The following is a 244,341-nucleotide window of genomic DNA, read 5'->3' on the forward strand; positions in this document are numbered from 1 at the left end:
CCTTCAAGGGGAAGACAAGACCCTACATCTGTTGCGACAGGGAACAAGCCCAGGCACGATCCGATTCTGTGCTGCCTTGTGCGGCAGCGGCGATGCACGGTCTTTGCCAGCAACAGTGAAGAGAGAAAGGTGGTCAGAGTAGGGTTCTGCAAAGAGGTAAAGGGGACTTGACCCTGGTCACTGATTCTGCCAGGCACTGTTCTCGGCACTGGGGGATTACAGTAGAACAAGGCAGTCGGGTTCCTGCTCTGGAGAGTTTATAGTCCACCGTCTTGTCCTTCCTTCATTCATTCAGTCTCTGTCTCATTCATTCAGTCATGCATTCAAGAAAACATTAACTGAGTATTCTGTACCAGGCCCCCTGGGCTACTAAGGCAAATAAGACATTGTCCTTACCTACCAGAAGCTCAGATGTGTCAAGACAAGTGGAGATGTTCCCTGCCTAGTGTGACCAGGGCCATGAAGTGTGAATGGGTGAGCACCTATCCTGGGTTGAGCAAGGATCAAGGAAGGCTTCTGGAGGAGGAGATGCCTAAGGTGAGGCAAACCCTTCAGCCTCTACTCCCCTTCCTGGCTATGCCCTGGAGCCTTGCCTGCCCCCTCGAATTAGAACTTTCTTCCCCTTCATTCTCATCCTACTTTTTGCAGATTAATTGGGACAAGGTAGTGCTGGATAAGATGGGCATCTTCGGCTGCTTGAGGGGTGCAGGCCTCTAGCTCCAAAACCCAGTTTCACTGGTGCAGTGAGTAGATCCAGTTCCCTATGTGGAGCTGGTATATGACCAGAATCAAGGCTTATGAGGGTGGGGGGAAGGCTTATGTACAAACCCTAGAAGCCCAGGTATTAATTTGCACAGAGAAGTTCAACTGTCAGGCAAATTTGAATTTTTGCATCAATAGACAAAAGCAGTTTGGGCTGCTCCTTGGGAAGCCCAGTTACCAGAAGGTGAGCCCAGGGAAACTGGAAGCCCCAAGATGGAAAGAGGGGATAGTATGACAAACCTCTCAGACAAGAAACCTTGAGATCTTTCCCCGACCATAGGGTCAGCCTCAGTTCTAAGGACTTGGTTCAGCCTAGGATCTCCACGACCAGAGCCTGAATATACTTCCCTCAGCTGCTTTTGGGACACGCCTTTCTTTTTTTCTGTGATCTCTCTTCTGTTCACAGAGCCTTTCTCCAAGCTGGTGTAACAATAGCAGTTTCTTCCCAGTGCTTGCTGAGTGCTAGGCTCCTTTTACGTTGATTAGCTCACTCAATCCAATTGATAGGCTTTCTGCTCACCCAGCTAGGGCCCTAGTCAAGCCCCACCCTCCTGAGGAGCCCCCAGCCATCACCTTGATGGCCTTTAGTTGGCTCCCAAATGCTTCAATCACACATTTGCACACATTTATACATTGGATTTACTCCCATACCTGTTCTAGAGGGGTCAGTTTGTATCTCTCAGTGACCACCCTATTTCCAGGTTCTTGGGGAGAACTCACTCTTCAGCTTCACAGAGATTTCCAGAACCTATATCTTCCACTCCCAACTCTCTTCAAACCTATGGGTAACGGGACCCCTAGTTACTAGTCTCAGGCCACTGCACAAACCTTTGTGGTTTGCCTACACCCTGCCCATTCCTTTGGGGAAAGTCCCTGTATTAAATTCTCCTCACATTACTCTAATTGGAGTGTGTTCTCTCTTTCCTTCTGTGACTCTGATTTGGGCACAGGAAATAGCATCCACTCCCCATACAGGCATCAAACTTTTCTCCTTCAGGAAAGGAATCAGCAAGGGAGAACCATGGCCAGTGCTTTCCAGGTTGACCCTGCTGGTGGCAGCATGTTGAACACACTGGACTGTTACAATAGTAATGCAGACAAGAGATGATGAGGTCGGGCAGGGGTAATGGGCTGGGGCAAGGTAAATCTGGGATTTTATGGGGGTAGAACAGACTGGAATGGCAACTGACAAGATGTGGGTATTGGGGGGAGAGTCAACTCACATCTTTTAAAAATATTCTTTTTAATATTTACTTAATTTATTTATTATCATTATTATTTTTTTATCTAACAGAGGTACTAGGGATCAAAGCCATGACCACGTGCATGCTAAGCATGCACTCTACCACTGAGCTATACCCTCTCCCCTAAAAAATACATTCTTGACTTCACTTTCCCCCACCAGCTTCTGCCTGATTTCTCTGCTCACCTTGCGGCAAAATCCTCAAAATAGCCATATACACTAGCTGCCTGCAATATCTTTCCTCCCTTTCTCTTCTTAAACCCCTTTAGGCATTCTTTTACCCTCATACTCCACTGAAACTATTCTTATCAAGGTCATCAATGACCCAGTGGTTATTCTCAGTTCTCCTCCTACTCAGCCTTTCAGTAGCATCTGACCAGGTTGATCACTCTTTCCCCTGGATACACTTTCTTCACTTACAGTGGGGAGACCATACTCTCCTGGTTTCCCTTTTACTACCCTGGTTCATCCTCTTCTCTCCAATAATTCTTAACACAAGAGTGACTACTAGTAGAATGGTCCTCTTGTCTTTTTCTATCCATATTCTCTCCTTTGATGATCTCATCCAAGCTCATGGCTTCAAACACCATCTTTCTGTCACTAATACCCCAAATTTTAAATCTCCAGCCCAGGCCCTTCTCTAAAATACCAGACTTGGCAGCACTCATCTGAGTCTGCCCACTCTCCCTTTGAGAGCATCCTATCACTTCATAAATCCTCACTTTACTTTCTTGAAAATAAATAAAATACCAGACTCAAATATCTCTCTCCTTGACATCTCCCTTTGGATGTCTACTAGACATCTCCAACCCAACATGTCCAAAATTGAATTCCTAATCTTGTCCCCCATATCTGTTCTACTCGGCAGCCTTCCCCATGTCGGGTGATGAGTACGTTCTTCCACTTGCTCAGGTCTAAAACTGGAGCCATCCTTTGACTCTTCTCCTTATCCTGGGACTCCTCTCTCATTAGCATCTCACTACTGCTCTCCTGGTCCCAGCTATCACTGTTCTTGCCTGCATCACCACAACAGCTTCCTGGTGGCCTCTTTGTTTCTACCCCTGCCTCCTGACAGTCTATTCTCAACATAGCAGTCAGAGTGATCCCTTTAAAAGATAAGTTAGATGTCAGTCCTCTGCTCAAAACCCTTCAGTGTCCTCATCTCACTCAACATAAAAACCAAAGCCCTTACAAGAGCCTATGAGCCTCCGTTATCTGAGCCCTCGTTCCTCCTCTCCTAGCCCATCCTGCTCCAGCCAAGATGGCTTTGTTATTCCTGTTCTGACATGCCAGGCACATTCCTGTCTTATGGCACTTGCACTGTTTCTCCTTCCTCAAATTCTCTTCCCCTAGATACCCACATGGCCCCTATGAAATACCAGCTTCCCAGACCTATCCTGACATACTCTGTTTAAAATTACAGCCCTTCCTCACCCCAAGCTCTCCTATATCCTGCTCAGTTTTGTTTCATGACTCTTTTCACCTGCTAACATATATAATTTACCTGTTTATTATGTTTATTGTCTGGGGAGAAGGGAGTTAACCAAGAGTCCTGCTGCAGGCACACACAAGGGCTGAAGATGGAAAGGAGTGAGGCTGAGGAAATAGGAAGGGTGGGGATGAAGTGCAAACTGGGAGAAGATATTTGCACCATAGATAACTGGTTAAGGATTAATACCCAGCATGTACAAAGAACACCTTCAAATCAATTAGGAAAAAAACAAATAATCGGTATTACTTTCCTACTGCGGCTATAAGAAATTACCACAAACTGAGTGGCTTAAAACAACACATATTTATTACTTTACAGTACTGGAGACTAGAAATCCAAACTGGATCTCACTGGGCTCAAATCAAGTTGTCAGCAAGGCTCTGTTCCTTTAGGAGGCTCTAGGTAAAAATTCATTTCCTTGCTTTTTCCAGCTTCTAGAGGCTGCCCACACTCCTCTGCTCATGACCCCCTTTCATCCTCAAAGCCAGCAATCACACCACTGGACATCTGCATCCATCACCACATCTCCTGACTCTTCTGCCTCCCTCTTTCACTTGTGATTACACATGACTCACCCAGGACAATGTCACCATCTCAAGATCCTTAATTTAATCACATCTACAAAATCCCTTGTCATGTAAGGTAACATTCACAGGTTCTGGGTGGACATCTTCAGAGGGCCATTATTCTACTTACCCCACAATCCAATAGAAAAATAGACCAAAGACACAAAGAGGCATTCCATTGAGGAGGAAACACATGAAAACTTTATTCATCAGGAAATACAAATTAAAATCACAGTCAAATACCATCACACACTCACCAGATTGGCAACATTTAAAAAATCTAACAACCAAGCATTGGCCAGATGAGGGGCAAAGGGAACTTTCATGCACTGTCAGAGAATATAAATTGGTACAGCCCCTTTGGAAAACAATTTGGCAATATCTAGTAAAGCTGAACATGCACTTTACATGTTCATGCATACTTTTTACAAGTCAGCAGTTCCACTCCAAGATGTATACTAGAAGCTACAGCATATGTACAACAGGAAACCTATAAGAATGTTAATAGCAACACTGCTAAAAAATAGTCCCTCCAAAAAAATCCAACAGGAAATGGATTAATAAATTGGATAGAACCAAGCAATGGAATGTTATGCAGCTGTTTAAAAGCAACTGCAACTACATATAATAAACTCCATATGATGTGATTATCTTCTCTGCAACACTTCCCAAATGTCGCTGTGCATACAAACTAGCTGGGGACCTGATTAAATGCAGATTCTGATCCTGTAGGTCAGGAATGGGGCCTGAGATTCCGCATTTCCAACAGCTCTCTGCTGATCCATAGGCTACACTTTGAGTAAGAAGGTTCTCAGTATATTTCGGGATGCATTTATAATGATAAAACTTTTTCTTTATTTTATTTTTTATAACTATTTTATCCTTTTAAACAAAATGTAAAAATAAACACTAAATTCAGGAAAGTAGATACCTTCCTTTCCTTTGGGATAGTCGCTGGAATAGGTAGATGCATTGGTCCTGGTGACCTTGTCTTAACCTTAGGTTGGGTCCATAAGTATTCATTATAGTTTGTATTTTACTTATGTATTACATATGGTATTTTCCATATATCAAATATTATATTTTTTAAAAACAGTGAAAAGTGTACAAAAATAAAATGATAGACGAAGAAGCTAGGTGGCGTCAAAGTCTTGGGCAAATAAAGAGATTAGTCCCGTAGCGCTACACTAAAATAAAACAGATATAACTAGCCGAAAAAAATGTTAAATTTGTTAACTAAATACTCGTGACCAGAAATCCACCCTGTCAAGCTAATTCGTTTAAGCCCAGATTAAAGGGTCAGGATTTGTACTTACTACCCAAGCTTTTCAAATGTACTGGGTTTTATGAATCACCTGGCATTCTTGTTAACAAACCAGGTGACTCCTGTGTAGATCCCGATTCTGCGGGTTGTAGGAAGCAGCCCGGGAATCATTTTTTCATAGATTAGGTGACGCCCAGCCACACTTGGCAGGAAGAAACCACTCCGCCCGCCTGGTGATGGACTTGGCGCTAGTGGGCGGCGGGAATACCGGGTCAGCCCCGGCCGTCTCCGGGAAGCCCCCTACAAGGTAGGAGGAACCTAACGGTCAGCATAGTAAACCCAAGCAAACTAGCGCGGCGCTCATCCCTCTCCCCGGAACTGGCCCTTCAGCTCTAGAGGGAGAGACTCTCCTGAGAGTTCTCCAATGGCAGAGGTCTTAATGAGAAGAAATGACTATAGCACTAGGTGACATAATGCTTGGCAACTTAAAACGGAGCCGACGGGGTTCGGGGACCCCTCCTCCCACTCCGCCCTCCCTCCCTCCCTCCTCGCACTCCGCCCTCCCTCCACCTCTGTGAGCGCTTTTTCCCCGCCTCCCTCAGAGAACCGGAAGAAAAGAAGAAACGCGAGACACGGACGCGGGGCATGGCCAACTTGACCAATGGAAATCGAGGGCGTGGCGCTTATCCTCTCTTTCATTGGCCCAGGGTCCCGAGGGCGGTCCGGTCTTCGAGTGCCTGCCGAGGCGGAAGTCGTGCGGGTTCCGTAACGCGCCTTCAGCCTCGGGTCCTGAGGCACCGCAGCCGCCATCATGGTGCGGAAGCTTAAGTTCCACGAGCAGAAGCTGCTGAAGCAGGTGGACTTCCTGAACTGGGAGGTCACCGACCACAATTTGCACGAGCTGCGCGTGTTGAGGCGTTATCGGCTGCAGCGGCGCGAGGACTATACGCGCTACAACCAGCTGAGCCGTGCTGTGCGCGAGCTGGCGCGCCGCCTGCGCGACCTGCCAGAGCGCGACCCGTTTCGAGTGCGCGCCTCGGCCGCGCTGCTGGACAAGCTGTATGCTATCGGCTTAGTGCCTACGCGCGGGTCGCTCGAGCTATGCGACTTCGTCACGGCCTCGTCCTTCTGCCGCCGCCGCCTGCCCACCGTGCTTCTTAAGCTACGTATGGCGCAGCACCTCCAGGCCGCCGTGACATTCGTGGAGCAGGGCCACGTGCGCGTGGGCCCCGACGTGGTCACCGACCCTGCCTTCCTTGTCACGCGCAGCATGGAGGACTTCGTCACCTGGGTTGACTCGTCCAAGATAAAGCGGCACGTACTGGAGTACAATGAAGAGCGTGATGACTTCGATCTGGAAGCCTAGCGGGTCTTCCCTCCCAGGACTGCATTTTATAGATGAGGAAGCTGAGACTTGATGCACGAGAATCTATGAAGGCGCTCTCCCCAAGAGTGTGTCAGCCAACCGGCTGTTCTTAAGAACTTGGCTTCTCAGCTACAAGCCACACAGAGAACCAAAGGGTACGCCCGTTTTCCACGAAATTTTCTTAGCCTTTGGACAATTGATGATTGAATGACTGCCTTAGGAGACAATGGGAAGCGGTTTTGTACTGCACTGGGGAATTGTTAGATTCTTGTACCTGAAACATTGTAATGTAAAAGCAAAAACTTTATGGGGTTCCCCTACCCGCGCGCCCAGCTTTGCTTTCATTATCTTGTACCTGGACAGTTTGGTTCAATTTATTTAACTCGAATTCTTGCTCCTGTTCGTGATTAAGCTGTCTCCAAATGGTGGAGGGTTTAGTCTCAAGTTTTCATAAAATGGGTGAGATTTTAGTGTTCAGAGTACCCTTGTTGAAAGGAATGCTCTCCTAATGCCAATAAATGGCCTAACTGCTTTTTAAGTGCAAATTTTTGTCTGATTTTCTCACATAGGGTCACACCTATAGGTCTCCTAGGCTCAGGAGCCCAGAGAAAAGAAATAGTGACATCAGCGATCTACCTGTGGGTAAGGCCTGCTGCAGGGCTTGTATCTGGAAGTTGCAGGATGTTGTACTGGGCTGGGCAGATTTGTCAGTTTACCAAACCCTTCCTCGGAATGAGTGTTTTGGCAGAGCTCTTCCCCACAAGACTTCCTGTTGATATCCCAGCCCCAGGAAATACCACATTAGAGGGCTGAACTGTTTGCTTGCATAAGGAAATAATCACCCTGTAGCTTGGCCATCTAGTGGTTAGAAGTGGCCCAGGAGATTCCTGGAACCTTAGATATTCTTAGGAATGGGGCCCTCAGGAGGGCCTGGGCCTACCTGCCCAGAGCTGCATCTGCACAGCTTTTGCCCATCACGACTCACCTTCAGTCCTGCCCATGCTTTCGTCTAGACAGAGTGTTTTATTGAAAGAAGCAGTGGATGCATTGGAAGTCAGGGAGCCTACTCTAATCACTGTGGAGGAATATAAAGTGAGAGGATCTCATCGAATCCAACCCCCTCACTGGAAGGGAGAGTAGGGAGATGACCTCATTAACCCAAGACTAGTACAAGGAGAATAAATAGAATGCCGAGACCAGCAGATTATTTTTACATGTGCCTTCTCCATTTTCCTGGGCATAAGGCAGCACTTGGTGAAGAAACAGTGAAGAGTGGGGAGGGTAGAGCTCAGTGGTAGAGCACGTGCTTAGCACACACAAGGTCCTGGGTTCAATCTTCAGTACCTCCATTAGGAAATAAATACGTAAACCTAATTACTTCCCCCACAAAAATTAAAAATCAAAAATAATTTAAAATAATAGTTGGATAAAATATTAAAATATGAAGGGAAGGTGACACTGGGGATGACAATAATAGCAAATGCTTCTACGGTATGTCAGGCACTACGTGCACTGTTATCTTAATCCAATTCAACAATCCAGTGACTTGGGGAATCCAGTTCTCTACTTTTCAGATGAGGGAACTGAGGCAGACATAGGTCAAGCTACCCCAGATTGCGTAGCCAGTAAGTGGTGGAGCTGGAATGCTCCTCTAAAAGATGTGTAAACACCAGCACAGACAGCCCTTCAGATACTTAAGGGTTTAGAGAGAGCGCCTGAATCTGAGTTTCCAAGCCAGCAGAGAAGTAGAAGCCACTAGGCAGTGTGCTTGGTCCCCAACAGGGTGCTGTGTAAAGGTTTGAACAAGGAGCAGGCGTTGAGCTGCCAAGGATTGACTAACAGTCATTGAGGCCCTGCCTATGGTAGGCTGCCGTTTGCTTTTCCCAGCAACCCTGACAGGTAGGTGGTGTTACCCACATCTTTTCAGTTTGGCTAACAGATTTGGGACGAGAACTTGTCCTGGGCTGGGGTTCAAGCCCAGGCTCATGCAACTCCAAAGGCCATGTTCTTTTCAGTGCCATCTCTTTAGAAATGGAAGGAGAGAGAACCCCACTCCTCAGTTCTGGTGACTGGGCATAATCTCTGCCCATTTGAGGAGTGTCCTCAGGGCTCCCAGGATTGCGGATCTCATGGAGAGAGAGTTTGGTGGTTCTATAAAGCAGGAATCTCCTGTGGCCCTCTGGCTGTCAACAGAGCCCACAAGGCAAGGCTGGTAGCCTGTTCCCTTTGGAGTAGTTGGATCCTGCACTTAACGCCTAAGCAGATGCAACTTCAAAGTTCTCTTGAAGGAAACTGGGTTTAGGAATTTAGGAATAAGCTATTCTCTCTCTTTTGGGGTTAGTTGGGAAAGAAATGACTTACCAGAACCTCTAATCAGAAACTTTGAGCTTAAAACAAAAAAATACTACGCAAGACAAGAGATTCAGGAGGCGGCTTGAGGCAGACTGCCAGGTCTGAACTGGGGCTTCTGTGCCTAACTAGCTGCGTAATGTTGATTATTTCACTTAGCCTCTCTGTACCTGCATCTTCCTCATCACAAACATATGGTGATACAGGTTTGGGGGAAGAATGGAGGATTACTGCTTAATGAGTGCAGAGTTTCTGTTGGGGGCAATGAAAAAAATTTAGAAATAGGTAGTGGTGATGGTTGCACAGCATTGTAAATATAATTAAAGCCACCATGTTGTACACCTAAAAATGGCTAAAATGGCAAGTTTTATGTGTGTGTGTATATATGTGTGTATATATATAATATATATGTGTGTGTGTATATATATATATATTATATATATTTATATATATATAAAATTTACCACAGTTTTATAAAGTGAAAAAAGGGGGATGGGTAATAACAGTACTGACATTAAAAATTACAGAGAGAATTAAATGGCTTAATTCCTATGAAGTGCTTAGAGAAGCTCCTGGTATGTGGTAAAACCCCAAAGTTTAGCTGCCCCCTCCTCTCTCTCCCCAGGCCACAGAAGAAGTACAGGGAGCTAAACATGTTACAACAAAGAAGCCTCATGGATTAAAAATGTGAATACAGTGGGTAGGAGGGCAAATTGGTACAACCTCTCAGGAGAGCAACTTTATAATATGTATCAAGGGCCTTAGAAACATGCATTGTATACCCTCTGACCTAGAACTGCCGCTTCCAAGAATTCAACATAAGTAAATTTGCAAAATGTTAACTACAGGAATCTTCGTCATAGTGTCTAATAGAGTACAATAGGGGAAAGTTGAAAATGTGTCCCGAGGGGACTGGTGAAATTGCTGGATATCTTTATGATGAAGCAACCATTAAAAATTATTATAACAAGATACTTAAGGACTCAAAAAAGTTAACAGTTAAATAAAGCATAAAACAGTACCAATAGTATCCCATTTTTCTGAAGACAAATCTAGGCATAGACAAAATAATATTTTGTATATTACTGTCTCTCTGGATATAATATTGCCTCGCTGGTTAGTAGTAGTATTGGTGATTTTAACCTTTTTCTTTGTGCTTTTCAGTATTTTTAACTTCTCTATGAAGACCATGCATTACATTAAGATAAGTATGATTTTGTGTGATCTCAGTCTGAAGCTTATAACTGTCTCAAGTTTTGGGAAAAGAAACATTTAGCTTTAAAAAGCAGTTGGTGTCTTAATCAAAGAGCAATTGAGATGGTCTCATTAAAAGAGAAAAGAAGTGACACTAACCTGGCTGCCCTCAGGAAGAGGCTTGGACAAAGAGCCCAGTGAGCTGAGAATCATTTCCTCCCCAAACTCGGTGAGTTAAAGAAAGGTCAGCTTTCCAACTCAGCCTCTGGAAGCCTGGTGTGCCATCACAATTTAGGCCAGCTTCCTAGAGGGGTTAAGTATATAAATAACTGAAGCAAAGGTTGTATGAAATTATGGGATGCCCTCTGGTATTCCCTATTCCTTTTATTATTATTATAAATTTTTTAGTGTTGGTTCCAACCCACTAAATGAATTTCACCCTCCACTAAAGGGTCAAATCCTTTTGTTGAAGTTTGAGAAAGTGCCCTTGATAACACTTCAGCCTTTCCCAAATTGGCATTTTTAACTTGCAATATTTAAGAAATTGCTGTTCCAGCTGTTGAGTCAGAACATGGGCTCCATCTTTTATTTACTAATTGATTTCAAATAAGCTCCCTGCCTACCTCAGATCCTCTTTGCTTGCTTGTTTCTGAAACAGAGAGAAAGTGAAAATTAAATGAGACCTACACACACATACTCACACACACTTGGTGTTTATCAAAGGCAAAACCAAATCAAACCAGTGCTGCTCTGTGAGCACACTTTGGGAAACAGAGGTCAGACGATAGAGCCCTGACTCCTCAGTGTAGCATTCTAGGGCCTCCTGGATCCTGCCTTACTCTATATCTCATGTCCAGCTGCCTTCACTCCTCATCGTTGCATCCCTGCATCTCCCAGCCTGGACCATCTGCCTGTGCTTTGTCATCTGGCAAACTTCAGCCCTGGCATTGCCTCCTCTTTTGTGAAATCTTTCTTGCTCTCTTCAATATGGCATTCTAAACGTGCTACCTTTATATAAAACACTGCCTTTATAAAACAGGCCTTGTGCGTTTGTGACTATTTGTCTCGTTCCCAAGGCTACAAGCTCCCCCAGGACCAGGAGCCTAGAGATCAAAGCTGACTCACCTTGTGACTTGCAGTGTGCCTGGTTCACTTATTCATTCATTCATTCATTCACCAAGTGTTTATTGAGTACTTACTATATGACTGGTGCTTGACACATAGGAGTGAACAAAACAGACATGGTCCCAGACCTCTTGTAATTTACAGTCAAGAAAGTGAGAGACTTTCAGAAAGAGTCACATAAGTAGAAATATAAATTATGACAAATGTCGTGGCAGTGAAATGCAGAGTGCTGTGAGCACAGAGGGATCTGCTGTGGCTGAGAAAGTGACATTTGAAATGATATCTGACAGATTCACTAGGCAGACAGATTCAGAAATGGTCCAGGCAAACCTCCTGGAGAAAGTGAAATTTGAGACCTGAGGATAAACATGAATCAGGCAGAGAGCAGGGGGAAGAACACACCAGGCAGGAAAAAAACAGAATGGGGAAGAGCCCTGAGGTAAGACATCTAGAAACTGCAAAAACCAACTTGGCTAGAGCGCGGTAAGCAAGGGGACAGACAGACGGCCCAAGGTAAGTGACAGGCAAATCCTGTCCACCTGGCAAGGACTTTGAATTTTATTCTCATTTCAGGGTACAGTCACGGGTTTCAGGAGTGGGAGTGACTCAATAGACATACATTTTGAGGGTCACTTTGGCATTGTGTAAAGACAGTTAGATGTGGACCTGCCTGCATGGCTATGTGGGGGGCAGTGAGAAGGCTTCTGAGTCTTCTGGGTGAGAAGTGGCATGTATCAGAGTGGTGGCAGTGGGGCTGGAGAGAGGTGATTGTGTCTGCTGACTGTTTTGGAGATGATAACGGATACTCTTGGTACCCAACGCAGATGCCCTTCAGCTGGTCAGGGTACCCATGCCCCAGGGGCTACTGAGTGTTGGCTGCCTCCCTTCTCTGAGAAGTTACCTCTGCTGACTTGACCCATCTCATCCTAGAGGTCACACTCATCACTACCATCCACTCACTAGCAGCCAATGAATGACTCATTGGAGGAACAAAAGGTCAAGCCCCTGGCCTTAACCAGGGCATCCCTTGGCACAGAACCCCTGTGGGTCAAGCAGAGCCTAGACTTACCTGAGACCGCATCTTAGCTCTGTTCTTTTTTCTTCCCTATCCTGCTTCCCTCAGTCCTTGGAAGGTTTTTCCTGAAGGGTACCTCCTTGATAAATCACATTCACTCCAGTCCTGGCCTCAGGCTCTGTTTCTAGGGAACCTCACTAATGCAGAGGAGGATGTGAAGACTGAGGCATGTCTCCCCACCTCTATCCGGTGGTCAAGACACACAGCATCTGTTCAATGAAAGTGAAGATGCCCACAAAGCCCTCTAATGAGCTTGTATGCCCAGATGGACTCTTGGGCAGGCTTCATTGTCAAGTGTGAGCCAGGTGACTCTGGAGAATCAAAATTATATGACCAACGGGGAGGGTATAGCTTAAGTGATAGAGCACATGCTTAGCATGCACGAGGTCCTAGGTTCAATCCCCAGTACCTCCTCTAAAAATAAACACATAAACCTAATTACCACTCCCCTCAACAAAACATTAAAAATAAATAACTTTTAAAAAATTATAGGACCAAAATGATAGGAGCATTGTGGATGAATGCAGGTACCAGGCTGCCATCCCATCTAAGGCCCACCGGCTCCCTCCCTGACCTCCACGGGGTTCTGCAGGTGAACTATGTCAAGGTAAAAACATTTCTGACCACAGTAGTCACCAGCAGCTGAGGGTTTGGGGCTGAGCTAGCCAGAGAAATAGCCAACAGGAGGGAGGAGGAGGACTCAGGCCTCAGCTTATAGGAATTAGGTCAGAGCTTCTGGCAATGCCCAGCTCCATGCCTGCTCAGTCACATGCACCTGGTTTTGGCAATTTCTGTACCACTTATCTATTGCCTCAATAATGGTGTATAACAAACCCAACCCCAAACTCAGAGCTAAAACAATAAGCATTTATTTAGCTCATGAATTTGCAAGTCAGCTGAGCACTTTAGGTCTTTGCTGGGCTCACTAAGATTTTGTGATCAAATGTGTGTTGGACTAATGACTCTGCTGACCTTGACTGGGCTCTTTCTTCAGTCTGGAGATACACTGGCTGGCTGTCGGCTGGTCTGGGATGCCTTCGCTGGGCTAACTGTGGCAACTTGGCCAGAATGCAATTGCTTCATCCTCCAGCAGCAGCAATTAACTTGCATGTCATTTTAATATTACTCTCAAGGTGCCTGTGTTGAGTATGACTATCCAAGAGGGTGGCTCATGCACAATGGGAACCTAGCTATGTCCCCACCGTGGCCCCTAGGATGAGGCCTTGCATACCCTAAGTCCTTAATAACTGCTTCAAGTTCAGCCCCTTTTATTGTGACCAGCAGGCACTTGTCAGACCCTGAGATTGAGCACTTCCTTTAATTTTGCCCCCTAGGTCCCCTATTTGCCTCGCCTAGCTCCTGATGCTAGGTATTATGCTCCCAAAGCGCTGGAGAATGAGTCCAGAGAAGGCAGGGTGTCTATCCTGAGAGGACAGAGACTGCAGTAAATTGGCTGCTTACAAGTGAATCATCTCTGGGTTCATCTCTGGGCTCACCAATCCAGCCAGCCCTCAGGCTGTATTTTCCCAGGTCTGCTCATTCTGAACCATTATCACACTATTTGCCTTAGGGGCTTCCCACTTGTATTATTGTGTAGTTAGGAATTTAACCTTGCCCCCAGAGGTCATTGCCCTCACCTCTAGGAGGTAACCCCAAACCCTCGGGACTGTCACGCCTGATGGGAGTGTCTTTGTTTGCCAGGGGTCCTTGGAGCAGTCAGATTAGCAGTAATGTGATTTAAGGTGGGGACTCTGAGCCACACCCACAATGAGATGGATAGTGGGAACTTTGGGGCAGCAGCTGGGCTTCCTGAGGGGCTGAAAACTGCCCCCAGGTAGACAGTTAGCCATTTCTCTGTGATGAAACTCTGGCCCCGTGATCTTCTCTGGGTGGCAATATTCCATGTGTACTGTCATACATCGAGGCTGGCAGAGGAACGCTGTCCTGACCCCGAGAACATAATGGAAACTTCACTCTGGGCTTCTTCCTCAGGTGACTTTAATCTGTATCCTTTCCCTTTCCCATCACTGACAATGACAACTTTCAGTGAGTTCTCGGAGTCGTTCTAGTGAATCGTCAAACCTGGGGTGGCTTGAGGAACCCCTGCTTTTGCAAGTACGGTCAGAAATGAGGACAGTCTTACGTGGACTGAAACCCCTCACTTTGCTTTTGGCTAGCTCTCACGATTATTCTTTTCTTAGTCATTTTCTTTGCATCATCTTTCTTTTCTTTCAACCTAAGTTTAGTTTAACAGGAAACTGCCCAAGGAATTAGGATGTTAATCTTGTAGAGTCACATAATCAGATCTGAGAGAGAAGGAGAGACAAATTGCCTTGATGCCTTTGCCTTAAAAGCGAATCGAAGATATTCTATACCAGTGAAATTACAGAATAAAGGCACTGAAGGAGGGGAGTTATGCTCAGTGGTAGAGGGCATGCCTAGCATGCATAAGGTCCTGGGTTCAATCCCCAGTACCTCTATCAAAAAATAAATAAGCCTAACTACCTTCCTCGACCCTGACCCCAGCCAAAAAAAAAAAAAAAAAAAAAAGGCACTGAAGTCCTAGAAGGTGGGTGTCCACTAAAGAATGTCACTTGCCACCCAGCCCTATAAGGATTGAGTCATTAGCCACTGCAGTCACTGAGCTTCAACATACCTTAAAATGAGTTCAGGGTGGCAGTGAGGAATGAGGACTCTGCTCTGGGAAAACTGGCAGAACAGGCCTTCAGACAGATTTTTTTTCAGGAGAAAATATTATGAACCTAATTTCTTCTCATACTTGGAAAAGCACTAAAATTATTAACCAAGATATTTGTTTCTGTGAATAGCAGTAACCTTCTACCGAGGTGTGTGCTTGATTGCATGTCCCCCTTCTCCAAAATCACATTTATACTAACCTCCCCCACTACTTCAGAACAGTTCCTTGGAGGTATCTGACAGGCTGTCTCCTGGGCTATAGTTCTAAGTAAGTTCCCAAATAAAGCAAACTCACAGCTCTCTCGTTGTGTGTTTTTATTTCAGTCAACATAGGATAACATATTTCCCATCAACAAACACCTAGTAACAGCTGCTCGAAATGGGGGACACATGCCGCTGGAGATAGTTATAAGCTTTTCATGTTACGATGTCTCCAAAGAACTTCCTGACAGACTAACCAGGCCATTTTCATGAAAACAGGAAAATGAATAAGCATAAATCGAACCAAAAAGGGCCTTCAAGTTAACACTGATTATTTTTTATTATTTTTTCCAGTTCTTTTATTGTTTTTATTGTATTATTTTTTAATTTTTATTTTATTTTTAATTTATTATTATTTTAGTTTAGTTTATTATTATTTTATTATTTATTTTATTATATTATTTTAAAATTATAGTTTCCAGTTCTTTTATTATTGAGGTAAAATATACTTAACATAAAATTTACCATTTTAACCATTTAAGTGTACAGTTCAGTGGCATTAAGGACATTCACATTGTTGTGTAACGATCTCCATCCTCCATCTCCAGAACGTTTTCACTGTCCCCAGCTGAAACTCTGTGCCCATTAAACAATAACTCCCCACTTCCCTCCTCTCAGCCCCTGGAAACCACCCTTCTACTTTCTGTCCCCATAAATATGACTACTCTAGGTGCGTAAAGATAAACTCTCCTGTTTTCCTTCTCTACTATGACACTTCACAAGGAAATACTTCATTTCTGACACTTTTCTGGTCATCACATGTGTGTGGAGGTTGTCACATCAAGCAATTCTGAAACAAAGCTGATTGTTTACAATTCGGTTCAGCTCTGACACTATCTACCTGGAGATAATGTCAGATCCCACAGGTGAAGGGCTCAGCCCCACAGACTACATCTCCCCTCCCCAACTTCAGATGCCAATCAAAGTCTAGGTTGTTACCCATGCTTTTGGATGGACTGGCTATAAATTAGGGGTTCCGATGACCCCCTCCTGACTAATTTGCTAGAGCTACTCACAGAACTCAGGAATACAGCTTACTTATTAGATTGTCAGTTTATTGTAAGAGGATATAACTCAGGAAAAGCCAGATGGAAGAGATACATAGGGCAAGGTATGGGGGGTGAGGGGATGGAGCTTCCATGCCCTCTCCAGGTGTGCCACCCTCCCAGCACCTCCATATTTTCAGCAGCCCAGATGCTTTCCAAACCAGGATGGTAATTTTAAGATTTTTATGACGTCTTCATTACATAGGCATGATTGATTAAATCATCGACTGACTCAACCTCCAGCCCCTCTCCCCTCTCAGAAGGGGGCGGGATGGGGGTGACTGGTCCCACCTTGGTTTCCCTGGCAACAGCCCCCATCCTTTGGAGCTTCACAAAAGTTACCACCTTAACTTGAACTCAGGTGTGGCTGAAAAGAAGCTTGTTATGAATAACAAAAGACACTTTTTATCATCCTCCTCCTTTAGGAAATGCCAAGGGTTTTAGGAGCTCTCTGCTGGGAACTGAAAGAAAACCAAATACACATTTCTCATTATAAATCACAGCATCACAAATGACCTCATGTAATCATACAGTATTTGTCTTTTTGTGACTGGCTTATGTAGAAAAATGTCCTCAAGGTTCACCCACATTGTAGGATGTCTCAGAACTGTCTTCCTTTTTTAAGGCTGAGTAATGCTGTACGTCATCTCTCTGTGGACACCTGAATTATTTTCATCTTTTGGCTGTTGTGAATAATGCTGCTATGAATATCTGTCCAAGTTCCTGCTCTGAATTCTTTTGGGTATATACCCAGAAGTGGAATTGCCGGATCACATGGTAATTTTATGTTTAATTTTCTGAGGAACTACCATGCTGTTTTCCATAGTGGCTACACCACTTTATATTCCTACCAGCAATGCATTGGGTTTCCATTTCTCTACATCCTCACCAACATTTATTTTCTCGTTGTTGTTGTTGTTGTTTTTAAATCATAGCCATCCTAAGGGTGTGAAGTGGTATCTTATGGTGGTTTTGATTTGCATCTCCCTCATGATTAGTGATGCTGGGCATCTTTTCAAGATGTTTTTTGCCATTGGCATATCTTCTTTGGAGAAATGTCTATTCAGTCCTTGGCCCATTTTTAATTGGGTCATTTTTTGTTGTTGAGTTGTAGCTCTTTTTTTATATTCTGTATATTAGTCCTTTGTCAGATATTTGATTTGAAAATATTTTCTTCCATTCTGTGGGTTGTCTGTTCATTCTCTTGATAGTGTCCTTTGATGATTCACAAATGTTTTTAATTTTGATGAAGCCTAATTTGTCTATTTTTTTCTTTTGTTGCCTGTGCTTTTGGTGTCATAACCAAGAAATCATTGGCAAATTCAATGTCATAAGGATTTTCTCTCGTGTTTTCTTCTACAAGCTTTATAGTTTTAACTAAGTTTCAGTTCTAGTTATTTTTTAATGTAACTTTTATTTTAGAATGGTTTGAGATTTACAGAAAAACTGGGATGATACTACAGTGTTCCCACACATCCCACACCCAGTGTCCCCATTATTCACGTCTCATGTGAGTAGGGCACATTTGTCACAACCAATAGTGATACAGTTATTAAATGAAATCCATACTTATTTATTCAGATCTCCTTATTTTTCACCTAATATCTTTTTTCTGTTCCAGGAGCCTATCCAGGACACTGCATTACACTTAGCTGTCATGTCCTCTCTAAGGCTTTTCTTGGCTTTGACGGTTTCTCAAAATTGTCTTGTTTTGAAGACCTTGACAGTTTTGAGGAGCCCTGTCCAGGCATTTTGTACAGTGTCCCTCAGTTGGGTTCGGGCATTCTGTGGGTTTTCATCTTTATCCAACTGATGTAATCGATCAGCTCAGGACCTGGCCTCCTGGGTGTATCTATCTTGTTCTCTCAAGGTTCTTCATGGGGGCTGCTGGGAAAGCTCACAGCCCTGGCTCTGCTTTGATCTCTACTCAAGGAATGTGGAGTTTATTATTTTCTCTTTCCACAAAACTTTTTCTATCACTACTGTAAACGGAAAAGCAGTTGCAGTAGGTGCAAATGGGTGAAAAATAAACACCATGAAAACAGAACAGTTATGTAGTATTAACTGGCTACAGTTGCTGGCTGAAGGCACTGAACCTAAGATAGGGCATCCTGCCTGGGTGCACCTATGCTCCACGCTTTGTGCTATCTCATGCAGTCCTCACAGTAACCCTACGGGTCCTATTATTATGGCCATTTTATAGATGAGGAAACTGAAGTTCGGGGACCATAGCTTGCCCAAGTCACAGAGTTAATAAGTGATGGAGGCAGTTTGAACCTAGGTCCCGCTGGCTCTAAGTTCCACGCACCTAGGGCTTAGAGCAGTGGTACTCAAACTTGGGCAGGTATCAGAATTACAGAGAGCTTGTGAAAACAGATACTGCCCCATCCCCTCTGAGTTTTTGATTCAAGAGGTCAGGAGAGGGCCTGACAATTTGCCTTCCTAACAAGTGTCCAGGTGACATCGGTGCTGCTGGTTGGGGTACTGCGCTATGAGAAGCCTTGGGCCTAGACCAATGCCTGGCACAGAGCGACCACCACAAAAATGTTAGATCGTCCCCCAGTAGCTGAGGGGCAAAGGGTAGGCTGGCTGCAGGGAAGCGGGGGGGGGGGGCAGAAGAAAGCAGGGGGAGGCCCAGCTCTGCAGGTGACTGGCCCTGTGACTTGGCGCATCCCTCTCCTACTCCGGGCTGCCTTCTGTCTCCTCTCTGTAACAGGAGGAGGCTAAATCAGGTGGCCTCTGCTTTGTTACCTGAGAGTTTCTGATTCAGAGGACAGGATGTAAAAGAGTGCAGTCTGTACTTACAAAGAGACAGAAAAGAAATTAGAGGCACTTTGCCTGGCCCAGCAACCTCCAGTCCTGACTCAGGATGAAAGCTGTGCAAGTGAGGTCTTGGCATCTGAGAATGGGCCCCAGCTGCCTGGCCCCAGGGAAGCTTCCAGAGGACGTCCCTCCTCCCACCCCCACCAGGGGCCGCGACTCTTCCCAGTGTGGAACGGTGACGTAGAGACGGGCCGAGTCACCTGTTCAGCTCACCAGCTGAAAATTTGGAGGGAAACTAGACCCCTTAAAATATAGGGCAGGAAATGTCCCATAGGGTAAAGATTAGGACTTTAGAGTCAGTAGGCCCTGAATTAAAACCCTGGCCCCAACACTTTCTGGCTGTGCGTGACCTGGGCAAGCTGCTTTGAGCACCTTAATCTGGGCGAGCACCTTTGTCTGCAGGGGAGAGATTCCCTTGGGCTCACCTAAACAGAGATTGATTTATTCATGATGGAAGTAAATCTGTAAGGAAGAGGTTACCTTATAATGAGAAATTGAACAAAACAGCATTTTCGAGGACTTATTCTGTGCCAAGTACCATTCTTTTTTATATTATTTATTGAAGTATAGTCAGCTTACAATGTTGTGTCAGTTCCTGGTTTACAACATAATATTTCAGCCATACATGTACATACCTACATTCATTTTCATATTCCTTTTCATTATAGGTTACTACAAGATATTGAATATAGTTCCCTGTGCTATGCAGTAGAAACTTGTTATTTATCTATTTTATATGTAGTATCTGCAAATCTCAAACTCTCGATTTATCCCTTCTCACCCCCTTTCCCCTCTGGTAACCATACATTTGTTTTCTATGTTTGTGAGTCTGTTTTTGTTTTGTAAATAAGTGTCTGGTTTTTTTTTTTAGATTCCACGTATAAATAATATCATATGGTATGCTCTAATCACCCTATCTGGATTAACTCACTTGACCAGCTGTAACAATCTTAGGAGGTAGGTGTTATAATTAGCTACATTTTACAAAGGGGATAACTGAGGCATGTGGAAGTGAAATAACTCACCCAGGCCACAGAGCCAGCAGGTGGCTGAGTCAGGATGTGGACCCAAGCCATTCAGCTCCAGAACCTAAAACTCTAACCCCTCTGGCTGGCTTCCCCCGACCCACAGCTGAGCCCCAGGCACCTTGTAGGGATGGGGAAGAGGGTTGTCACCCCAACCCCCGATGCCCCCCGAGCTTTAGAGTCTCCATGACTGTGGTTTCTGCATCCTGGCTCATGTGACCCCTATTAATACATGACTGTCACCCTCTCAAGTCAGCTTCTCCCTCCTGCCACAAGTGGCTGAAGACACACTCTCCTACAGGTGTCTCCAAGTGGGCAGTGAGAAGCACTGGTCTTCAAAGTGGCTTAGCTGGTGGCCTGGGTGACTTATTTCACCTCCACATGCCTCCGTCTCCCCCTTGAGGCCTTAAATAATGCCGAATTACATAGGGAGAAAGCTGTTCCCTTTTCAGTTCCAATAACCTCAAGGGGAAAGTCTTCGCTGGCAGCGAGACTTGCTCATATGTCTAATTTTTGCTAACTTCCCCCTTTTGAGAACAATAAGCTCACTGGGTTTTCTTTCCAGACTATATCCCAGATCCAGCCCTTCTGTCAGGTCCATGGCCACAACTGCAGCGCAAGCTTCCGGACCTCCATGCTTGCTTGGCTGAATTCAGTTCTCTACTGAGTAGTCAGTGTGTGCTCTACAGCTCAAATTCAGTTGTGTCATAACTGTTTAAAAACCTTCATCTGCAATGGAGGTAAAATCCATACTCCCCATTTTGGCTACAGGCCTCTGTGACCCCACCTCCCTCCATTTCCCCCTCCTCCTGGCCTTCTGTCTACCCCTCACACTAAGCCTCTCTTTGCACCCTCTGTGCTTTCTGCTAGACGTGGCTGGTCCCCCTGTCCTTGTGACTGGCTCCTTCTCTTCATTTAGGTCCAGACTCAAATGTCACCTCCTAGGAGAGGAGTTCCCTGAGCACTGGAGCCCCAGCAGCTCCCCTCGACTCATTCTCTACCCAGCTCCCTGTCACTCACTGGTCCTGGTCTGCATTCAGCTTTGGCACCTGTCTTTTGTCTTTCCTTCATACTGGCTGTAAGCAGCTGGAGGGCAGGGACCAGAGCAGTCTTGGTCATTTTGTTATCTCCTGGGGCTGGCACAGTGCCTGACCGAAGGTAGGCATTAAACACACATTTGTTAATTGACTGAGAGTGGTACTCGGGCCTCCTGGCAAGAGCCTCCTCTTTTGGGAAAGGGTGGACACCTTCCTGCCCTCGATCTCCCATTTTCTAGTTAGAGATTCCTGCACCTGTGGGTGCTTACCAGATTTTAGGGAGGTATCCAAATTCCACCTTAAATAACATTAAATCATAGAGCGAGAAAGCAGCTCTTCCCTCTTCTGTTCTTTGTGAATTTTTCTGATTATATAAAAGAAAATTTCTATTAGTGTTACTCATCATTTCTCCAACACTGGCTAATCTCTGATTTTTACCAAGTCCACAGTCTCACTGTTTTCTGCAGACATCAGTATCTAGCTAGATTATACTGCTATCTATTGTCACTACAGAGTTCCCAGATACTTTCTATTGAAATGGGAAGTGATTTAAGGTAATGCTGTGGTGTTCCTCTTCCAAATAAATGTATTAGGCTTTTTAAAAAAAGTAAATTGGTTTAAAGACATCAAATACATGTGTATGTGTATGTGGCCAATGCTGTGAAGGTGGGGTGCTATATTTGGGAAACTACTGTTCCAGGCAGAGCAGCCCCTTATGGAACACTGGCCTCAAAAGAGCCCCTGGGCTGAGTGCCATTTGGTTTGTTTTTTTCAGTGATGTGGCTGTTGCTTAGCTGGTGTGAATGAGGGACTGGAGCTTTTCTCCCGGACCTCAGCGCATGAATTTTTCAATCTCAGTCTATTTTCCTCCATTGTGTAGGGCCTTTGTTCTTTTCTGTGCAGTTCTGACCACTAGATGTGGCCTCCATGGTCGTAGGTAGAGAATGGTGGTTCTGAGACACAAAATACTTAATATCCTGGTGTCAAAGTTCCCTAGTGAAGTCAGGTCCTGGGCTTTTGTCAGTCTCATAAATCAGGCAGACATGAGCTTTTACTTGTGGATGCACCAAATAACCTAGTGCACAGCCTGACCACTGAAAGATAGAGCTCACCTACATAAATACTGAAGTAAAAAAAAAAAAAATCTGAAGTTATAAAAAAAAAATTGGGCCCCAAGCACCTTCTACCCTCCTGTCAGCCTGATCTCCAAATGGATGGTGTCATGTACATAAAATATGCAATAAGTCCACACCTTGGCATTCCTTGGACTCAAAATGTGCCAACTTTGTATACGTTGTTTCTGTAGTACAGTAATATCCAACTTCTCTGTAAGTCAAACATGCAGCAAATTTAAATGTTTGACTCATAACTGTGTGACTTTGGCCAAGTAATTTAACCTCTCTGAGCTTTAGTCTCTACTTTCTTGTGTTATTTTAAGATTAAATGAAATAATGCATGTGAAGCATGGTGGTGGGGGGGTGTTCCTGCCTCAATGTAAGAATTCAGTTAACTGGCTATTCATATTTTTATTTTGTATCTCAGCAGTCCTACCACACAAAGGCTGCGCTCTAGTTTGATTAGGCCTCCTTAATCTCGGCGGTTTCCCTCCACTGCTTGCACCAGTTCATTCATTCCTTCACCAGGGTCTACTGAGTGCCATGCCTTGTGCGGGACACAGGAATCAAGCCAGGTCCCTACCATCGCCAAGCCCACAGCGGAGTCGGAAAGAGAAACGCCCAAACCGAGCAAACGCTATAATCGAGGTTTGTTTAGGTAACGACTAACTGAATCTTAGAGGTCTGTGTGTGGGGCAGGTAGTCATTCGGGCAGTTGCAGGAGGGTCGCGGACATTGCAATGCAAAAGCAGAACAGCTGCCTGGGCGGACGAGAAAAGCCAAGCCGTTGAGGGCGGAAGTAACGGCCGGACGGGGACCGCACCGCGGAAGAACTCCCGGCGTTCGCAACGGTGGGAGGAGCCGGAAACTCCGGGCGCGGGGTGGGTGGGCCGGCGGCGCGGCGGCGGCCAAGGGGGCGGAGCCGGCCCTCCCAGGGCAGCTGATTGGTCGGCCCCGGTGGTGGTGGCGGCCGCGCGTGGAACTGTTATCTCGACTCGGTGAGTCCTGGGTTCGAGCCTGGGCCCAGCAGGGTCCCGAATGGCCCTTTGGCGCCCTGCTGTGACTCCCTCTGGCCGGCTCCGCACTCCCGGCCTCCCGAGGCATCACCTGGAGGGGCAGAGCCAGGCCGGGGCCTCTCCTTGGGCACGCTTCCACTCTTCAGTTCCGGGCTCTCCCGCCAGGACCCCTCAGGGATTTTTTGTTGGGGAGGGGCGAATCATGCAAAGCCTAGACAACCGCATCCCTAGAGAAAGGCAGTGCGGGGCTGTGGCGGGGAGGATGGCCAAATGGAGCAGGTAGAGAGTCCTGTGACTGAAACCCCGTGGGAGACGCCGAAGAGGCCTAGATCCTGGGCTGGGGATTCGAGGCGGGGGCACCGGAGGGGGAGGAGGCTGGCGGCCGGTGACACACCGGCTCTGGAGCTTGGGGGAGGGGCCTGGGCGGGGCTGAAATCTGGGAGTTAAGAGAGTGGCTACCGTGGAGGATGAGACGGCTAGGTCAGAACCCTTGCAGGCAGCACCATCCAAGAATGGGTTGGCAGAGCAGGAGCCAGCCAAGGCCAGACATGAAAGGAGGTACAGGGTGCGGCCCTAGTATCCAAGGCATCAGTTTTAAGGATTTTATGGTCCTTGACAGAGCAGAATACATCAAGATAAAGCATGATAAGACCTAATAAATATTCTAGATTTGACCATTGCTTTGGTAAACCGAAGACATAATGAATTAAAAAAATTTTTTTTGCGAAAGTACCAAAAAATACAGAAAGTAGAGTACCGTTTAGGATCCTAAGTGCTCAGCACCCAGCCTCAACTGTGAATGGCCACTTTGGTTGCATTACATATATGTTAAGACTCACGTCGAATCCACACTGATGATAGTCAATCTTAAGTTTAAAAAAGTTGGTTTTTTCTTAAAAAGTTGTTTTTTTCCTTTTAATGGGTATAGAGGTTCATTTTTGCAAGAATAAGAGAGCTCTGGGAATTGGTTTCATAACAATGTGAATATACTTAACACAGCTGAACTGTACAGTTAAAAATGGTTAAGATGGTCAATTTTACGTCATAAATTTTTAACCACACACGCAAAAAAAGTTCCTTTCAAATTAAAAAAAAGTCTAATGCCGCAAATTAAGAAAAAAATCTGACCTCAAGTGTGCAATGGAAAATAACTGCTTGCCAAGTAGAGGCCCATAGAGCTGTATTTTTAACTGTGGAGGCTCTGAAATGAACCTGTTGGTTTTGGTGCTGAGAGCATTGGGACCTGGCCTCGGGTGGAGTTTAAACACTGGTGGTGCCCTCAGGTTTACACTAGAACTGAAGGGTTGGGCCAGCCCAACTGTGTGACCCAAATTTCGCCCAGATGTTCCCGTTTTCTTATAGTCTGAGGCACACATTGAACCCGCGGGTCAGTTCCTGTGCTACCTCTTACCTTCATTTTGGGAGGGTGAGTAAAGTATGAATTCACCTCTTTCTCTCCACTCCCTCCCCTTCAATAGAGTTTCCCTTGGTAGTCTGTGTCCAACATGACATCTCTCTGCCTCCCAAATGTACCACGTCAGTCCTTCACACGCCTAGAGCAGCCAGTGTTGACTGGTTGGCAGCCTTCCACTTTCTAGCTCTTTTTCAAGTGAGTCTTACATAAGTGGTCCTGAAACCCTCCTTCTGCCCCCCCTCCAACAAACAAAACAAACTATAACACAAGGAACTGCCAGGCTTGGGTTTTTGGCTTCTCTTGTCTTCCTGCATGGGCTCCAGAACCAGAATTTCTCCTGGAGCTAAATTTTCTTGATATGAGTTGGCATTTATTAGAGAACTAAAAAACCAATTGGATAAAATTTACATCATCAGATTACACTAGTTATTGAGTGATGGCTATGTAGAACTGTTCAGGAAAAAAATTAGATCCTTGATCATATCACCGGATATCGATGATGGTAAGAAGGATTTAATGACAGGACCCTTGGTGAATGAAGGCAAAGCAAAAATAAGATTCAATCAAAAAAAAAGATTCAATCTCGAGGCGAATTTGCTTGGTAATTGATGGTGACGTTTGTACACTCAGATATCCAAATGATCATTATTGAAGAATCTGTGGGAAATAACATTATTGCTCATATGTCACTCCCTCACTCTTTAACTGCCTTTTTTTCTCATGGAAATAGTTGTGATTTTGGATTAAGTGAGGTTTTTCTCGGAATGTAGCCATCATATTACAGCATGTACATGGGAAGTGGTGATATGAAGTGAGCAAACCATTTTCTTATGTTTTCCTTTGTAGGGAGGATGGAAGAGCTGAGTCAAGCCCTGGCTAGTAGCTTTTCTGTGTCTCAAGATCTGAACAGCACAGCTGCCCCACACCCCCGCCTGTCCCAGTACAAGTCCAAGTACAGCTCCTTGGAGCAGAGTGAGCGGCGCCGCCGGTTACTGGAATTGCAGAAATCGTAAGGGATGCTTTAACTCCTTGGCTTCTTCCTGCAGGATGAGAGCTGTGAACCCTTCGGGAGGCTCCAGGCTTGTCTCTAAGGAACCCCCTTCAAAGTGGACCCCTTGTAGGCTGGTTTCTTGCCCACACGGTTGTGAGGGATGAAACTGGCAGAGGTAGACATCCTTTCTACCCAGAGCTTGGGAATAAATGAGGAAATAGGGAGAGACTGAAGTTTGAAAGCAAAACGTCAATTATTTGGTTAAGTTTTTATTTTTCTTTTTCCTGGCAGCAGTACTGAGCTTTGCAGTTTAGGGATTTGTGAAAGTCACGCCCAGACTTCCACTCCCCACATTCCCTGTGTGGCTTCTCCTGCACTCTGAATCCTGGCGTTGGTGTGGTCTTCCTGTCTTCCTTCAGCCCAAATGTTTCTGTGGAGCCCTTGGGAGTTCAAGGCAAATAATTCCGCTGGGAATCTGAGGAAATGTCTTCCATGCACTTGGTTCTCAATGCCAGGATGAGCAAACAGGGAAAGGGGGAGAGCAGGATAAGAGCATTTGAGGCTGAGCTGCTCTGAAGGCGGGGCCTGCCCTTTTACTCTCAGTGCAGCACAGGGCTCTTCTGGGTAGTGAATTCAGGAATTAGGGATCAGGAGAAACTGGTAACAGCTTCCATACAGTCTGTGTGTTGCCCACTGCTTCCTCACTAGATGTGTTTAGCTGAGATGGTTGCCTGTGTGCTTGCACATCACATTCTCAGATCACCCTTACTCCCCTCATCTCCCATTTTTTTAAAATTATGATTAATTAGTTTGGAATAGGTAATACTTTCCTATGGTTGAAAGTGCAAAATATATAAAAGACTATATGGTGAAAAATTTCCCTCCCAAATCTTTCTTCTAGACATCAAGTTCCTGTCATATTGGTAGTTTCTTATATATTCTTCTAAAGATGTCCTATGCAGGTATGAGCAAGTGTGTGGTTGTATGTGGACATAACCTTTCTCTGAACAGCCGTAGCAGTGTGCAATACACTGTTCTGCACATTTATTTAACTGTTTTCTGAAGCGATTCTGCGTCAGTTTATAAACTGCTACCTCCTTTCTTATGATGCCAGGTACTCCACTAATGGATAATGTAATCTAACCAGTCCCCTACTGTTGGTAATCTGGGAAGTTTCCTTCTCTTGTGATTACAAACAATGACAGGGAAATAACCACAGACAGGCATCCTTTCACACATAAGTAAGTACATCATGCTGTCTCTGGCGTGCGCCTTTGCACTGATAGGCATGAATACGTGTGTGTGTGTTTGAGAAGAAACCAGCTGAGTTGATCTCACTGCTTCAGTGGCTGATCTCTTGCCTTAGCTTTGAGGAAACCAGGCGTAGGCGGTGACATGGTATCTACAAATCAGTTGGGAACAATCAGGTTCCAAAAGATTCTTTTTCTTCTGTCTTAATTTCCTAAACTTTCTGGAATATGTAGTTTTAAAAAAGGGGAGGATAACGATAAAGGGAAACAAATAAAAGATATTAAATCGTAAACTAAGTGGCCATTTTTTCCAATAAGCTTTTTATTTTTGAATAAATTTAGTATACGGAAAAGTTGTGCAGTACAGAGTTCCATGTACCCTGCACACTGTTTCCTATAGTGTTAACATCTTACACTTGTTACAACTAATGAACCAATACTGATACATTATTACTAAGTAAAATCTATGCTTCTTCGCTCAGACTTCCTTCGTTTTTTTTTTAAGTGGGCTTTTAAAAAGTTAGACAGAAACTCGAGAAAGGCCTCGCTGCTCCTCAGAAAGCCCCAGAAGCTGTCTTTCTTTGTCTCAGATTTCTCACTGCGTCTCAGTGTATCCTCTCTACAATCCCTGGGGGCCTTCAGACTAGCTATCTGCTGGGCAGGGGAGTGTCAGCTGTCACCTAGGGTGGAGTTGGGAGTCTGTGGGGTGGGTGGGAGTGGTGTTAGCAGCAAACTTTGAAAATTCCTTTAAATATTCTACTTTGTCCATTCCTAGGAAGGAAGGTTGGGTGTGTTCAGAGGGGGGTTTCCTATTTAGGATCTGTGAAGAGGTGGTCACTAGTTAAGCCTCACAGAGGAAATTCTATCATCTCTTACTCCCACCAGAGTTCCCAAGTTGCTCCTGAATTTGGAGACTTTGAATTAAATCTGTCACATTGTAGGCGATCTTTGTGTAAAACATAAAGACCTGTCCTTATGCCTTTTCTTTCCCCAGCAAGCGGCTGGATTATGTGAACCATGCCCGAAGACTGGCTGAAGATGACTGGACAGGGATGGACAGTGAGGAAGAAGAAGAAAAGAAAGATGATGAAGAAATGGACATTGACACTGGCAAGAAGTTACCAAAACGCTATGCCAATCAAGTGAGTGGCCCAGAAAAGATTAGGTACAGCAGGTCCCACTCCCTTTACTGGGCAGAGAGTCAAAGCTCTTTACTTGCCATGAAGAGAGGAGAGTGAGGCAGGAGAAGAAATAGGGACTGCTGAAATGTGTGACATTTATGGGGTGAAAAGAGACGGCTGACAGTTCTGTGTGCTGACTGGGGTCCCTGATGGAGTCTGGGTCGTGGGTTTGGGAACCACTACCCTGTGCTGTTACAGAGCTGCCAGCCTGCTGTAAAAAAGCCCCTGAGCTATTGACGTATTAGCTGACTCCATGCACTTGTCATTCTTTACCAGACGTTACACAGCACGTCTGGATCAGGCCTGCCCAGCCCAGCACTGTCTCCCACCCCACCTCCCAGGTTGGTGGTCTTTCCCAAGCAGTGGACTAAGATGCCAGTCTTGGATCTTCATGCTCAGATGGTAGAAGGTGGGAAATACAGCTGCCCTTAAACACTGGAAGCCTGCCCAGCCACCCTAGGCCAGCCAGTTGGCCTAGGTGAGTTTGAGGCTATGAAACAACAGATCAGTATAGCAGACTTGACTGGGTGCCCTGTTGGCTCCAGAGAGGAAACCAGTGTGGCTTGTGGCGCCATAGGGGAGGCAGGCATGGAGACTGTCCAGCGCTCTAGGCAGCTCAGGTACTCCAGAAGGCAGGGTATGCGTCTGAGTGGAGCCACGTGTCTACCCTGCTGTTGAATACTTATCTGTAACCCAGGTGTTTTGTCACCTCAGAATCCTCTCCCACCTTTAGAGTATGGTTCCTGGGTGTCCACACTCCCATCCTCTTTCTCTGCCCCAAATGCAGCACAGACAACACCTTCTGTGACAAAGTGCAATTGAACGCATTGCTGAAGGCCCTGCTGTATGTTAAACCAGGCTGTGCTGTGGGGAAGACAGACATGGGCTGGAAATAGCCTTTGCACTCCTAGAATAAGTGTAGTTTATGTTTTTTGCTATAAGAAAGTGAAATTAGCTTCCAGCAGGGAAGGAAGCAGGCTTACAAAATCAGGAAAAAGTTAATAAAAGAGGAGGCAACTTTCATAAAAAATAATGAAATAATGCCATTTGCAGCAACATGGACCTAGAGATTATTACATTAAGTGAAGTAAGTCAGAGAAGGATAAACATCATATGATATCACTTATAAATGGAATCTAAAAAAAAGTGATAGAAATGAACTTATTTACAAACCAGAAATAGACTCACAGACATAGAAAACAAACTGTGGTTACCAAAGGGGAAAGGGAGAGGAGGGATAAATTAGGAGGTTGAGACGAACATATACACACTGTATATACAAAGTAGGTAAACAACAAGGTCCTGCTGTATAGCACAGGGAACTATATTCAATGTCTTACAGTAACCTATAATGAAAAGAATCTAGAAAAGAATATACATATTACTGACTCACTTTGCTCCACACCTGAAACTAGCACAACATTGTAAATCAACTATACTGCAATGGAAAAAAAAAGAAAGAAAGAAGAGGCAGCTTTGAAATGCGGATAAGACACTGACAGGTAGAGGTACAGAGCATTCCAGGGCGTCCCAGGCAGCAGGAACACATTGAGCAAGAGCCCAGATGTGGGAGGGGAGCACGTGGTGTGCTCAGGGCGGGTTTGCAGGCCGGTGAGGATGGAGCAGCGTGGGGTGGGGGAGGAGTAGAGCAGAAACACGTACAGGGGTTTAGACTCTGTTCTAGATTGTGAGGAACCACTAAGAATTTTTGAGCCAGGGACAGAATTGGGACCTTGTGTGATGACTCCCACATCAGTGTGTAGAAAGGCCTAGAAGAGAGAGGGTGTGGCAGGGGGCTGAGGTTTGCTAGAAGATATGATGGGTGCCGAGGCCCATGAAAGTGGGAGGGAAAAGAGGTCGTGAGTCTGAGGAGTGTTGCCCGGACAGAACTAGCCAGCGGTGGGTTGGCTGGGAGAGGCAGTATGAGCAGCGGGTAAGGGTTTAAGCTCCAAAGTCACATAGCCCTGACCTCAAAGCCAGGCTCTGTGCTGACCATGAACAAATTACTTAGCCACCCATAAGTCTCTAGTTTCTTATCTATAAAACCTTCCACTCAGGATTGTTAGAAGGATCGAGTGAGATAGTGAGCCTTAAATACCTAGCCCAGAGCCCAGAACAAATGCCTCACTGCTGTTTTTTTAAGCAGCCATATTGAGATATAATTTACATACCATACGATTCACTTATTTATAGTGTACAATTCAGTGTTGTTTTTTTTAGTAATTCACAGAGTTGCGCAACCATCACCACTATCTAATTCCAGAATATTTTCACAACCATTAACAGCCACTCTCCATCTCCCCTTCCTTGCAGACCCTGGCAGTCACTAATGTACTCTCTGTCTCTATGGATTTGCCAATTTGCCTGTTCTGGACGTTTCTTATAAATGAAATCATATGAGATGTGTCCTTTTGTGTCTGGCTTCTTTCACTTAGCACAAGATTTTCAAGGTTTATTCATGTTGTAGCATGTGTTAGAACTTCATTCCTTTTCATCCCCTGTCAAATAATATTCTGTTGTATAGATACACCACATTTTGTTTATCCATTCATCAGTTGATGGCCATTTGAGTTGTTTCCACTTTTGGGCTGTTATGAATAATGCTGCTATGAACATTTATTTACATCTTTTTGCTTGGACGTATATTCTCATTGCTCTTGGGTATATACCTGAGAGTGGAGTTACTCGGCCACGTGGTAACTCTGTGTTTAACCTTTTGAGGAGCTACCAGACTGCTTTCCAAAGTGACTACACCATTTACATTCCTGCCAGCAACGTGTAGGGGTTCCAGTTTCTCCACATCTTTGCCAGTACTTGTCATTGTCCGTCCTTTTAAGGAGAGCCATCCTAGTGGGTGTGAAGTGGTGGCTCCTGGCTCTGATGTGCATTTCCCTAATGACTAACGATGGTGAGCTTCTTTGCAAGTGCTTTTTAGCCATTTGTTTATTTTCTTTGGAAAAATGTCTATTCAAACCCTTTTGCCCATTTAAAAATTGGGTAATTTGTCTTTTATTATTGAGTAATATGAGTTCTTTATATATTCCGGATATAAGTTCCTTTTCAGATATATGATTTTCCAATATTTTCTCTCATTCTGTGGGTTTTCTTTTCACTTTCTTGATGATATTTTTGGCAGCATAGAAGTTTTACATTTTGATGTAGTCTGATTTATTTTTTGTTTTATCATTTGTGCTTTTGGTATTGTATTACTACTATTCTTTAAGGGAATATTGATTATGCTTGGGTTTAAGATTCAATAACAGAGAGCGTGGTGATGATATTAACAGGGCACAGAACGCAGAAGGGGAAGGTGGGTGTTTCAGGGGTGGGAAGTACTTGGGCAGCGGAAGGCAGTGAATTCCGTTTTGGATGTGCTGAGTTTGAGGTGCAGAGAGGACAAGCGGAGGAAGAGACCAAGTGGACAGCTGGAAATAGAGGTTTGCAGGAAAGGAAAGAAGTCTGAGGATGAAAAAGGAAGAGAACTGGGAGGCATCCTCTTAGAAATGACAAGTGAAGCTAACCAGAAGTGGATGAGATCCACCCCCACAGGATGAGGGGGTGTGGGGCAGCATCTAAGGGAAAAGAAAGGGGGACCTAAAACAGCCCCCTGAAGATTATCTACGTGTTTGGGGGGAGTGTGAGGAGGAATGTTTGGACGAAAAACAGAATAGCACTGTGTCAAGGGGCAAGGGAGCATGTATCAAGGCGGATGATGTGACTGGCGGCGTCAGAGGAGGAGGGGGAGGTGAGGGAGGAGAGGTACTTGGCTGCAAGGAGGTCACTGAGGGCCTTTAGCAGGGCTGTAGGGTAGCAACTCTGGGCTGAGGGTGTCAGAGCAGGTGGGAAGGCAGCAGCAAGAAATAAGAAGTTGCTTAATAGAAATGTAGAGTGGTAAAAGGTTTTCATTTTTGTCTTGGTTTTGAAGATTAGGGGCTGAGTATTTTGTGACCTAAGGGGAAGGAGAGATGGGAGAGATTCCACGGGAGGGATTAACTGGTGGGCCCCAGTCTTTGTACAGGTGGGAGGGACTAGTGCCAAGTAGGGGAGTTCATCTTTTCAAAACCATTTCCCCACTGCCTTTTTTGTTTTTTTAAAGGGAGATTTCCTGACTTCCTTTAGTACAGTATTTGGGTCACTAGTTTGGAAAGTGGTGCTCTAGTTTAGAGCATCTCAAGGTCAGGGACTTCATTCATCTCTGCGGTATAGCCCTTGGAAGGTAATGGTTGTGATAATGGTAGGTGGGTGGACAAAGTAAGGAAATGAAGGGGGTCCCATCCCCCAGATACAGGAGGTGAGGCAGTAAGAAGGGGGTGGATGCAGGTAATGAGGGTGCAAAGCTGAAGTGCATGTGAGCAGGAGACGGTTGACTACTGAGAGCTAGTGGGGTAGAGGTCCCACTGTCACCCCTCTCTGTTCTCATTTTTTTTTTATGTTTGTTCATTGTGTATAGAGGGCGTGAATTCTTTATCATTGTAAACATTGGAGCAGCACCCCCTGTTGATTTTTAACACTATTTTTTGTATTTCCAGTTAATGCTCTCTGAGTGGTTAATTGACGTCCCTTCAGATTTGGGGCAGGAGTGGATTGTGGTCGTGTGCCCTGTTGGAAAAAGAGCCCTAATCGTGGCCTCCAGGGTGAGTAGCCGCTCCCGCTCTCGGCGCCAGCGTGTCCAGACCTGTGGGCGTGGCCTATGCCACCCCGTGTTCCTCACCTGCCACCACGGCTGTGCCCGACGTGGGACTGAAACGCTTTCCTGCAGGAGGGTTTTGGTGACAACCGTCTTTGGGCTCATGACACCCCTGCAGAATGTGGAAGCAAGAGGGGGAGGAGACCTTGCTGCCTAGTAAGAATGGTAACTGCCTCTCCACACAGGGCTCCACCAGTGCCTACACCAAGAGCGGCCACTGCGTCAACAGGTTCCCTTCCCTTCTGCCAGGAGGCAACAGGCGACACGCAACAACGGCGAAAGGTGCGCACGTACAGTTGTCTGTCTATTCCATTTTGTAATCAGTAAAGACAGTGCTTGGTTAGATGCCTGGCTAGCTGTTTTAAAGACCCACTTTGAAAGCATGCCTGTCAGACTGCGCACAGATACCCTCTGCCCGCTCACTTTCCTTCAGGGTCAGGCCTCCTCAGCTGCAGAACAGAGGCACCTCTGTGAGGCCTGCTGGGCAATAAATCCCTGAGTTAAAGTCAACGGGCCTTTCCCTTGGACTTCCGTCTCAAGGTGACGGGTGCGGTTTTCTGGGGAAAGGCCCTGAGAAGGCCAAGTGTAATGGATGGGAAGCTGTTGTGGGGCTTCCCTGCCAACTTCCCTTTTCTCCTTATCATCCCTAACCTTACTTTCTCCCTCCCACCCGGGCCCAGATGAGGAGACTAAGATCACGAAGGTTAGGTAATTTGACCACAGTCATTCAGTGAGGAATTGGCCGAGCTGGGTCTCAACCTTGCCCGCTTCTCTGCTGGCTCAGGCTCCTGTGGTGGTTCCTCATATTCTCTGTGCTGAGCCCAGACTTCTCTGTTGGCTTCTGAACCCTCCCCATGCGGGGCTTGGCCCACCCATTCTCACATCTTCCCCCCACTCCCTACCCTCCGCTCTGCTCAGCCGGCTTACCTCCTTGCCCCCAGCATGCGCCCACTTCATTCTGCCTCGGGGCCTTTGCTCGTGCCTCTTCAGCACTCCAGCCTGAAATGTCCTCCCACCTCCCCTCATCACTTTTGTTTTAGTCCTCTGATCCCCGGAGACTGTTCATATCCCATATCTTCCATGAGGCCCTTCCCAGTGGTCCAGTCTCCTTTTCCTGGAACTTCTGTTTCTCTTAGTTTGTGCTGCACAGTTCAGCTCTTGGTTCTTTCCTCTGCAATCATCTTAACTCCTTAACTGAATTGTAACTTCCTTAAAGGCAAGGACTGCTTATAGTTAGTATTCTCCACAGAACACAGTGCCTATGACAGGAACTCAAAAAGTAATTGTGAACGAAAATGGAAGATTACTTGTTTTTAAACTCAGGCTTCTCTAAGGTGAGTTAATGTCCCAGTTTACCTGCAAGTTCAGAATTCCCGCTTGGCTTGAGTGTTGCCTTTGTCCTCTCGGGCTGTCATACCTCAGGTCTCCTTCAAGCTGCACCAGGTAGCCTGGAAAGGCCACGAGGAACTTTGTCCCTAAGGAATCCTTAGCCCTTAGTGCTGCTCCTCGCTGTGAGCACGGAGGGTTGTTGGGCTCAGTTCCCAATCCCCTAAGATGGGGCTCCCTAGAGTGTAGTGGGGGAACCCTGTCCTGACTGTCTGCTTCGTGTGCCCAGACTACACCATTCTGGACTGCATTTACAGTGAGGTGAACCAGACCTACTACGTTCTGGACGTGATGTGCTGGCGGGGACACCCTTTTTATGACTGCCAGGTGAGGACTGGTACTCCTCCCATGGCTTCTCCTGTTTTCTCCTCTCCTCCCAGGAGAGTGGCTCAGCATGTGGGTTTGGTACGTGACCAGCTTCTTGGTGTGTACAGGATGTGGTATATCAAGAGCATTATCTAAGGTTCCTCGCATCTTTGAGTGTGTTTAAATTAGCTTCATTTTTAAAAAGAAGTAGGAGGAACTAAGGAAAGTATAGCACTTGAGGGGAGGAAAGAGAAACAGCGCAGAGGGGTAGGCTCCAGAAGCTGCAGCCGCCCCCTCCCCTCTCCAGAGTGTGGGAGGATCGCTGGCAGCGAAGAGCGTGGGTGATGGGGACGCAGGCGGCACAGGGAAGAGAAGACGGAATGTTAAGCACCATCGAATAGACTTCTGCCACCTCCACTCCTTCACCAACCACACCACCTGAAAATGTCAGGGCCTCCTTGGTGTGACACTGAAGCCTCAAATCTCTGAGGGGCTGGCTCTAGAAGGAGATTTTCCAGGTGAGGAGAAACCCCCGCCCCCCAGGATTCTTCCCACAGTGTTCTTCTCAGATTGGTGATTCTTACCAGTGATAGTGGCTGTCACCAGGGAGCAGCTAGGTTACCCCACAGGCTCCATCTCTGCTCCTAGGCTCCCCCATTGTTGTCCCTTGTCCTGGTTTTACAGTGGTGGGTTTTCTGTGCCGCCTGTCAACTGATTTATCAAGTGATTCTGTGTGTGGCCTCAGAAAGTTGTTAGAAATGCAGATTCTTAGACCTACTGAACCAGAAACCAAGGGAGATCCTCATTCAGGCCTGGGTGTGAGAGTCACAGGTTATCACCAAAGGCCACTTCTTTCCACGGTCATGACCCCGAGCTGAGTTTCCAAGTCATGCTAGATGGTGGTGCCTCCGAATTCTCACATGCACCTCCTTCAAAAAATTATAGCCAAGTCTTGCGTTGCTAAGCTCTTTGTGAGCATGATCTCATTGACTCTCTTACAACAGCTCTGAAAGGTGAGTATCTACTGCTGTTATTCCTCCTCATGGAGAGATGGAAGCTGAGAGGCACAGGTGTTAATTAAGTACCTTGCCCAGAGGCAGAGCCAAGCCTCAAATCCAGAGCTCGGAAGTTCAGTCCAGAAGACGTTTTCCTTTAATTCTGTTGAAGGATGTTTCATAACATGCATTCACAACCTACACATTTGGTAAATAAAGCCACCTATATTTTGGTAATATGAAGAAAAGACTGTGAGTTATTTTTTTTAATTTTACTTTTAGAATTTTAAAGAAAAAAAAGAAAAGGCCCTAAATAACTACAGAAGGGTACATATCAGTAATTCAGATAAATAGCAGCTCAGAATAAAGTCATTTATGAAAGTTAAAACTATAAAGTAGTTTCTAATCCTCAGGATTAAAATAAAACCAAGGTTAATATAATACGCTTTTGCATTGGGGAGTCCTGGTCCTACGCCATTTCTCTGTGCACCTGGCCAAGTGATGTAATCCCTCTGAGCCTCAGTTCTCACCTGTAAGACGGAGAGAATGTAATTCTTAGAGGGTGGTTGAGGATTAGTACGATTACGTGTGTAGAATCCTTAGCGTGGAGCCTGAGACGTAGTAGGCCTTCAGTGACAAATGTAGCTATTACTGCTATTAATAATCCTATTAGATTTTAAGAAAAAAATATTAGAAGAGTTTGTAAACATCTTCCTGACCTTACGGCAGTGTTTTCAGAGAAATGAGTGTAATGAGAGAAGGGTCTTAATAAATCAGGTGGCTGTTTTTTCCCCAGTTTTATTGCAGTGACTGACATGCGACAGTGCGTAGGTCTAAGGCGTAACATTTAGGCGTAATGATTTGACTTAATATGTTGTGAAATAATTACCACAATAAGTTTAGTTAACATCCATCATCTCGTATGGATTAAAGAAGAAAAGAAAAAATAAGGAAGTGTTTTTGTCTGCTTGTTTGTGATGAGAACTCTCACGATTCACTCTCCTAACTGATCTCATATATGCCATGCAGCAGAGTTAACTATGGTCATTGAATTGTACATTCTGTCCCTAGTACTTCTTTATATTATAACTGGAAACCTATACCTTGACCGTCAGTAGCTGTTTGGAGTGGGGTGTTTTTGTTCATATTGTAGCCTGAGGTGAGCAGTATTTCATCTTTCTCTTCTCTGTGACAGACCGATTTCCGATTCTACTGGATGCATTCAAAGTTACTAGAAGAAGAAGGACTGGGAGAGAAGGCCAAGCTCAATCCTGTAAGGCCTGGGGTTAGGGTTGCAGAGTTCTGTCTGTGGATTGGTTTGAATTGGTCTGTTATCTAAATATAATCTTTATGAATGAAACTATCTTTTTTTTTTTTTTTTTTTTTTGGAGACAGCATGGCATAGTGGGAAAAGTGTGGACTTAACAGTTACGCGGATTCCAGTTTTGGCCTTAACGATTATTAGGTTAAGTTAATAACCTCACTTGGACTTAGTTTCTTCATCTGTATGTATAATAGGGTTAATAACACCTACTTTACAGGGTTGTTTTAAGAACCAAATGATATAAATACACAAGTCTTCCTTGCATAATACTTACAGTGAGTGCTCAATAAATAGTGGTTGATATGAAATGCTAATAATTGCTTTTATTAATAATGCTATTTAGAATTCTCATACAGTGGCTCTCAAACCGCAGCATGCACCAGCAGCCCCCGGAGGCTTGGTAAAGCGTAGGCCCCTGGGCCTCACCTCCGGAGTTTCTGACGCAGTAGATCTGGGGTGAAGCCTGGGAGTTTGTACTTCTAACAAGTTCCCCAGTGATCCTGATGTTGCTGGTCCACAGAAGAAATCATGGGCCACACTTTGAGAGCCTCTGCTTTTGTATCTGAGCTGAGAGCCACCTTATCTAGTCAGTTCTCTCATTTTACAGGTGAGACTATAGGCTCAGAGAGGGGACTGCCTTCCCCAGGGTCCCACAGCCCAGAGGTCTTTGCTCTTTGCCCAGTGATGAATACGGGACAGCTATTTTCATTGCATTTTGTTAGTTAAGCCCTGTAGACTGGCGTTTGCTTGGGTTGCTTGCATTTTTAAAGGCAGTTGGACAACCAGTTAAAGGACAAGAAAGGGTGTCAGTACTCCCAGTGACGTTATCAATACGGTCCTGGAAGCACAGGCACTGAGGAAGGAGGACGTGGGTGCTGCCTTCTGAGATGCTGTTCTACCTGCTCTCCGTGTGTTACCGTGTTGAATCTGCACAACCACCCAATGAAGTAGATGCTTTTATTATCCTTTTTCACAGATGGGAAAATGGAGGCACATGGAGATTACTGGCAGGGCTGGGATTCAAACCCAGGCAGCCTGACTTCAGAGGTTGTAGTCTGAACTACCTTGTTACATTGCTTCAGTCTAAAAACTCCTTGCTGGTGTGAAAGGGGCTTCACTAGCCCTTCATCAAGGGCAACTGTCATAAGGCTGGGAGAATAACATGGAACCCCTAAAACCAGCACAGGGCAGAGGTTCTCAGTCCTGACTATGTGTTAAAATCAACTGGAAAGCTTTTAAAAAATGCCTGGGCCCTGCCCCAGATCAGTTCAGTAAGAATCGCGGTGTGAGGCCTGGGCATCAGTCTTTTTAAAAGTTCTCCAGATTGTTCTCATGCACCAAACACAGTTGAGAACCACTGACCTAGTAATTCAGAGGCAGGTAGAGGGGAGCAGGTACGGGAGGATGAGACTAAAAACTTTTCTTCTTTGATGTAGCTCTTTAGTTGCTGGAACCAATATTGTTTGTAACATATACTAATTCTTTGTTCTAATTTATATTTTAGTTCAAATTTGTGGGGCTAAAGAATTTCCCTTGTACTCCCGAGAGCCTGTTTAAGGTGCTGTCAATGGATTTCCCTTTTGAGGTAACAAAACCATTGTCTTTATTGCTGTGATGTGATTGTAGGACACAGGGAAACTTGGTTACCCAGAGTCTTAGGAGATCCTCTGACTTTGCTGTGTCAAACCATCAGAGAAAGGCTGAAAGCCGACTTCTGGGAAAGGATGTGCTAAGTGGCCCTTCAGAGCCTCATCTCCCCCTTGCCAGATAATCAGGATGCCAGAGCTGGAAGGGCCCTGAAGGGACAGCTCGTCTAACTCCTTTGTTTTATAGATGGAGAAACTGGGCCAGAGAGGGGTCAGGCTTCCATTCCTAGGTCCTCCTTGTGTGCCTCTTTCTGCTACAAGCCTGAGAACCAGGCCCCCTGTTTGACTGTCACAGTTGGTTGTAAAATAAAGGGGCTCCTGTGACTCAAATTGCAGGGGTGTGAACGCCTAATCCTTCCTTCCTCCAAAGAGCAAATGGTCCCCGGGGATGGCAGTGCTTGGCAGGGTGACCAGCTCGTCCCAGTTTGCCCAGGACTTCCCCAGTGTTAGCACAGAAAGTCTCATGTCCCCAGAATCTCCTCAGTCCTGGGCAGTCTTTTGCCATCCTCAGAACCTGCAGTTACCCTCTCCAGGCTCAACAAGCAGACTTCCTTTGCCCATCACATCCTTTAAAATTCTGCCTAGTCACCCTCAAGTATTTGCTTGAACTGGATATAATTTTGCTAAAAGGATCACAGCTTCCCGAATGAGGATATGGCAAAGGCTGAGTTGCCTTCATTTCTGGGAGTCAATTAAGAAGGTGGTAAGAACACCATCTTTATTTATAACCCTTATGCCCCAGTGACAATAAATGCTTTTTAGAGATGAGTCACTGAATCACAGAAAAGAAAATATGGGACTGTGGGAGGTCTTCCCGTTGAGAAAAACTGAGTTTCCCAGAACATAGCTCACAAGCAATTTAGGGGGAGGTTAGGCAGCCAACCACGGCTGGGGAGCGGGGCTGCTTGACAGTACTACCCCACGCTCAGCAGGCCAGCGTCTTGGAGGGGCCTGTTCTGTTCCCCTGCTGTGTTCCCTGTGTGGAACACATCCCCCACGACAGAGACCTCTGGGTGGTGGAAAGTGCGTGAGATTTGGGGAGAGAAGACCTGGGTTCAGTTTGAATTTCTGAGTTCATACTCACTAGGTGTTTGAGGGAGGCCTCAGAGCTCCCTGCGCCTGAGCAGCGCCATCTCTCAAACACTTTCGTGATTGGTAAGAGGGTGAAATAGTGGCTAGGGACGCACCCTGTAAATAGGAAAGTACTGTTTATATTTTTATTTTGCAAAATTTAGCTTTCTAGATTATTTCTTCATTTAGAGAAATTTATGTGTGAGAAACAAGGACTCTCTCAGAAAAAAGAGATGGACCACAAGAGCTGCCCCTGTGTGGGTAGCTCTCCTGGCAACGCGCGACCCCAGAAGTCGCTGATCCCTGCTCTCCTCTCTTGCAGGTAGACGGGCTTCTCTTCTACCACAGGCAGGCCCACTACAGCCCTGGAAGCACTCCTCTGGTGGGCTGGCTGCGCCCCTACATGGTGTCAGATGTTCTCGGCGTAGCTGTGCCAGCTGGCCCACTGACCACCAAGCCAGAATATGCTGGGCACCAGCTCCAGCAGATTATTGAGCATAAGAAGAGCCAGAAGGAGGGCATAAAGGAGAAGCTCACACACAAGGCCTCCGGGAATGGACGCTATGAGTTGGAGCACCTGTCCACGCCCAGGCTGGAGAGCCCGCCCCATAGCCCTGACCGCGCGGGGAGCTGCATGGAGAACTAGAGAGGGCGGCCTCTGCTGGGAGTCACAGGATGGAGCCTGGTCCCAGGAGGAAGGCTGGGGAGAAGGACAGTGGCAACAACAAGGTGACTTCATTTTAGAGCAGACTTTCCAAAGCCACTTCAGCTGGAAAGAGCTTATCTCCTATCTGAAGTGCTGGCTCTGACAGTTGCGGGGGGGGGGTTCCCAGACTGAGTGGTCTTCAGATTTGAGCAGCAACTCCTGTGAAAATGTATCCCAGATCCACGATGTAAATATATGTAATTCTTCAGAAAGAAGTCGTTTGTGATTCTTAAACTTTAGACAGTCAGGGATTTCCCCCCCCCCACCTCCCCTCCACCCTCACCCCCAGGCTACCTAAACTGTGACTGTTCAAGTCTTGGCCCGCTTCACTCTGTTTTTAGCACTTAAGCTTTTTGCTGAGTTTCCAGTTGCTGCTGTTGGTAACGTCATTTTCTAAAAGGTTTTACCAGGAACTGCAGTTCTTGGTATTTGAATATGTTCCCTCTTCTCAGAAAAGTGTGATTTTCTTTGGTTTAGACACAGCCAGAGATAAAATGCAAATGGAGTTCATTCACTACTTCAGCAAACATTTGAGCACCTTCCAGAAGATAAGCCTTGTGCTAGGCTCTTGTGATGCAGAGTGAGTTATGGAGATGGACTGGACTCCATCCCTGCCCTTGAGAAGCTCACCATCTAGTGAGAAAATAAATCCACCAGCACGCAGAGTGTGCCAAGATGGGGGGATGACTGCTTTAGTGCAGAAAGGTGCATAGAGCGTTGGGGGTGGGGCTGGGAAGAGCAGAGCAAGGTTTCTCAGGTGGTCAGAGCTGGGCTGAGGCTCAGAGGAGGGAAAGAAACATGCTCTGCAGACAGAGAGGGGAGGAGTTTCTCACAGAGGCAAGAGGGCATGGAGTTGCACCCCTCCAGAGCTGGACAGGACTTGCTCCGGGACCTGAAGTAGGTTCAGGATGGCTCAAGCGTCAAGTAGGGCTGGAAAACTGGGAAAGGAGGCTAGAGAAAGAGGTGGGCCTGACTGAATGGCCTGTGTGTTATGCAGAGGTTTTGGATTTTATGTCATGGATGAAAGGGAGCCAGTGAAGCACTTCAGGCAGGAGGGTCCATTCAGGCTTGTGAGCTAGGGCTCTTTGGCAGCGGAGGGCGTGAACGATGGTGTCTAACACTATGCAGTTTCTGTTCTGTGTTCAGGAAACATGTCCCATTTCCTGTGGCCTCAATCTGCTCCCCATATTGCTTTCTGCTTTTCTAGGACTTCTCTTGTTGGACAAAAAGACTTCACTATTCCACTCCAGCAGACTAAAATATTTTGGACAAAATTTCAGAGGGATCCAGGTCAGATCTTGTCTGACATGCAGTTGTTTCTTTGTGCTGATTAATTCTGGGAACAGATCCGGGCAGAAGTTGTGGTTAAGCGGAGACTGATCACACAAATTCAGCACACCACTGGAACTAGCCTCAGTGTTGGGCTCTTAGAGAGCTGCTCAAGCTGACTCTGTAAAACTGAAGAAGGAAGAAACCCTCTTCTTCCCCAACCCAGTGAAGATCCGACTGGCTGCAGAGTTCAGCATGCCTACATCAATACACTCTTCACTGAATTGAGGTCAGTTCTGTAATAGGAGCATCATATTCCTCTGCCAAGAAGCATGTTGTAGGCTGCTCAGAGGTTTAGTCTCTGTTTAATGATCTTCTGAAGGCTGTGGTCTGTGTTCTCAGCAGCAAACCGTATCATTTCAGGAGCTGTGCATGCTAGTATCAGTAGAGACTTGACCAGGCTCTGCCCAGAAATAAACAGATCTGAAAGGACTACTTCCCCAGAGAACACAATCTGGGGACAGATGCATGAGTCAAAGAACATATCACCGTGCACAACCTGATGTTGTTGAATAGTAGCTTGAAGGCTGTATCTCAGAGGAATACTCCTCAGAGTTTTAACTGAGGAGCCAGAATTATCTGTTGATCACTGAATAGCATGTGTCTCCTGTTTATATTTCTTTGCAAGTTATAAAACCACCTCCTGCCACCGTTTTCAAAGATAGTTGTGTCATAGTTGCTGTGATTGGATATTAGTTTTCTGATTATCCTTCTGAACAGCTCCCAGTGTCTTTTGTGTGGAATTATCTCTTCCCCATGCAGTATGGTCTGGTGGGACTGAAATCTGGGGGAACTGCCCGCTTTCAGCTAAGCACCGGGCTCATCACTCAAAATGGGCCGATCATGTGCTCCTCACCACGAATTTGTCTTGAGCAGAGGAACAAAGAGTGAATCAGCTGGATTTCATTTATTTTGCCCATGGAAAGGCAGGGGCTATTTCTTATCCTTGCTATGAAACCTGTGAGTGTCCAGTAAATTCCATCTTGCTTAAATTAGCTGGAGCTGATTTCTGCGCTTGCAACCAAAGAATGCTAAGCGATACCATTGCTGAGTGTGGCCCACCCTCCTTGCCTTGGCTGGAGGGCCAGCTTGGCATGAGTTAGCAAGGGACTACTATTTGAGGCCACTTATTTCATCTGAAGTGCCACTGGAACCCATGCATCTAGAACAGACCAGGCTCTTCAACCAGTTGACACAAAATAAGTAGTCTTGGTTATTTCACCGTTAACTTAGAAAAGCCACCCTGGGTTCTGATGCCTGCACGGAAGAGTTGTTGTCCACCTAATCTGTTTCTGTTTGACTGTGGTTTATCTACATTTGCTATTTCTCTGCAAGCTCACTTTTCACTTGTCTCAACCCACTGAAGTCTGCCTTCTGTTCCTCCCACTGCAAGTGCTCTCTTCAAGGGATTGGTGGTCTCGTGTTCCCCAAGTCTCCAGGACGTTTCCCAGGCTTTCTCTTCCCTGACTCAGCTGCTGGGTAAGGGCTGACGCCTTCTCTGAGCTCCAGCTCTGTGGATACAGATCTAACTACTTACCAGTCTCCCAGTCACTTCAGACTCAGCATGTCCCAAGATGAACTCATTATCTTTCCCCCTCAGACCTCTCAATCATGTTCTTCCTGAGATCTTTGTCCTTGTTAATGGCATTTAGTCAGTCACTCGAGCTAGGAACCTAGGAGACATTCTGATGAGTCCTGTCCATTTCGTACCTCTCACAGCTAATGAGTAGCCGTGTCCTTTAAATCCCACCTCTCTCTCTTTAATTACCTCTGCGGTCTAAGGCCTTAATTCAGGTCGTCATCGTTCTCACCTGGGGCGCTGCGGGGGTGTCTTACCTACTTGCCCTGCCACCAGCTCCCAACCCCCCGATCTAAGCCAGCTCTGTCACAGCAGCTGGCAGGGGGGATCCTTTCTAAAAATGAAAATCTGGTCATGTTACTTCAAGGACTTCCGACGGCCTACAAGGTACATGTGAAGCTTCTGGGCCTGATATGCAGGTTTCTTCACGACCTGGCCTTAGTGTATCTGTCTGATCTCGTAAAATACCTTGTCTCCTTTGCTGCCTCCTCTCTAGCAATGCTGCTTTACAGTTCCCAGTATAGACACATGTGTTTCATACATTCCCCCCACTAAAACCATCCCTCTTCACTCTGGTTTCATTCACCTGGTGAATATACTCATCTTTGAAAAACTCCATTCAACAGTTACCTGTTTGAAATTTTACCTCTGCAGGTGGAATTAGCCATTCTTGTCTTTGTGCCCTCCCCATCCCACTATATATCTATTTCCCAAAGTTAGGGATAGTCCCCAAGACCACTCTTTGGTTTGATAATTCTCCAGAAGGACTCACAGACTCACTGAAAGCTGTTTTACTCACATTTACAGTTTATCACAGTGAAAGGAAACAGATTAAAGTTAGTCAAGAGAATAAATGCATAAGGCAGAATCCAGGCAAGTTCCAAACATAGACCTTCCACCTGTCCTCTCCCAGTGGATTCATGAACAACATTGATTTTCCTGGCAATTGTGTGTGACAATTATGGAGTATTGCCAACCAGAGAATCTCACCTGAGCCTTGGTGTCCAAAGTTTAATAAAAACTTTGGGCTTTGTCACACAAACCTGGTTGGCCAATTTCAGTCTCCAGCCTGTCTTGGGGTCTAGCTGATAACATATGATCCAAAGCCCCCCTTCCCCCAAGTCACAGTGCTGGATTATCTGGTGTGGTCAAGGCCCCCCTTATAAAAACAGACACTTTTATTAGGCAGGACATTCTGAGGGCTTAAAGGGTTATTTCCCAGGAGCCAAGGGCAAAGTCTAACCTCTCTTTGGGCAAGGTTAAATTCTTTACTAATACTTCCTTTATTATTTTGCAAGTTCTCTGAGGTCAAGGACATTTTAAAAATCCCCAGTGCCTGGCATTATCCCTGGCACTTGTTGTATAAATAAATGTTGGTTGAGTGAATGAAATGATGAGCTAGAATGAGAATGCAGACCAGAGGAGAGCCCCTCCCCTCTCTGCTGCCTGGAGGAGTGATTCTGCAGAAAAGACTGAGTGGAGGTGTGTGGTGTGCTGCTAACAGGTGGCTGGAGACGCTGCAGACTTCTAAGAACAAGAACTATATTTAATTCTGTGAACGTGAGTGAAAGGATACCCTAAAAACTTCTTACTACGTACATCGGAGGAAATAAAGAAACCATCTTCCTAGCTACAGACTTCCTTTTTAATAGGAAATGAACAGAAACTCCCCCTATATCTTTTAAGCAACGTGGTCTTTCGTTTCATGTCTTCTGATAAGTAAGGCAGGAAAAGTTGATAAAAACCTTGAGATTTCAGCCGGAGTGTGACTGCTTGCTTTGGTAAGATGAGTTGATTTTTGAGTCCCATCTTGTCTTGGGATTCTGTTGTTATACCTAATCTTGACATCAAAGAAGAACTAGATTAATTTAAAAATGTTGTTTCCCCATCAAGGGCTGAGAATTTTGGTCTTGGGCCTTGGTTTATTGTGACTCATCCCCTGCCCCATCTTCCCCAGGAGGGTCTGCTTTCTCATAACAGGCGGAGGCAAGGTGTAGAGGGCCTGGGAGAGCTGGGAGGCTGGCAGCAGGGAAGGTGAATTAAGAATGGCCTCAGGCAGCAAATATCTGAGGGAAGAGACAGAGTCCCCTAATGTTGAATGTGTGCATTTGTTTCTCACACCCATTCCAAGGGATGCTGTTTTGAAAAGTTGTGTTTTGTATCTGTTTTGATGGGGCAGAAGAGTGGCCAGAGGCAGCCTGGGAAACTGGGAGGTAGGCCTCACTTTTGGGCCCAGCCCAGAAACATCCTCCCCATCTTGAGGGAAAGTGTGGAAGAGGGAAAGTGTGGAACCGGAAAAGGCAAATTTTGAAACCTGGAGAGCTCTTCTGGCTAGAATTTTGCACAAGCCATTAGCATTTGTAGCAAACTTCCTCCCTCCACCTCCCAGTGAGCTGGCAGTCTTCCAGGTCTTCTGTCTCTCCCTCTGTTTTTGCCCTTCAGGTTTCCTCTGCAGTCAGACTGGGAAATAAAAGATGGAACTGAAATCTGTCATTTCTGCTTCTCATTAGGAAATTTAACAAAAGTTTTTTTATAAGGGAGGAAATTGAAACTTGCTCAAACAAGTTTCCATCTGTGAACCTAATGTATCCATTCTGCTCTGGTCTCCCCATTAACACAGGTAAGTCAAGGTGAGTGAGAGTAATGTAACTCAGTTGGTACCTCTCTTCTGTATTGTTTCCCCATGAGCAACTGAGTACCTGTTTGGTACTCTTTGGCAAGACTTGGACTTTGTTTGCTAGAAAAGGATGGGCCCCTTCTTTCAGAAAACATTGATTGAGCACTGCCTGCTGTGTACTATACATTGTGCTAGGTTCTGAAGAGAGACCAATGAATAAGACATGGTCCCCGCTCTCAAGGAGCTCAGGGTCTATGGGGTGAGAGACAGGTAAGCAAATAATTACATTTCAGAGTGTGAGGTAAACTCTGGACAATAGGAAGTAACACAGTTCAGTGACTGATTGAGCTGTGATCTGGGAATGGTAAGCAGGAATGTCAGATGAGAGAACGATTTGTGTGAGGAAGGAGCCAAATCATATTTTACTTTGAGAAAAAAGGAAAGAAAAAGCAAAGAATAGCAGTAGGTCAGCCATCCTAGTGATTGGCCTATGAGTTAACAAGAAAAAATTTTCATCCTAGACCCTGGTTAGTGGTACGACCTTATTTATTTTGTGTTTGTCTTTTAGAAAAATGGCAATAAGATTTTTTTTTTCTCTTTTATAGCCAAAGCGTGTATATAACATAACACAAGTCTCTTTCATAGGCAGCAGATATTTTGGAGCAATATTTGAGAGGAGCTTTGGATTTTAGAAGTAAAGGAGTTTGGGGGGAAAGGTTACAAAATTCTAATCATAGCTTTAGAAGTATCTCTATTCCTAGACTCGAACAAATATTTTAAAAAGGCAGGAGAAAATGGTAAGATAGAGGTCTCAGAGTTAGGGCGGCTGTTTTCACTGATTGAGTCATTCAATACATATTTATGAAGGACCTGCCGACTAGGTACTAGGCTCTAGGCATTGAGGGTACAGGGGCCAACAAGGCAGATGTGGTTCCTGCCTTCCTAGAGCTTACAGTCTGCTAGGGCAGGCGGACACTAGGCCAATGAACATGGAAACATGCACAACTACAAACTGTGATCAGCTCTCTGATAAAAAAGCAAGAAGGTGCTGGGGGAGAGAGTAGCAGGGAGTCAGTTTAGGGAGCAGTCAAGGAGGATATTGCTGAGGAAGTGACTTTTGAGCTGAAACCTTACGGATGAGTCAGATTTGTCTGGTGAAGGAGGTGGGAAAAAGGGGAGGATAAGCTTTCTAGACAGAGACCTGAAACCTATGCTTTAAAAGCAAAAAACAAAAGTGTAACTCATAACACACCTCCCCCCAAGGCTCCCTCATTGTAATTTATTTTCCACTTTCAGATTTCATTTCATGTTAATTTAATAAAATGTGATTTTGTCTGTCATCCGTACCCTCTCCCCCCAACCATACCCTAGTCTTCCTTCTGAGGCCCTGCAGCCAAGCATTCAAAACTCCAAAGCTATGTCAATACATATGGATCAACCTTACATATATTTTTGAAGATCAAAACTTAAGCTGTCTCATACTGTGATGGTGGGACTAGATGAATGAGGCATTTAGAACAGTGTCCAGCACATGGTAATGATACATGTGAACTTACTATTTCAGTGTATGTGTGTACTATAATTTATTTACTGAGTTTCCTCTTGATGGGCCATTATATTGTTTCCAGTCTTTTGTATTACAAACTGTTCTGCAATCTCAAAGATTTTATTGAGCAGGATGACAGTATCATATTTGATTTCGTTAGTTGGAGCCAGCAGTTAAAGGCAAGACTTGTACTCTGATTCTCCTAAGATTTACCACTCAGAGCAAATCCAGCCAGCTTTACACTTGGTTTTGTTCCCCATGTCTCTGCTCAGAAACTTCCAAACATTGTCCTGATAGGACTGTGATAGGGAACAGTTCCGGAAAATTGTTCCCTTACACACCCACACGCCCACACACACAGCTGTGCCTGTGAAAGCTCTGCCGAGTTCTCTCTTCTCGCTCTCGCTGTTAAACCTCTCCCTTTTTGAACTTTCCCCACTGATACCTGCACTAGGAGTCAGAATGCTTGGATTCAAGTTCTAGCTCAATACTAATTAATTAGCTGTGTGACCTTCAGATAAATGACCAACCCCTGATGTCCTGAGGATCACCGGGCAAAACAAGTGTAACAATGTAAACAGTGGGTTAAGAGGCTCCATCCTCTTCTGTGTCCACTCTGTGGTTTGTACCACTCAGGTTCTGCCATTTTGTATTCCAGCGTAGTCCTAGAGCCATTTGCCTGCTTACAGAGAAAAACTATATTCATTTATATTACTATTCAAAAATTCTTTGGGAAAGGTTATACATCTACGCACAAAATTTAAATACACACACACACTATGTTGTTAGAAGCCAAGCTAGTAGTTACTCTTGATGATAGTGACTGGGAGGGGACATAAGGAGGGCTTTGGCAAGTTGGGAATGTTCTATTGCTTGATCTGTGTGCAGGTTACATGGGTGTATTCAGTTTATGCAATTCATCATGCTGCATACACATTTTCACCTTTCTGAATGTATATTATACTTCAATAAAAAGTTAAAAAAAAAAAAAACTTAAGAGATGTACAAGGACCATGTAGAGAAAAGTTTTCTTCTCCCTTCTGTTACTTAGAATCCCAGTTCCCATCCTGGGAAACAACCACTATCTTTCCTGTGTATCCTCTCAAAGCTTTTCTATGTATAAATAAGTTTACAAATAAATACATATTCATTTTTTTCTTTACACATATGACAGCATATTATGCACACCAAATGGGTCTTGCATTTTTTCACTTGATAACATAGCTCATTCCACATCCTTACATATGTCAGAGACCACTGCCTTGTTCATTGTTGTAACTCTAGTGCCGAGCCCAGTGCCTGGCATATAAATATACTTGCTAAATAAACAGATTATCTTCCAGAGGAGTGTGTGGTTGCAATATTGAAACTGTAACTTCTGTATAGGGTGATGAACTCAACCTAGGGTCAGCCTTATTGGTACAAGGTATAGGTAACCTACCTGAGATACAAACAGATCCAAGCACCGAAAATTTCTTCTCTAACCAAGGGCAGCCTAAAGTTTCTATTTCCATGATGCAGAAATGAGGTGAGGTCAGAGATTGCTTTTCAAGTCCTAGAAGGAACATCAGAACCCAGAGCATCTTTCTCAGTTGTCTTAAGACTCCTCCTATTTGCCTCCGTGTGCTCTCCAGGCCTTGGGACTAGCTGTGGCACTCACTTGTTGATTGGGTCCTTTTGGGGGTATTTATTTTTGGTCTGGAATGATGCAAAAACATACCAGACCCAGCCTTACCTTTCCTATTCCCCCCTTACCCCCAAACTGACTCCCAAGACTACCCTGTAAGACCGCGAAGTTCTTTGCTGCGCTCGCCTTAGTGAAAATCAAAGGCTTACAAAAGCTGCATGATTCCTGAAAGAGGTTCAAAATCAGATGCTGTTTTTGAGGGACCGGAGCTACAGGATCCAACCGGCCAGGAGAGAGCGAGCTACGAGGAGCAACTAGCTAGCAGGTCTGTTCCCTCCACCGGCGCTTCCTGAACCTTGCAAGCAACCTTTCCAGATCTTTAAGTCAGCAAGCCACGTGGAAATGGATGAGCATTTTGGGTTTCCCGTATGTAAGTGGTAGTAGCAAGTAACCCCAGGCCAGGTGCCCGTCCGCAGCCGGTTTTCAAACGCGTGTGTTCTCTCCTTCCTCCACGGAGCTTAACTTCGTGGAACCTCACACGCCTTTCTTCTTCCTTTTTCTCGCTCCCCGTGGTCCAGAGTGGCCGAAGCCCCTCCCCCGCCCGGGCTCCTCTGGGTCTCCCCTCCCCCGCGCCTCCCCTCCGCGTCCCCCTCCTCGAGCTCCGCTCCCCCCGCCCCCGGGCTCCTCTCTGTCTCCCCCTCCCGGACGGTGTCCGTGCTCGGCCCGGCCCTCCTCGCCGCCTGTTTGTGAATGAGACGCTCAGTTTCTCAATGGAGCCGCGGGGGCTCGGGCGGACGCTGTGCGGCCGCAGCGCTGGCCCTGAGCCGGGAGGGGGGCGCGTTTCCCTCGCTCCCTCCCTCTCTCCCTCCCTCCCGCCACCGCGGCTTTTGAGGAACCGGGCTGAGAGGCTGCGGCGCAGGTCGCAGGGCCCCGGATCCCCGAGGACTCCTCGTCACGTTCTGGAGGAGGGAGCGCGGCTGGAGACGCTGGACGCCGAGGAGGCCGGTGGCCTTCGGGAAAATTCCCCCGCGGCCCTTCGCTCCGGGCTCAGAAAGTTCTTGATTTCCCGTTTCCTTTTTTGATCCCTATTAGCTCCTCGCCTACAGTATTTTTTTTTTCCGGGAGAGGAGGGGGAGTGTTGAGGAAAGGAACGAAGAAAAATAAAAAAGGATTTCCGCCCAGAAGAGAGCGACAGTTCTGAGAGCTTTCTTTTAAGGAAACAGAAGCGGCGTTTGCGGCCGCCGCGGGCGCCGGGCCCCGCCGGCCCAGCCATGCGCGAGCCGGCCCCGGGCTGCTGAGGCGCGGGGACGCGGACGCCGAGGCACCCCGCACGGTGCTGCCCGCGCTCCCGGGCGAGTTCTGACCGCCGGGCAACGGCGGCGGCGGCGGCGGCGGCGGCGGCGGGATGGAGCCCGCGACCGCGCCCCAGCCCGACATGGCGCCGGAGCTGACCCCGGAGGAGGAGCAGGTAAGCGGGGCTGCGGCCGCGGCGGTGGGTGTGTCCGGACCCCCGAGGCCTAGCCCAGCCTCGGCCTGCCCGGCCGCGCTCTCCGCGGGTCCGCCGTGGCCTGGCCTCCCCCCACCCCCACCTCCCGGCGGCCTCGCCCCAGGCCGCAATCCCCAGGAACGCGGGGCGCCGCTGGCCGCCGCTCCGGGCCTCTTCTGCTTGCTGCTTAGGGGAGGCATATTGCCTCCTCCCCCTGTTCCGGGGCGAATAAAGTTTCTCGAACTGGGGGCCTCCCTTTATCTCTGCCAACTGTCCCCGACCCCGACGTTTGCAGAACACCTACTTTGCCTCCGGTCCTACCACCCCATACATGTTTTGCTTCATTCCGTGAGGGTTTGTGGTTTTCTAAGGGCAGGAAAAGCGCCACTTTGGGGGCAGGGTTCCTGCGGGGACTGTCTCCCCTCCCCAGGAGAGCGAAGGCACTGTGTCCATAGGTGCCCTAGATTTTCAGATGCGCCCCTCGGGCTTCTCAGAGGGCTTTGGCCTGTTTGGACAGATTCTGTAAGACCCAGACCTTCTCAGGCTCCCAGAGTCCCTGGCCTTGACCTCCCTGTTAGCTCTCTCCGGCTGGGCGCATCCCCTCACCCCCACTTCCCTCTCTCATCTCATCTCACTGTCTCCATCTTTCTGAAGCCTACATTGAGCTCCATTGTCCCTTAAAGCTTATGACTTTCAGTTCCCAGAAGGAAGTGGTTTGCGGTGTCATTTTGGGGGCTTGGGTAAAGGAAGAGCCCAGGGCCCTTATAACTTTCCCTCGCCCACATTTCCGCTGGGGAGACATGGACCACTCCTGAGGATAGTAGGAAAGTCCGCTAGCTGAGACTGGAACCCTAAAGTCTTTTCGCTGTCTCTTCCTTAGCACTGCCCAATACCCATGCTCAGATATAGCCATGGGCCATGGTCTGATTCCATTTTTTTTTTTAAGCCTAAAGTAAGAAAAAGATGAACCATGCTGGTAACCCATTTCAAGCTGCCAGCCCTTGTAAGGACCACGTTTGGTAGTAGTTTCTAGTGTGGAGACAATCTGGTTTTATAAAGTAGTATTAGTTAATGGGGTTGTTTAAGACCTGATTTTTAAAAAGCCCTTGACTTTTCTCATTTGTGGAGCTGACTACTTTTCATATTTGGCTTCTGATCACAGTCTTGTCTTTTTGACGCCTAGAGATAATATCGGCATGGGGAAAAAGAATTCTGCTGCTCTGTACAAGCAGTGGTAACATCCTGGTTACTGCAATTTAATGTTAATAAAATGCTATTCGGGGCCTAGTGCAAGCAGGTGGCCAAAGAGCCCACGCTGCCAAAATTAGGGAAATGCTACTTCAGCACTAAGGTATGATGTGTTAGGTTGATTTTAAGGGGGCAGAACTTTTTCACTTTTCTTTGGGCTAGTCACATTTGAAGCTTTTATGTTTCTAAGACTTGAAAGCATCAGTATTCCACTATGAAATGGCATTTGGTTGCGAATTTAAAAATTAAAACTGAGAAAAGTAAATATTAAAATATTCATAGTATTGATAAATTATTAGCTTTGTATATAGTGTATGCATATATACAACTGTTTAGTAAAAATCTTTTACATTGAATGAATGTGATGGGAGTTAACAAGGACTGGATGGAAATAAAATAAATACAGGAATATCAAGAAGTTTTGTGGGTTTTTTTTTAACATATCTTTTCCTACAAAATATCAAGTTTTCTACAGGCATTTCAAAACATTGAAACAGAAACATAAAAACATAATTCCAATTATGGTAATGCCTGATGAAATTTTGTATTTGTGTTTAATATCACATGAGAATACTCTTTTAAGATTTATTTAAAATATTTAAATCGAACAGCAGCAAGTGCATACTAGTCTTATCAAAGTAGTCATCATGGGAAATGACACATTCATTCCATAATGCTGCCACATTGCTCAAACCAATTTTAGAACTCATTTGGAGTTGACTTCAAAGCTTGTGGCAAAAAAAAAAAATTGTGGCAGAATCTTTGAAATATCTTCAGTGTTGGAAAAATGTACGTTTGAGAGTCAATTTGATTTTTAGAAATAGCAAAAAAATCTTTTGGAACCCCATTTTATAGGTAAAGTAGGGGATCAAACTGGATAACACAGTTTCAGGCCCTTTTGTGGGTGTGTAAACTGCCTTAAAGATGTTTCTGGAGCAGATCCCTCCCAAATGGTATCTCCTTCTGTCTAGTCATACAGATCATAAACCATGAAGTTTTCTTGGATACTTTGCTCTCCCTCAACACCTGTAGATCACACATCATCAGGTTTTCCTGAGTGTCTCTTGAATTCATTGATTTTACCACCACCACCACCATATCACCCTAGTCCAAGCTACTGTCGTATCCTGACAGAAGTTTTGTTTCCTACCTGATCCATCTACATTCCTTAGGTCTCATTCCAGAAACTAAAGGCCAATTGCAAATTTGACTGCATTTTCCTTTTAGCCTACCTGTCCCCAAAATAAGCAGTCATTTGGCTGAGCCAAAGCCTCAGTGGCTTTTCACTGTTCTCTGGATTGTTACAACTCTTGAATTTGGTCTACAAAACCTCAGCCCTTGTGTGGTTTAGAATCCTAGCTAATTTTCTCACTTCATGTTTGCTCCAAGTACACTGGTCTTTTGGTCCTGCATTCTTGCCTGTTTCTTCCTGCTACAGGGTCTTTGCACAAATTGCTTTCCTCTGTCCTGGGGACCACCCTCCACTCTAAACTTCCTCTTCATCCTTCAGCTCTCAGCTTTTACTTCCTCTGAAAGGCCTTCCTTGATCGCCCCAATTAGGTTAGATCTGTTACTGGCTCTCAGAGTTCCATGTACCACCCTCTGCATCACTTATCACACTGTACGATTGCATGACTGGCAGCTCCTTGAGGGTTGGAATTGTGTCTGCTTTTGCTAATGATCATGCACATTGCCTAGCACATAACTGGCACTGAATGGACATTCAGGAAATACTTGTGGAATGAAGAGTTGTTCCCTGCGATTTGTACACAGACAGCATCATCTCTTTTCAGAGTGGCTTATAAAAATAAGGACATTGTTCATTTTGATACATGTTTTGAAGGTCATCATTATTGCTTCATAGTCTCATTTCCTATCTAGGCATGTATTGAACTGATATACCAAGTTCTCATTTGTAACTTTGATGTTTCTTCTTTTATTTTTTCATTTCTCAGTATAGAGCTTAAAACTGAGTTACAAGAAAAAGTATGCTTTGCCTTTAAGGAGTTTACATGAATAACAACGGAGTAATAACAGTAACTATTTCCTGTGTTCCTGCTTTGAGTCAGGCTCTGTGTTGGGCATTTCACATACAGTTAATTCTCATAAGATTGGAATTATTACCTCATTTTGCAAATGAGAAAACTCAGACTGAGAAAAGGAAATTGCCCAACTTCACACAGCTAGCAATTGATGGAGCCATGATTTCCACCCAGGTCTAGGTTATTCTGCCTCCACTGCAAATGTTCCCCCTATTATACTAAATATATTACTTCTCATGAAGCAATTAGCCAGCTTACTAAGATGCCTACATGGATATATAATAGCTACTTGTGTGGGTTTTGGTATCGATATATGTGTTTGGTTTTGATGATGCTTCTTAAAATATAGTTTTAAAAATACAGACAGGAAAAAATTTGGAAAACCTTTACTCAGACCTGTGTATTGCCAGCAGAAACATATTGTACAGTCTGTGCAAGAAACTGTGATGAAATTACTCTTGGAAAAAATTTGTTCCTTACGCTAGAGTTGGCTGTGGAAAGATGAGAAAGTTCTGGAGATGGATAGTGGTGATGGTTGCACAATAATGTAAATGTACTTAGTGCCACTGAACTGTACACTTAAAAAATGGTTAAAATGGTAATTTTTATGTTTTATCACAATAAAAAAGTATGTGTACACAATGCCTTTAAAAGGCTTTAAATTTTTTAATATCCTTTTTCTTTCATTGAAATGGATGGAGGCCATTTCTACTAAAATTTGATGTATCCTACAGATATACCTGCTCACATATGGAATGGCATATGTACATTGCAGCATTGTTTACAAAAGCAAAAGAGTAGAAACACAGTATCCTGCTAGAAGAGGCTGGTTAATAATGTGTATCCATGCAAAGGAGTACTACACAGCTGAAAAAAATGAACGAGGACGATCTCTGTTTACTGACTTGATTTAGAAAGATCGGCAGGTTATATTGTTAAGTGAAGGAAAGTAGGGTATAGGTTTATATAGTATGCAACTTTATGCATAAGAAATGAGAGGAGTAAGACTGTATATTCATATTTGCCAAGCAAGAAACTAATTACAAGGGTTACCTGCAGTGTGCAAGGAAGAAGGAGTGGATGCGAAGAGGGTTGAAGAGAGGTTTCTGAGTACATACTTTTAACATTGTTTTGATTTTTCAGTCATGCCGATGCATTTTCTATTAAGAATAGGAACAAGACTGGATAAAGAAGCTGTGGTATATTTATACAATGGACTACTACTGAGCCATAAAAAATAATAAAATAATGCCATTTGCAGCAATGTGGATGGACCTGGACATCATCATTCTAAGTGAAGTAAGCCAGAAAGAGAAAGAAAAATACCATGTGACATCACTTATATGTGGAATCTAAATAAAAGACAAATGAACTTATTTACAGAACAGAAATAGACTCACAGACATAAAAACAAACTTATGGTTACTAGGATGGGAAGGGGGTGGGAAGGGATACTTTGGGAGTTTGAGATTTGCAGATACTAACTAGTATATGTAAAACAGATAAACAACAATTTTATACTGTATAGCACAGGGAACTATATTCAATGTCTTGTAATAACCTATGATGAAAAATAATATGAAAACGAATTTATGCATGTATATTTATGACTGAACTATTATACTGTATACCAGAAATTGACATAACATTGTAAATTGACTATACATCAATAAAAAACAAAAACAACAAACAAACGGGATGATGAAAAAGAAAAAGAATAGGAGCAAGAAATATTTAGAAGATGAAATGGGGAAAGAGGGGGCAGTTGTGGAGAGGTTGCCCAGTTCATCCTTCCTACCATTTATAATTCCCCACCTCCACCCCACCAACAACTTCATGGATTTTTTCAGGTTGTTTTTCAATCTGAGGTTAACTGAGATAAACGTAACACTACAATAGTTATAGTTCAGGCTCTTTACATAGCATTTAATATTCTTAACAACCTAATAATGTAGCCTCTGTCATTTACATTCTCATTTTACAAAAGAGGAAACAGAGGCTGGGAGAGAGGTTAAGTAACCAACCCAAGCTCCCATGCAGCCAGCAAATTCAATTCGAACCCATTGTCTGTCAAATTTGGTCTCCCAACATCCTTATACAAATATCTTTGAACACTTGTTTTTTTGTTTTTTTTTTTTTTCATTTCTTTGGCTACATTATTAGAAGTGAGTGTACTGGGTTAAGGAAATTGTACTTTCTAATGTTTTCTTTTTTTTTTATTAAAAAATTGCCAAAAAAACCCGAGTTGGCAACTCTCCATTTTGAGGTGTGGTCACAATAAAATTTATTTTTTATGTATATATTTCTCTTGTATAAGAGAAATAATTATTCTTAGAGCCAAATACGAAGAATATTATCTCCCCAAACTAAAAACCAAGGTGTTTTTGTGTCAGGAATACATTCCTTTTTTGATACATTCATGTGTGGATATAAAAGTCTTTTTTTTTTTTTTAATTAAGGAGCTTTTATTTTTTATTTTTTAACACCTTTATCATGGTTTAAATCCTGTACAGTGAACTACACATATTTTAGATGTACAATCTGATGACTTTTGATAGATGTGTACACCTGTGAAACCACCGCCACACTCAAGATAGCTCGCATTTCCATCCCTCTCCAAGAGGTGCCAATCAAAAGCCTCTCTTAATGGCTGCTAAAGTTGTAAGTTTGGCAGTGTGAAGGGTAATTTCTGCGTTTCAGTACTAATCCTCATTCTTAGTATGTTATTAATTGTCTTCAGTTTACTTTTCCAAAGCATATGCTCACCTTTGTAACTTGACCTGCAGTTGGTAATTTTATTGAATTTGCTAAATGTAATTAACTTGACCACCAGGGATAGTTAAGGTTGTCTTACTCATCTGTTCTGTGTCTGTGAACCTACAGAAAGTTAAGTGGGGCTGCTTGAGTTACATCTATTTGGGATAAGTTGTGAGAACTCCCTCTTTGTAATAAACCATAAAAAAAATTTTTTTTAACTGGGAGTATAAGGATATTTGACAGAATATCTAAGGAATTATAGCCTTTTATATCACATTAAAAATAATTCGTGAGTTCCTTTAAGGTTTTTATGACAAATAATCTACTAATACTTATTTTCAAAGCCTCCAAAGAAAATTCCTGTTTTAGAGTTCATGTTGTTTATAGCTTATTGCATTGTTGTAAGGATTAATAAGCTAATGCATGCAAAGCACTTAACCTGATGCTTACATAGTAAACACTCAGTTAAGTTAGCCATTATCATGATATTCTTTGTCTTTGAATAGTGAAAGATTTTAGAGCCAACTTATGTTAAACCATTCCCAATGGGAAAAAATATTCATATTCACTCAGAGGACCATCACTTAGCATGGATTCTTATAAATACCAGAAAATAGTTATCTTGCAACTTCATAGTGTAGTTTTCAAAAACCAAATCTGTGTGATGGTTTATGTTCTTATAAAAGGATCTTCTGAAGTTAAAAATTTAACTGCCTTACAGTGGACTTCAGAGACTTTTGGCATTTTTCCCGAGGGCAGGGATTTTGTCCTGGTTCTTGTGGCCAAGAACTTCCCTTTTCCCACAGCCTCATGTCCTGTGCTAAATGTCATCTGTCCCCCCGGAAATAACCGTACGTCAAACACCAAATGATTCATACTGTTAAGTTGAGGCTTTCCAGAGAGGGGAAAGAGAGGAGGGATAGGTGAAGAATTCTCATTCTTTTCATTATTGTCAGTAACTAAAGATACTGTAATTAGCAATTAGGTAAAATCTCATTTGGATGTGAAAATTTTACTCTATTAAAATTTCTGAGCATATGAAGAGTCTTGGGCTTTAGAGGTGTTAAGGGACCTCGAAGTTTTCTCCAAGGAACCTGACCTGTAGTACTTACTAGTGAATTGAAAAGTAAGACAGACCCTCTAGAAAGAAGGTGAACTGTTTTACAGAGGGAAAAGTTAAAACTCATTATAGGTCAGTACACTTGAGTCTCACTTTCTGACTTGTATACCTTTATTGTCTTGGAAAAGACAGAGTACTGTTGGGATACTCAAACTTTTTCTAAATATTAAGACCATTTTTGTCACAGGATGGCTGGTCCACTGCAGTGCCGAGATAAGATGTCATAGTCCTTAACTCTGGTTATTTTTTCAGATACTTAAATGTCCAGTGCAGTTTCAGCCATTTCACATTTATTTTATGATCCTGCCTTGATATGTCAGACAATTGAGGGTACTTTCTTTTTCCAAATCAACCACTATCACATTTCCCTGTCTACACCTCCACGCAACAGATCCATGATTGCCCTTCCTGGACACAGGAATAGTCATTGTTTTTATTCCTTTCTCTCTGAAGTAGGTGCAGTTGCTCCTAGAACAGGTAGTTTAGCTTGCACTGTTCAGTGCTAGAGAGAGGCCTGTACTTACTGGAATGAGCACTTTCATATCTGATTTTGAAAAGACCTCTTTAGAACCTAACTGAGATGGCATGGGGATGGGAGGCTGAGAAGCTTCAGAGCCCGTGGCAAGAGTTGTCCATTAAGGACTGTTTACCTCTTTGGTCCAGACTGAAAAATGATGAAACCAAAACAGTAGATTACAGGTGACTTTTTCTTTAGTTTCTGCTTCTGAGAAGATTATCCCATTTTTTCTCTGGGAAACACAGTTTCTGATGTGTGTACTGGTTTCCTCTGAAATACCAAGCCCATTCAAAACACACCCGCTTCTTGTCCTTTTATCCAGCACTGGTGGCACAGATCCTACTAGCCTAATAGAATTATTATGAAACCATTATTTATTCTCAGAATTGATGGGCAGATTCTAAAGAGAGCCATCCATGGCTTTAGAACTGAAGTGTCTGAGTATATTAACCCATCGATTACTTTTTCATTGCTTGAACAACTGGCTAATCTTTACCTTTGCATTTGTTTTTCTGTACCTCATTGTTACATCATAGACATCAGTATTAAAATTTTTTTTTTACTTTGGGGGGAGGTAATTTGGTTTGTTTATTTATTTATTTATTTTAACAGAGGTACTGGGGATTGAACCCAGGAACCTATTGATGCTAAGCGCGTGCTCTACCACTGAGCTATACCCCCACCCCCACATCATTATTCAAATCAGTCTTTTTAAAAATAAGTTTTTTAGATTCTCTACAATGACCATATGTTTCTTTTGTAATTAAAACCAATAACTTTTTGTAAAAAAGTGCTACATGTTTTCTACAGGTTTAGGATTATGCTACTAACTGCTGAGGTCGCAGTATTTTAAGATTAATGCAAATCTGGCCTTTTTCTAAACAGAACTATTTACAAGTGAAATCTGGGTCTTTTGGGAAGTGATGATGTTGAGTCTTAAGTAAACTTCAGGAATCCCCAGCTTCCTTTGTGGCTCCAGACATTTTATTTAGTATTTTTGAGTCTGTTTTGTGTTCTTTCCTTAAAGAGCTTTAGGAGATCTGCTTAATTTAAATAAGTAAAATCCCTACAGTTATAAAAATACCCAACAAATATCTGTGGTGGTAGTATTCTTGCCTTCTATGCTATAGGAAATGATTTTTTCAGATAAGAATAGGAAGAAAAATTAAGAACCCAACTTTGTAGCAGTGAAATGGAAGATTTCAAAATAGCTGAAGACTTCTAAAAGTTACTGTATCTAGTAGATGGTAGTAAGGCTACCTGCGCTCATTTTTTTAACCCTTAATGCATTGCTCTTTAGTTCATTTCTTCTTTCTAGATTATGGATTACCTTTAAGTGCACTGGTTATCATCTTTTTTTTTTTTTCACCCTGATAAAACTTCCAAAGGTCATCTGATCTAAAAATGACTCATGCTTAGAGTGCAAAGAATGATAGTTTATATCATCTTTCATATCTTATTTAAATAGCCCTTGTGAGAAAATTCTCATTCCATTGTTTATCTCAGTGGTCCTCAACCAGGGTGATTTTAACACCCCCACATTTCCCTTCACCCACCCCCACAACATTTGTCAGTCACTGGAGATACATTTAATTGTCACAGTTGAGGGCTGCTACTGGCATCTAGTGGGTAGAGGCCAAGAATGCTGCCAAGCATCGTGTAACGGTGCATGTACAGCCCACCACAGCCAGGAGTTATCTGGTCTAATGTAGGTGGAGAAACCCTACTTTATATCTGAAGAATTTTGTAGTTTTTGGGAACAGAGTTACAAATTCCTATTTTTTAAAGGTAGAGCTTTGGTTAACACATTACTTATCCAAATTCTGTGTTCCCAAATACTGGTTTCTGCAACTGACTTCACATACTAAAAAACTCCAGTCTAAACATAATTATTTTGCAGCATAACCATCACAGAAGATAAAATGAGACATTTCCACAGCCTTTGCAGGGATTTCCTGAGATGGGGAAATTTTATATGACAAATAGAACACTGCTGAGTCCTACCATGGAAAGATAATAATGGGAAGTGTCATTTTTGCTTTCCCTTCCAAATGTTTCTGAGTGTTGCTGTGACGTGTCCCTGTTCCCCCTCAGTGAGTGAGGTGATTATTATGTATCAATCCCTTTTCCTTTTCATGTTAATGTCTACTAAGAGGAAGGTTTTATAGATCATAGTTTGTTCATTCATTCAGCGATCAGTTATTGTCTGTTGCCGTGTGCCAGGTTCTTGTTCAGTATGGATTGAGGGCTCTCTGTCCTTGAGAAATTGCCCTCCAGTTCTCTGTAAGCAGTTCTTGAATTGTGGGTACCCACCAAGGAGAAGGACCTCTTATCTGCAGTGAGGGCAGGGGCTTGATCTTACCTACATCCTTACTGCACATTGTGAGAGTTCAGAATATGTTTGCTGAGAATGAGTGAGACTGTTCGTATTCAGATTACTTATTCCTCACACACTCATTTTGTTTGGGATGATTTATCTTCCTGATATAGGGATGATGTTCAGAGGCTTTCAGTAGTCTACCAAGGAGGCAACACTGGGACTCAAACTCTCTAGTAAACTTAATCTGTCTTAACCACGTGTTTCTGTGTATGACACAGCTATATACATATACCCTAGAAACAGCTCTTTCTTGGCATTTGTGAGTTAAGCAGTCCTGGTTTCAGCCATGCACGAGTTTCTCTACAGAGATGTGGCTACATTGTTTCTCGCTGCTTATTGTACATTTATTTATGACAGAAATTATGGGATTTAATGAGATGAGTGGACTTGAAGGTTCATATAGGTCTCTGGCTGTACCTCTCAGAATGTTGCAGGTTTGCTCTTTGCCCATTTTAAAACCAGTCTTTATATTTAATCTTCTATATGTAGAGTTTAATCTTTCAGATATCATCAGCATCATGGGGAAGTATATGTGGTATATTTGTTTCCCAGAAACTAGGATGAGGCTATGGCTTTTTAATTGTTTTTTCCATAATACCTTCATTTTGCCCCTGTTTTTGTCTGTACTTTGTACCTATTACTAGATTTCCTTTTTCAACTCATGTCAAGTATAAAAGTTGAGGAAGAAAATTTTTCCAAAAAAAGGATTTTCTACTCCATGTTTTTACTTTCTGTACTTACAAATTTCCTCTTTCTTAGATTTGTAAAGGAAGACAAAGAGTTACTAAGAGAAAGGCTTGAAATGTTGAACATAATACGTCAGCACAAGAACACAATTTGGGAATGGCCATTTGTCTCATTGACTTGAGCTCTTCCATGCCAGGAAACCCCAAAGGTGAGGATAAAATGGTATTTCTGGCCAGGTCAGGGATATAGCTAGCAAAATTAAAATGTACAGGATTTTCCAACATACTTTTGTTTTCAAAAATAAATCTTTCTAGATTAGGATTCTAAATGTCTTAGAGAAACCATCTATTTCTCATACTGAATTCCAGTGCACCATTTTGTTTGTAGGTAAAACTCAGCACTATTATGGAATTAAGTTAACAGAGACTTTTTAAAAAATTAAAAATCATCCATCTGTTTTTTTTTTCTTCAACCACCCAAAGCATCATTTTCTTTCATAGTTGACATCAAGCTAGGGAAATGCTAGCTTTGGAGGTGATTTTGGGAGAAAATTAGAAGCAACTGGAAACTTGTGTTTTTTGTTTTTTGTTTTTATTTCTATTTTTTATTGAAGTGTAGTTGACTTACAATGTTAGTTTCAGGTGTACAGCAAAGTGATTCAGTTTTATATATATACAAACACACATATATTTTTGGATTCTTTTCCATTATAACTTATTATAAAAAATTGAATATAGCTCCCTGTGCTATACAGTAGGTCCTTGTTGGAAACTTGTGTTTTGAATTAAGTTGCTTGGACCACTTGAAAGTGAAAACTAGTCAGAACGTCTAACCATTGTGCTGTCCTTATGGTGCTACAAGTGTTGGTAAAAGCCCACATCAAACTTGTGATAGTGATAGTGGCTCAGCACTGACTAGGATGGCTGTAAGTTAAAATGAAAAAAAAAAAAGAAGAAGAAGAAGGAAGAAAAATAACAGGTGTTAGCATTGCTGGCGGGAATATAAAATGGTGCAGCCACAGTGGAAAATAGTTTGGGAGGAGATGGGAAGGGGGAGTTATTGTTTGATGAGTACAGAGTTTTTGCTGGGGGTGATGAAAAAATTTTGGGTATAGATAGTGGTGATGGTTACCCAACATTGTGAATGTATTTAATGCCATTGAATTATGAATGGTAAAAATGGTAAGTATTGTGTATATTTTACCACAGTAAAAAAAAAAATTAAAAATGGCTAAGCACTATTCTAAGAGCTTTACAGGTTTTAATTCATTTAGTGAATAATGCCTCTGGCCGGTGAGGCAAAGGAAATAGGTGTTACTTCTACTTCTCATTTGACTGCTGATCTTGAGCCTAGACTCTCTTCTGTAAGTACCATTTCTTTTATAAGATGTATCTATGTTAATAATTTGTTAGAATGTGAATTGTCACCTGTTTTAAACTGAATATTTCATCTGTTAGATCCAGTTGAGGTCTACTTTGTAGGAGAAAAAGGAGTTTTCTGTGTAGGACAAAGCACTGAACATTATGATGCAAACGGATCTATATATGTATAGCATCTTCCTCTTCCCCCATTTTCCAATATGGTTCTGGGGATGACTTGAAATATTGTTGATCTAGTGCAGTGGTTCTCAGTCTCCAGACCAGCAGCATGAGTATGCCATGGAACTTGTTAAAAATGCAAATATTCTAGTTCTACCCCAGACCTACTGAATCAGAAACTCCAGGAGTGAGATCCAACAACATACATTTTAACTAGTCTCCAGATGCATGCTCCAGTTTGAGAACTAGTGGTCCAGAGAATAATTAGGATGCACAGTGTTGTGTTGGTCAGGGAACCAACTAGAAGTGAGTTTAGATACTTAGACTCACTTCAGGAAGGGAAGGCCTGGATTTACAAATTGGCTCTGAAACTTTAGGTGTTAGAGCTGGTCTGAACTGGATGAAAGTTGCAGGGATGACCTGATTCTGGGCTAGAACTGTGCTGTTCTGAGGGAGAGGAACAGGAAGGCAAAGTTCTTAAAGTAGCATTTACCATAATTTCTCTCATCCAAAGAAAGAGAAGAGCCCTTACCTACTTGAGAAATAGAAATGGAACCAGGATGTCTACATGGTTGAAAACAGGGCACTGAGCACCTGATGTCCACTGCAGATGGCATTCCCTAGAGAGGTACTTGGCTTCCAAGGGAGTATCGAACGAAGGAAGACGCAGGCTGTTCTGACTCAGCCAGGAAAACCCGCCAACTTTGACAAGGACATCCATAGGGAAGCTCGTGTTACTCCAGTGTCAATTGCCCTGAGAATCTGGACCTAGGAGTTACCGCATTTTCCTGTCTGGGTCCTGTCCGGGAGCTGAGCCCAGTACTAATTGGAGTTGAAAATGGGGCACTGCGGTGAGGACTGCCAGAATGCAGGCAGCTTTTCCAGGCTTCATTCTTTGCAGGTTTACAAATGGCCTCTTACGTACGATAAGCTGATCTTCTTGTACTGTTTTATGAGCTGCCTCCTTGGATTTGGAAGCATTGATTCAGTGAGTTGAGATGACTGAGATCTGAAATAACTGACGTTGCCTAATTGTAGTCTCCCAGCTAACTGTATCCCTTTGAGGGAGTAATGAAACTCTAGGTCATGGTCCCAGTTCCTTGAATGTGTGACAAAGACTCAGGATTAAGTCACCCAGGGCACAAGTTGGGCTTGGTCTCAGAATGAAAACATGGGGCCAGTTAAATTTGGTGTAGATTAGCAACAGCAGGTCTACTCTGCAGGCTGGGGTCCAGATGAGCAACATGTCTGACTGACAGGCTGAATCCTGAAGTGTTGGACTAGAAGTCCATGAAGTCACTCCTTTTATTTGTTTTTTTTTTTTATTTTAATTTAAAAAAATTTGGAGGGGGTAATTAGGTTTATTTGTTTATTTTTAGAGGAGGTGCAAGGGACTGAACCCAGCACCTAGTACATGCTAAGCGTGGACTCTGCCACTTGAGCTGTACCCTCTCCCCAGTCATTCCTTTTAGATCCATTTGATATTGGCAACATTGAGCTTGAGGTGTGTGGGAGAGAAAGAGGGAGGGAAAGAGGGAGATGAAGGTGAAGGGAGAGGAGGGGAGTTATGGGGGGTGGGGTGTTAGTTACTAAGGAATGGAAGCAGGTGAGAGGTAGCTTCGTTGTGTGTGAAGTGGAAGGGAATATAGGGCCAGGAAAAAAGGAACCAGCTACTGTTTTCAAAGCATCTCACCACTCTGATCTTTTTCTGGACTGATTGTAATTTGCCCATGACCTTCTTAAAGTTTAGCATCAGAACTGAAGACAATGAAGTCTGATAGGCCCCCTTGTTTTGGGCTTAATTGTTTTAGACACTGTGCTTCTGTAATGCACTTCAAATTCAGAATAATTTTTGGCAGTTTAAGCAAACTATTGACTCATAGATACAACTCAACTAAGATTCCTGAGTCTTGTGTGCTTCTGTTAAACTTCATCTGCTACTTCTAAAATTGATTTTCTTCTGCTTAACTCTTCTTAAATATTATTTTGTTAGATTTAATGTTCATGACCGTTTGTTGAACCTTATGTGCCAAGAACTTTACAAATACTACTTTTTTTCCCCTCTTACACCAATTCTGTGGGGGTATTACTCCCATTTTAAAGGTGTAGAAATTAAGAATCAAAGAAGTAATTTGTTTGCATTCTAAATAGTAAGTGATAGAATCTGGTTTTCAGATCCTTGTCTGTCTGACTCTAAAACCTCTTGCTTTTGAGCACCATTCTAGCCCGTGGTTCCATCCTGTTTTGACCTTTTAGATTTGTGTTCTCTTTTATAATGTATTTGTTCTCTCAGCTAAAGGCCCTCTTATATGGTCAGCATGACCAGATGCCCTTATCTAAGTCATTTATAGCAATGGGACGGGGCCAGGGAGAGATGCAGAGCAAGTCAAGGGAAACACTGTGAGCCTTAGAGTCAGATTTGGTTTTGGAATCTTGGTTGTATCATCATAAGTAGTGTGACTTGGCAAGGTCCTTATTTGCCTGGGCCTCCATTTTCTCATATATAAAATGTCTTAATACTACTTTTGGAAATGTTGAATAAAACATGGATGCAAAGTGCTTGACTCATGGCCCAGCAAGCATACTATAGGCTCTCAGTGAACATTAGTCTATTTGTCTCCCTCCTTTCAGGGAGTTTCTTTAAAAAAAAATTTTTTTTTTTTTAATATCCTTTAAAATCCCCCACTTCAGGTCCTGTGAATTTTTTTTTTAATTGACTGTCTTTGGGTATGACTGTCTGTTGTTTGCTGCAGGGTATCACATGCCCACTATGGCAGCAGTTTTGGCCCTAGAAAGGAGTGGTTAAGAACGGTGTCGTACGTTTCTGTGTGATTGTGAGTGAGTAGCTTAAATCTCTTTCTGCCTTAGTTTCACCGTATGTAACATGTAGGTAGTACTAGTACCTACCATAAAGAGTTGTTATGGGAATTCAATAAGGTAATATATGAAATCCTTGGAGCAGTGCCTAGCAGATAGGGCTGTTTAATCTTTGCTACTTTTAATATCTGTAAACTATAGACAAGTAATGCCTACTTTGTAGGGTTACTTTGAGAATTAAATGAGGCAGGTAGTCAACTGCTTAACATTTTGACTGGCAAATATACATAAATTAATAAAAGGAAATCTTACTGTCCACAAAAATCTCATGAAATGATCATCAGGTGCCTTTCTGAAATGTAGATCTGTTCTGTGTGTCAGTGATTTTCAAACTTGGTCGTGGACAAGAATCATCTGGGGATCTTGGTAACATGCAGGTTCTGATTCAGCAGGTTTGCGGTGGGGCCTGTGGTCCGCATTTCAGACTTCCCAGGTAATGCCGGTACTCCTGGTTTGCAAAACTTCATTTTGAGTAGCTCTGGTGTACAGTACAGTCCTTTACTTTTCAGTCTAGTGTATTCTTTCTTGAAAGACTTGTTTTCAGGAAATCACTTCTAGTGATCACTGTTCCCCTTCCTAAAAGCTCAAAACCCACCTTTAAAAAAAAAGAATCTGTTGGCCAGGACTAGGTGTGTATGTATGTAAAGAAAGATCAGTTGTGCAGTTTACCAAGGATTGGTGTCAAGACTGTCAGGGACTGGGAACTTTTGTAGCCCTCAGTAGATGCCCCCGCCTCTTGAATTGGGACCATGTTTGCTCATCCTTTAAGTTCCACAGCAAATGTTCATCGGGCTCCCCTCAAGTCCTCAGGACGGTCAGGTTTTGCAGGTCTGGAGGCTTGAACTGATTTGGAATAATTAGGGGCTCTACTACTTTGAGCTCAGTTCTTTCCACAAGGCTCGTTCTTCCCTCTTCAAGCTGAAGGTTGTGCTTGTTGATAGAGAAATGGAAGAAGTAGGGGTTGATGTCTACAGTTCTCGCAGAGCCCTTTCTGTTATCCTTAGTTTTATTGACGGGCCTTGGCTCGTTCTGGGCTGTGACTGGCACTTTTCTTTTAGGTCAGAACCACCACTCTGTTATCTGTTTTTTAATTGTGCCCTCTTCCTTTGTACATATCTGTTTGTGGGTGTGCTTTTAACATCTGTGCTCATTGGAGAATGCTCTGCAACTATACTACTGGCTTCTTCAGATTGTTCTCATTTTAAATTTGAATTGGTATAATTCATAATTAATTGCGTAACTGGTTATCAGAATTTCATTTTTGAAGATTTCTTTATTAAAGATTTCTTTAAAAAACAATGCCAGCAGCTATCCTCTCTTTAGATTTATATTATGAGATTTTAATTTTGTAAAATCTACATTTTGAAAGAATTATAGTGCACAACAGATAAAAATGTGAGCTCTCCAGAGTCAGAAAATCTGGGTTCTGATTCAGGTTCTACCAGTTTTTTTGTTTGAGGGCCTTGAGCAAGTTACTTAACAGTTAGAAATCTTAGTTTTCTCATCTGTAATATGGGGATAATGAAAGTAGCCACCTCCTAGGGCCATTGAGAGGATTTGAGATACCCTGTAAAACTCAGTATCTGACTGATGGTTAAAACTTGATACCCAGTAAATACTAGCTATTTTTAATAGCTTATTTTGTTAATGGTCTGGTATTGTTTACTGATATGTAGTAACATTTAAATAATGCCTTTGTGGGTAGCCAATTATTGGATTGTGTGAGGTAGGCAGGTATTATCCTTTTTTGAATGATGAAACTATGGCATGAAGAGTTTTGACTGACCTAAGGGCACATAGATGTGGCAGAACTGGCTCTTTTATCCAGGATTAGTGATGCCACATCTAGGACTTGCTTTCTTAACTTCATCCTTCTGATAGCACTTAGCTGTTGGCTATCACATTTTCTTTTTTTCCCCTTTTATTTCTTTTAATGAAATGTAGTTGGCATTCAATATTGTGTTAGTTTCAGGTGTACAACATGGTAATTTGACATTTACATGTATTACAAACTCAGGAACAGCCAGATGGAAGAGGTGCATAGGGCAAGGTATATGGGACTTCCACATCCTCTCCAGGCCCTGGTGCACTACTCTCCCCAAATCTCCACATGTTCACCAACCCAGAAGCTCCTTGGTTATCACACTTTCAAAGATTACATGGTTACTTGGAGACCTTTTCAATTTTTCAACTAGTCTACTTGGTCTGGATTAAGTCCAGTGTAGTAGTTCCCTCATCCTTTTAGAATGAAACTGTTAGCAAGATTTTATCAGATTTTCTATCCTTTACCCCCTTTTAAGATAAATTTGATATCCACGAAATGATGAGGTGCTTGAAGTTCCCTGTCTCTAACATCATTATCATCATGCCAATTTTGGAATCCGAATCAAGAAGGTAATAAATATTCTCCATTACTGAGCAGGCTGAAGGTACTTCAACCACTGTATCATGTCCATTACTCTCTTTTGTCTTCATTCAGAAATTCTTTAGTGTGGCTAATGAATTTCTACTGGGGAATATCACTCTGAGACACACTGCCATCCTGCATTCCAGTTCAAGATGTGAATGAGATTTGCCTATCCATTGACATAATGCATTCACAGATTCATTAAAACTCAGATTTTCATGGGTAGGAACTGTGTCTTACTTATTTCATAAAATTAATAAACTTTAAATTAACTTATTTTGGTTATCTCTGTTATAAATGTCTGAAGTTAAGATATTGGTAACTTAATTCTCAGATTTTTTTGTGTGACTTAATAGTTGCCTCTCCCATTGTTTTTCTTCTTATGTCATTTCTGATATTCTTTCCCAGTTTGATCCAGGAATTTCTTTCTCTGTTTTCTACTGGCAAGTATTCAGACAAACATGTTCTTCCTGCTCCCTGTGAACAACACTCTCCTAGCAGGCTGAGAGCCCATCATCATCCATATGTTTACTCATCAGAATGGTGCCCAGCACTGTGCTTGATGTTGAATATGCCTTTGTGAGCATGGACCCCTGCACCTCCCAAACTTCCAGGCCAACAGGAGTAGGCAGACAATATGAGAAGCTTTTATAATATTGTATGTGGGTGGAAGGCAGTAAAACGTTCCAGGATGAAGTGGGATTTAGACTGATACCTAAAGGGTGACTAGGAGTAAACCAGGGTTGGGAATAGGGAGGAGGAGAAGGATGTTCCAGCATGATCTGGAAAGTCAACTCCAATTTATTGACAGACATTCACGTTCCTCCTTTTTCTCCTAAAGTGTCAGCCACCAATTGGAAAAAGAGGTAAAAATGCTCACTAAAGGCCTCCCCCACCTCCTGGGTCCTCTAAGTCCTTTAGATTTTTTTTTCCCTTAGAAAGACTTTCAGGGTTTCTTCTGGTTTTGTGGTTCACCCCCTTATTAACCAGCTGGAATGGGTAGCAGTTGGCAAACTGCCTTTGGGTTCTTTCTAATGGAGAGTAACCAACTATATAACTCCTCCCCCGACTCCCTCCCTCCAACCCCCCAACTTGGGTAACTTTGCTCTTGCTAATGTTGAGGAGCTTCCTGTTTATTTTCCAAATTTCTGTTTTTTTTTTTCCCTGTGTTTCTCTTCTATGGTGTATTCTGCCCCTCAACCTCTTGATGTGAATTTTTTCCTATGACAATTTAGAAATGTTTACTTCCTTGCTTGCTTGTTGAATTATTTCCTCCATTGTTTTTGAGAGTTCTTTGTCCTCTTTGATGATTTTTGCCTGGAGAGTGGTTTTTAAACCTGAGAGGAGAGATGCCAGCCTGTGTTTAGTAGCCTTTGGCAAAGCCCTCCAGCAGGAAAGCGAGTGTGGCGTAATTTCTGCAGTACCTTGGAGCATCCTCTGTTTAGTGCTAAAGGTTCCTAAAAGCAGCTATAATCCTTTACCCTTTTCTAGACCTCCCTAACTCGTTGTTTGGCCTTGATAAGAAGACTATCAACAAACTCATAATTTGGTGGCATAGTTTAAGTACTTTTTAAAGTATAATGTTCAGATATCCTTATATAGATTTTAGTTAAAGACCATATAAAATTAATACAATATTTTTTGGTAGATCATATAGTCACATGATTTAAACTTAAAAGGTACAGAGGAGAATCTAGTAAATATTCTCCCTATTGCGATGTCTCTCAGCCACCTACCTAGTTCTCCTGAGACAACCAATTACCATTTCTTGTATATCCTTGCAGAGTAACTTTGTGCATAAACACCTACCATACATAGTATCTGATAAGATGAATGATATGTATCCTGTATTCTTCAAGGCCACTTAGTAGGTAGAAAGACTATAGGATTTGAAAAGGCTTGAATTCAAACCTCAAAACCTCAGCTCCGCCATTTATTAGCCGAGTGACCTTGGGCAGCTTGCTTAGGCTGTGTATGCTTTGATTTCTTTGTATGGTTAATAATACTTAGCATGCCAAGGCTATTTGAGTATGGTATATATACAGTTCCTTCTTTGATGCATGTTAAATGCTTCACAAATGGTTAATACTTTACTATTTCTTGCTGGACCACACTCTTTGGCCTGTGTGAACTGGGAGGGGCAAAGCCTTGCTCTAACAAGTGAATGGATTGAATTGCCTTCTTTACTGTAATGCGTGACGAATGCTGTCTACTTATGGAAGGGAATCATGAGCCAAGGGAAACATAAGTAGCAATTTGAAAGGAATAGAACATTTTTTGTTTGTCAGGTATTGAAAGATAGTATTCGTGGTCTGGGGCCTTCACATTGGGCTGGTGGAGTGCTGATAAACCCTAACCCTTCACTTCCGCTGGTAGGAAGTCATTAACACTGAGGAGCTGTTCATGTTTAAGAACTCGATTAACTCTGGCCCTTCAGTATTGCTTGAAGCTTTGGACTCTATGGGAAGCTTGATTTGGTCAGCCTGACTTTGGATTTCCTGCTATTCAGTGCCCATTGTGATGTTAGTCCTTTAATAGGAGTTAAGCTTTTATTCTTTTTGGTTCTTACACAATGCTTGATGTAATGGATGGAAGAGTCTCGAATTTCAGAACCATTCCTGTTTGGTTTCAGCAGGAGGATGGTGTTAGGCCTTCCTTCATGGTTATCTGCACTTAGCATTGTAGGTAGGATTTGCCGGGCTTTGAGTTTGAAGTTTCCTTGGTCTCTTAATGGGTAAAAGAGAGTTTATGTCTTTTGACACATAGATACCAAAATAAAGAGAACTGATGTTGTGCTGATACACTTTAAGAAAAAATCTGAATACCCACTGTGCAAGATTCTGTGCTGGATGTTTTAAGCAGTTGGTTGTGAGTTCCCAAAATACTGTTATCCAGATTGCTGTTAATGATTTATCTTTCAGAAACAAATTATATTTACTGTATCTTCTCTGAAGGGACTTGGTATTTAGTGTATTGGTAGAGGAGGCTTACTTGGAGAACCACTGGAAGGTAGGAGTGTCTACCCATTTGAACATGTGGACTTAGGAATCGTATGTCGTGTGTTGTTTATTAGGAAGTGTGAAATACAGAATTTCTTACAGGTAAGGTGCAAGGAATCAAAAAAACTTAGAGACATTAAAATATCCCATAGTTTCACTTTTTGAAGGAAAGCATTAAAAATCAATAACAAATTAAAGTGAAACTGATTTTTTTAAAAATTTGGTCCATGGAAATATAGACAATAAATAGGGACAATGAAGGAAAACTGAATAGAAATCAGTTAGACTTGAACTCACTGTAAATATTTTAAAAAAAATAAAGTGAAGCAGGTCTGATTCTAAGCACTACCTCCGTTGCCTTCTTGTGTATATTTTTCAGTTGCTGTAAGAATGATCCAGGAACTGATCCGAGCTGGACGTAGACTAGGAGTAAAGGTCACTGAAATGTTGACAGTTTTTACTTGGTTAATTATCTGTGGTCTATTCATTTTTTTAATGGAAAAAAGTCATAACAAATGTAAAGGTCAGTTACTGCGTTTAAAATGAGAACCATTTACAAATTAGAAATGGCTGCACAGATTTGGTTTTCCCATCCAGCCTTTTCTTTCCTTTTTTTCTTGGTTAGGACTTTGGAGGGCTGCCCATTGGAGGGCTCCCCCCACCCCAAATTTTGAGAAAGTTTTGGGGGAGGGAAATAGCTCAATGGTGGAGTGCATGCTTAGCAGGCATGAGGTCCTGGGTTCAATCCCTAATACCTCCATTACAAAAAAGTTTTTAGTGCCAGAAATTACTGTAGTATAACTTAAGTAACATTGGTAATAAGTTAAGTAAGCAAATAGGAATATTTTGGATTAATTTGAAATTCATGTATACTTTTCCACTTTATTTTTTTCTGGAAGAAAATGTAATAAAATAACATGGAAACAAAAGGATGAAAGATTTTTCATTCATTGTTTTACAGACTGATACCATGTTTGCGGTGTCTAACTTTTTAACAGAAAACTATGATGTGCTTGGATGGATGCATAGTGGTCCATTGTATGGACGTTCCATAATTTATTCATTTCCTAGTTTATTGTTGGTCATTTAGATTATTTCCAATATTTTGCTGTTGGAAACAATGCTACAATGAGTAACTATTTATCCTGTATTCAGTGTAGCATTGTTTCTAATGGCAAAATATTAGAAACAGCACTCTGTGTGTATGTGTATGTATCTGTCTTTTACTGTGATGTTTATATTTTGTACAGTGGATTCCTAGAAGTAGTAGTATGGGACGTAGGGTTTGCACATTTAAAACTATGCTAGTTAAGTGCCAACTTAATATGAAGGAGTGGTGTAAATTACATAGTTGTCACATTGTGTGAAAGCACTCATTTCCCATATTCTTACCAATACTATTTGTTGTCAGTCTTTTTAATTTTTTGTCATTTGATAGGCGAAAATGATACCCCTTTTATTTATCTTTTAAAATCTATAAATTCTATTTAGCTTTTGGTTAGGTTGTGCATGGACATGGTTTAAAAGAAGTGAAAATTAATAGTTTGCCCTCTCACTCTGTTTCCTAGCTGCAAGTTGTTTCCTCTTCTCAGAGGTGACTAATATTACCAGTTTTTTTGTGTGTGTATTCTCCTACAAATATTTTATGTGTATGTGAACAAATTCATATAATATACTTTTCCTATTAATTGACATATCACTTGTATCATATATATATATATACATAAAGGATTGTATATAGAAATTCTGTATATACATAGGTTTACTTCTGAATTTTATTCTCCACTTTAAAGTTTTTGTCTTTATGAGGCAGGTGTCTTTTTGTCTTCCTGTATTAAATGACCTTTAGTACAATGTTACTGGTAGTGGTGATAGAAGGCCTCCTGGCCTTCCCATCTTTAATAGAAAAAAAAATGCTTTTAATGTTTCACCATTTAGTAAGATGATTGCTTAGGTTTCTGTTAGATAATCCTTATCAAATTAAGGTAGTTTTTTCTATTCCTAGTTTGCTAATTAATAAAAAAAATCATAATGGATGCTGAACTGTATTCAGTGCATTCTCAGCATTTGTTGAGAAGGTTATATACTTTTTCTCCTTTAATATCTGTTGATATAGAAAGTTGCTTTGGTAGATGTCTTTGTGTTAAACTGGTTTTTCATTCCTGGGATAAGCCCTCTTTGGTTACGATGTGTTTGTCCTCTATTTTACTGCTCTTTCTACAACATGAGAGTTACCATGAAGGTTTAATAGAACGTGGCATGAAAATTATCTGAGCCTGTTGGTTTTTTTTTCCTTGGTTTTTTTTTTTTTCCTCTTTTTTTTTTTTTTTTTGGTAGGGGATGTTTCACAACTCTTATTTTTTAATTCACATTTCTTTGATACTCAGTGGTCACTAATATTTCTAAAAGTAAATCTTAAAAGTTCCTTTGTTCTTCCTCTGCTACCCTCCAAATGTTAATGTTCTTCAGAGTTATGTTGTTCGTTATTCATTCATACATATTTATTAGATATTATTGGAGATACTTATTTATGCCAGGCACAGTGCTAGGAACTACGTGAATAAAACAGACATGATCCCTGACTTCACGGAGCTTTCCTCACTGCTGCGAGATGTTTTCCTTCCAGTCTGGCTTCCCCACTGCTATTTTTAGCTGGGAGAGGAGGACTAAACTGATTTCATCCCTTTGCTTAAAGATCTCTGTTGAGTCCTTCATGTCTATAGGGCCACATCTGGAATCTGGAGCACAGCATACAAGGGCTTTTCCAGTGTGGTTCAGCCTCCACGTCAGCCCATCTCCCACTAATCAGATACACACTGGCCACACTGGCCACCCTGTATCCCAGTAACCCGTTCTTTCATGACTCTGCCTTTACACATTTTGTTTTCTCTAACGAGAGTACTTGTCTTTTCCAGGCAAATTTCTGCTCATCCTTCAAGGCACTCTCTAAAAAGATTTGTTTTTAATTCTCCTAGAGAGAGTTTGAATCCCATAGCACTGTTCATAGATCTGTCTTAGAACTATCAGTTATATGATGATGACTTATTTATACGTGTCTCCATGTTTAAATGACTGTAAACTGCTCAGAATGGGGTCTTTATCTCACTAAATTATGTCTCCTTGACAGCTACTGTACTGCTTAGCACAGAGTAGGCCCTCAGCAAATACTTGTGAATGCTTGGTTGACTAACATGAGTGCTGCCTGAAGGAGCTCTACTGTTCTGACACTACTGCTGCTAATCACGGCAGGCTGCCAGAACGGAAACCGTTCTCCGAACTAAAACAATATGTACTTGAATGGTCCCTCTGTTTTCTCTCCTTCGCCTAAGACTTGTGTGTGTGAGTATATGTATGGTTAGTTGTGGGGACACATACTTAGAAAAGTATGTATTTATTCCTATTTTTCTGTGGACTTTAATTTTTAAGTTATTAAAAACATGGAAACAGCTTTAGGATGACGGGATTTTGGGTGATCTTTTCCTTCTTTGCAAATTTTCTTTATTACATTATTATTTCTTTCTTTGAAGTATAGTCAGTTATAATGTGTCAATTTCTGGTGTACAGCATAATGTCCCAGTCATGCATATACATACATATATTCACTTTCATATTCTTTTTCATTAAAGGTTATTACAAGATACTGAATATAGTTCCCTGTGTGATACCAAAGAAATTTGTTTTTTAATCTATTTTTATGTGTAGTGCTGAAACATTATTTTATAACATGATAAAATCAGAAGTTTTTCTTAATACTTTTTCCAAGTTGCAATAAAACCCTATTTAAGAAAATACTCTTTTAAAATCACATTTTAAGAAAAGGCGAAGTTTTCTTGATAAAATTAAATTATTTGAGATTAATCAGTAAATATTAATTCAGAGACTAGTTTATTTCCATGTTTGGCATAATAACAAAGGGATAATGGAAAGATCATTGTGTTTAGTTTGAAAATTTAACCATGGGGTGGCGGGAGGGAGGGATAAATTGGGAGTTTGGGATTCGCATATCCAAACTACTATGTACAGAACAGATAAACAACAAGGTCCTATTGTATAGCCCAGGAAACTGTGTTGATGGTTTGTAGTAACCTGTAATGAAAAAGAATATGTATATATTTATATGTATGACTGAATCACTATGTTATACACTAGAAACTAATACAATATTGTAAATCAACTATACTTCAATTTAAAAAATGGGGAAAAGAAAATTCAGCAAACTTCACGTTGCTGTATTATAGCAAGCTAGTGTGTCTTAGCTCAGACTGTTTCCTGGCATATTGATAGGGACTGGAGGGATTAATAGAGATAACAAGACAATAATTCGCAATGAAGGAAAGGTGGGAAAACAGGCATACGAGTAAGGTAGTTTACTAATGCATTTGTACCGAAATTGATGGAGAAATGGCGTATTTGCTGAAATACAGAGGTAACCTCACGTTTGGTTAAAGGCAGACAATGAGTCTTACATTGAATCACTTTCCTCATTTAGGTATTCATTGCAGGGTGACTGACTGCATTTTTTGCGTGGTGTTTATCCTGCACAAAGTTGTTTCTATATTAGAATGAGAAATAGTCTCAAGTCAGTTTGATTCTGTTATAGAGGACTTATGCTCAGGATGGCAGTGTTAATCCCCAGAGCTGCCAGTGTAGAGACAAAAGGATTTAGAGATGGAAGCAGTGGTATAAGTACTTCTGGACGTGGCTTTTTTCCTGTGTTGCCACAGAGCCCTGAATGAGAAGTTGCTCCTTTAAAGGCTTCTGTCTTGCCGTTGAACATGTATTGAAGGTTTCTAATTTAAATTTATGCTTTTGGATAAAATGGATTAGAGAGATTGGGTTGCTACAAGCTTAAGAGAAACAACAGAGGTTCCTTGATTCTGAGGAACTCCATTTCTGTTGAAAGAAGTTTCAGTGTGAAATGACTGGAGTAAAGAAAAAAAAGAGAATGAACATCCACTCAGAGACTACCTACCAGATGCCAGGTACTTTGGTGGATGCTTTCTATCCGTTGTCTTGTTCAAGTTTTATCTTTTCATGAGGAAATAGAGGCTCAGAGAGGTTGTGACTTGCCCAAATGTCACACAGGAGTGAGTGAGAGGATGGGTTCTTTCTGACTCTTAAACCCACTAGACTGCTAGACTCATTTCTTGGTGGTTAGGTGGCTGACATCCCAGGAGTTTATTTTAAGAGTAGGATTCTTATGGGTCTGGCTCTTCACTCTCTCCCACATTGTCTTGGATTTAAGGTGCTACCTGTGGAACTGAGAACGCAGGATTTTAGGTACTAATTGTGGAACTGAGTGTGCCAGCACGTTTTTCTTGACCTTTTGGGTTGCTACCTGTGGAACTGAGAACGCAGGATTTTAGGTACTAATTGTGGAACTGAGTGTGCTAGCACGTTTTTCTTGACCTTTTGGGTTGCTAGCCCCTTGCCTAGTACTTATTTCAAAATTGTAGCTGCTCTTGGGAGCTTGGTATAGCATGAAGCTGTGTTGGTTTTCTTCTCTCCTATACCATATTTCAACACCAGTAGATAGTGTCCAGGGTGGAATCTCCTTAACAGATTTCTCAGCCATTTTATAGTGGTTTCTCTGGTCTCTTTCTCCTCATGGCCTTGGTGAAGAAACTTGTTTCTGTTGATTTAAACTGATTGTGGGAGAAGTATGTAATTACAGTAAGCTTTGACTCTGCTGAAACAAATCTTGCCCGTGTGTAACAAGCTGGTTAAGGGGTTGAGGAGAGTTGTAAATGGTAATGTTAGTTTTTCTGTACATTAGTTCAGACCTTTTCCCAAAGTAAGACCAAGCTGTTTGAACTGTGACCACTCCTTAGCTGCCAGGTGTTGACAACTTGTGGTTACTCTTAAGCCTAGATAGATTCAAACCATTGACTTTAAGCTGAATTATTTTGTAAGCTGTGACTCACTTTTTGGCTCATTCTTCACCAGGAAATACACTGAATATTAATTTCAGGAATGTCAATTATCCCTTCTGAAGAGTGTGTTGCTCATTAAAATTTCTGGGATTTGTTTTCCTGGTAACAAACAGAACCCCAAGTTGGCCCATACTTTAGTGGTTGCGCCAAGTCCTTGTGTGAATGAAGGGGAGATCTGACTCACTGTTGGGAGAAAGGCTGTTGAAGATGAGACCATCCTTTCTGGCTTCTGTAAGAGATTCATCTCTTTCACCAGAGGAATGGGGTGCAGGAGGGTGAATTTGAGGCTGAGCATAGCAGGTGTTATGTGTGTATTTATGTCTGTAAATATCACATCACTGTTTATAGTACACTGGACTCTCTTCATGCAAGGCCTAGTCAGGCCAAATTAGGAGGAATTGTTCCCGTGCTTAAAGCCAAGAATAACATCCTGACCAGCAGGGGACAGAGGTCAGCTCAAGGCAGCAGCTCTTGGAAGCTTCAGGACGTTACGAACCTTGAAGGCACAGAGATTAATAAGAAGGCAGCTAATATAGATGTACTTTGAAGGAAGTGTGAAACCTGTATGTCTCTTACTGGGGCTTGGCTTATTTATGAAAAATGAAAAATCATCTTAACAGTTGGATATGTGATGAGTTCATATCACCTTCTGATCATTTAACTGAATATTCCCTTCCTGTCTGCATATTGATGTCTTTTTACTCTTTTCATTAGAAAAAGGGAAAAAGTATGTTCTATTTTGGTGTTTTATTCTACAAGCAGTTTCAGATAAGCGCAAGAGAGGGCTGGCTTTAAAAGATGATATGTTAATTAAAAAACAAATAGCCTTTAGAAAACCTCCTGGAAGCCTTCCGGACTGAAGTTCTGTTTCCAGGGTCTTTCTGTGCCGGCGTCTCTTCTTTTCCCTTCCGTCTTTTCTCATTCTAATGCTGGCCACTCACCCCGCAGAGGCCACTCGAACTGGTTTCTGGTGGAGCGTTCCGAGTTCATCCTGTTGTCTTCTCGGGGGCTCACTTCTCCGGTCTGACTTCAGCTGGTTCTGGGCCAAAGTGATCGTCTGAAAGCTTTTCTTCATAGCTTTTATTTCTGGGCTTTTTTAATTTATGCATCTTGCCTGATTAGTTTTGCTGGTTTTCTCCTTTTCCAGTTGCTGTGAGGTATGTTGCCTCAGGTGGAGGGTTCCAAAGCTCAGGTGCAGCCTCAGGCCTCTTAGATTTTACTCTGGTTTATAAAGTGCCTTCTTCCTTTCCTAGAAATTGAGGAAGCAGGTACTCTGTTGGGAGGTATTGCTGACTCTCCTGGGGCTCTAGTTTGCTAGTTGTTTAAACATGTATGTAGCAATTTAGATTGTGTTTGCAAGGTAGGACTTGTTGCCAAAACTCTGAAGTAGGTCATTACTGTTACCCTTTGTCCCCTGTCTTTCAATTGAAAAATTAGAGGTGGAAAGAGAATTATCTTGTCCATGGTCGCATAGTAGGTTGGTCTTACACCTTTTGAAGCAAACCTCATTTTTGTGTTTTTTATACTTAGCACAGATATGTACAGATAGTTAATAAATACATAATAGTTTAATAAATACATCTTAACTGTGGGGTTGATTGGTTGATCAGTTAAATTTCAGAACTCTCATCAAGTTGATCACATTTTGGGCCAATATGTGAGAAAAGTTTCTAGTTAGAGGAGACCAAATAGCCAGGCAGAAAGTGTTTACCAATTTAGAACACATGCAGAAAAACCCCGATGTAAATCCTGTTCTAAAAAGAAGAAACAGGATAGTTTGGCTAGATCAGAGACTGGTTATAAATGTAAGGCGAAGTAGAATGAGAAAGGATAGAAGAGCATGGGTTAATCAGGAGATAAGAACAGTTATGGAAATAGGCATCTTGCCAGCTTGGGATCAAACAGTGATAATGAAAATTTCCCACTCCTCCAAAGTAGGCTCTCTGCCCCCGCTGGCCTTCCCCAGACCGCTATCCAGAGGAGCTGGACCCTAGCGTCAAGCTCTGGGGGGCTGCCATAGGAAGCACGAAGAGGTCTCGTGGGGTTGGGGTCAGTCAGTGCAAAGAGCAGTCGGCCTTCTGATTTGTTAAATTCTTCTTAATAGTTTTGCTGTGCTCAAATAGTGTCTCTAATTCCAAAGCCAAAACCGTTTTCTGATTGTGTGCGACTGGCTTTTGGGACCAAAGCAGCAGCTGCGCTACACTGTGCATTGTGCAATAACCCTTTACAGGCTCACCCGCCGTTTCGGGTTTTTTTTTAAACCTTGAAAAACAACAACAACAACAAAAAATAAACTTTGGTGGGTTTTTTCCACCCTTTGGAGCCAGTAGTTTGCCTCTCATTTGGGAGCCTTGATCTCCCCCCTCATTATTTCTTCATGCATCCCTGCAGTGCTAAGTAAACCCTGCTGTCTGAACCTGGCTCTGGCTTCTGACCTCACTGAGTTTTATGAATTTTAATGATTCCTGGTTTCATGTCTGTTCACAGCTTTTGTTTTTTCCTGCTCCCTGTAGTGAACTTTGGGTTCAGGCTTGCTTGGGGAAAGTTTTTTTTTTTTTCTTGCTTGTTTTTTGTTTCTGTAAATATATTCTTTACTTACTAATTACTCTTTATTTTCTTTGTCAAACAGGCCACGAAGCAGTTTCTTGAAGAGATTAACAAGTGGACAGTTCAGTACAACGTCTCCCCTCTCTCTTGGAACGTGGCCGTCAAGTTCCTGATGGCCCGGAAGTTTGATGTGCTCCGCGCCATAGAGTTGTTCCACTGCTACAGAGTACGTAGCTCGGGAATGGCCCTGACCTGTGACACCTGGGCTCTCTGTGTTGCTGTTCTCTCTGCCACACTCTCCGTGTGGTAGTTCTCTGAGTGTTCTCCCCACTCCCATAAAGAAAGTAGAGCAATCATTTGCAGCAACATGGATGGACTTGGAGCGCATTATGCTGACTGAAATAAGTCAGATAGAAAGACAAATACTTTGTGATACCACTTATGTGTGGAATCTAAAAAATACAGCAGACGAATGAGTATAACAAAAAAGAAACAGACTCGCAGATACAGAGAATGAACTAGTGGTGACCAGTGGGGGGAGGAAAGGAGGGAGGGGCAATATAGGGGAAGGAGGGATTATACGAAGTCATGTGTGGGAAACTTTTGAAAATTGTAAAGAACTATAGAACTTAAAAGAATCTTCATTCAATTAAAAAAAAAAGTGGATCAATACCCAAGAGCCTTGGAGTCAAAATCCTTCTGAAGAGACAGAATCTCCCTAAATAAATTTTTGTAAAAAGAGGGGAAGAAGGGATAAGAAGCACTAGGATTAGTTTAAGATGAAAACTCATTTACACCCATTTTGTGGGTCACCTTATTCAATATTCATTCCTTTATTCATTAGATATTTATTTGGTATCTACTATGTTCTAGGTGCAGAGATTACTATTTAGAAAGAGAGTAAACAACAATTATAAAAATGTTATGATAGGGCAGTACTGGGTTCTGTGGAAGCCCATTTAGTTCGGAGGGTCAAGGAAGCTTTCCTGAAGGAAATGACTTCTAAATTAAGATCTGAAGAATGAATAGAAATCAGACAGGCATGGGAGTATCACAGAGAGAACAGGAAGTTTAGATGCCCAGGGTCAAGAGAGAAACTGAGGAGGGGAGGGTATAGCTTAGTAGTAGAGTGCGTGCTTAAAATGCACGAGGTCCTGGGTTAATGCTCAGTACCTCCATTTTAATAAATAAATAAATAAACCTAATTACCTCCCCCAGAATAAAATAACTAAATTAAATAAATGAAGGTTTAATCACTAAAAATGAAAAAAAATAAAATTTTTTTTGAAAGAAGAATTGAGCTGAGTTGAAGTGTTGAGTGGGAGTTGGGGCATGGCAAGAGACTGAGCAGCAGAGGTAAACAAGGCCAGATCAGAGAGGATCTGCTTTTTCTTAAGGGCAGAGAAATTCATTGAAGGTATAAACAGCTGAATGCCTTGATCAGATTTTCATTTTGGAAAGATTTTTCTCGTTGCTTTAGAGGATGGATCGAAAGGACTATATTGGAGACAGACCAATTAGAAGGCGGTTATACTTACTAGGAGAGATGATTGTGGTGCCATTAAGCATGGTGTCAAGGGAGATAGAGAAAAAGTGGGCAGATTCTAGAAGTAAACTGTTTGGACAGGGGTACTTAAACTGGTGTGTGAGGAAAAGGGAGTGGAGGGTTTCAGGTGTCTGACTTGGGTGGCAGAGTGGTAAATGGTGGTGGTATTCACTAATTTAGGAGACACGAATGGGTGCAGGTATGTGGAGAGAGTAGGTCATGAGTTCAGTTTTAGCCATGTTAAGGTTGAAGTGCCACTGAGATATCCAAATGGGCATGTCCTCTAAGCAGCTGGGATATGAGTCTAGGATTCAGAAAAGAAGTCTGGACTAGACAATAAATGCTGGAGAGGGTATGGAGAAAAGGGAACCCTCCTACACTGTTGGTGGGAATGTAATTTGATGCAGCCACTGTGGAAAACAGTGTGCAGATTCCTTAAAAAACTAATAGAGTTACCATATTATCCAGCAATCCCACTCCTGGGTATACATCCAGAGGAAACTCTAATTCAGAAAGATACACGCACCCCAGTGTTCATAGCAGCACTATTTATAACAGCCAAGATCTGGCAACCTAAGTGTCCATCCACAGATGATTGGATAAAGAAGTTGTAGAGTGTGTGTGTGTGTGTGTGTGTGTGTGTATGTGTGTGTGTGTGTGTGTATTGGAATAGTACTCAGCCATAAAAACAAATGAAATAATGCCATTTGCAGCAACATGGATGGACCTAGAGATTATCATACTAAGTGAAGTAAGTCAGACAGAGAAAGACAAATATCATATGCTATCACTTATATGTGGAATCTAAAAAAATGACACAAATGAACTTATTTGCAAAACAGAAACAGACTCACAGACATAGAAAACAAACTTATGGTTACCAAAGGGGAAAGGAGGAAGGGATAAATTAGGAGTTTGGGATTAGCAGATATAAACTACTGTATACAGAATAGGCAAACAACAATGTCCTACTATATAGCACAGGGAACTATATTCAATAGCTTATAATAACCTATGATGAAAAAGAATATGAAAAGTGTATGTGTGTGTGTGTGTGTGTGTGTGTGTGTGTGTGTATAACTGAATCACTATGCTGTATACCAGAAACTAGCACAACATTGTAAATCATCTATACTTCAATTTAAAAAATATGGAAAAAAAAGTCTGGACTGGAAGTAGAGATTTCAGAGTGAGCAAAGTAGAACTGAATATTGGGGCCATGAAAGTGGGTGAGATCATCCTGGGAGAGTGAGGAATAACAAGATGTTAGGGCAGAACCTCACCTCAGACTCTCTGCTTTCTTTGGTCCTGTATTGTTTTTTAAAGTTGAATTTGAAACCTTCAGGTAGGGCGTGCACCCTCCTGTGATCTCGGCACTCATACTCACTTGCTGCCTTGCCTGTGAAGGCATTTGACTTTGACTTCAGGGATGAATTGAGGAAGAATATAAACACAGACCTGGGTTTTTTTTTTTACTCACCAGGAGTGTTCTTAGCACTTAGCTCAATGTCTGGCACATAATAGTTGCTCTACAAATATTTACAGAATTAATGAGTCTGTGAGTGAAATGAGTAAGCAAATGAATGGAAAAAAGCCCACAAAAGAGACTTGAAAGTAGTAGTTGAAGAAATAGGAAAATCTAGAGTGTTTTTTATCAAAGAGAGTATTCAGGAAAAAGAGCATGTGAATGGTTGATCTTGTCGTGTAAAAGGACTGAAAATGCCCACTTGGTCTTGGTCATTGGAGCAGGAATTCTTGGTGGTATAGTTAGATTGGGAGGAAGTGAGAATGCAGTAGGAGTGTAAGGGAACTGAGGATAAACTTAAAGAATCTGGCCATGGAGATTAGTAAAATGAGGACCTAGTAGCTGTTGTTGGAGAGGATTTGAGGGAGGTATGGCTCCTATTTAAGGTAGGAGAGGCCTAAGCCTGTAGACTGTGTGAGGATGTCTGCTTCCAAACAGTTTTGGGTGCATTTAAAAAAAAATTTTATTTTAACTTTTTTTTTTTTTTTTTTAAGTGGGAGTGCTGGGAATTGAACCCAGGACCTTGTGGGTACTAGGCATGTGCTTTACCACTGAGCTGTACCCACCCACCCTGGATGCATGTATTTATATCAGTGCTGCTGCATGTATGAGAACTTTGACCTTGCCCTCAAATGATTGATATATGTTGGTTGGTCTTCAGGGTTAGGATTCTCACTGATTCAAAGGAAAGTATCCTACCTTAGGCCAGATAAGGTGGCATTAGATAAGAATTCTGGTAATACTCATTTGGTCTAGAGGGAGATTACAAAGGAGTTGATGATTTAGTAAGCTAACTTCTAAAGTCTCTTATCTCTCAGATTTGGTGGTTACATGAAGCTGTCATGGGTATACAGTATTTTCATATTAATTCATCTTGTTTGCTTTATATTTAGGAAACACGAAGGAAGGAAGGCATTGTGAAGCTGAAGCCTCATGAGGAACCTCTCCGTTCTGAGATCCTTAGTGGAAAATTCACCATCTTAGTGAGTCTTTATGAACCCTTCTTGGGTGTCTCAGTATTTCCTTTTGTAGCTGTTTTACTCTTTGGACTCTGTTCCTGGATATCTCTTCTTGAATCTACAGAGTCTCAACAGTGAAGAGCAGATGTGAAACAGCTGTGTAGTTTTGCATGAAATTATTCTGGTAATAATTGAAATAATTGAAAAATCAGTTACACAGTAGATTTAGAAAAGTTCCTTCAATGGTCCATTAAGGTTAGTCAAGGCCTTCAGGATGAGTATACAGTGACAGAGGCCCATCCTTCTTTATTTAATGCAAGCACTCTCCATTTAGAGACCACAGCTTTTCAGGTAAGTATCCAATGGTACTTCTAAGGCAGAGGGTGGAAACCATGGTCTTATACTATGGCTTTCTCCTGTTGCTTATTTCTTTGCTATCCTGCCTGGGGAATTAGTTAGGCAGCCAGTGTAGGCCATTGTTTAATTTCTCTGTAATTGAAGAGTTAAGAGAATGTAGTGTTTTCCTACCACAGGAATATAATCCAGGGGACACTAAGAATCAGGCATGGGGTGATATAAACTTTCTTCCTTTTCTGGAGGAATTGATGCAAGTCAGAGAAGTATTGTCAGCATTTATTCTCTTCATAGCAAACCTTTGTCCAGGATGTAAGACGCCTTAGTGATTTTTTGTGTGTGTGTGATTTTCTGTTTACTTTCTAAATGTTTCTTGTTTTTGTCTTTTTTTTTTTTTAAGTGGAGGTACTACATTCTAAGCATGTGCTCCACCACGGAGCTCTCCCTACCCTCCTAAGTGTTTCTTGTTTTATGTACTCTAGAATGTTCGGGACCCAACAGGCGCCTCCATCGCCCTCTTCACTGCCAGATTACATCATCCCCACAAGTCAGTCCAGCATGTGGTCCTGCAGGCTCTGTTTTACTTACTAGACAGAGCTGTGGATAGGTGAGTATGGAAATTATCCTTTGGGTGTTCTACATCCATATGGGACAGTGATAGTATCTGATTTGATTAAACTCAGCAGTGCATTCACCATGTTCCTTGGGTGTGCAGTACTATGAATAGAAAACATTCCATGTCCTTAGGGACTTGGCATGTTTCTAGGATGATGGGTATTCTGTGTCTTCACCTGCTTGGTTCTATTTCAGGGTAACAGAAGCTGAGAAAGCCAATTAACTAGCAGTTCTTAGTGTGTTGAGAATTATTTATTGAGAGAGAGTGAGGGGAGATGACCTGTGCTAGTTCTTCCTGATCATTCTCCCCTGATGTTGATTTTCAAAACCTTCTGAGGCCTCACTTTTTTTGTCTGTAAAGTAGGAGAATGCTGAGGGTTTTGAGAATCAACATTCAGGAGGGTGGAGTCCAAAAATATAAAGATATGCAAAATCATCTTTATAAACAGGTACATAAGAAAAACAAAACAAAACAAAACAAAAAAAACAGCTCAGGTCATTTCTCCCTCTCTTTCTAAGATACAGACAAAGAAACTGAAGTCCCAGGAAGTTATGTGGCTCTTTTACAGTTACCACGTATTGATCCAGCTAGGTCTAAGATCCTGGTTTTGTTGCTCTCGGTCAGAGCTATTTATACCCTAATATGTTGTCTTTCTGTTATACTTTCTTTTTTCCCTGGTGCTTACCATTTGCAGTTTGTTATTGCTGTCAGTGTCATTGGCTGGTCTTCTGGGCTAATGAGTATATTGAGGACTGAGACCAGAGATAGAACTAGCTGTGCACAACTTTAGTCATACTTCTGGACTTTGAGAATGAGAAGAGTCAAAGCATTGAAGTGGGATTCTCTGCCGAGTTCACTTGTTGGTCTGCCTTGTTAATGTTACTTTCAGATACTTACCGTCTGCTGTTGATGTTCAGTGGGAGCTACATCCCAACCACACACACATACACAGCATTGTTCTGTAAAAGAGAAGTTACTAAGGAGAGAGGACCAGTGGTCTCAGTGGCCCCAGACTGCCCAATCAGAAGTGTGGAATTTCTCAGTTCTTCTTTCCTGTGATTAGTCTTCAGGCATGATTTCCAGAATATAGTTTCTTTTGAAATGTTTCTTTTGCTCAGGGGAATGAATGGAAGGCTCCTTTACCAGAAAATTTAGTATTGGCCTCCCTCTTTGGGCAGCTTGGAGAGTTGGAGCTCTCATACAGGCATGGCAGTGGTCAAAGCTTGCTCTTTCCACTGTGAGTGTTGGATCCCATAGGAGGACCACACAGGTAGCCATAATTAAAACTTTGTTTTCATGATGTACATCCCTTTCTTAAAGAAATCTCAGTGACTCCTCATTATTCAGAGGGTGCATTTAAGATAAATAAATGTGAGCCGTTTTTTCCCAAGCAAAATATTCTCACTATGAGTAGAAATACTTGTTTCTTTTGTTACCTTGAACCAGGATGGAAGAGAAAGAAACCCTTCGTCTTCACTAACTCTCGCCCGTCTTGGAGGCCCAGCTTCTGTGACTGGCTCCCTCGCCACTCCAGCCGGTCATAAAGTTCTTTTTTCTCTGACTTTAATAGCAGTTATTACTAATACCAGTCATTTTGTATTTAATTACACATGGCCTGATGATGTCATTTATCTTATACTGTTGGGTTTTTTTAATCTACCATTAGATTATATGTTCCATGAGGACAGGGAACCATCTTTTAAACTTTATGTAATGGAAAACTCCCAAGTCTCCATAGAGGAGAGGAAATGGTATCATGAACTTCCACATACCTCACCTTCATCTTCTTGCTCTCACTGTGTAATAAACTTCTTGGTGTTAGCAGTGACATCCTAGCTTAGGAATCAAACTCAGTAGGGTAGAGAAGCAATTACTCTTAGTAGGGAATTAGTTATCATTAGAAACCTCATGTTCTGTACCCAGAAAAGTGAAAATCCTATTGCATTTGTATTTATTTCATGTGCTTCAAAAGGATGAGCAACTTAGGGTCTAGGATAGAGAACCTGCATCATTCTGCACCATAGCTTTTTATTAAATTCTGTTTCTCCTGGCACCAATTTCTCTTTGTTTCTGTCCCTTCCCATGGGCTGGAGCTGTGGGAAACCCTGTAATTATTTGAATTTGGCCCTTGTTGAACTTGTGGAGAAACAGGGAGTGTCTAGATCTGGTGGTCTGCTGGATGCCTGATCAGCATCTTTGATCTTGGTAAATCAGCCTCTCTGGCATTGTGAAGAAAGGAGTCAAGATTTAGCACTCACTGTAACATGTTAGGGTCATTTGAAATTAAGCTGGAGAAACTTGGGTCTACTTCAGAGATTTTTGAAATGCTGTTTCATGGGTGAGTGCTTCTGCCTTGTATTCTGTTGAAAGAACGAAGGTATGTAGGCTTTCAGGAGGTGATGCAAATAAATAAATAAATAAATAAATAAATAAATAAATAAATAAATAAATAAGGATACAAAATAACATTCAGACCCCTGATTTCAGGAATGTGTTTTGTGTCAAAAAGTTTTCTCAGTTGTAAATAGATGTGAAAACTGTTGCTGTCATCTGTGAATAGTCCTGTCAAGTAATTTATTACTCATAACCATTTGAGTGTGCAGATCAGAAGCAGGTAAGGGTGGGATTTAGTGGAAGACTGCAACTTTGAGAAGTCTTTAGGAATTAAGGAGATTGGACTGAGGAATACTTTGTGCATGTTCGTGTGTTCCCAACCTCAATCTGGGTATAGGCTCACCACCTCTTAATCTACTTTTTAAGCTGCCTTCCAAAGACCATGTGTAGGTTTCTTCTCTTCCTGCATTAAAGTCATAAGAGACAGGTACTCCACCATCGAGCTTAGAGTTTTACTGTACAGTTTTCCATGGGTCTAAAGTATTTTCTCAGTGATGGGCTTCTAGCCCAGTGAAGTACAATTCCGTGGCAATTTAGTATGTACCTATTTGCAAGGGCTGTGCTGAGGACAGTTGAGGATAATAAGGTGAACAAAATATGTTTTTGCCCTCTAGGAGAGAATCAGGTGTTGGAGTACACACTATACAAAGTTGGAGTATGTTAAGAGCCACAAGAAAAATTCACAGAAAGATTTCTGGGTTTTCAAGGGGGTGAAGGATGGTAGTACATTTGGTACATTTGGTAACAGTTATCAGGAATGCCTTCCTGGAAGAGGAAACTTTTGAGTTGAACACAGAATGTTGTAGAATTTGGATAGGCAGATTCAGAGACACAGGAGAAAACAGTCAGATTTTGATAACCTAGATGCTCTGGAACATCTTAGCCTGTGAGCTTGGTACTTGATGAATCTGGATAAATGTGCATCAATAAGTGTAATTCTAATTTCAACATGTGGGATTTTCCCCATACCACCCAGCAGTTCTCCAACATGAGCTGGGTGTTCTACAATTCAGCTCAATTGTAACGCTATATACCTGGAGGTAGCATGAGATCCCCATAGGTTAAGGGCTGAGACCCTTAAGACTGTCCCCAGCCTTCTTCAGATGCCAGTGGCAAGTCCAGATTGTCACCTGTGCTTCTGATCATAGAGCAAAGGTTCCAGCACCGCCCCCCTCTTGGATTTGATTAATTTGCTAGAGCAGTTCACAGAACTCAAAACATTACTAGATTACCAGTTTATTATAAAAAGATATAACTCAGGAACAGTCAAATGGAAGAGAAGCATAGAGAGCAAAGTAAGGGTAACAGGGCATGGAGCTTTCATGACCTCTCTGAGAGGGCCTCTTTCACTGCACCTGCATGTGTTCGTCAACCTGGAAACTCCACATCTCATCCTTTTGGTGTTTTACGAAGGCTTCATTATGAGGCATGGTTGATTAAATGATTGGCCATTGGCGACTGAGCTCAATCCTCAGCCCCGCTCCCCTTCCTGGGTAATCACGTGGTTAGTTCCCCTGGCAACCAGCCCCCTCCTTAGATGACCTAAGAGCATTCTAAGTCACCTCATTAACGTAACAATGGATGCTCTCAGTGCTCTCCTAGGAAATTCTAAGTTTTAGGAACTGCCAGAAAATAGAGTCCAAGTATCTATTTCTTAACATAAATTCTTTCTGTGAACTGTGCTCAGGGAAGCAGTTGTTTTGATCCCAGATGTGTCCCACACTCTCAGTGTCTTTGTTTTTTTTTTGCCCCAGGTTTTCAATCTGCCTCATCCATTTTATTAATAAAATGTTTTTGTTTAATGATTGGTTTACAGCTTTGAAACTCAGAGGAACGGACTGGTCTTTATCTATGACATGTGCGGTTCTAATTATAACAACTTTGAGCTGGATCTTGGCAAAAAAGTCCTAAATTTGCTGAAGGTAAGGCAAATGGGTAGAGTAGTTTTTTCTATTCTTTGGGAGATTCAGGAATGATATAAACTTCAGACATTATGTTCAGTTTAAAGGTCATATGTAAATGATGACCAATATTTGCTTCCTCAGAACAAGAAATGGTCTTAAGTAAAGTGGGAGGAATTAAAATAAAATGCACAGAAACAATGAGTCATAAAGATGGAATGTCTCTTTCTTGGAGTTTTGTGGAATAAGAATTAATGAAGGCTAGATATGGCCACTGTCTGTGAAAAAATGTCACCTAGCTAGTGACTTTCAGGCTTTTTCTCTCAGTCTGGTCAGAAATACGTTTTGCACTGTAATCTTTAGTACACAAAAGTATATGTATGCTAACTATACACATGTAGAGTTATAGAGATAGACAGGTTCTTCATCTCTCATCTCAAACTCTTAGGTCCAGAGGTGTTACCTAATATTTTGAACTTTAGAAGATAACATGGTGTGTATGTCATTCTATGATCAAATATTTCTGCAATGAAATATATTATTCATAATGAGTGGAGAGGAGCAAAGGTTATAAATAGCCTATGGCATTTCAGGGCAGATTTTGCTGTCCTATGACTTTCTGCACCAAATTTACAAAAGAAACTAGTGGTTAGAGCTGTTTAGATTTCAGAATCCAAGGATAAAGGCATATAGATCTGTGTGTACATATTTATAAAACAAAATTTAGAAGTTTCACAAAACAAGCTTTGCCTTTACTATGTGCAATCACTTCATTCTATTCTATATCATATTTTTGAAATGTTGGTCATGGCCTACTCATTTGATTTCAGGACCCACCGAGTGACAGTCTGCAGTTGAAAAAAGCATTGATCTAGGACTCGGTTCAGTCTTTGTTCCAGGACCTCACTTGAGAGCACTGTGGAACTAGATTTTCAGAGTGTTTATATTTACTATTACAGCTTTACGACAGCAAGTGTATAATGAGAGGATTAGCTTGCATGTTGTTTTTCTGGGATTTGCATGTTTCACTCATCATTGTATTTCTAAAATTCCTACTGTGGCATGTAGCTGTGATTCATTCCTTTTTATTGCTGGTTGAAGGATCCATACCTTTTAATTCCTCACCCATTGATGAATATACCAGTTGATTTATCCACTTCTATTGGTGGCTCCTTGGGTTGTTTGTGATTTTTGCTTTTATTAACAGTGCTGCTATGAACATGCTTACACATGTCTTCTGGTGCGTGTGTGTAAGAGTATCTTTAGGGCAGTGTTTCTAAACCACTTTTTCCATTATTGCCTCACTAAGTAGTCTTTTTAGACCCCTCACCCCCCACCCCCTGCCCAGTTGTTGTTCTAATGAAATTTTAATACCACAGATAGAATGTATATATCTTTATGTACTGAGTATATATCTATGCTTTATGCACAACCCACTCTCCTCAAAACTAATATTACCCCCATTGAAAATGCACGCTCTGGAGTGTGTACATCTTGGAGCAGAATTACTGGGTTGTAAGATCTGTCAAGATTCAACTTTATAAGATATTGTTAAATTGTTTTCCAAAGTGGCTGTACCCACCTGCCATGTATAAAATTTCCACATTCCTCTCTAATACGTGTTGATATCTTACTTCTTAATTTTTCCCAATCAAGTGGGTATAAAATGGTATCTTGTGGTATAACTTGCATGTCTCTTATTCAGTATCTCTTCCTATATGTATTGGCCACATATGTGTTCTTTAAAATGCCTGTTTATGGCTTTTACCCATTTTCCTATCATCCATTTATGTAGTTTTGATATATTAGTGCTGATCCATTTGTGTCTGTATGTGTATATGTACATGTGTGAATATATATACACACACATACACATATATGGTCTCAGTTTATAGCTTGTTTTTTCACTTTTATAAAGTCCTTTTGACTAACAGAAGTTCTTAGTTTTAATATGGTTAAATGTAGCTGTGTTTTAATTTCTATTTACTGTGTTTTACATTGTAAATCCTCCCGATTTCAAAGTCAGAAAAAACATGTTAACGATTTTCTTTTTTTTAAACTGCCCTACCACTGATTCCACCATGTGTATTCCTTTTTTTCAGTTGATTTGTTTGTGGCAAAATGTACATAACAAAATTTACCATTTTAACCATTTTTAAGTGTTTCGTTCAGTAGTATTGAGGACATTCACAATGCAACCCATCACGATCCATTTTCAAAATGATTTCATCATCCCAAACAGAAACTCTGTACCTGTTAAACAGTATATCCCCATTTCCTCTATCCCACAGTCCCTGGTAGCCTCTGTTCTACTTACTGCTCTATGAATTTGCCTGTCCTACATCCTCATATAAGTGGAATCATGCAATATTTGTCCTTTGTGTCTATTTTATTTCACTTAGCATGTTTTCAAGGTTGATCCACATTGTAGCATGTATCAGAATCTCATTCCTTTTAAGGTTGAATAATATTCTTTTGCATGTTTATACCACATGTTAATCCATTCACCTATTGATGAACATTTTGGTTGTTTCCACTTTTTGGCTACTGTGAATAATCCTGGTATGAACATTGGTGTTACAGCATCTATTTGAGTCCTTGCTCTCAGTTCTTTTGTGTATATTCCTAGAAGTGGAATTTTTAGATCATATGGTAATTCTACATTTAACTTTTTGAGGAGTTATTTTCTTTTAAAAGTGTTAAATTTTGTTTTTGTCATTTAAGACTTTAATCCATCTGGAGTTGATTTTTGAGTATGGTATGAGATGTAGGAATCTGACTTTTTTTCCCCCATATGGGTGGCTATTTTTTCCCCAGTTTTAAATACTAAATAGTCCCTCCTTTCCACAGTTTAGGCTTTCTACTTACCAGTTTTTAACAGTCACAGTAGCCTGTTAAGTTAATATATTATAGACAATTAATTAATCATCTAACCTTTTCTGTATTATTCAGATTGTTTTTAGGTTTAAATAATACTATTATGATCATTTTAGCTTTTTCTTTTACATTCTTTCAAGAAGATATAGTTTCTAAGACTTGGATTATTTGATGAAAGGTTATGAATAGTCATATCTCTCTTATACATCACTAGGTTACCCTCCATAAAAGCAGAAAAAAAAATTTACATTGTCATGAACATGTATGAGTGTCTGTTTCCATCAACCATCCCAGTACTGCACTCTATAATTTTTCTCTTTTTTTGAATTTAGAAGTTCTAAAATAATAACCTCCTTTTTTTATTTGTTTGAATTCTTTTTTTTTAATTCTTTAAGTAATAACATCATTGTATCTTTTTTTTCCCATTCTCATGCTATTTATGTGTCTCTAAATGTTTTGTTGGTTTTGCTGTATAAATTAGAAGAGAATGAAATCAAATTTTGGTTGCCTTAAAATCCATATCATGTTCTTCTTGGTGACTTGCTGCTCTGTCATTGGAAACAGATAAAATTTTAAATATAATCCCCTACCATGCTTATTTTCATGAAAGTTGTAAATAGAAGTTTATCTTTAATGCACTGTCTCACACTTCAGATTTCTATGTAGTATGAATTAATTTCCAGTAGTTACTGGGTGAGGATTTGATCAAAATGACACTGGAATAAAAATATTAATGTTTGACTTCTCAAGTTGTTCTGAGTAGATTTTCTGCCCATCTTGGTAAGTTTCTTAGGATTAATTCTGGTTTTAAATTTTAAAATGTCATAACCTATTTTAGTGGCTATCATATGGATTCTTAGCTGTTAAATTATTGTTTTAGGTGAACCATTGAAACCAGACAACGTGGAATTTACCTTTACTAGACAATGTAGATTTACTCCCGCAAAGGATAAACCTTATTTTTCTGATTATGAAATACATGGCTAAAATATATCACCTTAAGAAAATTCATTAATGCAGACACTTATAAAATAGTATTTACTGACACTTACTGAATGGTTTGGTTACTGTTCCAACCTCTTTTCATGCTTTAAAATTCACTCTGATGTAACTCCTATGACATGTGTCTGCTATTATTATTAGTGACTCCATTTTATAGATCTAGAAACTTAGGCCTAGAGAATTTAAGAACTTGCTGAAGGTAATACAACTAATAAGTGACAGCCAAAATATTACTTATAATCCCACTTCTAGGAGATTATCGGTATAAAGAGCCTGGGGTATATATGTCCAGGCTTTTAAAATGTGTGTGTGTGTGTGTGTGTGTATATGCACACACACACAGGGTGAGGGTAATTTATTATTTTTTTCTTTACAAATATGGAGTTCTACTATAGTCAGTAATTGTAACTCGCCACTAACTTAGTAGTGTACCTTCATCATCTTTGTCAATGCAAACTCATTTTTCCCCTCACATTTTAATGGCTGCAGAGTATTCCTTTTATTGGTATACCAAGCAGAAAAAATTTTCGTGTTATAAATGCTTCAGTGAACATTATTTTACATATATTTTTGTATATTTGGCCAATTATTTCCTCAGGATAAATTGCTATAAGCAGATTTGTAGGGTCAAAGTGTACATACATTTAAAATGTTGATAAGTATTGCCAAATAATCCTCTAAAAACTTAGTTCAAATTTACATTCTCACCAACACCCTCTTACACCAGGGTCTCATCAACTTTGATTATTTTGATTGCAATTATATTCATGTCTTTATTTGATGTTTTCTTACTACTGGTGAACTTCAGCATATTTTCACATTTATTGTCAATAAGTAGTTCTTTAAAAATTTTTCTCATATATTCTACCCATTTTTCTATTCAACTATTTTTCTCTTACTGATTTATGAGACTTGTTATTAAGAAAATTAAGATTATTATAAGTGTGTATTACCAGTATTTTTGCAGGTGATAATTTATTCAACTTTATGGTATCTTTTGTCGTACTACTATATTTTCTTAATTTTTCATTGTAATTTTATATACTGTATTATATTTAATAATATATCACATTATATATAATATATATAGATTAATATTATTCATTAAATAATTTGTTTTCAAATAGCTGTCCTGGCAGCATTTGTTAACTAATACCTTTTTTTCCCTACTTATTTGGGATAACACCTTTATCTTACACTAAATTTCCATATGGTAAGTGTTTCTATTTCTGGACTCCCTCTTCTGTTGATCTAGCCATCTAGACCAACATATGCACTTTTTAATTTATTGGAGCCTTATAATGAAGTTGAAGATCTTTTAAGAAAAGCTTCCCCATATTCTTTTATTTCTAAGGTTATTTTGACTGTTTTTGTACTTTTATTCTTTTACATGCACTTTTGTGTGCTTTTATTTAAATTTTTACTAATATTTAACATGCATACTGAAAATGAACTTTATTTTACAACTAGTTTTTTTTTTTTAGTTATAAAAGCAACTAGAAAGTAATTCAAGGAAAAGTTTCTGGCCCCTCCCTCAGACACCCCAGTGCCATTCCTCAGGGGTAACCACTTTTTCAGAATTTTAAATCTGATGAGAAAAATGTAAAAAATTACCATCTTTTGATTAGATGCACTTTGGAGTCATTCAGTCAAGTTCTGAGAAGTAAAATACTTTGGGATTTTATTTGGATATAATGAATTAATAAATTAATTTAAGGAGGATTGACATCTTTACAGTGTTATCTTCTCCCATCCAGGAATTCTTTGTTTTGTTTTGTGTGTGTGTGTGTTTTTTTTAAGTCTTGTTCTGTCTTTCAATAAGGTTTTCACATTATTCTATTTGTCTTGCATGTTTCTCATGAAGTTTATTGCTAAGCTAAAAAAAAAAAGGGCAGATACCAAGGCTAAATCATCTTTTTTGTAAGACCAGTGGCTTGGGGAGAGAGAGAGACAGGGAGGGAGAGAGATGGTATATGTGTGCACAAGTCCTATTATAAACCAGAGGTTTTACCATTAGACTTTTATGCTGATTATTATTTATAGAGTAGCTAATTTTTTTTCACATGTATCTTTTATACTGTAAAGTGCTATTATAATACTTTAAAATACTATTATAATCACTGGGAATAATTTCCTCCCAGTTAGAATGCCAGTATTAGTCAGTATCCCTGCCTATGAGGAGGGATAAGATATTGAGAAACTAAATGAAACCAAAGCTATGGATTAAGAAGGAGCACATTTTCATTCTTATTAAGGGATCTCCTTTCTTTTAGACTTCATTTGCCCTTGTGCCCACAGATCATATTTATTGACTGAATGAATTCGTAGATGAAGAGATGAGTGAAAAATAAATTATTATAAACACAGATATCAGAATAAAGGAATGATTATGAGAAATGTTTCTTTCATATTCATTTTATTCACGATCTAATTGTTCTTTGCAGTTTTAATAAGTAGAACTTAAAGATGCACACATATATGCAGACTAGAAAAATCAGAATAGTTTCGATCCGTAAAGCTTATGTTGACAAGAGCATAACATCATTACTCTTATTTTTTATTTTATTTATTTCAAAAGGAGGAGTTTATTTGAAAATGCAGCACTGTGCTGACAATAAGAATCACAGAGAACTAACATATCAGGGAAACAATCAGGAGAAAAAATGGTAAGGAGATAGCCATCTATTATCAAAGTTTCCTTTGAGATTCTTCTTTCAGATCTGCAGGAAGACTTGAGAATCTTTAGGATATCTTTTATTAATGTAACCAAAAGTCCTTAAGTCTTAGTCATTAAATGCATCCAGATCAAATAGCTCAAAGCCCATGCATTTAAATGTGAGGATTCCAGCACACTTACTGTAATTCTGAAGTGTCCCAGGCCATACCTCTGCTCCTATCTGCTCTTCCATAGCATCATTACTTTTAAAGGTAAATCAGCTTTTAGTTGCTTTGTTTTTAACCACTTTTTTTCTGGCTACTGAAGTGGAACTTGAATTAGGCTGTAGACTCCTCCTGCTGGGTAAAAAGCAGGAGAAGAACAGAAAACCTAAACTTTGGACTTGAGCAGTCACAGGTTGCAGTGCCCAAATTAGTATCTTTAAATCCTTGTGTGTGTTCTCCACAGGGAGCTTTCCCAGCTCGCTTGAAGAAAGTGCTGATTGTGGGAGCACCCATATGGTTCCGAGTGCCCTATTCCATCATCAGCCTCCTCCTGAAGGACAAAGTCCGCGAGAGGGTAAGGCCAGCTAACTGTATTCTGTTGGGAGGATCTGTCCAAGATACATTCCCATCTCTACTGTTGAAACCTGCCAGTGAATTTTCTACCTTCAAAAAACCTTCCTGGCTTTAGAGTTTTTTTATGCTTCTGTTAGTATATTCACTTACATCCTCTGTTTTATTCTTGACCAGCTCAGTACAGGCTGTCTTTCCTACAGTACTACAAGTTCCTTGAAGCCAGGACCTGGACATAGTTTTCTGTGGCACTTTACATGCAGATGGTACTGAAGGAAGGTGTCCCCTGGATAACTAAGGGATAGCTACTACTTCTAAAGTTTAGTCGTATGCTCTACAGGCCTTTAATATTTAGCCACTTCCAATATAATTCCATCTGTTGAACTGGTGTTTGAATTTCTTCAACTAGAAGTACCATTCAGTCCCTTTGATCACCAGGTTGGTTGAGGAGAGTCTCTGACTATCTCTTTCTACTTTTATCTATGTTGTCTAAAATTATCTTAATTCTCTTTTCATCCCCTGAGTATTCCAAGACTGAAAAGATCATGGTTTGAGTCATTCACTCATTCATTTCTCACTTTTGAAAGAAATGCCATATGAAAACATTGACATAATAGAGTAAGATAATAAAGTTGTTGTAAAATGTTGTCAGAGTTTTTTTTTAAGTATGAGATTATGAAGTTACATGAATAATGACAATACAGATCTTTGTAGCTGAGGTGACTTGGAATGGAAGGGGAAACTACAGACGTTTGCTTCTGTGGAAGCTACTTAGGGACCTGGTGACCCAGGGTAGGAGAGTCTTTCTTAAGATAACTCTTTGCGAGGACGCCTTAGGCAAGTTCTTACACTTGAATTATATACAAGTATACATGCATGTGTAAACTCAAAATAAATCGAGCACCTTTGCAGGCCAGGCTCTGGGCCCTGGGAATTAAACGTTGAGTGAGATAGCCCTTACCCTCGAGGAGCTCATGACCCTGAAAGGAAACACAGACATGTGCAGAAGCCTGTGGCTCTGCAGGAGCACAGAGGAGAATACTGCCCCTGCAGTTAGCCAGGGCTTCACAGCGGAGGTGAGCTGCAAGCTGGTCCTTGAAAAGGCCACGGGGGAAAAGAGGGCATTCCAGGAAGAGGCAACAGCAACTGAGTCAAGCATTCCCATTCCACACAGATTCCAAAGAGAACCAGCTAGGCTAATTTGGTGCAGGATGGCTGTGTCCCAGCAGACAGCAGAATTAGGTATTAAGATTACTTTTCCAGCATGGACTATCCTGCCTCTGGGTGTCTGATCTTGTCTTGCTTTTATAGAAACTTATCTTTGAGAACATCCATACTGAACTGTGAGTAAAGCACAAGCCAACAGGCTTAGAATTGGTTGCCTTAGTATGAAGCTGACAAAAATAACCACTTCCTGTGCATTCTTAGTAGTCAAAAAGGCAAATACCCACGTAAGATGGTACTGGAAAGCCTTGTTGATAGTGTAAAGCCTTCCTTCACTGTACCTTTATCTAAGGGCCCCTAATTCCAGGGATGAATTTGATATACATTCTGGGAAGTGACACCTTTTTCTGGGAGATTCATAGGACTTCAATCCCAAGCAGGTGAAATGCAGTGTACTTCTTTTGTAAGTATACCAGGTGTTCATGCACATCTCATCTCATTCTGCAAAGCACATTTATTCTTACTCTTCACTATCTGTATGTTGTTCTCCCCCTCCCCGCACTGCCACTCACATGATTCTTTCTGGCCTTCCAGATTCAGATACTAAAGACATCTGAGGTCACCCAGCACCTGCCCAGGGAGTGCCTTCCAGAAAACCTGGGTGGGTACGTCAGAATTGACCTCGCCACTTGGAATTTCCAGTTCCTACCCCAGATGAACGGCCATCCGGATCCCTTCGATGAGATCATCCTGTTCTCCCTCCCTCCTGCCTTAGACTGGGACTCAGTGCATGTTCCTGGTCCCCACGCCATGACCATCCAAGAGTTGATGGACTATGTCAGCACCAGACAGAAGCGAGGGATATATGAGGAGTATGAAGACATTCGTCGTGAGAACCCTGTTGGCACTTTCCATTGTTCCATGTAAGTGGGAAAGATTTGGGCCAGTGATCACTTACCAAGATGCTTCTGGCACACATTGATATGGCTCCTTCCACACCTTTCTTCCTGGTATTAAGGAGCATCACTCTCACTTAGGTGATGGTTTCTCTCACCCAGAAAGAGGCACCTCTTGGTGCTTGTTGCTAAGAGGCTATGCTCTGGAATTTCTGAATTTTTTGGTACTAGTAGAGGAACCCTGTAATAATGGATACATTTTTTAAGAATATTTTCCTGAAATATAAATGTTTTTAGGAAAAAACAAAAATGTAAGCTCAAAATGTAAGCTGTCTTTTCTCGTCCTCAGTGTGATCTCTGATCCTTTCATTTGGGCAGTTTCTCCCTAGGGCATTTATAGTATTACATTACTTCCTGAGGAGGGGTGCTGGTGCATTTAAAATAATCCACAGTCAGTCAGAGAGAAGAGTTGCCCCTTCGGAATTTAACCTTGTGGGACTTTCCTTCTACCTAAATTCTACCACAAAACCCCCTGGTTAGTCTATAACTGGTTTATAACTACTTGATAACTATTGTTGGCAATAGAGTATGAATCATTTTTCTTACTGCTGCTCTCATTTATCTTACCATGTTTTCATTGGCTGCAGCAGAAATTTCTTTCTCTCCAAGTTTTGAGCTCTGTTGAAAATTAAGGAAGCCCTCCCCAGTGGGTGCCCAGGCTCAAGTTCCAGCTTAGCCAAAAATCCCTTCTATAACTTACCCACGTTATTTCCTTTCTTTACACCTCAGGGTATGATAAGTGATGTTAGACTTACTGATATCCACTTACTTTGGTAGCTTAGCTATCTCAGGAATCCGTGATTATGTGAGTACCTCTTTCCCCTTGTAATTCCTGTCCAGCTTAGTCAGTGTGCTATAAAGAAGATATGCAGGGAGCGAGCCCTTTAGGAAAAAGAAAGAGGGAAAATAATGAGTTAGGAAACAAATAAGCAAAGTAAGAGAGAAGAAGCAATTGAGAAAAAAGTCAGTAAGCTGAAGAAGAATGTAAAGGGAAAAAAGAGAAGAGAAAGAGAAAGCAGAGCATTTCATGAGGGGAGGGTATTTTTTTCTCCCACACAGCTCTGTTTCTTTCTTGTGGCAAGAGCTCAGGACCCCTGTATGCATCCAGTCTTTTTCTCAGCCAGAGAAGAGGGGGATTCCTGACCTTGCTCTGTCTTACAGCAGGTTCCATTAGAACTACCTACACAGAACAAACTTAGGTTTCCCTTGGCATTCCAGATTATGAAGTAGATATCAGAGTATTCACTGTTGTGCACAATGCCCATGGACCAAGAGACTTTCTTTTCCTTTTTTTCTCCCCTATGCCATTTTTTCTAAAGACTTTTTAAAAATTTAACTTCGTATTATAAGATAATTATAGATTCATATGTATTCATAAGAAGTAGTACAGAGAGAGACCATGTGTACTCTTTCTACAGTTTTCCCATGGTAACATCTTTCAAAAGTATATATAATATCACAACCAGGATATTGATATTGATACAATCCACCAATCTTAATTTAGATTTCCCCAGTTTTAGTTTGTGTATGTATTTAGTTCTTTGCGATTTTTATCACTCATGTAGTTTTGTGTGTATATTACCACAGTTAAGATACAGAATTCCATAACCACATACCTCCATCCCACTGCTCCCCGTCCCTAACCCCCAAAACCACGAATCAATTCTCCATTACTATAATTTTGCCAATTCAGGAATGTTATTATATAAATGGAATCATACTATATGTAACTTTTTTTCACTCAGTGTAATTCTCTTTGCGATTCACCCAAGTTGTTATGTGTGTCAAGTTCATTCCTTTTTGTTGCTGAGTAATATTCCATTGTGTGGATGTACCACAGTTTGCTTAACTGTATACTTGTTGAAGGACATCTGGGTTGTTTCCAGCTTCTGGCTGTTATAAGTAAAGCTGTTACGAACATTTATGTCTAGGTTTTGTGTAAACATAAGTTTCCATTTCTCTGGGATAAATGTCCAAGAGTGGGATTGCTAAGTCATATGGTAACTATATATTTAGTTTTATGAAAAACTGCCCAGCTGTTTTCCAGAGTGGCTGTACCATTCTACATTCCCCCAGCAATGTATGAGTGATCCATTTTCTTTGCACCCTCACCAGCATTCAGTGTTGTCACTATTTTTTATTTTAGCTGTTCTGATAGGTGTGTAATGAGATCCGTAAGTTAAAGTTAAAATTGTGGTTTTAATTTACATTTCCCTAATGGCTAATGATATTGGGCATCTTTTCATGTGCTTGTCTACCATCTGTGTATCCTCTTTGTAAAATGTGTTTTGCTCATTTTCTATTTGGATTTTTTTTTTTGACTGTTGAGATTTGAGAGTTCTTTATATTCTAGATACTGGTTCTTTCTTAGAGGCATGGTTTGCAAATATTTTCTTCCCATCTGTAGCTTTTCCTTTCCTCCTCTTCTGGGTCTCTTGTGAACCACTTTATTTTGATGAAGTTTTAGTCAATTTTTCCTTTTATGAATCATGCTTTTGTTGTCAAGTCTAAAAACACATTGCCTAGCCCTAGAATCCATAGATTTCCTTTCTTTTTTACTATAAGTATTATAGTTTTATGTTTTACATTTAATTTAAAACTGTGATCCATTTTGAATTAATTTTTGTATAAGACACTTAGGTTGATGTTCGGTTTTTTGGCCTGTGGATATCCAGTTGCTCCAGCACTCTGGGTCTTGAGTATTCCTTCCTCTATTTAATTGTTCTTGGAACTTTCTAAAGTATGAGCTGGGCTAAATTGTGTGGGAAGAGGGAATTTTTTAAAATATGGAAAAGTACAGAGTATATAACATGACTGACAACTATTTCCTATCACCAGAATTAATACTGACAGTTTTTAATATTTTGTCGTATTTGCTTCTTCTCTTTTATTATATAAAAGAAAGAATTCACTGTAAAGTTGAAATCCCTTCTAATCCTTGCCATCAGTTCTTCTCACTCCCCAGAAGCAGCCACTAGTATGAATGTGATATGTTCCCATCCAGGCCATTTTATTTATACTATTACATATACGTTCATGGCTATGAACAATATATAGAGTATTATTTTATATGGGTAGTCTTTGTAGTATCTTTTTGCTTTTAATCAACACATATGCAAATTATTTTTTCAAAACCAGATAGTACAAGGAAAAAGCAGTGACAAACAGCAATCTCCTGCCTTACCCTCCTTTCTACTCCCGTAGTCATACATTTTCAACTCTTGTAGCTGTTTTTTGTTTTTTTCTTTATTTTTGCTCATTTCATTTCCTTCAGGTCTCCAGGAAACCTGGAGAAGAACCGCTATGGGGATGTACCCTGCCTGGACCAAACTAGAGTGAAGCTGACCAAACGAAGTGGCCACACTCAGGTAGGAAGATCAGTGTCATCTTCTCAGAAGCACTGAGGGAAATTTAAGCCTCTTCCAAAGTGAAGCTTAATTATACTGTAGTAGAAAGAACATGGACTCTAAGCCAGAGCGAGAAGGTTTGAGTTCTAATTTTGCTACATACTAGTCTGTTACCATAGGCAGGTCCCTATGTTCCCATCTTACAGTAGTGCTAAATGGAGAGTAAATGAAATTTATGTACATGCTGATAGCACAAGGTTGGTGTATTGTAGGTGCTTGATAACTGTTCAATTATTTCTCTTTTTACTCCTTAGTTATAAAATTAGTCATATCATCCACCATATTGGTGAGTGCATATACATCATTACAGGGCAACTCTGATTATAAGTGTCCTCTGGTTTTTCTATTTAGAGGATCTGACAAAAATTTTAGACAACTAGTATGTACCTAAATATCCAGGATAGAAATGAATTGGTCAAATGCCTATGTTATTTAATATATTAATTTGATCATATCTCTACATGTCAAATCACATTATATAATAATTAGTAGAGATATTAAGTGAAAATGTTCTTTAGACTCTTCACATGCCCCTTTTACGTCAGTGTCTTTGTCCTTATTTGAGCTACTTTTTGAGTAAATCTAACAGTTTTCCAGGACACATCGTTTTTCCTTTTTGAAGTGCATGGTATTGGCACTGAAAAGTTTATCCTAAATCAGAAAAATCTATTAGCATAACATTAGCACAGTTTTTTCTTTTCATTCATCCTGTATCTCATGCATCCTCTATAGTCTCATGCATCCTCTATAGCATAATAGTTGACATACTCCTTTTTAAAGTCTTCTTTAATATAACTTGTTTACAGCAATAACCGACATTTAGAATTTTGAGGTCAACAACTAAATAGTTGTTCCATTTCTTCTTTTTCTTTCTGATATAGCAGTTCTGTCTGGTATCCTCTGTACACATCAGAAAAACAGCATTGAGGTTGATGTTCACAGTAGAGGAATTTAAATAGTTCCCTTTAACATGACACACAGTACAGGGACTTGTTACAGCCCCCCTCTTTTTTCTGGAAGATCATTCTTGGGAAAATCATTGTCTTATTTTTGGCATATGTGGTACATGAGTTAGGACCCTAGGATCATAGTTTTAATCTCTTTTGACCCCGCCATTTCAAGCACATAAACTGAATTCATAGCCCTGTCTAGGATCCTTAAAGAGGGTTTTCCTGTAGGGGCATTAGCTAAGCGTCTGGCCAACTGAGGGCAAATTCATCAGTATTATTGAGATCATCTTAGCATATGCTCTGAAGGAGTGGAGAATGATAGGCTGGGGCTCTGGAGTCAGAGATACCTGTTTGGATCTGTCTTGTTGACTGCTCTGTCTCCAGGACCTAGAACAGTGCCTGACATGTGTCAGACATTCAGTAAATTATTTGTGAGTGAACGAGTGAAACCTAATGTACCAGGAGACTATTCTCGTCATCCTGTAATTAATCTGAAGATCATTGCTTAAGTTATAATTCTTTTCATTACTGCAAACATTGGCAGAGGCTTTATTTTTACAGTAAGTGGAGGATTCAGGTTTACTAGTGAATTGTTCAACAGAGTTCTCCTGGAATTATCAAGCTGTTAGTCCAGTTTCTGTTGAACCTGGCCCTAGTGTGCTTGCTTTGGTTCTCCTTGCTATTTCAGTTTGCCCCAGGTCTATACTTTATTTCTGAGATCATTTTCAGTTTTAATATCTAACGAGTTTTCTGAAATTGGTGATTTTAATGCCCAGTGCTCTCACAGATAAGAATGCTGAAAGCTGGTATCCTTAGTTATAAAGAAATAAGACTCCTTTAAAGAGGTAACATTTCTTTTCAAAGCATGAAGGTAGCTCCAAGAGTAACAGCTTATACATTACATATATAATAGTGTTGATTGGCATGTACCAGGTAAAGCCTTTGTACTTTTCTATGCCGTCTCGCCTCGGTCTGCAGGATATACTACTGGAATGTACCAGGCTGAACAGAGAATGGACTTTGGCTTACTATGGGTGGGCCTGGATTGAGAAATCTGTTTGGGAGTGAATGAGGCTTTTTACCTTGCTGGATCTTCTCCAGATGGTCCATTAGCTCAGTGAAGGTGTCCAAGTCAGTATAGAACACTAGTAGTATGAGGTCAATACCAGCTGCTGTGGGAGGAGAGAACAGCAGGAAACTCTTGACTAAATAATTAGCGGGAAGATAAGTTGGTAGACTGCCTAACTAATGGACATATATCCAAGTAACATGGATTTGACCATGAGATGGAGATGTCTTTTCAGGGTGTCTGTGGGGTACTGACAGTTCAGACTGTCCTCCAAGTGATGGAACCCAGTGGAGAAAGGGTTGGCCGGTTGGGGAGTCATTCTGACCTCTCTAGAGTAGAGTGGGGTATGAATTTTCCCTAGTTTGCCATTAAACTTCTTTCTTTTGTCCTCCTATAACCCTCCACACCCTCTCGTATCCATCCTAGCTGCTAGGGACTCTCAACTAGTTATACCATGACTTAAGACTGGAGCTGTGCCCATCTTTCTTTTTTTATCAGCTTGGATTAGAGGATGTTGGCAGAAATCTTGTGAGAAGGTATAATAAAAATAACAAAATAATAATAAAAATAATAAAAAATTAAATCCTACTTAATTTCTCTGATGGCTAATGATGTTGAAGTAGATAAGACTGAGGACATTGGCAGAAGACAGTGAGTCAGAAGCTATTCATTGAGACTCTGAATTTGTGTGGCTTTTGCTTGGTGTTAACTCAGTTAGTAATAGAGCCTGGGTGTTTGGCCCCTCTCTTGATGGTCCTAGATAGGAGGTAGAGCTTTCTTCCTTCTCCAGTCACACTTCGCCTTGTGTGTTTGTGGCAGCAGGGACAGGATGTTCCTGCTCAGGTTGCCTGGCTTGTCTCCCATTAGGTTTTGGTTCTGAGCTGCAAGTCCTAATAGACTCCTTTTAAGTGTACAAGTCAGTGGTTTTTTAACAGATCTGTAGAGTTGTGCAGCTGTCACTGCAGTCACCTGAAAAAGAAACTCCCCTTGGTGGTCATTCTCCATTTCCCCCAAACCCACCTACGTTTTGCCTGCTTGTTGTTTTTTTTTTTTTTTTTCACTTGTTGTGTACATTTCACATAGATATAATCATACAGTATATAACCTTTGTGTCTGGTTTCTTTCACTTAGCATGTTTTAAGGTTCATCCACATTTTAGTATCTATCAGCATTTCACTCCTTTTTATTGCTAAATAATATTCAATTGTATGAATATACAACACATTTTATTTACCCATTCATTAGTTGATAAACATTTGAGTGGTTTCCAATTTTTGGCTATAATGAATAATGCTGCTATGAATATTTGTGAATAAGTTTTTCTATAAATCTATGTTTTCATTTCCCTCAGAAGTGGAATTTCTGGGTCCTATGGTAGCTCTGTGTTAAACCTTTTGAGGAAATGTCAGGCTGTTTTCCAAAGTGACGGCACCATGTTACATTACCACTGGCGGTGTATGAGGGTTCCAATTTCTCCACATCTTTGCCAGTATTTGTTACTATCTATCTTTTACCTGTAGCCGTCCTAGTGGGTGTGAAGTGGTATCGTGTTGTGGTTTTGATTTGCATTTCCCTGATTAATGATGTTGGGCAGCTTTTCAAGTGCTTATTGGCCATTTGTGTATCTTTGTGTGTGTGTGTGTGTTGTTTGTTTTTTCCATTTGTATATCTTTTTTGGAGAAATGGTTATTCTGATTCTTTGCCCATTTTAAAACTGGGTTGTCTTTCTACTGTTTATTTGTCAGGGTTCTTTATATAGTCTAGATACAAGTCCCTTATCAAGTGCGTGCATCCTGTGGGTTTTTTTTCACTTTCTTGATGGTGTCCTTTGAAGTACAAAAGTTTTCAATTTTAATCTAGTTGAATTTATCTGTTTTTTATTTTGTTGTTTGTGCTTTGGTCATATCTATGGAGACTTTGCCTAATCCAAAGATGTAATTCTATACTTTCTTCTAAGAGTTTTATAGTGTAGCTCTTAACATTAGATCTGTGATCCATTTTGAGTTGGTTTTTACGTATGGTGTGAGGAAGGGGCCAGCTTGACTTTTCTGCATGTGGATATACAGTCGTCCCAGCAACATTGCAGAAGTGAGATTTTGAACTGGCCCTTTCAGGTCTCATTTTCTTCTTGACAAGATAATATCCTCACCTTGGGTTTTATTTACCTAGTACATTATTTTCCTACCCAAATGCTGTATTCACACAGCTGCAGTAATATTTTCTTTTTATCATTAGACAGATTACATCAATGCCAGTTTCATGGATGGCTACAAGCAAAAGAATGCTTACATTGGTACACAAGGTAAGTTAGTCTGCCTGTCACAAACTGGTTTTATATCATCTACCTGTGACTGTTTGCATCAGATGACAGCATAATTTTTAAAGGAAATGGTAACTTGAAGTGATGTTGTGGCCAGTAGATTCTGGCCTTTCATAAAGATTGAGGGTTATTGAGGAAGGCAGAGAGAGGTGCAGAGTTTCTGTACCAGATGTGCCTAAAAGCTCACTGCATAGAGATAAACTAGAGATTTGAACACACAACTACAGATTTTTGGACTATGTCTTAATGTTGCCAATCCACGGGAATAGGACATCAGAATTCACTGGCCAGTGAGATGCTCTTCATGTCCAGTAGGAGTCCAGGAATGGCAGTGGGACTTCCCAGAGACTGAGTCCAATCTATGAATGGGTACTGCTGTCTTAAGAGGTTTGTTTTGTTTGTTTTTAATGTAGGTACGAGGGATTAAACCCAGGACCTTGTGCATGCTAAGCATGCGCTCTACTATTGAGCTATACCCACCAGTCTTAAGAGGCTTTTGCTGGTCCTTATACCATCACAGAGCAGGCCAGCAGTCTCTGACATGAATAGTCTTTGCTAAGACAGTGAAGTACTGGGCTCTAGGATTTCAGATGGAATTTGTGGGCCCCAGTACTACTACTAACCTGTCCTCTGCCATCTCAAGAATACCAGGTTGCCTTCAAAAAGGGTGGGAAGAAATCCCAACATAGGATGATACAACAGCCCGTCATACGAGCTTAAGGCTCTTTGACCGTTGTGGAGAATTGCCAACAAGAGATCTGGCAGATACCTCCTCAACCAAGTGATCAAACTTAGTATCACCAGTAATGGACAAAGAGATATTATGTGCTTCTTGTTGTGACACATACAGTGAGAACTGCAAACATTACCTATGTTGTATGTTGCCAGTTTTTAAGTCTGAGTCTAATGAGAAACAAACCAGACAAATTCAGATTGTGGGACATACTAGTGAACTGGCTTAGACTCTTCAAAGTGAATGCCTTGGAAAACAAAAACCAAAAAACAAAGGGCAGGGAACTGTTCTAGATTAAAGGAGACTAAAGAGACATTGATAACCAAAGGCAATGTATCATCCATAATTGGAAACTCAATTTGGAGAAGAAAACTGTTAAGGACAACCTATTGGGACAGTTGGAGACAGGGTATGAGATAATGCTATTGGTTTAATTGCTTCATTGTGATAATGTATAGGAGAATGTTCTTTTTCTTCTAAATACTATTCAAGTATTTAGGCGTAAAATATCAAAATGTATGAAACTTTTAAATAGTTCAGTAAAAAAGAAAATATATGTTATAGATAGAGAGAGAGAGACACAAATGTTGCAAAATGATAGCTAAAAATGATAGCTTTTGAGCTAAAGAACGTATGAGTACATTGTGCTGTTTTTTCCAACTTTCTGTCGGTTTCAAATTTTTCAAAATGGAAGTTGAGGGAGAAGAAAAGGGAAAGGGGCCTTCAGATTTTTGGTACATTGTTAATTGGTCTGATGGTCACAGATTTGTTTTTCATTAAAAAAAATTTGGGGGTGGATATTTAGGTTGGTTTGTTTGTTTGTTTTAATGGAGGTACTGGGGATTGAACCCAGGACCTCGTGCATGCTTATTAATAAGCATTCACTCTACCATTGAGCTATGTCCTCCCCCACTATTTTTCTCCTATAGCAGGGACCACTCCCTCCAAAAAGCGTCCTTTTACTACCCTAAGAAGAAATAAGAGAACTATCAGGAAAGCTGTAGAATATGTCATCTGCCTGAGAGTAGTTTTTGTTGAGGAGGATGGCCTCCACACAAATGGGCTTATGGAGGGTGAGGACTGGCTCTGGAGAGTCTCAGAATGCCCCTTTCTCCAGGTTCAGAAGGCAAGGGCACACTGCTCATAGTTGCTGATTTTGCAGGGATAGGCTGGCTCAGAAAGCCCTGACCAGGAAAAGACACTCATCCAGGATTATGAGATAGGATTTTTTTTTTTCTTCTTTTTCTCCCCTGCCCAACCCCTGAGATAGGATTTCTTGAGTTAAGCACTGCTCTACCTTTTGAAGGTATCAGCACTCTGTTAAGACTGGAAAATGGGATCCTGAGATGTTGAGAAGGCTGGTTTAATTTACCTGGTTAACCTTCTTGGCTAGATTCAGTATTCTGATTTTTATTCATATTTCTAATAATAGTATCTGTCATTTATTGAAAATATCTATTATATATCAAGTACATAATCACCATCTAATTAGTATAGAGACTCTGCAAGGAAGGTTTATTAATCTATGAACAAACTGAAGCCCAAAGAGGTTAGGTAACCTTGGATCACACAGTTACTAAGTGGCAGAGCCAGGATTTGAATGCATGTCTGTTTGGTTCAGAAGCCCTTACAAGCCAGGTTAGTGGATTGTTTCACCCATGTCAGCATAAACCGTTGACTTTATTTCTTCAGAGAAGTCCACTGTTACAGAGTCTAATCTAATAAAGTAAAATGACTGGTGTAAGACCATAGACATTAGATGGTTAAGCTATTTTGACCCAGCTGTGCCAGCAAGAGCTGACAGGAGAGCCCTGCAAGGAGTGTGGTGTTCAGAGAAAGCTTTAAGGAAGAGGCAGCACTTGAAAATGGGTATAGTGGTGGTCATTTAGAAATGTATAGACATGAATCACTTGTGCACCAGGAACTAACATAGTGTTGTGAGTCAGTTATACTTCAAAAACAAACGTACAGAAAAGAGATGAGATTTGTGTTTTCCAGAGGTAGGGGCTGGGGAGAGGGGGGATTGGATGAAGGTGGCCAAAAGTTACAAATTTCCAGTTATAAGATGAGTAAGTACTAGAGATGTTATGTGCAACTTGATAAATGTAGTTAACACTGCTGTATGTTATACATGAGGTTGTTAAGAGAGTAAATCCTAAGAGTTCTCAACACAAGGAAAAATGTTTTTTCTTTTTTTATTTTGTCTGTGTATGAGATGATATATGTTAACTAAACTTACTGTGGAAATCATTTCATGATGTACGTAAGTTAAATCATTATGCTGTACACCTTAAACTTATATAGTGCTGTATGCCAGTTATGTCTCAATAAAGCTGGAAGGGAAGAAACAAGAAAATGGGCAGAAAGTCAATGGCAGTAGAGGTGAGAGACATAGCATGAACAAAGGATTAGAGGCGGAAGTGACCCTGTGTGTCTGTACTGTGACAAAGCAATTTTTTAGAAAGATTAAACTGGCAGGAGTATCCAGAATAGACTGGAAGAGAAATTCCTATTCAGAAAAGTAAACCAAGATGGTTTTACAGTAACTCAGACAAAAGGTGATGTGGTCCCTGTGGTAGTGAAATTAGGCAGGGAGACCAGGATGGGGCAAAAGGATAAAAATCAAAAACATTTCAAAGGCAAAAAAAAAAAAAAAAAAAAAAAAAATCTAGGACTTGGTGACTGCTTCTGGGAGATGAAAGAAATGGATGTCAGAGTTGATGCCAGCTTTTCAAGATTGAGTGATTTAAGAATGCCAGAACTGTTAACAGAGTTGGGAAAGTGGAGAGATAAAGGCGATTTTGAAGGAGGAGACTGACTTGCAAACATGTGGTGTCTGAGGAGATGCTGGGATGTGGAAGGGGAATGGTTTAGAAGGGAACTGGTGATTGTAAGGCTTAGGTGAGAGGAAAACAGTTAGGGACATGTGCACAGGTCACACTGTCAGTCTGGATGTGGTAGTTGAACCCTGATGACACGGCTCTGAGAAGATGTGTAACGCTGCTTCTCAAACTGTATTCTACCTACAACTTTACCTGGGATCTTGCTAAAATGCAGATTGTGCATTTCTAATACTCTCCCATACAATGCTATTGCTGGTGGTCCAAGGACCACCCTGAGTAGCAGGGATGTAGTCAGAAAAGCAGGGAGCCAGCATATGTGCTTTGGAGTTAGGGTTAGGGTTAGGTTAGGGTTAGCTGGGCAAAAAAGCAGAAGAGCCTAAGAAGGAAAGAAGAGCTTCCCAGGGTCAAGTTCTTTGTCTTCTTTCATTCTAGGCCCTTTGGAGAATACTTACCGTGATTTCTGGCTCATGGTTTGGGAGCAAAAAGTCTTGGTGATTGTCATGACCACCCGGTAAGTTTGTCTCTTTTCTACCCACTGCCCTCTGCCTCCACCCTGTCCCCAAGCATGGGTGATACTGGAGTGGAATTTAGCTCTTAGAAACAGTGAGGATTAGGAAAGCCATGGCAAAGAGTTTGAGCTGTCTTAGCTGACCCAGAGTTAACACAGCCAGGTATGGTGGAGAGTGAGAACTCTGACTTGTCAGAGCTTTAATCCATGGCTCTGGTGACCTTGTGCCAGTTACAGGCTATTCTGAGGTCCTTCCTGGCTTTAACTGCTAAATGAAGCACTGGGAAACATCAGGCAATTCACTTTTAGTCTGCTCCCTACTTCCAAAGGTCAGCCATCTCCCTGGCTCCTGAATTATTAGTTCACCTTTGTTCTCCCTTTCCCTGCTACTTTTGACTATTTTTCTTCTTGTTCATATTCCCACCTATAGGAGAACTTGCCAGAAAGAGAAGAGAAACACAATAGGTCAAGCAGGAAGGGAGCTCTTGATGAAAGGAATACTTTTGAAATTTTGGTCTATATATCTGCCAAAACTTCAGGAATTATTATTTCACTAGTATCATTATCACTATGATTAATAACATATTTCAGATGAGGAGAAAAAAATTAATGAGAATGTTTGCTCAGATCCTTTCCTCATGGCACTGTTATAAGCCACCTTTGACTTGGAGGAGGGGTGGTGGAAGAGGTCCCACCTGGGAGAACTTTGCAGCCACTGAAGAGCAGTGAGGTAGCCTTCAGGCCTTTACACAGCCCTCCTGCTGGCATCCCGGGAGCTGTGCTTTTCCCACCCCTCGGTCAGCCAGGGCCTCTCGCTAGGGAAGAGAATGAACAGTAACTGAAACACGGGACGGAGAGTTTGATCGGGCCCATCATATTTTCTCTACTATCTTTCCTTGTCCACCCAGTATTTACCCCAGGCATGTGAGGATTACCAAGAGGTATCCGGAAAGGGACCAAACAGACATAGCCGGTGCTCAGTAAATGTCTGCTAAATGAGTATGTGCAGACACTTTAGCTCTTATTACATCTGTTTAGAATGAAGGTTTCCTTTTTCTGCCAAGAAGTAAGGGTGTAAATTAGACAGAAGCAATGCGAGATGGCATTTCTGTCCAGGGGTGCAGCAGGTCCCGGGGAGAGCAGGGCTAGTGCTGTGGAGAGGAAGGGTGGAAGGCTTATCTTTCTCTGTGTATCTTCAGCTTTGAGGAAGGCGGCAGGAGGAAGTGTGGCCAGTACTGGCCTTTAGAAAAAGACTCTCGGATCCGATTTGGCTTCCTCACGGTGACCAATCTAGGCGTGGAGAATATGAACCATTATAAGAAAACAACGCTAGAAATTCACAACACGGAGGTAAATTTTTTTCTCTTTTTTTGAAGCTAGGGGAAAACCTTTACCATAAAGAAAATCCCCAAAGGGACTAGGCAGGATTCCAGGGAGCTTATAAGTTACTTCTGTTCTTCTGGAAACAGGATCAGGATATTGAGCTCAGAGCCAAAACAGCCATATTGTCTTGACACAACAGTGGCGTTACTTAGGAATAAAACTTTTTATAACATAAGAAATCTGGATCGTACAGTATTGGAATTCTGCCCTCTCCAGACATTTAACCTTTCTTTTGAGTTTGTATAGAAGCAATTGTGGAGAAAGTTGAGTGTGATAGGTAGGAACCTTGATGGTAACGATACTAGGGGGCTGAGAATCTGAAAAAGCCAGAGGTAGTCAGGGGCAAACAGAAAATACCTCATTAACGTTTGCTTCTTTTTCCATCCAAGGAACGGCAGAAACGCCAGGTGACCCACTTTCAGTTCCTGAGCTGGCCAGACTATGGTGTCCCTTCCTCGGCAGCTTCCCTCATTGATTTCTTGAGAGCAGTCAGGAACCAGCAGAGGCTGGCCGTCAGCAGCATGGGCACACGCTCCAAAGGGCAGTGCCCTGAGCCACCCATCGTGGTCCATTGCAGTGCAGGCATTGGCAGGACAGGTAATGCACCTGATGGAGCTCTCAGAGCATCCAGAGGCAGCAAGGGTGGGGGAGGAATAACAAAGCTCTCAGTTGCCAGAATGTGAATATTTGATCCATTGTTGGTGAATTGCCATGAAAAATTCCTCTTCAGTGTCCTCTTGGTATACTTAGTACTAGGTACGCTGGCCAGTATATACACTTCACAAGCCAGGTCCTCTAGGTGTTGATGCTTTATACATCCAATATCAGCGTGATTATCTTCTGATCCCAAACAGCCACCTGGGTGTTCCAGAGAGCTCAGCCGGGCTGCCGCTTTCTTCCCATCCCCTCCCTGGGAAGATTCCTACCCAGTGCCACGCTCTCCATTCTGGGACCAGTTAGCAGCTTTTGCCTTAAGGGGATGTACATTGCACAGGCTGTTAGCCTTTCTAGTTCAGAAGTCCCTTTGGGAGAAAGTCAAGAATAGGTTTGTGTTAGGTCTCTGTGGAGAAGTTGTAGAATCTCTGAAAATTAGGGCCCAGGTATGGGAGTGCTGTCGTTCTGGCTGTCTGGGATGAAGCAGGAATTTCCTCTGTCACCCTCCCACCTATTTACCCTGTTACCCCCATCTATATCCTGAGAGACAAGAGGCCTTCCCATTTCTCTGGCCTTCAGCACTCCCTTGACCCCCTCCTTGAGTCCTTTCAGGACTAAGGCCAGCTGGCCTCCTGCCATGAGGCACCCTGTCACTGAATTCATTCATCCAATTCTGCCTGCGTTGTTTGGTAGAAGGAGGGAAAGTGGAGAGGTAGACCAAGTGTGACCCCTTCCTTCCTTCTTTCAGGTACCTTCTGCTCACTGGACATCTGCCTGGCGCAGCTGGAGGAGCTTGGCACCCTTAATGTGTTCCAGACTGTGTCCCGCATGAGGACCCAGAGGGCCTTCAGCATCCAGACCCCTGAGCAGTACTATTTTTGCTACAAGGCAATCCTGGAGTTCGCAGAGAGGGAGGGCATGGTGCCTTCCAGCCACAATCTCCTGGCCATGGAGGGTCAGTAACTGTCCCACGAGCCTCCTATCTGCTGGTCAGCCTTCCTTAAACTACCCTGGACACTGCTGAGCCTGTAGGTTGCCATCAGTTACGCTGAAGCCATGGACCAACCTCTTTCTGTGTCTCCCGGCGCACATGTGCACGCAAGGCAGCCTTTCCCTTTGGCTAGACAGGTGTGGTAAAACTGCCACTAGAAAGGGCCGGCAGCAATGCGTTGTTAATTCCTAGCACCTGCTATCGAACTGTGCCTTATTAAAACCAAATTGTGGCTGTCGATTTTTGCCAGGGGCCCTGAGGTAAGTGGGGAAGGAACCTCCCTGCCCCCCTTTCCCAATGCCATTCTCCTTCCCCGAGGTCTCTTTCCATTCCTTCCCTTTGCTAGGATTTGATGGGGAGGTTTGGTGAGCATCCACCTCCTTCCCAGAGAGCTTGACCAAGTTACATATTCTAGAGAACGTCCCGAGTGCCAAGCACGTTTATACCTAGGGCGTGTATTCCAGTCTTTTTTGTCATTCTGTGTGTGTGCGTGTGTGTATGTGCACTTATGTGTATGAGTCCATATGTACGTGTGTATATAATATATACTGTATGTGATAATATGGTCATATTCTATAAATACATATACACAGAAACACTCCTTTGTAGAAGTTCCTGGGGCTCCGTGTTACAGTTCAAGACTCCTTGCTTCTTGGACCCTGCTGTTATTCCTGGACTAGCCAGGGTTGGGGATCATGTCTCCTGTTGTCAGACTGCAGAGTGGTGTAGAAGGACACACACCTCCACTCTCCGTGCTCCTGCCACAGGCCCTCATCCTTGTGTAATGACTCCTCTCCAGGATGCTGCCTGTTGGAGCCAAGAATACTGGTTTGTGGTGACACTGGTTTAATTCAGCATGGATTGCCCTTTTCTATTGATTTTTCTGTTTACTTTGCCAATTTTGGGAATAGACCTCCACTGTGATTCTAGACCCTCCCTCTCCTCTCCCTATTTCTTGGGGATTGGGATCTGGGCAGAGATGAATTCACTGAGCATCCAGAGCCAAAAGCAAATGGTACGAAATCTTAGAAGGAAAGAGAGGGAGCCCAGATGTGAGAGAGCAGAAACTACATACTAGGAGAATCCCTCCCTGGAGAATGAGCTGGGCCCCTTTTTCTTTTGTTAGAAGGTTCCTTTTCATATGCAGCTTGGCCCTGTCCACTCAGATGCCTGTCTCTTCCTTGCCTACTAGCATGCCAGACCCTGGAGCTCAAGCTGGGTGGGTTCTGTGTCAATAAAAAACTGAAGCCCTGTCTGGGTGAGGCAGTCCCCTGCAGTCCCTCCCTATTCATCCAGCCTGTCCCTGTCTGCTCCTGGCCTACCCAGCCTGATGTGCCAGGGATGGAATTGAGAGTTCCCAGCATTCCACATTCCCAAGAAAATCCCGGGAACCCTTAAAACTTCTCTCCCCATCACAGATGAGGTTGGCAGCTGATCAGACCTCAATAATTTTATACTGTAATAAGCTCTTTGAATGTATATATTCTTACTTTTACAATCTTTTCATTTTGTATTTAACGTCAATGGACTGAGTCAGAATCAGAAAATAATTGTAATGTTCATATTCAATATCTTACAGCGATACAGTTTTGTATTTACATATAAATATACCAACATGATCAAACCCTTTTAGCTTCATCAATTTAGTAGCAGTCTTGGGCTGGGAAGGTGAAGAGGGGGTCCAGGAGCCGGTCTGGGAGTGATGGGAGGCAGGGAGGATCCCAAAGCCTCAGAGCCTTTCGGTTCTGAGAGCCGCCCACCTTGTCCGAGGCCATGGCCCAGCTCTGGGCAGACAAAGGGAACCAGCACCAGCTGAGTGCTTGCCAAGTGCCAGTGTCTATGCTTAGTGCTTTCCCCCCATTACCTCATTTAAACCTCACAACAGTCCAGTGAGATAGTCTCCCTTCCTTCTACTTCTGCATAGACAAGGAAGGTAAGGTCCAGAGGGTTACAGTGAGGGTTTCAGAGAAGGCAAGGTCCAGCAGGTCCAGCTCTAGAACTGGAGCTCAAGTGTCTGCTTACAAAGCCTTTGGCCTCTTCACTGCATTGCGCCTCAAAGATTAAGATAGTGTTTTGTCTTTGGAAACGAGTTTTTTTAACTCTCCTTTCAGAATATAGACAGTTCTTAAATTCCAGGTAGCTGCTTTTGAGCCTTGTGCTGCATGGAACAGACTAGAAGGGTGACATTGCTGACTGATTCTCCCAGATAGGACCTCCTGGTGTAGGTCCTCAGGTCTTCAGGATACCAGAGGGGTCATTTTCCCAGGGAAACTCCATACATAACAGGTACATCGGTACCTTTGTCGGAAGATCTTAAGTCATTTGCATCTATCTCTTAGAGTGGAACCAGAAGCTGTGTCCACATAGGACCACTCCCCCTACCATGTAGCTACTCCCTTTCAGTCAGTGACACCTGCCCAGTTGGAGCAGCTCATGCCTGGGAAGTGTGCAAATATTGGGATGTTCTTAATAAAAGTGGTAACAACTGACATTTACTGGTTGCTTAACTCTATTCCAGGTACTATTCAAAGCACTTTCTAGGTATTATCTCATTCCCCCTCAAAACAATCTTTTGAGGTACATATTGACAGAAGAGAAAAACTGGAGGCACAGGAAAATTAATTTGCCACAGCCAAGAACTCAGACCATCTGACTCAAACATCTAAGGATCCATCTCCTGATCTTCCAACAAAATTTTCTTGAGTTTCTTTTCTTAATCAAGAGCTGAAGTATAGACCAGAGATTAAGCCAGTCCTTTCCCTGGATGAGCCTCTATTCTTTTGGAGGCAAGCAAGCATAGTAGGTGAACAGAGATACTCGAAATCTGGGAAATCAGAAAGGTTAGGAGTTTGGTGAAATACGTAGGAAACAGGATTAATGATAAAAGATTTGGAGGTGGTAGCCTTGAACTGTCATTTATTTGAAGAGACTATAACCCAACTGCTGTGTAAATTCAGAAGTTATACATGAGTTCCTCATTGCATGTCTAAGGATTGGTGAGGTAGTCACTTGCGAGAGCTCCTTAAAAATACAGTTTCCTGGGTCCTGCCCAATAGGTGGTTGAGTGATGGCAGGATGAGCCAGGTCTTGGAACCACTATTTTAGTCCGTGTCCCTGACTCTGAGGAAGGTTAGCAAATTGATGTCTCCTAAATCTGAGAGAAAGGGATCAATAGCTTTCCCCCCACTACTGTAGTTTACTGTGGCTTACCCTTGGGAAGATAACCAATACTCAGTGTGAGCCTGCCTGTGTCAGGTATTAAAGAAGGTAAAGAAAAGGGAAGACAGGAGGAATCCGTTCAGAAAGTAAAGACTCACAAAGGAGATTTGGTGAACAAAGCAAAAGAACCCACAGTCAAATGCTGGATTGTACAGGTGAGAACATAAGATGAAAGGGTTAGAGGAGAGAAAACATTGTGGGTAACTCAGACTTCTGCTTCTGGTTTGATTGCTACTTTTTTAGTAATTTTACTCCCTTTAGCATTAGTCCTTTCATCCTGCTTATCCCTGTGAGCTAGGATAGGACTCCTGAGGTGACGGGTGCCCAGCATCCTCAACCTAGGAGGCTCACCATTGTTAATGTCCATGTTACCACGTCCAGGTAAATGACAGAATGGGACTAGTTCTTGGGAGACTGGGCTATATAGCATCATACTTTGAGGAAGATGGGACTCCTGTCCTTAAGGTCATCCCAGCTCTAGAGACAACCAGATACACGTGTGGAAACTCACAAATCAGACACCTACAGGGAAGTGGGCCAGGAGGTTTGGCCACGCAGAAAGGCCTTCCCAGAGTGACTTGAGTTCTGTGCTAGTTTTGAGGTCTAACCACTCAACCCAAGAAAGGTCCTAGCTTTTGTAAAAGAAGGGGCTGTATTAGATGATCCTACTACAGGCACTCCAGCTCCTAAGGGTCTAGACCCTGCTGGGCAGTGCAGATGCCTGAGGAACCATCAGGCCCTTCTCTGGTTGGGCCAGCTCCTACTTGGAGTCCCCAGTTTTACCTTGTTTTCAGTCTCCTCTTTCAAGGTGCTTCCTCCTCCCTATAGTCCATCAGTTCCCTTCCCACTTGGCCCCCAACTTGGAAAGCAGGCCAAGTCTCCCCTATAATCCCCAGGTCAACCCATAGGCCTTTAAGGCTTCTGTGCTGTTACATGTGACAGGGTAGCTCGGAGCCAAGGAATGAACTAATCAAGCTCCCAGAGCTCCCAATCAAGGCCTTAGATTTGTCTTGGCCCTTGATTACTACTAAGACTACTAGCCACAGACCACCCATTAGCTTACCAAGGACAGGAGCTAAAAACCCCCAACAGTGTGGGAACGAGATTTTCTGTTGGGGATATCCACCCCATAGTTACCGTCACACAAACAGTTGTGAATATCAAGTATTCTGGACCTCACTGCTCTTAACTGACCACAGAGAAGGCTGCGTCTTCTCCAGAAATAGAAATTTAGCACTCTCAGAAACCTGTTTTAATCTCCCTTCATCCCTCACAATAACTTTCATAAAATCCTTCCTTCTGTTTAAGCTAAATCTGGTGTTCTGCAGTCTTAAATACCCTCATTTTTTTTCTCACTAAGGCCAACATGGACATAGCCAACTACATCAGAATCCTAGAATGTTGGCTAGAGATATGTTTCAACAATAACATAGAAATATGTTCCTAACATGGTAATGTTTCTGATAAGGTTTTCAGGACTAAGATGAAGGTGAAAGTAGGAAAGCCAGGCAGTGAGCTGTATAGAGAAGGTAGTCCAAAAAAGTGTGCAGAGTGCCCTGTTCCCCACTCCAGGCTCCCTTCCTTCTGCCCCTCCCCCCACAGCAGAACCCGGCCACTTGTCCAAGCTGATGTTGTTGTCTTAGCCTTAAGACTGGCCAGATGCACAGCTGGGCCTAGATCAGCTATTTCATCCTGTGGGGTCTCTGTTTTACTTCCTTGATCTTTAATGAATGCCTATTCTGTGGCCTGTAGCCAGTGGACCTTTGGAATATGATGTTCAGGGCAGATGCTAGGCTGGAGATGTCAGTTGGGAACTTAGTTTAGATAGAAGCTAGGAGCCTTGGAAGTGGGTGAGAACAAAGAAGAGCAAGAGAGGAGAGACCTTTGGGAGCCACCAATATTTAGGGGAAGCCGGAGGAAGAGACGTCGGTGAGAGATTCTGATGAACAGGCAGAGGTAACCAAGGACAAGACCAGGCTGTGTTCTCACAGACTGGTGAGAGGTGGGGAGTGGCTGGGTTGAAGGAAAGGATTCAGAAATGTAGGTTCACTAGGAATCGTGGGATGGGCTGACGGGGAGGGGGCGCGACGGGGATGGCGGAATGGAGGCTGCAGAGCTTGGGCTTCACTTCGGCCAAAGCAAGGCCCACCTTTATCTCTTAAATATTAGGCCTCTGAATAAGATTTCATTTGAACAGAGGAAACCGCTGCTTTAAAAAAAAATCATCAAACAACTGATATGCAAAAGGAAACACTGTGAAAACACAAAGCAGGGTAAACTGGGAACATATTGTTGCATCTGTTTTCTAGATTTGGGCTAAAGTGACCTAGAGGAGTAAATCAATGCTAAGTGAGGGCAAGACATTTCAAGGTAGTGAATAGCAGTCTTAAAACCCACTAAAAAAAAAAAAAAAAACAAACCAAGCCTCCAAAGTCACCCGTAAGTCGGAAATATGGAATTGTACAACATATAAGCCAGCTGGTTGCCAGAAAAACGGACTTTTTTCTTCACACAGTGGGATTTGGGGGTCCTTTAAGCCTGTAGTGCGCTCTTCCCTCAAACTGGAGCACCAGAGACTTCGCAGTTGGATGGCCAGGAGAAGACGTGGTGTTAATGAGATAAAGGCAAAAAAGGGTCTGACCAATCTTGACTGAGTGCTGGGCAACTTTATTTTTAATCTCACAACAACCCACTGCAGTAGGTATTCTTTTTCTTAGTTTACTTATAAGAAAATTGAAAAGATAAATGACTTGCCAGCTAGGAAGTAGCTAAACTGGGATTCTGACCAATAAGGTGCTTTGGGCTGGAAGTGGAAAGCAAGCCTCAGATGCCCCTCACCTGGATATTCCTAAAATGGCAATGGTCTTCTTCAGTTAGCAGAGATTCTGTCGGCAGGGCACTGGCACTGACATCTTTTCAGCAGAGCCATTAAAGTGCAGGTCCTAAATGCCTCTCAGTCACCACCTTCCATAAGCGCCCTATAGAACTGTGACTGAGAGCATGTGTGTGAGATTCCTGTAGGACAGGGTGTCAGAGGGGTGACAGTTTTGAGTGTTTGTGTTGTGAATTGAGGATGCATGTATATGATTGGGAGGCAAATCTTGCTTCTTTGAGGATAACTTTTTTCAGAAAGGGCCAGAAATCATTGAAAATTATCTGGGAACAAACTGCTCTAGGAGTTAGGGAGGTAAAGAGGGTGGATCAAAGGGCACAGTTTTACCCCAGAAGCCCCAACTTGGATCATGGGTCCTAATATATATAGAGACAACACATGGTGGAACAAAGATTTGCCTCGACTACTTGTCTTGGGCAAATCACTCTACTACTCTGAGCCTCAGTTTGGTCAACTGCAAATACAGTAATCCCTAACTCACACAAAAGAAGACTCCTGGGAATCATAGCCTGGCCTCCCATGTGACATCTCCAAGGAGGGCCCTTACCTACATCCAGTCACTCTTTTTGTCCTCACTGATAGGATAGGGGACAGGTGGATGCTGGCAGTGAAGCTGGATGGCCAGTGTCTCCAAATCAAATACTTAATATCCCAGAGTCTGGGAATGGCTGTGCCATGCAGGCATCAATGTACTGAGTCAGAAACAAGCACTGGACCCCTTCCAAGGGGCCTCCTTGCCTGACTGCTGTGAGCACTGGGGTTTCAGAGGTGAATTAAGAGTTGCTGCCCTTGAGGAGCTTGGTCTAGAAGGTGTTCGGGAGGGGATTTCCATCAGGGTGGTGCATTTAGGAGGGCAAGGAGTGTCAGCTAAGCCTGGTTCTCTGAGTGGGAGTAACTATTCTAGTTGCCCACGCTCCATAGGTAACTTTATCCACAGTATACCCCCTGCAGTCTATATTTATAGTCAAATGCTTGAGCCTTTGGCCTCCACAGAAGCTCAGAACCTCGCTAGGTGTATTAAAGTGCATTTTTATCATCACATGTGATCTTCATAACGGTAAGGATTGCTACATTATATTCTTGTACAGGACAGGAGGCTGAGCCACAGATAAGATGAAGTGGAAACCATGGGACTCAACTTCCAGACTAATGTTCTTTCTGCTTTACCACCCTAGCTCATCTCACATTCACACAGTATCTGTTATGCCTTCATCTAGGGCTGAGTCTTGGGAAACAGAACACAAATTTGAGCTGGGTCTCCAGACACCAGAAGATCTCTGTTCTAATATAGAAAAACTTGGTCTTTACTCTAGGAAGCCCCCAGTCTGAGAATGACCTCAAACTCCATGGTTGTGCCAGGTGCTGGGCTTCCCACTGAATACACATTCTTTACCTTCTGGTCTTTCTCTCTCCCCACCCTTTCCCTCAATCATTCCACCAACCAAGCCATCACCCAAATTCTAGTCCCCATTCCACCTGAGATGACCCACTTCCCTTCCCAGATCAGTGTTTCTTCCTTCCTGCCCTCTCTCCTTAGTGGCAAGCTTCCCTCCCCATCAGACCCCCCAAACCCCCAAAGACTCTGAATGAGGGAAGGGTCCTTAGAGCCTGTCTGTGCACTCCAATTTCCACCCCTGTTTCACAGGAGAGAAACAGGCCCAGAAGGAGGAAGGGACTTGCCTAAGGATATACTACCAAGTCACTGGCTGTGCTAAATCTAGAGCCTAGACTGCTGAACCACCAGCCTCAAGCTCTTCTCCCTCTTCACATACTAGGCCGCTGACTCTTCCTTTCCTTCCACTACCCACACTGAATCAGTCACCCAGTCCTCTTGAGGCTTTCTCAAACACATCTCTGCTTTTTTACTCTTGTTTACCCATTGCCACTGCCCTGGTCAAGTCCTCATTACATCTCACCTGAATTGTTAAGACAGGCTAACTGGCAGCAGACCGTCATTCCCCCCATAGGACTTGAAGGCCCTTCACATTCTGCACACCCCACCTCATCCACACTAGCTTCCTTTCCTGAATGTCTCAATCAACAGGTCTTTCTTGCTCACTCATAGTGTGCCCCGGCCCCAAGCTCAGCTCTGTTGAGCACAGACATGTGGGGTACCCTCTGCCCACCCCCAACTCCCAAACTCCCTTTGGTGGAAAGTTATGACAAAAACTCTGCAAATGATTCAGGGAAGCATCTGAGAGTTTTGACTTGAGGGCTGCTGAAGATAGGGAAGTGTTTCTGGGTTGGGTGGTTGGAAAAGAAAGAAGAAACCTCTGGGCTCCCTCCACCTACCCCTCCCACCAGAAGATGTACCTCTGTAGTCTCCAAACTCATTATTACAACAGCCTTTCTGTGTCACCTTGCTGCCTGTAGGCACCCCTCATTCAGCCCACCCACAGAATCCATCCAGCTGCTAGGAAGTTGAGCATCTTAAACCATAGTTATGGGCCTCGGTCTTTTGACTGACCATGCTGCTAGCATATCCTGCTGTGCAGATCTAAGGGTTTTAACAAGGTAGTAAAATCTTCTGCTCTTTGGCTCCATCTTTCCAGCCCTGATTTTCATTAGTACAGCCACACTTGAAGAGGTTCTTAGCAATGTTTTGCATTTACCTCTTTGTGTCCTTTGCTGAAAATGACTTGCCTGTCGATTTCTGCCTGATGAAATCTTTAAGACACAACTTGAGTACCACGTCCTCCATGAAGACTTTCCCAGTCTTCCTCAGCTGGAAAGAATCTCCCTGCTCTGAGCCCCTATGGATGTCTATGTATACATACATTTCCGCCTTGTCTTAGCTCTTTCTGTAGCATCTCCTCAGCGAAGTCTGGAGCTCTTGGAAGGTACAGAGTAAGCATTTCATTCAATCTCTGTAATCACACCCAAGCAGCAGGTGCAGTATGAATGTGTCTGCCTCACCTCAGTAGGTGCTCAGGCAAGTGCCTGTAGCCCCGAACGCAGGACTTCCCGCTTGCACCGCTCATTTTTGGGCAGGCATCTAACAGAATGGGTCCGACCCGGTTAGGTTGCACAGCCAGGGGAGTCGGGACATTCCAGTCAGTCGCTAGAGTGTCCCTACCCGCCTCCTCCTGCCCAGCTCCAAATGGGGTGTGTGTGTAAAGGAAGTGGGGGCCGGGTAGTCCCGCTAGCTCCTCCTCCGGGTCCACCCAGCGGATCTCTGAGTCTAGTAGGTCTCCTTTCAGTCCAAGGGCCTCAAGAAACTCCAAGCGGCGGTGCGGTAGAGATAGGGGCCTCTGCCACGGATGCACCTCCCACTCACGGCTAGTTTAATTTATTTATTTATATTTTTTTGGAGGGAGGGGGCTTTCAATGAAGGGGAAGAGGTGGAGCGAGAGGAGGAGGCGGGCCTAGGATGACTGACGCGAGCACCGGGGAGCCAATAGCCCGTGGGGGGCGTTCCCCCCCATTCAGGACTCCTCGCCTGGCTCGGAAGGTATGTTAAACAGCTGCTTTTAATTTGGTCTCCCCAATCTCCGGCGTTTGGGGGGCTAGCTCGCCGGCCGGTCGCTTTGACCGGTCCGCCATGGTGCAGGCGTCGCGGGCCCTGGGACGGAGCTAGGGGAGACTCGGAGTCTGGCGGCCGAGGGAGGCGAGGGGCAGGCCAGGAAGGAGAGCTCTTGGCGCCGCCTGCTCGCTAGTGTGTGTTTCCAAGCCGGGCCGGATCCGTGGGGAGGGGGTCTGCCCGGCCCAGGGTCGCCAGTGCGCCGGCCGTGCTGCCTAGTTTATTTCACCGAGCGGTCGGTTTCGGTAGGTTTCGGCGGCGGACTGGGGTAAGGGGCCGGCAGGAGACGATCCCCCTCGCTCCTGGAATGCCTTAAAAAATTATTGTAAAGAAGAAAAAAGGGGAGATTCCGTGCACCGACTGGAACTGGGCCCGGGCTGCGGCGCGCGGGCTCCGCAGGGGGCGGGGGCCTGAGCCCGGCGGGCTGGGCCCACTGAGCCGGCGGCGCCCAGAGTTGGTCGATAGCTGGAGTTAGCGAGCGAGCCGGGGCCCGCGGCTTTCCCCGCTAGCCACGCTGGGCGAGGGCTGCAGCCGCCCGAGGGTTTTGTTTCTGTCCGCAAACTTGTCGGAGGGGGCGGTGGGCGCGATCCGGAGAGGCGCTGGCGCCTTGGGCCCTCGGTTGTTATGGACTCTGGGGGCGGGGGCAACGCCGGACTTGCGGGAGGGGCGGCCGAGTGCGGAGGAGGCCGCCGGAAAGAGCCCCCGCACCTCGGAACTGGCCCCACGCGCCGGTCTGGGTTCTCCAAACTCCTGGGTCGTAGCAGTAGAGCCAGCACTCGGCGCCCGAACTCGCCAGGCCGCGAGCCCGCGCGGAACCCGGCCCGGAGGTGTGGAAAACCTCCAGGAACTCGGCGGTTTAGACCCGCGGCCCCAGCTGATCCCCTTGCAAACATGGAGCTGCCTCCTTCCCCGCCCACCCCAAGGCGACGGCGGCGGCGGCTCCCTTCCCCTCCCCCGGCCGTGCTGCTCGCCCGCGAACGGGGCGGGGGCAGGGGCGCGGGCGTGTGAGCGCGCCCACGAAGGGGGTGGCCTGAAAGGGGCAGTGAAGGTCGGAAACTGGGAAAACAGTCTCCACGCTCGGAATCGGGAAAAGGAAATGCATCAGCGGGCGGGGAGGGGCGCGGGGGGCGCGCCTGTCAGCCGGGATGGCGGCCGCGGGCTGGGAGGCGGGGCACTGGCGCGAACCGCTGAGGTCGGGCGGGGCGAGGCTAGGAGAGGAGGCGCAGGGGCTCGGGCCCACGGAGCACCGGGCTGCCCCTGCCTTCACTCCTTGGCCTAGCCTGTTTACTATCTACTCCGGCGACGGCTTGTGCAACCGGCCTAGAGGGGAGCTGAGGGGCGGGGCTTTTCCCTATCTCTTCCACCCACCTCGGGCTTCTCCAGAGGGCCCGCCTTCTCTTGTCTTCCACTGGCTGGGCGAGATTCCCTTTTTTCCTTCTAGGTTATTGATTGGATGACATTCTCCCGAGCTCCGCCTATCGGAGGCCGGGCTGGAGTTTAAGTTGCTAGGATTTTTTTTTTCCGTGAAGGGCGGAGGGAGGATTCCTGCGGCTTACGTGAGGCGCAAGGTACCGCCCCTACTTCTGATTGGTGGCATGGGTAGCCCCGCCTCCTCCGGCGGAGCAAGCTTGAAGGGGAAGTCCACCCCTTTTCCCCGCCCCCTCCACTAGCGTGTGTGCGCGCTCCGCACATGTGTGAGGCCCGCCTAGCTCCTTCGAACTGTCCTCCCGCCCGGAAGTCCCGCACTTGGAGCCCTTGGCACGCGGGGAGAGGAGAGCCAAGAAGGCACACAATGATTTCTCCAAGGCTCGAGATCTGGTAGCCTTTGCGATGAAGACAGGTGTTGACGGTGTGGAGTGGATTTGGGGGCTTAGCTCTGGGGGTTCTGCAGGAGTTGGGAGGAGGGGGTGGAACTTGTCCTTTCCGGCCAAGTACTAAAGTTCTGACTCTGCGGCCTGGCTATTCCCGCACCCCTCGACTTCCCGGATATAGCCCTAAGCTTAAGCTTGAGAACGCTGCGGACGCTGGCAATGTATTTTCTTCCCAGCGCAAGGCAGCGCTGTCCTTACTTGGCTTTATCAAAAACTATGAGCAACCTAGGGTTGGCCTTAGGCAAGATCCAGGGCAGCTCATCCCCTGCTGATAGAGAAGTCGAGGGCGGCCCAATTCTGCTTGGGTTCCACGTGATTCTTAATTGGAGCGCCGTGTGGCACCCAGTCCAGGCAGCGGGTGACGGCCCAGAGTTAAAGTAGCCCTCGGTCAGTTCTACATAAATGCCACATCTTCGTAACCTAGTAGAGGTTTGGCCCAGAGGTCTCATCTGTTTAGTCGGTGAGACTTATTTTTTGAGCTCCGTCCTGGGGCAGGGCTTGGCTCCCGGAGAGGCTGCTCCCATCTGTCGGCTATTCATGGAGTTCACAGTTCGCTGCCTTGTCCTTGCAGCTTGGAGTCAGACCCACCTGTTGCCAGCGCTCATTTTTTGTCGTCGTCTCCGCTGGACTGCGGAGGGAGGACGAGATAAGACCTAAGAGTTACCTGGGGCCTGCCACTTGGGGACTGACCCAGCTCTCTTGGGGGAGTAGCCTTTTTTGCGGAAGAGAGCGGGAAAACTCTAGTCCCGCCCCCTCCTCTCCTGGCGTTCCGTGAGCGCCCCCCAAAGTAAGGCCAGCGTCATTTCGCCCTATTTGTAAATAAAAGCAACCGAGGTATCGTAAGCACTTTGTCTCTCTGTGTTCAAGGCTATATTACCTACAGAGAGGGCCTAGGGACTGTCATTAACACACGTTGGCCAAAGCAGGAGGTGAACATTGGTTCTTACTACCTTTGTCCCCAGCTCTGGAATTTCTATCTTTTCTCTGAGATAAGGCGCTAAGATTCATTTATGCCGTGGCCTGTTTAGTCTCCTTCAGTTCTTCGAGTCTAAGGATGCCTCCAGATCTACCGTGAAGATCGCGAGTGCCTTAGGCTTCACGCTCCGCCTTCCGGAGGCTTGCCAGGGCGTTGGCTCTTAGGGCTCTGCCCTCATTTTGGTCATCTCCGCCCTCTTAGGACTGCATATTCAGGTTTAGGGAGTGTCGGCGTTAGAAGTACGCAGCCATCCCTAGCTGCGGGGATGAGCAATCCCTGGAGCTGTTCTTCGACTTTGGTCTCCAGCCCTTAATTCTGTGTTCTACTTACTGAAAGGAGCTGTCGGCTGCTTCGGATATTTGTGTTTACAAGGAGGCGCGTGCAGAAATGTAAATTGTAAAGAGAGGACTGGAGAGGATGGATGAGGTTCTCTTTCTCTTTATTTTTGTAAGGGGATCCTCCACGGTGGCACTGCTGCTGCCTCTCCCTTTCAAATCCCAAGGCATCGGATTCCCGCTGCTTAGCTCCGCACCACCTCCTGTTTCGGGCCCTGGAACTCTGCGCTTCAGTCTCTAGTGTAAACATTCCACAAAAGGACTGCTAAGGTTCAGCCTCCTCGCGCAGGGCGGAGTCAGCTTCTTCCTAGACGGGCATCCTGACCAATGGAGACTCCTACCGGTGCCGAGATACCCAATCCGATGGTTGGGGCGGGGCCTGGTCCGGCAGTGCGGTAGGAGGAGCCCGTCTCACGGACATTTTACCCCACAGCGGTTACTTACCTTCCTGGGGCAGCCGGAGAGCGAGGAGTAGCCTTCCAATGCGATGACCGGCGAGGGCGGGAGCCTAGTTGTTGGACCTGTGGCTGAGGCAGCACGGGGCGGGATATATGGAGTTCTCCAATGAGACGTGGAGAGCTTCCCTGCTTCCTCCAATAGTGTTGCGGCTTGGGGGTGGGATTCAGCAATTCATCTCCAATAGGCGGGGTTGAGTTAGGGAAGCTCCCCGCCAATAGGGGCGTGGAGAAGGTGAGCGGCTCCCCCTCCCCTCCCAGCGGAGAGGGAAGGGGCGGGCAGTCGGCAGGCGGAGCACAGCGATTGGCTAAACCTTTGACGGGCGGGTACGGTGGCCTGTGGCGGAGCGAAGTTGAGTCTTCCCTCGGCAGGGCGGGCCAGGGGAGTGGGCGGGATTTCCCGGGTAACAGAGAAGCGGCCGCGGCGGTAGAGGCGGCGGAGACGGTTTCTCCATCTTCCCCCCCTCCCCTTCCCCCCTCGGAGTTTCCCTCCCTCCCTCCCTCCCTCCTTCCCAGTCTGGGCACCGGGGCTTGGGACCGCTTCGTTAGCGGAGAGGAGGCTGCCAGTCCGCTTTGGCGGGCCTGTGCCCCGCGCCGTTCTCGGGGCCTCCCTGCTGAGCCTGAGGCTCACGCCGAGAGGGACACGCAGTGAAGAGCGGCAGAAGCAGCTTTGCGGTGAGAGCACGCCGGGCCGGGGTCGGGGTGGGGAGACTGGTGGCGGGTAACGCGGGACTCGAGGGTGTGTATTTTTAGGGGGGGGGCTGACCTCCTCGGCTTCCCGTAGAGCAGGCGGGCGGGAGGTGTGTGGATGTGTGAGGGGGGTGGGGGGCGGAGCGGGGTAGCTCGGAGCGGGAGGGGGAGGAGAGCGTAGTCCCGGTGCGCGCGGAGGGGGCGGGCTCTCGCGCCGCCGCTCAGGGGCGGGGCCGGCGCGCGCGTGCGATTGTGGAGAAAGGGGCGGGGCCGGGCCCTGGCCCTGAGCTAAGTGCAGTTTGAAGCGGACCTCCCCTCCCGGTCTCTCCGGGTGGGCGGGGCCTCGGCTGGGCGGCCTCGCGACGGCCTGCTGGGGTTGGGGGACGGGCAGGGGGTCCTCCCGCGTGTGGCTTCGGGGTGCGGCAGGGAGGGGGTGTGAAGTCTGCCTTCCTCCGCCTTCCCGGAATCCGGTTGGCCGGAGGGGCCGTACGGATCAGCGATGCCACTCCCCCTGGCTGTCTTCCCCCTCCCCCCGGTTTCCGCCTCCTTGGCAAGTGAGGCGGGGCTCGCGAAAGCCCGCTGTCGGGTCTGGCTGGGAGTCGGGGCGCCTAGATCTGCCCCGCCCTACGTCTCCGTAGGGTGGGAGGGGCCCCCGCCTTCGCGCAGTGGAGGTGTCAGGACTTTCTCTTGTGGCTCGGCCATGCCTTTTGCCTGGGGCACGAGGGTCAGGTGCCAGAGCTGTTGTGTCTTTGCTCCATGCAGCGTGGATGGCACCGTGCAGCTTGGAGAATGGGAGCATGGTCACCGCCAGTCCCCTCTTGTTTGTAATTATTGGGGCGAGGTGCTCAAGGTCCTTTCCTTGGAGTCCTGTCGAGTGCTGGTAGTGCTGTGAGCGTGCTTCTGCAGCGGTGATGGTGGGGGGAGGGGTGGGAAATCATCAGAGCCTAGAAATGTGGCCGGGGACAACCTTTCCTGGAGTTCCTTGATGTTCAGTTACCGTGGCTGTATGGGGCGGGGCTTCCTTTTAGCCAATGGGGTGGTGGGTAGTTAGTTAGACTTGGCCACTGTTTCATTGCCTTTACAACTTCAAAAGCAGTTAACCACGAAAAGGCTGTGGAAACTCTCCTCTTCACAAGGCTGAGATTTAGAAAAGGGTTGGGTTTACATTTTACTATTAAAAATGATCTTTTACGGAAGATGGTGATTTTTTTTAAACTCAGCCTTTGAATTACTCCAATTTCTCCAACTCCTGCATTTTTTGAATGCTTTGATCGTACAGATGGTTCTGCTATATAAGCTTAATTTCACAAAGAGATAAGTTGCAATTTAGGTAACTTTAGGTGTTCTAGACCACTTTGTATTTATAGTCTATAAAACATAGTGTTCCTGCCATATTTTATTACAGAGAGTAGGGTGAAGTAGCCTTGTGTATGTGACTTAGGTAGTGTTGCCCTCCAGCCTGTATTGGGGAGTTGCCTTAAGACGGTTTAAGTTTAATGAGCCATTTTAATTGAGGATTTTGCTCTGAGTTGAGCCATTCTCTTGAGAAAAATTATTCAAGGTGTTTTCGATATTTTTCATGAGAAAATAAAATCGAACGAATATATTATGCGCTAATATCTGAGCAAGCCCTCTGGCTAATTAGCTGAACTGAAGTTAAATTCTAGATTTGTTGAGACTGAGAGCTTGGTGCCCTGTACTTTGTGAAGAGATTAAGTCCCACTTTCTCAACTAAGCAAGTAGCAATGGCAGCAGTAGCTTTTTATTTTGGTTATTGGTGACTGTAATAGAATTGGTGTGGAGATAGAAAACCTGGGCGTTTTTCCCAGTGCTGTAAACTGACAAAGATAGTGGAGAATTTACCATTGGGGAAAGTTTGGTCAACATATAGTTGTTTCCGCCATTTGCAATACACTGTATGCTGGGAGATACAGAAGACCTAATTCATGCCCTTAAAGAATATGTTGTTTGTTGGTGCGTCAGGGTCAGAAGTCCCTCAGAGGCTTTAAGAATTCAAGTAAGAACCTGAAAATGCTGTATTAGGAAAGTTTTCATAAATGCTTCTTACTTTTCCAAATATCAGTATCATATACTATAGTTTTGTCAGTTAAAGACCCTAGATAAATTGGCATTTTAAAAGGTTTTACCTAAAGAGTAATATATTTTTCTTTTTCTAATTAAGAGGGTGTGTAGTAATATGGTAAGATTCCTGACAAAGCATAGTTCTGCTTACATCTTCAGTGCAAACAGACAAGATACTGGAGAGCTATGCAAGGTGGATGCTATGCAAGGTAGATGGCTGTGAATTTTAGTTGGAATTAAAAGATTATGCCCATGGCATGCAGAATCTAGTGCAGTGCTTTGTAAGACTTTCTTACTCTTCTGGGTAACGCCACCAATGAAGAATTTGTTTAAGCTTAATTTTCTGTAAATTCTTATAAAGATGATAGTTAAGTGCTTTTTTAAACTATACTTTCTGTCTCCTTGAATGATAAGAAGAACTTACATTTACTGAGCCCTTTATGATGTCTCAGACACTGAGTTAGGTACTATACATTTACTAACCCATTTAATCTTCACTACAGCTCTGTGTAGTGGGTACTATGAAATCTGTGTTTTAAAGATGAGGAAACAGTGTGGAGAAGTGAGACATGCAGTGAGTGGCCAAGCGAGACTCTGAACCCATTCATTTCTGGTTCCAAGTCCTAGCTCTTAGCTACACTTAACTTGCCTCTGGTCTAAGGATACTAAACATAGAAGGAACAGTGTAGGGTTGTGGTGGTTTTTTTTTTTTTTTTTCCAGTTACGGCAAAACATATGTCAATTTATGATTTTATTCATTTTAAATGTACGATTCAGTAACATTGAATACATAACATATTGTTGCACAACCATCGCCACCATCCATTTCCAGAATTTTTCATTGTCCCATACTGAAACTCTGTACCTATTAAACAATAACAACTCCCCTTAAACTTCCCCCCTCAGCCCCGGCAACCACTGTTCTGTCTCTGTGAATTTGACTACTGTAAGTATGACAGTAAGTGGAATCATATACTATTTGTCCTTATTTCACTTAGAATAATGTCTTCAAGATTCATCCATGTTGTAGCATGTGTCAGAATTATCTTCCTTTTTAACAGTGAATAGTATTCCATTATATGTATATATACCGCATTTTGTTTATTCATATGTCGATGGACATTTGGGTTGGTCCCATCTCTTGGCTATTGTGAGTAATGCTGCTATGAACATGGGTGTGTAAATGTCTCTTCAAGTACCTGCTTTGAATTCTTCCGAGTATATACCCAGAAGTGGAGTTGCTAGGTCATATGGTAATTCTGTGTTTAATTTTTGGAGGAATCAGCAATGTGCTTTTGAAAGCAGTATTGAGGTAAAAGACTGGGGTTCAGATTCTAAAGGTGAATTGAATCAACATGCATTATTGACCACCTTTTTTTTAAATTGAGATATTATTGATGTACAATATTATGTAAGTTTCAGGTGTACAGCATAGTGATTCACAGTTTTTAAAAGCTATTGAACACCTTCTTAAATAGCTCTAGCCTGACACAGGAAGAGTCGAGACATTTACATTCTTAGAAGAAAAGGTAAATATACACATAATATGATTTTACTACATATCAGTATAGATCAAGTGTGTTAAGAGTCAAGTACAAAAGAGCTGTAAGGAATTCAGAGGAGAGCCTACCTTTTGGGTGTGATACAGAATGAGAAAGGACAAAGTCTGAAATCATAGATCCTGTTGAAGGGAGTTGTTAGACATCTTACTCAAAGTACCCCTAGATAATGCTTCGGAATGTTAGAAGAGGTAGCACAGTGATTGTAGTCTGTCATCCAGAGTTTGTGAATCCTGTTCTCTTCAGTTTGCAGGTCTGATTGCTTCTACTGCTTTGAAAGGTATTTAAGAATCACAGTGAAGAAATCATGGACTTGGCATATTCTTGTTGCTGTTACTCAGTCAACCTCAGGATATATTATTAACATGTTCAGCTATTGTTTTCCAGTACTTCTTTTCTTTCACACACACCTTCCTCTTTCTGCTTCTTGAGTAGTAGTAGAAGTAATATCTTAGGATTTTTATCTTTTTCTTTATAGTTTAAGTAATTAATTCTGAATTTTTGTTGTTGTTGAGGATAAGGTCAAGTAAAGACAGTCATCTAGCAGCATACTTAGGTAGTCTGAATCAGGGTACTGCCATTATTACATTCTATTCTTTTCAAATATTTCAAGGAATTTTGTTTTTTTTGGCAGGTATTTTTCTGTCTCAATATCAATTCTGATTATCTTTGGACAATCATCTGTCTGCTTGTATTTTGTTCTGTTTTTTTTTTTTTTTTTTTTTTGAGGGGGTGCGGTAATTAGATTTATTGTTAGAGGCAGTACCAGGGATTGAACCCAGGACCCTGTGCATGCTGAGCGTGTGCTTTACCGCTTGAGCTATACCTTCCCCTCTGTCTGACTGTCCTTTAACAACACATCAAAACAAAACAAAACAAAACAAAACTTTGGCTTCCTTTAATTATGCATATCTCTTTTGGGGTCTCTTTCTTTCCTTTTTTTTTTTCCTTTGGTGGGGGGTGTTAATTAGGTTAGTTTATTTATTTATTTTAGAGGCGGTACTGGGGAATGAACCCAGGACCCTGTGCACACCAAGCATGCACTCTCCCACTTGAGCTATAACCTCGTCACCCTTTTTAAGACATGCCAACAGGATTTGTTGTCAGTTATAACCAAATGCAGATTTTTTTTTGTCCTTGTACATTTGCAGGGCAACAACCTGATACTGGTTTTCCCTGGGGAGAGCTGCACTGGTGGCTCACAGTTCATCTATTTTGGAACTTTTTTGATAGCCTCGGTGTCTAGGACAGTGCTGGCACACAGGTGATAGGTAGTTTAACTTGAACTTGAATGGCATTTTAAAGTTTGCTAACTAGAGGATACCTCTGTTCAGTTGGCAGTTGGCTTTAATATTACTTAGGCATTTACCGGCAGCAGTTTCTAACTGCTAATCTCTCTTGTGCCCCTCCTGTCTTGCTTTTGTACTCCTCACCTGCTTTCTGTGCGCCTGCATGTTACTTGTATTCACCAGTATGGTGACAGTGGATGCTTCCTTAGTCCTACTGGTTTCCTCCGGGGCTAGGCTTGCTGACTTGCAGGCTCTTGAAGGATATACAGAGCCACAGTCCCTTATCTGCAGCTTTGAAACGGAAGAATTTTTGTTTGTTTTTTGGTAAGTTTGGTTCCACAACTAATTTAAGGACACAACCTGATCTAGGCTGTTTGACTTGGTGCAGAAATGTGAATGTGCTTGATTACAGAGATCTGCACTGTGTACCACATTACCTTTCCAAAATCCAAACAATGATGATAACTCTCACCTTTCTGTGTCTCGCTGGGCACCTCTCCCCTGTGTAGACAAGCAAATCCCATGGCTCACTGCATATTTCCACTTGGATATCTAATGGGCATCTTTGATTTCTTTCTGTCTTTTTCATGTGATCTCTCAGCTAATACTATTTGCTCTATAGTCAAGATACTATCCAGAATTTGACCACTTAATACCATCCCCCAGCCCCCAACTACAACCGTGAGTGCCACTGACATCTCTAGCTTGTATGATTTCAGTAGCGCCTTAACTGTTCTCTCTGCTTTGTTATTGCCCCTCTTCAGTCTGTTCTTAACATAGCAACCCAAGTGATTGTTTTAAAACCTAAGTCAGGCCATGTCACCTCTCTGATTAAAACCCTCCAATGGCTTCCCATTTCAGTCTGAGTATTAAGTCTGAGTCCTTATTATGTCCTATGAGAATGAACATGATATGCTCCCTCCCTACTAGCCCCAACTCCCTGACCTCTGTGACTTCAATTCCTGCTAGTCTTTCTCTCCTCCATCCTGCTCCAGCTACATGGCGTTTTTGCTGTTCTTGGAAAATACCAAGTACATGTGTACATCAGGGAACTTCACATTTGGTGTCTCCTCTCTGCCTGTAATACTTCCCTTACTGACTTCCACATGACTAGCTCTTTACTTCCTTCACAAGTTACCTTACTTGTGGAGGTATTCTTTGGTCATTCTTACCCAAAATGTCAAAAACTCTTCTCTGCTTTTTCTTCGTAGTCATTGTCTAATATTCTAAACACTTTGTTTATTATCTTATTTATTGTCTGTTTCTCCCACTAAAATCTAAACTTCCTGAGGGAGGAGAGTTTTGTTTTTGTTTACTGCTATATCTCCAGCTCCCAGAACAATGCCTGGCACATAGTGTGTGCTCAGTAAATATTAGAGGTTGCATGCATGCATGATTGAATGATTTGGTTTCCACTACAGCGAAGCAGTATGCTAAGCACAGAGGAGGATACAAAGATAGTTAAAGGTTTGTGAGCCCATGTCTCTGTGGGGAAAGAAATATAACTGATGGAATAGCCGCAGTATGAGGTGACTGACACATCTATCTGTCTGTCCTCTTAAGAACCATCTTGAGTTCTATTCTTTGTAATGCTTACTTTATAGCTTTAGCTGGCATGTCTTATGTTACAGGCTGTTGTTTTATACCATTCCCAGTTAATTTATTGAAACCTTGTCACACAAACAATGTAATGTCTTTGAGAATAGGGATACACAATGATTTCCTGCTTTTATATTCTTCTACTATTAATAATTTCTGAAAACTTTTCATTTTGGAATAATTTTAAGCTTTAAAAAAAGTTGCAAAAGTAATTGCCATGTAGCTTTCACCCAGATTTCCCAAATGCATCTTACAAAAAAAACTATACTACAGTGATTGAATCAGAAAGTGAACATTGATAAAATTATTAATCTTTTGACTTGAACAGAATAGTTTCTTGTTCATTTTCTACCTATAGCATCAAGTGTCAGTTGGACCCAGTTTTAGTTTTGAGTTTCTTTTTGAGCAGTATTAACTAGTTGTGAAGATTTATATTTCACGACTTTTATTCTTTATTGGAAGTCTTAAAGAATGAAGAGAAAATTTACTTATTTTCTTTTTAATGAAATAAGCTCATTTTAGCTGTTACCATTTATACATCCCACCTGTGTTGTGGGACCTTGATCTTGGTTATCCTATGTCTTGTAACATTTTGGTCTTTCATCATCTTAGGAATTACTTTATCATTACTCATCAATTATTCCCAACTATATGCTAAAAAAGAGACTAAAATAATAAAATGGAAGAAGGATGAAATTGCCTAGAAGTAGTTGCAGTAGTAAAATAAGTCATCAACACTTCGGTTTTCTTACTGCTTTGCCCAAAGCATTACAGCATCAGGAAAGTATAAAAGAAGTTGGGGATAACTATCTTAAACATTATGTAAGATGTTAACATTTGGGGTATCTGGTTGAAGAATATATCATGATTCTTTATGCTGCTATTTTTACAACCTTTTAGAGCTTTCATTCAATGTATTTGATAACCTGTAATCTTTCATTTTCCTCCTATAATGGCAAAGAGAAGAAAACTAACAGAGGAACATTTCACAGTCACTAGAGGAACCAGTAGACGAATGCAGTGTAACAGACAGCTGCACACTAGGCTGAAATGATGATGCTGGAATTGATTGTATAAGACAAATTGCAGACTTTTCAGTCTTCAGATGACAATGTCCTAGATGAATTTTCTCAAACTAGATAATTTATAAGTGGACAGTATATTTATGAAGAGGAGGGAAAGAAATGTGGTGTCCTCATTCAGGAGTCATTCAACAGGAAGGACTTCAGAATGCAACATTTCCAACAAAAATCAAAACCATTTCAATTTCCTAAAAGGATGTACAAGTATGTTCTTTCATCTTTTAGGATGTTTTTATACCAAAAATTACTTGATACGCTTTGTAAGTGGACAGATGCCAAAGACAGGTGTGTGTGCAGGTGATTGGAAGAAAACATGTAAAAATGAAAAAAAATTGTGTGATTGATAGTTCTAGTTGTTATTAGTCTAAAACTGAGAATGCCTGCAGTTTTGGAGCAGAGATGATTGTCCTCTCTTCAGCAACATTAAGAACTAAGTTTTCAAAATGCTGTGTTTGATGATGTGTGGGGGAAAAAAAAAGAACCCCAAAGTGACAAGTTAGAACTTTACTTGAGATTTACCTGAAATCTAGAATCAAAATTTATGGAATGGTTATGTTCCAAGTTCATGCATGATGGTTGCATTTTAAAGGATATTGCCTATTTTGGATATATATGTCTTCAAATTTGTATTCCCTATTTTCCTGGTTTTGGATTTGCTATTTAAATTCTTACTAAAATTTCTAATAAAGGTGTTTTTAACCCAAATGGTAAATGATAATGATACATTTTTCTGCTTTACTGAGGAATAAAGGTGAGTCGTATGTTGTAAAGAAAGCAGTTATATCTTTGGCACATATAAGATGATTGTCCTGAGCCACCTTGGTAAGAATTGTTATCACACCGTAGTATGACATAACTCCACCAAAGCTCAGAAAAGGTGTATGTCAAATGGGATTGTCATTATATTGCGTCAAGGTTTCTCAGCCTTGGCACTATTAATAATTGGGGCTGAGTAATTCTTTGTTGTAGGGAGCTGTTCTGTGCATTGTAGAATGGCAACATCCCTGGACTCTACGCAAGATGCCAGTAGCACCCCTCTCCTGTAATTGTAACAACAGAAAATATCTCAGAACATTGCCAGATGTGCCCTGGTGGGCAAAATCTCCCAGGTTGGGGACCACCTCACCAGAAGAATGTTCTGGGTTCAGGGGAGGCTTGGTATTAGACCTTGTGGTATTTTGAGAAGAATGGGTTGTTAATTTTGTTGAGCCGTTATTCTTAGTAATATGGAAAATCTAAACAGATTAGCTTTTTCATTTATCCTGAAACACTTCATTTTCTGGCAGATTTAAATCCAGAAGTGGATTTTTGGACCATTTTGAAGTAGACTGTGACAGGCAATTTCACTGGGTTGAAGTAATTACATTCACTTAAAGCTTTGATAAAAATTTCTTCGCTTTTAAAGAGAAACTTCCCATTTTTTCAAGAGTATTTAATGAAATAAACTGACCAGGACACAGTTTATGTGATTTTATGTGATGCTGACCACCAGTAAGAGAGAATAATTTCAGAAGATTTTTTTCTTTTATTAGATAAATAAAAGAGCTTTAAAGTGTGCCTGATTTAAGATACTATCAACACAAAATTAAGAGCCACTAAAGGGTCAACCATAAATTATATGCATTTCAAAAAGGTAGAGTGGCTTGTTCCATACACATCATTTCTTTGAGCTTATCTTGACTAAGATAATTCTATTATTTCCATTTAAGCCAATTAGTGAAATTTAATCTAAATGAAAAGATAAGAGTCTTTAAAGTTGGTTTTTCTATTTGGATTTTAATAAGTATAGAGAAATGGATTTCTAGGAGACCAACTCTTCATTGCGATTAAAGACATTTAGGTTGTAAAACTAGAAAACTTATTTTTTTGTCCTGAAAGGGTTAGCTTTTACCACTGCCCTTCTAATGGTTGAAATGTGTCATATTTGCTTCCCAGTTGTTCTGCCCTGCTCCAGAAGACTCCCGTGCAATATCAGAATTATCCTGCTCTGCTTACTTTATTTGGGAATTATGATTCCTTTGCACGATGATTTGGAGCTATTTCCACTTTTTATTATAACACATTGACCAGATGAATTTTTAGTGTTCTGTTGCAATTTGTTCAGATTAGTCTTTTTTCACTAGTTTCTATTCCTCAAAGTGTCTTTTTTCCTCTCTTTTTAAATTCTTTTTCATAGACTAGAGTTTTGGTAATAGGGTAAGCTCTAAATCTGAAATGGTTGGAGACCATAGTCACAGATGAAAATCATGTCAGCTGAAGCAGGGCTTGAAAGTAGCTTTGTGTCTGACCCTTGAAGCGCCATGACTTGGCACTCAGATGCTTTATAGTTTGGAATTACACTGTACCTCTCTGCAAGCAGGATACTATAGTCTGTCTTAATGTTTCTACTCCAGTTTGATCATGTATTCTAAGGAGAAAGGGTCTAGCCTCTTGTTCCTTTAACCAGCTGTGTGACCTCGAACAAGTCACTTAATTTCTTTGAGTATCAGTTTCCCTGTAAATAGAAGGGTTCTGGGTGTGTTCATCTGACAGGACTGATGTGAAGAGCACATTAGCTGATGGATTGCAGTCATATATGGAAGACTTGGTTGTTGTGGGGTGGGCAGTCTGTTCACTGCTGGAGCCCCAACACTAAGCATAGGGCCTGGCACTTGGAAATTATTTGTTTGTGGGATAAATGAATTAGCAAAGATTATAAATCGCTCTTTATTGCCTGTAAGTCTAAAGTTACTATAATATTTTAATTTTATCCTGTATATCTCTTATGCCCCAATTCATCCCTAATTTTCAAGATACAACTAAGCATTTACCTTCTCCATGGCATCTTTCCCAGTACACACAGTTACTCCCTTACGAATTTATAGTGCTTATTTGTACCACTTGAGAACTAGATCGTATTGTTAGCTTTTCTTCCCAAGATCTTATTAAGGAAATTTTCAAATTTACAGCAAATCTGATATAATTTTATAGTGGACACTCATATATACACACTACCTGGATTTTACCATTGCCATTTTTATAGTACTTGCTTTATCGAAAATCCATGTATCCATTCCTTCATTAATCCAAACTAATTTCTTGATCTATTTCTAAGTAAATTTCACCTGCATACACTTTCACCTAAGTACTTGAGCATGCATGTCCTTATCTAGAGTTAAGTGTTTGTTTATAGTGTTTTCCTTTTGATGCAAAATTTACATACAGTGAAATGCACAAATCTTAAGAGTAGGTGTGTGTGTGTTGAGATCACACTGTATATATTCTGTAGCTTGCTGTGTCTGGGAGAGCTCTCCTTGTAGATGAACCCTCATCTTTATAATTGCTGCATAGTTTTCCTAATATGAATGGATCAAGTTTATTTAACTATTAACATTTAAGTTTTTCATACTTTGCTACAATAAATATACTTGGCAGTTGTATAGGATAGAGACTTGGAAGTGGAATTACTAGGTGATTAAAGGGTATATACATTTTCAGTCTAATTTAAAAATTTAATAAAAGCCTCCAAGTTGATAACCAAATAGTCTATACCAATTAAAACTTTTACCAGTAGTATTTAGGTATACCCTCACCTACACTGAATATCATCATTCTTTAATTTTTGCCAGTTCCTTTGGGATGTCATTTTACTTTATATTTCTTTGATTACTTAGTGAGGTTGTATATAGTCTTTCCAACTAGTTTTTAAGCTTTTCTAGGGCAAGAGCCGAGATCATCTGCCACCTTCATATCTGCTCACTTAATATTTGCTAATTGAATGAGTGCTGCCAAAGCATTCCGTGCTGTTAGGTTGAAGCTGAATAAAGGAGGAATGAGCCAAGTGTGTGAGAAGTTAAAGCTGAAGTTGCTCAATGCATGTGTGCCTTAAATCAGTAAAGGGACTCTTCCTTTCTTTTTTTAAAATTGAATTATAGTTAATTTACAATGTTGTGTCAGTTTCAGGTATATGGCAAAGTGATTCAGTTATACATGTATGTAAAATTTTTTTTTCCGATTTTTTTCCATTATAGGTTATTACAAGTTATTGAATATAGTTCTTTGCGCTATTCAGTGGGTCCTTGTTATTTATCTGTTTTATAAATAGTAGTGTATATATGTTAATAAAACTCCTAATTTATCCACTCTCAACTTAATCTTTGTGTTTGAGTTTCCTCATTTATAAAAGAATAGTAGCACATTGCTTATAGGGCTGTTATGGGGATTAAATTAATATTGATTGTGTAGAATGCTACTTGGGACTCAGTATATGCTGTTACTATGTTAACTATTAGTTATTCTTTCCCTTCTGCATATATAGTATTTGAATGTCTGTGATGAGTGTCTGGACTGTGGGAACTGCAGACAATGTTGAAAAGGACTGTACCTTGAAGAAGCTTGTAGACTTGAGGCTTGTTTAGGGGAGTGAAAAGATATTTGACAGGCTTGGAACATAGAGTGGGGACTTAAAGGAGATAATTTGTAAGTTAAATTGTCCCCCAATCAGTAAGGAAGAATTTTGTAGGCTAACTTAAAGAATTTGGATTGTTTTCTCAAGTGATGGGAAGCCAGTGATGGATTTACAGCTGGATTGGATTTGCATTTGAGGCCAACTATTTTGAAAGCAGTGTAGGAGGTAGACTAGGTGAGAGAGGTCGGAGGGTGTTGGTAACGGTCTAAGTAAGGGGTGATGAGGTCCCAAAATGAGGGAGCGCCTATATGACTAGAGAAGAAGCGGTTGATTTGAGAACCGTTTAGAGTATAGAATTAAGAGTGGTGATTGTTAAAGAAGTTAAAGTACAGTTCAGAGAAAGTGCAGGCCCTGGGCAGCCTCTTCAGTGTTACAGAGGTGGTTTGGAAGGCAAACGGGAAGAGGTGAATAAAGTTAAATACTTTATAAAATCACAATCACTTTGTAAAGGAAATGATATTTTAGTAGCTAAAAAGATAGGACTTGATCTTAGAATAAAGCGTATTTCTTTAACACTTAACCATTGGAAAACTCACTGCAAACCCCTCTCCTCCCTTCTTTTTCATTTTCCTATAGACTTGTCCGTAGAGCAGCATTTGGGAATCACTAGTGTGGTCTAATCACATCCTTTTGCAAATAAGGAAACAGGACCAAAGCTCTATAGCTTGAAGTCAGAGTTTGAACTGGAATCCATGACTTGACAAGTAGTCTAGTCTTTTCTCCATAGTCCCGTTCTCTGCTGTTCTGATACGAATTTGGTTTTCCATTTGTGAGGTATTGATTGGCTTCTGGTTACAGAGATTAATCTCAGGTGAGTTTAAGCATCTAGGTTTCAAACCAGTAGAACCCAAGACCAAGCCATGATCTAGATCATGAGTGTACATAGAAGTAGCAGCCAAAAAGTCTAAGACTTTTCACTCTGTCCATTTATTAGACCTATTTCCTTATCCCCAAATAGTCTGAGATTTAGTGTTCATAGTCAATTGACTGGTAGTTTCTTAAGTATCAAATAGCAAGTGTAAATCTATATTTCCAGCTGCTTAAAATGTCTGAAAAGTTTTGAAATACTGCACTAAATATGCTACTTCATACTAGAAAAGCCTAGGAAAACATAATCAGTTAAGACATTTTAAATTATTTCCCCATAGCAGCTGTCAGCAGTATGTTTTCAACTTCATTTAACTGAGTTCAACATATTATCACATATAAATTTGAGAGACTTAGTCCTTTAATCTAAAGTTGTAGTCAACAGAAAGGTTACTGATGGCTTGAGATTTACAAAAAGATAATATTTAAAAATGGCCGGCTTACAAGTGAAACAACAGTGCTGCTGTGTCACGATCTAGCCGAGGTTTGTGAGGTGTGAGAAGAACCCAAGACACTATTTCAGGGTTGAATATTCGAGTGATAGGCAGGTTGAGGATGATGGTGAGGACTGAGAAGAAGTGAAGCAGCCTTGGGGAGTCCTTGGGAGGGCTGCTTCTTCTCAGGGCATGCATGCTTCCAGGGAATGGAGAAAAGAGGGGTAGGTGGACTTAGAAATCAGGTAAAGGCTTTTTCCCCTCATTTACAAAAAGAGCATTGCTTCAGATGGAGGGGGAGTGGCTTGCATGATCTATTACTGTATTTTTAATCTTCTTACCACAGGAATAGTATCTTTTAAGATATTTTTTGTGACCAGAAAAGTGGTAGGGCTTGGCTCCATTTTGTCTTTGGATGACTTGAGCATACTTTCTTATTGTTCGCTTGTGTCAATGATACTGATGCTGGAAAAGCTCTGAAAAGACCCACCTGGATTCCTGGCCAGAGAGTATTAGTCTTTCTGTGTCCTGCAGGAAAGAAAGTGTTCCTCTACAGAGAGATTATTAAATTAAGGGATTCTAGAATCTCTTTAGGATTAAAGAATGTTAAGAGTCAGGAGAAAACTTACAAATGGTCTCTTCCAACTTTGTTGTTTTACAGTTGGAGAAACAAACTCACACAGAAGGAGGAACTTGTTGAGGTGTACATAGCTTCTTAAATTGACAAGTCTAGAACCGCTGTTCTCTTACTCCTGGCCTAATGTTCTTTCCATGATACCATTCAGTTGTTGAAACAATTCATATTTTAAAAATCAGTCCACAGTTATAGTACTAGCTTCTGAATGGAGTTAGGAAGAAACACTTGAATGTTTTTAAGAGCATGTGCGTAATGTAATTAGTATTACGAATGATGGCACTTGAGAAAACTAGAGAATAAAGAAAGGTGTATTTGTGTTCTTAAATTGGAGGTTATTTTTCAACTCTGCAGTACCAAAGTAATTCAAGCTGTTATTATTTAAATTTTTGTCTTTCAGTTATGATAATCTGTCCACTCTTGGGGGGGGTGTGCACCAGCATGCATTTGAACTACCCAGTGATCATCTCTAGGATGAAGTAGATATCAATTCTGGAAGTTGAGCTTATACTAAGTTTGGGTGACTGGTTGTACACATCATATTGGAGTGCGAATTGGTTTGCATGTTGCTGCTTCTGGTTTCCGCAGGTTTTGTAGTGCATCCCTGAGCATGAGCGCAGAATGAAGCGACGTTTGGATGACCAGGAGTCACCGGTGTATGCGGCCCAGCAGCGTCGGATCCCTGGGAGCACAGAGGCTTTTCCTCATCAGCACCGGGTGCTTGCCCCTGCCCCTCCTGTGTATGAAGCGGTGTCTGAGACCATGCAGTCAGCCACGGGAATTCAGTACTCTGTGACACCCAGTTATCAGGTAAGCTGGAGCCCACCAAGGGACTCGGGTTGAGGGAGGAACATTGGTGATTTCATCCAATTTGAAAATTTTTTATTTAACATTCAGATATAAAAATATTTATGAGATATTGGTAAGGTATAAAAAATAATGCAAACAAGATAACTTGTGTATGGTGTTGGTGACACATTTTTTAAAAAAGAATGTTGTCATGACCGTTGAAGTTCACTGTGTAACCCTTTTCCTTTTCCTCCCTTCGAAAGTAGCCACCAGCCTGAACTCTGTTTATCAGTCCCTTGACTTCCTTTAGTTTTTTAAAATCATTTTGTTTATACCTCTAGGCAATAAAGTTGTTTAGCTTGGGTATTTTTTCAATTATTATATAAATGAAAACATGTGTATTTTCTTCTTTGAGTCCCTTTTTTTTCACTCAGTGTGGTACCCAAGACTTATCCGTATTTTTGTATGTGAACAATTGAGTCATTTTTACTGTTATGAATTATGTGAATATATCCAATTAATTTATTCATTCTTCTGTTGATGGACTATCAGGCTGTTTCCAGACTTTTGCTGTTAAAAAGGAAGTGCGATGAACGTTCTTAGGTGTTTCTCCTAGTACAGTGGTACAGTGGCAATCCATGACAAGATGAGCTTGCACCAGAATGTAAGTCAACCTTTTTTATCAAGAGAGTCTTGCTGTGGGGAAAAAAAGGCAGTGGGATTAAACAGTGTGTTTATTAGTGAAGTAGTTGATTTACATTCTGGTGCAAGCTCCTTATTTTTGCAGACCAGTTAGCAGGTCTAAGGGTATAGGAGGAAGTTTCTTGAGTGTCTGGGAGGGATTGCTGGGTCATAGGGTGTGCGCATCTTCACCCTTAGCAGGTAATCCCAAATTTTTCCAAGCTGTACCAATTTATTTATGTTTACATCAGCATTGTGTAATCCTATCATCACACATCCTGATCAACACTGATCATTCACCGCTCATCTGTTTACTCTGTTTTGTAAAAATGGAAGAAATTTGTTTTTTGTCCTTTTTAATTATGAAAGTAAATAATATCACCATTTAAAAAAAGATAATAAGATGACTTCTTCCTCTGACTTCTCAGACTTTACCCCACTGGTACATTTCTCAGGTACCCAAAATTTTGTGTTTGTGCAAGCTCATCTATATTTACCTGCCTAGCAGTCTAGGTACACTTCTCTTTACACAGTTTGGATCAGACAGTGTATATTGTTCTGTTGTTTGTTCTTCTTCTTTCATATATAGTGGACACCTTTCTACTTGAATATACGTATGTATAGATCCAAGTAATTTTTAAAAAATCATTGTATTTATAATACTCCATTCCAGGTCAGTCTGAACCAAAATTTACTTAACTAGTCTGGAGAGGCCTTCTTCTACCTAACTTGTTAGTGACTTTTAAAAAGGTTTGGCTGCTACTTGGAACATGATATAATCTTCCTTGAGAGCAGTTTGACAGTTTGTGTCAGATTCTTTATTTTTTTTATCTAGCAATTCCATTTCTAGGACTTTATTATAAGAAAACAATCAAAGAAGAGAGAAACCCAGATGAAGTAGGAAATAGTAATTCCCTAGGTGTCGGTCCTCCTCAGGAGTCCCCCTTGAAGCAGCACAGTGCCTTCATGCTGCTACAGATCAGGTGGTCAAGTTTGGACTTGGAGGGAAGAAAGGTTGCTTATTTCCCTTGGGTGATTACTTTTATCTGAACTGGTTCACAACTGTTTCCTATGCTTGGGATAGTTACATTTATTCCTGCACTAGAAACCATAATGTGCTCTTTTAAAACCAGCCATCTCAAATATTTATAAACTCTAATTAAGTCTTGTAAAAACCTGTTCAACACATGCATGTTGGAATGCAGAAGCTCAGAATAATAACCCTTCTTGTGAGAGATCTATTAGAGGTTTTACAATTGTCTAAATAGTTTCATTTTACTTCTAGTCTGTGTTATATTGCTTCTTGGATTTGTGCATAGTTGCTCTCTTTCCCACCCTCTGCTCTGTCCAGGGTAAGCTTTATAAATCTGTGGGGACTTGGGAAAAAACATTCTCTCTTAAATTGTAGTACACAGTTTACATTGTTCTAAAGTTTCATGTATTTTGGTCTCCTTATTTTGTAGATATGGCAAATAAGGTATAGTTTCTTAGTTGTCTTCTGTAATAATTATCAGTTGTGAAATAGGAGAATAAAAAAAGCTTGGGAAATTTTTAATAGCATTTCTTGCAATAGAAATAGAGGGAAGGGACTTTTGCTTTTATTTTACCCGTAAACTTATAAGAAGATGAGAGAATAGTAAAGAAAATAAGACACAATAAAAATCTTCTCTAACTCCACCACCACAAGATAAAATGCTAACATTTTACTGTATATTTGTTGTCCAGGATTTTAAGTCTTCTTACTATATTATGTATTCTGCTTTGTAATATGCTTTTAAAAAATATTTAAAAGTTTAAATCAATAAGCAGCTGATGAATACATTCAATTTATGGATTGCGAACAGTTTTTAATGTTAAAATACATGCATCTTTATCAGTTCTATTCAAACTGTGGTCTTCAGATGACTGATGTGAATATTTCCTTACTAGTCTGTAATGAGTTAAGTACAGAAATTGAGAGTGTTTAGAAATTTATATAGCATTTTTGGACATTGTAATTTTATATCTGTAAAATCTAATAATGAAAATTATGGGCTTATGTATTTTTTATTTTTTTCTAGTAATTTATTTTTATTGTATTTTATAAAAGTAGTGGCCCATGATGGATTGGAATTTAAGAAAAAAGAAAACCTGGTCCTTCACCACAGATAGTTTGAGAAGTGCTGAGCTCTATAATTCTTAATAGCCACAGAAAATTCTGTTATAATATGGGTGGGCGTGATTTATTTCACCAGTTCCCTTTTGTGGAAATTTGAGTTTCTAATTAAGTATCTTTGTGTATGTAAAGCTAGGTGTGCATGTTCTTTAGATGCATTTGGGGAAGAATACACAAGCCTTGAAGCTTTTCGTCTGTGTTTTGTCCATTCCAGGTTTCAGCTGTGCCACAGAGCTCCGGCAGCCATGGGCCTGCCATAGCAGCAGTTCACAGCAGCCATCATCACCCGACAGCTGTGCAGCCCCATGGAAGCCAGGTGGTCCAGAGTCATGCTCATCCAGCTCCACCAGTTGCACCAGTGCAGGGGCAGCAGCAGTTTCAGAGGCTCAAGGTGGTATTCAGCTCCTTTTCTTCCGTTTCCCTTAGTAGGCAACATTGGCTACAGCCTATTAGTAGGGGTTACAACTTTCAGCAGTAAACTAGGAGAGCTGAATCACAAGAAGTTTTACTTTGTGTTTGTTTTGAGACCTACTCATATATGCCATTTTAGCACCAGTGCCTGATCCAGAGAATACATTCAAGAAATATTTTTGGAATGATGTATGGATGCATGGTACTTAAACGTTCCACGATTGAGGAGCTATTTTCTTATGAAGAAAGTCCATCTTTTGGATGCCTCCTTTTGAACTCTCAGTTCTTAGCATGGTTTTATTGAGCATACATATGGTTGGTTATAGTCCTGTACAGTAAATGGGCCCAGTATTATCTTACGGTTTAATCTTTCTATTCCTGTTTGTGAGTTTGTAGACTTTATTTTTTAATTTTTTGAGGGGGGGGATAGGTTTGTTTATTTATTTATTTTTTAATGGAGGTACTGGGGATTGAGCCCAGGACCTCATGCATGCTAGGCATGACTCTGCCACTGAGCTGTGCCTCCCCACTTCTGTTCCTGTTTATGAATAGCTGAATTGGCTGGCATCAAGTCCATCCTTAGTAAAACACATGGTCCTTTAGGGGAACCTTCATGAAGTTTGGAGAAGGCTATAATGGTGAATGAGGTGTTGGTGTTTTCATCTGTTCTGCTGAATATGCTGTAGGTTTTCAGTGCTTTGAAATTCATGAGGCTTTTGTGGAGAAGTGAAGCTTATATTCCCAGCTAACCTTCTCTCTCTGTTTAGTTGAGTGTTACTTCTCAAAATGTGTGATTGTGATAGCAAGTGTTCCAGATTTCATTTTTTCTAGTTTTACAATTATATAGAATTTAAAAATCAAGTGCAGGAAATGCACAATTAAAGGACTGCAAAGAGATAAGCTGTTGGATCTTTATTTGGTCATACCAGCCTAGTTGTATCAAGTAGCTTGCAAGCAGGAGTGAAGCCTGTATCCTCAAAGGACACTTCCGTGTGTAGCATGTATTTCGGCCTTTTCTTTCCCTATTTAATCTGATTCTCCCTGACTCCTGCCCTCACTGGTTTGGGTTCTCAGAAACTTTGATATTGGCCTAAGGAAATTAAATGTTACATAAATATAAAGCACACCAAAACTAAGCTACATTGAGAGATTTTGTAAAACTTACTGTTTATATTAGCTTAGGTAGTTAAGAATTAGCTATACATAAGCATAGTCTTTAAATAGAACACAAATTATTTGGGCCTGAAACTTTACTCTGGGCCCTATCTTTGGGAAGATATTTGTAAGCTATCTTGATGTTTTCTTTAAAATGTTTTTATTCTCTGCTTATAGAATGATGACTGTGTACCAAAATGTATGATTGCTATGGACTTAGCACTTCACCAAGTCCTAAAAATTTTTTTTGAAGTTGGTTTGGTATGACTTAATTCCACATTCATACTGCATTCAGCAGTTAATACGTTAATGTTGCAAAAGAGCTTATAAACTTGCTATTCAACTAACAAAAATATATTTATTTCTATATCTCTTTTCCAGCCAGACCTATCAAAGCACAGCACCCTTTTTTACTCTCTTTCCTCACTTGGGTATGAGTATATAGGCTGTGCTTTGTATGCTTTACAGAAGCAAGAAAGGGCTTTGGAGTTGGGGTTATAGAGTGAGTCACAAGTAGAGTTAGGATTTCTTGCTCTGCCCTTTTAGTTACAAGCTCTTGAATGTGATTCCTGGGACACAGTAACTTGCTGAATTTCCTTTCTAATGAGAACAGGTAAAATGCTCTCTTGTGCCTCCATGTAATTTCATTCAGTATTCCCACGTTGCTTGCCGTTTTTTGGATAGTCTTAAAATGCTTTACAAGCATTTGAATCAACTTTAATAAACCATTTATATTCTATAATAAGGAAGTGTTCAGTGAGAATGCTTAGTTTATTTCAAGCATCAGCCTTGTCTATACTTTTCTTTTTTGTCTTTGGCAAATTGATGACAAGGAAGATTTGAATAATTTGAGGCATGTTTGGTGTGATTTAATTACTTGCTGAATGCCGCAGCACAGATACTTGACACATATTTATTTAGCAAGTTCTCTTTACAGTTGTTTGTGTTTGTCTCCCCAACAAACTTGTGAACTTCAAGAGGTTAGGGACCTTAATACTAAATGCCTGTTGAAGTAAGGCAAGAAAATGCATCACCAGAGTCTAAGGGTCTCCCCAAGTGCCTCCTTAAATCTGTAGCTTTTAAATGACTAGTTCCAAGTTGTTGTTGTCTAAATTGTGGTTCCTAGAACTGTATACATGCTTTTAAGAAGAATTGTAATATACTTGAGGTAACGAGAGGATTTCCTCACCATTCTTACACAGGTATCTCATTTATAGTGCGAGTGTCACGCTGGGTTTTTTAAGCATAGTGTTATTTTATAAGTAATGTTTAAATAGTGGTTTATTCAAACCTGTACCTTTTTCTTCCAAACACATACATCACATATAATTTCCTTCCTTCCGGTTCTTCACTTTCTCTCTCTCTCTGTTTAATGTATTAATTATATTATACCATAGGGTACTTGTTTTTGTTTTTAATTTTTTGTGTGTTTATTACTTTTAATAACTCCTCTTTTGTCATGTGATTGTGAATGCTATTCTTAAGTATCTTCTGAAGTCTTTCTTCCTTTTGCAAAACTTAATGAGTTTTAAGTTCCATCAACTTGGTCATTAATGAGGAAAATTCTGAATATGAGTTAAATAGGTCATTGAATTTCAACAGAAATTGTCATATTATTTGTAAAGTACGGGAAGACCAACCATCAAATGAGTGGTTATTGACTAAGTATACACTCTGTGCTCCACCAATACTGAAATGGCTCTGATTAACCATGTCCATAATGGAAATTTGGGCAACTCTTGAAATACCATTTAATGGTTTACTTGAACATAAGTTTTCTATTTCACAGTATATTATGAGTAGGGGTTATCGAATCAGATGTCTACATATGAAACTTTCTTCAAAATATGATATTTTGTATAATTTAAAATAATCCCAGAGTATGTGGGAAGCACCAAGTAGGCACTTCTGTTGGATGTCTCCTGAGTTAAATGACGTTGCCCTAAATCAGGCTCATAACTTTCTAGCCCTTCAGACTCTCTCCTCGTTGTGAATGCCCAAATAATTTATAATTTAGTGAATGCTCCCTCTCCCTTAATTCCCATGTGCAGTCAGTCCCCAAGCCCTATCACTTCTACCTCCTAAAAAGCTCTTGAATCTCTCCAGTTTTCTCTTTCCCTTTGGTCTGTACTATCATTCAAGCCATTACTGTTCACACATGAGTTAGCCATATAGCTTAACAGATTTTCCTACCTCCTTTTAATCTATTCTGCCCTTGCACCAATTTGTTCTCAACACTGTAGCCAAATTGAGTACACTAAAATGCAGAAGACAAGAATTTTCATTGCTTTTTTAACAAGATTTACAAGGTCTTTCAGGATCTAGGTCCTACTTCCTCTCCTGTCTAATCTCTTGTCTCTAATACCACCATTCCTCCTTTTCACCACAAATCCTCCAGCCAAACTAAACTGTTTTCAGTTTTCCAAATGTACCAGATGGTGTCCTGTCTGGGATTTTGCCCACGCTGCTTCCTCTGACTTTCGTCACGGGTCTTCCTTTTGCTAACTTGTACTCATCCTTATGGCTCAGTTTAGACACCACTTCTGAAGGAAGCTGTCTCTTATGTCCCCCTGGCATTTTTTTTAGTATGTGTGTTGGGGTGCCCTTCCCATGTGCTCCCTGGGCGTTCAGTGATTGCCCACTTACCCCACTGGTTAATGATTCCCAAATAGATGTGAGTGAATTTCTGTAGAGCAGAGACTGTGGCTTATTTGTCTTTGACTCCTTGGTACTTCACATTGGGCCTGGCATGGCACGTTGTAGCTTAGTAGATATTTGTGAAATGAACACGTGAACAAATAAGTAAGTGATATATTAATGAGATTCTAATATCCAAAATTTTCCAAAGCCAGGCTACAGAGTTTACGATTTGATTTTATCTTAAGCTTGTTTTATTACTGACACCCATACTAATTTTTAATACTTTTATGTATATTTACTACATATTTCTATTTTACTAAGTATGTTAATTGTATTGAGGCATAAATCATTTTTTTTAAATAATTTTTGGCTTTTTTGTTTTTATAACCTTGAGATTTATCTCTGCCGTAGGTGGAGGATGCACTGTCCTATCTTGACCAGGTGAAGCTGCAGTTTGGTAGCCAGCCTCAGGTCTACAACGATTTCCTTGACATCATGAAGGAATTTAAATCTCAGAGGTAAAAGATAACGTGTGCTTGTTCTCAAGCTTTGTGTTTGTAATGTTGATTTTGGAGGGAGGATATAACTTATTCTCATCTGCTGAAAGATAAAAGGTTGCTCCCTTTGGGGCGTTTAGTTTTCAGGGTCATATTTTTATAATTGCTTTATTTTTGAAAATGAAAGGCCTTTGTTTTCTCCATATTGGTAAATTTTTCTTACCTAAAATTTTTCTTAACTGAAATTTTTCTTAGTACTTCATCTCAGTCAGTCAAGTAAATTGGTAATAATTAGGCTACTTGCTCTTTGGATTGATTTAAGATACATTAATGTTCTCACATGGTTTACTATTACAAAAGACTATCTCCTCTGAATAGTGTAAATATGTAATAATATATACTCATGTATCAGAGGTTGAATCTTGCATGGGAATCGCAGTTTTAGACTTACTGTCAGAGTATCAGCTTGATAGGACTGTTACCATCCATGAATGTATATTTTGTTTAAAATTGTAACCAAGCCTCTTAGAATACGAACTAAATGGCTTTGGAATGTCAGAGTTCTTTGTCATTAATTTTGTAATATTCAGGTTGACTTTTATTTTATTGTATAGACAGCTGAGTGGAATGTGAATTTTTTTCTTACCAAGGTGTTTGTCAAGCTTACCACTTTAATACTTGTTTTTTTTTAATCAGCATTGACACTCCAGGAGTGATTAGTCGTGTGTCCCAGCTGTTCAAAGGCCACCCTGACCTGATCATGGGCTTCAATACCTTCTTGCCTCCTGGCTACAAGATTGAGGTGCAAACCAATGACATGGTGAATGTGACAACTCCTGGCCAGGTTCATCAGATCCCCACCCATGGCATCCAGCCCCAGCCTCAACCACCACCCCAACATCCTTCCCAGCCTTCAGCCCAGTCAGCCCCAGCTCCTGCCCAGCAAGCTCCTCAGCCCCCACCTGCCAAAGTCAGCAAGGTGAGCACTTGAAAAACTTTGCATCATGTGAAATGCATCCCTAGAAAGCACCATCCTTTGACACTTTCCCTTTGTATAAGACTTGGATAGATACCCAAGTTAGAATTTCATCAGAGGAGATGCAGTAGTCACATCCCTATAAAGTGGCTCACGTTTACATACCACATATTTAGGTATCTGTTTAAATCAACACAGCAGCAACCAAAAGAACTCTTTTGCCCCCAGCTACTGCTTATTGAACCCATGATCATCCCAGCAGATGGCGACTTGGTGTAGTAGTACTTGGACAGCACAGGCAGAAATGGTTGTCTTATGATCAGATTACATTGTTGCCCACATGGTCATCATTTTACAGAAGTCACTCCGTTTATCAGATTAGTTCATTTCGAGCTAAGCAGAAGACCCTGTTGATGATGATGATGGTGTGTTCCTGGTCAAGAACTGTACTCACATGGTAGCCACTAGCCACGTATGGTTATATTTAAATTTAACTTGATTAAAATAAATTCAGTTTTTCAGTAGCACTAGCTACATTTCAAGTGTTCCACAGCTTCATGTGGCTAGTGGCTATCGTACAGGGTAGTGCAAATAAAGAACGTTTCCATCATCTCAGAGAGTTCTGTTGGGCAGAGCTGGTTTAGAAAGCTTTTTTTATGTGGAGTTAGTGCAACAATTGATTTGTCTTTTTGGACATTAAAGGTCTGTGTAGAATGAATTTTTTCCTATTCTGTTTGCACCTGTTGAGCTAGTGAGCTTAAAAATTGCATATGAAAAATTCTTCCCTGCAATTGGAAATGTAGCCCACTTCTAAGGTTGTATTTAGAAATTTTGAGACTGAAATTTTTGTATTAGAATGTGTGAAAACCTCTATACTTCCTGCTCCTACCCAGTGTGATCTGAGTTGGGCTGCAGTAGCCTGGCCAGAGTGAATAAAGGATGTATTAGTTGAACAGACACCTTGTTTCTCTTTAGCTTGAACTTTTCTTTCCTATGTTAAACCATCTGTGTTCCTGAGGAGAATAAAGACTTTTTTCTTTCTAGCCTTCCCAACTACAAGCACATCCTCCAGCCAGTCAGCAGACCCCCCCACTCCCACCATACGCATCCCCACGTTCTCCACCTGTCCAGCCTCATACACCAGTGACAATCTCGTTGGGAACAGCCCCGCCCTTGCAGAACAATCAGCCTGTGGAATTTAATCATGCCATCAACTATGTTAATAAGATCAAGAACAGGTTTCAGGGCCAACCAGACATCTACAAAGCGTTCCTGGAGATCTTGCACACATATCAGGTAAGACAGTTGCCCTTTCAGCCTGTCTTAACCAGGTCACCCTGGGCACATCTAGTCTGAGAAGAACTCGAATAACCATTCTGTGTCCACTAATTCTTACGGGAAATTAAGCAGTTAGAAGAAATTTGTGATGTGTGTTTGTAAAAGCCAGTTTTATTTGCTTGAGTTTAATTGCCTTATAGCAGCTAGTCAGAATTTTTTAGTCACTCTCTGTGGAATGAGTGCTTATTTATCTGAAAAGTTTAAAGAATGATTTGTGTAGTAGAGGTAATCTACAGAAGAAGGAGAAATTTCTTTAATGTTTTGTGTTTTGTCAGTTGGTAGTGGTACCCTGAACATTCACATACACTACCCTGGTTTTAAAAGGAATTGTCAACCATCATCTTCCACTCTTTTCTCAACTTAAAAGCTTGAAGTCTAAACAGGTGCTAAGAATGTACATTTTCCTCTTAAGTGCAGCCCAAGTAGATAACATACAAAGCTCCTATCAGACATCTCAGAAAGTGTGCAGAAGTGAGTCATTCACAACAGCGGCCCTCTCTAATATGGTCTCTTCCTATTTGCAATTTCCTGTCAGAAAGAGCAGCGAAATGCCAAGGAAGCTGGAGGAAACTACACTCCAGCATTGACTGAGCAAGAGGTGTATGCCCAGGTGGCTCGTCTTTTTAAAAATCAGGAAGATCTGTTGTCTGAGTTTGGACAGTTCCTACCAGATGCCAACAGCTCTGTGGTAAGTTTTATCTAGAAGAACTACACTATTGAGAGTGGTTAACTTGGATAAGTTAGGAAGCTGGAACCAGAAGAAGACTTGCTGTAAATGATACTTATTTGTTTTGATAAGAGCATTAATCTCTTTCATGTGTCTTAATTAGCTTTTAAGCAAAACAACTGCTGAGAAGGTCGATTCTGTGCGAAATGACCATGGAGGCACTGTGAAGAAGCCTCAACTGAACAACAAGCCGCAGAGGCCCAGCCAGAACGGCTGCCAGGTCCGCAGGCACTCTGGGACGGGAGCCACCCCTCCGGTGAAGGTGAGAATGGGCAGCTGCTCATTTTGACTTTCAGGAGCAATTCTAGCGGACAAGTACTCAAGGGCTGACTGTGTGTGTCACAGAAACTAAATGCAAAGCTTAAAAGGCTTTGGGAAAGAATGTTAAATACCACCAATTGCTTGGATTACTCTGCTCTTTTGAGCTCTTACTGGTTTTCTTTATACTTTCTTCTTTGCTGTTAGCTGTCATCTATTTTTGTTTGTTTGTTTCCTGCCAAGGGTTTCTGAGACTTAATTTTTCCTTTCTTGATTTGATGCCTTAAACCTGCTTTATGCCAAGAAGGATGATTATTAAGCTTGATAATTGTTTCTGAAATAAGTCAGTGGTCTCTGAGGTTCTCTTGTGAGTAAAGTGCCTGTGCTTTGTGGGATCTCTTTGGTCTAGAGGCCTATTCTGCCCAAAGTTCTTTGTTGGGTTGCCAGATCTTATCTATATCATCTTAATCTCCAAGGAAGGACCTTTGGGCTGTAGCAGGGGGAGGTCTTAAACTCTTGTTAGTGACCCATCACGTGATGCTTCTTGTTAGAGCAAATACCGCTGGTCTGCCTGCAGAAAGGTGAGCCTGCTCCTCTCCTCTTTGAGGTGGTGCAGCTGTGCTGGGGAGCGGGCTGGGTGCATGTATTGATTATTGCTTCAGTGAATCCTAGAGCTGTGTCTGTAGCATCGAAGAGATAGATGTCTGCAGAATTTAATTAATGAATAACAAGAGCCTGTGGAATTCTAATAGTAAGAAGTGACTGGTAAGCAAGCAAATAACCACAAAATCTGACCTGTTAGCGTTACTGACCCTTCTGAAGAACTATTGAAGAGCTATTTTTCAGTGTTTATAATGGTTTCTCCTTTTGGAAGCAAGCTGAACATAGTAATAGTTTCTGTGTCTTCACTTTAGTAAGAAGTGTTAGTTCTATGAGCAGCAAGGATCCGGTCAGCAGATACACCCCCATCTTGGCCTCCTCCCACACTGATCACCTGCAGGTGGGGACACTGATTGGGAGATTAGAATCCCCTGTCTCCCTTCTCCCGAGGCAGTGCGAGCAGAGGCTGTGGCTCCTAGGAGAGTGTCCTCCAGGGCGGCAAAGGTAAATGTGCTGCTTCTCCGAGAGCTTGTGCATTTCTTCACAGATGGTTGAGAGGTGGCCTTTTTAAAGTAAACTTTTTTCCTGATAGTTATATCGTGGCACATTCGTTCTCTTCGAAAGAGCAATCTTAAGCTGGTCTGAGTGGATACTGCTGACAAGGTAGTTACTCCTTCTGTTAGGAAGATAAACTGCTTTTTTCATGAATTTTTAAAGTTAAAGGTTAAAGATTGCTTTCTATGTACTCCAGCTCTTCTTACAGCCTCTTCAACCCCCTCAGCTAGGAGGACAAGGCAGTGGCATTAGGTTCCAAATAAAGTTACTTTTGGTCCATGGGAAGAGTAAGGATATTAATTCTAACATCACAGTAACGCCGTGACCACTCACAGAGAGCATATTTGGGGAGTAGAATTCTCTGTAAACCTTTGGGAAAAAACTGACAAGCAGTATGAAATAGACTTTCTTAGGTGGAAATCTTGCAGGATGTACAGCAAGTTAGTGACTTGAATTCTCTCATTTGTTACAAATTATTAATCAGTGGTGGTCAGTGAAGGAACCATTGAACAGAGATGAAAATAAAACTCAGAGAAACCCACTCTTTGAATCTTATATGTTTGTATTTTTCCTTTTTTGCAGAAGAAACCCAAATTACTCAGCCTAAAGGATTCTTCTATGGCAGATGCCAGCAAGCATGGTGTAGGAACAGAATCGTTATTTTTTGATAAGGTGAGTACTGAGTGAATTGGATTTAATATCTGCTATTAATGCCCAAAGAAAATCACCCTGTACCCAAGAAGATTTTGTTTTAGAGGCATCAAGCTGATTTGGACTTTCTACTTTGACATAATTTCCAAATTATAAGTCCTTTCAGTCTATGAGGGCCACTAGCACAGCTAGAGAAATGATAGCATTGTCTGCTTTGATTTTGTGAAGTAGTTTACAACAAAACACAGCATTTGCCATGGTGGAAGAAAGCTTTTTAAAAACTCATATTACTCTCAAAAGATATTCGGAGCCCCCTGTTACAAATATCCAGGTCTGTGTCATGGGGTATGTCAGTGCATCTGACTTAAGACTTAAGTTGAGGACTTAAGATGACTTGTAACCTAATTGCTTGTGACAGTTATTTGTGGTATCATGTATAGGGTTCGTGGGATTCTGATTTAATAGTGTGTTTTCATAGCTCCCCAGGTGATTGTAATGAGCAGCCAGAGTTGCGATTACTGGTGTAAACAGTGTTGTGTGAGTCTGACTTCCTCTTTAGAGTCAACTTGATTAGCAGACTGCTTTCATCACAGTACCTGGCAAATGTCAGATTGCTCGCTGGCAGGAACCAGCCTGGATTGATCTGGTGTGACTTACCTGTCTCTCATCTCTGGGTTTTTGCAGAAAGGGTAAATGATTTAGCATCTCCGTGATTGGTGCCTCCTGATTTCTCTCTGATCTACTGTGCCTATGTAATCTGTCCTGCAAAACAGTTAAAGCGTCCCTGGCTCTGACTTGCACCATGTGTGAGGGCTGCCTGGGCACTTGGCGCTTTTGAGGCAAATGTAGAAGTCCAGACCACAACAAATGGCAAGGAAAAGATGGGGGAAAGGGGGCTGAATAAATTAATTTTTTAAAGAATGGTGGTATTTGTTGTTGTTGTTCTTGAAGTGCTTATTTCTTAGAGATACATATTGAAGTGTGTATAGATGAAATGTCTGGAATTTGCTTTAAAATTCAGTGGTGGGGGAAATGGGTATAGATGAAACAAATTTACATTGAGACTGGGTGAGTACATGGGATTCATTAGACTATTCTTTATACTTTTGTATATGTTTGAAAGCTAATAAAAATTAAAAGTAAATATGGTATATAGCACAAAAAGTGCAATGCTGTTTCGTCCTTTGCTTTGAAAGTATATATTCCATATAGTGTCTACTGACTGATAGTTACAAAAAGTATATGGGAACCTGGAGAAGGGATTTTGATAAACCACTTGGTTTGGTGAGTGAAGGTCTATAATCCCTACAATGCTAAATATATACTTTTGAAGTTGAAACTCCAGATTGCTCATCTAGCCAAGCTATTTTTACTTTTTCTATGCTGTTGAACATTTTTAGGCTTTTTGGATATTAAAATGCTCGATATTATAAATGGAGGAAGGAAAACGATCAGGTCAGAGGGCAAAAGTATTTTATTTAAAAAGATCATTATTCAAAATTACCAGAGTTGAGAACAATGTTGACAAAGATTCTTGCTGTAAACATCTGTTAGGAGAGGCAACAAAAGCTTGGGTGACTCTGGAGTGGTCATGGTCAGAGAATCAAGCATGTGAGAAGGTAAATGTCTTATTTACTCCAGGGTCTCATTTTCAAAATGTTTATTATGGAAAAATTTAAACATATGTTTAATTAAAGAGAATAGTAAAATGACTCCTCATGCACCCATCATCCAGCTCCAGCAGTTCTCAGATTCTAGCCGGTGTACTTGTTTCATGTGTACTCCCCCCACCCCCCAGATTATTTGGAGACAAATCCCAGGTATTACATTACTTCATCTATATAAGTATTTTACTAAGTTTCCTTTTAAAATGACACCTTTTTTCAAACATAATCGTTATCACATCTAAAAAAACTAACATTGACTGTTCAATATCATCAAATAACAGTTCAAATTTCCCCAATCTTTTAAAAGTAGTCCAGGATCTCTTGATTCCCTACTGAACCGGTTTTCTCTCGGTTGTCTCCATAAGGTCCGAAAGGCTTTGCGGAGTGCAGAGGCCTATGAAAACTTCCTGCGCTGTCTTGTTATCTTTAACCAGGAGGTGATCTCTCGGGCTGAGCTTGTGCAGTTAGTCTCTCCTTTCCTGGGGTAAGTGGAGTCAGGGGCTTAACCCTGATGCATGATACAGAGGTGAAATAAAAGTTTGTGGGAGTATATGATAGGCAAAGTGAATTTGATCATGGCAAGTCAGTTGACGTATAAAATGTCCATGTCAGAGGAGTCCTCTGGGAAGTCTTGTTCAACTCTATTAGAGATGAAAAAATAGGTAGAGAGAGCACCGGCCAGAACTAGTGATCTCCTGGTCTCCTGACCACTGTTGGATGTTTATAGAGACCAGTCTCTTCTAGGGTTCTAGAATCTTGACTTTGACAACCTAAGAATTATCTGAACTTGAAGCAATATTCTTGATTAGAAGAGTGGCTGGTTACTGCCTAGTTTCAGTGCAATTCTTCTGTCACCACCTTAACTGACCTTAGAGCACTCTACGAGAAAAGAAGCCATATATTCAAAGGAGAGCTTCTTAGGCAGGAAATCATAATCGTCATTGGAGTTTGTCTAATGTTAGCAGAGTTCTGACCCAGCACCAAATAGAGGTAGTCATACCTCAGAATAACTGCATCGGGCTTCTAATTGCTCACCAGCTTTTGGTTTGATTCTTCAGGAAATTCCCTGAATTGTTTAATTGGTTTAAAAACTTTCTGGGCTATAAGGAGTCTGTTCATCTGGAAACCTTTCCAAAGGAACGAGCCACAGAAGGCATTGCCATGGAGATAGATTACGCCTCCTGTAAACGGTTGGGCTCCAGCTATCGAGCCCTACCAAAGAGTTACCAGCAGCCCAAGTGTACAGGACGGACTCCTCTCTGTAAAGAGGTAAGACCTTCCTGAGAAAGGATCAGCCCTGAACCCTCAGCTTCCTCCAGAAACGGGTGGTACCCAGGGATCGAGAATTTCTATGTATGAGGAAATCAGAGCCCTTTTCTGTCTGTTACCAAAAGAAAATATTTTTACACCTATATTGAGGAACTTTTTCTTAATATTTTTTGTAAACTTTCTAAAGGTCATGTTAACTGATTCTTCCCTCCTCTAAAGTTTTGTCTTACAATTGAAAACACTTAATCAGCAGAAAACTTTGTTACACTTTTGTTTCAATATCTCTTTTTTTACCAAAAGGTTTTAAATGATACCTGGGTTTCGTTCCCTTCTTGGTCTGAGGACTCTACCTTTGTTAGTTCCAAGAAAACTCAATATGAAGAACACATCTATCGTTGTGAGGATGAACGCTTTGAGGTACAAGCTCCTTTATCATTTGAAGTTTGGGGAGATGGGAGATGCAGAACGGGAAGTTACCTTAAATACCTATCTGGGAGGGTTGGCTTTTAAGACTAAAGAGCCCAAGACTCACATTCTTCTGTGGTAAGTGCTTATTGTATTTACCATGTTTTATGACTTTGTCAAATATATTAGTAATATTTTTATGATAAATATGACTCATCTAGGCCACTGTAACCCTTTTAACTGAAATTACCCATTGATGGCTGAATAATCCTCGAATTTTTAATGATATTTTAAAGGTTATTGTGTTTTACATGGTATATAAAATCAGTATCTTAAGGCCTAGTGGGCTTTCTTACAGGTGTTTTAAATCATTTATCTTAAAGTGTGTATTCTTAGCAGGTGTCTGGACATGGTTAGTAAACCAGCTCTCCTGTGAGAACTGAAATTCTCTCATATTTCTGATATTGATTTGGCTCCTTTTGAGAGAAGGTTGAATTAAGGACTTTATTGTAAAGTAGTTGGGAAGGGAAGAGCTGGAGTGAAGAAATGAGCTGGTGGAGAACCCCTGTACCTGGAGTGGGAGTACTGAAAATAGAACTCCCAGTGTCTTTAAATGTCTAGTTCACTGGTACCAACAAAAAGGGAATATTAAATGTGTCTAAAGAAATAAAATTACGTGCATCCTGCTTGATGTATTTATTACATAAAACTGACTGGCCCTACTCTTTCATATGGATGGGGAGATATCTTGCTCCTTTTTAAATTCATACAGACTTAGCTCTCTGCCACTTATCCCCTTCCAGCTTGTCTCAGCTGTTTCTGGCATGTTTTGAATGAAGAGCCACGTGTTGCCTGGCCACTGGCAGGTGGTTGGCCATCTCTGCCCCAGTGTTAATGAGGAGCTTCAACCATTTGCAGAAAACTCAATCATGACTGATGTTAACTTCTATGGAAAGTTTTATCAAGCTAAAGAAGGCATTTCTTTTTTACCTGTGTTTTGTAAGGTTAGATGATGAGTTAGAAAGCAGAGACTGGCATCTGTTTTTGGCAGGATATTCCTGTTCTCGACTGGCATGCCTGCAAATGAGAAGCACCAGCCTCATCTCTCATTTGCAGTTACAGGAGTGAAGATGAGAAGTGTGTGTGTTGCACACTTAGGATTGGGTGGGATGGACTAGTTTGAAGGAGCTTTCCTTTATACATTGGATAGATTAATATTCCTGCAATACAGACAGCCCCCAAGTCTCAGTGGCTTGAAAAACAGAGTTACTTCTTGATCATACTGCATGTGCACTGATGTTTAGCAGGAAATTCTGCTCATCAGGATTGCTTGGGGACCCAGGCTGACAGAATGCCACCTTCTTGAACATTGCCAGTGATTAGAGGGAAAAAGAGCTCAGAGGGATCTTATACCTTTAAATGCTCTAGCCTAGAAGTAATAAACAGTACTTCAGCCCACCTGTTCACAGCTCATTTCCCAGAACTCATTACATGACCCTATCTAATCACAAGGGAGCCAGGAAGTTCAGCCCATCATTTGTCCATAACTGCGGGAAAGAGGGATTTGAATACTTGATACAGTGACTGCCGTAGTCCTGAAGCTAGAGAATGTGGGAAACACTTCCTCAGACATTTGGACACAGACCCTTGAGACCGCTCATTTACTTCATTTTCTGTTTCTCATTTAGAGAATTTTGTGTTAAGCCTCAGAAAAAGAGTTAACTCAAAGATTGCTAGTCATATCCTTAACCAGGTCAGGCTAGGCCCTTGTCAGAAATAAAGTGCCCGGAGTTTAGTAAAAATTTGAATGATTACCCACAGATACAGCACTGAAGCCCTTAAGGAATGATAGTCACTGCTTTTATTACTACTAGATGTGGAACAAGACCATTAAATATATAAACATTTCAAGTTAACCCTGAAAAACCTTACTCATGAGTCTGATTTATCATCTTAAATGGTCTTTTTGGGATTTCATTGTTTTGGTGGTTATCATTTGTAACAAATCTTAGCCATTCACAAAAGTTCAGGAAAAAGTGTCCAATGTGTCCTGTTAGGTCCCTCTGGTATGGGGGTCAGTAGCCCTGTGTAAAGCACACTGGCCATGTAGAAGTATTAACTATCACTTAGCCATCTTTTATTTGATGTTTGTTGTTGGCCTGGCATTGTGCTAAATCCTTTATGTGGACTGGATTGTTAAATCCAGAAAACCACCTTTTGAGAGTAGGTGGTGGTATTCCTATTTTACTGATACAGAACAGAGTATTATATGGCTGTAGTATAGCGGAGCCAGGATTCGAATTCAGGGTGTTTGACTTCCACCTTATACTCCTGAATGCTTTTCTATTCTGGTTTGGGTCCTGAGCACACTTTGTCTTTTTTGTTAGCTTGATGTAGTTTTAGAGACCAATCTGGCAACGATCCGGGTTCTGGAAGCAATACAGAAGAAGCTTTCCCGCTTGTCTGCTGAAGAACAAGCCAAATTTCGCTTGGACAACACCCTCGGGGGCACATCAGAAGTCATCCATCGAAAAGCACTCCAGAGGATATATGCTGATAAAGCAGCTGACATAATTGATGGTCTGAGGAAGAACCCCTCCATTGCCGTCCCAATTGTCCTTAAGAGGTACCTGAGTGAATTTGTCCTTTGTACTTAACAGATTCAGTGTCCCATTAGATAAGATTCTCCTTGTCGACCGGGTAATCCCACGAGACTTCCATTTCTCCCCAACCCTGGTTGTTGAAAATCAGGTAGAGCACAGGATAGTAAAGCTTCCTAATGGGGTTCTGTGTAACCGGGAATAGACAAGACCTTTAAAGTCCATAGCAGAATGCTCTGTGTGTTTGAGGGGATAGTTTAAAATAGAGAAAAGAACAAAGAAGAGAACAGCCAGCCACGTTCCTGCCACTCACTACTAACTAACGTCTTTGTTTTTTAATAAGTAAAAAGATTACTCTTTGTCTTTATAAAATTGATATATGTTATTTTAAAAGACTTTGCTTTCCATTTTTACTAAGAATGTTTTATTTCTTTCTCCTAACAAACCTTCAGCCTGAGGTGTAGAGGGGCTGTTGTACCCCACTAAGGCCAGGCGTCCAGGAGGAGGCCAGGGCTGAGCCCCAGGCACTCAGGCTGAGTCAGTGGCTCTCTGGACTAAGCCGTGAACCCCAGCTAAGCACTGGGGCCTCCCTCTGTATCTGGTGGGAGGGGTTCTCATCTGCTGCACAATCACAAATGCCCAGATTTGATTGTTCTGCCATGGTCTTCCCCTCAAGTGCTGGCACAAGCTAGTCCTCTCCTTGCCAGTAGCATTTAACTGTTGACCTTCAGACGGAGGCTCTTCTGGATATTCTTCAGTTCTAGTGCTGGTTTTGACTTTCCTCTCCTCTCCTTTTCTGGAGTATTGGGATCAGTTGTTCTCAGAACTTCTGAACCGTGTCCAGGGGAACAGTGTTGTGCAAGTTCTCTGCTCGTGGGCTTTTGCGTTTACATTAGCATAGTAAGCGTTCTCAGAAGTTCTGTAGCAAAGAAGTTTATTTCACTTTGTTTTATTTAGCTGGCCACGGAAACAAATCCCTTTTTCTAGGGTATTCTGTGGAATGCTGTTTGAGAAATAACTATTCTCAGCAAGATTTCTGGCTTTGGGACAAATTACTTCCCTAAAATAAGTCCTGAATGAGTGATTTTCTCATATAACAGAGTTCAAGAATAAAATTATCCCAGAGTTGCCAACAGTTTTGACAAATCTGCTGTATCTTTTGACCTTTGAAATAAAGTGAATCCTGCCATGTTTCTCACTTCTAAACCCGAACGAGAGCAGTGCCCTATTTCACTGATAGGAAGCAGAGTCCTATATGGCAGAGCCAGGACTCCAGTCCAGGATTCCAGTGTGACTGCCTAGCTTAAAATTCCCACATCTGGATTCCCTTGTCTTACTGTTTCCACCCCTCACCCACCAGGTTGAAGATGAAAGAAGAAGAATGGCGAGAAGCTCAGAGAGGCTTTAACAAGGTGTGGAGAGAGCAAAATGAGAAATACTACTTGAAATCTCTGGACCACCAGGGCATCAACTTTAAACAAAACGACACCAAGGTCCTGAGGTCTAAGAGTTTACTCAACGAGATTGAGAGCATCTATGATGAGGTGAGCTGGAGGTTTCTGCGTCTGTGAGAAGTGTCCGGTCTGTGTGTTCAGCAGAGCTTTGACTCCTGCAAATTACCTGTGTTACAGGAAAGTAAGACCCTCAAGACTTGCTGGTTCTTGCTTCACAGCTGTCAGAGGCTTCTATTCCTGATTCTACCTTTTTGAATCTAAGCCTCACTAAGCTGTTTTACTGGTTTCCCCGTCTGTCATCCTGGTTTCAGTTCACACCCACTGCCTCCCTCTCCTACTTCTCTCCCCATCTATTTCCCTCAAATGGTATCTTTTATTTCTTAACTTATGTTCTCCTTTGTGTAGCCCGTCTCAACTTCCCACAGCTTAAAATACTTATTATTGATCCCCCAACTCTTTCTAACCCTTGTGTATTCACCATCCTTACCACAATTGTATGTAGTGCTGGGAGCTAGTATACAGAGATGTATAAGAAGCTAATCCTGCTTTCTTTGAGCTCACATTCTTAGGGGATGGATAGAAACAAATACAGTGTGATTGAGAATTCCTAGAAATGATGTGCTCTTGAAATTTAAAATACTGTTTATTATGAAAATGTCGAACATACACTAAAGGGGAGAGGCTGGTAAAGTGAGCTCCTACATAAACTTAAATAATCATCCCTCGTTTGCCAGTTCTGTTACATCTGTCACCTTCCTGACTCCCACCCCAGAAGTATTTTAAAGTAAATCCTAGACCTCATATCGTATCCTTCATAAATACTAATCGAGAATTTTAAAAGATGGTTCCAATTCTGTCCCATTGTCCCTTATAAGTCTTCATTGTCTAGAAGGTACCAATATTTTGGTACCAAACCACATCTCGCACATTACCTTTTTGTTTCTGTAAGTTTGGGATTGGAAAATAATGGCCACTATGGTTAATAAAGGATGTACAGCTAATGTAGTCTCGTAGGTCTGTTTGTAGTTTCTGTAGATATGTCACATAATACTTTGTCTCCCTCTCTCCCGTTAGAGGCAGGAGCAGGCTACGGAAGAAAATGCTGGTGTACCTGTTGGCCCACACCTCTCACTTGCCTATGAAGACAAACAGATTCTGGAAGATGCTGCTGCTCTGATTATCCACCATGTGAAGAGGCAGACAGGCATTCAGAAGGAGGACAAATATAAAATCAAGCAAATCATGCATCATTTCATTCCAGATCTGCTCTTTGCTCAGAGAGGCGATCTCTCGGATGTGGAGGAAGAAGAAGAAGAAGAGATGGATGTAGACGAAGCCACAGGGGCGGCTAAGAAGCACAATGGTGTCGGGGGTAGTCCCCCTAAGTCCAAGCTACTGTTCAGCAACACAGCAGCTCAGAAGTTAAGAGGCATGGATGAAGTGTACAACCTCTTCTATGTTAATAATAACTGGTATATCTTTATGCGACTGCACCAGATTCTCTGCTTGAGGCTGTTGCGGATTTGTTCCCAAGCTGAACGACAAATTGAAGAAGAAAACCGAGAGAGAGAGTGGGAACGGGAAGTGCTGGGCATAAAGCGAGACAAGAGTGACAGCCCTGCCATCCAGCTGCGTCTCAAAGAGCCGAGTGAGTTTAGACTGTTGGTTTACAGAAGATGTGAGGGGTTGGGGACCTCAAGGCCTAATTAGACTTGGGACTGCTTTCTTTTATACATAGAGCACAGGCAGGCCTTAGAGCTTATTAACTTGGTTCAGATCTTAGCACTGCAGTTTACTGATTGTGTGGCCTCACTTACACTCTCTGAACCTGTTTACTTGTAAAATGGAGGTGCTACTTGTTGCCTTGTGGGGTTGTTGGGAGAATTGGGAAAAGCATGCGAAATCCCCTGTGGTTGCTTGGATCATAGACACTTAGTAGCTGGTACTGTGGACACCAAGGAAGAGGGTTTCAGTTACCATCAGTTTCCCAAACGGCAGGTCTCTGGGTTATTGCAAAGTGTTTTAAAGGACAGAGTGACTAAAGCATCCCAGTTGGTTCCACTCCACGGTAGAATGTAAGTTCGTAGTTGTTAATGCCTGAGACAGATGTGAATAAGGAGAGGGGGATTCAAGAGATGGTTTGAGACAGCAGAATGGACCGAACAGGAATGAAGATAGAAAACGCAGGGAAAGGAAAATAAATGAGGGTTAAGGAAGTCACCAAGCGCTCTAGGTAATTTTGTGCCACTTACTTCTGGATGACTCTTGAGGTTGTAAGTTGTTAGGTACTTGAGCTGTGAGCCAGAAGCTTTTCTTGTGAAGCCTTTCTTCTGTGCTCTTTAGGATGTAGCCAATCTTTGGAGTAAATTAGCTTTTTTTTTTTTTAAACTGTTATTGATGGAAGAAGCCCATGTGTAACCCTGGCCTTCTGTCTGTTGAAGAGCTAATGAACCTGGGAATTAATTCTGAAAGCCTTTATCTGATTAATCCTGGCTTCAGAGGGACAACTTTTAGACCTCAGTGTGGTGATTCTATCTGCTTGGGTAGAAATAAGACAGAAATGACCTAATCCTGGCTTGACCACTGGCTTAACCTGCTTTGAGGCTTACAGAGTTTGTCCTTGAGTGGTGATGCCGAGCCCCACGCCCATCATGACTTGTGTGCACAGGTCTGTGGTTTGCACTCACAGCTTTGTTCTGCCGTGACAGCATTTTCCGCAGCAGTAGCCCAGCCCATGCCTAGGCTGTGGGTCTGAACGAGGTGATTTTCTGTAATGAGACTCTAGCCAGTTGCTTCTTTGAAACAGTTATTGTCCTGTTTTGCCTGTCTTTAATGAGTTCATCACACTTCAGATAAACGGAAACGGACTACTAGCTTTTGCTCTTAGCCCTTTTCCCCCTGTACAGACTTTACAAACAGGTAACTAAATGTCGAAGACAGAGTTCTTTTTGTAACTTCTGTTCTCATTTTAGTGAACTTTTTCATTAAGGTGCAGCACATATACAGAAAAGTGTACAAATCCGAATTGTATAGCTTCACTGAATTTTTACAAAGCAAACACACCTGTGTAACCAGCATCCGCATCAATAAACAGAACATAACCAGGCTCCCAGTAGCCCCCTCCTGCTGCTGTCTTGATTGCCAGCACTGGAAATCGGATTTGCCTGTTTTTGAGCTTTATGTAAATAGGTCTTATTTTAGTAAGCTAAAGGCGGAGTCCTTTCACCTTCCCTTGTGCACTCTGTTAGTTGCCAAATGTTTCTGTAACAACTGGTAAGATTCCAGCTGGTGGTTGAAGTGATTCATGCACAGCAGTACAGATCATTTAATGTAGTTGGTGAAGCACAATGTTGGGAATCCATTTTTAAACAAAAGGACTTTGACAAATGTAGATCACTTCATTATTCATAAAGGATTTAATTTGCTCTCCTGTCTTCCTGCTCCCCAGAGTGCTATTGTAGGGCTCTGTTTGCCTTTTCTCTTCAGCACTTTATGCTTCGTTGAAATAGCTGTACGAGCACCCACGTGAGGGGTGCTCCACGGGCTGCGAGAGAAAGGTCTTCTCTCAGCAGGGAGCCAGCAACTTTTTGAAGAAACTTCTTCCTTGGGATAGTTCACTCTCTTGTCATACAGAGCCTGGCTGTACTGTAGATGAGTGTCTTTCCGTCTTTCCGGCATGGTCAGGCAGCAGTAGAAGCCGCTGTTAAAGTTGCCGAGTCACTCTCCTTTGACAGATGGCGCTGGTGGTTGTAGCCACCTGTTGGGTTTCATCTCTCTGTAGCAGACCAAGTGGGTAGGTTTTGAATACCTAGGGTTGGTTCTTTCAAGTGCTCTTTGGGCCGGCTGTGGGATTTGCCCTGCCCTCTCTCCTGATCTTTTCTTAGCAGGGTAAGGCCTCACCTGTCCCATCTCTCCCACAGTGGACGTTGATGTAGAAGATTATTACCCGGCTTTCCTGGACATGGTGCGGAGCTTGCTGGATGGCAACATAGACTCGTCACAGTACGAAGATTCGCTGAGAGAGATGTTCACCATTCATGCCTACATTGCCTTCACCATGGACAAGCTCATCCAGAGCATCGTCAGACAGGTGAGAGCGCGGCGGAGGCGAGGGCTGCTGAGGGAGAAAGTCCGCCTGAGAGGGGACCAGGCCAGAGGAAAGTCAGTTTTCTCCTGTAATGATGTTTTTGAACACACAGTTCTGAGGAGGGGAAGGAGAGGTTAGTGTCATGTTCCATCTCTCCTGTTGACAGAGCAGCAGTGCTCCAGCTCTGAGGCAGACTCCTGTGCTTTGCTCAGTGTAAGCCTGCCTCAGACCTGATGTTCTGCCCCGAGCGTTCGTCCTGACCCCCGCTCCCTGCCCTGCCCTGCCCTCCCAGCTCTTACCTCCGCCAGGCATGAGCTCACTTTCCTCTTCTGTAGGTGTTGGTAATTCTGTGGACTTTCCTCATTTAACATGTGAAGTTCTTTTTACAGGAAGGGTTTCATATAACATCTTTTATAATACTCTGTCCACCTAGCTATCTGAGGTTCCCTGAGTTAGATCTGTGGTTGGTTTTGTGGTTTGTTCCTGTGGCACCCTGACAGTTTGTCAGTATGTTGCTCTTTACAACAATGATTATTTTATAGCAAATAGCATGTGATAGTCACTTCCACTTCTGAACACTCGAAGGGATCAGCCTGTTGCTAGTGGACTACTTTCTTTCAAGTGAAAACTTGTAAAAGGAACATTCTAGAGTCTACTATGAAAGAAGTTTGTTGCTCAGTGCTTTCTTGGGGTAAAACATGGACCCCTTTGCAAATACTCATGCTTTTGCCTTGAATTTAGAAGGATGCTTGCCTCTGCACCCCTCTCACAGGCCTCCTCAAAGTCGAGGAATAATGCTTCACTCAACTAAATCTTGGCATCTTCACAAAAATTGTCAGGCAGACAGTGTTTTTCTGTGAAAGTTGAAGTTATTAGGCCTTCCCTTAACTGGCAGAAATCATTACATGGATACAGTCAGCTGTGGTCATAACTTGAGAGACTAATGCCTGTTAATGTCCCCCAGGTTTATATGAAATTACCAGTTACCGTGTGCTTATGTTCCTGCTGATGAGCTTGCTCCTGGTACAGCTGGAAGTGAAGTCTTATGAAAGACTGCTAGCACGGGTGTAAAAGTCCAGTACAGCCAGCTTTTTTGTAAGGTTGATCTTTTTAAACAATAGGTATAATTAGTCCATTTCCTAGAAGCTCCTGGTTATTGATTTTGAGTTAATAATACGTAATGTCCAGTCTTTTCTATGGAGACAGGTTTCATCCAGAAATCCAAATCCAGTGTTTTTAAAACAAACGTTTATGCTTCTCGTCTTAAGTCCTCAGCTGGAGGCATGAAGTCTCTTATTGTCTTTATCTCTTTGGTGTTCTCCCAGAGTTCATTGCTGACTGCAAGTGGAACATGCATACATGTTGTGTCATTTCAAATTAGCAGGAGAGAGAATCTGACCAGCCTGGTGTGGGGTTGGGAGTTGCCTAGCTGTTCCTGGATTTATAATGCTGCCCTTTCCAAAGACTGGGTCAGGGTGGGCAGAGATGGGGAAGATACCCAAGAGGAGAGTGTGGTGGGGGGTCAGCGATATGGTCTACTTTAACAAGAAGGTATAAAGAAGAGGTATCTATTGGTAGAGACCTTGCTTTGGATACTTTTTTTTTTTAACACTAAAACACTGTATCTTAAGCTTTCCTCTTATATTATCAAGTTATCAGAAGCATTATTTTAATGGTCACATTAAAATCCATAGTCTCAACTAATTGTAATTTAACAGTCTCCAGTTGCTAGCCTTCCTTTCATCATCAAATCACTCACCCTTCTGACCTTGTGCTTCGTCCATTTATCTACACATACGCATACTTGTCGTTTAAGACTTTTTTAAATGTTAAAAATAAGTAGTTGTCATAGTTACTAGCACTTCAAAAAGAGTGTATCTTCCTAAAAATAGAATGGCTTAGTGGTTATGAGAATTTTAAAGTAAAATGGACACATTGATATTGCAGTTAACATTTTGCTTTCTTCTTGTATCTGTTTTTCATGTTCTCTGGCATTTTAGTGGGTAATATTTCATTTGAGGGAATTTTTATTTCACAATAGATACATCATCATGACCTGTGAGAGTCGGGTCTCTGAGAGGTTCGCCTTTGTAGCTGTCAGATAATTTAATAAGGTAGTTGCCAGAGTTACCAATAGTCAGTCATGATTGATTGGCCTGTGATGAAAATAAGTTAATTAATGGGTATATAATTTAAATACTATACTTTTATTATCAGATGTTGAAAAATAGGAGGTGTGTTAGAAAGATAGGGTCCAGTAGCTTCAAGTTCTAATTCAGCTCTTGCGCTAAGTGCCCCTGACCAATGAATTCAGCAACAACGTCTTCAGTACCTAATTGGTTTCAGGCCTGGTGCTAAGGCTGTGAATGTAGACATGGATCTTGCTTTCATGGTTCCCCAAGGTCTCTCCCCTCACCTTGGCCACACACTGAATTTTCTTGTCTAACATGTAAGTTTGTCTCATAACAGGACACCGCTCTCCAGCCTGCTTCCTGGGGTAGTTGTGTGGATCAAATGAGAAAATGTGTGAAAACAAATTGTAAATGGTAAAGAAGCACATAAAACTAGAAAGCCACGGAAATTTCTTTCATGTAAAAAAAAAGTTGTTTTAAAGTTCCTTAGAACTTTAAATAAGCAGCACATTAACCTGAGTTGCCTATGGTTTTGTTTTTAAATAGTTTTACTCACGAACCAGTGATATGGTTGAAGATTTTGGCTTGGTTATTCTCTAAGAAAATAAGATAGTGGTTTTGTATGATTAATTTTCTGAAATTACCAACCAAAACCATCTTTTTGAGCTGAGTGATTGGACCCACCAAAGGAGGTTTCCATGTATGTCAGGGAGAACTGTTTTCTGAGTTCCCTGATGACTTGCCTTTGCTTGATTCCAGCTGCAGCACATCGTGAGTGATGAGATCTGTGTACAAGTGACTGACCTTTATCTGGCAGAAAACAATAATGGGGCCACTGGAGGCCAGCTGAACACACAGACTTCGAGGAGTGTCCTGGAGTCCACATATCAGAGGAAGGCTGAGCAGCTCATGTCAGATGAGAATTGCTTTAAGGTGAGAGTGACTGATGCAGTCAGGGACCATACTGATGACAGTGTAAGTTGTCGAGACTCTCTCCACCGAAAGTCAGTGATTCCACTCCTGGAACCCCTTGGAGTACCTATGAACTCACTGGGGGAAATACAAAAACATGGGAAAGTGGAAGTAAAGTCTCTCATGGGCCATCTGTTACTTTCTTGCCTTTTTAAAAAAATTAGTTCTTATATATGGTTTTTACAATTTTGTATTCTGCTTTTTTCCTCCGGGCATTTTTTTTCACATTATAATACTTTGTAAGTATTACTGTTTAAAAATGTAATCCGTGATTATTGTGGGAAAGATGGGAAATGTAGAGAAAAGAAAAACTAGTCACCTACAGTTCTTCCCAGAAATAATCACTCATGGCATTTTTTAACTTTTCTATGCTTATGTATATTTTGAAAGAGATTATACTGGGCAAAATGATTTGTAACTTACTTTGCTCAATTAGCAACACTGCAGGTCTTCAGCATCTCTTACTATGACTATTTGGTATTTCATTTTATAGAAAATTACACCTGTCTGGTTGGACATTTAGGTTGTTTCCAGTTTTCCGTCATTATAATAGCTCATTAGAAAAGCAAATAGCTGGAAACAACCTAGGCGTCCAACCGTATGGGAATGGTTAAGGCAGCCTATTGTGTGAATGCTGGGTGGCATATTTTGCAGCTCTTAAATGTTAATGATAAGTTATAAAAATACTGAAACAAATAAAAGGACACAAAACCATGTGTATGATGGTTTCAGCTATGAAATAAATATGTATAGTTGAACAAAGCCTGTGTGTGTTAACGTAAGAGGGGCAGGTTTAGGTGGCCCAGAATGCGGTTCATAGTTGGCCAAGCTAAGAGAGCTAAGCTGCATCAGTTTGACCTCAGCAGGCATGTTCCATACACTTTCATGATCTGACCCTCAAATTGTTCGTGTAGTTGTCTGCTTCTACTTCAGCTGTCTTTAGTTTCTAACCGGTCACCTGTACTATTGCTTAATTTAGAATCTTGGAAGACCTGGAAACGAGTTTTCTAGTTCAGATTCAGATCTAATGTTCTATTACCTGAGGGCTTTCCCACTGCAGAAGAGATTCCCTAAACTTTTCAAGGTTTTAAGTGAGTGTTTACTCTCATGGCGAACAGAATTACCAGCCCCACCCACAGTGAGTTTAACAGTATTCAATTGTGTGGTGAGGACCTATCGGGAAAGGGTAGGCTCGAGACTCACCCTGTAGATAAGAATGGCTGTCAGAGTGGCAGAAGGAACAGCAGGAACAGAAGGCTTGGTAACCAGGAAAATTGTGTCACCACAGTGATCTTTTCTTTAGAATGTTTAGAGAATAAAATGCAATAGTATTAGCATTAAGCTAAGCTTAAGCAGCCCTCCAGATCCCCTGCCCCCCTGCCACCTCCGGCCTCCTCTTTTCAGTTTTTCTGTGCATATTCTGCAGTGCTTTTTAAAAGTCGGACATGTTTAGCTCTGTGTATATTCATTCAGACCCTTTTCTGTGTGTTTACATATACATATGTATGTAGAAATATATTACTAAATTTAGACTAGACTGCATATTTTACATTCTGCTTTTTTTTAAATCTTAATATGTCTTAAAATTTGCTGTATTTTGGTTTATATAGATCCAGCTCGTTTTTTCAACTACTGTGTCATACTTAACATGAAGTATGAAGGTACCATAGTTTTCAATAAACCATTCCTTTATGGTGAACTTTTAAACTATTTCCATTTTTCACAATCTCAAATAGTGCTGCATTGAACAGCATTTGTTGTACTCACATCCTTGTGTGCACGTGGTAGTGTTTGCCTAGGGTAGGGACACAAGTGGAATTCCTGGGTCAAAGGGTATGAATATTTTAAAATTTAAATTTTAGTGGATATTGTCATACTACACTGCGAAGTGAGGCTGTGCCAGTGTGCACTTTGATAAGAGCATTTATTTCCCTATTCTTAGTCAACACTTAGTATTACCAAACTTCTTTATCTTTGTCAATTAGATGATTAGAAAAATGTATTACTCAAGTTCACATTTCCCTGTTTCCTGCGTAACCCATTTCTTTTTCCTCTTCTGTGTATTGTTTATTCATATCCTTCACCTTTTGAAGGAAAGGAGAGGGGTTGTTGTTCTTTTTAAAGTTACTTTTAAAGATAAGATTTTCTTTGTCATGATTTCTCTGAAATCGATTGGTCTTCCCCATGTCCTTCAGTGCCCAGCTGAGTGTCACTTCACTGAAGTGACACCTTTCTCAACTCACTGACGGGGGATTACTTACTCCCACAGCGTATTGCTGTGTCTCTAGAATAGTACCTTTGTCATTATTTTCTTGCAACATAATTGTTTATCTTCCTGATTCCTTTACTAAATTGAGCTCCTCCAAGCAAGAAACCACGTTCTCTCCTGAGTGTGCCCCTGGCTGACAAGTAGAGGACACTCAGTGACTCTGTGTTCATTAAATGAAGCATAGGATATTGGCGAAGGAGGTGTCTAGAAAGAGCGATCCAAATGGTAGAGAATCTTCATAGCCACGTTTACAACTGGAGGCAGTTACCATATTTGGGTAATGGATGTGGGCAGTCTAATAATAAAGCTAGGCAAGACTTGGATAGTGGGTGCAGAGGTCAGAGAGTTGGGGTGAACATATGGTAAAGGACCTAATAAGACAGGTGAGGAACTTGTTGGGGTGAAATTGAGTTTAGTTTTAAGCATGTAGAGTGGAGACTATCTTCTCAATATTACTTTGAGAGGTGGTTTCCTTATAATAGTAGGACAAACCTGACACTCAGGGTCATCCTAGATCCGGGGAGTTAGCAAATTCCTGGGGGTAGTTTTTTTTTTTGTATCTATTTGGGAAGTAACTATGTTTGTATTTGTATGTGTGTGTTATGTTCTTACGACATTTATGTATTTTTTTTATTGAAATATAGTCAGTTTACAATGTTGTGTCAGGTTCTGCTATACAGCTTAATGCTTCATTATGCTTCACTCATACATGAAAAAACTAATTTTTTTGTTTTTTGGGGGAGATAATTAGATTTATTTATTTGAGTTATTTTTTAATGGAAGTACTGGGAATTGAACCCAGGACCTCATGCATGCTAAGTAAGCACACACTCTACCCCTGAGCTACACCTTCCCCCCACATTTTAAGTTTTACTAGCAAATAGGAATTTTTAAATTCTTCTCCAGAAGAACTGTGAACCAGAACTAGCTTCTGGTCCATTTTGCTTACTGACTAGCTGTGTGGCCTTGAGAAGTCATAACTCTCTGGGTTTTAGGTTTTTCTTTATATAAAATGAAGACGGTTGAAATAAGCGATTCTAAAGCTTTCTTCTAATCTCTGTGATCTTCATGTGATTCCAATAGTGATCTTAAGGCATTGAGAATCCTAGGATTCTGAAAGGGGAGATCCATGTGCCCTCACTGTTTAATACTTTTGTACAAACCATGACTTGGTTTTGCCTCTATCAGTGTGTTGCTTTTAAATATGAATTTTTTAAAAAATCATAATGATATTAGCACAACTCAGAATTTCAGGAACTTCAGATATGATGGTACCATTGCAACAGATGACTCCTTAATATGTTGACGTTTTGAGTTTCTTACCTCCTGGTGTGTGTGACCTCTGTTGCAGTGGAAGTCTGACTGCTGCTCTCTGCTGTGTGATGTTTTCCACTTCACTGCAGTATGAGAGGTTTCCCTTCTTTCTTTTTTTAAAAACACTGTATACCTGTATACATTTTCATATTAGGTCCCATAAATGGGTTATCAAGTGAAATAGCATTGACATTTTATCGTTCTGGCTTTTAACCACTCTTTCTGACATTGATTATTATTTTAGCTAATTCAAGATGTGTGAAATGTGAAATGATGCTTCTTGCTCTAACATTTCACTTTCCTGGTAGCAAGATTGGGCCTTTACCTTTTTTTACCACCTCCTAAGTTTTTGAATAGCTTTCTCATCTCTTCAATTGGAGCAGAGTTTTACAACTTTATTGCTTCCCCAACTCTCAACCCTTAAGAAGCTAATTACAGCTTTGGAGATGGTCTTTTGTTCACACTCAGGTTTCTTATTTGCAGCTTATGTTCATTCAGAGCCAAGGCCAGGTTCAGCTGACCATTGAGCTTCTGGACACGGAAGAGGAGAACTCGGATGACCCTGTAGAAGCAGAGGTATGGATGAGTTATTGTAGAAACTGCGTGCTGAGCATGCGTCATGTTCTGAGAGTCTGCCCAGGGACTGTCTTCTAGAAGGCCCAGACAGCCTCAGCCCATTTAAGGGTCAGGACCTGATGTTTAAAGGACAGGTCCTTCCAGCCATGTCCTCGGCTGAAGAAAAGGACCGCCTGGTGGCAGGTATTTAGGATTGGTGGCAGTCTCATTTAGCTCTCAGTTAAGCTCTCTCATTGTTGGCAGCTTTCTTGTTTTTATCCTAAAGCAAAAGAAACAACAAATGAGGTGCCATCTGCCCAGGATCATCTTGACTCGTTGGGTCATGTTTACTTTTCATTGGGTTCGATGGAGCCAGGAGTTCTCAACCCCACTGAGTAGACAGGGAGTGAGCTGGTTGTCACAGCTGGGTCTAGCAGGTGATATTAGTGAGAGAGCAGGCCACGCATCTGATGTTGGGGGCATATGGAGGAGGGGGGAGGCTTGTTTTATGGGAATGCCAAATCTTTACATTTTTTAAAGAGATACCAGAAACCCAGATTTTAATGTGAAAGATACTGATTTTCAAACATTTGCCCGAACACATCTTGTTCGTTAACAAAACCCTCTGTGGGGAAATAAAACTTGTCAGTGAGCATTTATGACTTCTGGTAACTTTTAAGTCTCTCAGAGAAACTTTAAGTTTTACATTCTCACAGAATTTTAAAGCTGTGTTTCTAGAAAGAGGCTTTTTTTGATCTTGAAATTTAAGTAGTTCAGACATAGAATCATAGAATTTGCTAGAATACGTGATGAGGTTGGAGTTCAGTTTTTGTGCTCTCTCCCCACCTCCGCTTTTGTGTTCACAATCCCAGCGCTGGTCAGACTATGTGGAGCGATATGTGAATTCTGATACTACCTCTCCTGAGCTTCGTGAGCATCTGGCTCGGAAACCAGTGTTTCTCCCTAGGTGAGTGAACCAAGTCACGTATCCACAAAGTCACACTTGTGCGTGGTTGAGGAATGGGGAGTTAAATGATTTTCAGATTCTTGGTTTTCACTTACTCTATTTATTGCTCTGTTGAGGATACTAATTCAAGATTTGTTTGGCTGTTCCACTATGAGCTTACCTGGAGCATGTGCCAAAAGCATCAGGGAGATGAGAGTTTTAGGAATCAGCAGTGACTGCCTGGTGTCAGATAGGAATGTGTGTTGGAGTCTCCCAGGTTTGATGATTCGCTAGGAGGACTCGCAGGACTCAGCATAGTCATATTCACAGTGACGGTTTATTGTAGCAAAAGGATACAAAGCTAAATCAGCAAAGGGGAAAGGTGCTCGTGACAGGATCAGAGGAAGCCAGGCGCAAGCTTCTAAGAGTCTGTTACTTCCAGTGGAGTCACGAGGACAGTCTTAATTCCCCCAGCAACAAATTATGACAGTATGTTTGGAATGCTGTCTACCAGGGAGTCTTGTTGGAGACTTGGTGCTGGGAGTTTTTATTGGATGTTCATCCTGTAGGCACCCTCTGCCTTGTTTGTACCAAAATTCCAGACTCCCAGAAAGAAAGCAGGTTTTCAGCATAAACCATTTATTTTGTACAAACTGTTTAGGTACAGTGAGCCATTCTTATCATTCAGAGAATGGTGGAAACTCCAAATCCAAAAGCCCAGAACCAGCCAAGGGACAACCTTGTAAGCAGGGTTTTCAAAGGATAGCAGTCTTAGGCCTGCTCTCTTCACAGAATTTTAAATATTTCCTCCTCCCTGTATATTGGGCGAATTGTAATGCTGGTTAAGGAAGAAAACAGAGTTTCAGAAGTAGAAAATAGGTTTTGCTGTGATAGAGTGGCTTTCTTCCTTCCCTCAAGTTCGGGAGTTGAAATCTCGTATTACGTTTCCAGAAAGGTATTATCCTAGCATTATTAGACTTGATCCTAGTCGGAACCCAGAAAGGGGTGTGAACGCAAGGGCCCTGCCAGGTTCTTGCATTCATTGACTCACTTAGCAGACTTCAGTCAGCTGCTCTGTGCCAGGCCCCTGTCTCAGTAAAGCAGACTTAGTCTCTATGCTTATGAAACAGTGCAAATAAACATAACATCGTGTATTACTCACCAAGTTGCAAAGTTTTTTAAAAGATTTGCAATCTGTGTTACAGAAGATGTGGGGAAGGGGGAAGGTACTTTCCTATATCTTGGGGGGAAATATTGATACAATCATTCTAGGGGCAGGGTGTTAAAATGTATGGGGCTTTTACTCTGAAACTTTGGTTTTTTAATAATTTGCCTTCTACCTGTTAAAACTGAGGTTTTTCTCAGTCTTTTTGGCCTTGAGACCCTCTACACCCTTAAAGATTGAGCAACCCCCCAAAATTTTTGTTTATGTGGATTATATCTAGTAATATTTTCCACATTAGAAATTAAACTGAGAAATGTTTAATGTTTATGAATTCATTTAAAAATAACTGCTAATGTATTATGTTATCATAAATAATATTTTAATGAAAAGCTGCTTCAAAACAAGAAATTAGTGGAAAGAGTGGCATTGCTTTATACTTTTGTAAATCTGTGTCATGTCTGGCTTAATAGAAGAACAGCTGGCTTCCCATATCTGCTTGTATATTCAGTCTGTTGCACTATGTTGTTTGGTTGAAATATGTGAAGAAAATCTGGCCTTACTGAAAAATGTAGCTAGAAAAAGAAATATTTTCACATCCTTTCAGATAATTGTGGATATTCTTTGATATGACAACAAAACTCTCCACGTGGTGTTTCTTAAAGGTTAGTTGCAGTATCATTGAAAATGTCAATGGCTTTTCATGCAGTTATGTCAAAATGCATTGGTTTATCTTGTACTTTGAATTTTTTCATGCATGATTTTATAATTTCATGCAGTTGGTTATTCAGAAATATTAATTCACTAAATTATGCAGACCTACCAAATGTTGACACATTTTCATTTTACAATATCCCCCCCATCACACTTATTAATATTGCCATTGACCTCATCAGACACATCTTTAAGTACAGGTGAAAATGGTGTTCCTTTCATAGCTCTACAGTGCTCAAGTGCTCTTCTTCATGAGTCCCATTGTGCTTGGCACACAACCGTGCTTTATTTGTAGTTCCCATTTTATCACACAGTATATTAAAAAAATGTGAACTAAGGGGCTGGGATTTAATAAATGTTACTGCTTCATCGAGGACATTCTTAAGTCAAACCAGCTTTCCTTTTTTAATGGCCAGTGCATGGCTAGAGAAGGACAGATTGGTGCCACCACCTCATATATAAATATAAATATAAATATAAATATAAATATAAATATAAATATAAATATATCACCATTATTCTTGCACTGCCAATTCAAATGTTAACACAGTTTAAAAGAAAGAAAGACAGACAAATAATATTTTAGTATTATTATGAAGATAGTTTTGATCTTATAGATCTCCTGAAAAGGGCCTTGGAGGCCCTCAAGAGTCCTTGCACCAAAGAACTGCTGTCCTACCGAAATGTGTGCATACCAGGCTATTCACTGCAGCAGGTTTTTTTAATAGCAAAGTGTAGGAAACAACATAATTGTCTAGCTGACAACCTTTCTCTGCTTGTTGTGGGAGGGAATTAAGTTCTAAATACCCTCCAAGGCATCCTTTGATGTGAATTACCTTCTTTTCTTACGTATGTGGAATAGCACTAGTTATGTACCATCTTTGGGAGAATTGAAAAAAATAGACATTTAAATAATTTTCTGTGCTCTGTGGTTCAGGTGAAGAACCCTGATTGATTCCTGTTAAGGAATGGTTAAATTAAGGTACATTCCTCTATAGCAGTTAAAGAAAATGACACAGATCTATGTGTAGTGAAGTGAAAAAAATCTTCATGACATTAAGTGAAAAATTGAGAGAGACCTAGAAGATTTTAAATCAAAACTGCTAACAGTGGCTACCTGTGCCAAGGCAAGTGAGATTCTGAGAACTGGGGTAGGGGGTAGTTGACAATTCCTGCTTTTCATTCTGTGTATCTTCGCAGTTGGATTTTTTTTTTTTTAAACAATGAAACCAGTGAACATTTTTTAAATGTATGTAATTAAAACTGTGATACGTGCGGTGAAAGCATGCAACAAAGAACGCTCCTTTGGGGCAGTCGTGGGAACGTGTCTGGACGAGCTCTCATCCCACAGGGCTTTTTCTTCTTTGTAGGAATCTGCGGCGGATCCGGAAGTGTCAGCGTGGGCGGGAGCAGCAGGAAAAGGAAGGGAAAGAAGGAAACAGTAAGAAGGCCATGGAGAATGCGGACAGCCTGGATAAGCTGGAGTGTAGATTCAAACTGAACTCCTATAAGATGGTTTATGTAATCAAGTCCGAGGACTACATGTATCGGAGGACCGCCTTGCTCCGGGCTCATCAGGTGAGAACCAGTAACTGGAATTTCCCCACACTCCTCCCTCCTCAGCCAGGGGAGGCTTGCCCCGGAGGCTTCTGGTTGTTTCTCTTGGGTTTGAGAATTGTTGAGTAAGGATGCTGTAACAAAGTATTACAGACTGGGTGACTTAAACTACAGAAATTTATTGTCTCAGAGTTCTGGAGGCTAGAAGTCCAAAGTTGAAGTTTTGGCAGAGTTGCTTTGAACTTTCTGAGGGCTGTGAGGGAAAAGCTATTCCATGCCTCTCAGAGCCTCTGCTGGTTTGCTAGCGATCTTCGGCGTTCCTTAGCTTGCAGATTTCTGCCTTCATTTTTACATGGCGTTCTCCCTACGTGTGTGCCTGTGTCCAAATTTCCCTTTTTAAAAGATGCCATTAATATTGGACTAGGGGTCCCCCCTACTACAGTATGAACTTGTCTTAACTAATTACATCTGCTACGACCTTGTTTCCAAATAAGGTCACATTCTGAGGGTGAAGACTAGGATTTCAACATAACGAATTTGTGGGGACGTAATTCAATCTATAACAGCCAGTGGCACCTTCCAGTGAAGCTGCTCCCAGCATTTACATTTCAGGTAGTACTGCTTGTATGAACCCTATTTTCACAAGCTGCCTCAGTTGTGAAAATCCTGGTGCAGTTGTGTGCCAGGCTCTGGGACTACAACCATGAGGTAGGGCGTGTAATGTAGTGTGATGACACGCACCACCAAGGAAGGAAACCTGGTGAAGTGATCAAAGGTGACTGCTTTTGTTGGAGAAGACCTCTCTAAGGAGGTGATGCTTGAGGCCTGAACAATGACCAGGATCCAGCCTGGTGAAGAGTTGGGAGGTTGGCACTTTTTAGGCCAAGGAAACAAGTACCAGGCTGAGAGGGGGAAAGGACTTGGCATATTCAAGAAACTGAAAACATCATTGTGGCTCGAGCCATGGGAAAGTGGCATGTGTGAAGCTGGACGGCTGGGCAGAGGCCACATTACTTAGTCTCGTAGGGCGTGGTTTGGACTTTGAGGTACATTGAAAGTTTGAAAGGACTACAAAACATTCAAGTGGGAGCCAAGGGTAGGTGGCTAATGTACCTCTCTCATGGTGCTGTGTGTTGTATGTCTGCATGTCTCTGATTCAAATGATTTGGGGAGCTGGGCAACACCTGATTCGTATTTGTGTCGCCCTACTCCACCTTGCACCAGTAAGTATGTACCAGATGCGTAGATAGGAACAGAAACCTCCACTGAAGACCTGCTGCGCTCAGCACTCTGCTGAGCAGGGGAGGTAAGAGCAGGAAGGGGAGAGTGGGTTGTCAGCTTTGCCTCATGCTGTCTTACTTAGACGGGGATGCCATGCTGACAGAAATGACCGACAGTCTCAACTCATGTCTCACTCGGGGTACATTAGAATCAGCTGGGTTGCTAGTTTAAAAATGCAGATTGTTGGAAACAAGGAACTCTGTGGTTTTTATCAAGGGTTGTGTGTCTCCCCCGACGCCCTCCCTATGATACTAGTGCATGCCGCAGTTGGGCAGCACTGAGCTGGTTCTGCCCACACCCCGTGTTGGCATTGCTTTGGAGGCTTTATGGTTTCTAACTCCTTGCATGCTCTAGATTCTTAGTCTTTTTCAATTTTCGTTTTTAAGCAGAGACTCTTACTGCCTTTTTTTTTTTTTTTTTTTTTTAACTTCCAGTGGTATCAGCGACTCGAGCCCACTTCTTACCTCTGCTACTTTAGGAGGAAATTAGGCTTTGTATTTGGAGGGTTTTTGGTCCTAGTTCATGGGTTTTTTTTCCCCTTGTTCTATTTTGCAGTCCCATGAGCGTGTAAGCAAGCGGCTACATCAGAGGTTCCAGGCCTGGGTAGATAAATGGACCAAGGAGCATGTGCCCCGTGAAATGGCAGCGGAGACCAGCAAGTGGCTCATGGGTGAGGGGCTGGAGGGCCTGGTGCCCTGCACCACCACCTGTGACACAGAGACTCTGCACTTTGTGAGCATTAATAAGTACCGTGTCAAATATGGCACAGTGTTCAAAGCCCCATAACTGCAAAACCAGAGCAGGTAACTTGAGGGGTGTGTGTGTGAGGAGGCACGTGCACTCACACACACTGAAGAAACAAGGAAGATGCCTTTCAAGCCTCACTGGGCCTCTCTGGGACACGGTCACCTGATCTGTGTGTGGCTGGTGCAACCTGGCACCAAGTGGGCTACATATAAGGAATGTGGATACGTTATAAAGCTGGAGCTGGAACTTTTCCCAGGGGGGTTTGGGTAGTAGCCTGCCCTGGAGAGGAAGGAAATCCATGCAAGCACAGAGACATGCAGCTTGCTTGCACACACCAGCAGAGCTGAGACTGGAGTCTCCTGGGGCCTGACCTTCAGTGAGGGCACCAGATGCTGTTCACACGTTGACTGGATGGGCGAGCACTGACAGACAGGCTGGCGAAGGACTCCACGCTCAAATGGATTGTAACTCTGATGGTCACTGCTCCTTTCCTCTCCCCCAAAAGGAAAAAAAAACTGGATTGGATTTTTTTTTCCTGGTCACTTGAGCACATCTGGATCACCCATTAGATTCTCTCTGGGACCTGCAGTTTGGCTTTGGGATTGATCATCTTGTGGATTTGATTCCTGATGAGCCCCTTGCTGCCTACCTTTTCCTCTCTCCTCTGGTTCTCAACCTCAACAAGTTCAAATCAGTCGTCCTTTTTAGCTCCCGTGGAACTGTTTTGTACCTGCTTCTTTACTAGTCTACCCTAGTGCCATCCACCAGCTTTACTCTCACACACACACACACACACACAATTTTAACCTGGATTTTTTTTTTGTAAATAATGTACATACTGTCAATTTTTTTATTAAAAGAAATATGCTTTGATGTGCTAGCTTAACTGCTCTAGCTTCTTGTGTACCATAGTTCTATGTGGCTTCAGATTTAGTACCTATGAACAGATGTACAAGACATTTATTACACTTTTTACCAAAGGGAGTTACCATTGTAGTACTTTTGTGTAAAACTTGTCTTCCCCCTTTCCCCAACTTTTTTTTTTTTTTTTTTTTTTTTTTTGTAAATAAATAAAGCTTGATTCTTACTTAAGGAATAAACTCTCAACCCAAGTCCCTTGTCCTCACCAGAGAACTATTGTGAAGCAGGGATTTGGGCTTCAGTTCCTTATCTACGGTACAAAACAGGACTTTGCTTTCAATAGTTGGCCCCTTAGTTGCACTTGTCCCAAATCAAAATATCTCAAATTTTAAAAATAGAATTATTCATTCTTTTAGTACATATTTCCCTCACCTTATTTCAACTGTTTGGAAATATTTTATATTTGGGTAAGTTGTCCAGCTATGTGGTTTGTACTTCTCTGTATTTTTTCTTATCCTTACTGGAAATGAGGGTGAACAACTTGAATACCAAACCAGTATTTGAAAGAAGTGTGTATAAAGTGTGTGATATAAATGGGATTGGGAGGGAGAAGATTTGATACACTTCATTAGCAACTGCAAATGGAATATATATTTTTTTTAATTACATAAATTTAAACTGGCAGACATTTAAATATCTGTGATTAGAATTTTTATATGTGGTCAGCATGGACTTACTGAACAAAGACCAGCAGAGCCTTCTCAGTACCCTGGTGGATTTTTCTCCAGCAACCATTACCCTGGTCATAGCTGTAAAGTAACCATCAGTGTTTTATGTGGTTTTGTTTGCTTTTTAATTAAAAATCCCCAATATCATCACCACAAAACCACAATTTTTTGCTTCTGGAGTTTCAAAACACATGGTAGACTTTTCTAATTTTAGATGTTTTGTTGTTGTGGGGGGTGGGGGTGGGCAGTGGAGGGACAGGATAACCACAGGAGACTCTGAGCCCCAAAGTGTTGGGTGGCAAGCCTTGTGGGAGGGGATTCTCTGGTCTGACTTGGGAGGTGGAGTGATACTGACTGGGAGGAAAGAGCTTCAAGTTTTCCCAGCAATAACTCACCTGTCCCCTCCTCTGCTTGCTCAAGAAAGAGCATGTTGACTTGTAATTATGGGGGCAATTGATGGGATCTGACCAGCGGGCAGCTCCCGTTGTTGCTGTCTCTGCATAGGGTTACGTTCAGAGCACCTACTTGCAGGTCAGGATAGGGTTGGAGCTAGTTGAGAAAACCCCAACCTACCAAGTGCAACCAGAAGAAAAGGGAGCTTCACCTACAGCCAGGGTTTCACAAGCAGCATTTTTATCCCTCCTGCCTTCGGACATCTGAGCTCCAAGCTCAACTCAGCCTGTCTTATAGCAGCAAGTTATCTATGTTTTAAATCATATATTTAAAACATACATTGGTATTATGTACTTTCCTAACAATTTGCATTTGAAATGTATTAAATGACTTAGCCAGTATTTCCATTAAAGTATCAGGGCTTATGTTGTGTATATACTTTTTTCCTAATAATTTTATAGACAAGGACTCAGCAGTCCTAGGAGGCAGAAAAGGCTGCCAATAGGTTACTAAGAGTAACGTGAGGATGAAATTGGAGGTGTTCCTGGCATTATGGCTTCTCTAACATGTCAGTCCTATGTAGTGAAATACATTATTCTATTAGGATCTTGAATGCTGTTTGTGATCTGCCATCTCAAAATCTTCAGTTTCTGGTGATGGGTGGCAGTTAGCCATATAAGTAAAATCTGTAGTAGAGGAAGCTTGAAGTTACTGGGATGCAAAGCCCTCCCCTATTTAACACATGTCCGCCGACTGGCTTGAAAGCACCCGTCCATGGCACCCCTGGCTCCCCGGCTCTTCCCACGTTAAGTAGACACAGGTTTGCGAGATAGCGAGGTCGTGGCTGGGACCGGAGCGCAAGGGGGTTTCCGCTTGCAGCTTCTGAGACGGGATGACCTGCGTCTGCAGCAGCCCAGGCTCCCGCCCGTGGTGCCTAACGGTCTGTTTCCGTCCCAGGCGTTTTGCAGTATCAAAGCGTCAAACTTGCAGTTCACGTAGCGATTTGCCCAGTGTCCACCAGCTCGGACGAGTTAAGAGAGGACCCTCGGAAGCGCGGCTTTTAGCTTTCAGCTCCCTGCTCCAAGTTCAGAGCAGCAGGGCTTCGGAGAGCCGCCGGTGTTCCTAGGAAAGCTGCCCGGGCCTGGGAGGCGCCCTTTGACGCCGGAACCTTTGGCTCCAGGCCGTGGACCGCGCCGGCAGCGCCTGAGGCCTTCCGGGAAGAGGAGCGAGCGCGCGGCGATGGCGGCGGCGGCGGCGCCGGCCCTGAAGCACTGGCGCACTACGCTGGAGCGGGTGGAGAAATTCGTGTCGCCACTCTACTTCACCGACTGTAATCTCCGCGGCAGGTGTGGCTCCTCGTCCAAGGCGCCGGCCAGCCGGCCGCATCCACGCGCCTTGGCCTCCCTTCCGGGGGGAAACCCAAGCCGCAGCCACCCGGCCCGAGGGACAAAGTGCCCGCCGCGGACAGGGCTGGGGCCCGAGAGGAAGGGGTAGCGGGAGGCTGTGCTGTGGGGCAGCCCTCTCCGCTGTGGAGCAAGGGAACGCGCGTCCCCACCCGCCGGGAGGGCCACCGGCGCGCGCCCACCTGCCCCTCCCGCCCAGGCTCTTCGGAGACAGCTGCCCAGTGGCCGAGCTCTCCAGCTTCTTGACGCCCGAGAGGCTTCCCTACCAGGAGGCAGTCCAGCAGGACTTCCGCCCCGCGCGGGTCGGCGACAGCTTCGGACCCACGTAGGTAACGCCCAGAAGCGGGACAGGGCCAATGGGGCCCCGCTCCCGGCTTATTCACCTCCCCTAAGGGCCCATCTCCACTGTCGGCTCTCTGCCCTAGACAGCTACTTGGGGCAGAGCAGCACCCTCTGCTGGGAACAGCTCCCTGGTCCCGCAGTCTTCATGGGAGAGTTTTTACTGCCTCCCTTCTCCCAGTCCCTGGACACCACTTAGGAAGGGCACTCTGGGACAGGTCACAGACCCCCTCATTTTCTGCCTCTTTCCCTCACCTTGCTGCACACCCCCGTTGCTCCTTTCTTGTGAATCAAACCTGAATACCTTGTGGTGCTGCAAGTGCTTGGAGAAAGTCTCAAGCCCCTGCTGACCCTTGATCCAAGGAGGTATGTCAAAAAGACAGGCCTTCAACCCCTAGGCCCATCTCAGTGGTTCTCTTGCAGTTGGTGGACCTGTTGGTTCCGGGTGGAGTTGACCATCCCCGAGGCATGGGTGGGTCAGGAAGTTCACCTTCGCTGGGAAAGTGATGGAGAAGGCCTGGTGTGGCGTGACGGGGAACCTGTCCAGGTGAGAAGCCCTGCCCTAGGTCAGGTATGGCCACATTTCAGCCCTGATCTCTCCCTGATCAGCCACTCTCAGCTGAGGGGCTCTGCTTGCAGGGTGGTATCAGGATTTCAGGACTGGGCAAGTTGCTGCTCGGGCTCCTGTGTAATTGGTCCTTCTCATACTTGAACGGATGGTTTATGGGTCTCAACACAATTAGTGCTAAACCAACCCTGCCACTGACTAGTCACCCTCCCATTCTGGGCTGAAAACAGTAACTAATCAAGTACAATAGTAGGTACAGCAGATCTCTTTATTAACCCCCCACTAGGGGCCAGGGGCCAGAGTAGTAGCTTTGCAGATTATATCATCTTTTATTTTTGGTTTTTCATGAACTGGTTTTTATTATATGTAGTATATGCTTATGACGGTCAGTGGCAGGAGAGAGGGGTGGGGATTTTCAAACAGTTTTGGATAGCATAAAGTTTAAAAAGTCCTTTTCATCTGAAATAATGGATCTCTCCCACCCCATCTCCAATTTCCCAGATAGACCCCTATTAAAAGTACCTTGTTCATGCATCCAACCATACCAGGTTTAACCTTCATAATCCTGTGTGGTAGGTCTTTATGGTCATTTACAGACTAAGGAACTAGGATATATAGAGGTCAGTGTACTGGGAAGCGGGTTCACACAGCTTCCATTCCAGTAGGGCTAAGCCTCAGTCTCAGGTTAGGATTGTTTTTCTTCCTGTGAAAAAGAGGGCAGACCCCTCCCTCCCTTCACTGGCTCAGCAAATGTCTCCTCAGTGCCCTTTCTGGGCTGGTCCCTGTGCTAAGCACTGGGGATATAGCAGGGAATGAGGCAAACCTGTCTTTCCCTTCTGATGCTTATTCAGGGGTACAGAAGCCACCAGAAGCCACCCAGGATCAGACACCTACCTAAGGCCCCACAAGACTGGTGGCCTTTTCTGCTGGTAAATAGGTGCCATTTGGTGATCTTGCTGCTGACTGCCATAGGGGTTGGGGCACCTGCTACCAGGGGTCTCTGATATCTTGGTCTTACATGAGAGAGAGGAGCCAGTGCTGGGGACCCAGTGGAGGGGCCTGGCCTCCCTCAGCTTGTACTTCATGTGAACTGTCCAGAAGCCTCAGGCCCTGTCTCTTTCACTCTACTCCCCACCAGGGTTTGACCAAAGAAGGGGAGAAGACCAGCTATGTCCTGACTGACAAGCTGGAGGAAGAAGACCCCCGAAGGTGAGTGGGTCCCTGCACTGGGTTGACCAGTGCTGTAGGGGAGAGGGCACCAGTGGGCGAGGAGAAGCTGAGGCCCTGAGTGATCTCAGAAACACACCCACCTTCAACACAACCATCCTCAAATCTCAGAGTTGTCTTTAAAAAGCAGGGTTTTCCCCTCTGACTACAAAGATGTTTCGTTCTTGTGTTAGAGACAGAAAAGCAAAAAGAAGTAAATATCTCCCCCATTATCTCACCACCTAGAGATGCCCACTGGTAACGTCTCAGCATTCTTCTCAGGAATTCTTTCAGGCATAGCTTTGTATTTCTTTGACATTTTGCATCCTGATTTTCTTCACTTGATATTCATTCTATATTATAATGTGCATTTTATGACACCATCAAAAATTCTTCTTAGATATTATTATATGTTATAATATTTATTGAACACTGTGTATCTGATGTTTCCAGACACTACAGTGGTCCTTGACAGCAAGGAGGACTCATATATAGTTATATAATTACAAAGCTGATGAGGCCTCTGAAAGAAAATACTGGGAGCTCAACATGAGAAATCTGTTCCAGACTAAGGAGAAGGGTAGGAGGAGGGTCATAGAAGGCTTCTCTAAGGAGGTCATGTTTGCTCCCTAAAGACAGTAGAACATCACCACAGGCCGCCATGCTGCTGCAAACAGTGGCCTGCCTCATGCTGGCTGATGGATCTTTGCTCTGAAAGATTGGACCTGGGAGATCCTAATGTGTTTTTAATATGAAGAGGGTGCCAAGGCCAAGGCACTGCTTTGTAGACAGCCTTGGAAATAAAAGGCTGAACAACAGCACAGTTCACACGGTTCCAAACTTGGCTGCATATTCTCCCCAGCGTTCATCAGAACACTTATCAGCAGAATGTGGAATTAGTCTGTTGTTTCTACCGTGACCCTCTCACACATGCAACTGAAATACTGTGGGACCCTCTAGGTGATAGATCCTGGGGGTGCATGGGGAGGGGTCTGTTGGAAGCCTCCTTGGTCCTCCCTCTCCCAGCCCCAGAGTCCTCTGCCAGTCTCTTGGCCTGAGGCTGCCTCCCCACATTTGTAGCCTGACTCTCTATGTGGAAGTAGCCTGCAATGGGCTCCTGGGGGCCGGGAAGGGATCCATGATCGCAGCCCCTGACCCAGAGAAGATGTTCCAGGTGAGCCGGGCTGAGCTGGCCGTGTTCCACCGGGATGTCTACAAGCTCCTGGTGGATCTGGAGCTGCTGCTGGGCATGGCCAAGGTACTCAACACCCCCATCCACCCTGGTCACTCTGGAGCCCTGCTCCAGGCAAGCTATTTCTTGGGTTGGGACTCTGAGAATCCAGAATAAGGAGCAGTTTCTGCCTACCTGAGTGTTGGGAGAATTTCCCTGTGTAAAGGGGAGGAGGCAGGCGGGCCGAAGAGGGGATTAGCAGGAGCAAAGGGTTGGAGGTAGGGAGGAACTCTGCTGAGAACCCTTGTGAGATCAGCTGGGTCCTTGTTTTGGAGACTCTGCTTGCTTGAGATGGGGAGTAAGGGACAGAACCCTGCTGCAGGGCCTTGGGGAGGACAACCAGCGCAGCTTCCAGGCCCTGTACACAGCCAACCAGATCGTGAACGTGTGTGACCCTGCCCAACCTGAGACCTTCCCAGTGGCCCAGGCCCTGGCCTCCAAGTTCTTTGGCCAACGTGGAGGTGAAAGCCAGCATACCATCCATGCCGTGGGGCACTGCCACATTGATACAGGTAGGGCAGCAGCTGATGGGTTGGCTGGGGAAGCAGGAGTGGCCTTGAAGCCCTGGTTGTGCCCTGGCAGCACTGCGTGATCCATATCAAGTTCTTGCCCCTCTTGGACTTCAGTTTGCCTGATCTGTACAGTGGGGCAAGGGGAATGGACTGTGAGCTTTGCTAGGTGTGGCTTCATTTATTCTTTCAACATAATCCGATGCCCCATGTGGCCCAATGCTAGATGTTGGGGGGTTAGGATTAGAGAGACTGATGATCACAAAATAGGCAGACACAGTTAGTGCCATGATGGAGGGAAGTATGGAGGGCTGGGGAGCCCAGAAGAGGCACTTAACCCAGCTGGGTCTGGGGAATTCAAGAAAGGCTTCATGGAAGAGGTGACCTTTGAACTGAGTGAGGATGAGTAAGAGTTTGACAGGGGTCCCCAAGTCCTCATATAGGAATGGAAGTAATTAAAATAGGGGTTCAAGCATAGGGGGAGGTTTCCAGGGAAGAGATCAGGAGTTCAGTTTTGAACCTGAGGCTTATGGGAAATCTACATGTTTAACAAACTCCCCAAGGTACTGATTCTCATCCAGCTAAAGTTTCTGAACCACAGAACAAGGGCTTTCTTTGCTGTGCCAAAGGGTGGATGTGGGGTCTGGCCTGGTAAGAAGGAGCCTAGAGGTTAGAGGTGAGGCAGTGATGCCTCATGTAGGATGGGCGGCCCGGGCAGGTCCATCTCGGGAAGCTGTGCCCTGTATTCCAGGACATCCTTCAGTGTGTGTGCAGGGGAAGGGTTCACCCCTCTGCCTCACCCCTCTGCCTCTTCCCTGGGGGTGTCTAGACCTCAGAGTGAGGCTAGTCCAGAGACTGAGGGCTCCATTTCCTGCGCTGTAAAATTGACCTGATAGCCTCAGCCAGCCTCCTTTCCCCAGCCGCTACTCCCACCTTGCAAGAGTGACGTAAAGTGACAGCTCAGGAGCAATGCCACAGGACTTCGAGGGGAAAGGGCTTGGGATAGGAGAACGCTAGGATGACCCTCCGGGGATCCAAGCTGGGCCTGGTTGAGTGCTGGGGGGCAGGGGTGAGGCTGGAGACCTGTGAGGAGCCCCCAGCTCCTTGCCACTCTCTCTCCACCCTCTGTCCCCCTGCTTGTCTAGCCTGGCTCTGGCCCTTCAAGGAGACGGTGCGGAAATGTGCCCGGAGCTGGGTGACAGCCATTCAGCTCATGGAGCGGAATCCTGAGTTCATCTTTGCCTGCTCCCAGGTCAGAGGGACAGCGGTGTCAGGGCACCTGGAGCCTAGGAGGTCCTAGTGTGAGATTCTGAGGGCTTCTTGGGCCTAAGGGGCAAGGCTCCTTCTCACCCTCAGCCACCCGCTGGGTCCCAGGTACTCAGCCCCAGGTGGGCGTTCTTGTCACTCCTGGTGCAGCTCCTGCCCCATCTGTCCCACAGGCCCAGCAGCTCCAGTGGGTAAAGAGCTACTATCCTGGCCTGCATGCCCGGCTCCAGGAGTTCGCCTGCCGTGGGCAGTTTGTGCCCGTGGGGGGCACCTGGGTGGAGATGGTAAGTGCAGTCTGCAGCCCCTCAGTACCGTCATGCCTTCCCTCCTCAGCTTCGCTGATGACTTTCTGCAGGCCCTTCACGCCCCATCCCTGGTGGCGCTGATTAGTCCCCGGAATCCCAAGGCCTGGGACTCATGGGGGACAAGGGCCTTAAGCACCGTGACAGGCTGTCTGTATGACCCAGCTCCGGGAACAGACAGTTGGTCCTGCAGCCAGGAGATGGACACCTCCTGGGCACTGGCTGTAACCTGGTGTCAGAGCCCTGGCTTCTCCTGATGGGGTGGGGCTGGCCTGAGCTCCTGCCTGTTCCCATCTGATGCTGACCCGGCTGCCCCCTGCTTCCCTCCCTGCAGGATGGGAACCTTCCCAGTGGAGAAGCCATGGTGAGGCAGTTCCTGCAAGGACAGAACTTCTTCTTGCAGGAGTTTGGGAAGATGTGCTCCGAGGTAGGCTGGGAGCTGCTTGGCCTGCGGGCAGATGGGGCTGGAGCTTGACCTTGAGTGACGAGGGCCTGAGGCTGTGGCTGCTCCGCCAAAAGCCCTGGTACCCGTGCCGCAGAGGCCCTTTTCCCTGCAGTTCTGGCTGCCAGACACATTCGGCTACTCAGCACAGCTCCCCCAGATCATGCGCAGCTGTGGCATCAGACACTTCCTCACCCAAAAACTGAGCTGGAACTTGGTGAACTCCTTCCCGGTGAGCAGGCCCCAGGGGCCAGGGGAAGAGGGGGCCTGGGTCCCACCTGGCCTGTTCATCTCTCTCCAGGCTTATTGAAGGGTCCTGGACAGACCACCCAACCCCCACCAAGAGAGGGCATGCCTCCCCCAGGGTCACACAACAGGCAGAGATAAGTCTGGGAGGCCTGGCTCTGCCTCAGCCCTGATTCTGGCCTCTCTCTTCCTACTCTGTCCCCTGCCTGCAGCACCATACCTTTCTGTGGGAGGGGCTGGATGGCTCCCGTGTGCTGGCCCACTTCCCGCCTGGTGACTCATATGGAATGCAGGGCAGTGTGGAGGAGGTGAGAGGGCACCTATGGCCGAGATGGGGGATGGGGGGCAGGCTGGACAGGGCTGGGTATCCTGCCCTAAGCTGACACATGCTGACCTGCCCCGCCTTCCAGGTGCTGAAGACCGTGGCCAAAAACCGGGACAAGGGGCGGACCAACCACAGTGCCTTCCTCTTCGGCTTTGGGGATGGGGGTGGTGGCCCCACCCAGACCATGGTGGACCGCTTGAAGCGGCTGTGCGATACAGATGGGCTGCCCAGGTCAGGCCTGGCCTCACTTAGCCCCACCCTCAGCCCTTGCCTGGAGCTCTTCCTTCTGCTCAAACACTGGGCCCAGCCCCTACCCTAGACCTTGTCCCCCTCCAATCCTGGACCATGGGTGCCTCCCAACTTCTACCCTGGGAGGAGGGTGGGGAAAAGCCGAGGGTGGGAAAGGGCTTAAACCCACTGGAAAGAGAAATCTCCTGGGGTGTCCCAAACTGGCTTTGTGTGGACAGGGAGCTTTCTGGGGTCAGCTCCTGTCAGTCGGGGCTGGATATCTTGTCTGCCCTTGCATGGAAGAAGAGTGAGTCACGTGGCCAAGGCTGGGAGACCCAGGCTCTCGGTCCCCCTCAGGGTGCAGCTGTCTTCTCCGGGGCGCCTCTTCTCAGCACTGGAGAAGGACTCGGGGCAGCTGTGCACGTGGGTCGGGGAGCTCTTCCTGGAGCTACACAATGGCACCTACACCACCCACGCCCAGGTCAGAGCTGGTGGCTGAGCCAGGCGGGGAGAGTGTGCCCTTGAGAGGCCCAGAGGGTCAGAGGAGGGAGCAGGGGACGGAACCCAGCCCAGACCTGGGGGAAGAGGTTTGTGTTCCACAGATGAGCTGAGAGGAGAGGAGTGCAGGAGGCCAGGTGGATCAGGAGCCTGAAGGAGGAGGGGCTTGGGCTGAGGGGAGAGGTGGGAGGCATTTGGGGCAGATCACCCATAAGAGGCTTTATCCAGGAAGCCTTGGGGAGTCATCCCGGGTCTGAGCAGGGAAAGGCTTTGGAAGGTGTCCTGGGATGCTTGAACAGATTCTAGACTGATCCCCCACCCTGGGCTCAGATCAAGAAAGAGAACCGGGAGTGTGAGCGGATCCTGCACGACGCGGAGCTGCTCAGCAGCCTGGCCCTGGCCCGCAGTGCCCAGTTCCTATACCCGGCGGCCCAGCTGCGGGACCTCTGGAGGTCAGCCCAGCTTCTGCCCCCTGCCACCCACCGACCTCACCCCAGACACCTCTGTGGCTGCCCCTCCCTCCCAGCCTTCCCCAGCCCTGCCCTTGGCCCCTGCAGGCTCCTGCTCCTGAACCAGTTCCATGATGTGGTGACTGGAAGCTGCATCCAGCTGGTGGCAGAGGAGGCCATGTGCCACTACGAAGGTGAGACAGGCAACATCCCCACTGCTCTCTGCAACACTCAAGGCAGAGCCCAGAGTGTCTCCTGTGGGACACTCAGGGATCATCCAGACCCACTGCCAGCCATGACTGACCAGTCTCTCCCCAGACATCCGTTCCCATGGAAACACACTGCTCAGCGCCGCAGCCGCAGCCCTGTGTGCTGGAGAGCCAGGTCCCGAGGGCCTCCTCATTGTCAACACACTGCCCTGGAAGCGCACGGAAGTGTTGGCCCTGCCCAGGCCTGGCGGGGCCCACAGCCTAGGTACCAGCTTGGGAGAAGGGTGGCTACTGCGGCAGGAGGGAGATCAAGGCCAAACCAAGAGCTGAGGATCTCTGCTGGGGGTGCCTCAGGCTAGAGAGTTACTACTCACCCCCTCCACCCCCACCCCGAGTAAGGTTCCTGAGAAGTCAGGGAGGCCGCACTGATGCCCAGGCCTCATCCCCAGCCCTGGTGACAGTGCCCAGCATGGGCTATGCTCCTGCTCCCACCCCCGCCTCACTGCAGCCCCTGCTGCCCCAGCAGCCTGTGTTCGTCATGCAGGAGGTGAGTGCTGGCACGTCGCCGTGGTGGCGGGGGGCTGTCCCGGGCTGTGCCTAACAACATGGGGGTTCTGAGCTCCCCAGCCTGGAGCAAGTGGTAAGGCAGGGCTGGGGCTGGGGGAGCTATTGGTTGCGGAAGCCCCTGCAGACTTAGCCTCAAGGCCCCCTCCCACCAAGACTGACGGTTCTGTGACTCTGGACAACGGCATCATCCGGGTGAGGCTGGACCCAACTGGCCGCCTGACGTCCCTGGTGCTGGTGGCCTCTGGCAGGTGCTAACCCCTCACTGCCCTCTCCCAGTGCCTGGCAGGCAGATCCCAGACCTCAATCCCTCTGTCCCCTGGCCACAGCTGCCCACAGTAGCCCACCAGTGGCTCTGGACTGGGACCCACACATGGAGCGGGACAGGCTGGTTTAGGAGTCCCCTGTCCCCTGGGTCTACTTACCCTGCCCACATACCTGGAACAGCTGAAGAGACCAAGGTCACAGAGTTGTAAAGTACCAATCCTCGTGTCCTTCCAGGGAGGCCATTGCTGAGGGTGCCGTGGGGAACCAGTTCGTACTATTTGATGACGTCCCTCTGTACTGGGACGCATGGGATGTCATGGACTACCACCTAGAAACACGGTGCGGGGCGGGCAGCACTTGGGGTGGTGGTGGGAATACAAGGGTGTTGGGCCCCCTCCACCAGGCTGCCCTGGCTCAGCGCCTCCCTCCCTCCCCTCCCCTATTCCACAGGAAGCCAGTGCTGGGCCAGGCAGGGACCTTGGCAGTGGGCACTGAGGGTGGCGTGCGGGGCAGTGCCTGGTTCCTGCTGCAGATCAGCCCCAACAGTAGGCTCAGCCAGGAGGTCGTGCTGGATGTTGGCTGCCCTTATGTCCGCTTCCACACCGAGGTAGCAGGGGCAGGGTGGCAGGTAGCTTCCCCGGGTGTGGCTGGTGAGGAGGGGCCAGCCCAGGCCCATCCCTCCCCTTGCACCCCACCCCTACCTCAGGTGCACTGGCATGAGGCCCACAAGTTCCTGAAGGTGGAGTTCCCCGCCCGTGTGCGGAGCCCCCAGGCCACCTATGAGGTCCAGTTTGGACATCTGCAGAGGCCTACCCACTACAACACTTCTTGGGACTGGGCTCGATTTGAGGTCTGACATGGGGTGGTGGGGGTGGGGGTTTGGATCCTCCCTGGCTGAGGAGAAACTAGTTGTGTGGTATGGGGTGAAGAGAAGGAAGGTGATGATCAGTATTTACTTGTTCCTAACACGTGCACCAGGCATTGTGCTAAATGCTTTGTTTAGTTTGACACTCATGCCCATTCGGTGGGTTAAGTACTCTTATCCCCCTTTTCCAGATGAGGAACTGAGGTTTAGACAGGTTGGGTGGTGTGAGCAGGGCCTCCTATAAGTGAGAGCTAGAATGCAATCCTGTGGTCCCAGAGCTTCCTTCAGTCTGGTGACAGGAGCTCTGGAGCACAAGGAGGAGGCGGGGCCACCAAGTGGGTCTGGGATCTATGGATCTACCCTCCAGGTGTGGGCCCACCGCTGGATGGATCTGTCAGAGCACGGCTTTGGGCTGGCTCTGCTCAATGACTGCAAGTACGGCGCGTCAGTACAAGGCAGTGTCCTCAGCCTCTCGCTGTGAGTGGGGTGTCCCTGGGACACTGGCATGGGAGCGTGGGGGCGCGGTCTTCCTGGGCCAAAACAAGCAGCTCAGCCCGGCCCTTACCCACCCTTCCCACCCTAGCTTGCGGGCACCTAAGTCCCCTGACGCCACGGTTGACATGGGGCGTCACGAGTTTACCTACGCGCTGATGCCGCACGAGGGTGAGTGCCTCGGCCCCGACGCCCCTCTGCCCTTCCCAGCCTCGCTTGTCTCAAGGGTCAGTGGGGAAAACTCCAGCCGTCCCTCGCCCCTACCCTCATTTCCACCACTCGTCCCTTTCTGGTTCGCACCCAGGCTCCTTCCAAGATGCTGGCGTTATCCCCGCTGCCTACAGCCTCAACTTCCCCCTGCTGGCGCTGCCCGCCCCGGGCCCGGCGCCCACCGCAGCCTGGAGCGCCTTCTCGGTGTCCTCGCCCGCTGTCGTGTTGGAGACCGTCAAACAGGCAAGGGCTGGGCCGGGGCCGGGGCGGGGTCTGGGGCCGGGCCCGCCCTCAGCACCGCCCACCGCCCGCCTCCCTCCGCAGGCAGAGACCAGCCCCCAGGGCCGCACGCTGGTCCTGAGGCTGTACGAGGCCCACGGCAGCCACGTCGACTGCTGGCTGCACATGTCGCTGCCGGTTCAGGAGGCCGTCCTGTGAGTGGGATTCCACTCCGGGGTGGGAGTGGGATTCCTGCCTTCGCGGGACCCTCACGGCCCCTCCTGTTCTCTAGCTGTGACCTCCTGGAGCGGCGCGACCCTGCTGGCCCCCTGCCCCTTCGGGACGCCCGCCTGAAGCTCACCTTTTCTCCCTTCCAAGTGCAGTCCCTGCTGCTCGTGCTGCAGCCCCTACCGAACTGAGTCCCCGAGGATGGGGTTTTGCTTGTGGAAGGCTTTGGAGGCTCCTCATTTCTCCGTCCCAGCCTGAAGCAAGGCTCAGTCACCTCTTGAACAATAAACCCTTGGCTTGGGAACCCTGTTAGTAGCCCCTGCTTATTCCCCTCAGGGCCCATCCTCAGGCTTTGAGAGGGGAAGGTTTTACCCCAGGGATTTGGGGGCAGGGGCAAGATCTAAGGTCACCTGTGCGTGCACGGTCTGGATTGCATCCCCCATGAGAGAGACTGGGGGTTTCAGTGACCATAAGCTGACTAAGAGACCATGAGATAAGTTGTTCCCCTGTGTCCACAGGCAGAGGGCCTGGGGCTGGGGGAAAGGCCTGGGGCTGGGGAGAAGGCCTAGCGGGTGGGTTCTGGCTGGCCCCTGCTAGGAGGGGACTGACTAGTCTGGACCAGGTTAGGGGAGCAGCTGCCAGCTGTGAGGAATCCTGGACTGGAGATGTGGAGCCTGGGCTGCCTGGGCCAGGGGTCTCTGCACCACCTGTGAAGGGCTATCCCTGCAGAGGCAGACTATCCTCTGAGAGCCAGGGCCTTGAGGCCTGGAATGGGGCTCAGTATGCCATGCTGAGGCAGTGGCCCTCCTGTCCCCAGGGCTGGGCAGCAGGCCCTTCACACTTGGCCTTCCCACACCTTCTGCAACCAGCCCAAAAAGTGCCAAGAAATTCAACTTTATCAGTTTATAGGAAATTACAGCATTTTCCACGTGGCTTAAAAAATGGAGAAGGTGGGGTACAATTTAAAACATAATAGTTGTGCAGGAAACAGCCAGAGGGCCAGGGGCATCCAGTCCCCTGCAAATTCTAGGAAGCCACACAGGCTCCCAGATCCAGGGCAAGGCAGTGGGAAAGGGTGGATGCAAGCAAGCCTCCCTTCTGCTAAGAGGCCGAGGTCCCCTCAGGCTCCAAGGATGGGGTGTCAGCCTTGACTTTTTGGGGTCGATGGTGGCCTAGGGGAAGGACAGGCGAGATGGCAGCTCAGACCCAGGCTGAGGACTGACCCGACGGCCTCCCTCCCACCGTTGTCCACGTCCCTCCCGCTGGCTCTGCCATCCTTTTCTCTCCTGGGGAGCTTGTTTTGGGGATGCCCCTTACCTCGCTGAGAAAGACCCACCTGAGGTTGCTGGTCGTCTCCTCCTTTTCCCTTTCTCAGGGACTGGGGGCGCTTCTGGGTCCTGTTGGAGGCTGGGCCCCTTGGGTTGCTGGGCTGTAGTCTGCTCAGGAAGGCCTCTCCGTGCCCTTCGTGTCTTTGAAGGGGACTTGTTTGGAGGTGGAGGGTCCTGGGCGGAGGACACCCAGGTCCCTGAGCAGCTCAGCAGTTTAGAGGTTGGTTAGGACCCACCACTGCCCTCCACTGACAAGGGAAGGAGCTTCCCCAGAGCCTGGCCTGGGAGGAATAGCCAGGACAGGGGACAGTGCAGGGAGGAGGTAGGAGCAGGGAGCCATACCTCCACTCTGTCCTCAGGACCCTGCCGTGCTCCCTTGGATTTCTTCTTGCGGGACTTGCCCCCTGCAGGACACTGATGCTGATGGGGCTGGAGAGTCCTGTGGCCTCAGCCCTCCTTCTCCAGACTCCTATTCTTCCGCTCTGGGGTGACTCCCAGGGTCAGAGTGGGGACTGGGATGGAGGAGGGTGCTGTAGCCCTTGCAGGCACCTAGTCTCTTACTGCATTACTGCAGGAGTAGCTTACCTTTAGGTGCCAGGGGTCCAGGATCCCCCTGAAATGGAATAAGAATTCAGGAGTCAACCTGGCAAGGTAGTTTTCTTGGAGAGGCAGAACTCACACCTATCCTCCCAGATCAGGCTTCTCCTAGGAAGCCTCCCTGACCATCTCCTCCCCCCAGGTCAGAGCCAACACAGAGAGAGAACCCTGGGCTGCTCCACTAGCTGGGACCATGGGACTCAGAGGAGGGGAGAGGCATAGCACAGGGAAGGCTTCGACCCTCATGAACAGTGTGACCCCAGGTCTTTTCATCCCATCAGCTTCCTCAGGGACTTCTTTTGCCTGTGTGAGCATTAGGGCCCAAACCTGGAACCAGATGGTGCGGCCATTCCGGTCCCGCAGGGAGCTCATGCCTGGCATGCCATAACACCGCAGCCAGGCTCGGAAGGCAGCAAAGTCCTCCTCTCCGCTCTCCGGCCCGTAGCCTTTGCCCCCTGTGGGACAGAGGAACCAGGTGGAGGTCAGAGGGCTGACTTAGGCTGGGAGGAGGGGGAACTTGGTTAGACCTGGCTCAGACCTCAGCTCCACAAGCTGATGGACGGAGTCAGGGGACCAAAGCTCTCCCTCCTCTAGCAGTGTAACCTCAGGCTGGTGTCTTCCCCACTCTGGACCATGGCTTTCCCATCCTGGAGAAAGAATTCTTGCCCTACCTGCCTCATGGGCAGCTCAGAGGACATAGACACCTGACAAGTGAACATCAGTAAAGGAGGCCTAGTCCATTTACAAAAACTAGGTCCACAAACTTCCATTCCCCAGGTAGGGACCCAGGCCCCAGAGAGGGGTGGGTAGGAGCTGTCCCAGGTTACATGACATGCTGAAGCAGAGCTTATTGGCCATCCTTGCCTCCCAGGCCTCACCCAGCTGGACTACTTCCTTAGGCACTGAGTGGCACAGCTCCAACAGGTCTGGGTTCTGCAGCTTGGCCTTAATCTTCTGGCTCAGGGTCAGCTCTGGGCTCTGGAGAAGGGGCAGGGGGAGGACCTGGCTGTCAGTATGAGGCAGGGCCACTCAGAAGAAGCTGACCCCCAGGGAATCCCTTCTGAACTTGGCAGGACTCTGAGAGGTTCATCTCTGCCCCGCCCCCCAACATTGTAGAGAAAGGGAAACAAGCTGAAGCGGAGAAGGGACCTGCTTAAGCGAAGCTGGAGACATGCAACCGAGCCCATACCCATCAGCCTGCACTGATAGGTGTGTGCGTACCCCTCCCTGCATCCTCACCAGCCTGCGCTGCTGCAGTGCCTCCAGAACCGTGCGGGCCTTCTCGAAGGGGGGTATCCTCAGCCTGCAGTGAGGTGGCAAGGGAGCCAGGCTAAGCAGTGGGGAATGTGAGCACACCCAGCCACCCCAGCCCACATGCCCAGGGCCTGCCTGCTGACCGGTGCAGGATCTCTGCCCGCAGATAGTTGCCAATGCCATTGAAGAACCGCTGGTCCAAGAGGGCCTCACAAATGGGCCGGTCGAAGGCCTTGTCTGCCAGGTTTCGTAAGACGTTCTCCCTGGAGGGACACAACCTGGGCACATGAAACCTATTCTACCTGCCCCACCCCTCCCTGCCTTGCAGTGGGTTGGGGGGGAGTTGCTGGGGTGCAAGGGAAGGGAACAGGGAGTCCAAGTTCCCCTTCTCCCAGCCTCAGTGGTATTTTGGCAGCAGGGACCTCAGTTTTCTGATAAATGGGAACAACAATGTAAGATTCTAATTCATTACAAAAGGTAAAAAATACCAATCAAAAGCAGCATCTTCAAGGAAACATGAGTCTGTACATGGCGTATATATCACCAAAATGCCTCAGACTCAGACATTTTTGAGAACAAGGTGATCACAGGAACTTGGGTGTGCCTGCAGTCTGGAACTCCCTGTCTAGGACTTCTGGCTAGATAAGAGGATTTGACATTGGTGGGGTCAGCTCTTCTCAAGATGCTGAAGATCTTCCAGGAAGCTGGTACTGGCTCTGTGCAGCAGGAGTGAGGGGCAAGTCCTGGCTGGTGAGTGCCGTGCCCTGACAGCCCCCATCCCTCCTCCAAGGGTCATGGGTCTCTCCTCATCACCATGAAATACATCTTTTTTCTTTGTGGAAAAGGGTTAATGCGAGGCTGACTCAGTGATGGGCACAGGATCATATGGAATAGAGGGTCAGAAGGCAGAGTTCTGGGGAAAAGGTAAGAGTGGAAGGTTAGCCTGGGAGCTAAGATGGTCAGATCCCCAAGGGGAGCAGATCCCCCCAGGCTCCACAGCTGGAAGACCAAACAGCCACGATGCTCATCATGTGAGAGCAACTTCAGTGGGGCCCTCCCTCAGGCAGAAGACAGTCACAGAGACCATGAGACACAGACCAGTGGGCAGGCAGAATGTGGGAGACCACAAAACCTGCTTCAGAAACCATATCATTAGGCAGCCCCCTCCCCACCCCCTTGAAGCAATTCCTTCCTGCTCAGCTTCCCTTCTCATCCTGTTGTTAAAGCCCCTCCACCTTTCTTTCTTCTTAGCCTCCTGAGGGTGCCAAGAAGCAGTGTGGGATGCTGACATGAGCCCCGGCTCTGACACTAACTGGCACGTCCTCAGGGCATGCCTCCCCATCCACCTCTTGCCCCCACCTCCTCCCACATCAGTTTTGGGTTTTCCCATTCATTATCTCAGGGAGCTGCCACAGGTAAGGACACTGCCTTGGTCTACAGAGGAAGGGACTGAGGCCCAGCGGGGGCTGGAACTTGTTGCTCATTGGCCAGCGAGGCGCTAACAGAGCCAGGCCTGGAGTCCAGGACTGTGTTCATCACACCTCGTGCTGGCCCTACCTGAACTGCTCATACTCCAGCAAGACACACGGCCCACGGCCTGGCTGCCACTCGCCCCCGAGCTCCCAGTGGCCGAAGCGACGGATGTCCACAAAGCAGAGGGCGAGTCGGGGGCCAGATGGAGCTGTGTAAAAGCGCAGGTGGGCGTGGGGCGGCAGCACGTCGCTGGGGGCCAGCTGGAAGGAGCCAGTCATGCCGAAGCGGAAGACAAGGGCCAGTGGCTCCCGTGGGGGCTGGGCCCCAGGCAGGGGGCTCAGTGTCAGGCGCAGCTCCTTGCCACGGGCTAAGGCTGAGATGTGGTAGGCACTGCTCTCAAAGGGCACCTCTGGGTTGCGGCTGACAGGTGACTTCTCCACGCACCCGCTGAACACCAGCCCCCGGCATTCCTTATTCACAAAGTGGCTCGCCAGGTGCAATTCAGGGCCCTCAGGCATTCTGTGGGAGGGGTGGCCAGGCCCTGTGGGGGAGGATGACAACAGGTTGGCCTGGGTGTGCACCCTGTGAGGTAGGAGTTACCACCTCACATTATTTTCAGAGGAGAACCCAGAGTGTCAGAGGGGGCCATGTTCAACTGGGGCTGGCAGGAAAGTCAGCTGGCTTGGTCACAGCCCCTGGCCCCACCAGAAAATGCTGAGAAAGCCCAGGACACTGGGGAGCTCGGTATAGGAAAGTATGACTGCCTTGCTCACAAACACCTTCCACAGGCTTCCATGAAGCCTTGCTGATTTTACAATAAAATCCAGATCCTTCTGGGGCACGTGCCATCATCTCATTTCCTCCCAGGCTCCCCCCAACTCACCTGCTGCAAGCACACAGCTCTTCTTTCACGCATGCCTTCACCCCTGCTGCCTCCTCAGTCCCGGAACACTTGAGAGAGGCCCTCCCTGACCATTTTATCCAAGGCAGCATCCCCCCACTCCACGCCCTGCACGTTTTCCTTTCTTCGGGCACTCCCAGAACCTGAAATTATTTTATTTTGTCCTGTCTGCCTCTACCTCCACCCCCACCCTAGAGTGGAAGCTCTGCTTGCTCATCACCCCATCGCTGAGAATCAGGCCTGCATCTGTTGCCACAATGACTGAGAGAATGAACCTGACCCCGCCTGGGAGAAAAGAGCTGAAAAAACTGAAGCTCGGAGGTTCAGCAGGCAGTGAAGACAAGCCTGTCACCACCCACTGGTCAGGACCATCAGGAGAACAAGGAGGAAGGCGTACAGGTGTCCCCAGGCCCATCAGCGAGGGAGCCAGGTCTACACGACTCCGAGGTGAGGGCAGGGGCAGCAGGCAGGGCTCCCCAGCTCCAGGCCGTGGTCCGGGAGGCAGAGAAAACACCCAGGTCAGGGCCTGAGGCCGAGAGAAGCGCGTACCCCTCTTTCTGACCCTCGCCGGTTCCCACCGGGCGGAGGGAGGAGTTTGCCACTTTCCTCCTCCCCGGGGCGTTGCGGCATCGAAAGCGGAGATGGTTGTCGGGAAGAAGGGAGGTATTTAGCCAGGGCCGACTCCTTTGCCCTTTTCCATCCCCAACCTCAGCACCGCCCCGGGCTGGCACCCGAAAGGGTTCGTTTTGCGGGAAAAGGTAAACTTCCAGGTTCCTAATTTCGCTAGGGGTGGACGCTCTATGGCTCGCCTCCCACCTTCACATCCCCCACCCCCGCTGCCTGTCCTCGGCTAAGCCTGGCTCCTCTCCTCCCCACGATCCCCAACCCCGTCCTCTCCTCAGCTCTACTGCACACACACCCCGGCCCCGGCCCCCGCCGCAGGCTACCTGCGCCCCGCGCGGCTCCCGCCGGCCTGCAGCCACTGTGGGCTTAGTGCCGGGGGCGGGGCGGCGCCTAAGAGCGCGCCGGGGCCTGTGGTCGCTGCTCCAGCGCCTGCTGGGAAGTGTAGTTCCTCAGGCAGGTTGTGGGGGCCCCCGAGCTGGGGGGCCCGGGGTATGGGAAAGGCTGGGAGGTAGCGGAAGAACCTGGCTTCCTGCTGCTTGGCGCCGGCGGAATCAGGGTCAGGCCTGAGGTCCGGGGTTGCAGCTGTCTCTCTGTGGCTGTGGGAAGTCACCTGGCTAGTCCGGGACAGGGTCAACGCTCCCAGCAGGAAACAGCAGCAGCGTCCCGATGCAGAGGCGCCTGCAGCTGTGCGCGGGGCGCGCACAGGGGCGCGATAAATGCAGGCTTTGGGGACCCGGTGGTGGCCCTAAGTGTCTACGCATAGTCAGGCAGAACGCATAAACAGAACGTCATCACCACCTGTCGAGTGGGAAGTGCGGCCAAGCAACAAAAAGCGGGGGCCTAGAAGCGGAACCCACTTCCGATGTGGGGGAGGGTCCCTCTGCGGTGACATTTAGGTTGAGACCTCAGAAGGAGCCATCTGGCAAAGAGTGGGGTCAAGTCAATAGGGCAGGCGGAAAGAACAGTCGGTGCAAAGGTCTGGAGGCCAGAGAGCGACTGGCCCACTGAAAGAAGGCGTGTGTGGCTGGGGGCAGTGCTGGGAGTGAGGACGGACACACAGCAAGGTCAGGTCCTGTCCGGCCTCCGGAGGCCTCCTTAAGGAATTTGCACTTCATCTTAAGGGTAGTGGGCACTGTGCCTGACCCATAGCCCTGATTTACCCCCTTCCCACTACTTGTTCCTCCCCTCTTCATCTATTTATTCATTTATTTTGACAGAAGTATTTTAAAGTAAATGAGACAAATTATGACACTTCCTCTCTAATACTTAAGCATGCATCTCTAGAAAGTGATACCCTACAAAGCCACGATACCTTTATCAAACCAAAGAATTAACAATAATGTCTTAATATCGTCTAATACATAGCCCACATTCAAATTTTCCTAATTGTCCCCAAAATGTCTTTTATAGCTAATTTGTTCAAGGCAGAGTCCCAACAAGGATTATATGTCTCTTTGGTAATTTTTAATCTAGGTTGGACCACCCTCCCCATCTCCTACCCACCTCACTACCCGATCCTTTTTTTTTTTGGTCTTCATGATACTGACCTTCCTGAAAAGTCCAAACCAGTTGTCATTTGAGATGCGCCGTCACATTCTAGATTTGTCTGATGTTTCCTTGAGTGTTGTTAACCTGTTCCTCTATCTGTAGTTTCCCCTGCACACCAGTAATTAGATCTAAAGGCTTGGAGATACATACATTTCCTAGGTTCTGCTCTGACTCCAAATTGCATCACATTAGGAGGCCCCTAACATCTGGTTGTCCCACTTCTGTGAGGCTGAAGTTGATCACTGGTGAGGCTGTGACAGCCAGATCTCTGCGTTGTAAAGGTAAGTCTCATACCTTGTGACCCCTAAGTAATCCAGGGGTGACTTCTTTGTTTTGTGGGTCTCTTTTGTTTGTTTAAATTAAGGTATAATTTACGTACAGTAAAATTCATCCTTTTTAGAGTGTGAGTTTTCACAGATAAATACACCCACATAACCATCGCCACAATCAAGATAATATACTTCTATTATCCCCCCAAATTTGCCCATGCACCTTTTTAGCCAACACTTCCACGGTGCCCCCTGGAAACCACTGATCTGTTCTCTACCCCTGTAGTTTTTGTCAGTATCATACACAGGCATACCGCATTTTATCCCGCTCCACGTTATTGGGCCTCACAGATACTGCATGCTTTTACATACTGACCGTTTGTGGCAACCCTGCGTTGGCCTAGCATTTTTTAGCAAAAAGTATTTTTTTAATTGAAGTATAGTTGATTTACAGTATGTTACTTTCTGGTCTACGGCACAGTGATTCAGTTATACATGTATACATATGTTGATTTTCATATTTTCATTATATGTTATTACAATATATTGAATGTAGTTCCCTGTGCTATACATTTGAACTTTGTTGCTTATCTATTTTATATATGGTAGTTTGTATCTGCTAATTCCAACCTCCTAATTTATCCCTCCCCTACCCCACTTTCCCCTTTGGTAACCATGAGTTTGTTTTCTATATCTGCGAGTCTGTTTCTGTTTTGTAAATAAGTTTGTATCATTTTTTAGGTTCTACATATAAGTGATGGCATATGATATTTGTCTTTGTATGACATACTTCACATAGTATGATAATCTCTAGGTCTGTCCATGTTGTTGAAAATGAAAATTTCATTCTTTTTTACGGTTGAGTCTTATTTCATTGTATATATACTACATCTTTATCCATTCATCTGTCAATGGACATTTAGGTTGCTTCTGTGTATTGGCTGTTGTAAACAGTGCTGCTGTGAACATTGGGGTGCATGTATCTTTTCAAATTTAGAGTTTTCTCCAGATATATGTGAGGTGTTTTTAAATTAGGGTTTGCGTATTGTTTTTCCTTTGACACAATGCTATTGCACACTTAGTAGACTACAGTATTGCATAAACAAAACTTCTGTATGCACTGGGAAATCAAAAAGTTCTTGTGACTTGCTGTATTGCAATATTTGCTTTACTGCAGTGTTCTGGAACCGAACCTGCAGCACCTCCGAGGTATGCCTCTTCAAGCAATCTTAAGTACATAGCCTGTTGAGTCTGCTTTCTTCCTCACAGCATAATGCATTTGTTATCCATCCATGTTGTCATGCTTAATCAGTCCATTCCTTTTGATTGCTGAGTAGTAAGTCCACTGTGTAGTCATATCAGCGTGTTTATCCACTTACCACTGAGGAACATTGGGTTCTTTACGTGAGGCAATTCTTCAGTACCATGCAAATACCTGGTTTCACATCACATCAACTTTTCATCTAATGGCTTTATCATCCTTGGTGATCCTTGCCTCAATCACATATTTCATTGGGAGTTATAAAATGGTGATTTTCTTTGTTTCTTTCATTTCGGAGGGGGAGGTAACTAGGTTTATTTATTTATAATGGAGGTACTGGGGATTGAACCCAGGATCTCGTGCGTGCTAGGCATGCACTCTACCACTAAGCTATGCCCTCCTTCCCAAAATGGTGATTTTCTAATTCTGTCATTCCTTCTACAATAGCTGGGATTCTTCTGTGAAGAAAAGCTTTACCTCATTGACTAGGGCTATTTGGTTATCCTGAAATACCAAAAAGACAGAATACATTCTGACATTCTTCTCTTTTATGATCTGTTTCCAGACTAAGAATTTGGTGCAGTAACATCCAATGGTGACAAATTATGACTGAACTGCGGACGGGGTCAGGAGGGGAGACTTTATCTTTCGTGGGCTCAGGGATTTTTTCACATTCAGGATCTTTAAATCTGTTGCAATCTTTATCTTTCCCTCATTTATTGAAAGAGCACTTTCTTAGTCACTGGGGCTCTACAAACATGGAAACACAATTCCCATCCTTACAAAAGGCTGGTAGAAGGCAAGTGAGTAAATACAAAATTACAATGCAGGGTTACAATAGCAATGAGAGGGTGTCTGTGGGATTCTGTGATAACACAGACAAGAGAATGCTATGTGGGAAAGCAAGCTTATATTATACATTTGATGAGACTTAGAACTTTCCTTGTGACTTTTTTGTCTGCCACTTCATTTTTGTCTTCTTTTTCTTGCCCTCCTGTGGGCTACTTGCACATCTCTTAGAATTCTGGTTTGACGTACCTGGGTTGTGTTACACTGTATAGCCTTCGAGGTGGTTGCTGTAGGTATTGCACTGTACACACACCATACACACACTGTACACGCGTATGTGCTTGTCCCAGTGCGCTGGTATCGACACTTTATCAATTTGAGTGACATATAGAAACGTTACCTCCCTTTACCCTCCCGTTTATAATAACCATAAATATCTCCTCTACATACATTGAGAACCACATCCAACAAATTTTTTGTTTTGCTTCAACTATTGAACATAATTTCAAAGTACTCAAGAGAAGGAAAGTTTACTGCATCCATATTTTTACTCTTCCCATTGTTCTTCCTTCCTGATGCAGTATGTCCTCGTGGCTTATTTATCGTGTACATAGCAGTTTGTTCCCCTGCTCCTATCTTGCCCTTCCTCACTTCCACCACCCCACTGGTAGCCACTGGTTTGTTCTGTGTATCTGTGACGCTGTTTCTGTTTTGCTATATTCATTTGTTTATTTTTTTAGATACCACATATAAGTGATATCATTCAGTATTTATCTTTTTCTGTCTGACTTGTTTCATATACCACCTTCCAGGTCCATCTATATTTTGAAAACAGCAAAATTTCATTCTTTTTTATGGCTGCGTAATATGTGTATTTATATACACATACACATATATACAAATGATCTCACATCTTCTTTATCCATTCATCTGTTGATAAGCACTTAAGTTGCCATATGTTGGCTATTGTACATAATGGCACCATGAACACTGGCGTGCAAGTATCTTTTTGAATCAGTTTTTGTTTTCTTTCGATATATACAGCCAGGAGTAGAATTGCTAGCTCAGATGGCTGTTTACTTTTAGTTTTTTGAGAAACCTCCATACTGTTTTCCTCGCCAGCATTTGTTATTTGTGGACTTTTTGATGACAGCCATTCTGACAGGTGTGAGGTGGTACCTCATTGTGGTTTTGATTTGCATTTCTCTGATGATTAGTGAAGTTGAGCATCTTTTCATGTGCCTGTTGGCCATCTGTATGTCTTCTTTGGAAAAAAATGTCTACTCAGGTCTTCTGCCTGATTTTTTGTTGGGTTGTCTGTTTTTTGATATTGAGTTGTATGACTTATTTATATATTTTGGATATTAACCCCTTATCGGTCATATCATTTGCAAATATTTTGTCCCTTTCAGTAGGTTGTCTTTTCGTTTTGTTTATGGTTTCCTTTGCTGTGCAAAAGCTTTTTAGTTTACTTAGGTCCCATTTTTTTTGCTTTTGTTTCCTTGGCCTTAGGAGACAGATCCAAAAAAATACTGCTACAGTTTATGTCAAAGAGTGTTCTGCCTGTGTTTTCTTTGAGTTTTATAGTTTCCCATCTTACATCTAGGTCTTTAATCCGTTTGGAGTTTAGTTTTGTATACGGTGTGAGAGATGTTCCAGTTTCACTCTTTACCCCCCCTTACATCTTCAGGCGACTTTTGCTGAATAGAGGATTCTGGTTGACACGTATTTTCTTTCAGGGCCTGAAAAATGTTGTGCTGCTTCTTTCTGGCCTCTATGGTTTTTGGTGAGAAATTCAGTGTCATTTGAACTGTTTTCCCCCTGTAGGTGAGGCGTCATCTCTGTCTTGCTGCTTTCAAGATTCTTTCTTTTCTTTAGTGTTCAGAAGTTTGATGATGATGTGTCCTGGCAGAGATTTCTTTGGGTTTAATCTGCATGGGGTTCAGTTTCTTTATAGGTTTGTGTCTCTTGCCATATTTTTGAAAATTTTAGCCATAATTTCTTTGAATACTTTTTCTGACCCACCCTCTCTCCTCCCCTTCTGGGACTCTGAAGATACGAATACGCGATCTTTTGTTACAATCCTACAGGTCCCTGAGGCTCTGTTTTATTGAGGTTTGTTCGTTTGTTTTCCAAGCATTTTCTTTCTGTTATTCAGATTGGATAATTTCTATTGATTTATCTTCAGATTCACTGATCCTTTCTCCTACTGTTTGAGATCTTTACTTGGGTTATTGTAATTTTCAGTTCTAAAAATTTCTACCTGGTTCCTTATGCCTTCTGATGAGGCCTGAGCCTTTTTTTTTAATGACAGCTGCTTTAAGATGCTTGGCATAGGAAGATTTTGGTGTTGGCATCTGTTCCCTTTTTTCATTCAAGTTGTGATTTTCATGGTTCTTGGTACAATGATTTTTAAAATCTGAATCTGAGACATTTTGGGTATTGTTATAAAACCCTGGATCTTATTTACATCAGTGCCAGTGGGGAAAGGGGTGTGCCACCTCCTCACTGCCAGGTGGGCTGGGAGTCTAGGCTCCCACTCAGCCTGTGCGGGCAGGGGCAGGAGGGGGCATCTGGCTGGAGCACAGCAGCTACTGTCTGTAACTCTTCTGTCCTGCCAGGCCTTTGCCTGGAGAGAGCAGGCTTTTGTGAGGGCTTCTTGTGTCTGTGTGTTGGTGTTTCCAGGTGGCCTGCTTCTTCAGCACCCAAGCTTGGGATACATGAAGCAAAGAGGAAATCTAAGAAATGCTCTGCTGTGTTGTTCTTCAGGTCCTGGGGATCCCAGCCAGTCTGCCTCCTTCTCGGCCCTCTCACAATCTTATGTTTGTTTTATGTACAATGTCCAAGCTGTACTGAGTGGGATAAATAGGGAAAAGCCCATCTGCTCCATTTTTCCAGAAGTCAGGAGGGAGTCAGTCCTTATCTCTTCGATGCTTAAATCATCCCGTCTTTGGCCAGGGGGACGAGCTGGCGCCTAGCGACCTGACACATTATTCTTTGATGGCTTCCTTGTACCCCAGGATGTTCTAGGCTCACCTCGTTCTCTCTCTGCCCCAGCCCTGGAATCAGTCCCTTCTACCAGGGCCCCTGACTGGCCTAAGTCAGCCCTGGGGGGCCATTTGTCTTGGTGTTTTCAGGTTGCTATGACAAAATACCATGGACTAAGTGGCTTAAACAACAGACATTTATTTCTCACAGAAGAGGCTGGAAAGTCCAAGTTCAAGGCAGAAAGCAGTTCTTGGTAAGGGCTCTCTCCTGCCCTGCCAGACAGCTGTCTCCTTATGTTCTCATGTGGCCTTGGTACATGCTTGTCGGGAGAGAGTCTTTTCTCCTAATAAGGGCACTAATCTCATCAAGAGGGTCCCACTCTCATGACTTCATCTAAACCTAATTATTTCCCAAAGGCCCTACCTCCTAACACCATCTCACTAGGAGTGAGAGCTTTGACACATGAATTGGGAGAGGGGGTGATGGTCACAAACATTCAGTCCATTATCCCATTTCTCTTGCCAATGAGTGGCTCAGGCATGGGCCCTTCTCTCTTCCTAAAGAAGGTGGCAGGAAGGCAAGGGCTCTCCTTTCTCTACTTGGGGCTCTGGTGTTGGGACACCCACTTGCTGCCAGCCTACGGACAAGACCAGCACAGAGACGGCAGAGCCAAGAGCACGGGAGGACTGGGAGCTAGAACCCTGGTTGTTCTGTCTACGGATAAGCTGTTTCATTTCAGCCCTTGTTCTGCCTCACCCGAGCTGCCTCAATCAGCAGCTGAGAAGAGAAAAATGCGTGATGGGTCAGGGAGGGCCGTATGTCACTTGGTCTCTCTCACGAAAATGGCTCTGAACCCAAAAGAAACCCATGCACATGCTCCTTCACACTTCTTGCACGTCTGTTTATTCTTTCTGCTCATGAAAACCACTGACAAGTGCCCTTCACGGGGGAGAGAAGGCAATGCTGGCAGAGGTCTCAGGATCCCTACGCTGAACACTCAGGTGATGACCCAGGAAGCCAGAGACCCCGGAGCTGGGGCCACCTCCTAAAGGGAGGTTCAGAGGGCAGCCACCCGCCACAGGTAGGGCAGCTCCGGGCGGGCGCAGACACTCTCCTCCTCAGCCCAGCGAGCTCATCAGGGTCTGGGCCTGCTTCAGTTCTGCAAGGGAAGAGGGAGGCAGGCGGGGAGCAGTTAGGCAGGATCTGGGGGGCCCTTCACCCTCCAGGTACAGCCGAGCCTCACCTGCCAGGAGGACCTGGAACTTGTCTGTTGAGAGGGACATGGCAACAGGCTGGGCCGGGGCACCCGAGGCAGCTGCCACCTCCAGCCGCAGGTGCACCATGGGCTCCTCCACGGACCGCAGCAGGCTAGAGCTCAGCGTGTAGTCCACCCGCCAGCCCACGCCTGCCAGCCTGTTCACTGCGACACGGCGAGGGGCTCAGGGTCACAGGCAGGAGAGCAAGGCGGCCCTCAGCCCACACCCTGGCTCAGCCCTGAACCCTTCAGGGCTGTGTGGCCTTTGAGAAGTTCTCATCTCTGACCCAGGGCAGGTGCTCAATGATCAGAAGCTCAGATTACCCACAGCCGACCTCAGAGGAAAGAAGCCTGGGCGGGAGTCAGGACTCCCAGCTCTGTCACTGCCCAACATGTGATGCGGTTAACTCTCCTTTCTCAGGACAGGCACCTCCTGGGCTGCACACACCTAGCATGGGGCCCAGCCCCTACCCTAGCCCGCCCCACACTCACCTCGAAGGCTGCAGGCCCGCAGGTGCTCTTGCAGGGGGCTTTGCTTCTCCTCATAACAGCGACACAGGCTGGCCGCGTGCTCTGGGGGCAGAGGGCGGTCCCTGAGCTAGAAGGTGGGGGCTGGGGCATAGGCTGGTCAGAGGGCCAGTCTTGGGCTCCTGGCCCAGAGAGGGCAAGGTGCATCTCAGGGTCACACAGCCTGGCCTCTGCCCAGCAGCCCTCGGCCCACAGGTTCCCCACCTGCCTGCCCTCGTCCCTGTACCTTTGGGCAGCCCCAGCTGCTGCAGTTCACTGGACAAGGACTCGCCATCCACGCTATGCTTGGCCGCGCTGGAGAGGATGAAGCTCAGCACTGCCACCGTGGCCTTCACATCACCTGCCTCTGGGGGGACCCGTGGGTGGAGTAGGGGGTGTCACTGTGGCCCCAGCCACATCCTTTTGCCCCACTATCTTCAGTACAGAGCCCCAAGGCCTCCTTGAGCACTGAGCACAGCTACTGCCCCACCAGGAGCAGGCAGAGGACACTGGGGGCAGGACTGGCAGCATCTTCCCTCATGCTCCTCTGCTGAGGCAGGCGAGTCAAGGTGGGCTGTGGGGGGAGGGGCCTCGGTGCCAGGCTCCAGGCTGAATACCCAGGGTCGCCCAGAGGTCTGTGGACCCAGTGGGGTACTCACCAAACCTGGCATCAGCAGTGAGCTTCAGGATCTTCTCGTACTACAGGGAAAGGAGACCCTCAGCGGGTGCCAGACCCCTGCTGACCAGCCCTTTGCCCCCGGCCTGCACCCTGTGGTAATGACGGGAGGATCCAGGGAGGGCGGGACAGTGATCACCCACCTCCCTGGGTCTGGTGCGCTGTCAGGCAGAGGGGTCACAGGGTCGTGGGACAAGGGGGTGCTGGGCCCTGCACTCACATCAATCCCCTGTCCCAGAAGCTCCTTCAGCACCTGGCTACACAGCAGCCTCAGCTTCACGGAAGACTGGAGGGGAAGGCCTTCTATCAGCCAGATTGGCCCACCTCACCCCACCATGCTAGGGGGCTGGCTCAGAGAGGACTGGCCACGTGATCAAAGTCACACAGCATTAGAGGATAGCCAAAGAGTGCTGAGGCCCCAACCCCAGAGTGACCTCACCACCCTCCATCCCCAGAGACCCCATCCCTCCCTCCCCCACCCCCAAGACCCTGTGCACTCAACAATCTTGGCCAGTGTGCTGATCTCTGCCAGGACCCAGTCAGGACAGTCCAGATCACCACAGAACCGGAACCTCTGCAAGGGAGTGAGGCAGGCGGTCAGGCTGGAGGGCAGGCTAGGGTGTGGCCAGGTGCCTCCCATACAACTGCTCCTCAGGGACCCCACTGCCTGTCCAAGGTGGGGCTTCTATTCGGGCCTCCAATGAAGTCCTCTAGCTATGGTCAAAAGTGACTTTCGCCACTAAGTCCCGTCATCCTCTCCCTTAACTCCTCAGCAGCATCTGACACAAACCCATCCTTCTCAAAGCAGCATGTCCTTCTGTACTCCTCCCTCTGGCCTGGCCTCTGTCTCATTTGCTGCCTCACCCTCGTTTCCCCAGCCTTCAAATGGTGATCAGACTGCCTGCGGCCGTTACTCTGCAGCCAGGGACTGGGACTGCTGGCGAGGTGACAGGGTGTTCAGGACAGTCTTGCATTCACTTCTCTATTCCAGGGCTTTTTAACCTTTTTGTGCCCTGGACTCATCTGGCATCTGGTGAAGTTTATAGACCTTTCTCAAAATAACATTTTTAAATGTATAAAATACATAGAAAAAATACACAATAAAAGAACCTAATTGAAAGTTATCGAAATATTTAAAACTGGTGATGTGACATATATTTCAAGTCTAATAACCATAGTAACTTAGAAACGAGCCTAAACAAGATGTAAACAATGCCAACAGCGGTGATGTGACGTGAAAATACCTGACTTCTCGTAGTGACAATGTCACAGGTGCTGCTAATAACACTGGGGTTTGTTGTCAACATTCATAATTGAAGGAAATATATATTTCAGTTTGAAGTTAGTGAAAATTAAGATGTAATATTTTCCCTAAGATCCTGGGCCCCTGACTTTTACCCATAGACGTCTTTTATCATCTCTATATTGTTTACATTTTTACCACAAGAACATGTTCCTGGTGTAATTTCTTAAAATGCTGGCATGTCTCTAGGCTCTGCCCTAGGGACCTCTCTTCCCAACTCACATTCTCATTGAGAAAGGTTACACATTTTTAGGATTCAAAGATCATCTTTATGCTGACAACTCCCAAATTTATAACTGCCATTGTAGATTCTCTTCTGAGCTCCAGACTCTTAAATCTAGACTGCCTCCTAGCCAGCCACCTGTGTGGGCAGCTCAGACACCTCACTCACCCAGCGTGTACCAAGGTAACCGGTGTTCTTCCTACTGAAACCTGCTCCCCCTCTCCTGGGCTTCCCACCCCACTGAGCACCTCCACCTAAGAACCAAGCCCAGACCCCTCCAGCTCCCTTTTCCCTCATGCATTTAACTCCTGAGCCCTGAGCCCTGAGCCCTAATTTCCTCCACTTCCATCTCTGTTCTCTCCACCTTCCACTCCATCTCCTGCTGCCCCAGGCTGGGCAATTTGTTTCTCTCTTGCTCCCTCCACAAGTTAGCGGAAAGGCCCTTTCTAGCGTCCCAGTGCCCTCTTCTTACAGTCCAATCTCCTCCATGTGGCTCTCAAGACCCAGCAAGCTTTGGTCTTTGCTTACCTGTCCAGCCTCATCTTTCACTAGCCTCCAATTTCTACTCTTCCAGGTAGTGAAACGCATTCATTTCTAGGAAACCATGCTCTCTCTCATCTGAGTCTCTAAATGCTGTTCCCATCTGAAGACGTAGCTCCCACCAGCAGCCCCCGCCATGCCTCCTACCCTGTGGTGCACAAACTGCACTGACCCAGCCACCTTTCTTCCTGCTCCCAGGCCCTCGGGTGATGTCATCCTCGCCTTCCTTACACTAGGCAAGTTAGGCCCCTTCCCCTCACGTCTTAACTATGACTGCTCATTCAGGCCTCCAACTTTGCTCTTCCCTCCTGCAGGTGAATTCCCAGTGCCTGGCAGTACATGGTATAAAGAAGACATTCACAATCTGTTGAAGGAATGAATGGATGGATCCGTTGGAGAGTCCCAACCTCAAACCTACTCCGTTCTGACAGAGAACAGTGAAGGGCCTGCCTAACATTGCGGAAGACTGAGCCTAATTACAAGCAAGTTCTTCCCCAAGTCCCACAGGAGGGCTGGGAAGTGGGCACTTTGGGAGGTCCTATTATCAGGGTAGAGGAAGACCTGGAGAGACGAACCCCAGCTCCTGCCCCGCCCTACCCATCCTGCTGGGCAGAGCGGCGGAAGGGGGCTTTTCTCTACCAGACCCTCGGGCTTCACGACTGCACACAAGGTGTCTGTTGAGGCAACCCAGCAGACTCCCAATCTCTTCGCTCGCAGCGCCCCACCCTCCCCGCAGCGGTAGCGGTGAGATCTGGGGGCTCCTGCCCTGCCCGCCCCCAGCACCCCGGCCTCGCATCACCCCTCACGCCTCACCATCGCGCCGGGACGCCCGGGTCCAGGACTTTCTCTTTCCGGTCGGGCCCGGTCAGCTGACGCGGCGGTCACGTGGCCCGGGGCGGGGCTCCGCGGGGGAGGGCGGGGCCTTCGCGGGGGCGGGGCGTCCTGCCCCGAGATGCCCGGCTCGTAACGCGAGGCCCCTCAGTCTCCGGAAGCCTTCCCCGCGAGGGCCCAGCGCCAACCCGCAGGTTAACCGAGGGCAGGCCCTAAGCGGTAGGAAGAGGGAGGGGAAACCGTTTAATTTGTTCACCTTAAGGGAGCGGGAGCCCAGGCCTGGGTCTGGTGCTTAGTGTCTTACCCCTTGTACGGGGGTATTCAGGTCGTTTCCATGGTTTGCGTCAGTAAGCGATGCCTTTTACACGTAGCTGTGGGCTGTGGCAAAAGACGTATTGGTTTTTTTAGGCGGAGGTAATTTGGTTTGCTTATTTATTTATTTTTAGAGGAAGTACTGGGGATTGAGCCCAGGACCCTGTGCATGCTAAGCATGCGCTCTACCACTTGAGCCACACCCTCTCCCCCGTATTTTTAAAAACTTTGTTGGAATATAATATACACACAAGAAATTGCATATAGTGTAAGTACAAAGTTTAATGAACTTCCATGAACTGTACACTGCATGTAATCAGCACCCAAATAAGGAAACATTACCAGTACTCCAGATATCTCCTTCAGGTGCTAGGGTATTTTATTTCGTTTTGATGAGTCCCCTTAGTTGCCTAGCAAAAAGGCCTGCAACACTTGACATGCTCAGGTGAACTCTTTTGTGGCTTTACCAACATCAGATGTTTATTTTAATTTTTCCCAATTTAATGGGAGTAAAATGGGTGGCTTTAAACTTGCTTCGGTCTGCTTAACTGGCGAGTTTGAGCTAATGGATGGTCGAGGAAAACTAAGTTTCCGATGTCCACTTGAAGAGATAAAAATAAAAAAAAACCAAAACAGCAACAATAAAAATACACTAGAGAATAGACTAATAACCAAAGAAGAAATTGAGCAGTTTGAGATCTCTTCAGTTCCATGCCCCTACCCGTAGTCTAGGCCCAGCTGGCTTTATTGTTGAAGGCTTTTAAACTTTTAAAGGACAGACAGAACCCATGACGATTAAACAGCTCCCTAGAGATGGAAAGCTTCCCCAGTCTGCTAGAATGATCTCACTTATGAAGAGCTTTTTAAAAAATCATAATCACGTTGAAGGCAACAGCGTGTTGAAATACACCATGTCAAAGAAAAATTTAAAGAGTATAGGAATTGTTCAGCTTACATTTCATCATCTCAATAGGTGAGAAGAAAACAAGTGATAAATTTGGGAAACCATTTCTTATTAAAAAGGAGAAAAAAGAAAAAAAATACGAATAGATGAAAACTGCCTTAAGTTGATAGAGTATTTGAAAAACAAAACAAGAGACATCAAACAGACAAATTTAAATTTGGAAATAAGGCCAAAAGGTGGGTGGCTTATCCTTTTAATGTCATACTGGAGCATTGTCTCAGATTTGTTTCACAAATAAAGATAATTTGACTATTTAGAGCAGTGGTTCTCAAACTTTAGAGGGTATCAGAATCACCTGCAAGGCTTGTTAAACCAGTGCTGGGCTCCACCCCCAGAGTTTCTAGTCAACGAGGTCTGGGATGGGAGCTGAAAAATTGCATTCCCAACAAGTTCCCAGGTATGCTGGTATTTTCAGTTTGGGGACTTTACTTTGAAAATCACTAAGGTAGGAAAATGTACCTGAGAAATTGTATGTTAACTTACAGATTTCTGCCCAGTAAAAAAGTTAACCCCAAAGATTTCAGTTTTATTGCCCCATAGGACATTGTTACGTTTTGTCTTTAACTCAGCACACACTTCATAATGCCTTTCCCAATGCACTAGAAATACTTCTCAAAATGTTCCTTGAACTAACTTTACCATCTTACTGATTAATTAAATATTTGAATGAAAGTCATGTTTTTCATTTTTTGGAAGTCAAGCTTTCATACACTATGCTCACGCATAGCCCTGGACGGCAGGGCACAGATACTAGTGTGGACACTTGAATGCTAGACGGATTCCTTTGAAGTTGGGAACAGCAATGTGCTCTCATTACTGCGATCCAGCGTTGTTCTAGAGATACTAAGGCTGGTGGTTCCCAACTGAGGGTGATTCTGCCTCCCGGGGGATATTTGGCAATGCCTGGAGATATCTGTAGTTGTCACAACTGGGGAGAGATGCTGCCATCCAGAGAGCAGAGGCCAGGGATACTGCTAACATCCCACAAGGCGTAGGACAGTCCCCAGTAACAAAGAATTATCTAGCCCAAAATGTCAACAGTGCTGCTGTTGAAAACTCTATTCTAGTTAAATAAGCCCTGGAGAAAACTATTAGCATAAATGTTGGAAAAGAATAAACTAGTATCTGCAGACGACACACTATCTAGGAAATCTAAGAGAAGCATCTGAAGAACAGTTGAAAGTCACAGAATGCTGGGTGGCCAGTGGTGGGGGCTGGAGCATTGGGTGTAGACCAGGCTCACCAGGCCCACCTGGGGCAGAGGAGTCAGAGGCCCACAGGTGAGCGCCCGCCATCCCAGCCCCACACACCTCACAGGTGGAGAGAGGGAGGCTTCATAAGGAGCTGGAGGCAGGCCGGGAAGTCCACGCCTCGTTTGTCCGACCTCCTGCCAGCCTGAGAGAAAGGCGGAGGTCAGAGCTGGGAGGTTTTGAGAGCCCCAGCCCAGTCCTGGGGAGGGGAGGCCCAGGGAGGGGCAGGGTCAGCCCAAGTCCCTGAGCCCATAAGGAGAGGACTCCAGCGAGGCCCAGGAAGCCTGGGGCAAGCTGAAGACCCTGTCCTTTGCCGCACAGATCACGATGGACGTTTAGTCCAGCCTCCGGTCAGGATGTGATTTTTTGGCTTCTAACGCCAAGGCCCACCTCGCCTTTCTCTCCTCTTACCTGCCACACTTCTGCAGCCCCACGATGAAGGTGAGTGTTTCCCTGAGAGGGCCTGAGGGGCTAGGGTTTTAGGCCCAGGATGAGTTCCTCAGGCTGGATCAGGTGGCCAGTCCGAAACAACCCGCCGTGCACCTCCTTCCCGCTCCGCACAGCCACAGCTGCAGGGGGGTGGGGGGGAATCCCAGGGACGAGTCCTCCTGAGGCTGGCCACCTCCTTGCAGCCCCGCAGCAGCACTGTTCCTGCAAGACCCAACACGAGCCCCGTGCCCATCCAGTCTGCCTCCCCAGGCATGGAAAACACTGGGCTTTGTACCCCCAACTCCACGCCAGGTTTCCTGCCCAGGAGGCGGCTGAAAAAGGAATTGGGCTCACCTGTTGGAGAAGGGTCTTTCCCTGACTTCTGTGAGCTGTCACCGCACATTATCTAAACTGGGGAGGGGCTTCTGAGAACCCTGATGTGTAGCCAAGTTGGACAGAAGTGCGGGTAACGAGGGGAGGGGTGGAACGACGACTTCTGATTGGTGTCTGAGGTGGGGGCTGAGCCCTTCTCCGTGTGGTCTGATGCTGTCTCCAGGCAGTGTCAGGACTGGATTGTAGGACACTCAGCTGGGGAGATGGTTGGCATGGGGGAAAACTCGCATATTTGATTTCAGAGTATTCAGTATGTAGAGGAATAGAGTTTTTCCTTTTAGCAACTGTGAATATAAATTTCATAAAATGGTATCGTACCCTATGCTGTGTTTTGGAACCTGATTTTTCACTCAGTGGTAATTAGTGGCAGGCTTTGGACAGGCTCAGAATTGTGTGGGTCCCACCCTGGGTCCCAGCAGAGGGGAGAGCACTGGAGGAGGAGTCTAACAGGTTGCTGGGTGACCTTGGGTAAATCTCTTCTCTCCTCAGAGCCTTGATTTTCTTGGTCAAATTAAGGGCAGGGAGGGGTGTGGGTAGTACTAGGTGAGTGTCTGAGAGTCGAAACCGCCACTTAAAGTCGGGCAGGCTGTGCACTGCAGAACTCCGGGGTGGGGGAGGGGTGTTCTCATCATCATCTCTGTGAATGGAGTCCCCAGAGCTGAGCAGTAAATAGGCCCTGCCCGAAGTCTGGTGCATGAACCTATTGGTAAGGCAAGATGGTTTTAGGGGGTATGCAGATACATTCATTCTTACAGTTACCTTCTATTTATAGTAAATGATACCGGCTTTCCATTTATGGTGTATCAGAATCAGCCGAAGGACTTGTTCACCCTCTGGAGATTCTGATTTGGTAGATCTGAGGTGGAGCCTGAAAATTTGCATTTTTAACAAGTTCCCAGGTGATGCTTGTTGCTGCTGGTTCAGGGGCCGCCCTTTGAGAACCACTTACCAAGTTGCCTTTTAAAATACCATTATTTAAACTAACACAACATTGTAAATCAACTACACTTCAATAAATAAATAAGAACATATGTATATATAACTGAATCATTATTCTGTACACCAGAAATTAACACAGCGTTGTAAATCAACTATACTTCAATTAAAAAATAATAAAATACATTTGTTTAGGTTTTAAAAATGAGTAGATGTTCAACATCACTAGCCATTAGGGAAATACAAATTAAGACCAGGGAAAGAGAACACTATGTCCCTATTAGAATAGCTGAACTAAAAAGCGGTGACAGTATCAAATCCCAGTGAAGATTCAGGTAAAACTGGGTCTCTCCTGTATTGTTTGTGGGAATATAAAATGGTACAAACACTCTGGAAAATAGTTTGGCAATTTCTTTTAAAACCCAACCGTATACCTTCTATATGACCTAGCAGTTGCCTCTTGGGCATTTATCCCAGAAAGATAAAAACTTATGTCTGCACAAAAACCTATATATGATTGTTCATGGCACATTTATTTGTAATAGCCCCAAAGTGGAACAGCCAAATATCCCTCAAAGGATGGTTAAGCAAACCATTTTACATCCATACTATGAAATACTATTGTTGACCTTAAAAATAAAGCAATTATTTTACTAGCAAAAATGGGTTTATTTGGAAATGGCAGAGGAATTGAAATTTGGGATAAGCAAGCTATAGTAAAAGGCATGAGCAAGTCCAACAAACAAAGGGAAGGAATGTTACTTTATAGAGAAAAAGGAGGAAGTTGAGAGGGTTTTCTTTTTTTTTTGCTTTTTCACATTTTTTAATTGAAGTATAGTCAGTTTACAATGTTATGTCAATTTCTGGTGTACAGCATAATATGTCAGTCATACATATGCAGACATATATTCATTTTAATATTATTTTTCATTATAGGTTACTACAAGATATTGTATATAGTTCCCTGTGCTATGCAGTAAAAACTTGTTTATCTATTTTATATATAGTTGTATCTGCAAATTTTGAACTCCCAATGTATCCCTTCTCACCCCCTTTACCCCTGGTAGCTGTAAGTTTGTTCTCTTATGTCTGTGAGTCTGTCTGTTTTGTAAATAGGTTCATTTGTGTCTTTTTTTTAGATTTCACATATAAGGGATATTATATGGTATTTTTCTTTCTCTTTCTGGCTTACTCCACTTAGAATGATGATCTCCAGGTCCATCCATGTTGCTGCAAATGGCATTTTATTCCTTTTTATGGCTGAGTAATATTCCATTGTGTATATATACCACAGGTTCTTTATCCAGTCATCTGTTGATGAACATTTGGGTTTCTTCCATGTCTTGGCTATTGTAAATAGTACTGCTATGAACATTGGAGTGCATGTATCTTTTCAAATTAGAATTTCGTATGCCTAGGAGTGGGATTGGTGGATCATAGGGTAAGTCTATTTTCAGTTTTTAAAGGAATCTCCATGCTATTTTCCATAATGGCTGCACCAAACTACATTCCCACCAACAGTGTAGGAGAGTTCCCTTTTCTCCGCACCCTCTCCAGCATTTGTTGTTTGTGGACTTCTTAATGATGGCCATTCTAACTGATGTGAAGTGATACATCATTACAGTTTTGATTTGCATTTCTCTGATAATTAGCAATGTTGAGCATATTTTCATGTGTCTGTTGGCCATTCATATGTCTTTATTGGAGAATTTCTTGTATAGGTCTTCTGCCCATTTTTGGATTGGGTTGTTTGTTTTTTTTTAATTATTGAGTTGTATGAGCTGTTTATATATTCTGGATTAAGCCCTTGTCAGTTGCACTGTTTTCAGGTATTTTCTCCCATTCTGTAGGTTGTCTTTTCATTTTATTTGTGGTTTCCTTTGCTGTGCAAAAATTTGTAAGTTTAATTAGGTCCCATCTGTTTATTTTTGCTTTAATTCTATTGCCTTGGTAGACTGCCATAGGAGAACATTGCTAAGATTTGTATCAATCAGAAAATGTTTTGCCTATGTGCTCTTCTAGGAGGTTTATGGTCTCCTGTCTCATGTTTAGGTCTTTAAGCCATTTTGGGTTTATTTTTGTGTATAGTCTGAGGGAGTTGTTCTAACTTAATTGATTTACATGCAGCTGTCCAGCCTTCCCAACCACTTGTCAAAACGACTGTCTTTTCTCCGTTTTATATTCTTGCCTCCTTTGTCAATGATTAATTGACCATAGATGTCTGGGTTTATTTCTAGCCTCTTTATTCTGTTCCACTGATCCCATGTCTGTTTTTGTGCCTATACCATGCTGTTTTGATTACTGTCACTTTGAAGTCTGGCGGAGTTATTCTTCCAACTTTGTTCTTTTTCTTTGGTACAGCTTTGGCAATTCTAGGTCTTTTGTGAATCCATATAAATTTTAGGATTGTTTGTTCTAGTTCTGTGAAAAATGTCCTGGGTAATTTGATAGGGATTGCATTGCATCTGTAGATTGCTTTGGGTAGTATGGCCATTTTAACAATATTAATTCTTCAACCCAAGAGCATGGGATATCTTTCCAATTCTTTAAATCACCTTTAATTTCCTTAGTTAATGTTTTACAGTTCTCTGCATATAAGTCTTTCATCTGCTTGGTCAGGTTTATTCCTAAGTATTTTATCTTCTTTCTGTTTTGTAAATAAGTTCATTTGTATCTTTTTTTTTAGATTCCACATATAAGTCATATCCTATGATGTTTGTCTTTCTCTTGGTTGTTCTGTCTATAATTGTGAGAGGGGTACTGCAGTCTCCAACTAATAGTTGGAGAGCTGCCTATTTTGCCCTTCAACTTTTTCAATCTTTCTTCTTTTATATGGTCTGTCATTAGGTGCATAATGTTTATAACTGTTATATATATTCTTGCTGTATTGAAATTTTTATTAATATATGTCCTTTTTTGTCTCTTGTAAACTTTTTTGATTTAAAGTCTGTTTTGTCAGATAGTAATATAGCCAGCCCTCCTGTCTTTTGGTTACTATTTGCATGGAATATCTTTTTCTGTTCTTTCACTTTCAATCTGTTTGTGTCTCTGATCTCAAGTAAGTCTCTTGTAGATAGTGTATAGTTTGGTCATGTGTTTTTATCCATTCTTCCAATCTGTCTTTTGATTGGAGAATTTAATCTATTTACACTTAAAGTAATTATTGATCAGGAGGGATTTGTGTCACTGTGCTGTTTGTTTTCTATATGCCCTAAGCTTTTTTTGTCCCTCATTTTCTGCATTCCTGTCTTTTGTTGTTTAGTTGATTTTTTTTTTTTTTGGTAATGAAATGTTTAAATTCCTTTCTCATGTTCTTTTGTGTATATTCTGTAGCTATTTCCTTTGTGGTTACCATGGGGATTATAGTTAACATCTTAAAGTTATAACACTCTAATTTGAAATTATACAATTTTAACTTCAAAAACATGCAAAATCTCTGTTCTTTTACAGCTCTGGCCCCACCTTTTGTGGTTGTTGATGTCACAAAATGACATCTGTATGTATTGTGTGCCCCAGAACATACACTAATAATTCTTATAAATGCATTACTTTCTTAAATCATATAGGAAACAAAAAGTGCAGTTGGAAACCATTGCTGCAATAATACTAGCTTTTATAATTGTCTATGTAGTATTTATATTGTGATCTTTCTTCCTCCATATGGCCTTGAGTTCCTGCCTAGTGTCCTTTCATTTCATGTTGCAGGACTCCCTTGAGCATCTCTTGCAGGCCAGGTCTAGTGGTTACGAACTCTCTCAGCTTTGGTTTATCTGGCAATATCTTGTTTCTCCCTCCCTTTTGAAGGACCATTTTCATGAATATAGGATTCTTCACTGATAGTTTTTTTTTTTTTTTTGTAGCACTTTGGATATATTGGCCCACTTCCTTCTTTGGCTCCAGATTTTCTGGTGAGAAATCTCTGGGTAATCTTTCTGAGGAATCTGTGTGTTTATTTGCCTCACTCTTGCAGCTTTCAAGATTCACTCTTTGTCTTTGAAAGTTTGGTTATAGTGTGTTTCCATGTGGATCTCCTTTGAGTTCATCTTACTTGAAGTTCATTGAGCTTATTGGATATTTATATTCACGTCTTTCATCAAATTTGTGAAGTTTTAAGTCATTATTTCTTCAAATACTCTGCCCCTTTCTCTTTGTCCTTCTGGGATTCCCACGATGTGTATCATGTCCACTTGATGGTGTCCACAGATTCTTTAGGCTATGTTCGCTTTTCTTCATACTTTTTTCTTCTATTCCTCAGCCTTAATAATTTCCATTGTCCTGTCTTCAAGTTCACAAATTCTTCTGCCTGCTCACATTTGCCTTTGAATCTCTCTTGTGAATTTTTCATTTCAGTTATTTTACTTTAAGCCCCAGAATTAATTTTCGGTTCCTTTTTAGGTTTTTCTATCTCTTTATTGATATTTCCATTTTGTTCACACATCGTTTTCTTGATTTTATCCCATCTTCCTTTAGTTCTTTGAACATCTTTAAGACAGTTGTTTAAAGACTTTGTTAAGTATATTTGCCATTATGTCTTTTTTAGGGATGGTTTCTGTTGATTTCTTTTTTCCTTTGAATGGGCCGTACTTTCCTGTTTCTTTTTCTGCATTGAGATACTTTTTGTTTAACACTGGTTATTTGAATCTAATAATGTGGTAACGCCAAAAGTCTAAGTCTCTCCCTTCTTCAAGGATGTTTTCCGTTACTGATTTTCTTTAGAGTGTGTGTGTGTGTGTGTGTTTTATTGTTGTAGGCTGTCTATGTGCTGAGGATCAGCCTGAGGTATAAACTTAATGTCTTCTTAGTTCTTTCCTGAGCCTTTCTTTGGGGTATGCACAGTCCATTTCTAATTTTCTCATATTTGCAGTTGGTTTTGAACATCCTAGTTTTCCAGTTGTTTTTGAATGTCTGGCTCCTAAAAGGGGAAAAATGAAAAATGAAGAGGGTGAAAATGTTGCCAGCCCTCTATATCTCCTGGATGTCACTTCATCAGATGTGGTGGGGTTGCAACAGTGCAGGGCTGTGCAGCAGCAGGGGCTGCGCTCCTCTTTCTGCACCTCTGTGAGCAGAAGCCGCCGTCAGCAATCCTAACTGAGCTCCAGTATTTGGAGGGCAGCGTCCTTCTACACACCCTAGCTCCCACGAGGTTCTTTATGCTATTTTCTCTCCTTTTGTTCACATTTGAAAATTTCAAAATTAAAAGAGGGGTTTTTTTAAATTAATTTTTGAAACTCAGACACAAGAAACCCATTAGCCAAATACAATAAAAGGATGTTTTAAGATTCTTCATGTGAACATCCATCTGAAAAAAGAGACAAAATAACTAGACTGTAAATGATGGACTGCCTGGAGATTTGATGATTTTAAGGAATTATTATTCATTTTACTTTTTAGGTCTTGTAATAGTCCTGTGCTTTTGTTCTTAAAAATCCTTATCTTGAAGATATACCTCTGAGATACCCATAGGTGATGTTATATGAAGCGTGGGGTTTGAGTAAAATGTTCCAGTTTAACCGAGTGTGGGGAGTACGGAGGAAGCAAGGTTGTCTATGTGTTGATAATTATTGAAGATGATAGTGGAATTGCTCTATTATTTTCTTCTATGTAGATAGAAATTTTCCACTAAAGGAGGTAAAAATATTAATTTAGATGTACATGTGTGTAAATTTATAAACAAACAAATCTTTATATCTATGTATGTATCTGCCTAGATCTTTATTCCCTTTCCGTATCTGACCTTCCTTCTGCCTGAAAGTGCCTCTTAGGTCTGCTAGTGACAGATTCTCTCAGTTGTTATATGTCTGCAAATACCTTCATCTTGCCTCCTTTTCTGACATATATATTTTTTTCTGACATGTATTTTTTGCAATGTCTTGAACTAGAAGCTACAGTCATTTTCTTTTAGCCCGTTGAAAAGTTTGTCATTCTGTGGTCTGATTCCTGCTGTTTCTGTTGAGAAGTCAGCTGTCAACCTAATTCTTGCTCCTTTGAAGGCAAGCTGACTGTTTCCCTCAAATTCTTTTAAGATTTTTAAAAAATTGTGTTTGGTTTTCCAGTGTTTTACCATAATGTATCTAGGTGTATAATTTTATTTATCCTGCTTGGAATTCATAAGGCTTCAGTATTTAAAAAACATTTTCAGTCATTATTTTTTAAAATATTGCTTCAACCTCCTTACCTCTTTCCCCTCTTTGACTCCAGTTAAAGGCATATTTGACCTATTCATTGTATCCTCTGTATCGCCTGTTCTCTCTTCTGTGTGTTTTATTCTTTTGTCTCTCTGTGTTTAATTCTTTTTTTTTTAATTGAAGTGTCAATTTACATTGTGTTAGTTTCTGGTGTACAGCATAGTGATTCAGGTATATATATACATATTTCTTTTCATATTCTTTTTAATATAGACCGTTACAAGGTATTGAATATAGTTCTCTCACGTTTAATAATGAATATTTTCTTCTGACCTGTCTTCCTGATCTTTTTTTTCTGAAAAAGTTTACTAGTTTTCTCTGCAGTTGTGTCTGATTGACTGTGAAAACTATACACGGGGTTATTAGTTATTATGCTTTTCTACTTTAATTTTTTTTTCAAATCTGTGCCATTTTTTATAGTTTTGTGGTCTTTAAAATTTTCTCAGCCTTTCATCTTTTTGTGCATAGTAAGCTTGGATGTTTTTTAGTCTGTGTCTGATGACCCCAATATCTGGACTCTCTGAGAGGGTTTCTTTTTTTCTTTTCCCTCTCTTTTTTATAACCATGCCCGACTGGCTTGTTTATTGGAGAAGAGGGCATGGAGTTAACAATGTGAAGGCAGTTGGGAAGAGTGTCTTCCCCTCCCATACATACCCACTGTCCCAAATGAAAAAGAACCAACTACAAGAGAGCAGCTGAGACAGTGACTGGGGGTCGGGGAAGGAGGCCTGGAACTCAAGGGAGCAGAAGAGACTGTGCATGTCCTGGGAGGGCCCAGAGGCAGCGTCTGCATGAGTAGCATGAGCACACATCTCTGTATCTTCCACGTAGGTCTGTACAGATGTGCAGAGGTACGTCGTCACTCTGCCCCTCCTCCCGCTTCTGCTCTGTGCTGCTTGCTGCAATCCCAGCTCCTCTTTCCACAGGAGGACGGACGACAGGAAGAGGGAGGATGGGCAAGCCATCACTGCACTGCAGTCAGATCCGTATCCGTCAGCTTCTGAACCTTCTGTGCTATTGAGAGATCCTTTAATGTTCAGTGAGTGCCTGCAGGTACTTCTGCGTCTGTTCCAGGGTGAGCCACACGGCCGGGTCACGCATTATCTGCTGCACCTCAAGGTGGTCATGGCCCATCCCCCCTTCACATCTTTTGGGCTGTTGTGTCGGTCTGGCTGGGCCATCACGTAGCGTCAGTAGCTGTCTGCTGCCTCCATACAGTTGGAGTTCAGGTCTGGTGCCTTCTGGTAGACTTTCACGGCTTTTGTGTAGTCTTTAATCACTTCTGGGGCAGCTGCTTTCCACATGTAACACTTGATGAAGGTCGATTCTAGCTGGATATAGTCCTTGAGTGCCCCCTGAATCTCCCCGAGTTCGCTGTAGCAGGCAGCTGGATCGCTGTAGTTTGGCATCTTTCAGGTCCAGTTTGATGGCTTCTGTATAAAGCTTCCTGGCCTCGGGATAGTCCCTTTTCTGAAACATTCATTGCCTTTGTTCTCCTCCTCGAAAGCCAGGCCAGGGCTTATGCAGGCCAGCTGCTCTTGCTCCTTCAGGATTTTCTCTTCCTATTGGCATTTCTTGAAGATATCTGAGGGCCAGTGCTCTGCCAGAGACTCGATGTGGAGATGAATGGCATCCTTGTACTTTTCTTCTTTGAAATTGAAGTTACCAGTTCGAGCATAACCTTTGGCAATCTGTCGATAGTCTTCTTGGCCCACTTCAGTGGCGTTCTCTCAAAGCTCCTGGTGTTCAGTGTTGCACCCTTTTCAAAGTGCACGGCTGTTTGATGGGCCACGTCAGTCACGTTGGTGGGGTCCAGGCCCTTGGCTCTGCCATAGTGGCTTCAAGGCTGTGTCGAAGTCTGTCTTTTTATAAGCATCATTCCCCAATTCTTTTTCTTTCAGTGTCTGCTTCTTCTCTGGTAGATCTTCCATTGGCTCTGGATGGGTCTCCTTTTTGGGAGGAGGTGGTGGTGGAGGTGTTGCAACTTCTTCCTTCTCATCCGCACTGCCCAGATCCACACCGAGGAGGACACTGACAGCAGTCACGGTCGGGGAGTTTGCAGTTTCTGCCCAGTCAGACAGCTTGTCTCACAGTGGCTCTGGCAGTTCCCAGCAGGTAGGATCAGTGAGCCACCTTGTCCTGGGGTCACTCGCCAACTTCTGGCACAGTTTGGGCATGTTGGAAGCATTTATGATGTTCCTCTCTGCCAGCCAGGCCTCCGTATTCTGAAAACTCTGTCTGAGCTGAGGATTGACTGCTTTGTGTTTCAAACCCTCCTCAGAAGTTCGCTTGACTCCTTCAAATTGGTTTAAGGACTCAGGAGCTTCTGCGTTTCATGAAGAGCCCCAGCCCCAGTCCGGCCTGAAGTCAGGGGTTTTGCAACCACCCTCTGAGGGCGTTTGTGGTCTCGGTTATTTCTGCCAGCTCTTGATTCACATTGTCCTGTCTCCGCCTGTGCCTGGTTGCCTTAGCTGTGAGTCAGACATTTTTAAATACTAGTTTGGAGAATGTTTTGAGGATTAAGATCATGTTAGCTTCCTCCAGAGACCACTGCGTTTCCCTGTCCCAGATACCTGGATTCACTGGCAATTCGAGATCATTTTAATCCAGTTTCAGGGACTGAGACTCAAAGCTGTGCTGCCATCTCTGTGAAGTGCAGCTTACTTCCAGGTCACCCTTACTCCCACAGTCCAGCCTCTCAGTGTCCCGACCCAATGGCCGGTGGGTTTATAAGTGTCAGACACACATCCTGCCCCAAATTTTGGCAGGCCCTGGACTCCAGCTTTTGTCTCTGCAGCACTACCTAGAAGCTGCTCAAAGTACCAGTCAGCGTCTCGGCTGCCTTTTTAGGGCTGGGAACACCCCCACGCGAGAAGCGGCTCTGCAGGCCGCGCGTGCCGCGCTGGGGCTCTGTCTGGGGGGGTTCTTCACTATTGTGTTGACTCTCTGATACCTTCAAGCTGATTTTTGTTTTTCTCCAGCCCGAGTTTTTATTAATGGTAAAAATTGCACAGCTTTCCCAGTTTCTTCCATGGTTAATGGGCAGTTCACACTGCCCGCTCCTCCTTGAGTTGGGAACAAAAGCACGGAGGTGGGAATGAGCCTGGAAAGAATGGGGGTTCCTGTTTAGCTGGAGTAGGGGGCGCTTGTTGGGGAGACATGGAGAAGGGTGAAGACAGGAAAATCATGAAGGGCTATGAGCCCCTAAGAGTGTGGGCTTCCTGAAAGGGACGCGTGTCCTGATGACCCCCTGAGCCTCCGCTGAGTGAGCCCCTCTCACGTCAGCTGAGTCAGAGAAGAGGGGCAGGCCTAGTTTCTACCCAGTGCAGGTGTAAAGTCGAGGCGAGGGCAGCGAAAAACAGAAAACCCCAAATAACAGTGGTTTGAATAAGATGGGTGTTATTTCTCTCTCACACCAAACAAATCTGGAGGTGGGCAGTCCACAGTTGGTCGGGTGACTCAACAAGGGGGCCCCAGGACCTTCCTTCTTGCTCCGCCATCTTCCACTCATAGCCTCTGCTTCATGGTCCAAGAACTTGAATTCCACATTTCAGTCAGCAAAAGGAGAAGGACAAAGAGTAATACCTTTTCCTTTTGAGGGCATGCACCCTACGTCCCTCATGGCACTTTTATCCTATTGGCCAGAATTGAGTCATATGGTCACACCCACCTACACGGGAGGCTGGGAAATACAGTCTTCATTCTGGACCACCCCTTGCCCAGCTAAGAACAGTGGATACTATTAGTAGTGAAGGATAGAAGAAGAAATATTCAGGGACAATTAGTGGTCTCTGCTAGTGCCCTCCTCTTTCCTATCCTGTCGTCTCCTCCTCCAGGAAGCCTTCCCTGATATCTCCAGTACTTACTAAGCCCCACTTCCTCTGCTCCACAGCTCAGAGAGTCGGACCACTGTAAGGAATTCTTGAATAAGAAAAAAATATATTGGATGTTTCCAGTAGAAAACTATGCATAGTTTTGATTAGAATACACTATTCTGGTGCTCTGTATGTTTAAAAAAAAATCTCTTTTTTCACAACTGGTACATTGTAGATGATAGTAATGCAAGATAATTCTTTTTTATAATCATGCAAATAAATTGCACACTGGGAAATTAATTGACCACCCCCCACCCTGGCCAATGGAAAAAGCCAGTTCTATAACCGTTTGTAAATTTATTTAAACATTCCTTTATTCCATATAAATTAAGGCTTCTTTGAGTTCTTTAAACTGATTGTATCATCTGCCTGGTTCCCTCGTTAATACTGAGTTAAACACAGTCTTGAACATATGTTCATTTTTTATCTATATAAGCATCATGGTTTCCCCTCTTTTTCACCTTTTGACACCACACACAGCCTAACTTGGTAAGGCGGGGAATCCAGCCAGAGGTTCTAGCAGGACAGACGCCAGCCTGGGCAGAAAAACACAGGCAAAAATGGCACTGGGAGTCAGACCCCTGACCTGGAGGCCATGCCTTTGGAGATAAAGGGCAGGTAAGGGGTCAGGTTTCCTACTTGGGCACATGACTCCCAGGGAGGAGGGACAGGCAGCAGGTGGGCAAAGGTGGGCAGGGGAGAGGCAGGACGGCCGTCAGTCTGCCTAATTCCAAGGGTACCTCTGCTTGTCCTTGCTTCTGACAAGGGCTCATGGAATCACAGAATGCTTCTGACCCTGTCAACCTTGTTGGAAGAGATGGGGGTGATGTCCAGGATACCTGGATGATGGGGCAGTGGGCAGGGCTGTAACCTGAGACCTTTCCCAGATGCTGGGGGAGCCTTGGCTGGGTCCCTGAGCTGGGGAACTGGAGGCTCCAGAATGTGGCTGGATGGTGGGGGGATGGTTCTGCCCTCCCTCCTGTGCGGGAGCTGACTCACCTGTATACCTTTGCTAAGGCTGTTCTCTGGGCCTAGAGCACCCTCCCTGGAAGCACCATGAGGCGGGAAGGTGCTGTTTCCTCTCTCATACAGCCTCCCCTGGCCTTCCTCAGAGCCAGCACATGGCTACCTCAGCGATCACTGCAGGGCATGGGGAAGACAGGGATGCTGGGCTGGGGAGTGGGCCAGGGCTGAGGTCAGCAAGGCAGGCTGGAGCCAGCGGACAGAGGTCTCCAATGTCCATGGAGAATTGAGAATTCTGCAAAGAGTGGAGAGGGTCCTGGGCTCCCCCGCAGTCTTCTCCCCATTCCTCCTATAAGCCCCCCATTCTGTCCTGGTCAAGTGGCTGCAGCCCTCAGAGCATCATAGCAACCCTTCTCTGAGGACCCAGGTAGCAGATGGGGGCTTAGGGTCTGGATCTGGCAGGCACTTGCCAAGGGGCACGTGGGGAGTGTAAGCTCGTCCCCTCCAACCCCCGCCCCTGCTCCCCCCACCACTGGAGGGTTTGGAGCCCGGAAGAGAGAGCCAGGAAGGGGAGGCGAGCTTTGCTCCCATCTTTGCAGCTGGAGAGGCCCTACCTCTAGAAGGTACTTAGGCAAAGCTGAGCATCCGCTGGCCCCACTGCTACTGGTGTGTCTAAGCAAATGTCTGCCTGGCCAGCCCTGGGGTGGCCCGTCCTGTTCCTCCCCTTGGGGTCCCACCTTGTCCACTGCTGTCCGTTCTTTCTTCTGGTGCTGGACTAGGGACACAGGATGACCCCCAGTGCTCGCCCCCTCTTCCTGCCCCAGGAAGCCTAGCAGAAGGCAGGCCTGCAGAAAACCACTGCCTCACCCCCACCAACACAGAGTGAGGGGCCCGCTCTGTGCTCGGCTGTGTTAGGGAGCGGGCGTGGTGGGGTGCAGAGCCCTTACACAGCCCCACCTGAGTTACCGCCAGGCTCTAGACAGCGGTCCCGTCAGGGCTGTGGCGCTCAGGGGAGGAGGGAGGCCCTGGCGTGGGCTGCATGGCCGGGGAAGGTCCTGGTTGAGGGGCTTGAGCTGGTCCCTGAGAAGAGGAATAGTGCCCAGCCCTCGGCGCTGGGTCCCCATCCTGTCCCGGAGGTTGTGAATCTTCTAAAAGTTCTTTTACTGAAATCCTTGATCTGAGGCTTGAATTCACACTCAGTTTATTTCAGGTATTAGGACGGGTTATTGCAGGTTGGGGTGGCCATCCTGTAGCGGTGCAGGGGAAGAGCAGAGAGCGAGCCCGGGTCTAGCCCAGTTCAAATGCGAACTTCAGGACCAACCCTGTCCTAGACTGAGCCCCCACCCTGGCCGTAGCCTGAGCCCTGATCTAGACATAAGCTGAGCTGGGATCTCCAGTTCTTAACTGAGCTTTCTCTGTGAAACTCTTCTTCATCAGGAGGGGTTTGGTGGGAAGAATGAGCGTGTGCCCAGCTCCCAGTACTGGAGCCTGATCCCAGAGCCCTTGCCTGCTGGTGCAGAGTGGCCTCAGGCGTGGTTCTGTCCATCACCCCCTCCCTGTCACTGGGAGCTCTTGCTCTGACCACCGCTGCCAGGCCAGCCTCAGTGCTGAGGGAATCTTTAGCTGAGGTCCGGGTCTGCCAGGGCCCTGCCCCCCGGCTTTGGCCCCAGCCCACCCTGGCCTGGAGGGGCACTAGAGATGAGGACCCAGTCTCCTGGGCTCTGAGTGGCTTTCGCTCTTGGACTGGAGCCATGAGAAAACAAATTTTCCTCGCCCTGAGGTGCCTGGGAAAGGGGTGGCCCTGCCAGGTTGGGCGGGGGTTGGGCAGAGGGCTCTGGTGTTGCTTTCAGCCCCGGCTCTGTGGAGTCAGAGGCCTCCTGGCATCACCAGGTAAGACCTGGGCATCCTGGGAGCACAGGCAAGGGAGATGGAATGAGGTGCCAGCGTGGGCTGGCTGGCCTGGGGGATGGGTCACGGGCCAGGGCAGGAGGGGCTTGTGGAAGAACAGGTGAGAATGGGGGCAGTGAAACCAGGACCGGCAGGAGGGCATCCACCCCACAACCTGGGGGGGCCCGACCCTTAACCTCTTCACCCAAAAGGAGCTGGGGATGCAGGTGGCAGCCTCTGAGTGCAGGTTTACAAAGCAAACGAGCCATGATCAAACAGTGGGTAAAGGGCTGGGCTGAGGGGTTTGCCTGATCCTGGGATGACGTGTGTCAGGGTGAGGTGAGGTGGTGGGGAACGGGTTGGGGGAGGGGTGCATCCAAGTAGGAGTTGCTGGGTGGTGGCCAGAGGCAGGCAGGGAGGGCAGGAGTTTCCAGTCTGATTTCTTGCTGTGAAGGGTTCTCCCCTTAAGGGGGTTTCTGTGGCTTGCCCATCCTGAATGACCTGGAGCAAGTCACTGACCCTCTTGGAGGTCACACACAGGCCAGGAGCCTGGTGGGAAAGGCTTTGAGTTGAAAACTTCATATGGCTGCCGTGGGGCATTGGGGTGGGGCTTTTGGAGCATGATCTGAGCCCCAGCCCGGCTCCCTGGAAGGCACCAGACACCCTCTTCCTGCCCTCAGCAGCTTAAAGCTTCTTCAGGGTGCCTGGCCCTTCTCCTGTGTCGGAGGAGCATGGGGAGGAAGGGGGGTGAGAGGAAGGCAGGAATGACTGCAGCAAGGACCAGGAGGGGGCTGTGGTTGAGACCCCACACCATTCTGGGTCTGCCCAGAATGCCCATCTGCAGGGAGACTCAGAAAGAACTCCTCTACCCAAAGCCCACCCACCTCCACACCCAGTATCCCCAGTCCAGGTCTCGGACCAGGATGGCACATGGGCCCAATGTAGTGGGCAAGCCGGGGGCTATTCTGATCTGCCGTCCTCCAGAGTCCCCTCCTAGCCTGATGGGCTAGGGTGGGGCTGTTAGGATCACTGCCCTCCGCTAAGTCCCATCCCACCCGGACACAAGCAGGGCTCCCTCCCTCATCACAACTCTACCATGTCTGCCCCCCACCCACCCAGACCATTGCCACCACTGAGACCCTCCCCACCTCCATGAAGAGCACCCCACCTCACATTTGCAGACTGGACAGACATTTCACTCTTCTTCAGTAGCTTTCCAGGCCTATAACCTCTCAGGCTGTGGGGCCGGCATGTAAGGTCCCCATTCAACAGAGTCCACAGCCCAAGAGGAGAAGGGCCCTCTGTGGGGTGGGGCAGCAGGGGCTTGCCCCTGAGCTGCAGGGCAGAACTGTGGAAAGGGGCCAGGCCAACACAGCTCAGGAGGTAGCTGGAGGCTTCAGCTAACCAGAGCTCACAGCTGGGCAACTTTCCTTTCTTGAAGGGGGTCTGAGCGGGAGACTTCTGTCTGCCACCTTCCGTCTGGTTCTGGAGGCTTGGGAACCTGGGCAGGAGCCTTCAGCATGGGCGGGCAGTGGCTTCTGGCCCCTGGGATTCTCCTGGCTGGTAAGTGGAGGTGCGACGAGCTGGCCCTGGGGGAACCTATCCCAGACCTCACCCACTCACCTGGGGGACTCCCATAGCTCCCACATCAGGGCTGACCTTCCTTGTCTTCGTGTAAGTCTGGCTTTGATCAGCTCTGGGACAGGGCCAGGACCCTCTCCTAAGTCCCCCAGGCATGGGGTTCCCTGGGGGCACTCAGCGCCACCCACTTGGAGGAACCTGGCACGGGGCTGGCCCCCCATGGGGCTTAGTGAGCCCTTGTAGACAGGTGTGGTGTTAAGGCTGTCAAAGATGGGTTGCTTCTCCATCCCCCAGCTCCTCCCCCTTCAGCCCTCAAGAAGCATCCTATTCTGGGAAAGTGATAAAGTAATTGTCTTGTTCCCTCAGTAGAGTGTTGAACAGCACTTCCCAGCACCCTTGAGTGGCCTGGGTGTCACCGCAGAGCCTTCCCTTGGGGAGGGGGTGGAGCTGGCATGGGAGAGGAGAGAGGGACCCTTGAAGTATGCCCCTTTACCCTCACAGTCCCCCTTTCTGGGTGGCAGGGCAGGGGTCCCCTGTCTCTGGTGGGCTAGGATCAGAGAGGCGGCTTCTGCCTGGGGTAGCTCAGTGGTTGGGGACAGAGCCAGGGGCAGGGTTTGGATCTCCTCAGGCCCCTAAGGAGGGAGGTGGCAGGGAGAGCAGGTGTCTGCAAGGCTCTTGGCCCATCCCACCACACAGAGCAGCTGGCAGAACAGGCTTCTGATTTGCAGCTGTCCTGGTGGTCTCGGCTTCTGCTCTGCCCCTTCCTTCTGCCCACAAAGACCTGGGCCGGTCTTCCTTGGCCTCTGGCCCATCTGCTTTGCAAGGTAGCAACAAGAAGATACTCACGTCATTAAACTCCTTGGTGACAGCCCTTGCTGGAGTTTTTCCCTCAGTTGAGAGTGCAGGAGCCCAAAAGGGAAACGCAGAGGCATCTAGGATCCAGGAAGCTCTTCTAGGCTTGCCCTTGGCCTTGAATCTCCACTTGGGCCAGCCTGCCCCTTTGGGAACTGCTGGTGCCTCAGGCAGGGCCACACCTGGACCAGCTCCATTGACAGTGGCTGAGCCTGCAGCCCACAAGGCCTCCAAGTCCCAGCCAGTGTCCTGTGTGGCTGGATCTGCAGAGGAGAGCTTGGTTCCTGGGTCTCCAGAGATGGTTGCTGTATCGCCATGGCAGGCTTCCAGCCCATGGCGTCTTGATGTGGGGCCAAAGTCCAGTGAGGTCCTCAGGTTGCCTGTGACAGTCCGTGCTCCTGCCCCTGCAACACTGAGGATATCTGTCACCTCTGGATCAACCAAGCAGCTAGTTGGAGCACCCCTCCCCCCACTACTCCTGCACCCACATCTGGATCCCCACAACCGCCGGCCTGGCCCATGGGCAGGCATACCTTCAGCCCCAATGCCTGGAGGCCGTCTGCATCAGGGGCCAGCAGCTTGGGGCCAGGGGCCTCCCTACATCTGACATTGGCTCCAGCGGCCCCAGAGAAGGCCGTGTCCTCAGCACCCCAGGGTCCACTTGTGTTTACATCCATCCATAACACGCTGGTTGCCACAGCACCTCTTCTCCCTGTAGCAACAGGGTGGTCTGGGCTGGACACGGCCTCCACAGCCCTCACAGTGGGTTCAGGGTCACCCAAAAGTGGTCTGGCATCCAGCCTGCGCCCAGGGCCCAGTGGTCCTTCAGTGTTGCCATTGCCCTCAGTGGCACCCTCTTCAGGGTTGTCATCAGTGTCACTGCTACTGTCATCCTTACCTTCTTTCCGATCATCTGCACCTCTGTCTTCATCAACATCACCAGTCCTGTCCCAGTTTCCTCTTTCACCACCAAAGCCAGAACCTCTCTGGATGCTTCTGTGTCTATGCTCCCACCCACAGGCACAGGCCTTCTCTTCAATGTCTCCAGCATCCCACCTGCCATGCCACCCCTAATGGTTACAGGGACAGCCGCTCTTCAGTGGACAGTCCAGCCCGGGCAGACGGTCCCTGCCATCCCAGCCCACTTGAAAACCTTCTCCCTTGGATGTGCCTTTTGCCTTCCCTCTGGCTGCCTGGGTGTCCTTGGAGGTGCTGCCTCCCCCCAGTCATCTTCCCTGCCTCATCCTGGCCAGGCTGTCTCATTGCAGGACTCAGGATCCCCCTCCCCAGGACCCAGTCGTGTGACCCGCTCCGTGGCCTTCAGAATCACCAGTGAAGCCGTCTCAGCGGTGCTCAGGAACCCTGCCTCCCTGGAGTACCAGCTGCTACGTGAGAGCATCCGACACCAGGTTGGCTTCTTCCCCCATCCGCTGAGGAGTGCTGACCCCAGCCCGCCCCGCCCCACTTGCCTCTGAGCACGTAGGCCCTGGCGCGCCTCTGTGCTTTGGCACGTGCTGTTCCTCCTCCCGGGACCGCCTTGCTGCCCTTGTTGCCTGGAGAAGGCTGCCTCCTCATAGACGCCTCCCCTGGTGGCCGCCTTTCCCACACTGCACCCATCCCCAGCCTGCTGCTCCCACAGACCTCAGCCCTCTGAGGGCTGCCAGTTAAGGGCCGGGCATCCACAGGGCTCTGGCAGTGGTGAATGAACAAAACCCACCCTGTGCCTCCCCTCGGTGTGGGGAGGAGCAAGTGGGGGGCAAGGTGGGAGCCCAGGAAATAGAAGACTCCCTTGAGTTGCTCCAGCAGGAAGGGGGAGCCAGGCAGAGGCCCTTCCGAGGAGTGGGTGTGGAGAGAGGACCCTCCCAGGATGACCTGGTCCCCCCAGGGAATTAAATGGGGCTCCTTCTCTGCACGAAGTACCATCAGGAACAAACAGGCTCTCAACAACCCTGCCCCCACCAGCAAGATGAGAGTTCCTACAGTCCAAACCAAACCCTCCTCCTGCCTCAGAACCATGGACAGAGACGTGCCCTGGCCTCTTGCCTGTCGTCTGTCATTCCAGGGGGCACTTTGAGTCTCTGTCCATCTGTTCAGTTGCTTCATTTGTTCATATATCTAATAGAGTGCCTGTTGTACCATGCTAAGTGCTGGGAGAACAGTGACCAAACGTAAAATTAATGTCAAACAAATCCAGATGTTACTAGAATCGTAAGCTGCGTAAAGGAGCTGTTACAGACAGAACATGCAGAAGACTGATTCCCATTGCTGGGGTTAGGGAGTTGCCCAGACAACACCTTTCTGAGAAAGGGGAATTTTAACTGGGACAGAGAGAAGGCAGCCAGGTGAATGGGGAGGGGCTTCCTAGGCAGAGGGCACAGCATGTGAAAAGGTGGGCAGAGGCTGAGGGGCTCAGGAGGGGCTGTAGGGAGAACAGAGAAGGATGTGAGGTAGGGCGGGGGGCAGCAGGAAAGGACTGGAAACAATTAGGAGGCGGAGGGAGAAGCTGTCATCTGGCTGAGATGGCTGGGTGGCAGCTGTGGGGACAATTGGAGTGGCCAGCAATTTTCAACCCACAGAGAAGGAAAGGCCCACTCAGTCTCTCTGGATTTCAACGTTCCTCTCTAGTAGATAGAATTTTATTTTAACCACAAACACTCATGTGCTGGATATGGAATCAGATATGGAGCCTTGGATGGGAAGCTGGACAGAGATGAGAATCTGGGATCAGAGAGAGGGGATGGTCAGGCCTCCTCTCTTACACTCTTTTCTTACTTCTCTCACCAGAGCAGGGAAAGGTTAAAAACAAAGCCCAAAAAGGCATGAACTGAATTATCACCAGGACCTCTGGCCTCACATCAATTGTGGGACTGAGCGGGGTGGGTCCCATCATTCCACTAGATAGACTAGAGCACGGGGTGGCAAGCTTTTTGTGCTGAGTGCCAGACAGGAGATATTGTAGGCTTTGTGGCCATCAGATCTGTCAGAACTACTCGACTGCTCCCATACAGCGAGAAGGCCACCACAGACAATCTGCAGACAGGTGGGAGTGGCTGTGGGCCAGCGCAGCTTGATGGATACGGAAATTTGTATCTCACATAACTCTGATGTGCCACAAAATACTATCCTTTTGATGTTTTTCAACCACTTAAAAATGTGAAAATTATTTTTAGCTCAAAGGCCATACCTGAACAGGCAGCTGGGCTGGGCTGGACTGAAACTCAGACTGGATTTGGCCAACTGCCGGCTGAGAGCTTGGGGTGCGCAGCCCTCGGGCAGGGCTTGGTCCTGTCCCAGAGCCCGGGCTTACGTTGATGCCCGCCTCCCTGCCATTCCAGGGGAGAGGGCAGAGCTGGTGCACTATGAGGTGCGGCTGCAAATCCTGGGCCAAGCCTTCACCAAGGCCTTGAAAGACAAGACCAGCCCTAAGTCCCAGGAGCTTCGGGGGATGCTGACAAGATGGGGGAGGTGAGGGTGGGGAAGCAAGGAACGGTAGGAGCAGGCGGCCCCTCTCTGTGTCCTCCATCCGCCCCTCAGGCTCCTTGTCTTGCTGCTCCTGCACCCTGATTCTGAAGCCTGCCTCCCCGACTTGTCTCCAGCTGGCTGCCGTTTAGGACCCAGGCTGGCCCTTCCTCCTCCTGGGAGCCCTCCAAGGTGGCTCAGAGCTCTGTTCTTGCTGGGCCAGGACCCCTTGCCTGGGACTTCTGTGGGCCTGGCTTTGCTTTCTCAGGGGTCTGTGGTCTGGGAGGGGTACCCACCCAAGCCATCATCTCCCTGCTCTGCTCCAGGCACCCCCATGTCTGAAGCCTCAGGTCAGCCTGACACCTCCCTCCCCAGCTGTGCCATGGCTCTCATTCTCCTGGGCCTCCTGCTTATTGCACTTGTCCTGGTGAGTGTCTGATTGGTCCAGGGGCTCTTCTTTGGGAAACAGGCTCGGCCCTTGACCCTCTGAGCCGAGCTGAGCTGAGGGGGTCACTCCTCACCTGAGCCCACCCACTGGAGCTGAGGGGCTTCCAGCCAGGGAACTTGGCCTGACCGCACCTTTCCTGCCCCAGGTGCTGAAGTGGAAGGCCAGGTTCCGAGGGTTCAGCCACATGGGGTGAGGTACGAGGGTCAGTCCTCCCTGCTCCCCCTGGGGCGCTCACTCTGGGTGGAGTCTGCTCCCCAGCTGCCAAGGCCTTGTGCAGACATTTCCCAGTGTTGACAGAGCCTGGGTGGTGCAGTCACTGTGCCCCAAAAGCTCACCCCCCCTGCCAGGGTGGGGCAACCCAGGAGTGATCAGGCAGAATCCTTCAAACCAGCTCCACTTCCCTCCAGCCCCTTCCTGCCTCCCTTCCCATGACACCAGAGGTGATGCAGAGGATGGGTGGACAAAGAGAACTGGGAAACAGATCTGGGGACGGGAGCTTACCTCTACCATCCGAGGACCCTGCAGTGGCTCCTCCAGGCCCTGGAAGGAGTGGGGACACACTGGATGCGGGGGAAGGGCAGGCAACACCATTCTGGGGTACATTCACTTATTCTTGACTCTGCCCCCAGGTCTCCCCTCAGGCTGCTGCTCCCTCCCCTGCAACCCAACTCCAAGCCTCTCCTTCACCACCAGCCTTCCACAGTCAGAGAGGGAAGGTGCCAGCCGAGGTCACACAGCAAAGGGGCTTGTCCCTCCTATGACACCCAAGGACTGGAGTCCCAGGGCCGGGACAGGCGCAGTGCGAGGAGCTTCATCCTGCTCACTCAGCTCAGGCCCTGAGGGGTGGAACAGGCCAAGGTGGAGGCCTGCAGGAGATGCTGGACGGGGAACAGAGCAGGCTCCCTCACACCTGGTTTGGCACAGGGGTGGGGCTGGATCTATTATTGGTCTTAAGATAAACTCCAGGCCTTTGGGGTATGGAAAATTAAAAGTGGAGCAGCAATCAGAAGTTGGTATGAAAGACTGCTTTTGTTTCTAGACAGTCATGCACCATGAGGTCCTGGGAGAGGGTCAGCATAGAGCCTCCAGGAGGAGGTGCAGACCGAAGTCTGACAGAGCCGAGGGTGGGAATGGGGGCTCTCGGGGGCAAGGCCTGGGCCCAGCCACCCCTCTGCCTTAGAGCCAATCACGCTCAGACCAACAGGCTTTGGGTGCTGGTGGGCCAGGTGAGGCCTGGCAGCTACACAGCAAACCAGAACGCCGGGTGTGTGGGCTTTGCCAGGGAAGGTTAGAGCTGCTGGGCAAGCCAGGTTCACAGAACAGGTTGCCTGGCTGGGATGGAGGCCACGCTGACAGCCTCTCACCTGCGGGTGGGGCTGTGGAGGGGGGAGCATCTTTGGGGGTTTCCTGCGGGATACCCGGAAAGGCGAAGGCCTTGACCCACAGAGCTCCAGCGGACAGGAGAGATTTGGTAGCACAGGGGGATGGTCTTTGAACCCATGACTGGAAGGGAAGGGGGTCTCAAGTGTAGTCCCACCCCAAAGGCTCCCTCCACATACAGGAGAGCTGGCAGGCCGAGCGAGGGGGCCCAGGAGCCCAGGGCCCAGACGTGGACTTAGCTGGCCAAAGACAGCAGCCAGCACCAAGAGGCCAGAGAGGGTCAACAGGAAGGTCACCAGCACGGAGGGGTTGACTGCAGCTGGTGGCAGGCAGGTTCCTCTGTACTTCTGGAATACACAGCCTTTCATTCGTGCCCCTGAGGGGCCTCTGCCCCAGCACCTCGAAGACCAGCCTGATACCCACACCTGTGCTGGGTCGGCCCCCACGCTCCACACGTCCACCTCGAGGGCCCTGGGAGACGCTCCTGTCAGGATGCCTGGTCCATCCCCATGAGTATTTCTTAGGGAGGGAAGGTGATGCCAGCCTTGTTCTCCCGCGCTGCCACCGTCACCTCAGGGTCCTTGTAGACGTGAGAGAAGCGGGTGGGCTGAACGAGGCCAGAGCCTGGGGGCTGAGCTAGCTTAGGTTTCCTGGCCCACCACAAACCAGGCTGTGGGGCCTCGTGCGAGGCCTTGCACGAGGCATAGTTCAGACACACCCAGCGAACGCAGTAGCGGTTTGGGGGGGGCATGGGGAAGGGAACCCACATGCCTAGCATGGTCTCTCTGGAGGTGATGTGATAGTAACTGCGACATGTGAGGAGGAGGGGTCTCCCTGTCAGCGTGAGCCGGCCGGTGGCCATCAGGCTGGATGGACACCACCAGGGTCTGCAGGATGGCAGAGGGGCTGGGCCTGGGGGGCCCCGGGGGCCTGGGAGTACCAGCTCCCTCACACAGACCAGAGAGTCTTTCCAAAGTGCATCTTCTTCTCCTGTGGGCAGGATGGGGCCTGCAGGACACTCCCCCTGGCCCACCACCAGCATTACACAGACTTAATTCTCAGCAATCCTGCAGCTGTGCAGCCCCATTCTCCAGATAAGTAAACAGAGGCCCAGCAAGATGAACATGTAACACTGCTGGTGATGCCTCCTGCCCCTCCTCCACCACTCCGTTCATGCTAACCCCGTACCTGTGAACCAGGTGCTGTTACCCCATCTCAAGGCTCAGGAAAGGGAGGCAGAGAAGTTAAATGACATGTCCAAGGTCACAGAGTCACAAGGCTAGGCTCAAACCCCAACCACCTGACTCCAGAGCCTGCATTCCTGACCACCTCGGCCCCGCAGCAGGGGCGGGTCTAGGATCTGCACCTGAAAGGCGGGAACCCTGCTGCTTCCTTCTGCCTGCCAGGGGACAGGGTTTCGGTGGCGGCAGGGCAGTGAACAATCCAGCCCATTGGCCAGTGGTTCTCCAGGGCCTGGAGGCCAGGGGCAGTGCTGTAAGCTGGCCCCCCCCCACCCCAGCCGGGACACCCAGCGGGCAGGGGAGGGGCTCGGCTCCAGCCGCACCTGCTGAGGGGGAGGCAGGCAGGGGTGGCACTGCCTCTAAGCGACCTCGCTGGTTAAGAAAGGAGCAGAGCCCTTGCCTGCCCTTCTTCCCTCCACATCAAGGTGCCCTTCAGGGCTGGAGGGGCCACTGGCCACCAGACCATGGCTCAGACGGTGAAGGACCCATGGGAACCACTGGGGCTAGGTCCCAGAAAGAGAGCAGGACCCCTGGCTACTTCGAGGCCAGCTCCAGGGCTACCACAGCTGCCCCATCTCCTGTCAGCCTAGTGGACGAGAGACTCAGCGTCCTTGAGGGGCTCTGTAAACTTCCTGTTAAGGACAGTCAACGAACCGGGCAAGACAGTCTTGTTCAGCGAGAGCCTAGCAGGCACAGGAGGGGCCAGAAGCAGACAGAGGTCAGCTGGGCCCAGGCCTGGCCCCTGGAGGGACAGCAGGCTGGGGGAGGGGTGTCATTCGCCAGCCGCAGTGAGGGAGCTCAGGTCCACGGCCGGCCGTCAGCGCCTAGGGACCGTCTGCTAGGCCTGGCGCTGTACGTGGGCTCCTGCCTGGAACCACAGGTGCCTGACACTGGCCTGAGGTAAGGAGGGTAGAAGGAGAAGCACCCGTGGCCAAATGCAGGCACCTAAGCATGGGGGGCATCGTGCCCAAAAGAGACCACAGGGGCCAAGAGCTTAAGCAAATGTCATCCTGGGACATCCTGTCCACTTAAGTCATACCTTATCCCTACCCTCAGCTCACAGCCTAGCGGAGGCTCCACAAACAGATGTCAGTGCTGTGGGGAGGGGGCCCGGCCCAGCCTGGTGCATCCAGCAGAGCTGTGTCTGCCAAGGAGACCCATCCAGGACAGAAGAACCCATAGGTCCAGGTGCAGGGCCCAGGAGCTGCTGGCTGGGTGTCCACCCAGGGGCCAGAATGGGACAGCCCTGCAGATGGCTGTGCCCTGGGTCCCCTAGGGCTCGGAGGGGGGAGTGCCTGGGGCAGGGGTCTGAGGACCTCTCGGAGACAGACTCAAGGTCCTGGGTACCTGGAGCAGGAAGCACATGAAAGCGCCCTTCCCGGGCCAGCTAAGAACGTGGAGGATGCCCTCCAAGTCCAGGCTACTCGTGCTGCAGCCCAGACACCATCTCTCCTTAAATAGGAGGTGAGTTGGCAGGGAAGGCCCACTGTTCCCTTCCTATTCCCTCCCACCCCTTACCAGATGTGAAGGAGAGCAAAGGCTTTCTCAGGACACACCCCACCCAGGTTCTCTAGCGCCGGGAGGGGAAGGGGAGAGAAAGTGCCAGAGTGAGAGGAGCCAAGGTCCTGCTCTGGCCCTCCCTGTGGGGCCAGGAGGCTCACGGGGGAAGGGCCAGGTTAGGAGATCCCAGCCCTGGAGCCCAGAGCTACCCCTGGAGATGACAGCCTGCAGCCTTGTCCTCCCAGCCCAGAGGCTGTACCTGCTTTCAGGTGGCTCATAGGCTTGAATTGGCCTGATCCCGGGATCACCAAGGTGATGGGCAGCTTCTCAGGCTCCAGGTGCTCCGAGGTCTACCTTGCAGAGCACACCAGGAGGGTGTTAAGATGTTGAACAGAGACCCCAGGCCACCCTGGGCTGAGAACAGACTCTGACCTGGAGCAACCCCTGCCAGACCTCAGTCTTTCCCACTGTTTCATGGGGACGTCACTGCTGCCTCAGAAGGCAAACAAGGGCAAACACAGCTCCCAGCAAACTCAAGACCAAAGGAGGCAGGGCTCTGGGCTGTTCTGGAAGGGGAGGCTGGGGCAGGTGAGGGCCTTGTCCTGAGGGAATCACAATCACCTGGGTCCTAGCCCAGACCTTCACGTGCTTTCCCCTAAAGCCCAGCCCTAACATGAACCTCTACAGAAAACGTTAAAGCGAGGGGGCAGGAGGGTGGGGAGTGACCCTTCAGGAAATGTTTCTTAGACCTAGGGACGCTTTGAGCTGGGCCACAAGGCAGTCAGAAGGTAGGTGACAGGCATCCTCACAAGGTCAGCCAGGGAACACAGGAGGGACAAAGGTGTGGTGGGGAGCATATTCTGGAAGAGAGTGGGCACTCCCCCACTCACCACTGGGGCTGAGCGAGGCCAGGCCCACATGCCAAGGGAAGTCGGTACCCATGCGCTGGCGAACCTCAGCTGGCAGGGTGCACACGAGGTCTGAGCTGGCTGGCACAGTCTGCCGTGGACCTCACCCTGGCTGTGCGCCCACAGTGATCTCTGACGGCAGGGAGCCGGTGCAGAGAGGACACGACCAGTCGGCTAGCCAGTGAAGGAGGCCGGGCCCCTCCCCAGCTTGCAAGGGGCTTGGGAGGCAGGCCAGGCCCCAACCCTAGGCTTAGCAGCCCACCCAACCCCAGGGAGCTGAGAAGACTTACTAGAAACAGACAGTGGGGTTTGGGAAGCCGGCACAGAGCACAGCACGCACCTGAACTGAGGAGAGGGAGGCCTCTAACTTTGGAATCCACCGGACGTGACCACCCGGGGAAGGGCTGGTCTCCACCCCACCATTAAGAGCTGGGGCCGCGAGGGCACCAGCCCACCTCTCCCCCTCAGTTGGCCCTTTTCGTTGAGGAAAGGAGGGATAATTGCCTCTCACAGGGACCCTGAGGCAAAACCAAACGTCAGTCCCACAGCGAGATAGATGGGTACGTTCTAGGGAGGGAAAGACCAGGGGCAGTGTTGGACGTGCCTGGGCAGGTAGGAGACGTGGAGAAAACTGCCTTCTTTGAGGCCCAAGGAGAAAGGAAGACAGGCAGAGAAACTCTCAGACATTCTGCCTCGGGCCCCCTCTTCCACCTACCCCCTAACCCAGCTTCTCCATGACTCGGGTGGCTATTCTATTCTCACTGTCAGTACGACTTCCCAGCTGAGCCGGGGAGCAGGGGTGTGACAGAGCCCGGATTTATCAGGAGCATGCATGGGAGCCTTGGGGGTCAGGCCAGGGCCTCTGACATGCCACCTGTCCCGGCCACGGGCAGGCCGTGCTGGAACCACCTGCCAGCTGTGGCCTCCAACTTGAAAGATACACGTTCTAGACCAGGACTGCAGCCAGACCCCCTGGGGCCAGGGACACAGTAGGATGGGACATAGGTCACTTCTCACATCACTGGAGCTTTGGGCCTCCCGGCCAGCTGGAAAGACAGAGCGGCTCTTCCTGAGGGGACGACTGGGCCTGGACTACTCAGACCTGCCTCTGTGACAGGGGCGGTCCCAGCTTCGGGTCAGACTCCTGAGCTGACCAGAGGGGACCTGTAGTCCCCCCAAAGTCCACAGCCTTCTGCACAAGGGAGCACCATAAAAAGGGGTGCAGAAACACCAGGCACCCCTCCCAGCTGGCCGTGGCCTCCTGGGATGATCTCCATGAATCCCTAGTGAGTTGGGATGGGGGTCCCAGCAGCCAGAATGGGAGAAGAGCTGGGTCCTCAGGGTGGGAAACCCAACAGGAACATGGCAGTAGTTGTGAGTTCTCGGTCCTCAGGACTGAGTCCCTCTGCCCAGGCGGCTTGAGACACTCCCTCTGCCCAGTTCAACCCAGAGAGTCAGGGGCTGGTCCCAAGTAACCTCTCTACTTGAGAGGGACATCCTGGGAGTCATTACACATCTCAGAGGCTCAAGTGTCCAGGCTGTGGACGGACCAGCAGTCAAAGAGAAAGGGGCCATGGGTTTAGGGTGGTCTGAGGCCTTAGTGTGGGTCCTGCAACAGTCAGGGGCTTTGGTGGACCCAGAGTGCCCCATAAGGGGAAGGGGGACTAGGCTGCGGCCCGCTGAGGTCCACGGCACCAGACGTCAGAGGGGTCCTTGGGAGGGAGACCAGCAGGAGAGGGATTACTGCAGAAGCCACAGCCACCTCCTCTGCAGGGCGGGCGCAGCTGGAGGTTTAGGGCCCACATCAGGGAGGTGGGGCCTGGGGTCACAGGGAACGGGGGTTACCTGCTGGGGCTGCACGGAAAGTGAGTCTGGGGTACAGTGCGTGGCATCAGCTGAGTGGGGAGAGGCCTCCTCACCAGTCCTGAGGGACGCCGGGAGAGAGGAGGCTGCCAGGGCTGGGGCCAGAGGTGCCAACGAGACCAGGACTGGGGTCTGAGCAATCTCTAGATGGAGCAGCAATCAGGGCTGGAAGAGGCTCCAAGCTGAACTGGCAAGGGCTGGGCTACCAGAAGCTGGGGGCCTGGGATGCCCACTGTGTTGGGGAAGCACCAGGCAGATCTGCTGGGAACCAGGTTTGGTGGCCTGGGACGCTGCTGGACATGGCAATGCCAGGGTGGTCACCAGGCTGGGGAAAACCTGGCCTCTGGAAGTTGGGGTCCTGGTGTGTCTTCAGGGCTGGCAGGTGGCAGGCTGAGGGGTGGCAATAAACTGGTCAGGGCTACACCGGAGAGGGGCCAAGCCTTGCAGAAAGGCAGGCCGACTCCAGGTCTGTTGGGGGACCCAGGCCTCCTCAAGCAGGAGATTTCTCCAGGGTCTCTTGCCCACTCAAGGTGGATGGGAACGCAGGCCTCACTGAGGACACTTAAGGGAGAAGAGCTGAGGCCCCAGCAAGGAAGAGGCTGGCAGAAGCCCTTAGCTTCTGGGCTGTGGGGCCCTAAGCCAAAGCCCCAGTCCCTCTAACAGCGGAACTCAGGTAAGGGAGGTTTGTAGCGTTTGAGGAGAAGTAGCCGCCAAGCTTGGAGTCCCAGGCTGTGAACTATGGGCAGGAGGGAAGGCTGCCCTGGTCACAGCTCCCCCATCAGAGAAGGAAAGGAGTTTGCAGATGACTTTATCCAGTGGCTGGTGGAGAAAGAAGCAAGGGACACCCTGTCAGGCCAGTAACCAGAGGCGGGGCCTCGTGAGGTCCTTCCAAGGGGTTCTGGGGCTCAGCACCCCCTTCCCAGGAGCCCAGGCTCTCACTGCCCCGAGAAGGCACCGGGGCCTGGGAGTTGGGTCCTTACAGGACAGAAGCAGGGGTGCTGGAGGCACAAAGACCAGTCCAGGCTGAGGCCAGGGCAGGGTGGAGGGTGGATGTCAGGCAGTGTGGGCAGCTCCAAGGATGTTTGAGCCTCTGAGTGGGCAGCAGCTAGAACGCCCAGGGTTGGGGTCCCCAAGGAGGCAGCAGTGTACCTGAGGAGCCCCCATCTGCCTGCCAACCTCAGTCCAGTCCAGGGGCTTGCGTCCAGTCAGGGAGGACAGACAGGAGGGGCTCTGCAGCTCCTCTCCTGCCCGGGCCCTGGAAGGCTGCACTAGGCTGGGCCAGGCCTCCCCCTTGGGGGTGCCTGGGGTGGGGGCTAGGGGAGCTGCCCAGGGAAGAGGTCCTGAGAGACAACAGCAGGGCCCAGTGCCCACTGGCGGGAGGACCCTGCAGCCTTCCCCACACCCACACCCTCCCCAGGCTTCCTTAGCTGGGGCTGGGCCTGAGAGGCAGTGGACTGGGCTGGGGAGCGGAGCCCACAGGCTGGAGGCACCCCTCCCATCTTGACAGGGGCCTGTGGGGTCAGAAGAGCACATGCAGTCAGGTGGGAGCAGCCCTTTCAATCCAACCCCCTCGTGAGAACCAGCCAGGCAAGAAGCCCTGGACGTTACCAAGGAAGGTGGGGGTCTCCATACACACCCACCTTGGGCACAGCCCTGCTCTCCTCCTCCCAAGACGCCAGCTCAAGAAGACAGAGCTGCCACCCTACTCACCTCCTTGCAGGCATCTCCTGGTAGCGCAGGTAGCAAGATGGCCGCCTCGGCCTTTTGTACTGGGCTGGGGGCGGGGCAGCCGGGGGCAGGGCCTCACTCAACCAGAGGCACACCTGAGCCCAGTCCTCCTGTTACTGACTGAGGGCCAGAGAGGCACGTGCTGCCTAGTAAGGCCCCGTGCAGCGGAGAGAAGCCCAACCAGGGCAGGCCTGCGCTAGGCCAACAGGAGGCGGAGAAAAGCC

General features: G+C 44.9%; 7 protein-coding genes, 2 long non-coding RNA genes and 1 pseudogene across 26 annotated transcripts; 6 read left to right on the forward strand and 4 right to left on the reverse strand.

Annotated features, from left to right (window-relative positions):
- The first annotated feature begins 6,054 nt into the window (after positions 1-6,054).
- On the forward strand, positions 6,055-7,238 carry IMP3 (IMP U3 small nucleolar ribonucleoprotein 3). The gene has a single exon (XM_010977856.3). The coding sequence runs from the start codon at positions 6,139-6,141 to the stop codon at positions 6,691-6,693; it is 555 nt and encodes a 184-aa protein (XP_010976158.1). The 5' UTR covers positions 6,055-6,138; the 3' UTR covers positions 6,694-7,238.
- Positions 7,239-23,384: 16,146 nt separating this feature from the next.
- On the forward strand, positions 23,385-40,619 carry SNUPN (snurportin 1). The gene is made up of 9 exons (XM_010977857.3): positions 23,385-23,438; positions 25,717-25,879; positions 28,106-28,253; positions 32,822-32,926; positions 33,165-33,261; positions 34,595-34,692; positions 36,862-36,939; positions 38,495-38,575; positions 40,030-40,619. Exons 2-9 carry the CDS (start codon positions 25,722-25,724, stop codon positions 40,351-40,353), a joined length of 1,089 nt encoding a protein of 362 aa, XP_010976159.1. The 5' UTR covers positions 23,385-23,438; positions 25,717-25,721; the 3' UTR covers positions 40,354-40,619.
- A 9,764-nt stretch (positions 40,620-50,383) lies between these two features.
- On the forward strand, positions 50,384-115,521 carry PTPN9 (protein tyrosine phosphatase non-receptor type 9). 5 transcript variants are annotated; one of them, XM_031440787.2, is made up of 13 exons: positions 50,384-50,579; positions 79,732-79,875; positions 83,614-83,703; positions 84,516-84,640; positions 88,860-88,965; positions 95,948-96,058; positions 97,813-98,141; positions 101,449-101,542; positions 105,836-105,902; positions 109,929-110,007; positions 111,204-111,354; positions 111,777-111,984; positions 112,790-115,521. In XM_031440787.2, exons 1-13 carry the CDS (start codon positions 50,517-50,519, stop codon positions 113,002-113,004), a joined length of 1,782 nt encoding a protein of 593 aa, XP_031296647.2. In that variant the 5' UTR covers positions 50,384-50,516; the 3' UTR covers positions 113,005-115,521. The 5 variants fall into 5 exon arrangements, with proteins under 5 accessions (XP_031296647.2, XP_031296650.1, XP_031296651.1 ...); XM_031440790.2 differs by lacking the exon at positions 50,384-50,579 and adding an exon at positions 54,599-55,186; XM_031440791.2 differs by lacking the exon at positions 50,384-50,579 and adding an exon at positions 61,435-61,556.
- A 7,055-nt stretch (positions 115,522-122,576) lies between these two features.
- On the forward strand, positions 122,577-180,623 carry SIN3A (SIN3 transcription regulator family member A). Of its 4 annotated transcripts, none has more exons than XM_010977858.3 (21): positions 122,577-122,595; positions 141,573-141,794; positions 144,824-145,000; positions 149,227-149,333; positions 150,009-150,291; positions 151,333-151,584; positions 152,162-152,314; positions 152,457-152,615; positions 154,349-154,438; positions 156,450-156,568; positions 157,143-157,353; positions 157,654-157,770; positions 160,146-160,384; positions 161,719-161,902; positions 162,887-163,460; positions 165,733-165,902; positions 168,791-168,964; positions 173,070-173,162; positions 174,014-174,108; positions 177,334-177,541; positions 179,357-180,623. In XM_010977858.3, exons 2-21 carry the CDS (start codon positions 141,606-141,608, stop codon positions 179,585-179,587), a joined length of 3,825 nt encoding a protein of 1,274 aa, XP_010976160.1. In that variant the 5' UTR covers positions 122,577-122,595; positions 141,573-141,605; the 3' UTR covers positions 179,588-180,623. The 4 variants fall into 4 exon arrangements, with proteins under 4 accessions (XP_010976160.1, XP_031296654.1, XP_064336759.1 ...); XM_031440794.2 differs by lacking the exon at positions 122,577-122,595 and adding an exon at positions 126,792-126,976; XM_064480688.1 differs by lacking the exon at positions 122,577-122,595 and adding an exon at positions 142,326-142,437 and having other exon boundaries at positions 141,655-141,794.
- Positions 125,934-126,653, reverse strand: LOC116149374 (uncharacterized). The gene is made up of 2 exons (XR_010378313.1): positions 126,291-126,653; positions 125,934-126,083 (listed from the first exon to the last, which is right to left on the reverse strand). It is a non-coding gene; the product is annotated as an uncharacterized LOC116149374 (long non-coding RNA).
- A 1,917-nt stretch (positions 180,624-182,540) lies between the features above and the next one.
- MAN2C1 (mannosidase alpha class 2C member 1) lies at positions 182,541-193,900 on the forward strand. 4 transcript variants are annotated; one of them, XM_064480690.1, is made up of 27 exons: positions 182,541-182,876; positions 183,133-183,258; positions 183,696-183,819; positions 184,692-184,769; positions 184,979-185,049; positions 186,127-186,304; positions 186,600-186,789; positions 187,932-188,038; positions 188,226-188,336; positions 188,689-188,781; positions 188,912-189,028; positions 189,255-189,350; positions 189,453-189,598; positions 189,953-190,076; positions 190,424-190,545; positions 190,651-190,736; positions 190,861-191,016; positions 191,201-191,298; positions 191,418-191,566; positions 191,817-191,921; positions 192,033-192,189; positions 192,289-192,432; positions 192,815-192,924; positions 193,031-193,110; positions 193,244-193,392; positions 193,474-193,583; positions 193,661-193,900. In XM_064480690.1, the coding sequence occupies exons 1-27, from the start codon at positions 182,770-182,772 to the stop codon at positions 193,785-193,787; spliced, it is 3,261 nt and encodes a 1,086-aa protein (XP_064336760.1). In that variant the 5' UTR covers positions 182,541-182,769; the 3' UTR covers positions 193,788-193,900. The 4 variants fall into 4 exon arrangements, with proteins under 4 accessions (XP_064336760.1, XP_064336761.1, XP_031296658.1 ...); XM_064480691.1 differs by having other exon boundaries at positions 182,542-182,876; positions 191,472-191,566; XM_031440798.2 differs by lacking the exon at positions 184,692-184,769 and having other exon boundaries at positions 182,542-182,876; positions 191,188-191,298; positions 191,434-191,566.
- A 584-nt stretch (positions 193,901-194,484) lies between these two features.
- Positions 194,485-200,808, reverse strand: NEIL1 (nei like DNA glycosylase 1). 6 transcript variants are annotated; one of them, XM_031440801.2, is made up of 10 exons: positions 200,384-200,808; positions 198,333-198,789; positions 196,919-197,038; positions 196,761-196,824; positions 196,400-196,499; positions 195,849-195,976; positions 195,510-195,537; positions 195,267-195,328; positions 194,933-195,098; positions 194,485-194,768 (listed from the first exon to the last, which is right to left on the reverse strand). In XM_031440801.2, the coding sequence occupies exons 2-10, from the start codon at positions 198,764-198,766 to the stop codon at positions 194,698-194,700; spliced, it is 1,173 nt and encodes a 390-aa protein (XP_031296661.1). In that variant the 5' UTR covers positions 198,767-198,789; positions 200,384-200,808; the 3' UTR covers positions 194,485-194,697. The 6 variants fall into 6 exon arrangements, with proteins under 6 accessions (XP_031296661.1, XP_064336762.1, XP_031296660.1 ...); XM_064480692.1 differs by having other exon boundaries at positions 200,295-200,808; XM_031440800.2 differs by having other exon boundaries at positions 200,097-200,808.
- On the forward strand, positions 199,794-236,755 carry LOC105087243 (uncharacterized). 3 transcript variants are annotated; one of them, XR_010378311.1, is made up of 8 exons: positions 199,794-199,907; positions 201,514-201,602; positions 211,447-212,182; positions 214,811-214,930; positions 230,599-230,720; positions 232,844-232,999; positions 235,376-235,476; positions 236,127-236,755. It is a non-coding gene; the product is annotated as an uncharacterized LOC105087243 (long non-coding RNA). The 3 variants fall into 3 exon arrangements; XR_004132977.2 differs by having other exon boundaries at positions 232,859-232,999; XR_010378312.1 differs by having other exon boundaries at positions 211,447-212,157; positions 232,859-232,999.
- COMMD4 (COMM domain containing 4) lies at positions 206,811-212,006 on the reverse strand. The gene is made up of 8 exons (XM_010977860.3): positions 211,946-212,006; positions 209,569-209,640; positions 209,287-209,352; positions 209,050-209,089; positions 208,638-208,757; positions 208,376-208,456; positions 207,872-208,048; positions 206,811-207,787 (listed from the first exon to the last, which is right to left on the reverse strand). The coding sequence occupies exons 1-8, from the start codon at positions 211,946-211,948 to the stop codon at positions 207,747-207,749; spliced, it is 600 nt and encodes a 199-aa protein (XP_010976162.1). The 5' UTR covers positions 211,949-212,006; the 3' UTR covers positions 206,811-207,746.
- Positions 223,374-226,054, reverse strand: LOC105087319 (stress-induced-phosphoprotein 1-like; annotated as a pseudogene).
- Positions 236,756-244,341: the final 7,586 nt, after the last annotated feature.

Source organism: Camelus dromedarius, chromosome 29 (assembly GCF_036321535.1).
Source record: "Camelus dromedarius isolate mCamDro1 chromosome 29, mCamDro1.pat, whole genome shotgun sequence".
Taxonomy (NCBI): Eukaryota; Metazoa; Chordata; class Mammalia; order Artiodactyla; family Camelidae; genus Camelus; species Camelus dromedarius.

Coding starts and splice junctions, on each gene's coding strand:
- IMP3 (XM_010977856.3), top strand. CDS start 6,139: ATGGTGCGGAAGCTTAAGTTCCACGAGCAGAAGCTGCTGAAGCAGGTG.
- SNUPN (XM_010977857.3), top strand. CDS start 25,722: ATGGAAGAGCTGAGTCAAGCCCTGGCTAGTAGCTTTTCTGTGTCTCAA. Junction 32,927..33,164: donor CCCTAATCGTGGCCTCCAGG/GTGAGTAGCCGC, acceptor CTCTCCACACAG/GGCTCCACCAGTGCCTACAC. Junction 36,940..38,494: donor AGAAGGCCAAGCTCAATCCT/GTAAGGCCTGGG, acceptor TTTATATTTTAG/TTCAAATTTGTGGGGCTAAA.
- PTPN9 (XM_031440787.2), top strand. CDS start 50,517: ATGGAGCCCGCGACCGCGCCCCAGCCCGACATGGCGCCGGAGCTGACC. Junction 84,641..88,859: donor CTAGACAGAGCTGTGGATAG/GTGAGTATGGAA, acceptor ATTGGTTTACAG/CTTTGAAACTCAGAGGAACG. Junction 96,059..97,812: donor AGGACAAAGTCCGCGAGAGG/GTAAGGCCAGCT, acceptor CTGGCCTTCCAG/ATTCAGATACTAAAGACATC.
- SIN3A (XM_010977858.3), top strand. CDS start 141,606: ATGAAGCGACGTTTGGATGACCAGGAGTCACCGGTGTATGCGGCCCAG. Junction 157,771..160,145: donor GTGAGGATGAACGCTTTGAG/GTACAAGCTCCT, acceptor CTTTTTTGTTAG/CTTGATGTAGTTTTAGAGAC. Junction 165,903..168,790: donor TCCAGAGCATCGTCAGACAG/GTGAGAGCGCGG, acceptor GCTTGATTCCAG/CTGCAGCACATCGTGAGTGA.
- MAN2C1 (XM_064480690.1), top strand. CDS start 182,770: ATGGCGGCGGCGGCGGCGCCGGCCCTGAAGCACTGGCGCACTACGCTG. Junction 189,351..189,452: donor TGCAGGGCAGTGTGGAGGAG/GTGAGAGGGCAC, acceptor CCCGCCTTCCAG/GTGCTGAAGACCGTGGCCAA. Junction 191,922..192,032: donor GACTACCACCTAGAAACACG/GTGCGGGGCGGG, acceptor CCTATTCCACAG/GAAGCCAGTGCTGGGCCAGG.
- NEIL1 (XM_031440801.2), bottom strand. CDS start 198,766: ATGCCTGAGGGCCCTGAATTGCACCTGGCGAGCCACTTTGTGAATAAG. Junction 197,039..198,332: donor CTGGAGTATGAGCAGTTCAG/GTAGGGCCAGCA, acceptor GTGTCCCTCCAG/GGAGAACGTCTTACGAAACC. Junction 196,500..196,760: donor CACTGCAGCAGCGCAGGCTG/GTGAGGATGCAG, acceptor CCCCTTCTCCAG/AGCCCAGAGCTGACCCTGAG.
- COMMD4 (XM_010977860.3), bottom strand. Junction 208,758..209,049: donor CACTGCTGATGCCAGGTTTG/GTGAGTACCCCA, acceptor GGGTCCCCCCAG/AGGCAGGTGATGTGAAGGCC. Junction 208,049..208,375: donor GCGGGCCTGCAGCCTTCGAG/GTGAGTGTGGGG, acceptor GCCGTGTCGCAG/TGAACAGGCTGGCAGGCGTG.